This window comes from Anolis carolinensis, chromosome 1 (genome assembly GCF_035594765.1).
Source record: "Anolis carolinensis isolate JA03-04 chromosome 1, rAnoCar3.1.pri, whole genome shotgun sequence".
Classification (NCBI taxonomy): domain Eukaryota; kingdom Metazoa; phylum Chordata; class Lepidosauria; order Squamata; family Dactyloidae; genus Anolis; species Anolis carolinensis.
The window spans coordinates 347,176,555-347,422,097 of record NC_085841.1 but is presented as its reverse complement, the minus strand read 5'-3'; the positions used below and the strand labels follow the sequence as shown (position 1 = coordinate 347,422,097).

The window sequence follows — 245,543 nt, the reverse complement described above, 5'->3', positions numbered from 1 at the left end:
TCCTCGATCGGTCCTGGCGGAGGAGGAGCGGGAGGAGGACGCGGCAAAGGGGCTCCAAGCAGGGTCGAAGCTTAGGCCGTTGTCCGAACAAGCCGGATGGCGGCGAAGAAAGGCTTGCGAGCCTCTTAGAAGCTGTGCCCCTTCCTTCTTCAGCCAGGGAGGAAAAAGGCCGAGCGGTGCCTTCGTTCGCCGTCCCTATTTGCTGTTTATTCGTTCAGTCGCCTCCGACTCTTCGTGACCTCATGGACCAGCCCACGCCAGAGCTCCCTGTCGGCTGTCGCTAACCCCAGCTCCTTCAAGGTCAAGCCAGTCACTTCAAAGATGCCATCCATCCATCCTGCCCTTGGGTCGGCCCCTCATCCTTTTTCTTCCATTTTCCCCAGCATCACTGTCTTCTGCAAACTTTCCTGTCTTCTCATTGTGTGGCCAAAGTACTTTATCTTTGCCTCTAATATCCTTCCCTCCAGTGAACAGTCAGGCATTCTTTCCTAAACGCTGTTTAGGTCGCCTGAAAGAAACTACTGCTGCCTTTTATATTTCTTGGGTTTACTATGGTTACTTTGTTTACAGTTGTCTTTTTATTCTATACCGTTATGTATTATACAGTAGAGTCTCGCTTATCCAACGTAAACGGGCCGACAGAATGTTGGATAAGCGAATATGTTGGATAAGAAGAGATTAAGGAAATGCCTATTAAACATCAAATTAGGTTATGATTTTGCAAATTAAGCACCAAAACATCATGTTATACAACAAATTTGACAAAAAGTAGTTCAATACACAGTAATGCTATGTAGTAATTACTGTATTTACGAATTTAGCACCAAAATATCATGATATATTGAAATCATTGACTACAAAAATGCGTTGGATAATCCAGAATGTTGGATAAGCGAGTGTTGGATGAGACTCTACTGTATTTATAGGTTGTTTTGGAGCCCCTGGTGGCATAATGGGTTAAACCCTTGTGCTGGCAGGACTGCTGACTGAAAGTTGGGCAGTCCGAATCTGGGGAGCGGAGTGAGCTCCTGTCTATCAGCTCCAGCTTCCCATGCAGGAACATGAGAGAAGCCTTCCACAGGATGGTGAAACACCCGGCCATCCCCTGGACAACATCCTTGCATACGGCCAATTCTCACATCAGAACGACTTTGATTTTCTCAAGTCGCTCCTGACACAAAAAACCCCAGGTTATTTTGATTACTTTTGGCTACCTGTTTGTATTCGCCAATGGATTTCATGTTCATTGCAGGAGCTATAGCTGTAATCCAAACCCCACTTGCTAAGAACGGTTGAGTTCAAATAACTCCCCACCCCTTGTAGGGGCCTCCGTGATGGCAGCCCATTCCCCCAGATGCACATACACATGCTGTATGCAAAGTTTCCCAATTCTGCAAGTAAGCTGAGCCCCTAACCCCATAAAAGTAGAGGGATGACTATAATTATGTGTTATGCCTGGTTTATTCCCTTGAAAATGGGCCCTTGTGAGATCAAATTACAGTGATTCCTGTATTGCTGCCACTCTTAATAGCAGTGGAGGAAGTCTTCACTTCAGATGTTTTTCAGTGCCCTTGTTGCAGCTGCCTGGATATTTAAGCTGTTCCAAAATGATGTCCTTGGATGTTGAGCTTGGAGAAAGAAATCGCATGGAGCCAAGTCAGGGCTGTATAGTGAGTGGGGAAGTGTTCAGAACAGCCTTCGCATGAGCCAGATTGTTCTTAGTTCTTTAAGTTGAAGGGTGCTGCTCCACATTCCTTTGCATTTTTGCCCATGACAAGGCACAAAAACTACTTCACACTTTGCTAATGTACCTTGCAAATGTACCAGTTGCTACAAAGGTACAGACTCAACTTAGGAAGGTCAAGCTGTATGTCTGTGTTCTCCGTCCATCTGCCTCATCCCCCACTTCCCTGGCTCTTCTGCGCTGCACAACAAATCATTCTTGCTGTTTTTGGGACAGACCACAAATACACACACACACATGCTGGACATGCAGATCAGGATAAGACTGGATTACTGGACAGCAACTTATTGGGAGAACCAGGAATCTCCTGAGAAGAGTTAAAAACTCGCTTGAGTCAATCTTCTCCTTAGTGATAAAAATATCTACTAGTATTTATGCATAGCAATTTAGGTTTCTTAGCTGTTAAACTGAAATCCATGGTTATCTCTTTGAACTGTTAGGAACAAAGATATGCCAATGCACAAAATATATAGCAGATCTTTAGACATGTTATTTTCAGTTGTCCAAAAGACATCTACTCTCCCATAAAATACATTGCTTTTCAATCATGCTCTTGAGGCCAAAAATCAGTGGTCTTTCTTAAAAGTTAACATCGTTGATTTACTTACAAACTTCATGTATTTGGTATGCAGGTACATTGCTTATTGGTTTCATGTTAACAGAATAATACTCAAACTGTATAGTATAGTACAATTTAAGTATTATTCCGTTAACATGAAACCAATATATACCAACTATATAAACCAACTATACTATACATCTGCTGCAAACAGGCCCATATTAACACCTCACTGCAGCATACTGACTATACTCCTGTTCTTAATTGGCATCAACCGACTTCACTGACTTATGCAAACTGACTCAAGTCTCAACTCACTCTAACTGACTTCTGCTTCAAATGCATTCTAAAATGGAGTCTCACTCAACATTCTCAGATCTGGGTCACATGGTCTGTAGTCCCTCCAACAACCTCTAAAAACAGAATTAAGGGGAAATACACACCAATATATACATACATACATACAATATACTTAGCAAGCACAATTATATACATATCAAATAGTTGGAAAAGGAGGCTTGTAGAAGGTTGCTATTTCCAACACAACTTTCAGTATGTGTATGTGTAAACCAGCTGTATCTCCTTGTATGAATATGCCCAGGCCTTGAAATATTCAGGAATTGTGGGAGTCCAAAACACCTGGAAGGCCCAAGTTTGTCCATGCCTCTTGGTCCCATCTCCATCACAAGTTGGGTTCTTGGTGGGAATGAGAGAGAGGACCTTCTCTCTTGGTGGCCACCCCTTGACTCCCTCCTGCCCAGGGAAGCCAGAATGGCCCTTTCCCTGCTATCCTGTGGATAAAGGCTAAACCCTTTTTATTCGTTTAGGTTTTTAAAGAAAGAGGCCTTTAAGATCAAATCACAGAGTGCTATGGTTTTAGTTTGAATATGTTTTTAATCAGTTTTAAAGATTTTAACCAAATACTTTTAATGCCATGAATATTTAATGCTGTTTTAATGTTTGTGTATTTTTATTTATTTATTTCCATCCTTTCTATCCCGCCCTTCTCACCTGAAGAGACCCAGGGCGGCTTACAAAACTGGCAGAATTTGATGCCAATACACAACAATACAAAAGAATAAAAACATAAGCAGTTAAATACAGATTTAAAACAATACAAAATACTTGAGCCATTCATCCACAAAAGCCTTGTACATAAACCTTAGTTCAGACCGAGTCGAAGCCAACAAAACTTATTCTTTGAATGCTTGCTCACATAGCCAGGTCTTCGCTTTCTTTCTAAAACTCAAAAGGGATGGAGCCTGCCAGATGTCATTAGGAAGGGAGTTCCTCAGCCAAGGAGCCACCACTGAGAAGGCCCTGTCTCACGTCCCTGCCAGCCCCACCTGTGAGGCTGGCAGGACCGAGAGCAGGACCTCCCCTGAAGATCTTAAATTACGTGGTAGGTCATAGCAGGAGACATGTTCGGACAAGTAAGCTGGGCCAGAACCGTTTAGAGCTTTATAGGCTAAAGCCAGCACTTTGAATCGTGCTCGGTAGCTAATCGGCAGCCAGTGGAGCTGACGTAACAAAGGAGTACTGTGCTCCCTGTACGCTGCTCCGGTTAACAAGCTGGCTGCCTCCCATTTGAAGCTTCCGAACAGTCTTCAAAGGCAGCCCCACGTAGAGTGCATTGCAGTAGTCTAATCGGGATGTAACAAGAGCATGGACCACTGTGGCCAAGTCTGGCTTCTCAAGATACGGGTGCAGCTGGCGCACAAGTTTTAGCTGTGCGAAGGTGCCCATAGCCACTGCTGAGACCTGGGGCGCCAGGCTCAACGATGAGTCTGGGATCACCCCCAGACTGCGAACTTGCGCCTTCAGAGGGAGTGCGACCCTGTCCAACACAGGATGTAACCCTATACCCTGTTCGGCCTTCTGACTGACCAGGAGGACCTCTGTCTTGTCTGGATTCAGTTTCAGTTTGTTGGCCCTCATCCAGTCCAAGCTGCCAAGCACCGGTTCAGGACCTGGACAGCCTCCTTAGTGACAGGTGGGAAGGAGTGACAGAGTTGGACATTATCTGCATAGAAATGACACCACATTCCGAAACTCCTTGCGGCTTCATGTAAATGATCTCTCCTTGCGGCTTCATGTAAATGTTAAACAACATGGGGGACAATACAGAGCCCTGTGGGACCCCACAAGACAATGGTTGTGGGGTTGAGCAGGAGTCCCCCAGTGACACCATCTGGGACTGACCCTCCAGGAATGAGTGGAGCCACTGCAAAGCAGTACCTCCAAGTCCCATCCCCACGAGGCATCCCAGAAGGATATATTTGGATTTTAAATTGTATTGAATTGGTTTTATTGTAAGCCGCTTTGAGTTTTTTTGTAGAGAGAGAAAACAGGGTAAAAATAAACATAATAAGGCAGTGTTTTCAAAACTGGTTTTCCAAGTATTTTGGACTTAAGCTCCCAGAATACCTGATTGTTGGCCAGGGCAGCTACAACTCCTTGGGGTTGGTCCAAAACACCTGAAGGACTAGAGAATCAACTATAAAACAGGCACGAGCAAACTTGGGCAAAACAAAATATACTACTTAATTGATGAGTCTCCACAATAATTGTAATTGGTTTAGAATGTTTTTAATGTTTAATATTTATATCTTATTTCTGGACATTATTATGCTTTGTGTAATTTTTGTCTTGTATTTTATGTTAAATGTGCTTTGATTTGTATTATATTTATACACTGTGTATTGGCACCTTGACCCTGAAGTGGCCAAACTGTAAGCTGCTCTGAGTCACCTTTGGGATAAGAAGAGTGGAGTAGAAATATAGTAAATAAATATTTATACCCCACTCTTCACGCACAAAAGCTCTCAAAGCTACATTGTTGTTTATTCGTTCAGTCACTTCCGACTCTTTATGACCTCGTGGACCAGCCCACGCCAGAGCTCCCTGTTGGCCGGCATTGCCATCCCCAGCTCCTTCCAGGTCAAGCCAGTCACTTCAGGGTGATTTACAAATTGTTAATTTGCCCTCAGGTTTACAATCTAAATAAGATGTGACAAAGAATGAAAAATGAATGGCAGTAAGGAAAAGTCCAGTAGACACTGCTGCTTCGTTTCTCCCTCCAAGGCCAGAGCATTGGCAGCTGGGATAAAGGAGGGGTCTTTCATCTGCCTTTTTGAAGTCTCCCAATTTCTTCACCATTTCGCCATAAGTGTAATTCTCTGTTCAATCCAATATAGTTTTCCTGTTTTTGTCATCTTGTGATTGCAGCAAACTAAATGATTCATAATATACTTCTTTCTTTATAGTCTTGCAAACCATGAATTTTGTAGACCTCAATTTCCTAATCTATGCTGCCTTCCATCATTCATGAGGATTTATGAAAATGGTGCAAATAAATTTGTCACCGGACAACAACTTCCAACTTTTCTCACAACTAGTCCCACTGGTAGAGTTCTTCACACATTTCCCACCCATGATCTAAATCCAACAGTTATCCCCAAACAAGGTTGGCCTGGCAAATCAATGTATATGATGTAAATACTATGCACCAGTTTCCTATTCTGCAATAAAGCCAAGTCATAAAAACACAAGTTTCCTTTACACAGGCAACAGCTCCTTATCCCTGAAAACATCACTACAGAACCAGCTCAGCTTGCGTGAAACTTTTCTCACTGCAGTCTCCATTTGGGTTCTCTTTGGCAAATTTCTGGAAAGTGCCGGTTGGATTGCCTTGGCTGTGATAAGGCTAGTGCTGTGTGCACTGGGCAGTGTGTCCCTTAATGGAGAGATATCTTCTCTTAATCTTGTCTATATTTACTCAGACAAATTGCTGCTCATTTCATTGACACTTCCATATTAGTACACCCACATGGGATTACGACTTGAGGCCTAAATCCAATTGTAAATCCAAGGTTTTCCCACTAAATCAATAGGAGCTTGGTGAATGTATTTGATCATAGCTGTTTGATTTAGGCCAAGAATAGGCAATGTGTGAAGGTGTTCCTGATTGGAGCTTCCACCAGGCTTCCCAGCAGAGCCAATGAGGACTAGTTGTGGATATATACACACATATGCACCCTTAGTAAGTGAGGTTAGGTTCCCAGCCATAACCACTGTCATTAATGTCAATTCCATTTGTGAGTACACGTGGATAGACTGAAATAGTTAATGAGATTCACAAGAAAAGGAAAATTGGGGAAAGAGATAGATCAGTACTACTAGCATGAGCACCAGATATTAAAATTACTGTCATTATCCCAACCAGCTTCAATTGAAAAAGTACAATGATGTGATAAAATGGCAACTAGCCAGGTGACAGAGAGCTGTACTTAAGAGACCCTGCTTTGTTTTGCTTCTCTGTTCCCCACACCAACCTGGTTGACATGCCTGCTTCTTTTCTCTCCAAGAGGCTGTATGCTGTCTATGGTTACATAGGAACCGAGAAGAGAGAAGTGTTTTACTTCTATTGTGCATGCTTTTATTTTTTGTCCTGGGTCAACTTGAGAAACAAGTAAGATTATGGCTGTAGTGTAGGGCATCCTGGCAGCAGGCTAAATGTATAGGAAATTGTGACCCAGATGATTGCATAAATAGCCACTGTTCTGTTTGTGGAAGCACTCCCACTGTTGCTAGGATAGCTATGATGCAGGTAGTGTTCAGGGCAAGAGAGTTAAGCCACTGAGTGGAGACTGAGCAAATGACTCTGAAGGTTGTTGGAATAGGTAAACAGCTTGCTGGGTTCCAGTTGCAAAGAGGCACTCGAAATACTCAGCGTAAAAAGTTATTTCCAGGCCAGAACATAAGAGAAGCTCTAACAATAGAGTAGAGTCTTGCTTATCCATCATAAACGGGCTAGCAGATCGTTGGATAAGCAAAAATGTTGGATAATGAGGGATTACATCGCAATTATTAAAAACATTGACTACTAAAAATTGACTGCAAATAATGATAGAATTACATAAAATGAACTTACAGTAACAACATTGTCAAAAGTTAAATTCGTAAAAAGTTCAGTCCTGTGAAGATTTTTAAAAATCTGTGATCCTTTCCTGCCTAGAGAAATATCTTTTCCATCAAAGTATTTTCAGTCTGCCCAGCTGGCTGATTCAGAAGAGATACACAGGGTTGTCAGGGAATACAATAGAGAATATTAGCATTCAAGTAAGTTAAAATGTTGGTTGAGTTAGAGCAAAAATCCTTTGCAGTTTATGAATGATAATGTGAATGACAGCTAGCAACATCTCTAGTAAATTGTGACTTCCGCTTCTTAGAAAGGTACTCTTGAATCCCATGATTTGGGGTGGTGGGTTAAGAAGAGAGTAAGAAGTAGGTTCTTGAGAAGTGCCACAAAGCCAAAAACATTGACTAAAGCAGGGTTTCAGTCTTGAAGCATTCTTTGAAGTAAAGCTGCATGCAAAATTAAGGGGAATTATTATTTAAATCCACAGTGCAGAATTAGGATTCAGGAGGCGTAAATTGACTTGATTCTCGCAACCGAGTTATATCCATTTACAACTGTCTAAATACATTTTCTGAAAAATCTTTCCCATTTAGTCTGATAGTAATAAGAATGCGGTCCAATTTCCCTAATACAACTTATGTAACTTTTGCTACAGCAATTGTTCAATACAAAGAAACACTTTGCTGTGGTTATTATTAAATTGGATAGCATGGCTTTTCAGGATGTATCGATCTTTTAAATATGTCTAAAAAATGAAGCATTTTCTGATCAAAACTACTATAAAAAATTACTCAGTACCTGATACAGGCCCCTTCCACACTGCCCTATATCCCAGGATCTGATCCCAGATTATCTGCTTTAAACTGGATTATATGAGTCCCCACTGCAAGATAACCTGAGATCAGATCCTGAGATATAAGGACTGTGGAAGGGGCCACAGTTTGCCTAGTGCCACATCCCCATGACTGCGTCAGTCTAATAGAGTTTCCTTACAGAAACGAGCATCACCTTTAGAGTTACGGCAACCACATAGAATTCATAAGGTTTTCTTGGGCAAGGAATATTCAGAGGTAGTTTGTCATTGTCCTTTGAAATACAGCTGATCGCATCTTGTGTTCTTAATTGGAAGGTAATTGTCATTCTCCCTACTTAAAATATATCTGACATAAATCAGTGTCGACATAAAATAGCTGGTTTAGCTAATTACTGTAACCAGTTAAAATAAAACAGTTACCTTCTTGAAAGGAAAGGAAATGTCTTGTGATTTTCAGCTCAAAACCATCTGTTACATTTCTCCAATATCTTTGAACAAAATAACTATGCATTCCTTTTGCCAGTCCTTCACCAGGCCTTTCCAGCTGTACAATATTTGTTTGACTAATGCACAACTGCTAGGTTGGCAGAAGCTGGGGCTAACAGCGGGCGCTCATTCCGCTCCCTGCATTCAAACCTGCGACCTTTTGGTCCACAAGTTCAGCAGCTCAGCGCTTTAATACACTGTGCCATCGGGGCACCCACACAATTGCTTCCCTGACCGGGAAACGAACCCAGGCCACGACAGTGAGAGCACTGAATCCTAACCACTAGACCACCAGGGATTTTCACATATAGAGCTCAAATTTAGAAAAGCATCCTCACTAGCAGTAGTGGGAGGTGTTGCAGAATATTTGAAACATCAGAAAATACTTGTGCTACTAAGTTATATTTTTTGAGATCAGGTTCATTCATTCGACAGATCCCAGACTCTGCAAGACATCTAATGATAGTACAGTAGAGTCTCACTTATCCAAGCTAAACGGGCCGGCAGAAGCTTGGATAAGCGAATATCTTGGGTAATAAGGAGAGATTAAGAAAAAGCCTATTAAACATCAAATTAGGTTATGATTTTACAAATTAAGCACCAAAATTTCATGTTATACAACAAATTTGACAGAAAAAGTAGTTCAATACGCAGTAATGTTATGTTGTAATTACTGTATTTACGAATTTAGCACCAAAATATCACGATATATTGAAAACATTGACTACAAAAATGGCTTGGATTATCCAGAGGCTTGGATAAGCGAGGCTTGGATAAGTGAGACTCTACTGTACATATTTTACTTCAATATTCCACTAGCAGTCATGTCATGAATGCAGGGACTCCACAGACAACAGATGTTGCAAATCATCATATCTATTATCTTCTTTGGAATTGCATCTTGCACTTATGATTGACAAATGGAAAAGCATTTTTAAAACCTACAGGAATACATCTTTCATCCTGTTATCCATGAATGCTAGCATTTGAGCTCTTCCCTATGTGCGATCAAGATCATATATTTTCTTTGGAAAATTGTTACATTATAATAGCACATGTTGAACTCTTCTTGGGAATAAATCTGAAGATGGTTATGTTGTAATTTCCCTTGGATCTTGGTAGCCTTTCACTAGATTTCTAATAGGAGCCGTGGTGGCTCAGTCAGTTAAACCCTTGTGCTGGCTGAACTGAGCTGAAGGTTGGGTTGCTGACCTGAAGGTTGCCAGTTCAAATCCGTGAGATGGGGTGAGCTCCTGTCTGTCAGCTCTAGCTTGCGGGGACATGAGAGAAGCCTCCTAGCAGCACATCCAGGCGTCCCCTGGGTAATTGTAGATGGCCAATTCTCTCACACCAGAAGCAACTTGAAGTATGTTCTCAAATCACTTCTGACACGATTAAAAAAAATAACTATTTCTAGAAGGTGACAGAATCGCAAGAGAAAATAAAAATGGAGGACTCACTTCTTAAAAATCAAAATTGCACTCAAGTTTTGGGGGCATCTACCTCCAGTGATGACATTTCTAAACAAGTTCTCAATATATCCATACCGGTAGTATTCCTTTAAAATCAGGCGATCTATATATATATATATATATATATATATATATATATATATATATGAGTCCTATCTTGAAAATATATTCTAGGAATGTTTTGAATTACACAAAAAAACGAATTCCTCCTTACTCCCTCCAATTGATCACACATTGGGAGTACGATATCTGCTCTCACTGACACAATATATTCCATGAAATATTGGTTGTAATCCAATTGAAATGTATATGTAATGGATTCCTTGGGATCCTGGGGCTGAAGTTTGAGGAAACTGCTGTACTTGCCTAGATCTATGGATGAGGAGGAAAATCTCAGGGTAAGCAGTCCCAGAGAACATTTTATATGTGTGGAGTAGCTGTAAGGCCTAGGTATTCATTTTTACCTTTTTCCAGATGACACCAGAATTATCTACATACAGGATGAGTATCACTCATCTGGATTTCAGAAATCTAGAATACTCCAAAATTGTCTGCATGAATAGCTAAGTGATGTTTCTGCTTTCTAATGGTTTAATGTGCGCAAACTTTGCTTAATGTACACAATTATTCATTGTGTACATATGACACTTCCTTCAGGCTATGTATATAAGGTGTTTAGACTTGAGTCTGCAAGTTTTATCATTATGTTTTCACATGTATTCCAAAATCCTGAAAGAATTTAAAATCTGTAACGTTTCTGGTCCCATGAATTTCAAATAAGGTATACTCAACTTGTATCACTTTAAAGATGTGTTCCCTATATAACACTGATTTCCGCCCAAAAGCTGGATATTAATGGAAAGAGGTATGGGTAGAGATGATTGATACATTCAACAGAGCTCATCAAAATATGAAGTACCAGCATTTGGGATACTTAACTTTTACAGAAGCCCTGGCAGCAGTGACCCATGTTTGGAGGGTAAGAAGAAAACCTATGCATAGGCTGGTAGTGAGCAGGCCTGTAGCAAGGGGGTGGTTTTAGGGGTTCACCCCCCCCCCCCGAAATTTTTCAGGTTATAAAAAAAATCTGGTTTACTCATGAATTTTAACTGGTTAACCAAATCCCCATGCTAAGTCTAAGACGCAAAACATTAAGAGTCCCTCCAGGCACTATCTCAAGCAGATATTGACAGGTTTGTAGCGGTCAGGGGTTTGTGCTAGGGGTTCAACCCCCCCCCCCCCCCCGAAATTTTCAAAACCCCTCCCGAAATTTTTTTCTGGCTACGACCCTGGTAGTGAGTCTATGTTGTAACAATCCAAAATCAAAATCTTTGCTATGTGCAAAGAGGGAAAATGGTAATCACTACAACTAAGAAGTTGAAGACCTGGCTATGCGCACAAGCATTTAATGAATGAACTCAGCGCTGACATGGATTAGATTAAGGCTCTTGCACAAGGTCTGATGGATGATTGGCGTATAAAGACCAAGTAGCCACAGTATGAACATATCACGGAACAACAGACTGGTTCAAGATTGGGAAAGGAGTGCAGCAGGGCTGCATACTTTCACCTTCCCTATTCAACATGTACGCAGAACATATCATGCGACATGTGGGGCTTGAGGAATCCAAGTCCAGAGTTAAAATTGCTGGAAGAAACATTAACAACCTTAGGTATGCAGATGATACCACTCTGATGGACGAAAGCGAGGAGGCGCTGAGGAGCCTTATCACCAAGGTGAAAGAAGAAAGTGCAAAAGCTGGGTTGTAGTTAAACGTCAAGAAAACTAAGATCATGGCAACTACACCTATTGACAACTGGCAAATAGAGGGAGAAAACGTGGAGGCAGTGACAGACTTTATATTTCTAGGCACGAAGATCACTGCAGATGCAGACTGCAGCCAGGAAATCAGAAGACGTTTACTTCTTGGGAGGAGAGCATTGGCCAACCTTGACAAAATAGTGAAGAGCAGAGACATCACACTGGCAACGAAGGTCCTCATAGTCAAAGCAATGGTATTCCCCATAGTAACCTATGGATGCAAGAGCTGGACCATAAGGAAGGCTGAGCGAAGGAAGATAGACACTTTTGAACTCTGGTGCTGGAGGAAAATCCTGAAAGTGCCTTGAACCGCAACCGGCTGCTCACTGTCAACCAAGGACAAGATAGATGGATCGTATCCTTGAAGTAACTGGCTTGACCTTGAAGGAGCTGGGGGTAGCCACGCGGACAGAGCTCTAGCATGGAGTGGTCCATGAGGACACAAAGAGTTGGAAGCGACTGAACAAATAAACAACAAATTTTGAAACCCCCTATATATTGATTGCATATTACTTTGAATGCAGTTTTAACTATACAGTACACTGCATTTATCCACACATTTGATATCCACAGTTTCATTTAAGCAGTGGTCCAAATAAATTCCCTCTCTAGGTCCTTTGGTGTGATTTTATGTATAGTCAAAATAGTTCACTATTATCTGCAAGGAACTTGGCACATGTCCTTCACAGATGTGGGGATTGAACTATACCAGTGTGGATATAATCATCTACTGGACTTTACACACACTGTGCTCAGTTGGCGTGTGGGATTACATATTGAAACTTGTATAAAAAGAGTCTGTCAAATGTGTGTTTGCTATTAGCTCCACTGGCCACCAGATGTCAGAGTTCCATAAATCAAATGTGTAGCCTCAGGAGAAATGTTTCTCATAGCAAACTAGAAGCTGATTCACTCATGGGTGTGCCTGCTAGCCAGCAGCTAATTCTATGAAATATTTCATGAATGACCTTATAAGCAGGTAACGTATTCCCAAGATCTCAGTCATATCAATCAATATCAATCAAGACAGAGGTCCTCTTGGTCAGTCGCCCGACTGATCGGGGTATAGGGTGGCAACCTGTGCTTGACGGGGTCACACTCCCCCTAAGGCGCAGTCTGGGGGTTCTCCTGGACTCAGCGCTGACGCTTGATGCTCAGGTGTCGGCGGTGGCTGGGAGGGCCTTTGCACAATTAAAGTTTGTGTGCCAACTGCGACCATATCTCAAGAAGTCTGACTTGACCAGGGTGGCCCATGCCTTAGTTACCTCTAGAATGGATTACTGTAATGCACTCTACATGGGGCTGCCTTTGAAGACGGCTCCGAAACTACAACTAGTTCAAAGATCAGCAGCCAGATTGTTAACTGGAGCCAGTTACAGGGAGAGGTCAACTCCTCTGTTTAAACAGCTCCACTGGCTGCCATTAAGTTTCCGGTCCCAATTCAAGGTGCAGGTGCTTACCTATGAAGCCCTAAAAGGTTCGGGACCGGCCTGTCTTCGTGACCGCATCTTTCCCTATGAACCTGTGCGATCTCTAAGATCTTCCGGGGAGGCCCTTCTCTCACTTCCTCCCCCTTCGCAAATGCGGTTGGTGGGGACGCAGGAGAGGGCCTTCTCTGCAGTGACCCCAGGGAGATAAGGTTAGCACCAACCCTCACTGTTTTCTGGAAGCAATTAAAAACATGGCTGTTCCTTTGTGCTTTTGAGTAGACAAGTCCATTATAACCTGGCCCATATCCACATTGAAACTTGCCCTGTCACTTTATCGTTTGATTTCCGTTCAGATTTATCTTCCCTACTTGTTGTGTCTATTTGATGTATGTTCTATTCTGCAATAGACACTCCATCAGTTTGACTGTCGCCCAGACTGTGGTCCTATATTGGACCTTTTAACGCCTTGGATTATTGTTTAATATTTTAATTATGCCTATTTTAAACTATGACTTGTTTAATTTGTTTTTAAATGTGTTGCTTGGTGTCTTAATTGTTGTTTTTATGTTATTATATGACTGTATTGGGCTTGTCCCCGTGTGAGCTGCTCCAAGTCCCCGTTGTTGTTATTGTTATAAAGTTGTTATTATTATTATTTCCAAAAAATACTGTATTGGTTTGACTGTTGGACTATGACTCTGGAGGCCAGGGTTGGATTCCCCATTGAGCTGTGGAAACCCACTGAGTGAGCTTAAGTGAGTGACACACTCTCAACCCCAGGAAACCCTATGATAAGGTCACTTTAAGATCTCCATAAGTCAGAAATAACTTGAAGGCAAACAAGAACGAGAAAAAAGTTTCCAAGGGCTAAAGGCATGGAGGTCATTTTCACATTCTGCTTTACTCTAAACATAAAGTTATCCACATCCATATGAAAATACTGGCCAGTTAGGCTGTAGTTTTAAACATGCTTATCAGGGATAGAGCTCACTAAGTTCTTTGTGGGCATGACAATGGCATAAACATACATTGTTAATGACTTGAATAAACAAATGCAAGTTCTTGGCCTTCACAATTATGGATTGCCTAGTTTTCACCTTTCTTTTGTCTTCTATCTAGCATTGTAACTGAGCATAGACTTCAGAATCTAGCTTCCTTTTTATCATTTTCATGCTCATTCTCGATTTATTTCATTCATCACAACAGTGTGAAAATGAAATGTGGGGCACAAATTAGAGGAAGGAATGTAGATCCAACCCATAAAAAATGCATGGGAACGAGCTATTAGTCTCTCTGAAATTATGGGATGGATAATAGGTTCATACATTTTTAAAAATTGTGTTGCTATCTAGCTTGGTGTAGTGGTTTGAGGGTTGGAACAGGGCTACATCTACATTGTAGATTTGATGCAGTTTTACTGCCATGTCTCAATGGTAGAGAATTTTGGGATTTGTAATTTGATGAGGCAGCAGAACTCCTAATCAAGGAAAGCTAAAGACTATGTAAAGCTACAGTTCCTATAAATCCATTGCATTGGGTCATTACAGTTAAACTGCATTAATTCTACAGTGCAGACGCATCCTAGAACACTGGGAGAACATAATACAAATCCTTGGTTTGCCATGGAAACTCCCTGGATGAACTTCTTAGGGCTGCAATAAATCAGAATTGACTTAAAGACACACAAAAACAACAGCCTATTATATAATGTGTGCAGAGATGTACTTATTTATTCAATTTCTATGACACCGCTCCTAAAACACATGTGTAGAAAGAACCTCTATTTGGGGTTTATTTCTGGAATATCTCCAGGGTCTTAACCATATTAATCTGGCCCTGGAAATTCCTGGAAAAGTTTTTTTAAATGTAATTTTGACAAAAAGAATTGTGCAAATTTGCTTTTTTTGTCCTGAGGCAACCAATAACGTCCTGGAAGATCTACCTTAAACTTGACACAAGTAAGTACTTGGGCTTAGGTCATAAAGGAGCTGACCACTTTTTGAATGACAGATCCTGATTGTACAAGAACTCAAACTTGCTTTTCTAAATCCAATTATTAGTTCAATCTAGAGCAGAGGCCCAGTGAAATAACTTGTATTGATTTGGTATGTTTACTAGGGATGTAAAAGGTAAAGGTAATGATTTTTCCCTGACATTAATTCTAGTCGTGTCCGACTCTGGGGGTTGGTGCTCATCACAATTTCTAAGCTGAACAGCCGGTGTTGTCCATAGACACCTCATGTGACCGGCATGACTGCTTGGAGTGCTGTTACTTTCCCGCTGGAGCAGTACCTATTGATCTACTCACATTTGCTTGTTTTTGAACTGCTAGGTTGGCAGAAGCTGGGGCTAACAGCGGGAGCTTACCTTGCTCCCCAGATTTGAACCGGTGACCTTTCGGTCAACAAATTCAGCAGCTCAGCTGTTTAATCCATTGTGCCACTGGGGGCTCCTAGGGATGTTTGATCAAATGGTTCAAAAGTCATTATAAGACTGGGGGAGCTGGCACCTCATTTCTAAGGTGTTTCTAAAGTATGCTGCTGCTCAGTCGTTTAGTCGTCTCCGACTCTTCGTGACCGCATGGACCAGTCCATGCCAGAGCTCCCTGTCGGCCGTCACCGCCCCCAGTTCCTTCAAGGTCAACCCAGTCACTTCAAGGATACTGTCCATCCATCTTGCCCTTGGTCAGCCTCTCTTTCCTTCCATTTCCCCCAGCATCGTGATCTTTTCCAAGCTTTCCTGTCTCCTCATGATATGGCCAAAATACTTCATCGTTGCCTCTAATATCCTTCCCTCCAGTGAGCAGCCGGGCATTATTTCCTGGAGGATGGACTGGTTGGATCTTCTTGCGGTCCAAGGCACTCTCAGGATTTTCCTCCAGCACCAGAGTTCAAAAGCATCTATCTTCCTTCACTCAGCCTTCCTTATCTTCCAGCTCTCGCATCCATAGGTTACTATGGGGAATACCATTGCTTTGACTATGCGGACCTTCGTTGCCAGTGTGATGTCTCTGCTTTTCACTATTTTATCGAGTTTGGCCATTGCTCTCCTCCCAAGAAGTAGACGTCTTCTGATTTCCTGGCTGCAGTCTGCATCTGCAGTGATCTTCGCGCCTAGAAATATAAAGTCTGTCACTGCCTCCACGTTTTCTCCCTCTATTTGCCAGTTATCAATAGGTGTAGTTGCCATGATCTTGGTTTTCTTGACGTTTAACTGAAACCCAGCTTTTGCACTTTCTTCTTTCACCTTGGTGATAAGGCTTCTCAGCTCATCCTCGCTTTCGTCCATCAGAGTGGTATCATCTGCATACCCAAGGTTGTTAATGTTTCTTCCAGCAATTTTAACTCCGGCCTAAAGTATACTTAGTGAGAATTTCATTACTATCATGAAACTAATGAAATTTTGTTACTATTTTATTACAGTAATTGTGCATAATTAAATTACTGTAATTGGGGAAACTTCAGGGGCTCCTATCTACCTCATTTTTAAAGCTACTGGAGTGAAACTTGCTAAAATGGTAGAACACATTTATCACTGTTAGCCCACTGAATTTCAGAATGTTGCACTTATTCACAGATTTTTGACGAATTTTCAAAAATTTTATAAACAACATTTTTATTAATAAAGAAAATCTGTTCCTACTTTGAAAGTGTTATTTCCTGTTTAATTTTGTAGTCTTTATTTTGAAAGTAGTTGCTTTACTCCAGAAACTTTGTTTTTGTGGCAGAAACTTCGTTAAATTGGTGGAGACTCAACAAAGAAAATGTGCTATAGGGCTATGTCCCTTGCGCAAAGACAAAGTTTTTGTAGTTCAATAAACTTTCACCATGTTTTTATGACAGAACTAATTAGGATCTGCCATTTATAACACAGGAACAGTAATCCTAGTGTAGAATATTAACAAATGTATTGGAACTCTGGCTGGCTACACACCCATCTCTTCTCCTAATTGGGGCTTTCTGATGCTGATGCATACTGGGAAATGTAGTTTAGGGCAGAGCCGTTTGAATTCTTTGGCATAGGGCTACCCCCTTCCCAAGCTACATTTCCCAGAGTTCTGTGCTGTTCCCAAAATGCACTACTCCCTCTTTTCATGGCTCCTAATGCCGAGACTCCATTAGTTCCAAGCAGGCAGCCATTTTGGCTTAATGGCTTTGTTTCCTTGTACTGAATATGAAACTGACTTCGGGAGCCTTCCAAGATTTACAAAACAAAAGCGAAAAAGTATGGAGTAAGTTTCACAGGACACAGGTTCAAATCCAGGGAGCTGAGTGAGCGCCCGCTGTTAGTCCCAGCTTCTGCCAACCTAGCAGTTCGAAAACATGTAAATGTGAGTAGATCAATAGGTACCACTCTGGGGGGAAGGTAACGGCACTACATGCAGTCATGCCAGTCACATGACCTAGGAGGTGTCTATGGACAATGTTGGCTCTTCAGCTTAGAAATGGAGATGAGCACCAACCCCCAGAGTCTGACACGACTGGACTTAATGTCAGGGGGAAACCTTTACCTTTAATTTGTTTGAGTTAGAACTAACCACTGGATTGGGGCATGTGCTAGGTAATTAACACTGCAACCAAATGACTTCACTGATAGGCATAATCCTGTTTTGATTTGTTATGTGAGCTGGTGTGAGAAGTGATTAATAAGGCAAAATGATTTCTAAAGGTCCTTCATTTGCTCAGGAGTCATTCCAAAATAATTGCAGTTAAGTACTTTATTGTGCAATGGGTTTGCTCTACTATTGCATTGGGTTAGTTCCATGTGTAATCTTTGCTTATCACATGATGTTGTGATTGTCCTGTTGTTGCATTGCATCTCCACTGTTATTGGATTGCATCTTTTCATTAACAGGAAAAACTTGTTAATGGTTCCAGTACTATGGATATTCAACTATTGCTTCCCATAGAATTGGAAGATACCAAAAGGACCGTCCAGTCCAACCCCTTGCCATGTAGGAACACACAATCAAAACACTCCTGACAGATGGCCATCCAACGTCTGCTTTAAAACTTCCAGAGAAGGAGACTCCACCACACTCCAGCCATCATATTGCACTGTCGAACATTTTTACCGTCAGAAGGTTCTTCTTAATGTTTAGGTGGAATCTCTTTTCCTGCAATTGGGATCCATTGCTTGATGTCCTAGCCTGGTACAGTTCCAATGTCCTGGTGATCGTGATATGAGTGATCACGGTTCTCCACTTCGCCTATCCCTAAGTAAAGTAGAGTTATTCCAGTTTTGTGTCCAGACAAAGAGGATATCATGGTGTATAGGAACAATGTTCTTTTTACTCTGTTCCACAGAATGCATTTGTGTGTGTATATATATATGTATATGTGTGTACTATATAGTGCTGCTGTGACAAATCACAATTATGAAACTACGCTTGTAAAAAGGTGCCTTCATTTAGAAGTAGCATTGGAATTGCTCAATTATGCTGTTGCATCAAAAGACTATAGACTATAGGGTGAAGATGAATAGGAAGGTGGGGTCAAGCAAGTCAAGGCAAAGACTAGTTTCAGAAACGCTCATCAGCTAGGCGGCACCATAATCCTGTTGGAGATTAGGCATGAAAGTTATTCTTTCCATCCTGGTTTGGTTTCAATTGTTTAAACAGGGTGATTGCTGCAGACAACAGGCTTATGTCATAAAGTCCGAAGACCCCAGCCTTGCCTAGTGTTGCCAGTTCAAGATCATCCCAGGCCCCAAGGTTTCTGGGCAATATCCTAAGAACAGCTCCTGGTGAAGGCATTAAGCATTGTGCGTTAAGTACCAAGAACAGTTTCTCACTGCTTGTCATTCAAGGATAGAGCCACACACTATTTTTCCTTTTGGAAATTACAAGAGGTATTGTAGCTAAAGGAATTGTTTTCAGATAAAAGGGAAATGAGGGTATTATTCCTCTTTGCCTACCTAGGGAGGTGGAATAAGAAGCATTTGCCATAGCCTACTTATTTCTAGCCAGAAGGTAGATCTGAAGCAGAGTATATATGAGTCCTGGTGCCATGAATGCTGAGAGGCAAGGAGGAAGCTAAATTAATACAGGTTGAGGATTATGCTAAATGCTTGGGACCAGAAATATTTTGGATTTTTTTTTAAAATTTTGGAATAGCTGTATTTACATATTAATACATAATGAGATATTTTGAAGACGGAACCCAAAATTCATTTATGTTTCATATACACTTTATACACAAAAACATGATTTATACAATTTTGTGCATGGAGCAAATTTTGTGTATAGTGAATCAGTTGAAAACAAAGGTGTCCCTATCTCAGCCATCCATGTGTACAATTTCAGGTTTTGGTGTGTTTGGGATTTTGGATTTCCAGAATATGCTGTATATATGAGTCCCTCCGGGGAGATAGGGCAGGATATAAAGTGTGTGTGTGTGTGTGTGTGTGTGTGTATATATATACATAGATACATATATACATAGATACATATATACATATACATATATGTGCTCTAGCTGGTGACTACAGTGCTGTGGAATTTGAAGAGGCACGAATGGAGGAGATCTCTCTCCCTCTCTCTCTCTCTCTCTCTCTCTCTCTCTCTCTCTCTCTCTCTCTCTCCTCCATTCGTGCCTCTTCAAATTCCACAGCACTGTAGTCACCAGCTAGAGCACTCAAGGGCCAGGGCTTCCCAATTCTTGGTGCCTATGCCACAGTTTTTAAGGTTAGCTTTAGGTCCATCTTTAAATCTCTCTTCCTGTCCACCAACATTCTGTTTTCCATTCTTGAGTTGGGAGTATAGTAACTGCTTTGGGAGATGGTGATCAGGCATTCAGACAATGTGGCCAGTCCAGCGGAGTTGATGGCATAGGAGTATTGCTTCAGTGCTTGTGGTCTTTGCTTCTTCCAGCATGCTGGCATTTGTCCGTCTGTCTTCCCAAGAGATCTGCAGGATTTTTTTGCAGTCAACACTGATGTTTATAGTAAGGGAACAGGAAGAAAACAAATGCAAATATTGTACCATAAAAAACAGAGTGACTCGTATAACTTTGGGTCCAAGCTAAGTAAGGTGATTTTAATATTTTCTAATTAAAGGTTGATTACATTTCCTCTAAAAGGTTGCGTGTTGTGAAGGAATCGTTTCTAGAGGGCTTGCTTACTTGTTGATATACCCAATCTCTTTTCTCCCTGCGCTATTTGAATTCTGTTCCTGTTTTGCCGCACTTTTATATTTCAATTTTTATCATTTGATACTCATCACTGTTAGCTGTTTTTTTCCTGATATTGTGATGGAGAAATTAGACTGTTTGAAAACATTGTGAAAACTAGGTAAATTGTCTATACCCAGTTGGCTGGTAATTGCATCATGGAAAGGTCAATAACCGTTTACAACTGATGTTTTGTTAAACATTTACCAGTACAGGTTAAAAAGGCATGATACACTTACTAAACAACAAAATCTTTATTACTTGACATTCCTGAGAGTCAGCTTCTGTTAAAGGCAGGCCTGTACAATTTGCCAATGACTCACCAATGCAGCCCACCAGATGAAAAACAAACTGTCATAGAATCCTAAAGTTAGAAGAGACCGCAAAGACCATCCAGTCCAACCCCTTGCCATGCAGGAAAAATACAATCAAATACTGCTACCTGGTTTACTTATCAATGTTAACTGTTTAATCAAATCTCCTGGCTAAGTCTATGAAAAGCATAAATTAGAATTCCTCCGGAACTGCATACACTATCTCAACCAAATTTTGATAATTTATTCACACGATCATTAGCTACCTTTCCGCCAATTTACATTGCAATGGCGAGAATAGCCGACATAATGGAAGCAAGCAAGTTTTGGCATCACGGATGTTTATTCAACATTTTCAACATGAAGTTGATGTGATCCATCGAAACTGACATCAGAATTGGTCTCCCCAGTTTAAACTCTATAAGAAAAATTTAAGTTTAAATACAATTTATTATGTATCCATGTATATACAATGAGTTATAGTATGTCAAGGTTTGTACTGTTATGTATTGCTAACTGTATGAATAATAATAATAAAATAATAAAAACATTAAAAAGGGCATAACACTTCATGGCATTATCATTGTTCCCAAGTCTCATATTTTAGTCTGGAAAACCTTAGAGCGTCAGTTCATTCTGAACTGATGAAGCTAATCTCGGATAACCCTACTCAGGTGTAGCATTTTTTAAAGGGCATTGGCAAGGCAGGAGAATTTTTTCCATATCTAAATAAGGATCACATTCACTATGTTTCAGTCTTCATTGGGACTGGGGAATCTAGTAGGAGGTTCTGTTTGTACTTTCCTTTTCAACATAGATCACTAGTTTCCCTTTGTATCCCCCACCTCCATCCCCCTCTGGGTCAGTTTATATCAATACATTGATTTAATTAGCTCAATACATTGATTTAACTTACCTATCATTTCCCTCCGTTTTGTCGATTATTCCAGTCTTGTTTTGAATGATTATTCAAATATATATATACTCCTTTGATTGATAAAATAGTCAATTAAATATTTTGAGACCACAAGGGTTCCATGTCCCACTTTGTTTTGTCTTTCCAACCTCGGGCGATTGTGGTATGTATGGCAGATATCATAAATTTTAACATTTCTGTCCATTCATTGTTCCCCTCCTTTACCTCTATAATGAGGGACAGAAATCGGGTTTTAGTGTTATGACCAAGTACCAACCACAGCTGCTCACAGCTTTTCATTCAAACACACACATAACCAAAGCATATTTTTGTATTTGGAAAATAAGTCATAAAGCTTAGCAAAAGGGACTGTTCCAAGGACAAAGTGAAATGAAAGGATTATTCTTCTCATTTATTGAGAGTGGGATAAGAAACATTTAGTGTAGCCCACTTGTTTCTATCCAGAAGGTGGATGCAAACCAGAATCTGAGTGATAATGAATTGGGAGGCAAGGAGGAAACTAACCAAAAAAATACAAAGATTCCCCAGACAGTATTTGTAAGTTGCAGATCAAATTTCTTTCTTTTTCACAGAGGTCCTTCACCCTTAACCCCCATGGAAGTGGAAGGCTTGCTGTATTTGGAAATATACTGGTCTTGAGACACCTCATGGTCCCGACAGCATACACATTGTGCTTGATACAGGAACTGGAGAACATGATCTATCCACATTTTTATTTGATCACAAATATTTACAAAAAGCACAGATGGGCTGCTCTACTACCCTGTCATCAGATTAGTGCACTATTCTTTTAGTGATACATCTAGAAAAAGATTGATAAATCCAGAAAGACAGAAAGATAAGAGGTGCAGTTAACAACAGGGAGAGCACCAAAAATAAAATCAGCCCATGCTTTACAGGTTATATCAAACCTTCTGATTAGGTACATCATGAAGAACAATGTATCACTCTAACATAATTGGGTGTGCCTTAAGACTTGATTGTTTTGATATCTAACCTGTACAAAAGGTTACTATCAGGACCAAATAAGAGAAATGGAACACTTTCCAGCTGAAATGGATGGCGTTTATCTCTTTAACTTGCACACTGAAGATGTAAAGCAGGGTTAGAGTCAGAGGAAGAAGGTGTGAGAATCAGAGAACCATTTAAGATATGCAGATGAGCACTGCAGTAAATAGCAAAGAAATGGAAGGATTAATGAAAAAATCAAGGAAGAAAATGCACAGACAGATTTGTAGTTAAGCATTGAGAAAACCATAATGATGACCACAAATAATTTTAATCTAATGATCTCTCTGGAGGAGAAAAATTAAAATTGAAGGGTATTTTCTGAAAGGGATTTACACTAGTGAGCTAAAGTTACTGCAGAAATGATGGTGATGTGGTGGAACTCAAAAGGCCATCTAGTCCAACTACGTGACCTCTCAGTACAGGAATTCAGTTCCAAAGAACCTCTGAGAGATGGCCATCCTCCCTCTGTTTTAATCCTCCAAATGAAGAAGAATTAATCAGCTTACAAGATAGTCTGTCCCACTGTTAAACGGGTTATACCCAATGTTTAGCTGGAATCTCCTTTAAACCTATCTCTTGAATACAAGCAGAGCTTGGAAAGGGATATTTTGGGCTCCAACTTGGAGCATCCCTCATGCTGATTGGAAGAATAAAGAAGTTGTAACCCAAAAAGTTTTTCAAGCTCTACTTCTACTTCTACCTGGAGTTCCCATTCTTCCCTGCTCATTCCCTTTTAAATCATTTATTACAAAAGAGAATGAACTTAGGTAGGTAATCCCCAAGAAACAGTGTCCTGTCTGTGCCATAGTTACAAAATCAGTACATTGAGATCTTGTTATACACAGGCTGTCATCCTATTACTGATATTGATGGCTCACTTGGTGAGGCCAAAAGAGAGAGTCTTCTCAGTGGTTGCTCCTACCTCTTAAATGCCTTTCTGTGGGAAGCTTTGGCTGTCCCCCTCCCTGCTTTCCTTTCGCTGACAGGCAAATATATTTTTCTTTAAGCTAGATATTCCTAAATTGCTTTTTTACTCTGTGCTGCATTTTTCCTACTGCATCAACTGCTTCATTGTTCCCAAATGAAGCCTCATTTATATTTTAGGAGAGGAACTAACAAAGGTGTTGAGGAGTTCTGATTTTTCTCTGTCCCCTGCTAGCATTTTGCCATCACCTGTACACAGTAGCCCTACTATTTCCTTGTTCTTCGTTTTGCTATGGACATAACAAAAAGCATTTTATTGTTTTAACCTCTCTAGCAAGCTTGAGTTTATTCTGTGTTTTGGCTTTTCTGATTTTCTCCCTACACATACTAGCTGTGCATTATTTATTTGTTTGTTTGTTTATTTACCATATTTGTATCCCACCTTTCTCTACCCCGGAGGGGACTCAAGATGGCTTACAAATGGCACTGCTATAGTGCCTTGGACATAAGATTAAATTAAAATTAATACATAAATAAAACATAATTAAAGTACATTCCAATGTTAAGACACATCATCCAAAAGCAAGGTCTAATCCATAATCAATTGCACAAATTCCAGTAAGCTTATTGCATTATGCTATTTTTCAAAGGCCTGCTTCCAAAGTCAGGTTTTTACTCTCCTTCTGAAGGCCAGGAGGGAGGGGTCTGATCTGATGTCACTATGGAAGGAGTTCCACAGCAGAGGGGCCACCACTGAGAAGGCCCCATCTCTCGTCCCCACAAATAGTTCAGTTAAGAGTTCTTTAGGTATCTATCCTGGTTTCTATTGACATCTCTTATTTTTCCTCCTCATTGGAACTATCTGAAATAGTGTCTCTAATACCTCTTTCTACGAACTTCCATCCATCACGAACTCCTTTCTTTTTTTCTTTTTTTCTTTTTTTTAGTATTCCTTGATTATCGGATCACACTTCGTTTTCCCCTAAATTTACTGAAATCAGCTTTCTTAAAGACTAGAGTGTATGTCTGACAATGCTTGACTTCTTCTTTCCACAGCAGTAGTAGTAACAATAAAAACAACAACGATCATGTATTTGTTATCTGTCTCTTCTCACGGCTCTTATAACAAACTCTAGCAGAACATGTTCACTCCCATCTTTAAAAAGATCCCCTCCATACAATTCTGAAAGGCATCATCCAAGTCAAGTCTGGTTTGGAGGTATGTAGTAGACCTCCATAATGGCATCCCTGATGTTTCTTTTCTTTTTCATATGTACCCAGATGGGAGCCCCCAATGGCGTAGTGGATTAAAGCCTCGTGACTTGAAGGTTGGGTTGCTGACCTGAAGGCCAGGTTCGAATCCCACTCAGGGAGAGCGCGAATGAGCTCCCTCTATCAGCTCCAGCTCCATGCGGGGACATGAGAGAAGCCTCCCACAAGGATGGTAAAAACATCAAAACATCTGGGCGTCCCCTGGGTAATGTCCTTGCAGACAGCTAATTCTATCACTCCAGAAGCAATTCAAGTTGCTCCTGACATGAAAAAAAAAATGTACCCAGATACCCCCAACCTGGCTTCCAGGATTTACATTATGGACCTCCTCAGAGGTGTAAACCTCTTTGATATGCAATGCTTCTCCTCCTCCTTTCCGGTTTGTTCTATTTTTCAGAAATACATTATGTCCCTCCATTACTGCATTCCAATCGTGAGACTCATCTCACCAAGTTCCAGTGACAGCTATTCTATCATATTTGCTTTGTTGCATTAAGAATTCATCTTCTTTATTTCCTTTGCTCTATGTATTGTATTGTATTTATTTATTTACCATATTTGTACCACACCCTTCTCAACCCTGGGGAGATTCAGGGCGGCTTCACATATCAGCACAACCTGACGCCGTAAAAAACAGCCAATTGGTAAAAACACATCAAAACCAAAATATTAAAACCATTTAAAACAGGTACAGCAGTTATTAAAAACACGTCATCCAAAAATGTAGTCCAGGGCCATTCCAAGTTATCATTGCATGTATTTAAAGTTAATGGACTGCACTGCAGATTCTCCAAAAGATTGGTCCCAAAGCCATGTTTTAACTTTCTTCCTGAAAGCTAAAAGGGAAGGGGCTGATCGAATGTCACTGTGGAGGGAATTTCATAGCTGAGGGGCCACCACTGAGAAGGCCTGTCCCTCATCCCCCCCCCCCAGTCGTGCCTGTGATGGAGGCGAGACCAAGAGCAGGGCCCCTTCAGAAGATCTTAATCTCCACAGTGGTTCATAGAGGGAGATACGTTCAGATAGTTAAGTTGGGCCAGAACTGTTTAGGGCTTTATAGGCTAAAACCAGCACTTTGAATTGTGCTCAGTAGCAGACTGGCAGCCAATAGAGCTGATGTAACAGGAATTGTATGCTCCCTGTATGCTGCCCCAGTGAGCAACCTGGCTGTTGCCTGTTGGACCATTTGGAGCTTCTGAACAGTCTTCAAAGGCAACCCCACGTAGAGTGTGTTGCAGTAATCTATTTGTGATGTAACGAGAACATGGATTACCGTGGCCAAGTCAGACATCCCAAGGTATGGGTGCAACTGGCGCACAAGTTCCAGGCTCAGTGATGAATCCAGGAGAACACCCAAGCTGCGAGCCTGTGTCTTCAGGGGAGTGTAACCCCGTCCAGCACAGGCTGTAACCCTCTGCCCTATGCATTAATGTGGAGATGCTAAAGATCATGGCCCAACTCCCTCCATCTGCTTGTTACAGTTTCCCCCCCCTCCCATTACCAAATTCTTGTACTTCTTGCCCAGTTGTCTCGTGGTAAAGGTATAGTCATTATTTCCTGATAAACTCCTTGGCAAGTCACACTCACTCGCAGAAAGGCAAAGACAACCCACCCAATAAAACCTTGCTCAGAATAAGTGTAACCAGCATGTTGTCGTGGTCTGAATGTTGGGTTTGAACTCTGGAGAACAGAGTTCAAATCGCCACTTGACTATGGAAACCCACTTTGAGCAAGTCACACTCTCAGCCTCAGAGGAAGACCAGAAAGCCCCACAAAACCTTGGCCATAATAAGTGTAGCCAACCTGCTGTTGTGCTTCAAATGTTGGGCTTGAACAGGGTTTGAACTCCCACTCGTCCATGGGTGACCTTGGGTAAGTCATACTTTCACAGCCCCAGAGGAAAGCCATAATATATGTAGCTGCTGTGGCTTGAATGCTGGGCTAGAACTCTGGAGCACAGGGATTGAATTCCTTCTCTATTATGGAAACCCTCTTTGGGCAGATCCTACTCTCAGCCTCAAGAAGAAGGCAAAGGAGAAAACCCTTAGCCATATTAAGTGTAGCCAGTGTGTTGTCTGGATGATGGGCTTGAACTCTGGTGAATAAGGTGCTCTAGTATGGAAAACCCACTTTCCCAGCCTCAGAAGAAAATCCTTGACGGGATCTCAATTCCCAGTCCAGTAGAGGAACCCATTGGGCAAGTCACACTCTTAGGCTCAGAGACAGGGGGGAAAACACCTCTGCATGAATCTTGCCAATGAAACTCCTTGATAGGGTCTGCATAACTCAGGCACAACCTGAAGAGACACAAGGCAATCTGATGACCAGGTTGTTGTGAGTTTTCTGGGCTGTATGGCCATGTTCGAAAAGCATTCTCTCCTGATGTTTCACCCACATCGAAGGCAAGCATCTTCACAGGTTGTGAGGTTTGTTGGAAACTAGGCGAGTGGGGTTTGTATATCAGTGGAAGGTCCAGGGTGGGAGAAATAACTCTTGTATCTTGAGGCAGGTGTGAATGTTGCAATTGGCCACCTTGATTAGCATTGAATAGCCTTTCAGCTTCAAGGTCTTAAGATCTGCCGGGGAGGCCCTTTTCTCTCCCTCCCACCACTGTCCCAAGTGCGGCTGGTGGGGACAAGGGAGTGGGCCTTCTCGATGGTGGCCCCGGGCTCTAGAATGCCCTCCCCAAAGAGATCAGGCAAGCCCCTACATTGCCCTCGTTCTGCAAAGAACTGAAAAATTGGTTGTTCCGGCAGGTCTTTGAGCAAGATTAGTTGGCTGTCCAATCATGTTGACCTCGCTCTACACACTATCCACCCCCTTGGTCTTATGACACACTGAAGTACAAGTCATTACCTATCCTCTATAATTGACTATATCTACCTCGCAGCCCTGATTACTGTATTGGACTCCTTCATATTGATTGGAATTGTAAATTGTTCATTTTAATTGAACTGCATTCACTGCTGTCTTATGATATTGTTTTTATTATGTTTGTTCATGGTGTTGTATGATGTTTTGACAATTGTCTATTTTGCACATATGCTGGAAACCGCCCCGAGTCCTCTTGAAGAGATGGAGCGGTATATAATAATGGCAAAGACGACACGGACTGACTTATGGCTAAAGCACGAGGTTTCTGTGGATGAATGGATTTGACTATTTGTTTTAAAATTTTTATATTGTATTTAATAGTTTTAATTGATTTTATGTACTCTGTAATTTTGATTTTGCATAGGCATCGAATTACTGCCATAGTTGTAAGCCGCCCTGAGTCCCTTTGGGTGAGAAGGGCAGGATATAAATGTTGGAAATAAATAAATAAATAAAGGTTGTTTATTATTATTATTATTATTATTATTATTATTATTATTATTATTATTAATATCTGGCTGCTTCCTGCCAGGAGGGAATCCTTTGTTGAGAGGTGTTAGCTGGCCCTGGTTGTTTCTTGTTTGGAATCCCCCTGCTTTTAGAGTGTTGTTCTTTATTTATTATCCTGATTTTAGTGGAGTGGTATTTATTATCCTGATTTTAGTGGAGTGGTATATAAATAAAGGTTGTTTATTATTATTGTTGTTATTATTATTATTATTATTATTATTATTATTATTATTATTATTATTATTAAGATCTGGCTGCTTCCTGCCAGGGGGGAATCCTTTGTTGGGAGGTGTTAGCTGTCTCTGATTGTTTCTTTTGGAATTCCCCTGTTTTTAGAGTGTTGTTCTTTATTTACTATCCTGATTTTAGCGGGGGTTTTTTTAATACTGGCTGCGAGATTTTGTTCATTTTCATGGTTTCCTCCATTCTGTTGAAATTGTCCACATGCTTGTGGGTTTCAAGGGGCTTCTCTTTGTAGATATGAAAATGGTCCAGCATTTCTGTGTTGTCAAATAATATATTGTGTCCAGGTTGGTTCATCAGGTGCTCTGCTCTGGCTGACTTCTCTGGTTGAGTTAGCCTGCAGTGCCTTTCATGTTCCTCCACTCGTGTTCGTGTCCTGGTGTTTGATGACCAACCGAGGAAGCCTGGGGCTGGGTGGGGAGTGGGCGTGGCGTGGAGGAGCGCCCCCTTCGCCCCGCCCCGCCCTTCAGGTGAGCACAGGTGAGATCTACACCTGGCCCCCTTTCCGGGCGGCGCGCCAGTTCTGGCTCCGGAGGGAGAGCGACAGGTGCCTCCGCGATGGGGAACCGGGTCACACGCAGCGACTTCGAGTGGGTCTACACGGACCAGCCCCACACCCAGCGCAGGAAGGAGATCCTAGGTAGGTTGATCCAAGACGGAGAAGCAGCCGGAGCTTCCTTTGGCTTCTCCACGCAAAGGGCGGCCCCCTTTCCTTGCTCTCCAGGAATTTCCTTTTACACCATTCATGGGCAAACTTCAGCCCTCCAGGTGTTTTGGAGTTCAACTCCCACAATTCCTAACAGCCGGTAGGCTGTTAGGAATTGTGGGAGTTGAAGTCCAAAACACCTGGAGGGCTGAAGTTTGCCCATGAATGGTATAAACGCAAATTGATGCTGAAAACCAGCATTTTCTCAGTTTCCCAATCGGTGCCATCTTATGCCTCACCTTCAACATAATTTAAGCACCTCTGTTTCCTTTTATCCTACTTGATTGATAATTCACAACTTTGTCCAAAGTCACACTTGTCAGTTGGGAACTTTCCTCTAGCAGCTTGCATCTTTCTCTCTTTACTCCTTTGCATGCCGGAAAAACCCTTTCCCTTGCAAATTCTTGTTTGCTCTGTACCAATAAAAATCTTTATGTGGAGGAAGACTGGAGATTTGCATCTAACTTTCACCAGCCCTGTGCTTTTGACCTGGACTGGAGTACAATACCCATCATATCTAGTGGCTGGGGGTTATATCATTGCTGTTGTTGTTTACTAAATGTGTAGCCAACTTGTTGTCGAAGGCTTTCATGGCCGGGATCACAGGGTTGTTGTATGTCTTTCGAGCTGTGTGGCCATGTTCCAGAAGTATTCTCTCCTGACGTTTCGCCCACATCTATGGCAGGCATCCTCACACCTCTGTTCCATGCCTCACACCTCTGGGGATGCCTGCCATAGATGTGGGCGAAACGTCAGGAGAGAATACTTCTGGAACATGGCCACACAGCCCGAAAGACATACAACAACCCTGTAGCCAACTTTTCACTCTGGATCAAGACTCAAGCAGGTCATAACCTTAAAAACTATACAATTTCGAAACCTATAAAATATAAATACTCTAGACTCTTAGTTAACCAAACATTGAACATCCGGAGCTCTCGAGCACCGGCAAAACTTTTACGAAAATTGCACACTGCACCCACAACATTGTTTTTATAATACAGGTTTTTTTGTGTGTCAGGAGCGACTTGAGAAACTGCAAGTCGCTTCAGGTGTGAAAGAATTGGCCGTCTGCAAGGACGTTGCCCAGGCTACACCTGGATGTTTGATGTTTTTACTGTCTTTGTGATAGGCCTCTCTCATGTCCCCACATGTGGAACTGGAGCTGTCAGAGAGAGCTCATCCGCACTCTCAACTTTCAGGTCAGCAACCCAACCTTCAAGTCAGCAGTCCTGATGGCACAAGGGTTTAATCCATTGCGCCAACGGGGGCTCCTTATAATACAGTAAAACTACGGTACATTAAGTTACGTTTTGATGTGTTGTCGAAGGCTTTCATGATCGGAATCACTGATTATTGTGATTTTTCCAGCTTGTATGGCCATGTTCCAGAAGCATTTTCTCCTGACGTTTTTCCCACATCTATGGCAGGCATCCTCAGAAGTGGAACATGAGAGAAACCTTCCACAGGATGGTAAAATATCCTGGCATCCCCGTGTAACGTCCTTGCAGACAGCCAGTTCTCTCACAGCAGAAGTGACTTGCAGTTTTTCAAGTTGCTCCTGTCATACAAAAAAAATCCTCAGAGGTTGTGAGATCTGTTGGAAACTAGGCAAATGGGGTTTATATATCTGTGGAATAATGTCCACGGTGGGAGAAAGACCTCTTGTTTACTGGAGGCAAGTGTGAATGTTTGATTGTTTCATGTCTGGAATTCCTGTTTTCTGAGTGTTGTTCTTTATGTACTGTCCTGATTGTATGTTTGTTTTTATTTGTTGTGATTTGCCTTTAATGGCTGTATTTCCATATTAAGATCAGGTAAATACAGAGTTTATGGTATCGTTTCTAATAGTGATTCTCAAACAACCAGAAATTACATTTATCTTGCATATACCCATCCCCATGGGTGCTGGTCAACTGAGAGTCTACTGTATTAAAATAGAAATAACAATTATTGATAGAATTAAAGTAAGTATTAAATATGAAAATTGATTTAAAATTATTAAAACTATTTAATTAAAACCTCAGTAAAGCAAATAGGTTAAAAACTGCTAAAAACAATTCTCATTTTAGAAGAGTCTTCCAAAGACCATGGTCTCTGTTCTAAAATCCAAAGGACATCCCTTTTTTAAACCCATTTTTCTGGCCACACCTTGCAATGAGCAATGCTTTGTGTCAAATATAAGCTCCAGGAAAGCTATTCTGGGCAATTCTGGTGCTGAAGTCCTTCTACATACAATGAGGCATGGGCTTCATTAATAGTTATTATTTTTAGTTTTATAATCATATTGTTTCTCTACTAGGAGGATTAAGTTAGTTTACATGGTTGCTCTCCACCCAGCCCAATGGATTTACGCAACTCTGTAAGCCTCTGTAAACTCTGGGGTGAAAAGGCAACAACCAGCTTGCCATTTACTCAGCTGGTGACTTCAAATAAAGCTTTGCCCATATTTGCGTATCTCATAATGCGTTTTGAATATTCAAAGTGTATTTTGTGACCGAGTGAAGCAGAAATCAAAGTCCTACCTCAACCAGGGCCACACCTTACAGTTTTATAATTGGAGATATATAATACACACACACACATGTACACACACAGTCTTTATGAAGACTGAGCAATTTCCTCCACCTCATTATCATTCCATTTTTACAGAGGCATTGATAGAGAATGTTATATAAAACACTATAAGGATATTATGCCAAGTTAGCAGCCGTGGCTCAATCCTATGGGAGCTGCAGTTTGGCGAGGCAGCAATGCTCTTTCGCGGAGAAGGCTAAAGACCTTGTAAAACTGTAACTCCCATGATTCTATAGCAATGAGGCACAGCAGTTAAAGGCGCACCAAGATTTACTCCTTCCTCTCTTCTCCTGTCATTGAATTAATTGAGCACAAACTACTTTCCTATATTGAACTCAGTTTGCAGCAACTGTAGTACAGTATGTTGAGGACCAAAGGGGAAAGTGGGAGAAAGAGGGAAAACTGGGACATTTTAACACGAGCAGAAAAGGTGGGACAGCAGAGAATTCATCAGAACTACCTCTGCTGAATTCATATAATTCAGAGGTATGCCACCAGAGATGATTTCTCATGGTAACATTGACTCAATTTGTCTTGAATGGTTAGTAGTGACATAGGAAGGAGCCTTAGGAATAAACTTTCTTTCAAGTGCTTCATAGGTTCTGAGAATATCTTGAAAGCATAAGAGGGAGTTATGATATAGCTAGTTCCTTAATTTGGTGGCAATGTGAACTTTCAGTCATAACAGTGATGGTCTTCTTGGCTGAAAGGTTATCTGGGCCTTTCTGGCTGATGGACTCTGCATGCTGTGGCTCAGTAGAAGCAACTTCCCCAAGCAGTGGTTTAAATGATTATACAGTGAATGTACCTGCAGTTAATTACCATTGACCTGGATCCTGTTACCAGCTGGAGGAGACCATTCAATCAACTGCACTGATACGTTTTGATCTGGTAAAAGGTAAAGATTTTCCCCTGACATTAAGTCTAGTTGTGTCAGACTCTGGGGCTTGGTGCTCATCTCCATTTCTAAGCCGGAGCCAGCGTTATTCGTAGACACCTCCAAGGTCATGTGGCCATCATAACTCCATGGAGCACTATTATCTTCCTGCCGGAGCGGTACTTATTGATCTACTCACATTTACATGTTTTCGAACTGCTAGGTTGGCAGAAGCTGGGGCTAATAGCGGGAGCTCACCCTACTCCCTAGTTTCGAACTGCCGACCTTTCGGTCAGCGAGTTCAGCAGCTCAGCAATTTAATCTGCTGCACCACCAGGGGCATTAACCATTCAATAATTCAATATTCAATAATTGGCCCAGTGGATCATGTATACTTGAAATTTCCCAATAGAGCAGTTACCAGGGCTGTTTATTCACAATTTCAGTAAGAGACATCTTAGAGCAGAGCTGGAAATCATGTTGTTCTTCCTAGTATTCCCAACTGGAATGATTAATGGTGAGGAACGCTAGGAGTCCAGGTTAGCAACTGTTGGGCTATGCCAGATTCATCGACTCATAGAGTTGGAAGAGCTCCCAAGGGTCATCCAATCCAACCCCCTTTGCCATGCAGGGAAAGCACAATCAAAGCACTCCTTACAGATGGCCATTTGGCCTCTGCTTGAAAATCTTCAGAGAAAGTATTTAAACCAGCTGTTTTTTTTATAGTGGCGAGAATCATATGCCCCCAAACACTTTGTCAATGAGAACCAGGACACATGTAAGCAAACAGCACCCAAATATCATCAGTTAGCATAAATTATTCATGGGGGAAATCCACAAAACTAGAAGGGGCTGCAAACAGTTTGCTTTCTCCTGAGCTTATTGGAAAGAGAATGATTAAGACTCTTCCTTCAAGACTCTTCCTTTCCCTCCTACTGAATTGATTGAGTGCAGACTCCTTTTAAACTTTGAACTCTGTTTGGCCTAGTTGAAACCAGATGAGGACAAATAGGTAAACAAGAGGAGGAGGTGGTAGCTGGGACAGTCTAAAAGTAGCTGGAAAAATGGGAATGCAGAGGATCCATTGGGACTCTTCTTTCCAGATTGGAGGATATGGATTAGTGGAGCCATGTGAAGGCTGCATGATTCATGGCTTCAGATTACAGCACAGCACTCAATTGGAAGCAAATGAAATGCCAGCTCAGATGAGCCCTAATCTCAGCACCACACCCTCTCACTTCATGACAGTTCTTTGTGATCGAGCGTCACAGAAATCAAAGTCCTGTCCCTTTCAGTGCCGCACCCTACTTTTTAAAAAACACCAGAACTTGGTATAAACTCTGGGAAATATGCAGTTTCCTATGTCACACCGTCTTAATAAGAAAGCCACAGTTATGCATTGACACTCATGGTCAACATATGTAAGAAAGACAGGCTCGGTGAGGTCAGTTCACATGTTTAATCCAGAGCCTTTTAATGTTCTTGCAGACCAAAAATTGCTGCACTGAGTGCCTCCCTTCAGCATTCAGCAACCTGATCATTGACCGCAAATGTTTGGAATTCTTCCAAATGTTTGACATGAGAATCCTATCATTGGAAGAGACCTGTGCCATGCAGGAGAGTACCATAAAAGCACTCCTAAAAGATGGCCATCTAGCCTCTGTTTAAGAACCTCAAGGTAGCCACACAGACAGACGTTGAAGAGGCAACTGCTGGAGAGCAAACAACAGATTCCACAGAAAAAAGAGGGGAGATACACCTCCAAGTGCTCAGTAGATAGGCTTTTTTCCCAACTAAAAATAAACCCCATCTCCCTCTTTTTTTCCATGTAGACACACAGCTATAAACAGAATCTGGGCGGTGAAAACAGATGTAATATTATTGGCACAGAAAAATTTTCAACTGTTCCCTCAAACAGGAGTGACTGCGAGTGAACCTTTCCTAAGAATTTGGTTGTGGATCTCTTTCTTGAGTGAGTTCCTATGCTTCGTGGCCAGCCTCTTAATTCATTATTTTTACACAGTGCCCCATTTCACAGAGAACACAAAACGGCAGGCACAGATTTGTAATGAACATTATATGCCCCACCTACACTGACATATAAAATCCACATTGTCTGGTTTGAACTGGATTATATGGCAGTGTAGAAACATATAATCCAGTTCAAAGAAGAAAATGTGGATTATCTGTTTTGATAATCTGGATTATATATCAGAGTAGAAGGGGTAACACTTCGTGTAACACTCTTGTTCAGTTTTGTTGATATAACTGGAGACTTTTGAATGAATAGATCAGTGTTGTTGTTACAACCTGTGTGCAATAGAAGTCTGTTCTGTTCTGTGCTGTATACTGGAGCCCCCAGTGGTGCAGCGGATTAAACCACTGAGCTGCTGAACTTGCTGACCAAAAGATTGGTGGTTCGAATCCAGGGAGCAGGTGAGCTCCCATTGTTAGCTCCAGCTTCTGCCAACCTAGCAGTTCGAAAACATGCAAATGTGATAAGATCAATAGATACCACTCTGGCGGGAAGGTAATGGAGCTCCATGCAGTCATGCTGGCCACATGACCTTGGAGGTGTCTATGGACAATGCCAACTATTTGGCTTAGAAATGGAAATGAGTTGGACACGACTAGAATTAATGTCAGGGGAAAACCTTTACCTTTACCTTTACTGTATACCCTTGGGAAGGACCGTACCTGTATTTTTACTACAGTTAGCGTACAAGTAAATAGTTTACTTTTCTTGTTTGTGTGTCCAGTTGCTTCTCTGACTCAGCATCTTGGAGCAAAGAAAGGATCAGAGGGTGAAAGAACAAACACTGCACATACAGTATAAATTTGCCCATGTTTCCTCAGTTGATTTTCCACAGTTGGCATGGTGCACATTGTTGTTTAAGTTTACAGAACATAAAAGTTCTCCCTAATGAATTTCTAAGTCATGGTTATACTGACATTTTTTCTTTACTTTTGGTGAATAATGCCTAGCTCCATGGGGGAGTTTTCTCCCTTCAATGTTGTTTAAACACAGAGAACAGGAGCAGGAGATGTATGAGCTCCATGTGGCTCTAACCCAGTGGTTCTCAACCTTGCCAATGCCGCGACCCCTTAATACAGTTCCTCTTATTGTGGTGACCCCAATCATAAAATTATTTTGTTGCTTCTTCATAACTATAATTTTGCTTCTGTTATGAATCGTAATATAAATATCTGATATGTAGGATGTATTTTCATTCACTCAACCAAATTTGGCATAAATTGACCCTGAGTTTTGGGCATTGATCTTGCGTTTTAGTCCACCTCCATTCAGAGAGCACTGTGGACTCAAACAATGATGGATCTGAACCAAACTTGGCATGAATACTCAATATGCCCAAATGTGAACACTGGTGGAGTTTGGGGAAAATAGACCTTGACATTTGGGAGTTGTAGTTGCTGGGATCTATAGCTCACCTACAATCAAAAAGCCCCTTGAACCCCACCAACGATAGAATTGAGCCAAACTTCCCATACAGAACCCCCATGACCAACAGAAAATAATGGAGGGATTTGGGAGGAATTGACAGTGATTTAGGGAAGAATTAGGTCACCTACCTCCGGAGAGCATTGTGAATTAATCTGTGTTTTCTGATGGTCTTTGGTGACCCCTCTGACACTCCCTCGTGACCCCCCTCAGGCATCCCGAGCCCCAGATTGAGAAACGCTGCTCTAACCCCTTTCTTGTGGCACTCCCAGATATCCCCAAAACATCCTGACCCCCAAACACATGCTTCCAAAAGTTTTCAGTTAAAAAAAATCTCACAGTGGTACCAAATCAATATAAATATATATGCAAGTAGTGTGGGACAATTTTCCTCCACAATCACCGTACCCTCCAACTCTTCTGATCTAGAAGAATAGTCCCAGTCAATCCTCTGTCATTCCACTTTTAGAAAGTTTCAGTTTATATTTCCTCTCCTCCACTTTGGGTGCATCTACACCAGGCATGGGTAAACTTTGGCCCTCCAGGTGTTTTGAACTTCAACTCACAGAATTCCTAACAGACGCTAAGCTGTTAGGAATTGTGTGAGTTGAAATCCAAAACTCCTGGAGGGCCAAAGTTTGCCCAGGCCTGATCTACACCGCAGAATCAATGCAGTTTGACATGACTTTCACGACATGGTTCAATGATATGGAATCCTGAGAATTGTAGTTTGGTGAGGTGCCAGCACTCTTTGCAAAGAAGACAAAACTAAATCCCTTGTAAAACAGCTTCCATAATCCCATAACATTGGGCCATGGCAATTAGTGATGTCAAATTGCATTAATTCTACAGTGTATCCTAAATTCTTATCCACTTCTCTTCACAGCTGGTTACAACACAGTTAAAATACATAGATAAAAACATAACCATTAAAACACATATATTAAATAACCTCAAGATTGTGCTCTTCAGATTTTCTTGAATGAAAAGTCTCTGTACCAGTTGAGCATTTAGTTGCATTCAGAGCTTGACAACTGATTTTCTTTTGCAATTCTTTGATGTGCTCTATTATCCAATGCATGCTGTGATATAATCCTTAGTGCCTCTTCTTTTCCTGAACCAAGTGTGGCCACCTGCCATTTCCCATTCCATATTAATTGGGAAGGGATTAGGATTCAAAGATCCCCCTTATCCCGTTCTCAGGGTGAGAGGGAAGAATCTCAGGGTAAGAGCACTGCTTTGAAAACTATGGTTGAGATTCAATTTATCAGGCTTAATGACATAACCAGAGGCTGCCCTTTATTATGCCATTCTATAGTTTCATCAGGGCCTATCACTTGTGACATCACAAAGGGAAAATTGTAGGTTTCAGGTTTTGATTCTGAAATCACAATTTTGAAAATTCCTGATATGCCAAATCTCTGGGAAGTGATGGGAATTGCAGTTGCATGACTAAACAGGTTGCAATGGCCAGGCCTAATAGCCAACACAAGGAGGGTCATTGCAAATGTACATGATGGTCAGAAATGGGAAGCGAGCATTATTTCAATATGCAACTTGATGGATATTGTACATAGGTGTTGCACCCCAAGGCAGCATGAGCACTCGAAAACCAGACAAGAGCCAATATAATACACTTTATTAAAGCAATTATATATCCAAAGGAAATTAAGTATAGAGTCTGAGGAATAGTTCTTTTTAGAAAGTCAATTGTAGTTCCAAATGGGTAAAGGAAAAGGTCCAATATTATAATCCACAATGAGAATTCAATAGCTCTCCAAAGAAATCAAAGGGTCCATGAGTTGAAACAGAGAAACAAGGCTGGCAGAAACAGAGTTCAATCCACTGGAAATACTTCTTAGCAATCAAGGCAGCAAGGTTGTCAAAGCTGAGGCAAACTTGAATCAGGAACAAGGAAACAACTGGAGTAAAGTCAAGGTCTACTCGAGAGTCACGGCACGGCATGGCCCGACTGGAACTGGATAAACTTGGCTTGGAAACAAACAAGAGCTGGAGACGGAGAACCTCTTTCAAGGAAGAGCTAAGTTGACACCGCAAGAAAATCTACTCAGTGAAACACTTTTAACAGATTCCAAACTGTTCACAATTTAGGGAGTACAAACTCCCAAAACTTTCCCATGGGAACACTAACCATTATCCCATCTATTTACCAGTCTCTGGCTCCGATGGACCCCTTGTTTTGCACTTCTCTCTCTGGTTACAAAATCTCTACGATTAAAAACTCCATTCCCAGGCATCACTGCAACATCTGGCTCTATCTGTGAGGGAGGAATAGAAGAATCTTCCCCAATTAGCAAGTCTCCAGAGCCAATATCTTTGGGCACCTGCAGCTGCAAAGGCCCCTCCGTGGAGGGTGAAATGTCAGTATAATCCTCAGCATTATCTGTGTCAAAGTGCAAGTCCTGAAACACTGCAGGCCCTGGTGCCATGGCTGGCTGGGATCTAACAATAGGGGAATAAAATAAACAGTTGGTAATAAGCTTTTGTGCAATTGATTCAATCAGGAGTAGTAAAATTTCTTAAAATAGATGTATAGCAGAAAAAAGATGCCATGTGCCAATCAGTGAACTCCAATGTATGGCAACCTTTAATTGAGTTTTCTTGGCAAGATTGCTTCAAATGAGTTTGTGATCTGACCAATGTCGCCAACATGGCTAGGCATGGATTTGAACCCTGGCTTCCCAGGATCCTAGTCTAACATTCAGATCAGCATATCATGCTAGCATTCCTAAGAGAGAGCGAGAGAAATGTAGACACTGAAAAATGACTATTTCTACTTTTCACTGTTCAGAGCCTTAAATTTATTGTGTATTATTGAAGCCAACTACCTGACTCTTACGTCTTTGTCCAAGGAGGATACTTACTGCAAGAAAGAAAGACAGGCATGTTCAGCTGCTTGGATCCAGCTATATTCTGGATCCATATTAACTTCTTCTGTCACTATTTTTTACCACATGTTTGTTTGTTTATTTACTTATGATATTTATATCCCGCCCTTCTCACCCCGAAGGGGACTCAGAGCAGCTTACATTATATGTGCATACAATTATATTATTAGCATAGCCCAATATTAGTATCATATTATTAGTAATATTACAATATATATATATATATATATATATATATATATATATATATATAATTTTATTATATTATTAGTATTATATTGTATTTCAATATTATGATCAATGTTATATGTACGTACAATATATTAGCATAACACAATATTTGCATTGTATATTACTATATTGTACTAGACCACTATACTGCAATATTATTATGATTATATTACATTGTAATATTATTATCAATATTATATATTATATTTATATACAATTTATTATAGTATTAGCATAGCACAATCTCACATTAACATATCACAATGTTTGCTGACAACTGGAAAGTTCTGATTTTTATCACCAGTTTTTCTAATAACTTTCACATTATTAAATTCTGTCATTTTCAGTTTGGTCTCTGATACCATCACATCTCTGAGACAGTGCCAATGTATCTTTAGCCAGTAAAATGTGTCCACTTTTAACATTGTGAGAAATGGGTAGTATATGGTTCAGGGTTAAACAACTCCCTGGTATCAGTCTTTTGTTTTCTTGAGCAGCAGGAAATAAATCTCATATACATTCTGTTGAAAGGCTGGTTGGCAGGCTGAAACAGCATGAAAAGTGCAGTCAATATTTGGCTGACGAATGAGTGTGTATTTATTTTCTCACTTTCACTAATTTCTAGTTTCATCTTGTAGTTGCCCTTAGGTTGGAAACTTGAGGTTACACAACAAAAACAACAATTTCATAGTTCCCAGTAGAAGGAGCATGGGTCCAGATAGCTGCATTCTTCATTTTGGTTCCAATTTCCCAGGTGCTTGGGGTATGTTTGTGCTTCAATACAGGTAGTTACAGGGACTGTGATGAGCAAAGAAAAAATATGTTTAAAACTAGATCCCCCGAAGATCTAGGTGTGTTGAAGGGGTCCTTTGTATTTGGCTCCAGGACACACTCAGCCCAAACCCATTTGGGTTCTAAATCCCATAGATAATCAAATCCCATTATATGCAATGGTGTATTTAATCTAAATTTTAACATTGTTCTTATTTAATGTGTTTTAATTGCATTGTATTTTAATTTTGTGGACTTTTTGTTATGCAAGATCTAAATGTCAGTTGTTTTATGTAGCATTTTTGTATTGTTGCAATTTTTATTGTATTTATTTACAGTATTTTATATGCAAATGACCTACGTTCTAAACATTAATAAACTGCTACTATGGTGTAGTAAAGTGATGTCCCTTATATTAAAATGGCAAAACCAAGGTTTTTGAACCAATGGAATTCAAGGGACTGACTGTATTGAGTTTTTTTCTTTCTTTCTGAAAAAACTCAATGAGGAGCAGCTTCGGGATCTGTACATGTTTAGGCTGGAGAAGAGAAATTGTGGGAATTGCAGACCAAAGGGGAATATTTCTAAACTGATCACTTCCAACAGGCCTACTAGGGACTTCATTAGATAGACTGGGGAGAAAGAGAACAAAAGTGGAGGGGATCGTCTTACTCCATCCCCTGCTGTCTTTCCCTATCTTCTGGGATGGCCAGCCATCCCATATCCTTTCTGCATTTTCCCCGTTTTCCCCTTGCTTTCCACCACCTTCTCTAGTTTGAAGCTGGATAACACCTGACTCCGGAAGACTGACTTCGGATTCTATTTCCATGCACTTAGGAAATGGAGCGGCATGGAGTCCAACCGGAGTGCCCTTACAGCATGTGAGGACCTCTGTGGGACTCCCGTGGGGCTCCGTTTCCTAATTTCATGGAAACAGAGTCCGAAGACCATCTGATGAAGTCCCTAGTCAATTTTAAATTGTGAATTTTAACCTACATTTTATTAGTATTCATGTCAGTCTTTGTTATGTGTATTTTAATAAATGTATTTTAATAGTACAATATTTTATCTGTTTGTTTAACCATGTTGTATCCCACCTCAAGACATGAGGAGAGTCAAGTAACAAATAAAATTTATCCTTATTCTTATTTAATTTCTTATGACATCACCCAATGCAGTCGCACCAACACAGGATGTCTACGCCCTACACTGCTGGAAAAATTATACTGTTTAGCCAGTATTGCACCACCGGATATCTGTCGGGAAGTAGCAGCCTGTAATGAAAAGACCACACACAGTTGAAAGGTCAACTGTGGACATGCAAATGTAACACCAGACCACATAGCTCACCAACTAATTCAGAATGGGAAAACCAACTGCAGTAGAGTAAAGATGAAAATCAACAGGGTGCCAGAACTTGAAACCCAGCAGTTGTCTTCTCCTCTAAACCTGAAAGAACTCAGACAAGCTATCAAACGAGGTAAAATTGGTAAAGCACCTGTATCACATGCAAGCAGTTTATTAAGGTATATATATATATATATAAGCAGTTAGCGTATAAAGTCAGTATGAGAAATAGTCCTTAATGTAGAGTCTTTAACAGTTCAAAACAAGTTCAACAATGTCCCAATTGTAATCCAGAAGTGAAACTCGTTAGTTCCACCAAGAAATCGAAGTTAGTCCATAAACTAAGAAACAGGAACAAGACGCTGCAAATCTGCAAACTGTAATCCACTTGGAGAGTTCCGCCACAGGAAAAAGGAAAGCAAGGTAAACAAACAAGGTTTACTCGAGAGTCACAGGGAGCAGCGTGGCTTGGATGGAAAGTCTTGACTCAGGAAAAAGAAAAGCAAGGTAAACAAACGTTTACTCGAGAGTCACGGGACACGGCATGGCTTGGATGGAACTGGAAACCAGGCACGGGAACAAGGCAGGAAACAAGGCTAGGAGCTGGATACTGGAACTTCTTCCGAGGAAAGTAAAGTTGACACCGCAACGAGAAACACAAAGGAGGGCACCTTTAAGATATCCCAAGGTTGCATTAATATGGGAGTACATGACACACAAAACTTTACATGGGAAAGTTAGTTATTATTGAGCCTGAGAGCTAACCTTTTACTTCTTCTCACACCCTCCCTTCTGGTTTTATCTCTCATGAAAGATTCCCTCTGATTAAAAAACCCCTCTTCGCCCAAGTCAGCACCATCTGGCAAAAGCAACCTTGAGGAGACATCGGAATGCTCTTCAATTAGTGGATCTTCTGGCACCACCATTTCAGGCAGCTGCAAGGGCAATGGGCCTCGTTCCAAGTATGGAACGGCCCCTAAATCCGAAGTAGAATCTGTTTCCAAATCCATCTCTGTAGGAACTATAGGCCGTGTTGGCTGAGCCACAACAAAAATGCTGTATAAAGTCTACCATATTACCCAGGACTTTGATTTCACAAAAACTGTCCAGACCCTCCTGGAAAACCGCAGCTTCTATATGGAGTTTCAGGGCAGGAGAAGTAGATGGAGGAGGCAAAAGAATGGTTTACCCCAAGGCAGCGTTCTTGCACCGACCTTGTTTAACATCTTCACTAATGATCAGCCACAACCATCACTCACAAAGAGCTTTATATATGCTGATGACCTTGGCCTAACAACACAAGCAAAAGATTTTGAAACAGTTGAAAACCAACTCACTAATGCCTTGAAAGATCTCTCTAGCTACTACAAAGATAATCACCTGAAACCTAACCCTGCCAAAACACAAGTGTGTGCTTTCCACCTACGTAACTGTGAAGGCAACAGGAAACTTGGGAAGGCCAAGAGCTCGACCACTGTTTCCATCCTAAATATCTTGGTGTCACCTTAGATCAAACACTAACATATAGGAAACACTGCATGAACACCAAGCACAAAGTAGCTGCATGCAACAACATCATGCGGAAACTTACTGGCAGTGCATGGGGTGCAGACCCACGATAAATAAGAACATCAGCCCCGGCCTTGTCTTACTCAACTGCTGAGTACACCTGTCCTGTCTGGCACAAGTCTGCCCATGCAAAGCAGGTGGACATAGCACTGAATGAAACATGCAGAATAATCACAGGACGCCTTAAAGCCTTAAAGTTGATAAACTCTACAAGTTAGCTGGCATTGCCCCCCTCCCCGGTGTGCGATGGGAAGTTGCTGCTAACTGTGAGAAAAATAAGGTTGAACATTGCAAAAGCCATCCACTGCATGACTATCAGCCTCCTTCTACTAGACTCAAATCAGGAAAAGCTTCATGAGAACCACCACTCCTCTTAATGTTCCTCCAGCAACAGCAAAAGTATCTGTCTGGGCAGCTAAACCAGGCAATCCCAACTGGATGGCCCCCCATGAGGCAAACCAAGCATGGGTAACTTGGAAGTCCCTAAATAGACTCAGAAGCGGAGTGGGCAGATCAAAAGACAACTTGGCAAGATGGCACTACCTGGAGGAATCCTCCATCTTGTGTGACTATGGAGCAGAACAAACAACTCCGCATATGTATGCTTGCCCACAATCTCCTGCCTCATGTATTGAGGAGTTGTTGTTTAAAGCTATGGAAAATGCAGTTGCTATTGCCCACCTTTGGTCTAAAACTATTTAGCTGCTTGTGATTCCTTTATTTCGTCACTTTTAAACTTATTTATTATGCAATGCTTTTGACACAAAATAAATAAATAAATAAAATGAAAGGACCAAGACATTGACATCTCTGGGCCATCCTCTGTTTGGATATCAGCCCGCAAGCCTTAAATAAAAAAAATTAGCTTCCTAAGATCTACAGAGACACTCACAAGAATGCCTCAGCCAGCGAGAGTCCAAAAGTGGTAGATTAAAACCAAGAACCTCAATCAGTGGCTGATACTGGATGAGAAACTACCCCCTGGGCACACAGAAGACTGGGCGACTTGGAAGGCGCTGAACAGACTGTGCTCTGGCACCACAAGATGCAGAACCAATATTCAGAAATGGGGCTACAAAGTGGAGTCCACGACATACGGGTGTGGAGAAGAACAAACCACAGACCACTTACTACAATGCAGTCTGAGCCCTGCCACATGTACAATGGAGGTCCTTCTTACAGTGACCCCAGAGGCACTTTGAAGTGGCCAGCTTCTGGTCAAAGGTTAATTTAGTATAATGCCAAGTTTTCAACTTTGTGATTTTTCTATATATTGTAACTGTATTCTCAATTCGCTTCTGAAACAATAAATAAAAATAAACCCAATGTAGTTTGCACCCCAATGTGCCTCCAGCAATGCCACAGCATACATCTCTGTGCTGAAACTGAGCAAAGCTCAATTTGATCAGTACCTGAAATACTCATGTATGCATAGTTTCTCCTTTTCCCCTGAACAAACCTGAAACCCATGTAACATTCTCTCCATTTGATGTTTTTATATTACAGTTCCCTGCACGGCCTTTGACATGGTGACTTTCAATCAATTTGTGGATCATATATAGCTTGCATGATTTACAATTTGAATTAATCGGAATTGTGTTTGTTTTCGGCAGTGTCCTGTACACTTTTACATTATATTAGAATCTTCTAAATTCTAGTCCATAGACCATGTAAACAAGTACAGCATAAATTTAGCCTGAAAAAACCTCCTACATACTTCATTTACATAACACAGATTCAGTGAACAAAATAGGTATAAATTAGTATCCATATAAAACAGGTTCAAAAGAAATAATTCTTGCTTGGTATCTGCAATCTTGTTCCAATGGCTATAGCATTAATGTTGGCTAAATAGTATGAATTCTATTTCTGCAAGACCAGTATCCATGGTTTCATTTATTCATGTGTAACAAAATACATTCTCTTTAGGAATTTCCTAGGTCCCCTATGGTATTTCTAGGCCTTCATTTCAATAGGATTAGCTATTTTCCACAGATGTGTGTACCCATTCAAAGTCCAGGGATATTGTGAACCCCATAAATAAAGGGGTGTATTACATTTTTCAGTAAAAATTTGCTTATTATTTTTCATTATTGTAGAACTGATCAGAACATCAGAAAAGTACAGTACAGCATATCTAATTCCTGTAAAATTACAGTACATATTATTTATTTCTCATCAACAGAATTCTAATTGTGTTTAATTGATCTCTTCTTTTTCCCTCCCCAGCAAAATATCCAGCCATCAAATCCCTAATGGGGCCAGATCCTCACTTGAAATGGGTGGTGGCAGGGATGGTCTTCACTCAGCTTCTGGCCTGTTACCTGGTGAGAAATTTAGCCTGGAAGTGGTTGTTCTTCTGGGCCTATGCTTTTGGGGGCTGCATCAACCACTCCATGACGCTGGCGATCCATGACATCTCTCACAACGTGGCCTTTGGGAACAAGCAAGCCAGGTGGAACAGATGGTTTGCTATCTTTGCCAACTTACCCGTTGGACTCCCTTACTCTGCTTCCTTCAAGAAATACCACATTGATCACCACCGGTACCTAGGCGGACATTATTTGGACGTGGATATTCCCACCGATTTTGAGGGTTGGTTATTCTGCACACCACTTCGGAAACTGGTCTGGCTCACTCTCCAGCCATTGTTTTATGCCTTGAGACCACTCTGTGTGAATCCCAAAGCCATTACTGAGATGGAAATCTTTAACGCCTTGATCCAGTTCTCCTTTGACCTTCTCGTCTTCTACCTGTGGGGTTTGAAGCCCATTATCTACATGATAAGTGGAACATTGCTTTGCATGGGTTTGCATCCAATTTCTGGGCACTTCATCGCAGAACACTATATGTTTTTGAAAGGATATGAAACATATTCCTACTATGGGCCTCTCAACTGCATTACATTTAATGTTGGCTATCACATGGAGCATCATGACTTCCCCAGCATTCCTGGTTCCAAGCTGCCAATGGTAAGCACCAGCATTCAGTCCATCTCTGTGGTACCAGCATAGGATGAACTATGTTGCTTATACAAGTTGTGTGACTCTTACATTCTAATGCTTCTTTGCTTACCAACTAACAGGGATAAATAAATAGAATCAAAATGTAAAGGATAAAATAAGCCATCAAAAGGGCAACTAGGTAATTTTATGCCTCGGTCTGAACACAGTAGCGTTGAGTTCCCCAGAAGATCCCAGTGGATTTCGGTGTTGATGTCATCCTTTCACATCTCTTTAGGAAGATACAGCAAGATGCTTTTTTTAGCCTATCTTTTTAGGAGCATCCGAATCTCTTTGAAGTAGATTTAAAGCAGTTTGACCACTTTAACTGCCATGGCTTGGTGCTGTAAAATCTTGGGAATTGTAGATTGGTGAGACACCAATGCTATTTGGCAGAGAAGGCTAAAGACCTTGTAGGAGAGTCTAAAAGATGCACCAATCCCTTCAATGGTGCCTCGGTGGAGAAATGGCAGTGGCAGCATGAGCAGATGACTCTCTGCAGAATGACCCCTAAAGCATCCATAGGTAAAGGTAAAGGTTTTCCCTGGACATTGTCTAGTCGTGCCCGATTCTGGGGGTTGGTGCTCATCTCCATTTCTAAGCCGAAGAGCCAGTGTTGTCCATAGGCACTTCCAAGGGCATGTGGCCGGCATAACTGCATGGAGCGCTGTTATCCATGGATCACACTAAATTCCTTAATTTTGGCCCTAAAACCTGCATTTGACTTTTTACATGAAGTTGACTTATACATAACTCTATACGGTACTTATCAGTACTACTTGCATCTCATTTAATTTTGTTGGGCAGATAGCATATACAGCATATTATTTTGGGTAATCCTTGCAACATATTCTTTGAGCAAAACTAACCTTTATGGAGACTTTTTTGAGACAGGCAAGGAAAATCTAGTATGAACCAGTGACACATTGCACACTTAGTTTTTCTCTCCCCCTCCCAGTCATTACAAAAGAGCATTTATACTTTTTGTCTGGCAATTTTACCTGCAGGAAAATGAGTAACTAATAAAGTGCATGAGAGTTTCATGCCATCAGATTAGCTCCTGAATGCAATTACAGTCTCTCTATGAACAAATAGAAAGAGACAAGCTGAATTTCCCATTTTTATTTTTTTATTTTTCTTTGGTATATCATTGCTACAAAAAAGAGAATAGGTTCTGTAGCCTGATCAAACCCACATATCCTCAAACTATCTCAGTTTGGCAGAAGCAGTCTTGATTCTGTTGTCCTCCTTTGTGGAGTATTCATTGAATTAGTTCAAAATGGAGAAGAGAAGGGACAAAATCTTGCCCTTCCATTCAGCCTTTGGCAAAAGCAAATTGTTGCAGCCTCTTCTAGCTTGGGTGTTCATCCTCATTAATAACATTTGCTATCTTGACTCAGGACCTCTTCACATGGTTCAAAGGGGCTGTGCCATTCCACCGGCTTTTGCCAGAGAAAAGGAAGGCATGCAGGATGACTTGTGGCCATCTCATCACACATGGAGGTCAGGAAAGGGTGGCAATGGACATTGCCCACTGTACTTTCTGCTATCACACAGGTTTTTTGGCCCAAAAATTCAGGTAGCTCCATCGGCGCTATCCCCACAACACTTTCCTCCCCGTCCTGGATGGTGAAGGGGGGAAAGTGGGTGGGACCTGCCATGCATCGGGTGACAGCGCACGGCAGGCCCCGTCAAGAAACTTCATGAAGGCAGCAAAATGGGGCTTTTTAGCCTTGTGTTGCTTGATCCCATGTGTCTTGGTACTTTTTCTAACATTGCACAAAGAGTTTTGTTCCTGCTTTCCCCATGTGAAGAAAGAGAGAGCTACCATGGGGAACCAAAAATACAGCTCATGCAATCAGGACCTACAAAATCCTGGCATTAGTTTTGCGGCAGGGATCTATTTTCTGTCCACCTCTTGATTGAGAATACCGTAATTATTATTATTATTGTATGACAAAACAAACAAGATAGATATATTGCATTTCGTTTCACAAAATCACAAGTCGAACACTTCCCAAGTGTCTAGGACTGTGTGATGTATTTTCGAATGATGCGTGCAGATCCTAGCAGGGTGGCTTTTTGCAGTTGGCTGATCGTAATTTTGTCAATGTCTATTGTTTCCAAATGCCAGCTGAGATCTTTTGGCACGGCACCCAATGTGCCCATCACCTCTGGGACCACCTGCACTGGTTTCTGCCAAAGTCTTTGAAGTTCAATCTTGAGGTCCTGATGGCGGCTGAGTTTTTCCTGTTGTTTTTCGTCAATGCGACTGTCACCTGGGATGGCAACATCAATGATCCAAACCTTTTTTATTATTATTATTTCCTTTATGCTTTTAAGCATATTTTTGCTTGATCTAGATCAGTGGTTCTCAACCTTCCTAATGCTGCAACCCTTTAATACAGTTCCTCATGTTGTGGTGACCCCCAACCATAAATTTATTTTCGTTGCAACTTCATAACTGCAGTTTTGCTACTTTTATGAATCATAATGTAAATATCTGATATGCAGGATTCACTGGACCAAATTTGGCACAAATACCCGATACTCCCAAATCTGAATACTGGTGGGGTTGGGAGGAGTTTGAGTTTGTCATTTGGAAGTTGTAGTTGCTGGGATTTATAGTTAACCTACAATCAAAGAGCATTCTGAACTCCACCAACAATGGAATTGAACCAAACTTGGCACACAAAACTCCCATGACCAACAGAAAATACTGGAAGGGTTTGGTGGCCATTGGTTTTTGGAGTTGTAATTTACATACATCCACAGAGCATTGTAGACTCAAACAATGATGGATCTGGACCAAACTTGGCATGAATACTCAATATACCCAATTGTGAACACTGGTGGAGTTTGGGGAAAATAGACCTTGGCATCTAGGAGTTGTAATTGCTGGGATTTATAGTTCACGTACAATCAAAGAGCCAAACTTCCCACACAGAACCCTCACGAGCAACAGAAAATACTGGAGGGATTTGGGTTCCTAAGACCATCAGAAATATGTGTTTTCTGACATTCTTTGGTGACCCCTCTGAAACTCCCCTTGTGACCCCCCAGGGTCCTGACCCCCAGGTTGAGAAACACTGATCTAGATGAACAAGGAAATGAAGTAGAGAACTTGAGAAATGGGATCACTTCTCAGGCAGACAAACAGAAAAGCCAAAAGCTTTAAATTTTAAAACAAGTTAACTTGAATATTTCACTGGGAAGGGATCTTTCACTTGTTGCATGAAGACATGGAAGATGTGTTGCATTTCAAAAGCCGATGATAAAACTGCTTTTGATATTCAAGTAAAATAACATCTTAAATAACTTTGCAATGCATGCAGGCCACTTGGAAGTATTGGGTATTGAAAGGGCTGGATCAGTCACGTTTTCCATTACTCATAATAGTCCTGTGTGAGCACGAAGAGTCAATTTGATGCACACCACACCTATCACTGGAAAGGCACCATAACATGCAAGTATGTTGGTCTCTAAGCCTGGCATAAATTTGTTTGTGCAAATGATTATGCCTCTAGATTGTTGTCTGAAGGAAGTGTCCTAACCAATGTTATGCAACTATTAAGGTTTGTCTTCAGGCATAATATACTACTACCCAATTGTTTTCATTGTGTGTCTTCATTTTTTATTTTATTTTTTACTTATGGTGACCCTACAGTGAACTTATCACACATTTTTCTTGTCAGAATTTGTTCAGTTGAGGTTTGCTCTTGCCTTCCTCCAAGGCTGAGAAAGAGTGTAACTTTCTCAAGGGTCACCCAGTGGGTTTCCATGGCTGAGCAGGGATTTGAACTCTGGTCTCTCAGTGTCCTCGGGTGCATTAGAATGAAGGCTCAGCACTTTGGGATCCTGGGAGTTGTCATTTTACAAGGTCTAGGCTTCTCTGCCAAATAGCAGTGTCTCACCAAACTTATAACTCCCATGATGCCATAGCACTAAGTCATGGTAGTTAAAGAGATGCAAAATGACATTAACAATGCATCCTAAGTCCTGCTTATTTATTTATGGTTATATGCACAGAAGTCTATTATATACAGCAAAATGGAAAAAAAGGAAAAGTATGGTATATAATATAAAGTAAGTTATGTTATAGCTATATACTTCTATAGTGATATAATCACTTATATATTATGATTGACCGTAACTCCATTCCTGTGATTTACACAATGAATAATGGTAGACTTATGTATAGTATCAATATTGGACATTGGATTATACGTGGTTTGTTATATTGATATTGATACTATACATAGGTCTACCATTATTCATTGTGTAAACCACAGGAATGGAGTTACGGTCAATCATAATATATAAGTGACTATATCACTATAGAAGTATAGAACTATAACATAACTTACTTTATATTATATATACCATACTTTTCCTTATTTATTTATGGTGTCAGAAGTGAATTGAGAATACAGTTATAATGCGTAGAAAAACCACAAAGTGAAAAACTTGGCATTACAGTAAATTTCCTTTGACCAGAAGCTGGCCACTTCAAGTGCCTCTGTGTAGCCGTAAGGAGGTCCTCTATTGTGCACGTGGCAAGGCTCATACTCCATTGCAGTAAATGGTCTGTGGTTTGCTCTTCTCCACACTCGCATGTCGTGGGCTCCACTTTGTAGCCCCATTTCTTAAGGTTGGCTCTGCATCTTGTGGTGCCAGAGCGCAGTCTGTTTAGTGCCTTCCAAGTCACCCAGTCTTTTGTGTGCCCAGGGGGGAGTTTCTCATCTGATATCAGCCACTGGTTGGGCCGGAAATGTCAATGGTTGGACCTTTCATTACAAGCTGCTACTTCATGACGGATGTCTGGTGGTGCAATACCTCCAATGGTGTAGGGCGTAGACATCCGGTGATATTTCGGCATGTCTCATAAGAGCCACATCCACTGTTTTAACATGGTGAGATGTATTCCAGACTGGTCATGCATATTCAGCACAGAGTAGCAAAGTGTAAGGGCAGATATCTTCACTGTGTCTGGTTGTGATCCCCAGGTTGTGTCATTCAGCTTTCGTATGATATTATTTCTAGCTGGTAGGATTGTGGGAGTTGTAGTCCAAAACACCTGGAGGGCTGAAGTTTGCCCATGCCTGTTGTAAACCATCTAATGGCAAAGACAGTGGTAATACCTCAACATCAAATTCAGGAAAGAATAGCTTCTTCATCTAGTTCATCAGAACAACAATCTGTCATACCCTGGGAGAAAATCCACATGCCAATCAACAATTAAATAGCTGGCTTGTTGATTGTGTCTGAATCTTAGCATCACTTGAACACTCATGGAGACTGCTGCACAAGGCTTAATATCTGTACTGACATCTTTTTAAAGGTATGTCCATTGGACTATTGCTTGGACTATTTACATTTATGAAAAAGACAAGGCCAGGAGAGTCAAGATATCAGCATCCCATACAAGATGAGCCATTGATATTGTGCTGTTAAGAGGCAGGAAAAAACAACAACAGATAAACACAGATCGAAGTCAAGGATCATAATATTGGAGGCCAATCTAGTTATTTTTCTAGCTAGAAAATCAACGAATTGGTTGCTGTCCTTAGATAACATGCGAAATTGATTTCTTAGTTAATCTCCTGACTCTACCTAGTTCATCATTTTGAATTACAAGGTATATAAACAATTAATAAACTTGGTTGATTTGTCACCTGCTAACCTCGCCTTAACCACTAAGTTTGTGCTAACCATCAGAACCACCAAATTTGTTTTCATTGAGCTATAGGCACTATGCATGATATCATATCATATATATCATATCTATTGGCACTATGTATGATTGAAGCTAGATTGTAAAGAATTTACTTTAGAAAAAAAAATCTTGTTTATTTTTACAGGTAAAGAAGATAGCAGCAGAATATTACGACACCTTACCACAGCACCAGTCTTGGGTTCGGGTTCTTTTGGACTTCATTTTCGACGATACCATTGGCCCTTATTCAAGGGTGAAGCGGATATGCAAGCTAGCATCAGAATCTCAATAAGACTTCAGGTCCATCCTTACTTCTTATAAGCTTAATAGACCTTTGATTTTCTGCACACCTTCCTTATCTAACAAGTATATTATGTGATGGGTGCTTGCAAGGCAGAGAAGGCTGAAGTTGTATTTCTACTGGAGGATTTGCTGTAATCCAGTTATGGAGAAATATGACAATGAAGCCTGTCAGAAGTATTTTCAAATTGTGTGTTATATGTCACTTTCTTTCTTAAGCTGTAGATCAGTCCATGAATGGTTAAAAAACCATATAGTCATTTTAAAAAAAGTATACCTCCCATCACCTGTGACCACTGTCTTTACTAGTTGTGGCAAATCCAACATCCAACAACACCTGGGGATCATAGTTTCTTTGTAGAAAGACACATCTCAGAGGGAAAGATATGTTGGATCAAGGTAGGATGGGTCCTCTAAGAGATCTGGGAAGTAGACAGGAAAAAGAGACTAGAATGATTTAGGGCACAGGCAACGAACCTCAGGCCCAGGGGTAAATCTGGCTTTTCTAGGCCCCAAAGGTGGCCTTCTAGGGTGACCTAGCTGGTTATATCTTCCCAGAAATGCCTCTCCTAAACAATAGTTACTGTAGCTAAAATGTGCTGGAATTTTTGGTTTGAACCTGTTGTCTCTGGATCTGCTGGAATGTGGCCCAAGGAAGCTTTTGTGAAATTCATTTCACGCTTTCAATGAAAGGTTCTATTCCATTGACAAAAGGGTCTGTTCCCTTGTGCCAATACTGGCTCCATATACTGCTGTGGACCTTCTTCTCAGAACTGTTGTATAAGAAACAGCTAGTTTTTATTTTATTTTATTTTTTGTAGAAAAGATTAGCAAGAGGAAATGTAATATGAATTATGATTGATATGAAGAGTCGATTTAAGGTATTTGTCATATACATGCAAAATAAAAATGGGTGATCCAATGATATGTGCCAACAATATGTTTGGAGCTCAAAAGAGGGAAACTTCGCATAGGCTTAAATCCTTTGGGGATCACCTATATATGGCTGGTTCACTGGACATTCTCTATAACAGCCAATGAATTACCTTATTGTGAGAGGATTATGATGGGCCAAAGCCTTCAAGTGTCAGATTTAAGATGCTCATGAATGATTTAGCAATGCATATTGGTTGGAAAGGTTAAATGGGAACTCCAGGATCATGGGCAGGCACTTGTTATAGTAGTGCAATGGCATGTCTATATATGCAAGACTTTGAATCCTCCTGAACTGAATGGATGTGCCCTGATATGAAAACAATAACATATCTTTGTTTATGATTAAATTATCAGATGTAATGGATTCAAGCCCACTTTAGCTAATGCAACTAATTAGCTAATGCAACTAATACATGAGTTGGAGACTGGGGAATTATATCTATATCTATATCCATACCCATATCCATACCCATATCTGTATCTCCATAATAAAAGTGAAAAATCTGTATGTGTGTATGTGGCACGGGTGTCCGTTCACAAAGACAGCCTCCGGCCTCCACAAACAGTCTATAGTTTCCAGTGCTGTGGAGCCACCAAGTCACTCCCTCACTTGACTTCACAGGGTATAGTGAGCGCCACGAACATGCAGACCAAACCCTGCCCGTGTCCTCCACAAACACCATTCTGCCCCCCACCCAAGTGAAGGCTTTCATGCCAGGCCCATTTCATCCTAGATGTTCTGTTTTTCCTCCAGAATGGACATCTCAGGGTTCCTTCATTTGCATGACCCCATCAACCGCCTCTACCATAACCCTTTCATATCATTTCCTGGCACACAGTGAACAGAGGGATTGATCAGCAACTGAACAAGAGGTTTGGGGAGAATTCACACCATGATTTACAAGACTTGCACTTGACCTACATCCAGAGAGTACTGTTCACCCAACGAATAATGCATCTGGACACTTGCCACGGATGATGGGACTTCACTGGTACTGTGACCCCCACCGACAGTGGATTGGGATCACACTTGGCACAGAGAAGCCCCATGATCAACTGAACATACTACAGGGGGGTAGTGGGAATGGACCTTGATTTTGGGAGTTATTGTTCACCTGCATCCAGAAAGCACTGAACCCAGATGACATCAGATCTCGACCAACCTTGGCGTACAGACCCAACATGGCCAACTGTGCATACACACCTGGTTTGGGGGCGATTGACCTTTGCTCTGGGAGTTGTAGTTGACCCTTATCCAGACAACACGGAACCCAGCTGACGTCAGATCTTGACCAAACTTTGCACACAGACCACCCATGACCCACCCTACATCCTAGCATTGTTTGGAGGATGGACCATGGTCGATGGCACTTGCATATGGAAGTTGTAGTTCACCTGCACCCACTGAACCCAGCCGACGATGGATCTGGACCAAACATCTCACACAGACCCAACATGGCCAACTGTATGTACAGGCCTGGTTTCAAACTCTCTGGAGTTTCAGGTGGGTTGGAGGCATTTATGACCAAGGCAGTAGTATCTCAATCATGAATGTTATTGATAATCCTGTTAATTCTGACTAGAAAAAGCCCTACCGAATCAGTGGAATTTGTCTTCATGTTGATTCGCCATCCAACTATTTATTGAATGTGCCTATTTTAGTTGTGAATAACTTATGAAGACAGCAATTGTCAAAGATGTAGAGTGTGAAATCTTTAACAAATCTCATTTTTGAAAGCACAACCAGGGGACAAACATTATTTATATTCATACTAATATCTGCCAATTAGCAATCTCGGGAATATACATTGTAAATAGAATGTGATACCTATGCCTTACACGCTGGAAAAATGATCCTGTTTAGCCGGTATTGCACTACCTGACATCCGTCAGGAAGAATCAGTCTGTAATGAAAGGATTAAGGCACTGGCATCTCCAGCCCATTGTCTCTTTGGATACCAGCTAGTATGCAAACGTCTTCAATCAGGAAACAGCTTCCTAAGATCCAAAGAGATACTCGCAGGAATGCCCCAGCAAGCGAGAGTCCAAAAGTGGCAGTCTAAAACCCGGAACCTCAATCACTGGCTGATAGCAGATGAGAAACACATCCCCTTGGGCACATAGAAAACTGGACAACTAGGAAGGTGCCAGACTGCACTCTGGCACCACGAGATGCAGAGCCAATCTTAGAAAATGGGGCTACAAAGTGGAGTCCACGACATGCGAGTGTAGCGAAGAGCAAACCACAGACCATTTACTATGCTATCTGAGCCCTGTCACATGCACAATGCAGGACCTTCTCACAGTGACACCAGAGGCACTCCAAGTGGCCAGCTTCTGGTCAAAGGAAATCTAGTATAATGCCAAGTTTTTAACTTTGTGTTTTTAAATACATTATAATTAGACCCTAAATTCACTTCTGACACAATAAATAAAATAAATAGCGGAGTCCAAGTCTACTGCAGAAAGATGAAAGAAAAGCCAAGCAATGCACAATGTGGACAATGAACAGTTTATTACCAATATGAACACAGATACTGTGATGCACTGATGTACCGCTTTAATATTGTGATAGCTCTGAGACCAGTGACTTGCTGGTTGACAGCTGGCATCTTTCGGCTTCCACTGGTAATGCCACAAATAAGATTCTGTTGGCAAAAGGGTCTTCATTTACAATGCAGACTACCAGTAAAATTACTTTGAAGTCATCTAGTAAAAGCGAATGGTTCACGTGTTTCTTTACCTACTATATACTAAAAAGAAAAATGTCATACATTTAAATAAGCAAATACAAAATACAAAAAAGGCTGACCAATTCTGATGTGCATTGTCAGATGAAATTTAAAAAATCCAGAAATTTAAATTTTAATATTTTTCTTTTTTACGATTTTAAGACTTTTTTCTTTTCTTTCGTTTTTTTTTAATGAAGCAAATCCAAGGCAGCAGCAAGCTTCAAAGTCTGCTGAGTCTGCTAATAAAAAGGATTTTAGAACAAAAGACAGTGCCAGGTGTCCTCTTTCACCATCTTGCATGATCTTGGTACACCTAGAAATGATCCAATTGTCTCTTGTCCTTTTTCAACGTCCGGATGATTCCATGGTCATTATGTTGTGCTGATTCTACTCAACTCCTGCCTGATAGCTAGGGAGAGAAAAAAAAAGAAAAATGTGCTTAAGGCTAGAAGATATTATTATTATTATTATTATCATCATCATCATCATCATCATCGACACAACGACGTTGCATGACACAGCAAACAAGATAGATATGCTGGATTTCATATCACAAATCACAATTCGATCTGGAAGGCCCCAAGTGTTTCAAGAAGACCCAGGTCTTTCCCGCTAACAAATTACCTTGGCACAAAGCAGGGTTTTCCTTTGTACCGAATGCAGTCGCATTTACGTGGGCCATAATTTGGACACCCCACGTAAAGAAGCAGGGGCTGTCTGGATGGGCCTGTAGTTAGCCTAAGCTCCCACTGGAAGGGAAAGTACCTGCATATGTGAGTAACCTGTGTGCACTCTTGTTTCTTCCCTCCTAGAAATGAAAATCAGCTGTTTTCCCTCCACTTGAATTGCCCCCCCCTCCCCGTCTCACCCCCGCATCATGTCAGTGGCCTGAGCAGCCCATTGAACATGACAGTTGCCTAATGGATTAAAAAAACACAGGCTGTGGTTTCCTGAAGTCAGACATATTTAGGTGAGATTCAAGTGTATGTAGCACATTTGTTCCCTTACACCTCAGTAAGAGTTTTGTAGGAATCCTCTTCACCCCACTTTCCCATCTGTGCTGCAGATTAGCTCTGTGATTTTGTAGTTGTGTTTTTCTTGGCTTTTAATCTTGCTATACCTTGCAAATAAGCAAATCTAGGTATATACACGATCTTTACCACTCCATTCCCCCCACTTCTCCAAGGAGGGGTTACTATGGGCCTCATCACATTGAGGTCTAGAAGCACCTTCACTGCTTTGTTGGCACACTGCTGGCACGAAGTCCCCAGGAGACCATCAGATGACACAGGGCTACTTCTGGCTGGGTTCCATTGTGCTCTGTGCTGGTAGTGCAGAGAAACGGAGCCCAGATTTCTCATTAAAAATGCCAGGGAGGAAATGGGAGGAAGCCAGGGGCAGTGGGGAAACATCATGGGAAGGGATCCCACAACCCATAACAGCGTTATGCTGCCCCACGGTTTCCCCCGTTGCCCCGCCCCGGCTTCTTGGCCTCAATGTGATAAGTTCCTCAGGCAAGCCTTTGTTTTCCCTTTAAGCACTGTATTCAGTCTCAATTTAGTAAAGAAGTCCAAGGGCAATCCTTTCATCCAATGTCATGAAAAGTGCCAGGGCTTTCCCTGCTCTCCCTCAACAAAGCAGCTTTTAGCACAAAGGCCAGGCTGTGTGTTTAAGGCACAGTTAAAGGTGCAGCAAGAGAAAATGCAAACAAAGGTGGGGAGAACCTGCTTTTCACCCAGCTTGAGTCTTTACTGTCTTTGTGTCATGCATAAGCAATGTGGTATGAGATGTTTATCTCCCAACATGCAAAGTATCTTAGTGCAATGGCTGTAACTCTTTATTTCTTGAAAACCCACTGCAGACCAGCAGACGATGGTTTGTGGACTGGCAATGGTCTACAAGCCACCACTTTGATTAGCAATGTGTTATGCAATACTGGCTTTAATACGAGGTTTAGGACAAAAAGGCTATTCTAAGCGATTATTTTCCAGTCTCTCTAGGAATAATTAATACCAATTTAGTGAGGTCAAAGTTGTGGTCCTTACATCAGTGCCAATTCATAAGCCATTGTTTACTGGTCTGCAGTGTATTTCCAGGAAAGAAAGAAACTATTGTAGTCAATGGGCACAACAATGGGATATTAGGGACAAAATTGCCAGTCCCTCATAGCAGTCCATCCTGCTCAGTTGGGTAGTTTGATAATAGCAATTCTTTGTGGGTGCTGGGTTTATATTCACACAGAAGTCTCTGTACATTTACTCAGAGTCTTTTTCATTATTATTTTTTGCAAGATTTGTTGAGAAAGATTTTTGCCTTCCCCTGAAGCTGAGAGAGTGTGATTTGTCCAAGGTTACCCAGTGGATTCTCAGGGCTGAATGGAGATTTGAACCCTGGCTTCCAGAGTTGCAGTCCAGTGTTCAAACCACTGCACTATTCTGGCTCTCAAACTGGGGAGATGCAATCCAAAAATGTATTCTTCTTAGCTTTGTTCTCATCAGCCTAACATTGTCAGTGGGAGGCTATGAAAGTTATACTGATATTATGTAAGTATAATATTGACTTTATGTAAATACATCCAGCCTCCCTTTCTTTTCTTCCCACATACATCCAGGTTGAAGCTGTGGGATTTCCTATACACTGATTAAATTGATAACTCACTAACAAGAAAAAAAATCTCCCTCTCTTTGTTTTTTTTAGCAAAGGCCAGCACAAAGTTTATATTTTCCTACTTACCATCGATTATCTCTTCTTTTACTTTGTGTAACTCTTTTACAACTTCCTCCAATATTTCCTAGGAAGGAAAAAAAACAAATAAAATAATGGATAGATACAAATGTCTTTAATAGTGCAGGAAAAGAAAGTTAAGCCACTTAGACTTATTTGAACTGAACACCATAGGGCAGAGCAGCCAGCACTGTTTACATGTTGCAATCAGCTTTCCTCTTCTGCCATGTGTGAGTACATTATTTAACAATCTGAAATAGTTGAAAAATCTGGCTTTTTAGTACTCGCACTCACCCCAGCAATTTTAGGCCCAGGACTAACAGTTTACTTTCAGTTTCTAAAATAATATAATAAAACTCTATTTCTATTCCACCCTATCCCCCGAAGGTGTGGGTCTTCTGGGGTCCTACATTTTTCCTACCCTTGTTATGTACAGGAAATCCCCAAGTTATGAACAAAATAGGTTCTGTAGATTTCTTCTTAAGTTGAATTTGTATGTTAGTCAGAAAAGGTACATTATATATATGGTGTTACACTTTAAAAATGTACATGTTCTGATTAACATACAAGTACATACATATACATATGTATATATTTGTATGTTAGTCAGAACAGGTACATTTTTAAACAGATACATTTATTTATATATATAGAGGGAGAGGGGGGGAGAGTGTTTTGGATGGAATAAGGAAGGTGTTTGCTTTGCTTTCTGTGCCCCTGTACAGAAAATTTCACCTCAGTTTCTGTCCCTGTGATAATTGGATTTTGAAAAATTTGGCTTTCGTGGAAACAAGAAATAGTGATAAAGCTTCACTGAAGACACCCTTTTCCCCATGATAACTCTTCCAGGAGTGAATATCCTGCTTCTTGGCAGGGGGTTGGACTGGATGGCCCATGAGATCTCTTCCAACTCTGATTCTATGATTCCCCTTCCTAGTGGTAGATTTCTCTCACTTCCTGTTGTCTCACCTGTTTGTAACTATGAGTCATTTGTAAGTCTGATGTTTGTAACTCAGGGACTGCCTGTATATATGTGCATCTTCTTGACTATTTATTGCTTTTATGAAACAGACATCTGCAATACAGACCTAGGACTGCGATCATGAATCAGGAGACATATCTTGAGCAAACAGATCATCTTCTGTCACAGCTCCACCAACAAACCCACTTTTGTCAGTGTTTAAGTCCCCCCACTTCTCAATCTCTGTTTCCATATGAGTGGAGAGCAAAGGGAGTAGCGGAGATGTGTCTAACTATTTTCATTTAGCTGAACACACTGCAAGAGGTGTTTTTAGGAATGTTCCTAGAGTCCTCAGGACATCCCCAAGACCCCTTCCACACAGGTGAATAAAATCTCACATTATCTGCTTTGAACTGGAATATATGGCAGTGTGAACTCAGATAACCCAGTTCAAAGCAGATATTGTGGGATTTTCCGTCTTGATATTCTGGGTTATATGGCTGTGTGAAAGGGCCCTGAGAGTCATGCTATTGCTGTGTGCCCAAGTAAAAGAAAATAGCAGGATGCAACTCTGCTATCCCCTCCCTTTTCCCACCAACATATAAATGGCCATATGGAAGACGGGGAGGCTGTCATAGTGTAAGCGGTGGATTTGGAGAGGTTAGGCCACTGCACGAATGGAACAAAATTCCAATCTCCACAATGGCCAAATAAGAAGATAACAACGGCATAAGTTGGACTTATACCATTATAATACACTAGTATAGTGGTACCCAACTTTTGGTTCTCCAGGTGTTTTGGATTTCAGCTCCCACAATTCTTAACTGCTGGTAAGTTGGTTGGGATTTCTGGGAGTTGAAGTCCAAAACACCTAGAGGGCCAAAGATTGGGAACCATCATTCAGTAGTAGAGAATGGAGAAGACTTCAGGTTTGTTTCTCATAACCTCCAGTTAGGTGGAAACAGGTAATTCGGAAGATGTTCACCATGATTCAGCAGAGAGGCTGCCAATCAGAGCAGACAGTGTAAGGAGAATACATCTGACCTGGAATAAGGTGGTATCCCATTTAGAACAAATTATTGTTTATTAGATATCAAAAAGCAATGAATAAAAGTCTCGCCCATCTGGACTGATGGAGGGATATACTAGGAACTCACTTGTTTCATACGATCAAAATCTAAGGTGTCCATTGCCACATCATTGCTGCTGCTTGCCGGCTTCATTCTTGAGAAAGAGAAAAACAAAAGGAAATAAAGGCAGGCATTCTCTGCTGTTTTGGGAAGCCACTGGCTATGTATATTAAGGTATTGTGCAAGCAATTCCTTATGAGCAAAGTGGAGCATGAAAGCAAGCGGAAGCCCAACACACAGCACATGAACTCTTAATTGCTTCTGACTCTGCATTGCCTCCCTCTTGCAGGGCAGACTTCCTGAGCAAACTTCATTAAGCACTTTCCACCTCCCATCACTAAAAGCATGAAAACACACTGGGAAGCGGGGAGGAGAGAGGCAAAACACATCAGCGTATGTAAGGATTTTTAATGAGTAATGCTAATCTAGATAATTTCCATGACTACTTCATTGTTGAGCTATTTTCTGCTGTTAATTATTTACTATGCTCTATTTTTGCAGAGGTTCTGGGCTAGGTTGCCTGCTAGGAGTATTTTCAAAACTTAATATCCTCCCATGCATCACCTATACCTTTCCCCCCCTAATAATGCCATTGGTGTTTCACCCATATGTCCCAACAAAAGGTAACCAATGTCTAGTTCCAAAAGGGTTGTTGTATGTCTTTCGGGCTGTGTGGCCATGTTCCAGAAGCATTCCAAAAGTTTGCTTCTTTTATCCAAGCATTTGGTTGCTGTTCATTCTGATATCAGATCCAGGGGGACCTCATGTGGTTGACACTGGGCAGTGCAGAAGATAATCGCCTGCAATTTGCATCTTACAAATTTCAATGTGTAAGTTGCAAGAAGGACCAAACTGTCTGCTCTGTTTGTTTTGGATGAGATGATATGGGCAGGACATTGAACATAGCCATTAACCATAAGAATATTTGCAGATACTGATCATAGAAATCAGCTTTTAATTTTGTTTGTGATGCAGCATTTTGAAAAATGCTTCCATGATATAGGGAAATACATAACCAGCAATTTAATTTTTCACGCTGGAACCTTTTGACTGAAGTGCTGCCAGGCTGAAATAAGTTTTTGGGATTTTGTTTGGTTGTTAATAATTATCAATGTGAATCCTCAGTGGTTACGAGTCCATTTTAAAGTCTTGTAATTACTCAACAGGATCACTTTTATTTAAAAAAGCATAATACAACCCCAAATTATGCACTTAGCATAATGTGTGGTTTGAGTCTCAGATGTCTTTTTCAGAGCCACCTGCAGCTTTTTATGCTTTTATAGAACAAGAAAAAAACTTCATTCATGTTTACTTGAGTGACTGCACTGAGACCAGCATTTGCCAAATATCAGGGAGTGAAAATGATAGCGAGGTGCATCTAGATAAGGCATGGACAAACTTTGGCCCTCCAGGTGTTATGGACTTTAACTCCCTAAATTCCTAACAGCTGGCTGTTAGGAATTGTGGAAGTTGAAGCCCAAAACACCTGGAGGACTGAAGTTTGCCCATGCCTGATCTAGATATACAGGTAGTTGCTAGCTGATGATGGAAAAATTATATAACTTTGCAAGGGATAAGCCAAAAGACAACAGAGGAGTCAGAGCAGGGGATTTTTTGGTACCTAGAGGATGGTTGGTATTGAATGGGGCTCTTAGGTTCAGAACATGTGTCCACTGATGGGTTTCTATGGCAATGAAATGAAAGCGCATATTAAATGAATATAAATGGAAACATCATGCATTAAGTACAAAACATGCAGGTGACCTGTAAAGGATGCTCTGCAGCTCACCTTGACAGTAAGGAAGCGACAGGCTTTTCCACAGAGTTGCTTCGCTCCCAAAGCTTCTTGCCAGCATCTGTTTAAAAATAAAAAATATCGCAAAACCTGATTATGATTATGAAGGAGGACCTAGAGATTCCTAGAGAATCTGGATGCTCCATTTTCACAGAGTGCAGGACTTCCATGACAATGGAAAAACTGCAGAGAAATTTCTCACTATTTTTAAACCTGAGAAAAGACCTCTATAGGAATCTCTAGGTCCTCTGGTGGAAGTTGACTACAGAGTTGTGCTAGAAGACAAAGAGATTCCAAGGAAGAACTTATTAATCAAACCCATGAATAACCCAATCTGCAAAACAATTGATTCAATGGGTTCAGAGCCAGGAGAGGGAGCTGAGATCCCATCACAGCAGTGACTGTTCTGGGAAGAAAGGCATCAGGTTAGCAGGACTGAATACCTGAAGAATTCTGCTGCTGAACAGGGCCTCGTGAAACAGGTGATGGGGAGGTGCTAGCGTCTTCCTAAAAAACAAGCAAAACAAAACACCAGTTTAGCATTTTGGAAGAACTCTCACTTCTCGATGACTATGGCATCTTGTCATATGAATCTCTGTACTATAGAGATCAGCAAGTGAGCCCCAAGGATGTGTTTCTTCCCTTCTACAGTGCTCTGTTGATTTTGCTCCAAAGTCTTTTTTGACCTCAGGAACCCAAGATGCAGGAAAAAAATGTAACTATGACTAGGCATATACATGTATAAATAACAGTGAATCAAAAATTATCTGCACCCTGGTTACATATTTATTTTAATCAATGTTCAAAAAAGACAAATACATCATTTTCTGACTTAATCTCCCTGCTTTCCAATGCACTTTGTCCATTTGTCAACAAGCTTTTGTACTCCCTTACTAAAAAAAAAAGTTTTAGGCTGAGCCGCAAGCCATGAATGCATCACTTTCTTCACCTCTTCATCAGACATGAATCTTTTCTCTTCATAGGGCTTCTTTCAGAGGACCAAATAGGTGATACATAGTCCAATGGGTAAGATCAGGACTATATGGAGGGTGTTTTAACACTTCAAAATGAAGTTTTTAGAGAGCGTCGACAGCATGAGCAGCAATGTGCAGACTTGCACTGTCAGGCAACAACACTGTGTCCAGCTCTGTGCACCACAATTCAAGAGGGATATTGATATTCTGGAAGGTGCCCAGAGGAGGGTGGCTAAAATGGTCAAAGGTCTGGAGACTACAAGGAGCATCTTAAAAGAGCTGGGGATGTTTAGTCTGAGAGGAGACATGATAGCCATGTTTAATATGTGAAAGGATGTGATAAGGAAGAGGGAGCAGGCTTGTTTTCTGCTACCCTGGAGACTAGGATTTCAAGCAATGGGTCCAAATTACAGGAAAGAAGTTTCCACCTGAACATTAGGAAGAATTTCCTGACCATAAGGGCTGTTCAACAGTGGAACTCTCTGCCTCAAAGTGTGGTGAATGCTCCTTCATTGGAAGCTTTTAAACAGAGACTGGATGGATATCTGTCAGGGGGACTTTGATTGTGCTTTTCCTTCATGACAGAGGGTTGGACTAGATGACCCATGTGGTCTCTTCCAATTCTATGATTCTATGAACACAACTTATTTATTTATTTACTATATTTATATACTGCTTTTCTCACCCGGGGGGGGGGGGGGGACGGGACTCAAAGCGGTTTACAACATAATAATGGCAAATTTCAATGCCTAACATACATTGTAATGAGCACTTTTGATTGTTGAACCCTTTTCACTGCGCGCTGCTCTTCTTTAAGGGTCCAATTATTGACAAAAGATTCAAATTATATATTCATTTTCTACAGGATACTCCTCCCTAGAGCAAACACAATGAAACAATGGGATTTATATAAGCATTGCTTTTATCATCAATGATTAGTTAGGCCTACTTTACTTGGGATTGGGAATTGGATTTAGGTCATAGTGCTTAACAATTATAACGATCTTGGAAAGCACATGTTCACATTGGCTTTTTTACCATATGAACACAGAAGCTGTTTCAGCACATCAGTCTGTTCGCTGAGTTTGAGACAAAATTGTTCAAAAGGATACTGTGGATCACAAGACCTTATCCATGCAAAGTATGAATTCTTTTAATTGACACACAAATCCAAACACACTGAAGAGGTCAAAATAATTGCTTGAACTATACATGGTGGCAATTCCTACTTTTATTCTCTTCTATGCTCCAATTTCCTTCTTGATTTTTCTGCAAGAAAGGGAATTACCAGGACCATAGTTAAGTGAAGAGAAGCTGCCAGTCTCCCCAGATAAGACAGGAAATTGCCTTGTACCAGGTCACACTATTTATTCATCTACTCCTGCATTGGGTTTCCAAGGTATCAAGCAGGGTTTTATGTGATCACCTGCTACCTGATCCATTTAACTGAAAATGCTGCAGCCTGAACCTTTGACACTCAGAGCCTGTGCTATACTATTGTGGCCGTATTCTGAGATAACTCGTGGGAATACAATTTTCTTTAAAAGCACAGCCAGGACTGATGTACCAGAAATAACACAGCATATCCTAGCACTTACATGGAAATACATGCTGTAGCTAGTAAACTTTCACTCTTTCTTGCAGCCCCGTTGTCACGACCCCGAAAGTGTATTTGATAGCACATTAACTGTAACTCGGGTAAGAGGTTCTGAATGGTAATTTGCTGAAGTGCTACATCAGAAACGCATTTTACATCTAAATCTGGGAAATACAGCAGGCTGACCACAGAGTACCACCAGCTATTTGTCTTTTTTGGAACTAAGCGAAGAGTTAAAATGTTTTCTATTTTATGCACACATTTTGAAGTTTGACTTTTCCTTCTTTTAAATTTTTTACTTTTCATTGAAAACCATTGCAGAAACAGTTCAGATAAAAATAAATACAACAATAACATTTATTATGGTCCACAGACCCATCAGAATATTAACAGTCATTTTTAATTCTCCCATCTCAGGAGAGGTTCATTGTACAAGATACATCTACATGATTTCAAGTGATATGAAAATAGAAACTATTTGCTTATCTTAAAATGTGTGTGTGGCAGCCAAATGGGTGGCTGTGCTCATGAAACCTTTGCTTTCTGATGGTTCAGTGGGCGCAAGTTTTGTTTCACGCACATTATTTAAAATACTATGCATAAAATTACTTACATGCTATATGTATGGTGTATATATGAAGCATACATTAATACTAGTTTAAGACTTGGGTGTCATAATTCCAAGATATCATTATGTCTATATATGCAAATACGAATATTCCAAAATCTGAAAAAATAAAAAATCTAAAACACTTCTAGTCCCAAGCATTTTGAATAAGGGATACTCAACTTGTACTAAGTTTATATCTAATTCAATAACATTAAGACTTTTCTGCCTATGGGTCAGAAAATAGACAAACTTTGTTTATTGTTTCTTTAGAATTCTGCATTTTGTCAGGCAAAATCACTTTATCCTGTTATCTTCAAATCAAGAATAAACCTATAATTCTCTGTCATCTTGATGCATGTTGTAATGGACTTAGCGATGTATCAGCAGGTCTAGGAGACATTTACTGTAAACTGAGAGTGTGCCATGGGAGTGTGCGTTTCACTTACATTTTGGCTTTCCTCTTCTTTTTTGTCAGCTGGCTTGTCTGACTGTGATGCTGCTTTCCTCCTTAGGAATAATGAGAGACAGACTATAAACTAGTCCCTTGGAAAGTAAAGAAGTTGCCATGTTTTCTAAACATCAATACAATACACTCTTTCCGAGCCAGATCAGTTCAAGATTAGCTGATACAAGTGAAGCAAGCCTATATAAACCCTGCCTCAAGTCATGTGAATCTCTTAAAGGAGTTGCAGGTTCCTCTGATGATGATCATCGTCACCACTGCCACTTCACTTTTTCTCCCAAAGCCTGGGATTCTCACAAAAGGCCATCTTATAATGGGACGTGAGCAAAACTTAAATTTATTTATTATGGAAGCTTTCTGTTCGTTGTGTTATTTATATCTGAAAAGCTTTGAATACCATAGAATCACTGTGGAGAGCCTAGAAAATGCCTAGTGAAGTATGCTCTTCAGGCTTCCAAGCGCAATTCTAAGGTCAACAAGTGTCAGTAAAAGTAGATCATAGAATTACACTGGAGGTCTAATGACAACACTTCTCAAGGCATTTTCCAAGTCCTCTAGTATGATTTTATGGTATGCCCAAGATATTTTAGGTAAGAAAAATGAGGTTCCAGATTATTATGTGAAGGATCTTGGAGCAGATCTGTCGTGTCATATATTATATTATATGCTTGCTTAGTTGGTTTAGTTTCTTGCGCCTTAAGACTCGAAAACAGGAAGAGTGGGTGTCAGCTGTACTCAAAAGAGATGGACCTCCAGAAGATTTTGTATGTCATTTAGGGCCATTTTGCAACATACCAAATTTTCAGGGATCCATTTGTTATGGGCATGGCTGGTGTATGCTGTTTCCACTCACACTGGATAGAAAAATACTCTATTTTGGGCTACTATGAGTGAGTAGTTGGAGAGAAACATGATTAGTAGCACTATGCTAGCCATCATACCATAATGTAAACCCCTGACATTTAGTACGTAAGGCTTGATCACTGCACATTAAATACTCAGGAGTTAGTTCACTGAAATAACAGGTGTGTCTGTTCTGAACACATCAAGAATATGGGCTCTGGTGCCCAATATCAGGTGGATTATAGGATTTGGGACTAACGTGGGGCCGACTTCAAGCCCCCACAAACAGGATGTCCTGTATAGGATACCTGGGAGCAGGGTTGCCAGGCATCCTGGATTTTAAGGGACAGTCCCAAATTTAAATAAACTGTCCTATGTCCCATTATATTCTGCCACAGTAAACCAATGGTCCCGTATGTCCACTACACCTTGGAAACGGGCAGTGTAGCAGAAATGGAACGGAGAGGAGCTTGGGGACGGAGAGAGAGTGAGGCCATCCCTTCCCAGAGTGTTACTGTTATTGTGTCCCTTATTTTCACCTTTGACACCTGGCAACTCTGTCTGGGAGCACTATTACAAAGTCATTCACAACCTAAGACTTCAGAGAACGAATTGGTTTATATATTTTCCCTCCCACAATCAGAACAATTTTGTGCAAAAGGCAGAGAGTGTGATCTGGCAAAGAACCCAGACTGGACAGCAACTTGAACAAATAAAATTTGGTAATGTGGGTCTTGAAACAACAATGACACTAGCATCCAGATCAGGGGTGGACAAAGTGAGGCCTTTGACCATCCAATCTTTCTAAACTATCATTTTTCTGGCCATATAAAAGGATGAGCTGAGAGCCTCTAAGAGTGAAAACTCACTTTTTAAATAGATATTTTTCTTGCAGCATTTAACATAAAATGCCTGCTTTTGAGAAATGGATTTCCAATATTTCATCTCTTTTGGGCTTTTCTGCTATCTATGCAGCCCTGCAAGAGTCTTAAGGAAAGAAAATTGACCCAGGGAGTGGCTGCAGTTGCCCATTTCTTATCTAGAATCTGAACAGATCCTTGCTTTGAAAAATCTCATAGGGAAGAAATCAGCAAATGTTTTTCCATGGACAAAATCAGGCCCTCCTCTCTTGACACCTTGAAATTTTTGAGAAAGACAGGTAGAGGCTATATGCCTCATAGATAATGCAACACAAACTATTCCTTGATTACTGTAGGCAGAGGTGAGGACCACAAACCTTTTTGCCAATAGTTTATTCATTTCTTCCATTAGACCTCCTCCTCCGCTACTTGTTCGATTGGCATCGCTCTTGGAAGCGCCACAGGGACTAGAACCTCCTGATCCATCTTCTGGCTTTTAAGACAGAAATCAACATTTTAGATCCCCTGGAGCTAAAGGCAATTGTTTCTGTTACGAAAACAATGGCTAAACACAACACAAGGCTATTTGGGGATTTTTGATTTGTTTTGCATTACTTTACTATTTGACATTTCCAATGCAACAGTGCTGCCTTGCTAATGCTTGATCATTATTTTTAAGGTAAACTTGTTAGCTGAATACTATGTGTGGATGTGCTGAGCATGTGCATTTTCTGGAATATTTTAAATCAGAAAATTTCCTCAGCAGCATAAATAGAGTGTGGTTTGATTTTCCAAGCCAGTCGCCTTTATGTTAAACAAAGTGTTTAACTGGCCCAATAACCCAGAATTATTAGAACTGAAATATTTTATTATCGGAGGGGAAATAAAGCACACTTAATTTAGTATAAATATTATATTCAAATAATTCAAAAATATTATATTCAAATAAGAAAATAATTTTAATTAAAAGAAAATGTACAATCCTTGCAAAATTTGTTTAAATTTAAGGAGGAAAAGCATTGAAAATGATTGACACTGATTTTAGCAAACCTAATAAATTATGGTGTTGTTCTATGTTTTCCGGGCTGTATGACCATGTTCCAGAAGTATTCTCTTCTGACGTTTCGCCCATATCTATGACAGGCATCCTCAGAGGTTGTGAGGTATACCAGGAGAGAATACTTCTGGAACATGGCCATACAGTCCGGAAAACAACAACAACCCTGTGATCCTGGCCATGAAAGCCTTCGACAACACACTAATAAATTATGCAAGATATACTATAGTTGTTCATTTTCTGCTTCCAAAAACACTCTTCTGCTGAGGTCAGTGGGTCAGCTACACGTTCACTTCTGCAGAATTATTCACTTGTTAGTTCTATTTTCAGCATAAGCAATTTGGCATTCATCTACTTTTTGAGTAATTAATTGTATGTTTTTTTTTTTAAAAAAATGGAAACTTTTCCAAGGAAAAGCTAAGCAATGGAATGTTGGGTGGGAATGAAATACAGACAGTCCTTGAGTTAAAAACATTCAACTTACAAACAAATCACAGTTACAAGCAGGGCTGAAACAATAATGAAGTTCAACAGAGACAAATGCAAGATAATCCACTTTGGCAGAAAAAATGAAATGCAAAGATACAGAATGGCGGATGTCTGGCTTGACAGCAATACGTGTGAAAAAGACCTTGGAGTCCTTGTGGACAACAAGTTAAACATGACTCAACAATGTCATGCGGCGGCTAAAAAAACCAATGGGATTTTGGCCTGCATAAATAGGAGTATAGCATCTAGATCCAGGGAAGTCATGTTACCCCTCTATTCTGCCTTGGTCAGACCACACCTGGAATACTGTGTCCAATTCTGGGCACCGTAGTTGAAGGGAGATGTTGACAAGCTGGAATGTGTCCAGACGAGTGAGGGTCTGGAGAACAAGCCCTATGAGGAGCGGCTTAGAGAGCTGGGTATGTTTAGCCTGCAGAAGAGAAGGCTGAGAGGAGACATGATGGCCATGTATAAATATGTGAAGGGAAGCCATAAGGAGGAGGGAGCAAGCTTGTTTTCTGCTGCCCTGAAGACTAGGATGTGGAACAAAGGCTTCAAGCTACAGGAAAGGAGATTCCACCTGAACATTAGGAAGAACTTACTCACTGTGAGAGCAGTTAAGCAGTGGAACTCTCTGCCCCGGACTGTAGTGGAGGCACTTTCTTTGGGGGCTTTTAAGCAGATGGCCATCTATCGGATGTGAGGGCGATCTGGCTGCGACATCTGTCACCCCATTGATCGCCAGGGTTGATTCGGCCATCTATCAGGGATGTGGTTTTCCTGTTTCTAGGCAGGGGGTTGGACTGGATGGCTCACAAGGTCTTTTCCAACTCTATGATTCTAACAGGAAGTGACAGATACCCCTAGGAAGGGAAATTCACTCCTGGAAGAGTTATTACCATGGGGAAAAGGTGTCACCAATGAAGCTTTCTCACCAATCCTTGTTTCCATAACAAGCCAAAATCTTCAAAATCCAATTGTCACAGGGAGAGAAAGTGAGGCGAAATCTTCTGAACAGGGACACAGAAAACAAAACAAATGTCTCTCTGTGTCACAACAAGCATCCTTACCCGTTGTACTCTCCTTAGTTTGGCACCAGCCAGAGCTGCCGCTAATCCGGACATTGACCCGTCATCAATGTTTGTTCCTCCACCACCTATTGGCAGTGGTGGGGGCGGTGGTGGTGCGGTTCCTGTAGGTGGAGGAGGTGGGGGAGGAGGAGGAGGAGGTCCACCAGACAAAGTAGGTAGTCCAGCAGCAGAGGGATGACCTGGTGGAAGGACAGGACCTAAAACATAAAGAATAATCTTTTAGAAATTGCAGGTTGCTTGAATATACCTTTCTCCTGACCAGTTCCTTGTGTAGTGACCAGTAGGCAAGGCATATATTAAGTGAGAAACCATTTCTAGGACTATTAGAATCAGAGCTTGGACAGGTAACTTTTTTATATTGTGCATATGTGTGTCACTGTCATCTTATGGTGATCTCATGAATTTCATTGGGTTTCTTAGGTACTCACAGGTGGTCTAGCTAGTTCCTTCCCTTGAAATATAATCTACGGCACATTGGCAGTCTCTATCCAACTACTCACCCAATTGATCCTGCTTAGCTTCCAAGATCAGAGAAGATCTGGTGCCTTTTTATTGTACAACTCTCCAAATTCCTCATCCAGGATAGACAAGGGTCATGCTGGCAAGAGAATTCTGTGCATGTATCATGACATTTGAATATGGCTTTTACAGTTAGAAAATACATTTATTTTCTAACTATAACAATAGGAAGAAACTACAAATCTAGGGGGGAAAAAACACATGGGCAAAATACGATGGAAACACTGTAATTCCCGGCAGATCCTTTAATTAACCCTTTAGTCTTTTGATAATTTATTATAAGTTGTTCCCAAGGACAAAATGTTGAAAATGCCTTAAAAGTCATTTTTAGATCTACTTCTGGAAATATAAAACCGGGATGACAATGTCATCTACATAAAGTAAGACAGGAATTGAGCAGTTTGATCTTTGACAGTGACAGTCAGGATTCGATAAAAATGATATCACAGAGTTACTACAAATATTGAATGATAAGAAGGCCAGGATCTAATTTTATAGCATTCCTGATTGGCATCAGGGTTGTAAAATATCCCGGTGGGTTGCATTTTATTGTTAGTAAATTACTGTTGTGCATCTTGGAAATTTATTTGAGTAATCTACAGTCCTGGGGAAAAGCCTTCAAATTTGCTCAGAGTCATTGCCAGAAAGTGCTGATAATGACTGATTTAAAGCCAACACAGGCAACAGTGAGACACACAAGAATTAGTAGTTTTTCCACAATCGAATGGTATAAAATAAAAAATGCATCAATGATAGAATGGCTTGCTTTGAAACCTATTTCTTCTTACAACAAAATATTCCCCAATTAAAGCAGTTCCAGAGTTCCCATCATAGATGCTTTGCATAAAGATTATTCATTTTATTAAGCAAAATGATTGAGTAATACCATTGCAAAAATATTCTTATTTGACATACATATACAAACACATACATACCCACACATACAAACTTGCCATCAGTACAAGTGAAAACAAGGAGCAATGTTTTTCAAAATAAATCCCCAAAGTTGACAGGAAACAACTGCTCCCTCCATAAGGTGTGGGAAGTGTCTAATGTCAATTCTAGATCACAAATCCCTAAAAGTAGACAGGCAAACCAGTACATATACTGAGAGACAGCAATTCTCTTAGACGTATTTGAAAGGTTACACACATAGTGGGACATGAGGGCAATCTTTCTATTACTTTCTATGACTGGGGTGGTGATTATTAGTTTCTGTTAGAAAGGTGGTGCTGATGTACGTAAATTGGCCCCAAAATTAGCCATCTTTAGCAAAGCTTCCCAACACATTTCAATAGGGGTACCAGTATTTCCCACATTTCCCAAATATCACCAGTAATTGATTTTACTATCTTTGAAACTGTCATAGTATCAATTATGTATTAACTCTTTGGACAAGCCAATAGGACCAAGGATTCCACTCTACTGGTGAGAAAAAATGCATTTTTCAGTCTCATTAAACACCTGGAACACCATACCTGGAGCACTTATCTTAGTCTTCCATCTTGATCCACATTCCAGTCAGTTTTACTGCATTTATCTGAACTAAGAGGTGTAGTATATCATTCTCAATGTGCAGACATAATATGGAAAATTGTCCCATATTCTGTAAAATTGCCTGTTCAAGTAAAAGGGCTAGAATTTTATCGCAGATTATCAATCCATTAAATCAGATATGTTATTTAGACTGCTGTCATGGAACAGTACATCAATCCAAAAGCCTTCCTACAGTAAATTAGATTCCACACATTTTATGGGCAATAACACCTGTTCTCTTGTTTAAAGATTTGTACATTTCTAGATGGGCAGAACTGGATGGTATTTGGTTGGAAGTGGTATATTACAGGAAATGATGTTGGCTAGTATTCTACATTACCTACTTAGCTAATTAATTACCTTTCCTGGGTCAACACCTCTAAGCCTGATGGGAATATCATTCACCTGCGCTCCAATCAACCCCAGAATTGACCTCCTTCCCATGCGGATGATAACGTGGTAAAGCAGGCTGGGGTGGTGGTGATTTGATTGTGGGGAAAATGTCACAATCATAATTAAGTAGTTAGCTCTGAATGTTTTTTATGGTTTTAAACTGAATTTTAAAACACCAATGATACTTAATTCTGTTTTACTGTTTATATATTTGTACATTTTAAATTTTAATTGAAATGCTTTTAATGTAAGTTGCTTTAAGTCTCCTTGAGGAGAGAAAAGGAGATTAATAATAATAATAGTGAATATGGAACATAAATGAGCAGATCTATGCTGTTGTCTTGACTAGTATGTCACTTCTAAGGATAATGAGGGCATAGTAATTTATTGTCTCATAGCATTACTACTTTCTCCTTCACAAAAGTTTTGTTCATTCATTTTTTTCTTTGTATATTTTGGGATATAAAATTCTAAATTGCTCCTGCCCGGTTCCTAGCACTTTATTCCACTCTGGTTCTATTATCCATGTCTGCACAAGTCTGCTCCTCCCATGCAACCTGAATAGTCCCACTTTTGTTCTGCTGTGTGTTCATTTTAAAATGTTTTAAATAATTGTTTTGTAATGCATTTTAATCCTGTAATTTGCATTATGTGTTAATTGTATGTTAAACTGTTGTTTTTAGGGCGTTGTCCCTATGTAAGCTGCCCAAGTCCCTTCGGAGAGATGGAGGCGGGTTATAAGAAATTTATTATTATTAGATATGAGAAAAGATACAAAATTATTATTATTATTATTATTATTATTATTATTATTATTATTATTATTATTATTATTCAAACATTATTTGGAGACAATTCTAGGCCTCTTATTAAGATAGCCTTTTATCTTACATACATACTTGCCATCAGTACAAGTGAAAACAAGGAGTAATCTTTTTCAAAATAAATTCCCAAAGTTGACAGGTAAGAACTGCTCCCTCCATAAGAAGGTGTGGGAAGTGTCTAATAATGTCAATTCTAGATTGCAAATCCCTAAATGTAGGCAGGCAAATCAGTACATATAGTGAGAGACAGCAATTATCATAGAATTATTGAAAAGGTTACACACATAGTGGGGCTTGAGGACAGCTTTTCTATGACTTTTGATCTATTACGTACATTTTGAAGAAATACTTTTTTTCCCAATATCTGATCTCATTTCCAATATTTGATCCCGTCTTCCTTCAATTTTTGAAGCTGAATACTTCTGAATTGGAATACTACCCACGTTCTTAAAATGTAAACTGTAGTAGTTGTTGTTATTGTTATTTTGTTAATTCTTGTCAACCCTGTTCCATTTTGTAACTGAAATTAATTCAATAGGTCTAATGCAAGAGTAGTCACCTTAATCACAATTAGAGCAGACATATTGACAAGGAACTACTTATAGTCGGGATTAACAACATTTAGGCAATATCTTTCTAATTATGAGTTCCACATATCTATTAACATTTTTCAAGATTCTTAGTTAAACCTAAACAGTTATGGAACAGGTGTATTGAAAAAAAAGGAAATGCAGGAGCCTTTTTGTTTCCTTCCTTTTTCTCAATAGTCTGACCAATGTTCAGACTGTTGTAGTCTATAATTGCTTACAAATTACCATCAGTAGTTCTGTTACTCAGTCAATGATTCTCCATACTGCCTGTGCACATTTCCCCAAGTAAATTCCTTCTCAAATGACTAGATTAATTTCTTCCTGTCTACAGTTTTGGGTTTTTTTGTCAGTTAAACCACTTTGATCTCTAATCTGACAAAAGTGCTTGAATTTGTAAAGTATACTCTTCACTTTTTCATCTAGGCCTGCAATAAAAGTTTGTATGGACCTATGTTCAACTGACTATAAAACCCTTCAAGTAAAAATCTTTCAATTTGCTTGCATGCATGTGGTCTCTCCATGCCTTCATCCAGTCCCTACCCCCCTTGAGTTTTATTTCTTAGCCTGCTATCTGTGCAGTCGCTTTGTAGTTGCTTCTCCTGCAATGCATTTTCTTCACTTATTTAAGAGAATATTTAAGAGAATTTAAGAGAATGTCACATTGAAGTTCAAAGATAGTTTGGTCACAACTCCACTGATTTCAATGAATTTGTTCTAGTTGGAATTAGTGTCATTTTTAGTTCTCAGAGTCTTGCTCATAGTATGAAGTCAAACAAGGACAAGCATCAGCATTTATACAGAATCTAAAGTACTGTACTTGAATATATTACTGTCAGAAGGTCATTATTACTTAGCTACATATTGCAGATAGTGACTTGCCAATGATAATCCTGTGAATTCACTGCACAAATCAGGTTGTATTAAAGTCATTCCATAAATCTTGGCCTCTCTGATGTCACACACTATAGCCCTGTTCAATATGTTCAAAAGTATGTTTAGTGAGAAAGTGTATGTGGAATTAATTTGGTTTGCCACGCTGAACATTGGACTTTTAATGGTTGTACAGAAGACAGAATTCAGTAATCAGGTAACAATAACATGAACTGAAATTCATTCTTCTAAACAATTATAAAAGATATTGGAACCTTTTCCAGTTTTTACACTAGGAACTCAAGAAGTGGAAAGCTTTTACCCAACCAACAGAGGTGTCAGTGGACAAGGCGGCAAACCTCACCTCACTCTCTACAGCTGATGAGAGTGACATTTGGAAGTTGGCTCAGCCTGCAGATAATATATGATACAAAAAAAGCAGCAATGGAAGTCCACATGTCATCACCTTCTATGGGAAAACACAGGTGTATATTTCACATGTTCTGGTCCACACCTTCTAAACTAACCTGCTGTCTCTTGGATGACATGGAGATCGGGAAAATCTTGTTTTCATCCCAGACAATAAGTTATCTTGGACCAGTGCATTTCTTTCCCTTCATGGAATATGCTTTTGAACATTTAAATAGGGTTTACCTTGTATGGTTCTGCACTACACTAATTTTGTGGTTCTCTTTGTGGTTGTAGCTTATCTCATACATCTCTCTTAACATCTTAAATGTTTTCCTAAAATCAAAACTGACCTTATAACTACCTGATTATGGACTATGAATTTTACTTAATGGATATGAGCCATTGTGTTTGAAAAAAGTATAATTGTTTTGAGCCAAGTACTTACTCAAATGGGAAATGGTTGATGAAGTCATGTAAGGAGGGGTCCTCTTGGAAAAATTCACCTCAGATACAGCAGCATAATGAGGAGGTAATGCAACAAAATGTGGCATGGATGGGTAGAATTGGTGTGGAGAATAAGGCAACTGTTGTGAGGGCTGAGAAAAACCCTGTATAAAGGTCCCAGCTGGGCTGCTTACAATGGGTAGATGCGAAACGGGCACAGCTTCTAAATATGAGAAAAAGGACCCATCTGTCCTCTTTACCTGGGTCATAGAGGAGTTTAGAGGAACTTGTGTGGTTAAATGTTCTTCACAGTGGCCATTCAGACCTAGATGAGGTACATGTGCAGAAACATCTTGGACCACTGAATCTGTAGGCCCTCTGACTCTGCCATTTGAGGCAGAAATTACAGGAAGGACTACTGGAATATGGGGCTGTAAGATCAGCCCCTTTGGTATGGGATGTGCAAGGGTCACTGGAGGAGAGGAAGAAGAGTGAGGAGAATATGAGAGAGAGGAACGTCTGAGAGGTTGATGGGAGTTGAATGGATAGTGGGAAGCCGGAGCAGGAGGAGGGGATGGAGGGATCTGTTTGGTGCTCTGTGTAACTGTCCTGTGGCTTGGCCAGGCTGGAGGAAAAGATGGACCAGGAGGTGGTAGGAACTCAGAGGCAGAAGGACGGTGACAATGCAGAGCGGATTCTCTGCCCCCAGGAACAGCAGATCTGAAAGAAGCTCTGCTAGTAGGCTCAGGGAGAGGAGGAGATGCTGATGAGATAACTTTGGCATAAGGAGGAGGTGGAGGAACAGCGCCAGTAGAAGGAGAAGCATTGTAGTGACTGTAGTCTGGAGGAGGAGACTGGCAGTGGAAAGGGGAAGAAGACACTTTTATCTGAAGGGTGGAAACTAAAAACAAAAAAGGACAGAAAAGGAAAGAGGGAAGGAAGAATAAAATGGATTGATACTGAGGAATGATTACAAAACAGAAGAAGCAAATGAAGAAATGAAATAAAACATAAAATTGAAATGAAGCGAATACTTAAAAGAAAAGATTAGTGGACACATAGCTTTTAAGAATGTCCAGACAAAGCCAGGACTAGATTTAGTGCAAAACTGCTCATTCTTTTAGTGCAAAAGTCAGCACATGACAAAGCACTGTCCTAGTCTGGTGATTACTACACTTTTTAACCATGGACCAAACAGTTTTTGTTCTATGTTCACCTTTCAAGACCTTAAGCAAACAAGTTGTAGAACATCAAGCCTGACGTTGAGTGTTTGAGAGCTCAAGGACGTGGACAAGATTTTGGGAGATTACTTGTTCTCTAGACCCTTGCTCATCCTAGCTTATAAAATCAGCCGGGGGACGGGACTGGTGGAATGGTTCAAGGTGCTGGGTAATTTCTCTTTGACCCAAGGCATAATGTGAATTAGATTCAAGGAGGCAGTTGCAATACCACTATTGAAGAAACCAGCACTGGATCCCACTAACCTGAACAATTATAGGCCAGTATCAAATCTTCCCTTCTTGAGCAAGGTTCTATAGAAGATGGTGGCATCACAACTCCAAAGTTTCTTGGAAGACACCGATTATCTGGATCCATCTCAATCTGGTTTCAGGCCTGGCTACAGAACTGAAATGGCATTGGTCACCTTGGTGGATGATCTACGAAGACAGGAGGGGTGTGTCCCTGCTGGTTCTCCTGGACCTCTTAGTGGCTTTCAATATCGTCAATCACAATATCCTTCTGGGCCATCTCTCTGGGATGAGGCTTGGGAGCACTATTTTATAGTGGCTCTGGTCCTTCCTGGAGGGGCGGACCCAGATGGTGGAGCTGGGGAACTCCTGTTTGACTCCCTGGCCTGTGGCCTGTGGGGTCCCTCAGAGTTCAATTCTGTTCCCCATCCTGTTTAACATTTACATGAAACTGCTTGGAGAAATCATCCGGAGCTTTGGAGTTCCATGCCAAATTCTGTGTCAGTTCTGTGAAATAATGTTTTTATTGAGTTTCATGTTCAAATTTATTGTTTTTTCTAATTTGGAATTTTTCTAATTTGGAATTTTTATTATAATAAGTATGTTATTGTCATTTTATACTTTTGATATTAAGTGAAGTAGTTGTGGCATTGAATGTTTGCCATTAATATGTATGTTAACCACCCTGAGTTCCTCTTGGGAGACAGGGCGGTCTAGAAATAAATTATTATTATTATTATTATTATTATTATTATTATTATTATTATTATTATTATTATTATGAGACTGAATCATTAATGATATGTGGGTAGTCCAATTATGGCAATCCCCAATACAGGGTTGATTTTGATTTTCCTTATATGTGTGATTTTGCAAACAGCTGTATTTTTTTTTGAACACCAATGAGTTTCCTATTTATTGAATCCTCTATAGCCCATTACCTTGGGGTCACAGTTCCTCAAACAACTGGGGTCTCACATTCATGCACTTGTGAAGTTCTTTCTTGTTTTTGTAATACTCAAACATCAGGTAATTCACTGGGTTCAAGGGTGTTGCATAAAGTCCTAGCACCATCCCTATGGTCTTATCAATGGGATTGTGTGACCTAAAAATAAGCTCCAAAATACACAGTAGAAAAGCTATTGACTGACATATCACCAGACTGGGTATATATATCCATGCATTTTAGAGAAGCAACTCTATGCAAGCAGTGGTTTACTCAGAGCGAAATTAGTTCTTGTGTTAGATTGGTGGTACAATTGCCACTTCTGTACAGTTGCATCTCATTCTTTTCAGTACTAGATATTACAATAATAGGTAGACCTCAAAGAAAGGAGTATGATATGTTTTATCTCCATGCCAAAAGAGTGAATGGCCTGGAAATTGTGGAAAAATTAGGGGAGGGGAAACCCACAGTTTCATCCTATTCCCAAATCCATCTTTTCAAACACTGTGGAAAAATTATAATAAAAAATTGGAGAAATTAATTTTGGAATGTTTTATTTCAGAACAATGAAGAAAACATTTTAAGACAAGATGTTCATGAATTTACCTGCCCCCAAATTATTTCTAAAAATTGTAAAGCAGGAAGACATTTATGTAACACAATGTACAGTGTCTTGATCATTGCAATTCCGGGTATTGCTATCTTTTTCTCGTTTTTTTTTTTAATGGGAATGAATGATTTTTGTCTGCTTGACAGGATAAATGCCTATTAGGAGACAAAATAACTTCCTCTGTTTTACCAAGGTTGGTAGCTTATTCTGTTTTTATCTTCCTCTTAATAAAGTGGAAAAACGAAATAATTTCTTTATAGCTGAGGAGCTTTAGCTCAGTTTGTAACTACCATATATACTTGTGTGTAAGTCAAGGGCAGGTTTTGGGATCCAAAGTATGGATTTTGATATGGCCCAAGGATAGGTTGATGATTATTCTGCAACAAGGGGAAAACGCCAGCACCTCCTCAGGTGCTGCCCTTGGCCACTGTCATTTTTGCTCCCAGGCATTCCTAACGGCCAGAAATGGCTCTGTAGCAAAGAGAGACCATGCTTCTTTTAGGTTCTTCTTGGATTATCTTAACAACTTTAAATGTGGATCTCAAAAGTTATGAGATCCTAAGCCTAGCTTGTGCATATGCATCTGCAAGTTGCTTATCAACTTATGGAAAACCCATGAATTTTAAAGGGTTTTCTTAGGCAAGGAATACTCAGAAGTGGTTGTACCAGATCCTTTCTCTGAATTATATTCAACAATATTTGTTATTCATTGGTGGTCTTCCATCTAAATACTAACCAGAGCTTCCAAAATCAGAAGGATGCCTTTAGAGTATAGCCTTACAAGCCTGTCTTAAAATCTCATCAGTAGGGGACAATAATTTTAAGTCAAAATGGGTACAATAATATTGTATTATGACTATAACATATTTTATGTTCCTAAAATAAAGAAATTGTCTTTAATTGGTAAAGAATGCTAACATCTCATTTTTTTCCATTTTTTCCTGAAGATTTCTGTTTTACCCCTAAGAAAATAAACTGAAAACATTCATGATTTCAGAATTTCTGGAAATTTTACATTTCTATCCATGCGGAAGTGGCACTTTTGTGGAGAATCACAACTTCACACTATAGCAATACTTGTGTTACTGGAACTCACTGTTCTACTACTAATAATGCAAGAATAATACGGCTGTATACATATTCTCCTGTTGTTCAGGAACTGATCAGCAATTAATCCAACCTCCCAGAATCGTATTTGTAAATTCTTCTAAACAGCACAACTGCTTACACAACATTTTACAATAGCCCCTCCACATTTACTGGGATTAGGGGTGCAGAACCCCCAAGAAAGTGAAAAACAGCAAATTTAAAAAGCTATTTTTTTAAAAACTAGGAAAATATCTCTCTAGGAATACCTAGGTCCTCCAGTGCAAGTTCTATGGAAGTTGATTATTGAATTGCACTGGAACAGTGTTTCTCAAACTCTACTCCTCCAAATGTTTTGCTCCCACAATTCCTTATAGCTGGTAAACTGGCTGGGATTTCTGGGAGCTGAAGTCCAACATACCTGGAGGAGCAGAGTTTCAGAAACATTGCATTGGAGGATCTACAGCATTCTTGAGACGTTTTCTGCACCAGAAGTTGACCATGAAGTCATGTTAAATTACCTAGAGTTCCCTGGAGAGGCTGCATTAATCAAATTCATGAAAAATCAAACCCTCAATTGTTAAGGGACAACTGTGTAATGGATCTAACTAACTTGACTTGTGAATCATGAGTAGGTTTCCATCTTGCACAACCCCAAGAGTGCAACCACTTGCGTGACAGCATTTATAGCATTTTACAGTGTCTTTAGACTTGATGATAAAGCAAATACTTCTCACATTATTTGTGTCATGTTGACATAGTGACTCAAAGCAAAGTTAGTTTAATTCTCTGGTGTAAGAAAAATCCTACAGAAAATGAAAAGCACCTGAATGCGCATTGCATGTTGAGCTGAGTTGGTGAACTTCAACAGTGTCTATGCAACAGTATCCCGCTATGTACAGTTATGTACTACTGTCGCTATTTGACCGAAATATTTTCAAACCACAAAATAACTACAGCGAAGCATCACATGCCAAATGGTTTCCATAAAAGCACAACACGCAGCCAAGAGTCAGAGGAGTCAAGCAGGGGAAATGCTGGGTTTGCATTGTGTACCAAGCCAAGATACATGCCTGTGGTAGAAGTTCTTCTTTCCAGAGACTCCTGGCGTTGCTGCTGCTGTTGCTCCATTGCTTGCCTAAAAGAAAAGAATTTTAAAAGCTCATCTTTAGTTTCTACAATTGCTTGTGAGCAAACACTACCTAGAATGAAACAGACCTAACTTAGAAATGATCAGAATTTGGGCTGCATGATAACCTTTTCATATTTAAATGGTTGTCATTAAACAAGAAAGTAGCAACATCTGACTTCATTCACAATGAGTTTTGTGGTCCACAAAGCTTTAGCCCAAAAGCAACGTCTCCATGTAAAAAACTTGTGCTATAGGGGAGAATCTTCTTTTAGCTGAGCATATGAGTCCTTGTTGACTAAAGCAATTCAAAGCTTTCTTCTTTGAAAAGCCACAGGTTGCAGTTTAATCAGTACAGAAACTGCCTTGCGCAAGGATGGACCGCAGCGGTTGACAGCATGGGGTCTGTAGCCCGCAGCCCCAAAAGTCATTTCTACATCCCCCAACAGTCCAATTTGCCATTACCGAAACTGCAGTGACTAAATTAGTGCAGCTGTTGACAGAACCCTGATGCCAAAACGTCAGCTGTGGTGACAGCAAAACAAAACAGGACAAAACAGAAGAACATTCCAGACCAGAAGAAGATTTTCTGCCCTGCAAACTGGGAGTGATAGGTTATTTGAGCACTTTCCTGCATCCCACAAACATATCACAACTGCCACCAAATTTCAACAACAAATGGCCATAATGGCAGGTCTAATACAGCCCAGGAATATTCTAAGTCCTTAAGTTTCAAAACTGATATTGGTCCTGAATTCCATAGATACTTAAATGACTATTCTCCCATATTTTGAGGAATGAAGCAAGAAAGAAAAAAAAGGCATTGTGTGATGTAAGATACCCAGAACAGCCCTTGCTGATATATTAGATGTACTTCTTTCTCCACCAAGCAACTCTCTTTTCACTCTCAGTTCATGAATTGCTTCCTTTTTTATACATTATGTTGTTTCTTTTCATATGCAAGAAGTTATTTTTTAATTGTGTCAGAAGCGACTTGAGAAGCATATTGCAAATCACTTCTAGTGTGAGAGAATTGGTCGTCTACAGAGATATTGCCCAGGGGACATCTGGATGAGTTACTATCCTACTGGGAGACTTCTCTCATGTCCCCGCAAGCTAGAGCTGACAGCCAGGAGCTCACCCCATCCGCTAATTCGAACCAGCAACCTTCAGATCAGCAACCCAACCTTTAGGTCAGCAGTCCAGCCAGAACAAGGGTTTACTCCATTGCATCACTGAGGCTCCATAAGCAAGAAGTCAATGAAGAAATTAAACTCTTAAATTCTAGTGTTATCAGTAAATATCAACGATGTGTCATGCCAGTGAATTCAAGTTTCACTGGATTTTGCCAATGGATTAGTTTACAGACACAAAGCTACAAGGGTTGATTTTATGTGGTTTGTTGTTGGCATTGTCTTTTCAAAACATTTCCAACCTATGGCAACTCTTAAAATTATTTTTGAAAGGTTTGTTCAAAAGAAGGTTGCCATTGCCTTCCTATGAGACTGAGAGGATGTGACTTGCCCAAGGTTATTAGTTATTACATGTTACAAAGCTACTGTTTTCAAAGCCTATGCACTATTCGGGGCTTATTCTGCACAAAATGTGAATGTGGGCTTGCATCTTCTGAACTTTTATGCTGCATTTTCCCATTCTAGGTTTAGGATATGCAATCTCATACAATGGATTGAAATAATAACTATGGCAGATAAAGTTGGCATAACACTCTCTGTAGCAGAGCTTCTTAAACTTTTCTTACCCCTTTCCACCCAATTTTTTTATAGCTATATAAAATAAGTATAAAAACCAAACATTTACTGATAATAAATTAGCATTTGCAAGGCTTGCTAAACAGCCGGGTTTTCCTTTTTGTGGAGTACAGCTGAAGCATTTTCTGAAGACCACTGCACATTGTTGCTAATGGATTTGCATTCAGAAACCTGGAGACTGCCTTTGAATTCAATTTGTTTCATTGCTGCATCTACCATGTCTTAGATTAAACAACTGATCCTGATCATTGAAGCCATTTGATTTTACCACCTGTATTAATTACCACATCCACTCCAAGCAAAGGCAAAGAACAACAGTGGTACTACAAGTAGCAGATGCAGCAGAAGTAAAGCTATTCAAAATGCTAAAGACATTCAAAGTGTTATGTTGTAAATTGTGTACTCTGGCCCCACACTTAAAGAACTAGCCCAATGCATCAGTATTGGAGGAGAAATAGGAACAGGCTTATTTGAAAAGTGAAAACACTGCTGTGCATGCAGGTATGTCTCGCTCATATCTTGGTCAGGGAGAGCAACAACATGTAAACTCTCTTTGCTGATATAACATGACCTTGATGACAAGGAATCTTTCCCACTGGATCTCATAATACATAATGGGATTTACAGAGCTCAGGCTGCTACAATCACAACTGGTAAATGTTTTGATCAACACAGGGGCACCGGCTGCAAAGCTCTGATTTTAATGGATGAAGGCAGTAAACACTGGACGTAATTAAAACTGTCAGCTTTGAAAGGATAAACATTTGTATCTACTATGCCTAGTTTGATATAGTTTTTGCACTGTTGAACTGCAATGGACCTGCACAGTCACACACCTTCTGAATTAATTCTCTGATAGTTTGGTGGCAACATGGTATGTAATTATCAACTTTTGTTTATTCTAATGTTCTGAAAAGCCCAACTTGAATTTGTAGAGTTTCAACAGATTTTTGCTCCTTACCTTCTCTGAATTTCCATTTCATCTGGAGATGGTCCATTTTGAACCTGGCGTTGAGTTGTTGGACCTAGAAGATATTAGAAAAATACATTCATTAGTGCAAAAGTGGTAAGTTTGTCTCCATGAGAATAGGGAAGACGGATTTATTCAAGGATGAATTAAACTGGAGTTGTGTTCAACAGCTTGCAATGACACATCCAACTTCTGTGATTGCTCTCTGACTTAAAACCTAAGAATACTATAGCGTATTCTACTATACAGTACAGGATATATAAAGTTGTTCAATGGATTTCCTCAGTCTGCACTTTGAAATATAGTGACCCGGTCCATACCTTGTAGAGATCAGACCCAATTTAGCAATTCTGTTCTTGGCTCTAAAATATTCATGAAATGTGTGTTTTAAGATAAAGTATGTTTTGAAATCCATTTAAATACATTTAGAATTGTGAATTTTATGAATAAATTAAGTTTAACATAAACATTTTGTTAAAACATTTTTAAAAATGAGCAAAGTGCTTCAAATCTAGTTTTGTTCTGAATCCCTTTAACCAAAATTCAGCAGTCTGGATATAATGGGAAGTTATGGTTGAATAACCTGGGCTGTCTCTAGTTATTGGATTTAGCAAGAGATAGGAGGCAGAGATACCAGATTGCATCTGATCTTGAAGGCTAAACAGAGCAGCTCTGGTTAATACTTGGCTGGGATCCTGCCAACAAATGCCAGTTGCTGTCTTTCTATAGAGTTGGAAGAGACCTTGTGGGCCATCCAGCCCAACCCCCTGCCAAGAAGCAGGAAATTCGCATTCAAAGCACCTGCCAAGAAGCAGGAAAATTACATTTTAGAGGCAGGAACTGGCAAAAGCATCTCTGAGAATTCTTTGCCTAAGAAAATCCTGTAAAATGCATGGGACCACCATAAATTAACAAGTGACTTCAAGGCGCATATGTATAAGGAGTATGGAGTATTCTGAACCAAGGAGTATTCTGATACAGAAGCAATAGCCAGCCAAGTATATTTCACTTCTTAATTTCACTTCTTGCCTAAGATAACCTTATGAAATCATGGGGTTCACCATAATCAACAGGCTGTTTGAAGGCACATATACACACACAGAGACAAGAACCAGTTTTGGGCAAAATCAAGAGATGTCTCCCGATGTCCAGAAAACAGGCATATACTTCAAAATTACTTTCTGAGGGGCTATATAGGATCACCCTTGATACATATGCTCCACTTCTATTTTCAGATAATCAAATTGATTGACAAGATTGTGGAATCCACACAATGGATTGTTTGCTTGGATGATTTCCATTTTTTACAGGGCAAGATATCATATTACAGACAAACAAGGACTTACAGTGAGGCCCAAGAATAAAAAAGAAAGATATACAATGCAGCCATAGAGCTCAAAATAGAGATGTAAATAAATGTTATTGAATTACTTGTTCTTGGATGTTTGGCCTGTTGACGTTTCTGCAATTAGTGCAGTCTTTCTATGAATAACTAGTGTCTTTTCCATTTATGAAGCAAAGTGCACACATGCAATAAGCATTAGAAGACCGTACAGATGAAAAATGAGCAAACAAGGTTTTCAATTCTTCTCATTTTTAAAGTCTATGCAAAAAGACAGCAACTACTGCAGATTAGCTATACAATTTGTGCAAAAAGATAGTTTCCTTAGAGACTGATATGAAATAAAATGTTGCGCACAGGTGAGGATAAAACCTTCAAATGTCTTGTTTGGAAACATTCGCTTTTGGAATAAAGCTTCTGGAATCCTCCACTCAGCATGGCCACTACCAGTCCAAAAAAGTCTGGATAATGTCGTGTCAGAAATAAAAACTACTTGAAAACTAGCCATTGTTGAATTAAACATTTACACGACCTTAAAGTCAGTGTCTCAGAGTGCTGTCCTGCTTCACTCTGGGTACGTGAAGTTCAGTTTTGCATTTATGTTCTGCCAAACTTCATGCATATATCCAGCACATGAAATTATTTTTAGCTGCAGGCAGCCAGATTTCATATGCACTTGACCTGTCTGAAGCTCACCACAGTCACTCGCTTCAGAGGCTGATTGCACAAAACACACAAATGCGTGTAACTGGGCACTGGGGTCACATTATTTTTTTGAAAATGAAAAGAAACTGTAGAAAGCAACAATTCAGAGCAGAGAAGCAGTGGAGGAAAGGAGAAAACTTAATTTTTACCCCCTATTTTTAATGTTCCAAATTGTGTCCCACAAGTAATATCTCCCAAGGAACAAACAAGTTTTGGGAACAGTGTTGAGAAAGAGAAACAACCTGGTAAAAGGAATAAGAGTAGGAGAGTATCCATTGCAGTAATTGAACCCAGGGCTGCAAGTAGCTCTTCAAGGCTATTCTCATGGTTCTCAACTGCTTCAGACTGTCATTTTTGGCCCACAAACAGAGCATCTCTACTCTGTAGAATGAATGCAATTTGATACCATTTGAACTGTTACGAAATCCTTAAGAGTTGTAGCTTGGTGAGGCACGAGCATCCTTTGGCAGAGACAGCTAAGACCTTTTAAAACCACACCTCTTTTGAGTCTATAGCATTGAGCTATGGCAGTTCAAGTGGTGTCAAACTGCATTAATTCTAAAGTGTAGATGCACTCTTATAGCCGCCCCTCCAATGGTAGCTTAAAAACCAATGGCACCTTAAAACTATTTGGAGGAAAATCCCTAAAGCAAATATTGATTTTGCCATGCTCAATTAGTAGTTGGCATTTGTATATTAAGAAAGGGCATTTGAATTCTCTGCCAAAGAGTTCTATTGCCCCACCAAACTACAAATCTGAGCTTTGATCTTATCATAGCAATTAATGTGTAAAGTGCTATCACTGTGTAGTATGAATGGGCCCAGGAGCAGCCATTCACCTTTTAAATAGACTGGAACCTTTCCAACTATACTGTTTATCTCCATTAACCCCTGTTTTTTTTCTTCAAAAAGAGATGTGGATTTTTGGCCTTTGGAACTAGCACAGTCATCTGAACCTCCAATACAGATTTTTCTACTCCCTCCCTCCTCTTTTACTCCCTCTGCATTCTAATTCCACTCCGCACTGCCGTTTGAAATCACTTTTTTTAACAAGGGGATTTTTTATACACATAGAGAAGATCACAACTACCAAGGAAAAGGAGGGTGGACAAACAGAGAGCTCTTCATGGGGGAATAAACCCAACAAACAGTTTCAATAAACACAGGTTTCTTGGAGTAATAGGTAATATGATTCTCAATGGTTTAATACTTTTTCATCATAACAAAGGAGACAGGTCTATGCAATCATCTTTAGATTTTTATTGCATTAGGATTCTGCCACAATTGTTTTATGGGGCCAATTTATGGGGCCTATTATGGCCAGGAGCCTCGGTGGCACAATGGGTTAAACCAGGGGTCCTCAAACTTTTAAAGCAGAGGGCCGGTTCACAATCCTTCAGACTGTGGAGGGGCCGAATTATCATTTGGAGGGGGGAAAAAATGAACAAATTCCTATGCACACTGCACATGTCTTATTTGTAGTGCAAAACAACAACAACAACAATGAAAACAATTGTAACCAACATAAACCTATCAGGATTTCAATGGAAAGTGTGGGCCTGCTTCTGGCCAATGAGATAGTCAAGTTAATTAGGATTGTTGTTGTTGTGTGCCTTCAAGTCATTTCAGACTTTGGGCGAGCCTAAGTCCAGCTCTCCATGTGAGAGAAGCCTTCACAAGGATGGTAAAACATCAAACATCCAGGTGTCCCCTGGGCAACGTCCTTGCAGACAGCCAATTCTCTAACACCAGAAGTGACTTGAAGTTTCTCAAGTCACTCCTGACACATAAAAAAAAAGAGTTGTGGTCAAATTAGAACCAATAGAAAGAGCTCTTTAAAATTTTTTGCACACAATTCTTTCTGTCCTAATATAGATTAAATGGCAACAACTTGTGCTGAACTGGGACAAAAGGTTGGTAAAACTGTTTATAAGTTTGCTCTGTTCTATTGACTAAAAGTGATATTTAAGTAGACATTGGGATTTATAATGTCTGTGGTAGAAGAAGGGGGCCCTGCTCCCTGGAAACAAAGGATCATTTCTATCATTGCAAGCATGGAGTCTTGAAATCCTTCTATTTTGGATTATGATAGAGCAAAATTAATCTTGCTACAATGCCATGAAGATATTGAATGGTTGCCCCGAATGTCTGATAGGGTAAGCCTATTATACGTGTATTAAAACAAAAAAAAAAGAGGAAAAAAGGAAGCACAAAAAATCTGCTTAAGAGTTTAATAAGTTAGACTCTGGCCACCATCAATAAACCCAACTTTCTTGCAATAATATCACACAGAAAGGAGGAGAAAGTGTTAGATATTGTAATTCAGCTGTGCCCACTCCCAGTTATGACAGTTTTTAAGAGACAAAGGAGCTGTAGCAAAATCAATAGTGGTTATATTGTTGTGTTGTAATTTTGGAAAACAACTGTCCTCTCGCTATTGGTTGCCACTCCCATGGCAGCTGGTATCTTCAGGACCAGTAGGATGGTGAACCTGGTCCTAATCTTTTCTAATCTGAATTTTAAATGAGCTATCCAAGGTGCTGAACATTTTAGAGGGGGATGGGATTCAACACTACGGAGAGCTCCAGCATTTTAGCTAAAACCTGAAACAGATGTATTGGTCCACTTACATGGAAGTCACTACTGCCTCTCTCCTATATTTATCTTTATGAAGAAAAGTAGAAACAAAATGGGGAAAACCTTTGCAATGAAAAGACTATACCAACAGGAGGTTGGACTGGATGGCCCTGGTGGTCTCTTCCAACTCGATGATTCTATGAACTGTATAAAAACTAGTAAATGTAATACAACAACTCCTTACTTCATCCAGAAGCATTTCTTTTCTTTTTTAATTGAACAGTTCTAGCACATCTCAAACACTGTTTCATGTGTTTTAAAAAAAGATAAGCAAGCCACTCTTCCCTCTGAAAACCCCTTCTTGAGCCGCAGTGTCACCTGTGTAATGTGACAAATTTTGAGGATTTTCTCAGATGAGCTGAATTTTTCTGTTTTGCTTTACTCACTGGTTAGATGGGAGGAAACTTATACCAGGATGCATTTTTTATAATTTGACCTTTCCAGCAATGTAGTTCATTCTGGAATTATATTGCTAATGCCTAAAGCTTCCTTCCATGCATTGCTTTGAAATAAAAACCCCTGCATTTTGCACAAGCATCCTATGAATCAGATGGCAGTGTATTTTTGGGAGCAACCATACCGGAAATGTACTATATTCTGTTTTGACTCCTCTCTCAGCTCATGATAATTAGCTAGAATGTACCCTGGCCCAGGGAACATGGGATTGCTTTCATGCAACTGCCTCTCCTCCACTGATTCTGGAAGATGCTAATAGGTTTTCTGTTAGTTATGCCACTTCCAGCTGGTCAAAACAAACTAATGGCAGCATAGCTGGATACAGCTCCCAAGGTCATTTGTAAACCAAGCTTTCTGGTGCAGATACACTCCCAATTTTTGACCACAGCTGTTCCACTGGGAGTTTAATTTTGTTTTTCTAATTAGGCTGAACAACTTACACCCCTCTTTATTCCCTTTCTTGTTACTCTGCAATACATTTGTTTGATGGCTTTTAATAAAATAGATTTCCTGTGTAAGAATATGTAAGGAAGAGAAACATCATCAAGATGAGAACTGAGATGCAGAGAAATATGCATAACTGTTTGACAGCTTCCCATAAAAATAACATCCATACTACTGGTTTGATGATAACACATGCACACTACACTGTCTTCTGTTTTCCAAATGTAGGCAGCAGGAAAAGATCTAACTTTGAAAAAGTGACCTTATGGACTATCAACTCCATACAGGAACACTGGCCAGACTGTCATAGGTTATATTTCAGATGAAGACAATGGTAAATCCCCTCTGATTATTCCATACCTTAAAAAACAACAATACGCTGCAAAACCATAAATTGACACACAACCTGAAGGTTCATGCACACATGGAAGGGGGTGGATGGAGGGAGAATTGCAGGGACTTGAAAACAATTTCCTCCAACAAGGTTTTCAGATGGCTATTTCCTTAAGAATAAAGCATCCTTGAGCTCAATGTGTCAGGATACTTTTCAGTTCAGATCCTAAATATACACAAGGTATGAATGAACACTATTGGATGTATGTCTCCCAGAAGAAAGGTGATATATCTTTGAATTCTGTCCGCTAATACTGTCCTGATTTAGAAAAGGGTTTAGTGTCTATTTCTCCAGAAGCTGCCTGCCTACGTGTTGTTCAACTTACATTCTCTTTGTCAGTCTCAATTAGAGGATTCCAATCTATATGTCAATCTTCTGCTTGACTGCATGGAGAGGAAATTGGTTATCATCTTGCCTTCCACTCATGACGGAGACCAACCAATCTTGAGAAACTTAATGCTTTAAAAAGGATTTTGAGAGCCACAATCCAAGAAAGTAACATTTCCAAGTTCTAACACCAACATGCCTGATTTATGTTGTTCAAATATAGCTACATAAAGGAAACACTCTACATCAAAGTAACTTGCTTTGTTTCTTTTGATTAAAGGCATATCTCAGTTAATAAAAACGATGGCTATGAATCTCCTTTTAACAAAAATTGGTACTGTTCCATTATCTGGGCGGAGGTCAAAAGGAGACGCTAGACAGAGAAGCATAGTCCATTTTATTTGGGGGGGGGGGAGCTGAAGGAGGAAAACAATTTTCCCCATTTTTGCTGGTTATTCCCCCTCCCCACTTCCCACAACAGTGACATGGGTAAAATGGACTATCATTCTCTGTCTACTGCCACCTTTTGGGCTCTGCCCAGATAATAAAACAGTACCCAAAGATATTTTTTTACAGGTGCCCAGACCACCAAAGTATTGGCATTAGGAGGAGGCTGAAGAAGGGCAAGAGAAGGACAGTCTTTCAGTGTTGGTGGTTGTATAAGTGTGTCTCCAGCAAACAATACAATAAAGCTTTAGGAAAGAATGGGATTCTACAGTAGTTGATTCTTACAGCAGCTGTTTGTGGTTATGTATAACAAAAATCATTTACTGAGTAAATTTTACAGCATAAAAAGAGAAAATGAAGTATAAAGCAGATTAGCCTTGCCTCACTAACTATATTGAAAAAGTACAGATTTATAGGTTTTGCCACCAAAATGAAAAACATAAGAAAGCAATAAAGACTTAAAATATTTGTTTTTTTCTGCAAGGCTTACCAGACTGATCGTTTCAATTCATATGTGTATGATGTTACTTCTGAATAAATGTGTGCTGCTCTTTTTTTTGGTGGTGCAGGACCTTATCCGGGCTGTGGCGCAGGCTGATGAGCAGCCAGCTGCCAGCTGCAACAAATCACTATGACCAAGAGGCCAGCTCGAAGCCTGCGTTTGTCTCTGTCTCTGTTCTATATTAAGGCATTGAATGTTTGCCTTATATGTGTAATGTGATCCGCCCTGAGTCTCCTTTGGGGTGAGAAGGGCGGAATATAAATACTGTAAATAAATAAATATCCCTATTCTTTCCATGTTATGTTATGTTTTGGCATCTAATGGTTGCCGGTTGTGATGCCTGAGTCCCCCTTGGGGGTGAAAAGGACAGGATATAAATGTATGCAATATTATTATTATTATTATTATTATTATTATTATTATTATTATTATTATTATTATTATTATTACGTTTGGCACCAAAGGTCTGTTAAAGATGTAAAGTCTGGGAACATATCCTCTCCCTAAGTGAGGCACACCTATATTCAGGAAGAATAATAGATTTTATACATATAAAACCTGCAGTATATGGTATGAAGAACAGTTCCTTCAAAATCAGGCTGCACATTTTTATTCTTTACTTGATAACCCATTAGTGAAAAAGAGGTAAGATGGCAATGTTTCCATGATAGTAGGGCAAGAAGTGATGCTGATGGCAGCAATGCTGTCGGTAAGGTCTCCCATGTCAGAAAGACTTTTGCTGAGGAGCCAGAATAAATGTGCCAAACTGCTACTGAGCACCAGTAGTGGAGGTTGTGATACTTGCAGAGGATCTCTCAGAAACAACAGCAGTGGTACCATAGCTAGCTTAATACTGTGCAGAAGGAGGCCTGTTACACCCCTTTCAGCTGTCTCTTATAATGAAAACTTGATGATAAGACTGTTGTGACTCAGCAGCAGTTCCAGAGTGAAGATGAGGAAGGGGATTTTGGTTTACAGGTGCAGGTGTCAGATGATGGGATGCAAGATGAATTTCAAGATAATGCCATGGGGAATTATGGAATTCAGACGCAGGCTGGTCCAGATACAGCCTGTCACGGATGAGAACCAAGGAAACATTCCCATGGGAAATAATGAGCTTGATCTGTCTCAGGCTCAGGTTCAGGTGCAAGATAATGGTAATGGGGAATTTGGCCTTGACGGTCAGGGCGAGTTTGAAGGCCCGTTGCTCTCTCGGGATGATCGTTTACAATTGAAAGGAATGCCACAGCAAAGTCTTAGATTAGCTGGGAAAAGGGAGGCCAGTGAAGGGAGAAAGAGTGCATTTTTGGGTTGCTTTTAAAAACAGTGTGTTGAACGGCAAATCTTTGTCAAAGCAAATTCTTGCTTCATCAGGGTGGATGGTCTGTGTCTTCATGCTACTCCTGCTTTGGATATACTCCTGTTTGAGAATCCTTGTAACCTTTGGATTATTGTATCTTTGGAAATTGACTCTTGCTTCTTGTCTATGGATTATTGGATTTACTGACTATTTTACCACTACCTTTGGAACTATATTTCTGCCTGCTTTGATACTATATATATTCTGCTTTTGCTCAACAAAATTACAAAAGACTATCTCTGTGTGCGGTCTGGTGTCTACAGCAAGGTGAACTAGTCTGAGGTGCGACAGAGACATTCCAAAATGAAACAAGAGACAGTGCCAGAAAATCAAACTCCCATGTTAGATGGCACTCTAGATGTTGATGAGTTCCTGTCCTGTCTCACATTAGCCATTTGGCTGTAATGCATGTCCAATGTGAGGCATGACAGTAGGTGTACAAACCCTAGAAAACTTACAGCCTTTCCTTGTGTTGGGTTTGGATCAAGAGTTGTATTTAAAGAGTCTGTGGGCCATATGCATCCCAGAATGTTTTTTGTCTGGCTCCAGGCTCCTTTCAGACTCAATTTGTTCCTTTCTCCCAGCTTAGAAACAAAATAAAAAATACAAGTTTGTTTAAAAACTTATAAAAGTTTTAAAATATTTGAATCAAAATTCCAATTAAAAAGGCACATGGTTAAAACACTTCAAAACAGATTTGAAAAATAACGTACAGGATACAAGATGAAGACACAGCATATCACTTTCAAACACCTTGCTATTGTATGATTAAGAGTCAAAGGCCTGCCTAAACAGAAAGATCTTAGCCTGCCAGTAGAATGAGAGCAAGGAAGGATCCCACAGAAGAGAATGCTACCATCTAAGGCCCCTTCTACACTGCCATATAATCCAGTTCAAAGTAGATAATCTTGATTTTGTATGGCAGTGCAGAAGGAGCCCGAGAGGAGACTATCTCTTGTGTCCTTAACAGACAGACACATGATGAAGGTGGGGCTGAGAGAAAGACCTTTCCTGAAGATCACAACACTCAGTCCAGTTTGTACAGGGAGGTATGTTCTCTCAGACAGTCTGGACCCAAGATGTAAAGTTCATAACCATAATTTTGAATTCTGAAATGGACTGGTAGCAGGTCGAGTGTTGCAACAGGGGAGTTAAATAACGATTGAAACTGTCAACAGTGCACTTTGAACCCACTGACATTTCAGAACAGTTTCTAAAGGCAACTCAATTTAGATGCAGTATCTAAGATGCACTCCTCTTGGGGTTAATTTTTAAAAATATCATCCCTGAAATCTTTCAAAAAACTATCTTATAGACATCTATCTAGGATGTGAACTTGTTACCACCTCCATTGTAACTTTCTCAATGTTTAAAGGCATTGGAGGTGGGGATTTATGTGGTCCCTAGATGGAACAGCTTGGCCATTTTGGTCTAGAGACCTTTGTAACACACAAAAATAACTGTTTAGATAACACTTGTGGCAAATTGTTCACTAGAATTTGGCACATTTTTATCAAAGACACAAGCTGAAATAAATTCTCACCCATCCTTAGCCCCGAGCCAGACATAAGTAATTTAGCAGCTGATCAATTATGCTGGTAGTGATATACAGACTAATAAGTCTGCCACCTGTTACTGGAACACTTCCAAAAAGCATCATGATGTTCAGCAACCCTGTAGCCTAAGGGCTATTCAAACTTTATTATATTCATCAAAATATTTAGAGTGTACAGACCACTGATGGTACTGGGAATAAAAACAGCCAAAAAGTTTATATGGGGAACATGATAAAACTTAATAACAGCTTAATGTGCATGCATCCTTTTAAAACTCAGTTTGAATATATATATATATATATATATATATATATATATATATATATATACACACACACACACACACACACACACACACACACACACACACACAGGAGTATAGTTTCAAAAACTGAAAAAAATCACTGAATTAAAACAACAACTGACACATAATGGGCAAATTGTAAACATGGATACAGTGGGCCCTTAATATATGCTGGAGCTTGATTTCAGAATCGCCTGTAGACAGAAAAATATGTGGATGCTCAAGTCCCATTATATACATGGGATGTGGCAGCACTGGGAAATACTGGATGTTAGTCTTTCTGCGTGGAAGATGTTCGATGTCCATCTTCCACCCACCACATTCCTGCCCTGCTTTTTTTCACTGTTGAGTCATCACTACTCCCTAGTCTTACATTCATTCTTCTGAAATTCTGCATTTTTCCTGCCTTGGGATATCTCTATGAAAAAAATGGCTAAAGTACCCACAAAAGGAAGCACCCACAAAAAGGATAAAAAATTGAACTCCAGTGATACATTTGTAGACGTTCCTTATGCAGCATTCAAAGGTAGGAAGTCCAACATCTACCTTTTCACCAGCTTCCAAAATGGCTCTTTTCAACTGAGGAAACTGCAATCTCAGTTGAGATAGCTAGGGAAAGGAATAGGTTCTCAATTATCTCCCTCCGGACATATACAAGCAACCACAACATCCCAGCAAGCAAGGTCAGAATATAACATCCACATCTCTGCATACTGTGATTTGAGTCTCTCCCTCTCTCTGTCCTTACATAGCCCTTGATCTGCCAGGTGACACCAAAAGTGACCCTTGGGGCTTAAATGACCATGCAACCCTGCTATTAAATTATTACATAAACCCTTAAACCCCAAGGGTTAAGTCTAAAACTTATAAACCAGGTGTGAGGAACCTTTGGCCCTCCAGATGGTTTGGACTGCAATCCTCATAAACCTTTACTATTGGCTGGGTTGGTCTGGGCTATTGGGAATTGAAATCCAAAACACCAGGAAAGCCAGAGGTACTCCAGCTTTGCTGCAAAGTGCTGGACAACCTTTTGTCATTTGCTGCTAGGCCAGGGGAACTCTGTACTTGGAAAGAGCAAAACTAAAGAAATGATCGAATTACCAGGGAACCATTTCTAAAGAGAAGACTGTAACCCTACCCAGTAAGGTTTGCACCTGCCTCTCAGAAACCAACCTTCTTGCCTCTCTCCCACAACACTACAGCCTGCTGTGCTAAATATACAGTATTTAACACTGTCACAGAGCTGTCACCCAATCTGAATTTGCCTTTCGGCAACTCCCTCCCACATGAATGGAATTCATTGTTTTAGTCACCAAGTGAAAGTAAGTCATAACAATAACAACACATAATAGCAATTATTTCTTACTGTTCATCTGTACATGAAATTGAGAATATGTAAATGTTATGCAATTCTCTTTCCTGTTTTACACTGTTGTTTGGGGGAAAGAGCAAGTGGTTACCCTAATTCCAGTGGGGCTGGTGGTTTCCATGTCAGTTGGGTGATGCGTTTACTGTAGGTTTTAACCCAGACTTTACAGAGCTCATTTAAGGGCATAAATCCAAGCCAAAAATAGGTTTAGCAACATAGACAGCCCCTTTAAAGTTCAGACTAAAAATGAGAAGCCAACAGATGCCAATATCTAATGCACCAACTCCTGCTTGAAGACTAATCTGGTCAGATCCCCATCTGCTACAACTGTTGTCTTCTCTGATCATTAAAACTGAAGCAACTGTTTATATGCCATTTATAAAGATCCCATAGTCAGTATAATAGTTACAACAGTTATTTTGCATACCATTAAAATAAAGAACTCGCTTTTTCAAAATAAAAAGAATTTTCATGAGATAATGCAATTTAACTCTTTTTGTAGTGTCCTAGAACTTTGTAGAATGTGGGAAAGAAATCTGGATGAGATTTTTTTTAAAAATTCCTCATCTAGGAATGATTTGAGGATGTGGATGACATTGTTCCTTGCTGCTTTTTTCATGCAAGATCTTGGGCTTTTTAAAATACAATTTATTAAATATTATTTAATATAATTGCTTACTTTAATTTAATGTATAACGTTTAATATTGTTCTTTGTTTAAATTTTTATGGTTTTCGCTTTATATAGGCACTGAATGTTTGCCTGTTATGTTGGAAACTACCCTGAGTCCCCACAGGGAGACAGAGTGGAATAATGATAACAACAACAACAACAACAATGTTATTCTTATATCCCGCTCCATCTCCCCGAAAGGACTCAGGACCAGTAACACAATGAGGACCAGTAAATGAGGACCAGTAACACAACAAAAAATAAAAAAAACATAAGATACATTCAATTACAATGAATACATAAAAACATACACAAATCATAAAAGCAAAAACTCAACAACAACAATAACCAATAGCCGGGAGCAATGGGCATGTTCAAAAATTGGAGGCAAGGCAATAAATTTTACATGTGCAATATATTGCAAGGTCACTAATAAGATGGGCCAGTAATAAAGTGCAGTGGCTGAGTATAGGTGGAGGTAAAAGGACTCTGTCAAATTGTGCCAAAATAGTCAAAAGCACATTGAAATAACCAGGTTTTCAGGTCTTTCCGGAATGTGGCCAAGTTAGGGCCTAATTTAATATATCTCGGGAGGGAGTTCCAGAGCCGGGGGGCCACCACCAAAAAGGCCCTCTCCCTCGTCCCCACAACCATGTTTGGGACGGTGGTGGGAGTGAGAAGGACCTCCCTTCTACAAATAATAATAATAATAGTAATAATAATAATAATAATAATAATAATAATAATAATAATAATAATTATTATTATTATTATTATTATTATTATTATTATTATTATAATATTACAATTTCCCAAGGGTTATTTTCATTATTAAAAATTACCATACATTGTTATAGTCTTTAAATACATATTTACTTATAGAACCTGTTTTAATATGTTTCAGGTTGCATTCTAAACTTTAAAGGAGCTATAAAATATAAACCTTATCCACAAAATAAGTTCCATGCACTGAATAGCTGATTTAATGTTTAAAATAAAATATGAAATGGATTCACCACCCTGCTGCCAATGTCTGCACACCTATACATCAAGATCATACATGTATAAAATATATATGAAGAGACATTTTGAAAAATACAACTAAGTCCTGAAATACAGCAAAACAAAGCAGTAACAACTAATTGAGAATGGAAGCAGACACAGAGCAAATATAAAATGACACTAATACCAACAGAATTTCACAGGCAATAATATAATCTGATTTCAGAGCATCTCATAATAAAGTCAGGGTTCACTATGCTTATTCAGACCTTTCCCCTCCCAACTACTGAAATTGTTTCATCGAAACATCCTTGCAGTTCAGTCATCAACCACAAGAAAATATAAATAGATCTCAAAGGGATTCCCAAAGGGAGGCCTTCCCATTCAAAACTCTGTCGCTATTCAAATATGCAGGGCAGAGAATCAACAATGCCACCCCTTGTAGCAGTGGTTTGAGCCCAAAAGACCATCAAAAAAAGAAGAGAAAATTTCCATCACCTACAAGACATTCTGCACAGGAGGATGCAGTCACACTGACAGAGGCAGAAGCAGTGGCAAATCCATTCCCTGTTAACCATAGTATGGTGGCACTTCTGCTCGGATAAACGTCAACGCCACTCTCTCATGGCCAAGCACACACCTGGCTTCCCACAATGGGCTATGTTACAAGCTGTGTAATCCAAACCCTTGCACAGGAGCACAGTGGGCCTCTCCCTTGAATTATTTACTCTGAGGCTGCTTTTCTTAGCCTATCAGGATGGTTTCATTGGAGGGCTAGTTTTCTTAATATAACAGGTTGGCTAGAGAGCAAGGAGAAATATGATCAAAATGGCACCAAGGGAAACATACAACACAGTCTCAGAGGTAAAACAAGTGGTTATCATTTTCCCACACTCTCGTATGAATATTTCTGGAAGCAAAATATTAGGACGTGATTATTAGGAAGGAAAGGATGGAATCACTGCACAACATTTTTCCATTGGAAGCAGACCAGTAATGATAAATTAAAACTGATGTACAATTATCCCTCCATATTTTCGAGCAAAACATTTGTGGATTTGAATATTCACAGATGACTTATATTTGCCACTTCTAACATGCTGCCCTATATGCGACCAAAAAAATCTCCCTAACAATTTCTAGATCTTCCAGTATGATTTTATGGATAAATTCTGCTAGATGTTGATCACAGAATCATTCTGGAGAAACTAGAAAGGCCTAGAGAAATGTTAGGTTAAAAAAAATATGATAATGTATTCACAATATTTCCTTTTGCAGAGATCCAGCTCTCTAACCCTGCAAAAGTTGAGGGCATCCAAGAGATCTTATGTTTAAGTTTTAACATGTCCACATAGAAGAATTAAACAGTCTTCTCCAGGGAGCTGCTGCTAGTTTGTGGCCTCAGTTCAATACTCCCTCAGCATAGCATAAAGATCCACATGTGGACTTTATGGAATGCTAATCTACCCAACTCATTTATTTTAAAGCCCTGAAACCACATGATGCCAGGTATTCCATGATCCTGTTTTCTCCAATGTGCCTCAGAAAGGATTGGAAAAGGTCTGGCTACTCCCCATGGGTGCACAACTATAACATCAGCGTTGAGATCCATGGATGGCCTCTGGAGGTCTCAGAATTTCTGTAGCCTTGTCCATCTGGCGTGAAAACCTTGTTCAAATGTTTGGAACATCTCTAAAAACAACAGATGAGAATGATGCCTCCATGCACAGAAGCTTTAAACCACTCTTTAACAGATGGTGCAAATAAACAATGTAGTGGCTATACCACCCAAATTGGACGGTGATTAGTCTGCCCTTGTTGAAGGGTTATCCCTTTCGGATATTCATTTTCCTCTTTAGTCTGTTCATTTAATATTATATTTTCAAATTTTGTTGGTTCTCTTTCCCCCGAGCTCTTTCTTTGCCAATTTTGATCTAGTTGGACCCAATGAAGCCATGATATATTTAAGTCACCTAGGATTCCCTTTATGTTGTTTTTCTCCTTTATTTGTTCCCTCCAACTTCCAATTTTGTCTAATTTCTTCCTTTTCAATTCCTTATCCATCACATTTTTTACGTTTTTAGGAAATTTCTTCTCCATTATCACTGGCATTGTATTAGAATTCTCTTTGATGAGGTGTCTTTTATATTTATTCCATATTATTAATACATTTTTTAAATAATACATTTCCCATTTGGTTGATTTCCTTTTTTGAATATTCCTTAAAAATACATATAGGGTTAGATTGGATTGCCCAAGGTATCCCTTCCAACTCTATGATTCTATTATTCTAGTGGATGTTCTCCATTTTCTCGGTGTGATGCTGCCTTCTTTGTCACAAATAATACATGTATGAATATTGCTTATATCTCCAATATAGTAATGAAAAACCAAAGTGGTGTGTGTCATGCTTCTAATTCTGGAATATCCATCTTCTATTTACAAGGAAAGCCAAAAACAAAACATCAGTAAAAACATGGAAGAGGTTGTGTGAAAAATGCAGACATAAAGCTCTTTATGAATTTTGTGTACAACAAAGACGACATGCCCAATGAAAAGATTGGGACAAATATTCAGATTTCTCAATCTCTCTCCCCCTCCTTTCCCTCTCATCCTGCCTGACCCCATTCAAATATAAGATCCCCCTTTTTATCATTGTGCACCACCTGCTGTGACCTAGTGAAGACAAGGAGGCTTCACAAGCGGTGGGTTGATTGCGTTAATTGCTTCTGGGCTGAAACCCTTTTCACGGCATCATTAGCAGAGGGACCCAGCAGCTGCTGCAGATAGAGTCCTGATGTCGGAGGGTTGCCTTTGCATCCAAATGGGAGTTGCATTGTTTCCAAGCAAAACCACTACGAGGCACAGAGGAGGAAAAGGGGGTCAGGAAAGGGAGGGACCACGTGACAAATCGGCCCCACTTCTTGTCTTCCTTTCTACTTAGCTATCACCCAAGTTGAACCTTAGCACATGGCATGCTGCCTGCTTTAGTTACCAAGTGACCTGAAATTCAGCCTAATCACCTGCAACAGCAACCGACTCTGTAGAGAAACAGGGAGGATCTGTCTGGTTGCTGTACAACCTTCAAGAGGGGGGAATTTTTGAAAGAGGAAGAATCGTCTTATCAATGTTATCTTGGCAGAATGGCCTAAAAATGTCTCTACATCTCCAGGCTTCTCATCCTTGCATCGGGAACCTGTATATTTCTTTCCCTTTTATTTTCTGCTTAATGCATTTGCTTTATTTATTTATTTACTGTTTAAATCTGACATTTCAAAGAGAGAGAGAGAAAAAATTATATGCCATTTAAGGGAAGAAACTGGGCCTGGATTCTTTTAGTTTTGCTTCTCTCTATTTAACCGTGCTCTATGAGTTAACCATAATAAAACACTTTTCCTTCTAATGTTTGTTCATATAGGGAGTGAGACAGGGAAGATAAGAAAAGACAAAACCCTAACATATTCCTAAAATTAAAGATGTAGCTTATGTTAGCCACAGTGTTACGAAAATCAATAATTAATTGTATTATTCCACTGAGTAATGTCTTATCTCCAAGCAGAGGAAATGCCCCCAATGTTATTTTGATCTATATGGGATTGCATTGAAATAGTACTGCACTCTGAGCTGCAAACAGAAGAAGGTGATTTCTTGGCTGAAATGTTCAAATCTGGTACACAGATTGATCCAAAACTAGCTGTAAAGCACTTTGAAAATGGCACATTTACATTTTTGTTTAAACTCTTTGTCCAAATTGTTTAGAAACAGGACTTGTCACAATACAATAATCAACACTTTACTGTACAATAGACAACGAGGTTTTCTGCATATACACCAAGAACACAGACAAACATATAACAGAATGGAGTTAAATTACTTTTGCTGAGCATAGGAAACTTTCCTGTAATATAGTAAGATCCATAATTCCTAGCTTAAATGGGGCTACATGAAACCAAAGCTACAACTGAATGCCATTACATTACCTCACTTCTGATTCTAGTAAACCATAGAGCTGCATTGAAAGACTGAGAGATTAGGAATTTGTTAGGTCCTCCAATGAAGCTTTACTGCTGTTGCTGCTGCTGCTACTACTACTACTACTACTACTATTATATTTATATCTTGCTTTTTTCTCTTAATGAGACTCAAAGCAGCTCACAACACTAAAAACAGTACAAATTATAACTTAAATCCTACAACATACAAATATTAAAATATGTTTATACATAGTATTGTTAAAACAAATAGTTAAAATCATTTAAAACAATTTAAAACTATATTATCATCATCAAAATCCATTATGATTATATTTATACCCCTCTTTTCCTCTCCAAAGAGGACTCAAAGAGGCTTGACATAAAAGCATTCCTATACAATGTGAAATATACAAATATACAAACATCACAACAGAATTAAACACAAACAGCACTAAAAAATTCACAATTAAAATCCATCAAAGCATATTCAAAGTGAATATGAACAACAACAACAAATAACTACCTATGTTAACCTCCAAGGATGATATACCGCAAAATCACTTGGAGGACCTTGCAAATTCCAGGAGAGACTATAAGGTTTACATGAATTGTGTATAAGGTTTAAATCAGGGGTCCCCAAACTAAGGCCCGGGGGCTGTATGCGGCCCTCCAAGATTATTTACCTGGCCCCTGCCCTCAGTTTTAGACTTAGGCTTGCCCAAAGTCTGAAATGACTTGAAGGCACACAACAACAACAATCCTAATTAATTTGACTATCTCATTGGCCAGACGCAGGCCCACACTTGCCATTGAAATCCTGATAGGTTTATGTTGGTTAATTTTTTTAAAAAAAAGTATTGTTCTTTCATTGTTGTTGTTGTTTGTTGTTGTTGTTGTTGTTGTTATTTTTGCACTACAAATAAGACATGTGCAGTGTGCATAGGAATTTGTTCGTATTTTTTTTTTCAAATGATAATTCGGCCCCTCAACAGTCTGAGGACCATGAACCAGCCCTCCACTTAAAAAGTTTGAGGACCCCTGGTTTAAATAAATGAATTTTGCATTTAGGATTGGATCCCATCTCCAAAATACTTTACTATATACAGTATACACAAATATTAAAATATTATTAAAAATCTGAAATCCAAAGCACCTCTGGGCCCACACATTTTGGATAAGTTATTCAATCTGCACCATTACAGTATAGATTGCTTCTTCACTGTTTCATTATTGCACTCTTAATCTAAAATTTTAAAAAAGAGAAAAAAAAACTTTTTTGGTTTTGTTATGTTCTGAATTACAAAGGACTCAATTCAAGGATGGGAATAAATGTTTCAACTAGGACCAGAGATTGCAAACAGATATAACAGAACCACTGGATAGAATGAGGGAAAAATATAAACTAAAGCAACAAACCCTGCAACCACTAGACATGTTTGTTCTTTATGGAGGAGCCTAAAGTTTAGTGCATATAATTCCCAAAACACTTCCAAGGAAGTATTATCAAAGTATTCACAACATAGCACATTTAGAGAACGCAACCCCAAACTCCAGCTTTCCATAGCTCAAGACCTTTTACATGTATTTAAAGCCTAATTCACTGGATACTGAAAGATTGGTTGGTTTGCACCATCACTGCACAAATCCAGTTAAAAGAAACAAAGAGCCATACATGTACGAAACACAATTCACTTCTAGCTCTTTATTAGGTCTAACTCTGAATACACTCAGAACCAGAAACCGTACATTTTCTTCAGAAGTTTGATAAGATTTCAGTTAAAAAATGACTATAGCTAAAAAAACATTTCTTTTCTGGAAGTTGTAATGGTTGAATGATAGAAAAACAATGAATGGCAACAGATATATTGCTCTATGAGGCCCCTTGTCAAATGTTGATTTTAAAAACCTTTTTCCAGAGAAGACATGGGACTCTGAGGGCTCATTGGGTCTTTCAATACGGTCCCTTCCACCTTGTATTTTTATTAATTTCACATTATTCAGCCCTGATCACATCACCACCTTGACTGAGTTTTCTCGCAGAAAGTCTCTGTTTTGTAACACAGGTTAGAAGAAGCCAATAATAAGAATTAAACTTAATACAAGGCTGACTTTAACAAAATATTAGTTAGGGACATGTAAAAATAGTATATTCCTCTTTTTAAAAAATGCACAGAGGTTAGGAAGAGCTAAGGAGAAGGATTTGTTTACTTGAGGGGTTACAATGGGTCCACATAGTTAAAGCAATGGTATTCCCCGTAGTAACCTATGGATGTGAGAGCTGGACCATAAGGAAGGCTGAGCGAAGGAAGATAGATGCTTTTGAACTGTGGTATTGGAGGAAAATTCTGAGAGTGTCTTGGACTCCAAGAAGATCAAATCAGTCCATCATCCAGGAAATAATGCCCAGCTGGAGGAAAGGATATTAGAGGCGAAGATGAAGTACTTTGGCCACATAATGAGAAGACAGGAAAGCTTGGAGAAGGGAATGATGCTGGGGAAAATGGAGGGAAAAAGGAAGAGGGGTTGGCCAAGGGCAAGATGGATGGATGGTATCCTTGAAGTGACTGGCTTGACCCTGAAGGAGCTGGAGGTGGCAAGAGCCGACAGAGAGCTCTGGCGTGGGCTGGTCCATGAGGTCACGAAGAGTCAGAAGCGACTGAACAAATAAACAACAAAGCAATGGGGTGGGGGTCTCGCCTAGAGCATCTCGGATGGAGGGTGATTAATAAGTAATTAAATGATGATGATGATGATGCTTCAGATTAGGTCCCTATTCCAGTATTCACCTATATATAACTGCACCAAGTTTTTTTGGAAACATCTTGTGTCAAAAACTGTGTTTGTTTAGATAAGCCATATTTATCACTCGGTTTCAGTAAAAACTTGAGAAAATGAATCCAGATGGAAAATTGTGTTAGCTTATTCTAATGCTATTTTCCTTGTTTTGGAACTGGATTGTTAAGACACAGTGGAATAAAGTTAGGAATAATCAGTGAAAAGGAGTAAGGATGCTAAGTGGTTGTCCTAAAAATAAGTACTGCATGACCTTTGAAAAATAGTGCTAACACAAACAATTCTAATTAAAGTTTGTGTAAACTATTTGCAAGCAGTAATGCCAGGCTTTTAAATAGTTGCTCAATGGCTAGTCATATCTCCCGCTCTTTGTTCCATTATCCTCTTCAGCTCCTATTTCTTTTTTGTCTTTTTAACTAATTTGATTAAAGTGCATTTAATTCTTTGGAATGTTTAATCACTTTTTGTTTGTGATTCCTAAAGGTTTAATATGTATTTTTATCTGCATTTCTTCTAATTTTTGTAAGATATATTCAGTCTCAGCTTGGAGGAAAGGTGGAATATAACTGATATGATGATGATAAAGAGGCAGACATAATAAAGAGGATGGAGGCATTATTTACATAAATCCTATTTATTTAAATGGTTCTGTTTCTAGATTGAAATAACACTAAATTTAGTCTCAACGTTCCTTCTTTATTTTTCCTGTTTTCTACTGCTAAAGAACTAGGGACCAAATTAGATATTGAGTGCAATTATAGTTCCATGTAAAGATAACTAGCTCATGGGTTTGCTGCAACTCAGAATTTCTATTATATAAATATCAGCTGTTGGGAGGTCTCAACACCATCAAATCATGGTGGTTACAGAGAGGTGGCTCCTTTCATCCAGCCCTGTCAAAGTTCTTACAAAAATTATTATTACATTTCAATGGAAGCTCTCATTAGAGTCAATGGAAACTTACTTGGAGATACAAACAATAGCCTCAGGGGTCTAGTTCTTCTTGGAACTGTGACAGAGATAGAAATAGATAAAATTCCCCCTTCACATCAGCCCTCAGCTACACTGGCTTACCCATAGCTTTAAAAACCCACCACAAAATAGGGACACTAATTGCATTCATATAATAAGGTGCTGTGGGCTATATCTCAGAAGAAGGAACTAGCAAACTTCCTCTGAGTATTCCTTGTCTCAGAAAATCCTATGAGATTAATGGGGTCACCATAAACCGACAGGCAACTTGAAGGCGTATATGTACATACTGTAATTACTGTCACTTCCAATTTGGCCCTAAAACTGAAGAGGAATCAAAGAGTTTGCTAAGAAACTTAAGGTTGGGTGTACATGATGTCCAAGCTCACTGTGCTTAAGAAACAAATGCTGGGATGGATATAAAGGTTTTTTAAGCAGGCAGGACTTCAATGATCATTTCTTTCTGTTTCTTTCCAACATGGCAATGTTATTTTTACAAACTTATCATTCTTCTTTACTGCCATTATTTAACATTTACTGTGGCATCAGGCACTGTGGCATCATGGGCCTATCATTGCAAGACAGGAGAGAGTCACGAGGTTGGTTGCCCCTAAACTCCCCTCCACATCTAATAAATTTACTTCTTAATGCCAAGTCAGTATATGGAAAACAGCCACAACTGGGAACCTTATCCTGGATGAGTATGTTGATCTGGATTATATTCCTGGGACCCCGGGGGAAGGAGGAGAAAGGGTGTTAACCTCTAACAACTTTGTCCAGCTGAGTTCTCTTTGTACCAGCTCATAGCAAAGGGAAGTAGAGTTGCAGCAGTATATCCGGATTCCTTCTCTTTTACAAGATGCACTATCCCAGAGTCTGCTGGGTCTCTGAATGTGTATATTTGAAAGGGTGATGAAACACATTTTGGTTTAGTAGTTTAAATGATAAATGGAAGACCATTGTGTGAAGAATCCTTGCTCTACCATGCCATACTCTTTCAACATCAGAAAACGGTATTGTTTTCTAAACAAGAAAACCTTGCATCCGGTTCACCATAACCTGAAAATGATTTGAAGGAGCACAGCAATAAAATGTGAAGACGAGTGATCAGGATACAATAAAGATTCCATGGATGTACCTACGCTCTGCTGATCAACAGCCTCCCTTCTTGATCTGTCTGTCTCAGAAATGGCATTTGGAGTCTTCCTGGTTTGTTCTGTCAGGGAACTTCAATATCAATGATGAGACAACTCTGTTGGGAGTGAGTCCCCTCCTGTTCCTCCCAAGCTGCCTTGATCAGTCACATGGGAGGGATCCTGGACAGCAAATATAATTTCCTTTTTTTCTTTTGGGGGGGGGGGAGTGGGTGCAGAGGGTAGGAGGGATAGTCACCCTACCTCCCCAGGCTGCCTGGGCCCAGGGAGCGTAAAATGGCTATGGGGATCCCAGATACCACACAGGAATCTTGGGTGAATGTCTGCACTATCCCAACACAGGGAAGGTCCAAATCTTTCTAGCTTAGATTAACTCACTTCAGCTAGCAAGTGTTGTATAAACACATGCAGGTTGACCCCCGCACCACATTAAATGGCAGGGTAGAACCACCCCAAGTATCTCTCCTTTGGAGGCCTAACTCATGTTGTCAACCCAGAAACTCTAGCTCACAACCCCTGCTTTCAAACTGTAGGTCCTAAACTGTGTTATTATCTGCTGTCGGTTCATTCTGTTCCCTTTGTGCATGGAAAGGTGAGTTATTGTGACTAATAAGACTTCTTTTTTCCAGTTACGATTAATTTTTGCTGTTATCACATTTCAAATAACATAGAATAATGGTCCCTGGATGAGAGAAGCAACCCATACACTTGGCAAATGAGTCATCCATCCCTTGGGCCCCATTCAGACTGAAAGATACTCTGTGAAGTTCATCACATGGCATAACTATTCTGAAAAGCTATGAAGGACTAGAAGGGTCTCCTGACTCATAGCATAAATGTAAAAAAAGTTCTGTCCATTTTAAAGTAGGTCACATATAACAAAGAGTTTATAGTAGGCAAAGAGAAAACTTTGAAGTTACTTCAGGCTTCAACGTTACTTCTGTTATCCCTGCAAGGATCAGGGTGGGGCGGAGATAATTTACAATCCAAATTGACCTCAAGTAGCCAGAAGCTATCTCAGCTTCCCGGGGCTGTAAATCCTAAATAACTCAGCTGAGTTCACCATACTTTATTCTTGCAACTAATGATGTAGCAGAAAGACAGAATAAAATAGCTAACAGCCTTGTTATCAAGGAATATTTCAGTTTTGAGGCACATTCTAGTGAACATCTCACAATATGTCTGCAACAAATTGGTTTTACAAGACAATTCTAAGCATGTAACTTTGCCATTGCTCTTCATAGGATAGGCATGCAAAGCTTGGGAAATTACTTTAAAGGAGTAATTCTTTCCAATTTCTTGTAATTTCTAAAGTACGTCACTAGCTACACCCATTACCATGTGGTCACCCACACTATGCATTACATTGCATGTTACTTTAAATGACCACCACAGTATAAGAATGGAATTAAAAACTAGAATACTGCTGTCAAAATGTGTAAACAATCCTTTAAGAACTGACCTTGAAAAGTAATCAATACATTTTATTCATCACAGTCTTCTCTCATTCTTATTTCCTAATTCGTATTTTCTAATTTTCTTGCTTTTGGAACATAATCACATTTTTGATAATGTTATTATCCAAAAATGATGTGTGATTGGTGCCCAGTAAGAAAATAACATGTAACTCTGCCTGAGCAACATTCAAATCAATTGTAAACTAACCCGCCATCCTTTTCGCTTTCACTTTGCACCTCTGCCATTTTAAATTGAAATATTGTTATTCTTGGTTGTTATTATACAAGAGTGGCTCTATGAAGCAGCCGGCTGTAACCTTGTTATACAACAGCAAATAAATTGTGACAACTAAACTCTCAGAAAGGTGGGCTTAAAAAGCCCCTGTTATTTTTTTTCTTCAAAGATTTCAAATACACAATCATGCGTGTGCACAAACATTCTCAAAAAAGTGCTGAGCTGTTGCAGCTCATTGGAGGGCAACTGGAGGGCCTTGCATGACTTGCAATGTCCCAAGGAGTAGAAGTCCGTACTTACAGCGTGTGCTGAGGCTGATTGTGGCCCAGCTTACTCCTTTCAGATGACCGTGCCGAGTCCGCCGGACTGGCATTTTAAACAAATCAAGTTACTTCCCACGTTGCAACATGAAGAGTGCCAGTTTAAACAATCCCTCCGATTGATTTCTGCATGAGGCATAGAGGATATTGTCTCCAAATGACACATCCGGAAGAGGGGCTTGTTGCTAAACAGCCACGGAACCAGTCTCCAGCATAACAAGGAAAATCCCTTGTGCAGGAAAAAAACCCTTCAGGAGTGGGGTGGAGGAAAAAGGAGGGGACAGGAGAGAGCGAAAGAGAGAAGAGTAAACCTGAAATGCAGCCAATAACCCTAAAGACTCCTTGGGATATTTTGGACCTAAAAGCCCTCCAATCAGAGCTGCCGTGGCAGGGAAAAAAGAACACATGCCTCCCTCGACCATATATGTCTTAGATTAGGCAGACTTTGGAAGGACTGAAACAGGAGATGCGTCTTTGAGACCCATCGACCGGCATCACATGTCACTTGTCAACACGAAATACAGCAGGGTTTCGAGATCCCACTTTGCAAAGCAGGATTAGACTTTGAAAGAGCATGCACTGAGCTTGAGAAAATTAAAGATGTTGAGATACAATAAACAATCTGTTTCATTTAAAGGAAAGGAAAAGGAGAAACCACTGTCTTGCTAAAGCTGCCAAGTTTGCTAAGTTAGAAATATTATTAGCTTTGTATCAGAGGATAAACAAGGAAACTGGCAAGAGGATCAATTAGCTCAGAGACAGTTTCTGGAGTGGAAGCAGAAAATTAAGAATTCAAAACTCATTCCTGAGAATTTGGTCTTCATTGCCAGATCCCCTTTGCCTAGGCACTTAACTCCAAGGCAAATTTTTAATGAGATTAATCACAATTAATCTGCAGAAGGAAAGAAGAGTTCCAAATTGACAGATGTTTAAAAAGCTGGATATTAGTGAAGGAGTTGGCACAGAGATTTGAAATGCTGTCCCCAACATTGCTCAATTAGTTTTTTTTTATTTAAATTGCCACTTTCTGGTGCAATATTTCACCGACACAGAGGACAATTAAAAAATCAGCATACAAAAAATGAATAATGCACCCTTCTTAAATCAATCTAACTGCATGAGAACCAAGATCACTAGAGCTTCTGAAAACATGTGATTTTGGATGAAATAGATATCAGGGCAATCTATTGCAGTGGTTCTCAACCTGTGGGTCCCCAGATGTTTTGGCCTTCAACTCACAGAAATCCTAACAGCTGGTAAACTGGCTGGGATTTCTGGAGTTGTAGGACAAAACACTTGGGGACCCACAAGTTGAGAATCACCGCTCTATTGTAATAGATCCTCTGACGCTTAGGTGCTCCATATTACAGCAGGGCCAGAGTTCTGCAAAGAGTGGATGGAGACCTTATGAAGTGGGTTTAGTGTATTATAGCCTTTTAGTGTGGTTTTGTTAATTTTGTGGGAAAGTGGGACTTGCAGAACTGATTAAACCAGTGTCTATTGGGTAATGTAAGAATCTTCCATCTATATTTGAGGGAAACAGATTTTACATACACTTCAATACCAATGTAAACTGCCCTCCTCCATGCATACATATGTGAAAAAGACTCTTTCAGTCCAATTTGAGAAGGGCCATGAGAGATACATTCAAGCAGTGGGTGGGGAAAAGCTACGCTAGCAGAGATAGTTTATTTTTAATTTTTGTATTAATTTGTCTGAGTGCTACGGGTCTCTGGTTTGCAAAACTCTTCACCTTGCAAATCCCAGCTCCCATTCAATACATAATCTTCTGAGTCTCCACAAGAAGCTACAGAATGGGCTATTCTAATATACAGTAAAATCACTGTAACCGTGGAATCAATATCCATGGTTTCACATTCATCTTTCTCTAGGAATTTGCTAGGTCCTCCAGGCCATTTTATGGCATATTTCCCCTGGATGCTGCCACAGAGTTGACTTGGAGGACCTGGGAAACTCCTAGAAAGAACACTTATCTATGAATCTTTAGATCCTCTGATGCACCTTATAATATGTCTGAACCAGAAGTGAGAAAATTAAATGGCATGCATTTATATCAGTGTTCACATAACTGTGGTCTTGATGGGAGATGTACTCGATCTCACCACACAATAGTCATTTTTAAATTCCTTTTTAGCAAAAAGGAGTGAGTGACTATTACGTGATGAAAGAAAATGGTGTCTTGGGTTTTGTTCCATGCTCAAATATTGTAGTCAGTCAAAAACTACTAATAATTAGGGGAAGCATGGGTATGGGTATTGGAGAAGCCAATTTCAAGCTAGGTGACAAAGAAAAAAAGCTCAGAAAAGGAATAATAGAACCACGAACTGAGGTCAATACAAGTTGTGGCCTAATTTTATTCCACAATGAATTATCTGGGTCTTAACTGGAGCTCTCTAACCCAATTCACCCCTAGAGCTGCAAATGATTCACTCAGCACTCTACATACAACAATGAATAAGACAAAATTTCTGGAAGCAAGAAGGGAAGAATGAAGCACAGAAACAGAGATTCACTGGATGCTTGATTACCCTTACAGAACTCTAACACAGTTACCTAGTTCTGAAGCCATAGTTGAAAAAAGCTCATTAAGTAGCAGACATTAACAATTTATGCAAAAAATCCAGTCTTCCTTTTATGTCTAGAGATCATTTTCCCCTTCATACTTCAAAATAATTAAATGTTCTTGTATTTGAATGTGACTTGTATTATGCTTGGAATAATATAGCTTTTGCGGTATCATTCAGGGAGGAAAAATAGTTACACAATGTACACTTCAGTGTCTTACAGAAAAATGTACAAGTCTTAGGCTGCCAAGCTTTGGGGAGTTTGGTCCATTGGAGGTATTTTCAGACTAATAAAATTAAGTTATTTTAATGAATCCTTCAGTCTGTTGTGCTTTTCTAAATAGGATTTATAACAAAATGTTACAGTTGTATGGTACCCCAGTTCCAGTCGCCAGCCACTCTCTCTTTCAACAGATTTCATTACCTTTCACCTTGCTTTTCCTCCTCTTTATACTTAGTTTGGATTTTGTGGTCGCTGACTATGTTCATATCTTCCTGAATCTTCCCCTGCCTTTTTACAGTTTTTAAAAAATCCAGACTCGTTTCCAGGAGCTGAACATTTGGCTCAGATGTAAGTCATTTCTGAAATAAAGCCCCCGGTGGCGCAGCGGATTAAACTGGTGAACTGCTGATCTTGCTGACCTAAAGGTCAGTGGTTCAAATCCATCTAACGGGGTGAGCTCCTGCTATTAGCCCCAGCTTCTGCCAACTTAGCAGTTTGAAAACAAGCAGATGTGAGTAGATCATAGGTACTGCTCCGGCTGGAAGGTAACAGTGCTCGATGCAGTCATGCCAGCCACATGACATATACGTCTTGGGCCCTGCCTATCTCCGTAATCGCATCTCCCCCTATGAACCGGAACGGGCCTTAAGATTTGACGGGCAGGCCCTTCTCTTGCTCCCACCACCATCCCAAGTACTGCTGGTGGGGACGAGAGAGCAGGCCTTCTCAATGGTAGCCCCCGGCTCTGGAACGCCCTCCCCAAAGAGATCAGGCAAGCCGCTACATTGCCCTCTTTTTGCAAGAAACTGAAAACCTGGTGGTCCGGGAGATCTCTGAGCAAGATTAGTTGGTTGTTCAACATGCTGACCTTGGTCTACACACTATCCACTCCGGGTCCTATGATACACTGAAGTACAAGTCTTTATCTATCTTTTAATTGATTGTATCTACCTCACAGCCCCGATTACTGTACTGGACTCCTTCACGTTGATTGGTACTGTAACTGTGTTTATTTTAGATTGAACTGTTTTTACTGCTGCTTTATGATATTGTTTTTATTATGTTTGTTCGTTCATGTCGTTGTATGTTTTTTGACAATTGACTGTTTTGTACATGCTGGAAACCACTCTGAGTCCTCTTGAGGAGATGGAGCAGACTATAAATAAAGGTTTATTGTTTGCTGTTCTCGTTGTTGTTGTTGTTATTATTATTATTATTACATTGGAGGTGTCTACGGACAACACAGGCTCTTTGGCTTAGAAATGGAGATAAGTACCAAACTCCAGAGTCAGACACGACTAGACTTTATGTCAGGGGAAAACCTTTAGCTTTACCTAAGGGTCAACTCTTAAAACTCAAATTCTTTAAACCAGTGCTTCTAAAACTACATGATATAAGAGACCAGCAAATATCTTTTCCCCACTGTGCCAGGGACTGGCGCCATACTTTTGTCCATGATTTACAATGGCTTTTTTCTTTCCTAGAAATCTACAATGGACCAGCCACCAATGGATCAAGGATTGGCACTGTTCCAGCAACTGCCATTTTTAGTAGCCCTGCTTTAAAACACATTTAGACTAATTAGGAAGATCAGAACGCCCCAGATTTTATTCCAGTTTTTTCTGTTTTTCTGTTGGAGATTTATACATGTGTGTTGGTGGTTTGAGTGTGGAGGGTGTGTTGTTTTTGTGATGTATGCTGGGGAAATAATTTAATTTCATTGTACAATGACAATAAAGCTATTCTATTCTATTCTATTCTATTCTATTCTATTCTATTCTATTCTATTCTATTCTATTCTATTCTGTTTATCCCAGAATATTTTCTGCCTCCTCCCAGTACAACCAGAAAGACTTTTCATACCAGCTCTGGGCTGGTTCAGATTAACTCAGTATGAAATCGCAAATAATGGGGACAAAATCCAAGATGTGCCTAAAACTGTGGCCACCTATTGTCATTTGGAAGAGAATTCCATGGAGTTGGTGCCGTGACACTAAATATGCTCCATTGTTTGGACTCAGCAGGTGAAATTCGGGGATTGCAACATTTACTAGGTCCTTAGGAGGGTGCTCCAAGGGCCATGGGACATATCAGATCTCCCCTTCCAAAGCAAGAGAAAGGTTCACCTTTCAAAGGGGGAAATCCAACCTTGCAGACCTTCTTATCAGCTGCCATGGAAACTTTTGCAACCCTTGCCTTTTAAACAGAATACTGCTCTAACGTCAGGGGAGGCAAGATTTTGTGTGTGTGTGTGTGTGTGTGTGTGTGGAGGGGTGTTGTTTCTTACATAGAGGTATCACAATACACTGACTTCCAATAGTTAAAAATAAACACCTGAAATAGAGTGTAGGAAAAATATTGTGCTTGCCATCACCTTTTGACCCAGTAAAAGCTGGACCAACTTCTAGCTAAAGCAATTCCTCCACTTTTGAAGCCTCACCCCTATTTTACATGCCAGTAGATTCTCTCTGTTATAAGTTCATCCTTTACATCAGTGCTTCTTAAACTAATTGAACTGGCAGGGATCCCCCCCCCCCCAATATACCATATTGGGTGAATGATAAAAATGAATAAAATCACCAGCAGCAGCACTGTATTCAACGAGAGACTTCATTCCTTAGGTTTCATATTACAATGGAAATGTCACTGCTGTGATACTGAATCTTTACCAAGAAGAAATGGTTTCAAAACTTATTTATATCCTACTTTTCTCCTGATTTGAGATCCACAGTGGTTAAATTATTTATCCATATTTACCCACAACCATTAATCTTCTTGCCGTAGCAGTACCTATTGATCTACACACACTTGCATGTTTTTGAACTGCTAGGTTGGCAGAAACAGGGGCTAACAGCGGGAGCTCACCCCACTCCCTGGATTTGAACCGCTGACCTTTCGATCAGAAAGTTAAGCTGCTGCGCCACCGGCAGCTCCCATGAGGAGAAAGGTAGGATAAATAAAGTAAATAAGTAATTAAAATAAAAACTAAGCACATTTAAACACTGATTATTACGAAGAGGAAGAGTTAATTCCCTCCCAATTAAATAAATAGGACCCAAACATGTCTATGTTTGATTGGATTGTGCTCAGTGTTTGTTTTCTTTGTTGTTGTTTTTTTAAAAAAACTCACTAATGTAATTATTCTCATGCAAAACAATACAATACACATAGTAGACCTACTCAAGGGTGGTTCCTGGATCCATTGTTATGGGACAGTATATTCATTCTTGGATTTAAAGCTGCTGGAATGTATGAGAGATCTTCCAGCACAAGCGCTAAATCTCTGCTAGAAATAGGATCCAGAATGCAGATGGCTCCTGTACAATCCGGTTGCAGCTCAGGAGGAGGGGACATAAAAATGAGAATGGATTCACCAACCCATGGCAATGGATCCACCAGCTGCCCTTGGATCGACTCTCTCTGTAAATAAACACATCATACCGAACACCATACCAAAACTAATGGGAACAGACAGATCTGTGCCTGTGAGCAATGTGATTGGAAGGCGTTCCCGTCTAAGTCACAAGTTTCAGTCTGGCAGAAGCAAGTTACTGGCTTGTCGAATGATAGCCAAAAAATGTACTCATGACAGGTCAGTTTGTCTTACTAACACCTAGGATTTTAAAATAGACAACTCTCATTAACAGCACACTGTTAAATTTCTTCTTACCAAGATCCTATTTCAGTATCATAATAACTTAGCATTGTACACTTTGGCCACTGAAATAAATGATTACTGTTAAGAGTGTCCTAGTTTTTGAATAATTTTTATTATTATGGATATATCCAAAACACAACATATATTTAACATCTGCTGTGACTCAATGCCAAGGAATTCTAGGATTTTTAGCTTTGTGTAGCTTCATTCTCTGTCAGATAGTTTTGGTGCCACAGCAAACTACAGATCCCAGGATTCCATAACATGGCACCATGGCAGTTAAAATGGTATCAAACTGCTATAATTCTGTAATGTGGATGGTCTCAATGTCAGTGATTAGGAGCAAAAATATGTTTTCTAACAACTCCTAGCTTTCAAGACTTTTACAGCTAGGGCTCTTTCACACAACACTATGATCCAAGATCCATCCTAGAGAAGCTTGACATCTGTAGTTCAGAGAAGGATAATAATAATAATAATAATAATAATAATAATAATAATAATAATAATAATAATAATAATACACTGTATTTATATTCTGCTCTATCTCCCTGAAGGGAGATTACAAGTGTTCCCTCACTTATCGCGGGGGTTACGTTCCAGGACCACCCACTATAAGTGAAAAACTGCAAAGTAGGGACATTATCATTATTTTAATATTTATACATTAATTTAATAGGTGGCCTTTCTCCACCTTGCAAGCCCTGAGGAGCCAGTGCCGGCGGGTCTACCAGCGCAAGCGGGCCCTTTGCTCCGCGCCAGGGAAGAAGGAACACCGCTCTGCCCGGTGAGTGAGCGAGCGAGTGAGGGAGAGTGGGTGAAAGGAAACGAGGACTCGGAAGAGGGCATGGGACTCATGGAGGACTCTGCCCCCTCTTCTGAGTCCTCCACATTTCCCGGCATGGCCCGGCTGGAGCGGCGGCAGAAGCAGGAGCCTGGCCTCCTCTTCCAGGCTTCTGCTTCTGCCGCTGTCTGCCCTCACTCTCTCACCCACCCTCTCTTGCTCACTCACTCACTCACCGGGCAGAGCGGTGTTCCTTCTTCCCTGGCTGCAGAAGCAGAGGCAGCCAGAGCAACATGGCAATATGGCAGGCATGAAGTAAGGGGGCAGCCCTGAGGAGGATAAGCAGCAAAGGGGTAAATAAATAAATTAATAAATAATTTTCCCACGAAGAGCGATTCTGCAAAAAGCACGCTATGAAGTAGTGAGGGAACACTGTACCCAGATAGGCAAACATTCAATGCCTTAATGCAGTGGAATAACAATGACATACAAATACACAGAACAAAGCTAAAGGGTTCCCCTTTAATCTCCGGCTTTCTGGAGGCAGTGCTCAACTTTGGCCATGGGGAGAGGCTCTTGTTCCATTTCCAAGCCAAAGAGAGTGCTGTCGATAGACACCTCCTGTTGTGTTGCTGGCATGGCTACATGGAAGCCTTTATTACCTTCCCACCAAAGCGGTACTTATTGATCTAATCACATTTGCATGTTTTTGGACTGCTAGGTTGGCAGGAGCTAGAGTTAACAGTGGGAGCTAACCACAACCCGCAGCTTCAAATTGCCAACCTGTTATGCCATCGTGGCCCTCTCTACAATGGGTACTTAGAATGTTTATATGTAGAGTGGCAAAAATAATGCAATGATTTTGAATTGTGCACTCATTTTTACTATCAAATTTTTAGCTGCTCTTCTTTTGGTGTTGTGAGCTGCCTTGGGTTCAATTTCAGGAAAAAGATGGCATATAAATGGAATAAATATGTACAATAATTCTGTGCCTGAGAGCTCTGATACTCCCCCAAACTACAAAAGTCAGGATTCCATAGGTTGCAGCCACAGCAGATAAAGTAGAACCATAGGGCTATAACATTCGGTAACTACATAGTTTTAGGGAGTTGGGCTGACATGATTCCATTGCAATACGGACAGTTCCCTCCTACCAAGATAAGCAAGTTTTTACTGGGAAGGGAATAAGATATAATTGCCAGAATATCCTGGCAAATACCATGCCAACACAAAGGGGAACAATAATTAATTAAACATAGAAAAAAGCCCTTGGAAAATTTAAATATGTGGATAAAGACAGAATGACAGCAATGAATTTGTAATTAAAATCTAACTGAAAGTCAGACAAGACAATATCAAGTGTTATATCCATCTTACTCCGGTCTCTAAATGACATGAAGTCATCCTTTTCCTGCAGAACAACAGAATATATTGATTCTCAAAATACTGATGTTGAAACCAAGCCAATAGGAAACTGAGATAAAACTGAAGTACACTTTAAAAAAAAAATCAAGGCTTTTACAAGAAAAGCAATCCATCTTCTGCAGACAGAAATTAAACATCTGATGAATGTCCAAATGAACTTCCCACAGCCTCAGCCAAAAAATGTAGTTCAGCAACTGATTGGATCTAGTTAAAACTCTGAATAAAAGACAAAGGAGTACTATTACGTCATTGCTCAGTATATTTCATGTTTTGAGTGAGACTTCATATTTTCAGCAAATATATTAAATAATTTTGTAAAGTGATAACATGTTTGTCAGTGAAGGAGTGAATTTGTTCCATGCTTTAATCTGAACTTGAACATGCTATAAATAAAAGGTGTGGAATTCAATCCCCCAAATAGGCCCAGTACCTTGGATAGTTCATTGCAGTTCAGGCTAAAATCTGGAGTAGATTCACTGCCACGCTAAAATGGAAACCACTAGCCACTAATTATAATTTAGGAGTGAATTGCCAAAGCCTGATTCTGCAATATTTCTGGAAACACCACTGAAATAAGAGTGAAATGTTTTGTTGCTGTTGTTGTTCTTTTCATTGTGCCTTCCAGTTGACTCCCAACTTATGGGGACTTATCATTGTACAGTAGAGTTCCGGTTATTCGACATAAACGGGCAGGCCGAATGTCGAATAACCGGAACTGACGGATAATAGGGAGGCCCTATTATCCCTCCTGGCAATCCGGTTTAGGGAAGCGCCCGTGAGTGCTGCTGCCTAGAAACGCTCATGGGCGCTTCCCAAGAGGTGAGTGCTCGCCGAGGGATGGGGCTTGTCCCTACGACGAGCACTTGGCTCAGGGAAGCGCCCGTGTGTGCTGCTGCCTAACAACACGCATGGGGCGCTTCCTCCTCCCTCTCTCGAGCTCCCTTCGCTCCCTTCCTCGGGCTGCCCCAGGAAGGAACTCAAGAGAAGGAGAGCGAGGGGCGCCCCCAGCGGCGCCTCGGATAATGCTGAGTGTCGGTTAACCGAAAATCGGATAACCGGAACTCTACTGTACTTTGTTAGCAAGATGTCTTCAGAAGGGATCTGTTAACTGTACTAGCTGACTTGCTGATTCAGGCCAAAGCATCCGACTTTGGGTGCATGTACACTTTGGAATTAATGCAGTTTGAGGCACCACTTTTACTGTTATTACTCAAAGCAATGGAATCCTCAGAGCTGTAATTTTACAAGTCCTTTAGCCTTCTCTGCCAAATAGTGTTGGGGCTTCACTAAACTACAAATTCCAAGATTCCATCATTTTGAGCTATAGCAGTGAAAAATGGTGTCAAGCTGCATTAATTTTAATGCTTTTCTCTTTATAGTCATATGTATATACATTTTAGTACACCCTTTGATGCACTAAAATGTATATGCATATGACTATAAAGAGAAAAGCAATATGGTGTTAGTGGTGACATGGGAATGCTAAGGAAAAGACAGCCCTCCATATCCACATATTCTACATCTACAGATTCAACCACTCATGGCTTGAAAAAATCATGACAACAGCAAAATTCCAAAAAAGCAAACCTTGATTTTGCCATTTTATATAAGGAAGGCAATTTTACTATGCCATCGCATATTCCAGGATTTGTGCATTAACCAGAAAGCTTAACACTATACACTGATCTAATCTAACAGGAGTGAATGATCATGGTAGTTAGCCTATATGAAACAAACATACAGCAAATAACTGGGGAGGATTCTTTGAACTGCCAGATGAACATTTTAAATTAGAATTGACAACCACTAACATATAAGGCACAGGCAGAAAGATAGATGACACTTATTAATAATAATTCTAATTATTAGTCCCAACTAGAGTTAGATTCAGTGAATCAAAATCAGTAAATCATTTATGTACATTCTGTTGATTCAGTGTAGGGACTAACAATTGGCTTTGGTGTCATATTAATATTGTGTGTGTGTGCAATTTTAAGTCGTCTGTTGACTTATGGCAACTCAATTAATTTCACAGGGTTTTTTTAAGCAAGGAATATTCAGAGGTAGTTTTGCCAGTTCCTGAAATATAGCCTACAACACACAGGATTCATCGACAGTTTCCCATCCAAGTACTAAGAAGGTCTGCCTCTATTTAGCTACCAAGATCAGACAAGATCTGGTACCTCTGGGGTATTTAGGTCCCATATGCATGCCACAAGACTCTTTAAAGTTAGCAATGGCACAGACTGAACTAGGCACACACTATATACAAAGCCTGTATTCCACACTGGAATTCCTTTTAAACAATTTAATGTATTAAAACAGTAGTAGTGCAGAGGTAACTAAATTCAGTTTAAATATGTAGTCAAGCTTTCCAGGGAAATGTGCTACAAAGAAGTAGGAGGTTGGACAGCACAACAGATCCAAACTAATTACTCTTGCATTTTTGGCTCCCAAAGTCCATGTGTTGAGGACAGCTTCAAGAGGGACCATTGTATGCCACCACTTGTGAGTTAGCCATGTGACATCAGGCGCAACCCCATTAAGTTTTGTACCTCAGGGATGAAGTACAAAAACAAAGTTGGAGAGTTTCGGCTTAACTAAAACGAACCCTCAATTCCATTAGGACCATGGTTCCCAATCTTTGGGCCTCCAGGTGTTTTAGACTTCATCTCCCATAGTTCCTAACAGCTGGTAAGCTGGCTGGGATTTCTGGGAGCTGAAGCCCCAAACACCTGGAGGCCCAAAGGTTGGGAACCACTGCATTAGGACAAAAGGATGGTTGCAGAGAGGGTGTCATCCCACAAGAACCTGGGTAGAAAGCTCCAAGCATAAGCTTCAGCATTGTAGAAAAGGCCATTTAAGAGAGCAGAACACCTTTTCTAAACTGAGCATCCTATATACTCATGTACAAGTTCAAAAACCTGGACTGACTAATCCATGGGTCAATATAAATACTATACCTTAACTCCTACCAGAAAAAGAACCATCACCTTCTCTGAGTAGAGTGGTGAAAGGCTTAGGTTGTCTTGGGGGGATCTAAAAGAAGTACTGATGCTCTCTACAGTGGGCAAATTGGAGCAGCAACAGCTCATGTCCTAGGGTAGCATTGATGCTTTCTCCTGTTTGTGTTCATTATCCTTGACTTATCCATGGATCATATAAAAATCCATAATTTTTGCCCCCAAATCGGCCCTTGACTTATACATGAGGTCAACTTACACATGTGTATATATGGTAAATTCACATGCCAAGCACCTGCTTCTTTGCAAGAGAAACTATGGGCATATTTTGCTAGCCTCTGAAAAAGGCATCAGCAATAATATAACAGCACAAGGAAAGCCTTCTAAATTCTTTTCATTGGATTAATTCAATCTATGTCAATTATATGGATTTTCTCACTTGTTTTGTTTCCGAAGGTTTTTTTCTCTCCCAGTGTTGTGAAAACATAAAGAAACTTTCCCACAAGTAGCAATATTTTTAAACATACTTCAAAGCGGTTCTATGGGAAATCCTGTGCTGCTTCAGAAATATAAATAACTTTTCCTGTTTCATTTTCAGACAAGAGAGGATGAAGAGACTCTGTTCCATGCTCTCAGCAGTTAAATAAGATACTAGATGGGAACAGGAAGAGGAATCATGCAGCCCTGCTTTACAGTACCATCCTGAAGTATTTATCCTCATTGGCTATGACTATGCCATATCTTCCAACATTTCACTGATCAGAATTGGGATACATGATGTTGAATGGCCATGAAACATCAGACTGCTGCACAGAGGTTTTGGTGGGCAAAGCTGAAAGAGGTTGGCATGTTGATCCAGCATCAAGTCCTGAATTGTAGCTATTTTAATAGTCACCAACCTGACATTAAGCAAAAACATTTTCAATCCAGTGGGCTTGCTTGCATGGGTATCCAGATTATTTGGAACAGGAGACAGTTTGGAGGTGACTAACAACCTATTATAAACTTCATGCTGAGGACAGAGCAACTGACTCCAATTTCGGTGTTTCCCTCTACCTTGTATAACTTGAAAGTCTGCTCCAGTACTACCCTCTGTCCAGAATTCTGAACAGAAGCCCTGCAAACAGCAAAAGTTTGTTGCAGGACTTATTTGCCACTTTGATACTCAGTTTTCTTATCAGTCTGCTTCTGTTGTGATTCAGTCTGATGTTATGAAAGGGGATTTGGGGAACAGCAGTTTGTTCCAGGATATGTGGAGCCGCAGTTTGTCCCAGGGAATGTTGTTGACTCAGAAAGGCAGGTGGATTCGGGAGCTGAGGATGGCTTGGGAAAGCAGACGGAACAAGGAAATGTGGAAAGGTCTCAGTTGAGCAAAGATAAGGATGACCTTCTACAGGAGTCTGAAAATTTTCAATAGAGCTCAGATGGCAGTGAGGGGGATGAATGCTTGTTAGACAGGGATTCCAGATTAAAGCTGAGATCAGGCCTCCGTCGCTCTGTGAGGATTGCAGGCAGACGCGGAGAAACAAGAGTGGACAGGAATGTGTTTATGTCTTGCAAGGAGGGTTAAAAGAGATGTGATTTGGGGAAGATTCCAGTCAGAGCAACCTCGTTTTTGGAGAATAAATTCTTGCCTTGTTCAAGCCTCATCTCATGTCTAGAATCTGTGTTTGGATTACTTTTGAAGCTCATGTATTCATCTTACCTTGGATTTACTGTATTATTTTTGGGATTTTGGACTAATATCTATGAAATCATAGAACTGTGTTTGCACTTGTAATTGGTTTTTACTTATTTTTCTGCTTTCTAATAAGTTTTGCTATCTTTCCTCAATAAACTGAAAAGACTCAAGCCTGCTGTAGTGGAGTTTGTGTGTTGGAGCAAGGTGAACCAGTGCTGAGGTGCGACAGCTTCCTTGAATGGTACACTCCACAATGCCATCCTTTTATAATTTTGTTATGTTTAGTTATGAGGCCCATTATATACAATGGCATGGTTAAATAGTGCTTATATATAAAACAGAAAAATTAGGCTTTGCTTTTGGGGTTTTCCTTTATAGGAATATTTTCAAGCTGTGGACGGAGGGCCAATTGTGTGTACTTATTACAATGCAATATGACAGGTTTCCCCCATTCTACTTCTTTGGAATTTGGTAGTTGTATGTACAGTGTTCCCTTACTACTTTGCGGTTCACTTTTCGCGGATTTGCTGTTTCGTGGTTTTTCAATAAACTCTAAAAGATATTAAAAATCATAAAAAATTACAATTTACAGCCTAAGGGAGAAGGAGAAGCCAAAGGGAGAGAAAAGGAGCCAAAGCGGCAACAGGAGGAGGAGGAGGCGATTTATCAACACATGATTGATTGATAAAGACTTAAAATAGTGTATAACTACTAAAATAATGTATAAATATTAAAATAAATAGTTTCCCTACTTCGTGGATTTTCACTTATTGCGGCTGGTCCTGGAACGTAAGCCCCGCGATAAGTGAGGGAACACTGTATAGTCAAAAACTAAAAAGAGCACTCTAAAATAACTCAGTGGTATCAGCTGATTAAAATCAAAACCTGTGTTCTTGTCTTGTGACCATTTGGCTCCTGCCATTAACTAATAAGTGTTTTAATCTTTTTGCAGAATACCCTTTCATCCTATCCTAATTGCATGCACAGTACCACTGAAAGCTAAAAGTAAAGATGAAAGCTCTTCAGACACTTGAAAGCTCATAACAGCTTATGGTGAATGCATGTTTTTTCTGTGTCCTGTCATGGCCCTTGGATTTATAGATTCTCTTCCTACTTCACAGAGTAAGTCCCTGAAAGAACAGCTACCTGGTATAAGACACATGGAAACATTGTGTTATGTTTACCTTTCCCACAATATCCTTTGAAATAGCAAGTAAGTAGCATGACCCTCATATCTGCAGAATCAGTATATGCATATTCACCTATCCATGGTTCATTAACTTAGACCCACCTGTACAAACTATATGCTCCTCTTAGTACCTCTGTCTTCCGTATCCAGTAAACCCAATCTGTTCATCCAGGCCCAGTCCTTTACTGCAACAATTCAGTACTATCACAGCCTCTTTGCCACCAGTTTTGGATATACAAAACTGCATATCATTAGCAAACAGAAGACACCAAAGTCCAAAGGCACAGATGACATCTCACAGTAATTAGTATAGTGCAATAATAGACTTGGAATAATGTATAATTGAAGACAACGGCCTTGGATTATGATTTTTGGATGATGTGATTTTAATATTGAATATGATACTTTTATATGCTTAATATGTATTAATTTTAAATTTTAAATTGATTTTTAGTCTGCTGTATGAATTTTTAAGGCATCTAATGGTTACCGTATGTAAGCTGCCTTGAGTCCCCTTCGGGGTAGAGGAAGGCGGGGTAGAAATAAGGTAAATAATTAAATAAATAATATAGATATTGAAAATCATTGGGAATAGTATTGACCCCACATAGAAATAGTCAAAAGACTGAATAATAGCCCTTGACACCACCCTTTGGGAACATTTTGCCAAGAAAACCTTTAAACCTTGTCTGAATGCAGACTGGAATGGGGCCAGGTAATCCATTTCATCTAAGAAAGATTGGAGTTGCATGGCCTACTTTAAAAGGGGAGATTAGAGACTGGCCTAAAGCTATCTAGGGAGGTGGGATCCAAAGAAGTGTTTTTTTAACAAAGGTCTTGTAATTGCTTCTTTTGGAGAGATTGGAATATGGCCTTCTTTCCTCTTGCCTTTGTTTCCCAAGGACTGAATTTATCACCTTATCTCTACAAGTTTTTCATTTCTTTGCTGTTCACTTACTCACACACACACACACAGTCTGCCTATAAAGATGTGTTGTTAGAGACTTCACTCTGTGCATCTCAGGAAGTAGATGTAGTCTATGAAAGGTTATGTTACCAACTTCATTTTCTCAATTAAACTTTAAGATCTCTTTGCATACTGATATTCCAGACTAACACAGCTATGTCTTTGAACCTGCTACCTTTGTTGTCACTGCTGCCTAGTACTGACAGACCTTGCTATTCATCCTTTAAATTGACAGTTAGCTAATATCCGTCTTACATTTTCTCATGAATACATAACATTTTGCAAACATTGCACAGCAAGATAAATTTAGAACACAGGGGCACTCCACAGTGACAGATACCTCTTCTCCATGACTTCTCCAAAAAGCTGATTTTAGGGCAGAAGGAATCCTATAATAGGTCTTGCCCATTGGATTCCTTGATGAACAAGATATATGAAGACATTACATCACTCTCAGAACTGCTAGTAAGTAAATCAAGTATTGGCTGAAATCAATGTACTGTATTTGTCAGCATCCACAGAATTTAAGGGAAATTTCTTTGGCCTGCATACAACAGTCTAGATCACACTGCATCATAACCTCCCCCTCGATGGATTGTCACCTTGATGTGGTGAGGGGGCTTGCGTGTTCCAATGAACCTGCGGGCACAACCACGGGAGTCACACACTCCCGGGAGTGGCCACAAGGGAGGATCCAGACCAAGAACAATCTGAAGACCCAAAGACCTCAACAGCGGAGCAGACGGAGGATAACATGGTACATGTTACAACGGCTGTGAAGGCGGAAGAAGGCTGCAATAGACTGAGAAGCCACTCTCGTGTTAACCACACCACTGCTGGGACCTCAATCTGTGAAGACTGTGTGTTGACCTGACTGGCTGTGCACCGACCTCCACTCATTAAAAAAACCCACGCACAGGCGTCTTCCAAGAAATGGAGGACCATCATCCTCGAACTACGAGGGATCGCCTAACGTATCATAACCATTCATCTGATGTAGTCTGGATGTTTATTTCTCAGCATGTTGTAAGTTCAAAAAGAAAATTGTGATCTGATGGGCAAGGTTCACTTAAACTCATTTCTGAAGCTTCATCCTTAAAACTTTTGCATATTCATGTCACAGATTTGGAAACCTACCGCCGAGCTATCATCTCTCTTCAAATCAAAACTGCAAGACTTCCTGGAGTTTTGCTTAAACACTAACCCTACATAAAGTGAACCCTTATACTTTGATGACACATTTGAACAGTCATGAAGCTTGCGCTCAGCAGAAACAAGTTTCTATTTTAACAGGAACACTGTCATATGATGGCATTGCAGGAGACGAGAAAACAAGAGACTCTCCCTCAGGATTTTTCTGTGCTCTGGGTTAAATGTCAGAGCATTCCTGGTCGGGAAAGGTGGACGAACAGTTCCTGTCAAGAGCTTTACTGCAGACTTCGTGTGTTCCCCAATTATTAAACTAGTAGGAAACAAACAAACAAAGAAAACCCCCACAGTGAACTTATTTTGGAGAGAGATCACAGCAGCATAAATGATCCTACACATTTATTTAGTTAAGAAAGTGACTATTGTTTAGAGAAACCTGAAAATATATGGATGTAATGTAGACATAAAACTTAAAACTGGACAGCACAGCTTCTATATTCTAAATTTAAGTTGACATGTAACCTTGGAAATATGCCGTTTCCCCCAAAAAATGGCTGCATAACACAAACAGGTCCCACTGAAAGCACACTAAGTGCTAAAAATTCTCCCTTCCATCTCACTCCAGCCAGCGGATAAATTTAGGCCACATAAGTGGGTGTTTCAGTTAAGTAAGCAGCAAGAGGAATGCTGTCAAACACTTGACTGGTAGGCCTTGCAAACATCTAAACACCAAAGTGGTGAGAAGCTGGTTTATGGAGCAAACAAAGGTTTGAAATAGGACATCCAAGAATATTCTAAACAACTGAAGGCGCCCAAATTATGTGTTTATTTTTTTCTCCAGAACTGTACGTACATTGCAACCTTACCATTATGTTTACTTTCTGAATTATCTTTTCAGAGATCTGGGGGGGGGGCATGGATGACACATCCTGTTTTCTAGTTATCTTTACTTCCGAAATGCAAAATACTCAAAAATCCCAAACTATCCACATGGGTAGTTCAAATAGTGACACTTGCTTTCTGTTGGTTAAATGTTTGACTCATGCACAAAAATCAGATTTAAAATATTGTATACAATTACATTCAAGTTATATTTCATAGTATAATATTTTGTTGTATAATATTTTATCAGATACATGAAATGAAGTGCACTTCATTACTCTAATGAAATAGATTGAAGTCCATGAAATCTTATGCTACCCACTTACTTAATTCTCTCATTTAGCATTGATATTCCAGACTAACATGCTATGTCTTTGAATTCTAACACCCAGGAATGCAAATCTTCTAATCTTCCTGGGTCACTCTGAACCTAAGCTCTTCAGCAGAAGAAAGTCAGGTCAATGTTTGTAGCTGAAAGTAAATGCAGTTTTAAAGAACTGACTTTTTATTGACTATACAAACCTCTGTAAGGTTCATAAGTTTTACTAGGCAGCATCCCAACACCCATTTACTTTAAACCAAATCATATTTATTTCACTGGAACTTGATTTACAATAAACATGGTTAAAATTCACAGCCTTAAACACTCACCCTAACTTTCAAACAATGAAAGATGACAAAGCTAGAAATCTGACCTAAAGATTTCACAATCTCAAATGTCATCTTGGAAAGCAAGCACAGAATGTCTGGAAGAAAGCCAAAGAAGGCATCCTGGAGAGCAGAAATTATACAAAATACTATGACCAGATCCAAGAAAAAATCCCAGTGCCAAGAGCTCATCATAAAACCAATTTGGTGTTGCTGCACTACCAATATACCAAAATACCTGAAGTAATATACTACCACTGAAACACATTCAACTTGTCTAGTAGCAATAGCCATATATCGCACACTAGATGGAAAATTCATTACCAAAGTTCTGCTACCATGATATAATGATAAACTTTGAAGTGCATACCACCTTCAAATGAGACCCTACAGCAGAAAAAGACAAATTGTGCTCTGTGGGCTGTATGTGGCCCCCAAAACCCCACTACCACCAGTTCCACAAAGCCATCTAATTTTTAAAAACCAGTATGATTTTTTTGATAATTTATGTTCCCAAACCATGCAGAGAGCCCCCCGATATTTGAAAACACATAGAAATAATACAAATGCAACCCCACAAAAGCCCCAGAAAACGGTCAAAGGCAGACTCTCCTCTTACCTCCATCTTGTTGTGAGTTCATGATATTCAGAGCAAACAACATGGCATTTGAGAACGTGGTTGCCTCTTCCTTGCTAGCAAAGTTCAGTCCATAAACCTGCCGTGCGTCACGCCATTGATGGAATGTTGGCGTTGCCTGATTGTACTTCAATCCTTTCACAATTGAATAATTAATCACTACCTGAAATTGAAATAGAATAGATTAATAATTGTGGCTGAGGAACCAAAAATAAACATGGATGTTTTCCCCTTAAATCAGTATTTTATCTATTGCTGTTTTACTGTTACATAAAGCTGTCTAATAGTTATGTCCTAATAACTTGTCATTTGAAGTTCAACTTCTGCAGATTTGATTATTTGTGGAATTGATTGGTATGGTGTCACTAGGAATCCCTAAATCATTGCTTCTTAAACTGTTGGTTCCAACCCCAAATAGCCCTTAGCTCAATGTTGGGGTCCCTCAAAAATTTGCAACAGTAAAAGGTTTCTGAATGTCTTTAGACATGTACACAAATCTGCTGTCCATTATTTATAGTGGAGTCTTCAGAAGATGCTTCAGCTGTACTTCATACAAAAGAAAAATCAGCTTCTTTAGCAAAGCCTTGCAAATGCTAATTTGTTATCAGTAAATGTTTGATTTTTATACCTATTTTATATAGCTATACACCTGGGGCCACACTGAGATTTCTCAGGCCAAAAAGGTCCCCAAGTGAAACAGTTTAAGAAGCCCTGCTCTGGATCATCAAGTGCAACTCTGGAGGAGTTCAAATTCTAGACCCCCAGAGAGGTATTCAGTCAAGTTTAAAAGATAGTGTTCTTTAATTCATGGTTTTTCCACTTTCATGGCAGTTCTGCAACCAGAAAGCCTGCCACCAATTTTCTAAGGGTCAGATTATATTAAAAGCAAATCATGCAACATAAATTTACATTTTCCTTACAAATAAATGCATGGGGGTTAGGGCATTATGTGTCATATAGGATTAAAACATGTGTTCTCTATAGCGTTTCACCCCTAAATCCTGCCAGTGTCCCAGCTAAAATGTGTTGATGTCAATGGCAAGGGCATGAAGACTCAGTCTATAAATTTGAGCTGGGTTTCTTAGCACTTCATTACTTGTAGCTCCATGTGCTTTGCACCCCACTGAGGCCTGTCTCATACACTAAAGAATGAAAGAAAGAAAACCCAGCAACTCCTGTATTCTCTGCAGAATGCAGAAACCACATTAGTCTTTCGTCTAGTTGCTATCTAAAATAGTGTCTGAAATTTAGCATGGCTTTAGCATTAGACAATGTGCAAAAACTATGTGTTAGTAAATATTGTTATTCTCCTTTAGGGTTTTTTAAAATGAATGTTTTCATCTTCAAGGGCACTGTTTTGGTGGGGGAAAATTTGAAGAATGCCAGTATATGAAATCTCAACATTCCAGAGAACAAAGGATTATATTACGTCAGAAATTATGTCAGGATATTTATCTTTCTAGTGCAATTTGAGTTGAGAATCCCTTTATACCAGGCATGGCCAAACTTTGGCCCTCCAGGTGATTTGGATTTCAACTCCCATAATCCCTTACAGCCTAATGGCTATTCGGAATTGTGGGAGTTGAAGTCCAAAACACCCGTAGAGCCGAAGTTTGCCCATGCCTGCTTTCTACAGAATTACATCATCTAAATTAGTCCACATTGTTGGCTGAGATAGTGACACTCCTTGCTTTCTGATGGTTATACTAAATTTGTTTAATTCACAAAATTATTTCCTTCCAACGATCGATCATTAATGCATTCTTTGTTTAATAATAATAATTTAGACTTTTGCCTCCTTCCATATTTCATGTAACTACAGCTATTCCAAAATCTGAAATCCAAACACTTCTACTCCCAAGCATTTGGCTAAGGGATACTCAACATGTTCTCCATATTAAAATGAATTGCATCTCTCCAGGATATCAAGTAGAAAGAGAGAGAAGTCTCACCCATCACATGCATCCTATATATTTTAACTGATAGTGGCAGGGATAGAACGTGGACAATTGAGCTACAGAGTGAGGCTTCAGCGCATTGGGATAGGAATATGGTGTTGTGTAGGTCAGGATTTCGTACATTTTCCATTCACGACCCCTCACTCCAAGAAATTTTTACATGACTCCGGGTGTATAGATATATATAATAGGAATACTAATTAAGCATTTCCTGGTAATAAATAATAAATGTATTTTAAAGCAATTATTCGGTATACACGTAATTTTACCATTTATTAAACAGGAAGACCAGTTTGTGTATCAATCAGGTGGATGTGCTTGTGTATTTTTACATCTGAATATGTGATACTGCATGATGTAGAGCATCTTCAACATTTTTCATGCCGTGCTGGCATACCTGGTTTGCAGCCTTAAGTGGCAGAATATACTCTGTTGGCTCTCCTCTTGAATTGGGGGAACACAATGGGGTGTTTTGGGGGTCCTCACCTCCAAGTTTAAAGGTTCCAGGTTACAAAGTGAACCCATGGACCCATACCTCCCTTTCTTTTGTTCCCATCATGATTTGTTCACATATATGAATACAATCCATAGACTTTCCTCTCCGCAAAACAAATAAATGGTATCAACTCTTCCCTCCCTATACAGATTTCTTGCAAATTCTTCTTGAACTTTTAATTACTGATTTTTTTAAAATTTCTACTGAGTATGGCTTATGAGCCCAACTTAGTTTCTTGAATGAAAATGTAAAGGTAAATATTTCTGAAACTGAAAATAGAACCATCAAGAAAAATCAATGCTTTCTAAAAAGGCAGGCTCATTTTCTCTTTTTTATGAAGAACAGCTGAAACATTTGCTGCATGTGGTGGCTAACAAATTCATGTAAACATCTAAAACTGCCACAAGGTGGCAAGCTACACAAATCTTTCATGACTCCCACATTCAGTTAGGACAGTGGTTCCCAACCTTTGGGCCTCCAGGTGTTTTGGACTTCAACTCCTAGAAATCCCAGCCAGTTTATCAGCTGTTAGGAACGGTGGGAGCTGAAGTCCAAAACACCTGGAGGCCCAAAGGTTGGGAACCACTGAGTTAGGAGGATCACAAATGGTTAATAAACTTTGGAGTAGGTCACTGGAGTCTTCCAATAGCCCAATGATATGGGGCTCCATAGACCAACATGGCTCCATAGTTCTCTCTTAATGCACTGGAGCTTCACCTTATATCTCAGCGACTGCATACAGCTTGGATGTGGAGTTCATTCAGCAAAACATATAGATATATTAAATGAAAAACAGGAAGGAATGTACTGTAGCTCACCAATGGGGAAATTGTTTTGTGTACAAAGGGACCCAAATTCAGTCCCAAAGAAGGGTTATTGTCTAAAAACTTGGTTGGGAATGAAATTAAGAACCTTGATGCATTTTTTTTGGGAGGGGGATAAACTAATTTGTTGCTCTCAGGTAACTACAGGGAGGAAAAATAAGGCATTGGTCTCCATAAGAATTCAATTCAACTCATGATATATTCCTGCAGTCCTCAAATTTCCAGCATTGCAGAGAGTGATATCCTGAAAATCATTCAAACCTAGAATTCTTAGGTTTGTTGTGTTCATATAATCTGCCCCTTTTCTATGGATATTTAACCTATATGTCTAAATGCTTAATTGAAGCTTAAGTCACTGCAATATTAGAAATTTGAAAACGGAAAGAGAAGGAGGCAGAACTCTTTAACTGAATATGTATTTCCTTCATCCTTTTGGGAGTTTCTGGAATAGCAACTGATTTAATTTTTCCATCTTCGCCAAATTTAGGGTGCTTAACAGGAAAGGAGGGGTATAGGCAACTTGGGAAAGAGAAAAGGGCCCCTGTCCCTATTCCTAATGTATTTTGATCACAGAATGTAAGCATAGAGGAGGGAAAATAGAGAAAGTCACAAATTACTCACTTGCTGATCCTGAAGTTTAACTCCAACTACTCTAAACGTGTTACTGGCAGTGTTGTGGTAAATATTGATTCGGCTGAAGCCTTGTTGGCCGGGCTTTATAGGCACCCATTTCTTACTGGTATCGTCATAGACCATAACTGACGCCCGGGCTTGGCAAATACTCTGTTCACTGAAAAAGAGAGAGGAGAAAAAAATCATAAATGGTAAGGCAATGAGGGAAAGATATGTGTCAAATATTTTATAATCTGTTCAGCATTTTCCACCAACCTGACACAGAATTCAAAGAATCCCACAAATAGAATGTTGTTATCTTCCAAAACATTCCTGAATTTTTAAATAATGATCTATGTATCCATGGAGGATACATTCCCAGACTTCACGTGGATATGTGAAACTGCAGATAATAATGAAACCTATTGAAATGAGGAATGTGTGGCCCAAGAATACAATAGAATCATGCTGGAAGACCTAAAAAATGACTAGAGATGACATATATTGTCAGAAGTGGACACCTGAGACAATTGGCACCAGTTCTGTGGAAACAAGGGTCAATTCTGCGTAGTTCTTGGCCTGCAAAAGCACTAAAATGTCAATTTAGAGTAAAATGTATACAGAAATGCATGTTTTGTGAAAAAGTATATTTCTACTGCAGATGCATGCATTTTCAAAATGGTCGCAGACTGATGCAAAATCAGCACAGAATAGTCCAATGAATGAGTACAGCAGTTTCATTTTTTATTGTATGATATTCCAAGGCAATTCCTGGAGCAAATTAATGCTTAAAATTAGTTTGCTACTTGTAACTCATTTTAACAATACTGAACAAGTCATGATGTTAATTGTTATAATGATGATGACATTAGCGGGCTGAGTAATGATTCATATTTTTACACTAATGTAATTTTTTCTCTTAGAGACTAACTTGAGGGGTTTTTTTAATTTTTAAAAAATCCTGCAACTCTTACTTCTTAAATATATTCTTTTAAAACATATTTAAAATGGAATACTAATGTATTACTAATTATTAACCTAATGAATGAACATTAATGAATTTTTTACTTTTCATTACTGTGTTAGCAATGGGACAGTGTGACACAGTGATTTCAATGGTGGACTATAACTCTGGAGAACAGGATTAAAATGCCTGCACTGCATGACCTTAGGCAAGTCACACACTTTTAGCCTCAGAAAAAATCATGACAGGATAATTTTAGGGTTGGAAATGACTTGAAGGTACACAATAACAATGATAACAGTTAGCTCTGATGACACCAATTCCAAGCTCTGTTCCAGACTGTGAAAGCTGGAAGGATCTCAGTGGATACTATAGTGGAGCACGCTGTTTCCCTGCAAAGAGCTCCAAACCGATCACTGGCATCTCTAGACAGTGAATTACAGCTAAACAGTGCATACAATACTCATAGAATCATAGAGATGGAAGAGACCACAAGAGCTATCCAGTCCAACCTCCTGCCACACAGGAACACACAATCAAAGCACCCTCGAAAGATGGCCATCCAGTTTCTGCTTAAAAAATCCCAAGAAGGAGATGCCACCACACTCTGAAGCAGAGTATTCCATTGCCAAACAGCTCTTGCTGTTACACCAGTAAGTTCTTCCTAATGTTTTGGTGGAATCTCTTCCTGCAATTTGAATCTACTGCTCTATGTTCTAATCTCTTGAGGAACAGAAAACAAGCTTGCCCCCTTTCTCAATGTGACATCCTGCCAAATATTTAAACATACTTATCTTGTCCCCTCTCAGCCTTCTTTTCTCCAAGCGAAACATACCAGTTTCCTAAACCGCTCCTTATAGGGTTTGGTTTCCAGACCTTTAAACAGTTCAGTTGTCCTTCTCTGGACCCATTCATTTGTCAATACCTCTCTTGAGTTGTAGAACTAGACACCTTTTCATTGGACGCCCCAGACTATGAAACGACCTGCTGGAATTTAAAACCTATCTGAAGACCTATCACTTCCAGCAGGCCTATCCAGCCAGTTTTAATCATGAATTTTAAGTGTCCTGTGTTTTAAACTTTGTTTTGTGTATTTTGATACGTATTTTATAGAAATAAGTTTAAATATGTCTTTTATAGAAACACATTTTAATACGTGTATTTTATATAACGTTTACAAATATTATGTATTTTAACTATGTTGTAAGTCGCCTTGAGTAGAGGTGGGTAAGAAATAAAATATTATTATTATTATTATTATGCAAATACACTTAAGATAGCAACTTTTAAAAAAAGACAGTTTTCCCCAACTGTTGTCTTGCTGCAAAAAATTCCCCTGGAGGTGAAAAATCAAAAGAATATTTTAGCATAAATGGGACTCAAATGTGCATCAGCCATGCATCTGCACAAGAGGAAGGGGCACACCTATGTTTTTCTTCATAGGGATATTGTGATGATATTGTGGGTCACAAATGCGAGGTCAGAATCATCTTAAATCCAGAGATTTTGGGGCCGAAACATAATTCCTAGGAATGGTCCTTAGTAATGTCAAAGGCAGCAGTTTAATGTTATAAATCATCATGCATAACTACCAGCTATGGTTGCTCAGAACATGTCATTCAAAAAATAAAATATATGAAGTCTAACAAACGAAGAAAGATTTCTCTGGTTGGAAATATGCTTTACTGAATTCCATGCTGAAAAAAAACCCCTCTATTCAAAGCAGTATGTAAAATGGGATAGTTACCAAGAGTATGAAAAGTATGAAAAATGGCATTTTCCAGCATTCCATTAAGCTTCATTTAAATGAACAATACAAAGTGGTAATACAAATCAATTTAAACACATTAAATGTGCCATTAAAATAAAATCATTTCACATTAGTGCGTGGGCTGGGACATCAAAAGTCAACCAGGACAAGTAATTCTCAGCTAGTCTCCTAAACATTAGCTTTGGGGGAAAGCCCTTCCATCCTGTTTTTTTTTTTTTTCAAACTGAAAGAAAAAACAATTACTTTGCAAATCTTTTCTTAAATCATTATAATGGTGCACCACTGTTTGAACTCGGAGTCAAACTTAAGTGCTGTGGATGCAGATCTATGACTATGAAAGAGGGTAAATTAAACACCCAAGAGGCAATTTTCAGCAGAAAATGAAAACCTTCCCCGCTGCAACCCTTTCCCAAGGCAAGAGGATACTGAAGAAAAACAAATGAGATTGAATTTGTTCCTCTGTGCTTTGAGAAACCTATGCAACCCGTGATGACTCAAAGGCAATCCTATCCCATGCGTTTTTTGGCAAGTTTTGTTCAGAGATGTGTTCTTTTGCCTTCTTCTGAGGCTGAGAGAGTTTAACTTGTCCAAAGTCACCTGGCCAAACCCTGGTCTTCAGAATCAAAGTCTAATAAATACTCAAGTCACTAAACCATGTTGACTGTCTTAGTGCCTCGTCATATTAGCCAATCTTCACCACGGAAATGCGGAGCAACTGGATGCCTCTGGTAAAACCAAGATAGCTCCCGGGATATGGGCCTGTCTGGATGGGCCCTATGACACCTTTCTGGTTCTGTTGACCAAAACTACTTAGGCTTTTTCATGCTTGCAGTGAAAATATCAGGAGAAATGATACCAAACTGGATTCAATGTGTTGTTGAAGGCTTTCATGGCCAGAATCACAGGATTTTTGTGTATTTCCCGGGCTGTATGGCCATGTTCCAGAAGTATTCTCAGGAGAGAATACTTCTGGAACATGGCCATATAGCCCGGAAAACACACAACAAAATTGGATTCATTTGTAAATATTCTGGAAGGTTCATAAAGGTTCCTAATCTGAGGAACATGATTTTACAAAGCAGTGCCTTAATTTGCCCTACAAAGGAAAAGGATCTCAAATCCTTCATGAAGTGGAAGCACCAGAGTGTGTTTGATCATATATGCATGTATGTGTTATCTTCCTAATGCAGCTTTCTGCAGTGCAACCCACAGGAGACCGTCACTCCACAGGCCACACACATGTGGCTAGGCATTTTTCACAGTCTAAGAGCTAAAGCCACCATTTCCTTCTCAGTAAAATTGTTGGTTTATGCAGCAGAAAACAGAGGTGGCAGCATGAACCAAGAATTTAACCGAGAAGGATTCCAGACTTAGAGTTAAAAGGGAGGGTACAGGGAGGGTATCCTTTATCTGAAATGCTTGAAAGCAGACGTATTTTGACTTTTGGGTTTTTTTGTTGGCATACGTACCCAAGTCATACACAATATTTTTAATAAATTTGCACATGAAAAGTTTCTATAAAGGGAGTAATCAGGAAGCAAGGGTGTCTGTCACTATCTCATCCAGCCAACTTTGGCTTGTCAAGTATTTTGGAATTCGGAATTCCAGATAAGGGATGTTTATTTGTCCTGATTTGTATAGGCAATCCTGAAAAATTCTTTCTCTCCCCAACTTTTCAGCAGCTTTAAAATGTGCCAAGTCTATAATCCAAATCATATAATTCAAAAACATGTCCTTTTCATGTTTAAATTCAAAAAACCACAGTGAGACAGAACCAATGATTCACTTAATCTGCAACAGACCGTTACATGATAAGCTGCCCTACTAATAATGCAACAGACTGTGCTGATAACCTCTTTTTAAATAACTTTTTTGGAAAAGGAAATAAGTGCATTCTAGTGTTCTAAGCACAGCTCTGTATAGCATTTGAACTTGAATAGTCTAATTTTTTGACCTGACCCAGGGATTGCACAGACTTCAATGCCTGAATCAGGTCAAAAAATTAGACAAACAGAGCTGGCAGAGCTTTCCCTCGGCTTAGAGCTGAGCCCAGATTCATGAACCAAATTGAAAGTTTGTACTCCATTCAACTGATCAATGGTTCTATTTTTACAACTGTCCTTCCAGTCAGACTTTTTGTTGAATTGTCTATCATTTAGAACACACACTGGAAATCTGTATTAGCACTCTACATTCCATAAAAATAGGATCTCCTCACCTCTTGACCACTTCATTTTGTAAAAAAAATAATATTATGACTCCAAATAGCCCCCATTTGCGTCCAAGGGGCATAGGAACAAATTTGATATATGGCGAGAGAGTGCTTGGACATTTTATACAAAAAAGGGATCTTTTCAAAGTCAGTTTCCAATTCCCTTCTTGTATTAATATTGTTTTAATATGAATTAATAAAGACCTCTTTCAGGCAGGAAAAGAGGGGGACAAGTTAATACAAACGCATATTCATTTTTTCCCAATATAAGTGAGAGTGGAAAGAAATCTATCCCACCGAACTATGGACATACACGAACTCTTAAGTTGAAGGGGGAGCGTAAACAAGTGTTTTGGTTCAGGAACCAGAAGAAGGGGAAAGCAAAACAAATTCCTTTTAGGCACAGGCTCCCATTTCAGTATGGCCAGACTCACAAAATGGGCAAAAACAATTGCTGCCTACGAGAAAAAGCAATGAAGCGTGTTGCACTGGAACAATCCCAAGCACAGCAAGCTAACAAAAGAGACACTGTAGTATACGGAGTGATTAATGAAGAGCACTGGAATTAATCTTTCTTTTCCTTTCTTTTCTTTTTGGCGTTACTGTAAAATAAGAGGCAGTCTCTGAAAACACATGGAAACACTTCGGGTAGGATCATCCTGGATGTCACCCAGCCCAATCTCTGCTGAGGACAGAAAGAGACACTATGGCAAAAAAGTGGGAGTGTTGCCTAAAACAGCAGCTTGTGCCCTCCTTCTCTCCAGGGATGTCTGCCTTCGTGAAATGCCATGTCACACCATTAAACTCTGGATTTCCTGGCTGCCCCCAAAGAAGCTGAGAAGGGGCAGGGAAAACCAGAGCAGGATGACATAAGGCCATATATTCTTGTATTCCTTGACACTGGAACAGGGGGAGGAAGGAGAAGGGGAAATCAGGCTGCCGATTTGGGCAACAAATATAAGTCTCACATCAGGCATGAAATAAACCACAGCTGTAGAAGCACACTATATGGCTTTCGTTCATCAAGCCATTGCAGAAGACGTTCCCCACAGATGGACTTCACTCCTACTAAGTAGCTAGAGTTACCCAACCCAACTCAACCTTCCCTTCCATCAGTTCCTTTCATCAGTTCCTTCCTTCCTTCCTTCCTTCCTTCCTTCCTTCCTTCCTCTCTCTCTCTCTCTCTCTCTCTCCCTCCCTCCTTCTTTCTCACCTTCCCTTCCTGTCAGATAGATGCTAAACAACCCATTATTTGCTATATTTAATTCACTGGTTTTAGCCATAACTTACTATCTGCTGAGATGCAACATTACTAATCATTATGCTGAATCCTGTTTTGGGAGAAAGGAAGGATATAAATCCAATAAATAAATAGATACATGCATGCATACATAACATACATACATATGTTACAGGCCTTCTACTATCATGGGGGCTGGGGACGTAGAACCCCCAGAAAGTGTTTTTTAAAATTCTATTTTTTATACCACCGCACAAAAAAAATCCTTAGATCCTCCAGTGTGACTCAATGGTCAACCTCCCCTATGGAATTTGTAGTTTTACAAGATCTTCGACAAAGAGTGATGAGGCCTCACCAAACTACAACTCCCAGGTTTCCACAGTATTGAGCCATGGCAGTTAAAATGGTGTCAAGTTGCTTTAGTTCTACACCTTGAGTTTCAAACATATTAGGTGTTGTGCCCAGCCTTGAGCCGGGTGGAGAGGCAGGTAATAAATAATTAAATTATTATTCTCTCTTAAAATCCATTCATCCAATGCTTTTGGGGTGGAAAGATTGGCCACTTACAAGAAACGTTGCCCAGGGGACACCCAACTGAATTTACTCAATCTTCGAGGAGGCTCTTTCCACAATGCTTTTGACACGAAATAAATAAATCTCTTAAAATGAGACTATGGTTTTAATCATCTATTTCTGAAAGAGGGAACTGCATCACAGAACCTCATAAAACACCAGGATATCCTGCAATCAACACAAAACTTTGCCAATATGATCTCTTTCACCACTGTTTGGCACAGATGCCATAGTCTGCTTAACAAGGGTTTCTGTTGTTTATGGATATTGTGAACAAGATAATAATGTAGTTTGGAGATATAGAAGATGTTGCCAAATATATGGAAATCAGCTTATCCTTTCAAATGGGAACAAAAATGTCTAGTTAGGGCGATATAAACCTAGCAGTGGGTTTTTTTAATGCGTGAGAAATGATACTGCATAAGATATGTGGTTGTCCTGCTGTACTCATTGTGGTGTATTAGTGACACAGTACTATGAGACCACAAGCGCTATATATGAAGTGCACACATATCTGAAGGTAGTAACAATTTGTGCTGTTTTGTGCCTTCAAGTCATTTACAACTTAGCTCAAAGAAAACCTATCAGACTTTTTTTTTGGCAACATTTATCCAGAGAGTCTTTGTCACTGCCTTCATCTGAGGCTGAGAGTCTGTGACTTGCCCAAGGTTATCCAAAGAGAGATGAGTAATAAAATTTTCCACCACCTCATCATCATCCAATGAGTTGAAAAAGATTTAAAACTTGAAATAAAAAATAAATTGTTTTCTTGTATTACTTTCCTCTGTTTTGTTTTGTTGTACATAAAAACTGGGCCTTTTTTCTTTCCTTATATAACTTTAAAACTTTCAAAGCAGACGGAAAGACTGCAGTCTGCAAAAAGGCTTAACTCAATTAGTGGTGAACTACTGAAATACTATTGGGGGATTTAAAGAAATGTACACCATTCAATCTGTAGCATAGGCTGTTTAGATTCTAGTCTTGTAGCCACTTACCAAGAGTGTGCTTCAGTAATCTCTGTAAAAGCTCTGAGGTGAAATGTATAAAAGCATGCTGTTATGTGCTAAAGATCAAAAGCAGGATTTTGAAAACAAACAAGAAACCAGGGCAACTTTGAACACTAGGTGCCACATGATCTCTACAGTTTGCACCCTACAAGCTGCCACAATGAAGTTACCAAACTGTTTTCAAGGGCCACACATAAAACACTACAGCAGTCACATTGAGAGTTTGCCAGAGCACTCATGTCTTACCTCTCCTGGGAGAAAACCCAGAATATAGCTAGTATTAATGTTTTAAAGCAGGCATGGGCAAACTCCAGATATTTTGGACTTCAACTCCCACAATTCCTAATGGCCCTGCTTTAAAGGATATTCCTAGCCATGGCTGACACCAGAGAGACAAAAACATTCTAAGTGTCACTCAAACTGAATTATATTGCCACATCTAGCACAGCAGAATTACCAACCAGGAAGCATATGAAACAAAGTATGTAACATTTGAAAGGGGAATGATATTGGTTACCACTGCAAACTTAAATTGTTTTAAAAAGCCAAACCCATAACACAGATAATTGCAAAAGACTACAATCTTTGGGTACATGTACACTGTAGAATTAATGCAGCTTAACACCACTTTCTAACATGCTATGGAATCATGCGAGTTGCAGTTTGTTGAGGCATGACACTACTATATTTGGCAGAGAAGCTAAAGAACTTGTAAAACTACAACCTCTATGATTCCACAGCATTGCCATTGGTCAATGCTGTGGAATCATAGGAGTGGTAGTTTAATGTAGTGTCAAACTAGTGTACTCCTCCATGTTCATATGTATTCCAGATCAGAGAAATTAATGGATTCCAAAAGATTTAAACTATGCATGGTTGACAACTGAGAGATGTGGCTACACTAGATCCAATCTAATTAAAGCAGTATTAATGAAGTACCCAGACCTCAGGAAGCTTGGGAAATCTTTGGATTGCGATTGTATCTCCATTTGTACATCAATTATTGGGATTCTGCTGTTGGGAGTGGTGCATCAGCCCTGCAATACTAAGTTTTCAGCTGGATGCATTGAAGTGTTGGCATAAACAAACTGATCCAGGGTGGCCACTACAGAGATGGTTCGGCAAAGACCAGACTACAAATGAATCACTCTTCACTGGCAGCAATTGAGCAATTTCCTTCAAAAGTAGAGCTGACGGGATCCTGGAATCTATAGAGTTGTATAGACATTATGGATAGTTGAAAAGCAATTACCAGAAGTTACCAAAATGTTTTTTGAAATGACCTTCTTGTTCGCCAAAGTCTGGGAAAATTACTTAATGGTTTCAAAGAACTATAGTCCTGATAAATTTTTTATCAAGCTTTCACTGAAAGGTTTAAAGATTAAGAAAACAAAGGTGTGCATGTGCTGCACTATATTTTAGATCTGTAACCATTTCTGGATCAGAAAACACAAACATTCATTGCCAATATTCAAAAAATTAAGGAAGGAGTACTCAAAACTTCCCTGATTCTGCTATCTATTGAGGCCCATTCCACAGCGCTCCTATATCCCAGGATCAGATCCTAGAGTATCTGCCTGTTCCAGATTATCTGGCAGTGGAGACTCATATAATCCAGTTTAAAACGTATCATCTGAGATATAGGGCAGTGTAGAAAGGGTCTGAGTCACTCTGGATCAAGCATGGGCAAACTTCGATCCTCCAGGTGTTTTGGACTTCAGCTCCCACAATTCCTAATAGCTGGTAAACTGACTGGGATTTCTGGGAGTTGAAGTCCAAAATACCTGGAGAAGTTTGCCCATGCCTGCTCTGGATTCTACTTTGCTATTTTGTGATGGCAAAGCAATTGTCACATTCTAAATTATATAAGAACTGAAAGATTCTGTGTTGGAGTCCAGGCCCAAAATCTGGAAGTAAAAGGAGGGTACTATAGTTTGCTAAGGGATTTCCTCCAAAATACAACTCACTCTTTGACTCCTCCAGTAATTGCTTTAAGGAAACACATCAACTTCAGACCCACTGCAGCCATTTTCACCACAGGCGAAGCTTTACCAGGTACAGTGCCCCACATTCACTAAAAACAACACATTTAATTGGGGCAGAATCTGGCCACATTACTAATATCAAGGGAAATATCACAGATCCTGGCAAGAATTTAAAAAGTAATTTGTTCAGTTGCATGTCCAATTCCCCTGCCAAGACAGTTAGTTATCGGAGTTACATTGTTTTAAAAATAACCATTTACTTTCCCATTATTAACATAATAATCAGTTTCTTTCATAGTTAACTATCTTAGAACAGAATGCTAGAAGCCAGCATACTGGCCATGGTACAAACATAGCTTAGTAGGCAAACCCGGTAAACACAAAAGTAACTAAATTATAGTTGCACTGCAAAAGGAGTCAAATTTTCATTTAAAATGTGGTGCCTAGAAAAAAAATGTACAGATACTATGGATAGTCAAAAATATAAATAAATGAGTCCAAGAACAAATTAAGCCTGAATTCCCCCTAGAAGCCAAGCTGACTTAGCTGAGGACCCTTCCACGCAGCTGTATAAAATCCCACATTTTCTGCTTTGAACTGGAATATATGGCAGTGTGGACTAAGATAACCCAATTCAAAACAAAATTGTTAGATTTTCTGCCTTGATATTCTGGGTTATATGGCTGTATGGAAGGCTACCGAGGCTTCTGTACTTTGGGCATATCATGAGAAGACTTAACTTGCTAGAAAAGATCATTATACTTGTCAAGGTAGAAGGCAGTAAGAGAAGAGGAATGCCACATTCCAGGTGGATAGACTCAATCAACAAAGGCACAGTCCTGAGTCTCCAAGACCTGAGAAGGGCTATTGAGGATAGAGTGACTTTGAAGTCTCAATCAAATTAACAACAATCAACAGTCAACCCTTCATATCCAAAATTCTGCACCCACATATTATATCATCTGTGGCTTGAAAATATTTTTTAAAATCCAAGAAACAAACTTTGATTTTGCCATTTATATAAGGGATATTATTTTAGTGTGCCATTGCATACAATAATAACATAGTACCGGTACAATAATGCAATATATGTATGTGTGTGTGTGTGTGCGTGCGTGCGTGCGTGCGCGTGCGTGCGTGCGTGTGTGTGTGTGTGTGTGTGTGTGTGTGTGTGTGTGTATATATATATATATATATATATATATATATATTGGAGCCCCCAGTGGTGCAGCACATTAAACCACTGAGCTGCTGAACTTGCTGACCAAAAGGTTGGTGGTTCGAATCCAGGAGCGGGGTGAGCTCCCACTGTTAGCCTCAACTTCTGCCAACCTAGCAGTTTAAAAACATGCAAATGTGAGTAGATCAATAGGTACCGCAGTCATGGTGGCCACATGACCTTGGAGGTGCTGGCTTAGAAATGATTAGCACCGCCCCCAGAGTCAGACATGACAAGACTTAACGTCAAGGGGAAACTTTATCTTTACTTTATTATTGCATATCATAGGACTAGTGCATTCACGGATTTTGGTATCCATGGGTACCTTGGAATTAAACTCCATAGGCTTCCATGGGCCCAGTGTAACTTTGCCTAATTAACTGCTTCCAAGCTCTGGACCTATTTCTGAAGGGCAAACTGTTCAGTTTCGTAATCTAAATGTTAAAAGCCTAAGCGTGAGCCTGGGAAAATCCCAGTTAACACAAAATCTCATGACGGAGAATTCCCTGTGCTGGGAATCCAAACAACTTTATGGCAGCTAGTAGTTCCAGCTGTAGCAATGAATGAAATTTTCTTATGGAAATCACAGTGAACAACAACCTCACTCATCCTCACTGCAATTCCAAGAAGGTGGCAGGTGCTTAATGTATTGCTACCAAAGGGAAGATAAGCAAATGGCTGAAAGGAACGTGTGCTAGTAACGTGTTGCTACTGTCATGCAACAGTTTTTCATTATTTACAGAAACTAGTTGAAGGACCTTGAAATACATTCTACTGTTTTAGTTAAAACTGCTAAATCATACAATCCAGCTTATAACACAAATACATTTTCAGCTAAACAACACAGGCAGGTTGATTATAACTGACCTATAAAATTCTTTTAAAAGTATTGCTTTAAGAAATGTGAATGTATTCTTTATATCAGGTCTGTTCATAAACTTTCACATTGCTCAGTGAATAAGCCGCTTCTTAAGTCTGTAAACCTAGTTGATTAACTAGACCAGCAAGTTTCTTCATCCTTGATTGTTTGCATTAAAAACCACAAACTGGTTCAGTTAGAAATGTTGTTTAACAGTTTTGTGGAAGATTACAAACCCAACCCAACACCGGCACTTGGCAAAAAAAGAGTACAGTGGAACGACAAAATACAGTTTTATTATTGAAACAACATAAGCATAAACAGAATGCAATTCATTGCACAGCATTTTGTGAATGAGATTGGGAGATTCTAATGAATCTCTTTGAGAATTATTGAAGACTGGCAATGCAAAAGAAAACAGAATCACACCAGGTATGTATCTGGATCACTAAATGTGCTTTATCCATGGTCTAGATCATTTGTTTGGTCTGCCTCTCTCTCTCGTAAATACATACATAGATGCATACACACACAGCAAACAGATTTTGCAATCTTTTTTCATAAATGAACTCCTTTTTATAAAGCAGGGTTATCGCTCTGCAGTGGATCTGTGTCATGCATTCTTAGTAATGTACAATCCGTACACATTCTCAGCCTCAGAGGAAGGCAAAGGCAAATCTCCTCTGAACAAATCCTGCCAAGAAAACCCTGTGACAGGTTGTCCTAATAAGGGTCACCAGAAGTTGGAAAAGTCTTGAAGGCACACAACAGCAACATACCACTCTGTACATACTATCCTTGTACTCACCCCATTGCCAGAGCAGGAATTATTCACCGTATATTTTTGAAAATACAGTCTTAACAGCTTATCCGGCACCGATGTAACACTAAAGCATGTAGTCTTTTTGTACGTTTACCACGTTATAAAGCAGAACGTGAAGTAAGCCAAGCAGTTCAACTCGAAAGTTTACACAGACTCTTGTAACCAAACAGGAAAAGGAAGCTTTACCAAAATAGAGAGCGTATGTGCAGGAAACTACTCTGCATTTTTGGTTAGATTTTTTCTCTCTAAACAAACTCTATTGTTCAGCAGAGAGACCAGTAGAGAAGAGATATGAATAATCCAAATTAAAATTCACAAACTGGACCCCCCTTATTGGCAGAGTGAGGATACAAACTGAAGTTGGAGCAGGTTCAGAGAAGGGCAACAAGAATGATAAGCATTCATGTAGAAGAAAACACAAGGAAATGTTGAAGAAGCTGGGCATGTTCAGCTTGGTGAAGAGAGGACTGAGGCATGACATGATTGCATGTTTTAAATACCTCAAGGGCTGCCACAGAGTGGAGAAGGCAGGCCTGTTTTTTGCTGCCCCAAAACCTTATGGTTTGAAGGAATTTCTTGACAGTAAGAACTGTTTGGCAATGGAATCAATTGCCTAGAGAGATAACCAGGAGCTGACCACTTATTTAGGTGTGAACCCAGCAGAGAAGGAGGCCATTTCATCATGGAGAGGATTACATGTAAAAATAAAACCTTGAGTCAGTTGGAATCTAAATCTGTGAACACTATCAAAATTGCTGTGATTTTTCTTATTTTGCATATCTTAATCTGCATAATTCATTTTGCATAACTTGTTCTGGTTTCAGATAGTCATGGGAAAGCAGAAGAAGCTATGTTGAAAATAACACCTCCGCCCAGACTGCTGGTAACGTGGGTCATCCCCTCTACCTCTAGCTCAGTCAAAACACCTGGGAACCCACATGTTGAGAACCACTGCTCTAGCTTATGGGATTTCAGCAGGTATTGTCCAGATGTTTGGAAACCTAGCTTTCAATACCACAAGGGCTAGAAACCTTTTTTAAAGTGCGTGCTGTGCTTTTTCCCAGCATCAGCTGTATTGCAAAATAATGGTTGGATTTAGAAAATTTGTTTGCCTTGTTTATGTTGTCTTAACAAATCCTGACACTCCCCAAGTTACAAACATCCAACTTAGTTAAGAAGGTGATAAGAGGAAGCGAGAGAAATTGACCCCCAGGAAGGGAAATTCAGTCCTGAAAGAGTTATCATGGGAAAAGGGTGTCTCAACTGAAGCTTTCTCAGCAATCCGTATTTCCACAACAAGCCAAAATTTCAAAATCCAATGATTGCAAGGTAAAATCTTCTGAATAGGGGCACAGGCAGCAAAACCAATTCCACAGGGGTGTTAAGCCTTCCCAAAATCTGCTGGCAGGGGGGATTCTGGGAGCTATATTCCAAATAGTGATGACCCAAATTTCCTAGGTAAGAAACAATCTAGATTGGCAATGCAACTGTGATGTTTTAATGAAGAAGTGTATGACTGCTATTCTCATCAAACCAGATCCACTTGACCTCTCTGAATCTGAGAACTTACTGTATCATTATTTGCCATCTTTTCAATTTCAACTGTATCTGTATGAATGAGTCAGGCTCATCAATGGACTTGCCCAGGATTAGCACTATCTCTAGATTTCTTCTAGATTGTTTTTACCTTTGATGTCTTTTGTGCAGGACTAACCAAGTTAGCTACATTACAACATGCATTATTGCCTGAAAAATCCAGCAAGGTTATCCTACATTACAGTTGAGATGCGGAACCATTGTATGGATCTTTTAATTATGGCTACGACCATATTTTATTGTCTCTATTTAAATTAAATGAGGTTGCTTTTATTAATTTTATATGTCAGTTTTCATCTATTGTTTTCTGAGTGATATATTGTCCTATTGTATTGTACATGTTATGGCACTTTTCTGTGTCACTGTATCAGCCACCCCGAGACCCTATGGGAGATGGTGGCTGGGTACAAATAAAGGTTGTTGATAATGATAATTACTACTACTACTACTACTACAGTTTTGTTCCATAACTGTTTAGCCCGGCTCCCCAGTAAAGTCTGACTTCCAAGACCCTATCACTAGCAGTATAGCTTCTCACCTCATAGAAACACATAATTAAGTACTTATAATTAATATATTGATTATAATTAATGCAGGCATTTTCATACTAATCCAAAGTTCATGTCTTACCACATTTTCACCTTGGTAGTGGTTTTACTTTAGTTTTACTTGCTATAGTGTTGTTATTCTTTGTTCCTGTTCTTTTAAAATTATGCACCATCTCCAATCTGTTGTTTATATTGTCTATGTTTTGTATTTTATATATTATTGTCTATAATTTATATTTTAATGTATTTTCCTTTGCTCAGAGAATCCTGGTTATTGGGCTGCCTAAATCACAATCCATTAATCAGATATTTCAGCCCAAGATGTTGCAGAGTTACTACTCAAAGCAATGCTGAACAGGAAGGCATTCTTACAACTGATATAGGGGACTGTAAGTAGAATCTAGTGTTTAAGACTTTTTGACAGCAAATGGCCTTTAGGGTTTGCTACTACTGTGTGTACTTGAGATGTTCCATTTCCTTTCAGAAAGTGCCTAACAGCCTTATAAACTCTTCCTGTTGTTATATTTGAAGAGCGCAGAGTAGAGCATGGCGGAAATGTTGCTTTTAGAAGTGGGCTAAGGAGAAGTGAGATGTAAAGCAACACAGCTTTACAAAAGTGGCAAATGTTTTTTGTTCTGAGCCAAGTCATTTGGGGTAGAGGGGACTTTTCTAAATCACATGAAACAGCTCTGTTTAAACTCTTTGAGGTCCTATTCCTGTCCCAATGAGAACTTGTACTTATGGTTATAGTTGCTTAATTAAAAGCAAGAGGGTCCCAGATGAGTCCAACAGCCCCCACACGTTGCTTCCACACCAGAGCCTTTTTAGATGGCACTATTTTTATGCAATTGTCTTTTTATAACAACAACAACAACAACAACAACAACAACAACAACAATCGCCTCTCCCTGTGGCTCAAGGCAACATGGTTAAAACAAAACACTTATACCTATAATACTTATAACAAACATACACATACATATGTGTACCATCTATATACCTGACAGTTACAAAGAACAGTTATGGAAGCAAAGTGGTTGCTTCCCACTTTGTAAAGTATCAAAATAATGTTATTTTGCTATCCATTTTTAAAAGAAAAATAAGGAAGAAATAATAGCTAAAGCCTCAGTGGGAATTGAAATAGAAACTAGGGCAATTAGGAGTTATGCATGCATAGAACATGTGCGTGCATATTCATGCTCATAGGCTTTCTCATAATAGGGCTTTTGAGGTAAAAGCCACTCAGGGGTGGTTTACCATTGCCTTCTTCTGCACAGTAATAACAAGAGTTAGCTAAAATCCTGCTGTTTTGCACATATAGTTTGGCTTCTCAGCCTCTTTGGTTGCATCTTGACTGTTGAATTAATGCAATTTGACACCATTTTAACTTCCAAAGTGTCACTCAACTATTTTTTTAAACCTTTCAAAATATTAAAATATAATTAAACATTACAATTATTATTATTTTTGTTAAAATCGAATTAAAACAAAAAAGTAAAAATGGATGATATTAATAATTTTAAAAATAATTAAAGGTGTGTAAATATGGGACATTCACTACGCCTAGCTCTCAGTCTCAAGACATTGGGGTCAAAAAAATGCAAGTCTCATTCAATGCAGATTCCTACTCCCACTGTCCATGTTTTTTCCAAAGACGAAAATACGGTAGATTCCAATTCCACAAACGAATGGCATGGAAATCTAATTTGGGTTATTTGCTTGCTTTAAAAAAGACATTTCATTATTTTTATGCTTTCACTAAGCAAAACCACTTAATGTTTAAAGAAAAATAAGTTATATTTTGCAACATGGCCATACAGCCCAGAAAACTCACAGCAACCCAGTGATTCCGCCCATGAAAGCCTTTGACAACACATCTCTATGGGGAGAAACTGTTCCAAGACACATGGAGATTGAAAAAAGCTCCAACAGACCTCACAACCTCTGAGGATGCCTGCCATAGATGTGGGCGAAACATCAGGAAATAATGCTTCTGGAACAGGGCCATACAGCCCAGAAAATTCACAGCAACCCAGGTTATATTTTGGTTATAGTATTGTGCTGTATCTGTTCTTGTGATCAATCCAGGTTCAATAACTCACAATTTACACCAAGGCATTTCAATCTGATCTGCAGAAAGTCAAAGATCTCAGCAAGGAGAAAGCAAAATCAGGCTTTCAGTAGTTAAAATACCTAAGTAACCTTTTTAGTAGAATGATAACAACACACCTGCCTTTCTTTTGACAGCACAATTGCATTACAGAGCCATAAGCAATTTCTGGAAATGACTTCCAAGTGACCCCTAAAGATCCTTGGAAGGAAGAAAGAAAGAAAATTAACAACCCGCCAGGGAGATTACAAATACTGAAATTATTTCAATGCGACATCATTATTCTTAGACAGTCTAGCTGGGAATCATATGATCCATTAATACATTATTTTTTGCAAAAATAAGCATCTGCATAAAACCAATTATCATCCCGCAAACGCTGCCTTCCAAATTAGGTTACTCGGAAGACAGTCCAACCAATTTCAGGAGGGCTGATTCTGAAGAAAATTGGCAGAAGTGCAAAGCCGCAGCTTGTTGACAGGGCTCAATATATTGTCTTGCCATAATGGTTTAGAGTGCAAACATCCTATTCGCTTGATGAGATGACACCTCCAATACTTAAAAATAAAAACCAGAACTCTTTCCACACTTCAGAAATATATAATCATGGATTCCAAGAAATCCTGATAATTTATTGAGTGGCTAAAGCTCTCTGGCCAAGAATAAGAATTCTAAATATCCTTCCCTAAACTGCAAACCCTATAGGAGAGAGCCCAGTCCATCTAACTCCATCTCTCTTTTTATTCTTTTCCTCCATTTACGTAAATCACTGCTACTGTTTTTCGATTACCATAACTCCCACTATGCTTGCATTTTTTATGAGTTAGAAAAGATGCACAACTTCTCCAATTATTACAAGGTCTTATTTCTTATTTGACTCTACCTTGATGCTCTGGAGAGCTGCTGATGGTCGATGTGTACCTGGGGCTCTTAACCTTTTCTCCGAAACCACTTATCAGATATGCAATTTGATTATCATATGCTCCAAAGCCACAATTTTTCAAGGATGTAAAAAGAGCTCTGAAGAGAAGCAAGACCAGATATTCTCGTAAATATTTATCAGACATATGCAGACAATACTCATATTTCTAGCCCAATAGACATTAGCCAACTCCTCAATATTAGGTTTATTACTATATCCAGTTGTCACATCTATGATCATATACTCTCCCACATATTTGTTGTTATCATGATACCGGGTTGCTGTGAGTTTTCTGGGCTCTATGGCCATGTTCCAGAAGCATTCTCTCCCGACGTTTCTATGGCAGGCATCGTCAGAATTTGTGAAGTCTGTTTGTAGGCAAATGGGGTCCGCCTATCTATCTATCTATCTATCTATCTATCTATCTATCTATCTATCTATCTATCTATCTATCTGTGGAAGGTCCAAGGTGGGAGAAAGAACTTTTGTTTGTTGGAGGCAAGTGTGAATGTTGCAATTGGCCACCTTGATTAGCATTGAATGGCCTTTCAGCTTTAAAGCCTGGCTGCTTCCTGCTTCAAACAGACAAGAGTTTTTTCTCCAACCCTGGACATTCCACAGATATATAAACCCCACTTGCCTAGTTTCCAACAGACCTCGCAACCTCTGAGGATGCCTGCCATAGATGTGGGTGAAACATCAGAAGAGAATGCTTCTGGAACATAGCTATACAGTCCAGAAAACTCACAGCAACCCAGTAATTCCAGCCATGAAAGCCTTTGAAAACACAGATCATTGTGTTCTTTCTTTTTTGGAAAATTGTTACATACTCCTTGTCAGTAGAGTGACTACTTTGCTCCAGATTGCAATTGGGACATATAAAGAACTATCCAATGTCCTGAAACCTAATCCTAAAATAAGTTCAGGATAGCATGTTTAAAGTTTAAATTGAAACTGAAAGAAAAACCAATGGGGAGACAGAATCCTCATTTGGGGACAATGCTTTCCTCATAGCCAAACTTCTGCAGAAAGCATGAAGATCCAGGTAAGAGTCCTTAATACAGAAAATACAGAACTAGATGAAACACACAAGCAGACACAAAGAATTTTCTTTTTCTTTTTGTAATCCACACTTCCTTTCCCCTTCTTCCCTAAGCAGACACACTTTCCTCAGAAAAATCAACAATTAATTCTATTACGCCTTTGTTATCTGTCTCAAATGACCCAAGTGAATGACAACTTTTTTGAAAAGAAAATGCTGGAGCTACAGGAAAAATGCAGGATGTTGTTGTCAATTGACATACTGTCTCCAGCAGTATGAAGAGAAGTGAGGAAATGTTATGTTACGAAGGATTAAAGCAAGGGATTTATATACTGCTAGTATCATCAACTGGATAATGAAGCCAAGATAGCATGAGTTAAACAACGCCCACAAGTGACTAGGATTGCTTTTACTTGCATCTCTGAATAAGGATAAAAAATCAAGTACAGAAACATACCTGATCTCATTACAATATATTTATTTCTATGAACCAATGAAAGAGGGTCAAAATTATTACATTTAATGTTGTAGATATAGAAAAGATAACAAATAGATACATTCTGACTATTTTCAAACTTAAACTTAGAATCACAAAATCATAGAGTTGGAAGAGACCTCGTGGGCCATCCAGTCCAACCCCCTGCCAAGAAGCAGGAAAATTGCATTCGAAGCACCACCGGCAGATGGCCATCCACCATACTCTGGGGTAGAGAGTTTTCTCACAGAAAGTTCTTCTTAATGTTCAGGTGGAATCGCCTTTCCTGTAGTTTAAAGCCATTGTTTCGCGTCCTAGTCTCCAGGGCAGCAGAAAACAAGTTTGCTCCCTCCTCCCTATGTCTTCCCCTCACATATTTATACATGGCCATCATGTCTCCTCTCAACCTTCTCTTCTGCAGGCTAAACATACCCAGTTCTTTAAGCTGCTCCTTACTGGGCTTGTTCTGCAAACCCTTGATCATTGTTCTATACAAGACCAATACTAGTTTTATGAGACTCTAAGGGTCTGGGTTCAAAATCCCGCTCCTCAAACATTCATAAAACTATCCTCTAATATTTTGACTAAAGGCTTAAGTTTGATTGCATCTTCTAAGACAGCATTTCTCAACCTAGGGGCCGGGACCCCTGGGGGGTAACAAGGGGGGGTTTCAGGGGGATCACCAAAGAACATCAGAAAACACGTATTTTTAATGGTTTTAGGAACTCAAATCCCTCCAGTATTTTCTGTTGGTCATGGGGGGTTGTGTGTGGGAAACTTGGCCCAAATCTATCGTTGGTGGGGTTCAAGGGGCTCGTTGACTGTAGGTGAACTATAAATCCCAGCAATTACAACTCCCAAATGTCCAAGTCTATTTTCCCCAAACTCCACCAGTGTTCAAATTTGGGCACATGGAGTACTTGTGCCAAGTTTGGTCCAGATCCATCATTGTTTGGAATCCACAGTGCTCTCTGGATGTAAGCGAACTACTACTCCAAAACTCAAGGTCCAGTGAATGAAAATACATCCTGCATATCAGATATTTAAAGTACGACTCCTAACAGTTGCACAATTACAGTTATGATGTAGCAATGAAAAGAATTTTATGGTTGGGGTTCACCACAACATGAGAAACTATATGAAAGTGTTGTGGCATTAGGAAGGTTTAGAACTACTGTCCTAGTCATACTATGTGTTACTTGGGTTTACTTTTTATCCAGGCATTTTGAGCATGACACAAATGTTTTAAAAGTTTTGCCTTCGAGTTCTGCTATCAAAAGAGAATGACAATTCTTTCATAGCTCTATGTATGTAGAATCAAGAAACCATGTGTAGCATGCAATGAAGGTTAAGAATCACTGCTTTTTAAAGTGCCATTGACTTCAGTAAAAAAGTCAAGTGTGTTCTGAACTGATGTCAGTGGTACTTAAAAAGCACTTGACTCTGACTAGACTGTGTCAGTGCTTTGTCTATATTCATTGTGTTTGCAGGAAAGAGACAACCAATTGAAAACACAAGCATCCATCAAGGTGAAAGCATTGTAACTTTTGATTCTCAAAATGTTTAGACTTCAGTCCCCAGAAACCTCAAATGTTGTGGTCCACATTGAGAGATGGTAAGAGTTGAAACTAAAATATCTGGAAGACTAAAGCATGGGAACCCCCAATTTATGCTTAAAAGGGTGCTTTCAGACATCTGAAGTTTGCCAGTATATCAAAATTGTTTTGTTTTGGCCACCAGAACACATCACCAATCAATAGTATTCTGAAGATCTAGATCAGGGGTCCCCAAACTAAGGCCCGGGGGCCGGATACGGCCCTCCAAGGTCATTTACCTGGCCCCCGCCCTCAGTTTTAGACTTAGGCTCGCCCAAAGTCTGAAATGACTTGAAAGCACACAACAAAAATCCTACTTAACTTGACTATCTCATTGGCCAGAAGCAGGCCCACACTTCCCATTGAAATCCTGAAAGATTTACAGTATGTTGGTTAAAACTGTTTTTATTTTTAAATATTGTATTGTTCTTTCATTTACTAACATTGTGCTATGGTAATAATATAATATATTGTGTATACATATAATATTGATAATAACTTATTTATTTATTTATTTATTACAGTATTTCTACCCCCGCCCTTCTCACCCAATAGGGGACTCAGGGCGGCTAATAATAATAATACAATATAATAATATTGTATAATAATATAAATTATATATAATATATTAAATGTAATATTACTAATAATATTACGGTATAGTGGTATAGTACAGTATATTAATATATAATGCTAATATTGTACTTTGCTAATAATATAGGCCATCTGTCGGGGGTGCTTTGAATGCGATTTCCTGCTTCTTAGCAGGGGGTTGGACTGGATGGCCCATGTGGTCTCTTCCAACTCTACTATTCTATGATTCTATGATTCTATGATTCTATATAATATATTGTATGTACATACAACTTGTAAGCTGCTCCGAGTCCCCTTCGGGGTGAGAGAGGGTGGGGTATAAATGTAGCAAATAAATAAATAAATAATTGTTGTTGCGGGGGGGGGGGGGCTTTACAGTACAAATAAGATAAGTGCAGTGTGCATAGGAATTTGTTCAGTTTTTTTTTTCAAATGATAATTTGGCCCCTCAACAATCTGAGGGACCATGAACCGGCCCTCCACTTAAAAAGTTTGAGGACCCCTGATCTAGATGACTTAACAAGTTGTGCTGGAGGCAGCACTGCATACAGAAAAAAAAAACTTGTAAATAGCCATAGGCAGCACTTTGGCAATCTACTCACAGACACATCAGGTCATTTGTAGTAGTCACCTGACAGTAACTTTATTATAGTATTACATGATAATGATATATTGTCTAGTTTACAATTTTCTTGCTATAGAAGTCAGGTATTTTTATTCTTTTTTGCTCTACTTCTTGCATCTTACAGTACTTCCCTGTGCGGGATGTTTTACGTTGGCTTTAAAACTGCTTCGTTTCTCTTTTTTTGTATGACACATTTCTAGAGGCATAACAGCCAATCTAACTAGCTGCCAGATAGCCTGGACCTGAGTCCAAAGATTGAGGAAAAGAATGGAGATATATATAATATGGGAAGAAAAAATCTTATAGCAAAAATGGGGTAAATTTGAACTTAATGTCTGGCTTTTAATGTTTCGACTATCTAGTAGCAAGAGTTCAAGGGAAGGCAGTGGGTCTTTGGTATCTACTGGGGTTTGATTTTAGGACCCCTTGTTGACACCAAAGTCCATGAATGCTCATGTCCCATTGTATATAGTAGTATATTAAAAAGAAACGGCAAAATAAATGTTTGCTTTATAGAATATTTTCAAGCCATTGATGGTGGAATCCGTGGATGTAGATTTCATAGACATGGAGAGCAAACTATAGTTCCAGCTCCACCCTGATGTCCACCGTCGTGTAGCTCTTGCAAGTATGTCAAACTCTGGACATCGCTTCAAATATTCCACATTTTCAAGCTATATCAGAGTTCAATATGGAGGCTTCTGGTTCAAGGTCAGCTGTCCTCTAAATCTATGAATGAAGGATCTGATGGCTTGAGACTGACACAGTGTTTTTATAACTATTTAACACAGTGGGTATTGCAAAATTCTCTCTCTATAAACTGTGGTTTGGGTAATGAGCCAAGACCCCACGCTGAGCAGCAATGAAACAATTTATAGACCATATGGAGAGCCATAATCTGCCAACTCACACATACAATGGGAGTCTCTGGAATGGCTTTTTCTAACAGTGTCAACTCACAGCACATCTACAGATTAGCTGATGCAGAGCAAATGCCAAGTCACGGGAACAGCGCTCTATGGAAATGCATTTAGCCTCTTCCAAAATGGCTAACAGATTTAATTTAAAGCATGAAAGGATTTGAGGCCCCAAGTGCCTGAGACATTTTTATAACATATATTTAAATAAACATATCCATACAGCCAGTCTCAAGTCTATGAACAAGAAAGACTGGAGACAGTGGTGGTACAGGACATGAGCCAGCCGGGTTTCCAAATTCACAAAGAGGACAGAGCAAGACCACACACCGTGGGCAGATTGCTTCTAGATAAAAAGGAGTTCACCCATACCTGCTTATGTCTGCGTTACTATAAAAAGGTTTTTAAAAATCTCAACCAGTATGCAGTTCGACCCTTTAACTGCCATGGCTCAATGCTATGCAATCATGGGAATTGTAGTTTTACAAGGGCTTTAGCCTTCTCTGCCAAAGAATGCTGGTGCCTCTCCAAACAACAAAACCCACAATCCTACAGCATTGAGCCATGAAAGTTGAAGTGGTGGCAAACTGCATTAATTCTATAGTTTAGAACAGATGCATCCTGGGGGTGTTTGGGAGCTACAGTCCAAAAAATCCAAACTTTTACAAGCTCTTCTGAAACTGAATTCACCTACTTGGAAGAGAAGGCCACTGGGGAAACCAAGCAAATATGTGGAACATAGTAAGATTTATAGACTTAGAGGAGGAAAAAGGACTGCCTTGAAGGTGTGCTAAAGGATAGTTCTCTTTTTGAAGTTTTTCTCCATTTGAAGGGCGATCCTGGACATTTCTGATTTAAGGATTAAATAACCATAAGAGGGATATCAGCATCTTTCAAATCATTCATCTGCAAACAACACTTGCTCACTGTCTGCAGCTGAGATCTTTTGCAATTAATTCTGTTTTACATTTGTACCTATAATTCAGAGCATGCTGTTTTGCAAGATAAGCCTTTTTTGTCTCTTATTATGTGTAAGTGGCCACCTTAAATATGAATCTAAAGAAGCGGCAAGATTCCTGATTCAGTCTTCTTATCAGTAATGGGTGGTAGCTTAGAAGCTTCTCATTTATGCTGTAAGAACACAGCGGAAATGTATATTTCCAAGAGTTCAGTTGATGGCACTAGTGCAATTCAGTCAGAATGCAACAGCAAAGATATCCTCCAACAGCAAACTTTGATTACAGTGCTAATTCAGAGGCAAGACCAAGGAAGACTGACTAGAAATTATATCAGTGTTAAATCATCATCAATGCCACTGACTTACTTAAAAGGGAATGTGATATGCTGAGCGACCCCTAAAGATTCAATCCAAACCAAAACCCTAATTAATTTGCCTGGGAACCTCATGCAGTGAACTTCAATGTATATAAATAATTGGTTTGTTATCATCTGAGAGATGCTCTTCTGCTCTTTGGTCTGAGCAAAATCGAGTCAATGCAGTACAAACAGAATGCAAATCAAGCAAAGCTTCTCCCAGCTCTGTCATTGCATATGCTGTTTAGGCCATTAATGGTTTCATAGATGAAATACTGACCTCCAAGACCCCTTACAAAGCTAGTTTTCCAATCCCATGACAGGCAGCAGCCTTTGCTTATGGAGCATTAGAAGCTGAAACTAACGGTGGCTTTTCTAACACATCAACCTTTACACTATGTAACAAAATGTGAAACATTTTCTGTTCCTGGTCTGAAAGTGTTATTTCCTGTTTAAATGTGCGGGACTTACTTTGAAAGATGTTGTTATACTCCAGAAATTTCATTTTTGTGGCTGCCACAAACTATATTGAATTGATTAAGACTCTATAACATATTCACTGAAAAACTATAACTGCAGGATTTCCCATAAAAACAGAGTTTAATAAACCTTTTCCATGTGTTTATGATGCAACCAATTACAAAATGGCATTTATAACCCAGGAACAAAAATCATGTTACAGTGTTATTTTTTGCTCCTTGTCTTTGCTCTTTGATTTTTTGCTTTATACCTCTGTTCTCCTCCCTTGCCCATTTCAGTCTTTTTTGTGTCAAGGTTCACTTGCTTCTAACATCCAAATAATGGTCCTCATTTATTTAGCAGATGTGCAGCAGGAAGAGTGTGTTTGGGAAGCACTCTTGTGTAGCCTTTCCTCAACCTTTTTTTATTCTGGAGTCACTCTTGTAATAATGTTCAGGTCTAATGTATCAGTGTATATGGTATTTTAACTTGTTTAATGCTATCTGTAAGCTGCTCCAAGACTTCTTGATACAGGGCGGGGCGGGGTATAAACATTTCAATAAATATATTTTCACCACCAATGTGCATGCCTGTGTGTGTTGTTTTTTTAAAGTCATCAATAAGACCCACATGGAAAAACAAACCTGCTGGCTTTCTACACATGAACATGAATGGAAGAAAGGATAAGCAAAGCCTGTCCTTTTAATGTAGCTAATGGCCCAGGATGCTACACAGAAAGCACAAGTTGACCTACTGCTCTAATTAGGCTAGCAGACATTTTGACATTTATGTTGTTGAAAGTAGACAATGTTAATAGCTGGAGGGAAGACTGTCAGTGCTTCTAACAATCACGGCATCACTGGCATTGCATGCTGTGGCCTTTAAGCATACAAGCGCTCACTGAATGTATCTCCATTTTATATATATTTTTAAAAAAACTGCAGCTAGCATTTACCAACTATAGTGTTTTACTAAGCTTGCATCCACAGCTAATATCTGCAATTCCTCTTTGATATCTGAATTATTGGTTTTGATCAATAGGTTTTACATCTTGACTGGTTGACGGGACACAACTGTACATTTTTAGTGACATAGGCAGGAAAAGATGAAGATTGTGCCATGGTTTTGCACTTAGCCTTGCTTCTTCCTGTCTTAGTCATGACCCACTTAATGCTGCAACCCATCTTTGTCAATGCCCCCCTTTTTAAGAGACACAAATACTACCTGGTGTAAAATTAGGTGCTTTATAAGTAAATAGACATGAAATAGTATTTTTATTAAAAAACTAAGTTATTCTGATCATGCACACAATTCTACAGCGTCGATAAAAAACAATGATACAGTCCTCCTTGGATACTTGGAATTAAGGAACAGAGGTCTTCTCCAAGGCAGATGGAAAGGTTCTCTTTTAATCCTGAAATTTCATCTGCTCTTTTAAATTATTTAACTACTGTCCTACCTCTCTTGGTAACAAGCTCAAAATCAAGTTGTAGAGATTCTTTGGCAGATTGTTGTAATGTTGACACCTTTACTCATGATTGGAAGAAGGCAATAGCCTAGCCAGAACTTAAAGCAGGCCCACTATTCTTAAAACATCTCAATACAGTTGGCCTTCAACATTTGCAATTTCAGTTTTGTGGATTTGATTATTCACAGAATTAATATGTTTGCTCTAGAAATCTCTAGGTTGTCCAGTATGACTTTAGAGTCAACTTCTTCCAAAAGCTGACCATAAAGTCGTACTGGATGACTTCGAGAATCCTAAAGAGAATACTTCTCTTGACATTTGTAGGTTCTTCAGCATGATTCTGTGATCAACTTTCAGAAACTGACCACAGAATTGTGCTGGAGGATCTAGATCAGTGGTTCTCAACCTGTGGGTCCCCAGGTGTTTTGGCCTACAACTCCCAGAAATCCCAGCCAGTTTACCAGCTACCCAGATTTCTGGGAATTGAAGACCAAAACACCTGGTGACCCACAGGTTGAGAACCACTGATCTAGAGATTCCTAGAGAGATGTTCTCTAAAGTTTTTTTAAGAGTGTTATTTATTTATGGTTTTTGCACTTTTGTCAAGCTCCTGCACCCCTAACCACAGTGAATGTTGAAGGCGGACTGCATATTGTTGCCACAGGATGTAACAGAATGCCTAAGGTGGCGGGTGAACACCTCCTGCTGAATTAATTTATTCATTATGGTCACAGGCCAGAAGTTTTCAATGTTAAAACATTAAAATCAGAGTTTTTTGAAAAATTAAAACCAGAGGTTCAACACATTACAAGCAGAAAGTCCAAGATATGCAACCAGCGTAATCGGCTTCCTATTTCAAATACATCCATGACAAATCTGAGACATGGTATATACAAATCCATGTGGAATCTGAAGCATGAGTAACAAAATATACCTGATTAAAATCTGTGAAAATAGATATGTGTAGGTTAAAGCATTATCTACTAAAATCGTTTGCAATCTGACTCCTTAATTTTATAGCTGCAGCAAAACATGTAGCCACTATTAAAGTGATCCATGATTCTCTAGCCTCTATTAGACATTTTATATAGTACACCTCTTGCTAACTTAGAAATTGGACAGCCTTCCAGATGTTGTTGGACTATAACTCCATTCTACCAGTTTTCACCATCATCTCTGGCTGGTGGAAATTGGAAATAGATAAAATCTAAAGCAGTGGCTCTCAACCTGTGGGTCCCCAGATGTTTCAACTCCCTGAAATCCTAACAGTTGGTAAACTGGCAGGGATTTCTAGGAGTTGTAGCCCAAAACACCTGGAGACCCACAGGTTGAGAACCACTGAAAAGGGCCACACAATTCTGATACCTAAACTCAAAGCAGGCTTACAAGAAGGGAGATGGTTTGGAAACTTAAGCAGGCATTAATATGGTGGATAGGATCTTCTAAACTACTGGAACCAAAACAGCTGCACAAAAATATATGTCAGTGATTCTCAAGCTGGGGTCCCCAGATATTTTTGGCCTACAATTCCCAGAAATCCCAGCCAGTTTACCAGCTGTTAGGATTTCTGGAAGTTGAAGCCCAAGAACACCTGGGAACTCCAGGTTGAGAACCACTGGTATAGGTGCTTATAGATAGTCCTCCTTCCTTCCTCAAAAATACATCAGGCTTTCACATTTGCAGGTTTAACTTTTATGGATTTGATTAAAATGTCCTCTCTAGGTCTCAAGAAATCTCTAGGTCTGCCACTGCAGAGGTTGACCATAATGTCATGCTGAAGGACCTAGACATTTCTTGATAGGTGTTCTCTTGGGGAAAGAAAATCGTGTTTTATATTTGTGATTTTTCCACTTTTGCTGGGGTCCTGTGCTAACCCCACTAACCCCAGCAAATATAGAGGGATGGCTCTTCCTGGATGCCATGGAAATACTCGTGGAAGGACCATCCACTCATTGTACCAAAGATAGTCCAGCTATACAGACAAAATGCTGCAGGCAAATAAAAATAAACATGAGCATCTGTTTAGATTGTAGATTTTTGAATGACTTTTAGAAAAAAAATACATATTTTAAATAGAACAAAACTGGGCAAGTGATAGGACAGGAAAGAGGCATGTTGCAAGCAAATTCATTCAGGCTGACATGAATGCCTTCTAATTGCCCAGCTGGCGAAGAAAGGATATCTATAGGTTAAGAAGATCACTCTCCCGCAACATTGCACTGCCATTTATGCCACTGCTTGGTGACTGCTAATGTGTCCACTTTAATTAATCTGAGTTTTACAGCCACTTTATGCGGGCATAAATCATTGGGTCTCCAGAGGGTATACATAAATGGACTGAGCTCTGACAAGGCATTTTTCATACATATATGAAATCTCCATTAAAAAACCTCTTTTTTATATACATCATCTGTCACAAACAGGAGAGACAGACTTTCTCCTTAATTAAATGAAAATAGTGGACTTTCTGTGTGGGGGAGGTTGAAATTACCTGTCACACTTAAAGACAAATGACAAAAGGATTTAGTTATTCCCTGGTAGGTCCTCTTTCTTTGCTGCCAACATCCAAAGCAAAGCAAGCAAGCAAGAATCGTAGCCTAGTCCTAAACTCAGTATATGTTTATGTCCAAAGTTAAGCTGCAGTTGACTTGACTCCTGTTCACATACTCTAAACAGTTTTGCTATTAAACCATTAATCATTCTTCTAATTACAAACTTATCACATCTTTCCTCTGACAAAACTGTTCTCCCCTTACTCATTTTAAAGCTTGCACTGTTGCAGAGGAAAAATCCAACTTAATTTACCTGAATCTGCAATCTGCCCTTGACCCCTTGCCCCTTGTCTGGACTACCAGACATTCAGGTTTAGTTTTAATACTGCGCAGCTAAAAGACAGAAGAAGAAATGCCATGACGGAGATGACCTTTTATTTGCAGCTGAATTCTTATTTTCAGACTGAAAATGCTAGAATTGAAAAGGGTAGGAGGTCACATCTAAGTCTGTACCTGCCTAGTTTCTGTTGGATAGACTCCATGAAAGAAGCCAATTTTAAGAGGAATTGTATATTCATATTTAAACAAGAATTGTGGGAGATGAGAAGAGGAAGAGAAAGCCTTTGCTATGCCAGCAGAATGACTGCTGTAGCCAACGTATTTTTCTGTGTGTGAAAACACAAACACACACATATAAAACACACAAAAAGTGGCAGAAAGTAACAAAACATGTCCAGGGAGATTTTGTCTATATGGAATCAAACTCTTCATAGTAATGAAATACTTAATTTAGTCCATACAAAAAGGTACGATGTTAACTTTCAAATGGTGCAGCTACACTGTAGAACTAATGCAGTTTGACACCACTTTAATTGCCCACAGCTGAATGCTGTGGGATTGTGAAAGTTGTCATTGTACAAGGTAGTTAGCCTTCTCTGCCAATGAGTTCTAATGTATCACCAAACTATAGCTCACAGGATATTATGGCAATTATGCCATAGAAGTTAAAGTGGTGTCAAACTGCATTAATTCTATAGTGTAGATGTACCTACCCAAATCTAACAGAACTGTTCATCGGGCAAAAATGGTTAAAAAGCCCAAACATCCAGGAGAAGGAAAGTAAAGGTCTCAGCATCATGGGACTCTACTCTGAGAGCTGAAATCCAAAATATCTGGAGGGCCAAAGTTTGACAACATCTAGGGTAAACTCCCAATGGCTATGGAGAAAAGGGAAGTAATAATACATTGAGCATGTCAATCCTGCCACTACATCCAATGTAATGAACAGAGAAAGCTGGGCAAAACACCCACACAGACAACCAAAGGAGCCCTGTGGTCTATCTGTTAAACCACTGTGACAAATACTCAGGAAGTTACTGTCTTAAATCATGTCATTTATCTTTGCATTTACTTTGCATTTACTTCCCCACATCCCATTTTAAAAAAGAAAGAACATCAGGTAGTAGCTACAAGTTAAAAATTAAAAAAATCCCTTACAAGTTAACGTTAAATGTGGAAAAAACTATTTAAATTACAATAAGATACCTGCTTAGAATTCAGGCATGGACAAACTTTGGCTCTCCTGGTGTTTTGGACTTCAACTCCCACAATTTCTAACAGCTGCTGTTAAGTTTGCCCATGCCTGACTAATCATCATCATCATCATCATCATCATCATCATCATCATCATCTTTATTTATATACCATCTTATCTCCCCAAAGGGACTCAGATGGTAGTCACACAAGAACCTGCCTAGTCCTACACTGGACCATGGACTTCAGTAACCAGATTTTGACCCTACGCTCTGCCATACGAATCCACTGGATAACCTTAAGCACTCACACTCTCTCAGCCGCAGAGAAAAGCAAAGGCAAAACCGCCTCCGTACAAATCTTGCCAAAAAAAATTGTGATTGGACTTAGGCCCAGATTTCCATTTCTGTTTTAAAGTGTGACATCCTGCTTGTATTTCAGATTTGTTCAAAAAATGCTGGAACAAACTGCAGATCTTTTTTTCCAGGTTTTGTCTAAGCCCAGCATGAAACTAATTCAACAGACCCCTTAATAGGACCCCTGTAAATAATCTACGTCAATCAATGATGCAGAGTATTTAAGAGTGCTCAACAACACAGTTATCTCCTGGTTGCTTCTGCGTTTCAGAATGAGTCCTAATTTCAATTCTCTAATTCACTCTGATTGTAGCTGCTGCTCTCAGGCTTGTTCTCTCTTTGATTCACCACTTGACAGAGGAGTATGCTGTTAACCAATTCCCCCATTCAATCCAAAATCTTTCTCTGATCTAAACAGTTGAAGTCAGCTCTGTTATCCTCATCTAGAAGCTACAACACTTTAGACATGTATTCCTAATTATACATTTCTTCTAATCTCCCTGGAAGTTAAGCTCAAGAGCTGGTATGGTAGCAGTTAAAAATATGTTCTTGGGTCCCACTGCAACCTTCTATGGTATTGTATAATGACAGCAACACTACTAAGGACTATGCCAATATTGTAGCTATCAAAAGCAACAATGGAATAAAAAATAATGACAGCCATCTAATATGTTTCTATACTGTTCTACTGATGGCATTGCACTGTATTGCATATAATGGTATTTATATTATATACAGACAGTTTCCAAGTAACAAACATCCGACTTAAAAACGTCTCCTAGTTAAGAATGTATGTGATAAAAGGAAGTGAAAGAAATCTACCCTTAGGAAAGGAAATTCAGTCCTGAAAGAATTATTATCATGGGGAAAAGGTGTCTCCACTGAAGCTTTAGCATCCAATCCGTGTTTCAAAACAAGCCAAATTGTTCAAAATCCAATGATCAGAGGGACAGAAAGTGAGGCAAAATCTTCTGAATAGGGGCATAGGCAGAAAATCTTCTGAATAGGTAGCAAAACAAACTCCACAGGGCCATTAAGCCTTCCCTATACTATCCAAAGCTATATTTGGCTGGAGCTACACTTCAAAAATATTCTGACTTAAGAACAAACCTACAGAACCTATCTTGTTCGTAACCTGGGGACTGCTTATACTTACTTTACTTAGTCGATCCCTTGTTGTCCGAGTATAACTGTCTTCCAAGTGTAGTGTCCTGGCACTACATGGATACGTAGGTGACTGTGGAGCCGTATACTTGACCCGCATGTTCTTCCACAGTGAGGACATCGGTTTTCAGGTGGAAGGTAGTCCCGATCAGGGTTGGTGTGATGCGCCTTCCTCTTGGCACGTTTCTCCATTTCGCCCTCCATTCATGGGTCTTCAAATTCCACAGCACCACTGGTCACAGCTGACCTCCAGCTAGAGCTTTTTAAGATTAGCTTTAAGCCCATCTTTAAATCTCTTTTCCTGTCCACCAACATTCCATTTTCCATTCTTAAGTTGGGAGTATAGTAACTGCTTTAGGAAATGGTGATCAGGCATTCGGACAAAGTGGCCAGTCCAGTGGAGTTGATGGTGAAGGAGCATCACTTCAATGCTGGTTCTTTGCTTCTTCCAGCATGCTGACATTTGTCCACCTGTCTTCCCAAGAGATTTGCATATTTTTTCAGAATCGTTCCAGGAGTTGAGTGTGGTGTCTGTAGACATCTGTAGATGGTCATATAAGGTAAAGGTTTTCCCCTGACATTAAGTCTAGTCGAGCCCGACTGTCACGCTCAAGGCAGCGGAGCACCAAGAACTGTACACGGAGGCCAATAACTAACTAATATCTTTATTAAGGAAATATATAAGATTGATAAAAACAAGTAGAGAATATAGTTCAGAAGCAGACCTATCAAATGAGGTCAAATATAGTCCAGAAATATTTTGTCCAATAAATGATATTAGAGTCCAAAGGTAAAATCCAATAAACCGAAACACACACTATTGTCAATCAATAGTGTGGGGAATTGTCCGGGGTCTTTCAAGGTCCAAGGTAAAACCACAAGAAGGCTGGAAACAAAGCTTGAATCTAGGAACAAGGTCCGTGACTAGGAACGAGGCAAGGCAATTCTTGAATACTTGAATAGGCAAGGCAAGGAAACTGGATTTGCGGACTTAGCGAAGTCCCCACTAGGCTGGAACACGAATTCACTCCTGAAGCTGCTCTGTTGTCTCCGCACGGAATCAACCGTGCCAGGCACCTTTAACTGGGTCTCGTTTTCCCGCCAAACAGGTGTCCAGCGTTCTCTTTCCCTAGAGAACAGGAAGTGAAACCCAATTTTCCAGATGTGAGACTCCCTGGATTTTCCCAGGGGAAACATGGCTAATCAGTGTCTTGTTTGGCTGCAATTCTCAAACTCCTGCGAACCCGCTCTTTCACTCCCCTGTCTGCAGCAAAGGACTGTCTCCTAGCGAAGGGAGGTGAGAGCTGCTCAAGGTCTGTTTTAATGGGCTCTTGAGCAAGAACATCAACATCAGGCATCTGGAAGGATTTCGGCTGTTGTTGATCCGGAGAAAACCCCATGTTTTCATCCTCATCAGCCACAGTGACACTAGGAGCGGGACTACAAGACCCATGAGGCATCACACTGACTCTGGGGGTTGGTGCTCATCTCCATTTTTAAGTCAAAGAGTTGGCATTGTCCGTAGACGCCTCTAAGGTCATGTGGCCAGCATGACAGCATGGAGCGCTGTCACCTTCCTGTCGAAGCTATTGATCTATTCACATTTGCACGTTTTCGAACTGCTAGGTTGGCAGAAGCTGGGGCTAACAGCAGGAGCTTACCCCTCTCCCCAGATTTGAACCACTGACCTTTTGGTACAGCAAGTTCAGTAGCTCAGTGGTTTAACCCGCTGCACCACGGGGGGTTCAGATGTGTGTGTGCATGTGTGTGTGTGCGCGCACGTGCATGTCTGGAGTTATAAATGTACCTGTTCCAACTTACATACACATTCAACCTAAAAACAAACCCACAGAACCAATCTTGTTTGTAAATTGGGGACTGCCATTATGTGTGTGTGTGTGTTAATTATGGCAAAGAACTGTATCTGTGACCATTCTTGTACTTTTTTTGTTTGTACTTTTTACCTTTGTCAATTTGATACAGACACAAGGTCTACTCCCATCCCAATTTGCACTTCCAAGAATTTGCAGCACTTTATCAGTCACCTCGTGTTTACAATATTTATATGATGAACCTTACCCAGTCTACTTTTACAACCTCTCCGTTTTAATCCATGTTTTTATTAGTTCTTGTCATTTGTTTTTATTGGCTAATGTTTAAATTTTTATAATTGTGCATGTCTCTTGTCTATTGTTGTGTTTTATATTGCTATTGTTTTTATTCAGGCTTGGCCCCATGTAAGCCGCCCTAAGTCCCCTTTGGGGAGATAGAGGCGGGGGTATAAAAATAAAGTTGTTGTCATTACTATTATTATTATTATTATTTTATGACACAGCAAACAAGATAGATATGCTGGATTTCATATCACAAAATCACAAGTCGAACACTTCCCAAATGTCTAGGACTGTGTGATGTATTTTCGGATGATGCGTGCAGATCCCAGCAGGGTGGCCTTTTGAAGGTGGCAGATCATAATTTTGTCAATGTCTATTGTTTCCAAATGCCGGCTGAGATCTTTTGGCACGGCACCCAGTGTGCCAATCACCACCGGGACCACCTGCACTGGTTTCTGCCAGAGTCTTTGAAGTTCAATCTTGAGGTCCTAATAGCGGCTGAGTTTTTCTGTTGTTTTTCGTCAATGCGATTATTAAATGTTGTGGCGTCAATGTACATACAGTAGGCCCTTTCTATCTGCTGGGGTTCCAGAACACTCAGTGGATACTGAACGCCATAGTAGCTCAAGTCCTATTACATACAATGCTGCAATCTATATATATAAAAGGGTATTTCGGCCTAGGACAAAACAACAAAACTACACATCCCAGAAACACTAAACTTGGCAGCACAACCCCTCATTCATGCCTCTACGTTCATACAACAAAAAGCTCCAGCTACTCCAGAAAACGGCCAGGCTTTGAGACTGCAAGGCTATTCACTGCTATACCACCTGGCCAACAAAGGATTCCCATAAGCCACAGCAACGTGTGGCCGGGCAAAGCTAGTTATAATATAAAATGGCGAAATCAATAATGCTTTACAAAATGGGGTGGTAATTGGATGAGAATGTGAAAGGCAATTGAAAAACTGGAGTGTGACAGGTGAAGTGGGTCAGTTTATCAACAATAAGCAGCTGGAAAAGAACAGTGGAAATGAGTGTCAGGTATTGGATTTGATTAAAACAGGATTAGCATTTTGTATTATTTTGTTTACCTGGCGTTTGGAGCAGGAAACCTGAGTAACTGTATCAATTAAGAAATGACTCTTTTTGGAAAAATATCTTGTCCAATAAGTCCAATAAGTAACTTTGAATCTTTTATTTATCTTCTGTTTTAACAAAATCTTTATCCACTTGTATAACCAACATATACCTCTTCTATTTGAGCAGATCCTTCCTCTACACAATACTGTGCAATCTGTACATGTCACTTCAGATAAGAAACTATCTCTAAGACCAATGTGGCCATACAGAACCAGAACAATCTTCTAGCACAGGGTACATTGAATCTAAGTACCATGTTACCTATAAAGAATGGACATACATTGTTTAAAGAGCCTGGCACATAAGGAATTAAAACAGATACAAACTCAGCATTCAGATATCTCAGATGCAGAATCCAGGGCAAAGGTATTATTTTTTGCTCCCAACTTGGATGCTGCCCACATTTCACAGTCATAGTTAAGTTCTCTTCAGAGAAAGTCTATCATTTTCATGTCATATGGTTTTGTTTTTAATAAACCCTTTGGCAAAACAACAATTCCAGCAGGACAGTTTTTGAGATCTCAGCCAATTTATCTGCAAATCATCCTGCTGTGAGAAACTTATTTCCGTGGTGCAACGTTCAGAGACGTTGTGATTCACTGGATGTTTTCAATATTAATCTTACAAACAACAGCCTCTGAAGCATGAAAAGGCCATTTATACAATACATGCTTATCCCAGCAGAAGCTATCTGAAATATAATCAAAAAAAGCAGCTGCATCTTGGCTTCTGAAGAACTGCACTTTAAAAGCAGAAAATTAAAACCAGCATTACATCTAGCTAGTTTAGAGGGAAAAAATGAAGCGTTTTCATGAGATCCACATGAAACCAGATCAGCATACGAAGCTGAACACGCAACAATATTTGACACACTGAAACTTGATGGACACATGTTGGGTGTTTTACACAGTATATCAGTTATCTGTTGAAGCTTTAAAAAAATTACTGCATAAAACAGATATACTCTTTTATATGTGGGAGGAGCTGGATATATCAGAGTCTTATCAATCATTTGCACATTTAAAGGTATCACTATGACAGAATATCCTGAAACTGAAAAAGAACATAGATCCCTGGGCTGGACATGGGGAAGAAAAGATTGATTTCTGTTGTGTCACATGTTCCAGAAGGCCATAAATGTAGTTTTAGAGCTGGCAAGTATTGAATGATTAGCATGTAATGGCTTTTCAGCTTCAAAGCCTGGCTGCTTCTTCCCTGGGGGAATTTTTTGTTGTGAGGTGTTAGCTGGCCCTGATTGTTTCATGTTTGGAATTCCCCAGTTTTCAGAGGGTTGTTCTTTATTTAGTGTTCTGATTTGAGAGATTATATTGTTCTGTTTTATTATACCACAGTGCAGTAGAGTCTCACTTATCCAACATTCTGGATTATCCAACACATTTTTGTAGTCAATGTTTTCAATGCATTGTGATATTTTGGTGCTAAATTAGTAAATTCCATAATTACTACATAACATTAATGTGTAATGAACTACTTTTTCTGTCGAATTTTTTGTATAACATCATGTTTTGGTGCTTAATTTGCAAAATCATAACCTATTTTGATGTTTAATCTCTCCTTTTTCTTAATCTCTCCTTATTATCCAACATATTCACTTATCCAACGTTCTCCCGGCCCGTTTATGTTGGATAAGTGAGACTCTACTGTAATTTCTATATATTATATTTATAATCTTATATTATTTGTTTGAACTGGATTATATGAGGCCCCTTCTACACAGCTGTAGAAAATCCACACTTCACTGGATTACATGCCAGTGTAGACTCAAATTCAAAGCAGATTCTGTGGATTATCTGCCTTAGCATTCTGGGTAATTACATTGCGTTGTAATGTATATTATCATTTATTGTAATGTTCAATATGTTATGATTTGTTGTTCTTTTTATATTCTGTTATATTGTATTGTTCTGGGCACGGCCCCATGTAAGCCGCCCCGAGTCCCCATTGGGGAGATGGTGGCGGGGTATAAATAAAGATTATTATTATTATTATTATTATTATTATTATTATTATTATTATTAATTAATATAGCTGTGTGGAAGGGCCTTGAGTCTACGCTGCAATATAATCCAGTTCAAATTAGATAATCTGTATTTTATCGGCAGTGTGGAAGAGGCCTAAGTGAACCCTGTCTGTCCCTTGGGCCCCACTGTGGCTGAGGGGGTTGCTATGACACGAAGAGGGTGTGGCCTAAAGGGGGAAGGACCTACCCTTTGGACTGGCAGCCAAAGGGAGAACGGCTCTTCCTCATCCTCTGTAATCTGGACTTAATTTTTCTAGGTTTTTTTTATTATTGAAAGACATAGATTGGATGACTATGTCTTTTGTGGCCAAATTTGGTGTGATTTAGTTCAGTGGCTTTGCTGTTTACTCCATGGGAAAAATGCACATTACATTTAAATATATATAATTTCCTCTAAGAATGGAACCCAAGGAGGTGCACAGCAGCAGATACTGTTCACCTCAACCTAATGAGCATCTTTCAGCCGCAGAGGTAAGCAAAGATATGATGGGAGTTAGATTCCAACCATATCTTTAATTGAACGGTGCCAGAAATTGAAAGTATTCTTCAAAATACATGGAAGGGGTTGCTGACCTCATTCCGCCAGAAATAGGTTCGTGTGTTTTTAAAATAAAGGTAAGGAAAAAAAGTGTGTAGGCTGCATGTAACCTGCCCAAGACTGTTTTTTAAGCCTTTGGGCGATCTCCAGCCATTCTATTGTTTTGTTTTTTAAAATAACTAAAAAAATAGTCCCTTCTATAACCCCATTGAGGTTATTTCCTAGTTAAATAAAAACTTCTCCTGGATAGCAGGGAGGGTGGCAAAAGCTGGCAAATCCTGAGTAATTTTTTTAAAAAATGTGGAAGGTCACAGTACAGGATAACTCTGAGGTTTTACAGACAGACAATGCAACCCTCCAACTCCTGACAGTTGTGCTGCTTTAAAATCTGTATAAATGAAAGAGCAGGATAGCAAACATTATTTACTCCAGCCTCATACTGGGCATGGTTTACCTGTTACATAACTCTGATTAACTCTCTAAGAGGGCATTATGAACTTCAGCTATTACCTCCAGGAAACACTATATTTACACAATCTTCTCATTTCTCATTGCATCTTATTGCAAGCTGTCTACATGAACACACAACCTTTCTTTCAACTGGTTTATCCTAGGTCTAGCTGCATTCCATCTCTGTGCATAAATGATACGGACATTGATCTTGTCTCATAATTTAATAATAGTGCCCTTCCTTTTATGGAGAGATTATGGGCTGTATAATTTGAGATGTCCTACCAAGAAAAAGTCAAGTTTGTAATGTCTCAACACATCTCAGATCCACTGTGCACAGTTGGGCTCACTCCTGGCTGATTTTTTTTTCATGTCAAGAAAGTGCAAGTCGCTTCTGGTGTGAGACAATTGTCCGTCTACAAGGACGTTGCCCAGGGGACAACTGGATTTTTTTTTAATGTTTTTACCATCCTTATGGGAGGCTTCTCTCATGTCCCTGCATGGAGCTGGAGCTGATAGAGGGAGCTCATCCGTGCTCTCCCCGGGTTGGATTTGAACCTGGCAGCCTTCAGGTCAGCAACCCAACCTTCAAGTCACAAGGCTTTAACCCACTAGGCCTCCTGGCTGATTTTTCCTCTTATCTTATTTACGATCCCACAAGTTTGGAGGTTTTTTTGCATGGGTTCTGACAAAACAAGTGATCTGAATGCTCTGTTGCTGATATAATCAGCAACAGAGCATATTGGAATGAAACATCTAAACCATCTGAACAGAGCATATTGGAATGAAACATCTAAACGGCTGAAACATCTAAACCATCTGTTTGGACTAATGATGAAGCAATCAGTTTGCTTCATCTTGGACACTTCATGCTCAAAATCCACAAAATAAGCACCAAAGTGCACACCCAGGCAGCCGTAAAGTCAATGCTGTGGGGATTCCTCTCTCGGGTTAAACTTCAAAAGAACTATCCGGGGTACTAAACCTTAATACTAATCTTCAAAAGTTTCAGTTTGGGATAGCTCCAATGAATTATAATATACAACCTGGCATATATTCACCAACCCATTGATTCCACCTGCTGCCACTTCACCCAGTTTTACTTCTTGGTGAAAGAAGGTAGGTTGACAGTTCTGCCTTACTGCACCTTGGAAATAACAGATTACAGGGAATACAGCAAGTCACCTTTTTGTAAGATGCTGTTTTCTGAACCCACTTTCAAATTCTATGAATGAGACAGAGAACAGTTACATAATAAAAGCCTGGTCTAGAAACACCGTATGTCTCGCTGGGTTCAGTGGAAATTACATCTCAGGCGTCTTGTTTATTTAAGGCATTTATTTATCACATCTCAGTCCACTAAAAACGGAGTACAACAGACGAAAGCACTTTTAAAACATTCCATAAATAACTAGAAATAAAAATTAAATAAGTACACAGAAGCTCAAAACGACAATTTCTCTTCTCAGTTTACTGTCAAATGATCAAGTTAACATTTTGTATTATTTTTTTCAGAGCCTTTTTTACTTCTACGAAACCCTAAAACAAGGTACAATTAATTTAAGACATGAAGCATCTTGTGATGCCGAAGCTAAACCAATGTACTTATGCCTGTGCATCATTCTATTTAGATATATTTAATTATGCCTACCCAGCAAGCACATAAATACACGGTTATCTCCTCTTATAGTTTCAAGCAGCAGAACAAATCAGACTAGCATTCTCCAGCTTCTTGGGGGTAATGAAAAATCATGCCCTATTCAAGTATGGTTAAGCCATCAGGTCCCCTGATTAGTAAAGCACTTACTTGGCCAGATTTAGAAGAGTTTACTAAGTCTCCGGTTTGGCAAAAGGCTAAAATGATGGGGATGGAGTGGGAGAAACAAAACAGTGGAAGGGGTGGGGAGATGGTTTACACATTCTGATAGCTGAGTTAAGCCAAACAGTTTGTTAATTAAGGTCATATGTCAGAAGTCAGAGTAGGTTAACTCTTCTGCACTAGTTTCTTCAGGGCCCCAGAAGACAGCTGGTAAAAATAGCTAGCTGGATTAGGAACACATACAAGCTTAACTGCCCATCGTGTGGGTTGTGTTTTCCAGCAGCAAAGAAGTGGGTGACTCATCTAGCTTCAATGATAGTGTCAGCAGAATCCAGGATTCGGTTTTCATAGAATTATAGAGTTGAAAAGACCCCAAAACCATTCAGTCCAACATCCATCATGAAGGAACACACAATCAAAAGACTCCCGATAGATGGCCATCAAGCTAAAAAACTTCCAGAGAAGTCATGCTACCCCTCTATTCTGCTTTGATGAGACCACACCTGGAATACTGTGTCCAATTCTGGGCACCACAATTGAAGGGAGATGTTAAAAGCTGGAATTTGTCCAGAGGTGGGCGACTAATATTATAAAGGATCGGGAGAACAAGCCCTATGAGGAGCGACTTAAAGAACTGGGCATGTTTAGCCTGCAGAAGAGAAGGCTGGGAGGAGACATGATGAGGGTCATGTATAAATATGTGAGGGGAAGTCATAGGGAGAGCTGTTCAGCAGTGGAACTCTCAGTCCCCGGACTGTGGTGGAGGCTCCTTTTTTTGGAGGCTTTTAAGCAGAGGCTGGGTGGCCATCTGTCAGGGTGTTTTGACTGCGATTTTCCTGCTTCTTGGCAGGGTATTGGACTGGAAGGCCCACTAAGTCTCTTCTAATTCTATCCTTCTATGATTCTAAGATGTCACCATACTCTGAGGCATCATATTCTACTGTTGAAAACCCTTTCCACCACGAAGTTTTTCCTGATGGTAAGATGGAATCTTCTTTCCTGCCATTTGAATCCATTGCTCTGTCTCCTAGTCTCCAGAACAGCAGAAAACAAGCTCACCACCTCCTCAATGTGTTTCAAGTGAAATTCAAAACATGAGGAAGATGGTCTACAACAGACATGGGCAAACTTCAGCCCTCCAGGTGTTTTGGATTTCAACTCCCACAATTCCTAATAGCCGGTAGGCTGAAGACCTGATCAAACTGCTACTTCCATGAGTTCATTGCTAAGTGGCCAGGCTGCAATTATTCTGCAGTATAGATCAGGCACGGGTAGCCTTTGGCTGTTAGGAATTGTGGATGTTGAAGTCCAAAACACCTGGAGGGCCCATGTTTGCCCATACCTGGTCTCCAACAAGGCTAACAACTCTGATTCAATGGCACTCACAAGCGAAGTGTCTTTGCACTATAGAGAGCTATCATGGTTCTTTTTGCCAGGATCAAAACATTAATACCTATGTCTTCATGAACAACTAATTAGTCCTAGTGATGCCATGATATATAGCCAATCAGCCCTCCATATCCACTGATTCTATATTTGAAAATTCAACCACCTATGTCTTGAATATTTTTTTTAGAAATTCCAAAAAATCAAATCTTGATTTTGCCTTTAAAAAAAAAAAGGGCACCATTTTCCTAAGGCATTGTATATCACAGGACTTGAGTATCCATGGATTTCGGTATCCATGGAGTATCCTGAAACAAAACTCCAGCAGAAACTATAATAGATTGTGCATTATTCTCAAAGCTATTTTACTTCATTTTTATTGCATTTACATGACACTTCTCTTCCCATGTGGGACCCAAGGTGGCTTACCAAAATTTAAAAAAGTAAAAATCATAGCAATACAAATTGAAACACAATTAAAATATTATCATTCTAAAGGCAGACACAAAACAATATAAATATAATTAAAAACAGAAAAGCTGGCACCCACACCCCACAAGAAGACTCCCTGCAAGCAATCACTCATTAAAGGGCTGCTTAAACAAGGTTTCTTAAATAAGAAGAAGCTACAAAACAAGGCCTGGGGATACGGATAATGTTAAACAGAAAGTGACAACAGATTCTTTACAAATAAGTCTTGTATAAAACTAATCCTGTCTGCACATGTTTTATAGTTATATTATTCGAGATTGTTTTAGCAGGTTTGAAAGTGTCTGTTTTTAAATCTTTGTAATTATTTATTGTTAGAAGTTGCTTTTACTGCAAGCTGCCGTGAGATCTTTGAATAAAGGGCAGGATAGACATATTTTCAAAAATATTTATTTTCAAGTGATTATTTGCATATCTTAGTGGATCAAAAGACACAATTCCAACTTCCACCTACAATTAAGAGAAGCTCTGTTTTATAAGGAACTGATTTACATACTTTGGAACATTTAACAGCACTAACATTAACTGAACAGAAAAACAGACCTATATGCAATCAGATAATTAACTTTATTCAATCAGATACATGCCTGCAAGGGACAAAATGCCACACAATAAAATATGCAGTTACAAAGAAACAACCTTGTCTTACCTGTTAGAATATTTATTTCATGGAGAAGATCTAATTAAACTCCGTAATAAACAAACCCATGTATTTAAGAAAAAAGTTCCATGAGCTATCATTAGGTTTCCCAAATTGCTTTCATTCTTTCAGTACCAACAATAAAACATGTTATCCAAAACAGATCCCTGGGTCATGATTCTTTAATTAGAAATGTATGTCTAACTCTTTTTGCATCAAACTCTTAAGTTTAAGAAATTAAACACTTGAAATGTACATAACCCTAATTGAGATCTTAAATGTGCCAGTAAAATCCTAACCAAGCAGGCAATGATCTTCACAGCAAAACTCTGTAATTTACCCATTTACCTTAGGCACCTGCACATTATTCTCAACTGATTTACCTTAGGTACCTGCATATTACTCTCAACCTATTTATTTTAGGTATTTGCATAATCATCACTACAGAAGTGATGCTATGCTGTACAAACTTACCTGGGAATTAAAAAAATCATTAAATGCAAGAGGATTTGGTTGTGTGTTCAGGTGTGAAATATGCTCCACACATTGAACCCCAATGATCCAAGCAGACACCATATTTTGGATAGAATATTAAGTCAGAACTTCATTTGATTACAGCTGTAGACAAGGGTTGGTTAACACATGGGTCTTCAGCCAACCTGCCTACTGACTGCTGAGCCCACAGATCCTGTCCAGTGTGGATACCCAAGGATGGCACAAAAGAAACCCAGAAAAGATTCCACCTAAACATTAGGAATAGTTTCCTGACATTAAGAGATATTTGATAGTAGAAGATGTTGCTTCACATTGTGTCAGAGACACCATCCTTGATGATTTTTAAACAGAGGCTGGATAGTCATCTATTGGAAGTGCTTTGCTTGTGCATTCCTGCATGGCAGAGGGGCTAGATGTACACTGCCATATAATCCAATTTCTTAATTTAGATTATTTGCTTTGAACTGGATTATGAGTCTTCACTGCCATATAATCCAGTTCAAAACAGATAACCTGGAGTCAGAACCTAGATTATATGGCAATGTAGATGGGGCCAGGATTGGACCAGATGGCTGTTATGGTCTCTTCCAACTCTATGGATGCGTCTGCACTCTAGAATGAATGCAGACTGACACCACTGTGCCTTGGCTCAATGCAACGGAATCATGAGAGTTGTAGTTTTAGAAGGTTTTTAGCCTTCTTTGCCAAAGAGTACTGACGCCTCACTAAACTACAAACCACATGATCCCACAGCATTGAGACATGGCAGTTAAAGTGGTGGTAAACCTCACTAATCCTACAGTGTAGATGCATGGTATGATTCTATGATTCTTCTAATCAGGAATGCAGCTATGCCAGCGTTTCTCAACCTGGGGGTTGCAAGGAGAGTTTCAGAGGGATCGCCAAAGACCATCAGAAAACACATATTTCTGATGGTCTTAGGAATCCCTTTGGCAGAGAAGGCTGAAGATCTCTCTGCCTGTTCTTCTCTTCCTTTTTGGAAATACAGCAGATCCTCCCACCAAAAGCCCTCCTCTTTCAAATTGGGTTCAATTCCATCATTGGTGGAGTTCAGAATGATCTTTGATTGTAGGTGAACTATAAATCCCAACAAAATCAAATGACAAAATCATCCCTCCAACCCTACCAGTATTCAAATTTGGGCGTATTGGGTATTTGTGCCAAATGTGGTCCAGTGAATGAAAATACATCCTGCATATCAGATATTTACATTACGATTCATAACAGTGGCAAAATTACAGTTATGAAGTAGCAACGAAAATGATTTTATGGTTGGGGGGGGGAGGGTCACCACAACATGAGGAACTGTATTAAGGGGTTGTGGCATTAGGAAGGTTGAGAAACACTGAGCTATACAGTTATAACAAGAAGGGATTTGCACTCTTCATTCAGATTTGCAATATTTTGCAAGAAATCAGGCCAACGATCTACACAACACAGCACTGCAAAGCCTAATTTGTTATAAGCCCTGTGAACTTACAGTATTCCTCACTCCATCCTGGTGTGCAACAATATTCATTCTCTAGCAATCAAAGTTCAAACTGGAATGCATCCCATAATTTTGGGAGAGCAATACTTACAACAAACATGCTTCTTCGGCCCAGATCATATCTGGGAATTGCCCCACAAGCAATGCTTTGAAGAACAGAGATTTCATTCCCAGATGAAAGTTCTCAAATTACAGAAAGTGAAGCTCCTTCAGCTACTGTTTTTAGAAGATGGGGCATGACTAACAGCGGAGAGAATCCTAGGCTTGTTGAATTAAATGGTGGTCCCCCATGTCATGCATTTTATCCAAATAAGCGTACCAGAGGCTTGCAACCTTAGTAACGGTACTCTTATTAGCTGGGCTTAAAATGCCTATCAACTGTCTTCCTAGTTCTTTCCTCCCCCACTTTTCTGTCAGAATAGCACATATCTGGTATTTTGGAACACAGTTATGTAATATCTTTAGCGCTAGGGATTACAGGAGAAAACTACATTTGTGCATCTTATACATTATCACCAATGTCATTTTATATGGAAACAAAACAGAACAGTACCATCTGCAAACTAGAGAAAGAATGATCAAAATGTCCATAAAACTCCAGGATTTGCACTACAGACGTTTTTCTCAATGGGGATATAAGATGATATAAGAAGCAGTCAAGACAACAATTTATACAATGCAACACTGAAGAGCCTGGTTTGTTATGGGCTGCCATGAATCTTATCTTAGGAGAGAGACAAAATAGAAATCCAATCAATCAATCAATCAATACTAAACATGAAGGCTGACTCACTCTTGAGTCATAAAAACAAGGGATGGAGAGGAAGGGTATTGGAATGGAATATGGACATACTTTAAGCAATGAACTAGATATGTTCATTTTTTAATGCTTTACAAACAGTCCAAATAAAAATTATTAGAAAATGAATTATTTTTACAGTCATAGGGATAGGCAGATCAATCTATTTTTGGTTCATGTCACTTCTGCATTTCCATATTAATCTGCAGCAAAATAAAATTAAACTTTTACACCACACTATACACGTCTATGTGTACATGTGTTATATAATGCATATTGAGCTGAGAAATGCATAGTAAAATTCAGAAAAGTTTTTGAATCTAAAGGATAACTAATGTTCAGCTCTGGACAATAAATGGGGAAAAAACTATTCCGGTCTGTTCGTTCTATAATTTGCAAAGATGAAGCATTCTTATTAAGTGATGCCATGCAAACTTCCTGATAAAGTGACACCATTAAAACCCTTTTTAACCCTGTGATAAGCCCACTTTAAGGTAAAGGTTTTCCCCTGACATTAAGTCTAGCCGTGTCCGAATCTGGGTGGTGGTATTCATCTCCATTTCTAAATCAAAGAGCCAGCGTTGTCCATAGACACCTCCAAGGTCATGTGGCTGGCGTGACTGCATGGAGCACTGTTACCTTCCCGCTGGAGACCTATTGATCTACTCACATTTGGACGTTTTCGAACTTCTAGGTTGGCAGAAGTTGGGGCTAACAGTGGGAGCTCACCTCGCTCTCCGGATTTGAACTGCCAACCTTTTGGTCAGCAAGTTCAGCAGCTCAGCAGTTTAACCTGCTGCGCCAAAGTGGACTCCAAGTCCACTTTAGAGCTGCAATAAATCAGAAATAGCTTGAAGGAACACAACAACAATTAAACAGAGCTGGTCTACATGGTATAAAAGACCTCATCTCCCTGGTCCCATCTACAATGCCATATAACATAGTTTGGAACTGCATTATATGATCAGAGTAGTCTCATGTAATGCAGTTTAACTGCATTCAGCTGCATTATATCAATGGGACATTAGGAAAATAATTTCAAATATGAGTTAAACACTGAAAGATAAAACGAACACCTTGTTCCCAATCCACAGTGTTTGAATGTTTAATGGACTGCTCTCTACTGTTTTTGTGCCAATTTGATAAGCTGCCTTGAGAGCTGGCACAGATCATAAATAAACAATTGAATTGCACAATATTGATAAAGTAACGTTCTCAACAGCTGCAACATGAAATGCACAGACCGAGATTTTATTCCTTCAAGTATTCTTCAGGCCTTTGCCAAGTCTAAAGGGCCAACTGTGATCCTTTGCTGGGAAGCAAAATTGATTGAACTGAACAGGCAGCATTTTTGGCTTTGGAAAACACTGTGGAGGTCTATCATCTATTTCCATGTTACTAGACATTTTTCAAGATACGGATGAATTATACACTCACTTTTCTAGGAAACTGGCAATGAAAACTCAATACTATCCCCCACCCCTGCATACATATAGAAATGTGTAACAGCATTAACAGAAGCCAAGGATATTTTTACTATGAATACATTACGGAGCTCATGCAATGATATTCGCAGTTTAACTTATCCACATTTTCACTTACTCATTTATTCACTTAGGGTCCCTTCTACAAGCCACATCCTATTCCCACCAAAATTAATAAGGTTTGGCATTTCATATGGAGGTTGTACTGCACATAAAAATTCCAAGAATAATGCAAGACTAAAGGTCATAGACTTCACTTGCGGAATTTCCTTCATCAAATATACGTGAGGTTCTTATAAATGAATGCTACCATTAACATATGCCAGTAAGCCTCACCAACACGTGCATGTGTGCATCCACACGCAGAGACTAACCCTCCAATATTAGGCGCACTTTCCTGGGAATATGTCTCAAGGCAAATTCACAAAGGATAAATGTGGCACTATATTTGAAAATATACTGGTATAACTGGAGTTAATTCCCAGTTCACGTGATACATACAAATACCTGTCATCATTGATAACCATTTTTACCATTACCAGTATTATTTCCTATACATGGTTAAAACAACAATTTCAATTGTTTCCAATGGCTATCACTTGTTTTGAGATACCCTGTTTCCCCTAAAATAAGACATCCCCAGAAAATAAGACCTAGTAGAGGTTTTGATGAATTGCTAAATATAAGGCCTCCCCCGAAAGTAAGACCTAGTTTTTGTTTGGAAGCATGCCCGCCGAACAGAACACCAGAGCATGCAGGATTGGTAAATGTACGTACCAGAGTGTTGTACATGGAAATAGTGGTAGTAACAAGAAATTCTTGATAGGATTCAGTTTGTCTGGTTATGCTGGTTTGTGATGACAACTACTGTACAGTATATAATAAATGTTCATTTTTTTGTTCGACAATAAATGTGAATTCTTCTTCATGGAAAAATAAGACATCCCCTGAAAATAAGACCTAGAGCATCTTTGGGAGCAAAAATTAATATAAGACACTGTCTTATTTTCGGGGAAACATGGTAGCTGTTTGGCCATTCTACCTTGCATCACCCTTCTTGTTCCCCTCCAATATTGATGTTCTGCTTCATTAGCAAAGCCCTGCCTCTCTTCATTCCTCCAGCCCAGTGGTGCCCGACCTTTGATCCACCAGGTGTTTTGGACTTCATCTTCCAGAAATCCCAGCCATCTTACCAGCTGTTAGGAATTGTGGGAGCTGAACTTCAGAATACCAGGAGGACCAAAGGTTGGGAACTACTGCTCTAACCACATTGTGGACCACATTTTCTGTCCAGTGAGTGCACATGTAGCCCTCCACATCACCATCATCTGTTTAAAGCAGAAATTATGTTTGCAACCCTCTCTAGCAACTGATCTTGACTTCCTTCCACCAATGTTTCTGATAATATAGCAGGCCCTTCACTTTTACGGGGGGGGGGGGGGGTCCACCTGAAACTGGAAAAAAACAAAAACAAATAAAATATCCTGTGTTGATGTGTGTTTTCCGGGCTGTATGGCCATGTTCCAGAAGTATTCTCTCCTGATGTTTCACCCACATCTATGGCTGGCATCCCCAGAGCTCACAACCTCTGAGGATGTCTGCCATTGATGTGGGTGAACCGTCAGGAGAGAATACTTCTGGAACATGGCCATACAGCCCGGAAAACTCACAGCAACCCAGTGATTCTGGCCATGAAAGCCTTCAACAACACCAAAAAAAATCCCCCCCCCCCCCCCCGTAAGAACACCTCTCTAGAAATCTCTAGGTTTTCCAGTGCAACTTCATGACCAACTTCTGTACTGGAGGACCTGCAAATGCCCACAGTAGGGCTCTTTCTAGGAATTCCTTAGTCCTCCAGTGCAATTCTATAGCCAACTTATACCAGAAGACATCTAGGTATGAAAATGACATTTTGAATCTGATTATACTTGCAGAAATGATCTCTCTTTCTCTGTGTGTCTTTCACAGATATATATACACACACACATTCTGTATGTGTTTGAAGTTGGAATATTTTGTTTGTAAAGGTCTTTGTGTGCCATGTCATGTTTGTAATTGTGTCCATGTTATTTCTTACAATATTTTAAAGTTTGCATTGATCATGTACATGGTGAACATTTGACCAAGCACACATATACATTAAACATTTTAGGAAGATAACATCAGTGTAAAAATTCCAAAAAGTTGTTGAGACAGTAAGATTTTTCCTCTGCCTGCATGCTTGATTTGTCCTTTCTTTTGGCCCTTACTATGCCAAGTTGGTACCAGAGAAATGAAGCAGGCGGGGAGTTCATCCATAAGTGAGCTCTTCTTGGCACAGAAAAGCCACAGCTGTTTTCAAATGTTTTTTAAAAAAAAAAAAAACATTGAGTCAGCAAGCAAATGATTCTTTGGAGATTGTAAACGTTAAAATCCATTTGCTGTTTTCCTCTATTTTTCTCGTCTGAGGATATGATTATAGTGGTGATTAAAAGACTGTATTTGCATTTAGAACAAGGAAAAAATCATGCCATGGAGGGCCCTTTTTATTTCTTGGTGAAACGATTTAAGTGGAGCTACTTGTATGCTGGTGTATGTGACCTTGTAACCACAACGGCTCAGGGCAATTGCATCAGTGCATGCAAGCAAAGGCTGCTGAACCTCTTGGGAAGATATGCATGTATGTCCCAATTATGCCAGAATAGCTACAGAATCACTGCTTGGGCTTTGAAAACAAAATATGCAACCACAGCTTTATCATGTTCCCGCGAAAGCAAAGGAAAAGTTCAAAGCCCAATCAAAGGCAATTGTTACAGTAGCAGGAAATAAGGGCAAAAGGACAGCCTTATTCAGATGAAATAATCTAGACAATGTAAGCACTGAAAAGAAAAGAACAAAAAACTTACTCCTATTTCAGAAGAAAGTATCTAATGTGTTACGTTTTCAAGCAACAGAAGTTCCTACCGTGTTATTCACTGGATCAAATATCAGTCTTGAATTTGATATGGTTGGTTTAAAGTCATTTCATCTTATTTAAGTATCTTTTGACCCAGCTGTTGCTCATCTAAAATGTTTGGACAGGTAACTGCCATTTTCTGCAGTATGAAAACAAACATAATTCAATCTCAGGAATTCTTTACACAGTCTTGTTGCTATGTAGTGCCGATGGGAAGAGTGCGACCCTCCAAATATTGCTGAACTTCAACTCCTAGCATTCATTATCACTGGGAATTATGACTAAGACTGTGGGGAGAGACTTCTCACAATATCTGGATAACTGTACAATTCTCATTCCTGCTCATCTATGAGAAGTTTCCACATGGCCAAAGTCAACTTGTTTCTGGTTCAAAAGCTATGCAGGAAAGGCATATCAAATGCACAGCTTCAATAAGAATGAAAAGTGGAAAGTATATTTGAAAAATGTATGGTGTAAAGTTCCAAGTTTTTTCCCATTCTTCTAATCTGATTGGTTTTCCTAAATTTTCCGCCCACTTTACCATACACTCTTTTATTAATTCGGCCTCTGTCTCCCATTCTAATAGTTTCTCATTAATTTTAGATAGAAGTTTTTTTTTCCAACTCTACAAAGTATGACTGAGGGAGCTAGGCATGTTCAGCTTAGTGAAGAGAAAATAATAATAAACAAGAGGGATCCTCTCACCTCTGCAGGAGTCTACCGTATGCCATGCAGCTGTGGACAAGTCTACATAGGGACCACCAAACACAGCGCTGCCCAAACACAAGTCAAAGAACATGAAAGGCACTGCAGACTAACTCAACCAGAGAAATCAGCCATAGCAGAGCACCTGATGAACCAATCTGGACATAGTATATTATTTGAGAACACAGAAATGCTTGACCACTCCAACAACTATCATGCCAGACTACACAGAGAAGCCATTGAAATTCACAAACATGTGGACAACTTCAACAGAAAGGAGGAAACCATAAAAATGAACAAAATCTGGCTACCAGTATTAAAAAATTCAAAAATCAGAACAGTAAATAAGAAGCAACACTCTGAGACATGGGAACTAGGGGCAGTTAACAAAGAATGCCCCCAGGCAGAAAGTAGCTAGTAGATGTAGCCACTCAATGCAAATTAGGGTGATTATCTGCAACATTTACGCTGGCCTCAAGAGTTCTTCCCTCACTTTCTCCATACCTCACAACCTCTGAGGATGCCTACCATAGATGTGGGCGAAACGTCAGGAGAGAATACTTCTAGAACATGGCCATACAGCCCAGAAGACATACAACAACCCTATAATAATAATAATAATAATAATAATAATAATAATAATAATAATAATACCTTTAAAATTAAAATACAACACCATAAAATACATGCACATTGTAAAGCATAACCACATAAAAACCATCATTAAAAACATAAACTCAACTGCAACTGATCCCAGTAGCCGAGCCCAGTAGATATAGTCAGAGCTAAAAGACATGACTGAGAGGAGATGTGGTACACATTTTTAAATATCTGAAGGGATAATATGTAGAAGTGGAACTTTTTTTTTTTACAGTTGCTCCAGTGACTAGGACATGAGCAAATTGATTCATATTACAAGTTGTTCAATTGTGGAACAGACTTCTACAGAAGCTGACACATTCCCTTTCTTTGGAGATACTTAATCAGATATGATGGCCAGCAGTTGGGTGTGTATTCTTGAATGACAGGGATTTGGACAGTCCTTACGGTTCTGTCCATTTTCATTGGACAGGAAGGGTATGGAAGGGGGCAAATGTCAGAACTGAAGTTGCATGAGTTTCCTCAATTGGCACGAGTGCAGACTACAAACTCTTAAGGTCTCATCCAACAACTGGCTCTAGGATCAATTGGAACAGAAAAAAAATAAAAAGTATAAGATTTTGTTCTTCATTTGGAAAATACAAAAGGTACCCATGCTCATAAAATCCCTCAAATACATCTATCCACATTCAAGTTCACAAGCTCCTTTGTCGAAAGAGTGTGAAAGCACACTTGAGAACAGAATTTAAAATATTGGAGAGAGTTGCTAGATTCAAAATTGCCATTCTGAACAATCACCTTTTGTGCTTTAATATATGAATATATCATTTATAATATTCATTTGGTAGGAACTTATGAATGTCTAAATGCTGAATCCCTGAGCCTCGGATATGGCTGGGAAAAGAATGAAATCAGCACCCAGACCGCAGCAGCTTATATTCAAAGCACACAACATAAAAAGCATAATGTCACCCAGTGGAAATACACTGCTTAGAAACCTCTCAATTGTGTAGACGAGGCTTTGGTGATGAGTAGCTTGTTCTTGTTCATTGAGAGTTCATAATATGATAAATCTCAGCAGATGGGATTACTAGAATGTGTAAACATTGAAAAAGCCTCAGGGAGAGATAAATGTAGTTAGCGTGACAGATAAGATGCCTTTATAAAAAGCAAGGACAACGTGGACAGGGATACAGCAATTCCAACATCTGTGAAACAGAGTGGTACCTATGCACCACACCACCTCTGCAATTGTCTATGCTGAAAGTGTGTGGCGTGTCTGTGTCTTAGCTATGTGATATGTTCTCTTAATGGAAGAAGCCTATATACAGTAGAGTCTCACTTATCCAAGCTAAACGGGCCGGCAGAAGCTTGGATAAGCGAATATCTTGGATAATAAGGAGGGATTAAGGAAAAGCCTATTAAACATCAAATTAGGTTATGATTTTACAAATTAAGCACCAAAACATCATGTTTTACAACAAACAGACAGAAAAAGCTGTTCAATATAAGGTAACATTATGTAGTAATTACTGTATTTATTAATTTAGCACCAAAATATTGCAATGTATTGAAAACATTGACTACTAAAAGGCAGACTGTGTTGGATAATCCAGAACATGGATAAGCGAAGGAAGGATAAGCGAGACTCTACTGCATATATACACAAGAGGAAGGCAGAGATGGCTTGGCTCTTGTAAGAAAGCCCTCAAATATTCCCAACCATCATTTTTAGGCAGCTTCATCCCAGGACTAGGTTGTCAGTGTCACAAATTCTAATAAGGTTGATGCAGTGATTCCCACAACAACTCAAGGTCTCATTAGGTGTGATGAACAGGGTTCCCATTCCTTATACGCCATAATAATCTGGGATGATGTTACCCTAACTCTCTCGGATTGCAAATCCACTCCTATCTCCCAAACAGGTTCAGGACCTGGGATAACTCAGTTAGATTTCAGACTAAAACCCAGAGTGGGTTCACTATCCTAGAGGGTTCAAACGGGTTTAGCACATGCATACAGATACAGGAACTCTCTAGGTAATGAACTATATACATTCTGTAGGTTTGCTTTTAAGTTGAAGTTGTATGTAAGTCAGAACAGGTGCATTTTGAAGTGCAACTCCAGCCACACATATGTAAACATGCATACATATATATAGTATATAGTCAGTCTCCGAGCTACAAACATCTGACTTACAAGTAACTCCTATTTTATAAAGAGAGGTGAGACAATAGGACATGAAAGGAAATCTACCTCTAGTAAGGGAAATTCACTCCTTTAAGAGTTATCATGGGGAAAAGATGTCTCTTCTGAAGCTTTATCACAAAAACATATTTCTACGACAAGCCAAAATTTTCAAAATCCAATTGTCACAGAGACGGAAAGTGAGACAAAATCAATACCGCTGTGGCAGTGATCCCAAACTAAAGACACGCATATATAATCTATCAGACTACAGCCAGATGGTCTTAGCTTCCTCAGTATCCATCCACCCAGATATCTATCTGTCTTTCTTTCTACCTACCTAGGTACATATGAATACATGCATACATGCAAAGAAAGTGCTGACAAAATCTCTATTTGAAATCCATTTTGATTTTTAGGTAGAAATTTCAACACAGCTCCCATATAGACAGCAGTATGGAAGGTGGAGAGGAAATTTCTCTTTTTGGGGGGCCAGGAATCTGAAGCTGCTTATGTAGGAAACAGGACCAGGAACACCTCCTCCCCATTGAAATCCTTTACTCTCAAGAGCATCTGCTCACTTTTTCTTTCTCCTCTTCTTATTTTCCTTAAACCTGCCAGGCTGTTTAGAGACAGTCCCCAAAGTCTCCTTCTTGTGTGGAAAACCTCAACTCTGAACTTTACACAAAGCTGGTTTTCTTATTGTTGGGATCAATTTCTCACCTTGATGTATCCTGTTTCTGCCTTCTTGCCTTTTATAGAAACAGATGCACGTTCACACCTCAGACTTAACTAAAAGCCATATCGGTCTTGATGATGAAGGCCAAATAATAAAAATAAGGTATGGTTTCGAACTTTTACAAAAAACATTGGCAAAGACAGAAATGACTCATAATACTTTTCACTTTAAGTTTTAAAAGAATTCACCCTCATTTCTTCTCATCTGCAGATACCAAAGTCAGACAGGAGTTCTGAAGCAAATTGATCTAGTATCAGTGTTGCAAATTTCACTCTCAATCATCAGTGCATGTTGATAAGTCTCTTGTAACTGGGGTGGTAATTCCACTCCAGGCTTTACTCCAAATAATAGTGGCCTTCAGTTCTCAGGACTTCTGACTGTTGGCCAATCTTTTAGGACCCGAAATCCAAAACACTCAAAGGTTTGGGGACCCCTGAGCTATACCAAGTGTTGAGGCTTATCCCTCCCACAGGTTCATCACCTGAGATAACTCCCTGAAAGTTCATGCTAAAGCCCAGAATAGATTCAGTATATAAATGTGCATCTACATAGGAGAATCAATGGAGTTCGACACCACTTTTAACTACAATGCTTCAATACTATGGAATCATGGGAGTTGTAGCTTGATAAGATGTTTAGCCTTTCCTGCCAAAGACTTCTGGTGCCTCACCAAACTACAAATCCCAGAATTCTGTAGCAATGAGTTATGGCAGTTAAAGTATTGTCAAACTGTACTAATTCAACAGTATAGATGCACCCTAATTGACATCTATATCCTATCATACAGAGCTTTCCACATTTTGTAATACATTAGTGTGTCTGCTGCACTGTGTAGATGTGTCACGTGAACATAACAAGAAACCTCTGAGTCTAGGCGAAATATGCATGATGGTCCCCAGTTCAATGATAGCTTTCTGCACACAGTTTATGTGTATTAATAATCCCACTGCTATTTTGAGAAACATATTTTGGTTAGTTTATTTAATCCTTACTAATTCATTCATTGCATTTGACTAACCTTCATTAACTTGAGTACATTCAGTTTTGTTGTGCCCCTATTCATTTTGATATTACAATTTACGTATGTGTCCATGTCTTTTATAAGCAGTTGGTTTAACTTCCGGCCTGCTAGGAAAACTGAACTACTGTGTAGTGAAACAATACAAGTCTAGAAAATGTGTCACCAACATGAAATATTTGGAAAGCTCTGCTCTATTTCTTCAGTTCTCCATTGTGCCATGGCTACTTTTATATTTTGCTTCTGCTACTTTGTCTCATTTGTTTTGTTTTGTTTTCATAAAAGTCATTGCATGTTTCTTTCAGTACTTGGAAAAGTACATTTTGGAGCACTGTAAACCCCCAGAATCATATTCTGCTAATCCTATAATCTAGGTCAGATACCATTCTAGCAAGGAGATTCTGGGAATTGTAATCTAAAGATGTTTTCTACAAAACATTGTGCTCAGAGAACTTTCTGATGGTAAGAGCTGTTCAGCAGTGGGATATACTGCCTCTGAGTTTGGTGGAGTCTCATTCTCTGGAGGTTTTTAAGCAGAAGCTGGATGGCCATCAGTCAGAAGTGCTTTGATTGTGCTTTTCCTGCATGGCAGGGGGTTGGACTGGATCATCCTTGTGGTCTCTTCCAACTCTAGAATGCTATGATTCTATGAAAGCAGTTTCAAATTGTAATACTTTTGCAATGTAACATTGATTCAGCTTCAATTCATTTAACACACATAGAATATACAAGTAACCACAACACATATAAATAGATCAAATAACAATTTGTTGGTGTTGTTACTCACTGTCAACTTTGACTTATGGTGACCCTATGAATCAGAGACCTGCAAGAGCCCAAATCATCAACTGCACTGCTGAATCTTGCAAAATCAGGGAGCATGAGCTTCCCTGATTGAAGCAATTCATATAGCGCAGTCTCTCTCTTTTCCTACTGCCTTGAATTTAATAAGAGTTATTGTCTTTTCCAATGAGTCACATCATCTCATTATGTATCTAAAGTATGCCAGCTTCAGTTCTGTCATATTTATGTCTAATGAAATTTCATGCTTGATTTGTTGCAAGACCCATTCATATTTTTCATTTCTGCTCTCCATGGTATTCATAGAACTCTATTTGCAGCTCCAAATTTCAAATAAATTGATTTTCTTCTTATCATAAACTCACAGAATTGGAAGAGACTCCAAACGCCATCCAGTCCAACTCACTGCCATGCATAAATACCCAATCGAAGCACTCCCAACAGGTGGCCACCCCCCTCTCTTTATAAGTAAAATAGCTCCTTGTTGAAAGGTGGATGATCTTACCTTGTAAAAATGATAGATGAGAGTCTGGAATACATGATTGCTTAAAAACTGTTTAATAATATCAATAGTTGTAATGGACACAATGAACTGCACTCTTTATGCAGACTAATCCATTTTTATTGATTATGTGAATACTAATTTGCATTCATATCAACAACCATTTGGACATGCTGACTTACGGAAGCACCCAATAATGCCTTGACAATGCCATTGGAATAACTTGTCAAACATCCTGCATGCAAACTTCTCTGTTAATTCACATTCTACGGTGGTTTGAGCATTTCCTAATTTTGTATAGTTTTATCCGTGAAACACAAACAAATAAAAACTCAGGGGAATATAGTAACTGTTGCCATAAATACAAATAATGAAAGAGCTATGCAGAGTTTGCAAAGATAAGCTTTTAAAAAGTAAATTGTACTAAGAGAATGGAAAAAAATAACTTTTTTGAACTACAACTACCAAAATCCACCAGCCAGCATGGCCATGTTTAGCTAGGGCGTTCTGGTGGCTGTAGTCCAAAAAGTAACTTTTCCAAGCATGGAATTTGCTTTACTAGCCGAAGAGCAAAGCGATATCATATTGTTATAAATGTGGTGATTTCTAACCTTTGGGACCCAGCTAGTCTCTCATCTCACTAATGCAGTAGATGGGACACCTGCCAAGTCCCACTCAATGTATCTCTGCTGGATTCGTATAAACCGTTCCAGGTAGACTGTATGTGAGATGAGTATTGCTAGCGATTAAGAATTCATTTTTCCTGCAACTCCCATTAGACAGGGATTTTTTAAACCCTTTTTTGGAAATTGGTTCTCTGTCTGGAATGATTCTCGACTTTATTAATTCAGATATTGCACTCTCATTGAACAGAAATCTGTAATAATCAGGCAGAAATTCGTTTGTGAACAGGCTCTTAGCTTCCTCAATTTCACTCACTGGGGCAATTTCAGAACTCTGATATCTTTTCATGTCACTAAAGCACTATACTATCCTAATACCCCGCTTTTGGTCTAAAACTATTTAGCTGCCTGTGATTTCTTTTATTTCATCACTTTTAAATTTATTTATTATGCAATACTTTTGACACAAAATAAATAAATAAATAAATCCTAATTCTGAAAGCATTGCCTGCCACATATTTCTAGAAAGCAATAGTCACTGTGGAGCCTACTCCTTTGTAAGTATGCCTAGATTTGTTCCATAGGTGCATATCTACTTGACTTGTACTGTGTTTGCCCCAAAAATAAGACAGTGCCTTATATTAATTTTTGATCCCAAAGATGTGCTAGGTCTTATTTTCAGGGGATGTCTTATTTTTCCATGAAGAAAAAAATCACATTTATTGTTGAACAAAAAAATGAACATTCATTATATACTATACAGTAGTTGTCATCACAAACCAGCATAACCAGACAAACTGTGAATCCTATCAAGAATTTCTTGTTACTACCAATATTTCCATGTACAACACTCTATGGTACGTACATTTACCGATCCTGCATATTCTGGTGTTCTGTTTGGTGGGCATGCTTCCAAACAAAAACTTTGCTAGGTCTTACTTTCGGCGGAGGCCTTATATTTAGCAATTCAGCAAAACCTCTACTAGGTCTTATTTTCTGGGGATGTCTTATTTTAGGGGAAACAGGGTATGTACTATGGACTTGGTTGGACCTGATGGCCTTTGTGGTCTCTTCCAACTCTACGATTCTATGACTCTACTTCAATGGAAAGCCCACTGTGTAACAGACAGATTCATACATAGAATTAGTTTTCTTATGCAAGGAATTTTCAGAGGCAGTCTTGCCAGTAAAATATAGCCTACACCATCTGGCATCCATTGGTGGTCTCCCATTAGAGTATTACACAGAGCTGGCCATGCTTTCCTTCCAAGATCCAACACGATCTGATGCCTTTAGGATATTTAGGTCATAAGTACATGATAGGCTGGTGTAACACAGGATGCATTGTCACTATAGAATTAATGAAGTTTGACACCACTCTTTTTGTGGCTCAATGCTATGGATTTCTGGGACTTGTCGTTTTACCAGATCTTGCCTCGTCAAACTACAACTACCAGGATTCCATAGCATTGAGTTGTAGCAGTGAAAGGGGTGTCAGACAGCATTAATTCCACACCATATGTGTCATCTTTGTTCTCTATGGCTCCATCTACACTGACCATGTAATGCAGTCTGAATCAAGCTTCAAACTGTGCCGGCCAGACAACAAACGCAAGTACACAATAGGAAGTTCTTAATGCGCATCAGGCCTTTGTGGTTTGCGTGATCACCACTGGGCCTCAAACTGGTTCCAGGATTTCTTATGTGATCATCTTCGCAGTGAAACACTTTCTTCAATACCATTTTGAAAATGCATTAAATGGCCAACATAGATGGGTCTCTTGTTCATAACCCCTGTACCTATTCAATTTAGTTTATGAAGGTGGAGGATATGATTTCACCAAATTTTGCAAATTATCTCGAAAGAACTTGAAGGTTTTTTAGCCCTTTTTCTCCCTGCCACAGTCCTAAGAAAAATCCTCTCCCTGAAGCCCTTGACATTTCAAGGAAAGCCTCCACTGACCCCAATGGAAAGATCCCTTGACAGGCAAACAGCAGTGGAAGGGCAACATTTCCCCTTAAAACTATGGCAGAGAGAAACAGGAAGCATAAGCAGAGTTTGGAAAAGTTGCTTTTTGGATTACAGTTCCAGAACTAGTAGCCATGTTGGATGGAGGATTCTGGGAGTTATAGTCCAAAAAGGAACTTTTCCTGTTTGTGGTTTTGAGGCAAGAGTACAAGAATTGAGCATCCTCTCCTCACCATTCCTTTAGCCTCAAACTGCTCAGCCTTCCCACAATTGTGTGTGTGATTTAATCATTTTCTGGTCTTTTTTAATGCTTTTTTGGCGTTGTTTTCTTTGGATCCTTCTGTATACCATATGCACTGGAATAGCTTAGCAGGAAGGAATTTTATTTAAGATCTGATGCTCTCCAGTTCAGTACTATTCTATACAGTTTACTTTTACTTTTTAATTTGTTTAGCAATTAATCCTACCTCTATTTTAATTTTAAGTAATCTGTTTTATCAGTTAGTTTAATCCTTGCTAGTTAATCTAATTCATTTGATTTACCATAATTATATTTAGGTTTGCTGTCTCCATACATTTCATTATTACAATTTAAGCATTTTTTTTATCTCTTTTAAGATATATAGGGTTGGTTTAACCTCTAGTTTGCTAGAAAAATGAATTTTCACCCTGGACCTTACACAGATATATAAACCCCACTTGCCTAGTTGCCAACAGATCTCACAACCTCTCAGGATGCCTGCCATAGATGTGGGTGAAACATTATGAGAGAATACTTCTGGAACATGGCCATACAGTCCGGAAAACTCACAACAACCCAAAACTGAATGACTTTGTCACGAAAGGATGCATCACGAACATGAAATGTTTGGAAAGTTCTGATCTACACAAAAATATGCACTTCAAAAGCAGCCACACAGTTAATTTCATATGTAGTTTGGTCCTTTGTTTCATCACATATTTATTTATTTATTATGAAAAGGGCTTTGTGACATTTTCTAGGTCATATAGCAAAATAATAAAACCAACAACGTTGATTCAATGTGGGTGACATCACAAACAATACAGAACAAGAGAGGGAGAGGGAAACTACATCTGAAGGATTGTGTCATTTAAGTAGCTAGCTGCATGAAACTATTGCAAGTATAAATCCAACTCTCTTCCAAACTTCAAAGTAGATTTGACCCCCTTTCCCCTCACAAGTACTTTATAGAGGTTCTTCATTCACCACTGAAATTAGGCATCTTATTCTTTCAGCACCTTATTCTTTCAGGATGAAATCCATTAGCTATATTAGAATGCACAACTGCATGGTACAACAATATAGGCTGGAAAATGAAAAGGATGCATCAAATGGAGCTGCAGAGTAGACAGAACATAATGACTTCATTTGGAAGTTATCCAAGAGCTATGGCTAGGCATCTTTACCTTCTGAGTCAGAGCAGCCTCATAACCAAGTAAATATAACCTGACACACAAAGATGCAACAGCTAGGTTTTATGTTATTTATTATCCCATCGGTTTAAATAGTACGGGAAATGTATGCTAATGCACACGTTTTCAGAACCTTGTAAAGTAGCAAGCCCACAAACCTAACTTAGTGATTCCATGTTTTCATCTATCCATTAGACCAGAGAAATTACATTCTGAAGATTTTATTTATTTTAAAATATTTTAGACCACATTCAGTTTTGTAAATTATGGTCAGGCTACCTTTGCCTAACACAAGTTCTTCTAAAATGAACAAAATCCAGAATTAGGACATATTTTTTGGTTTACTGTAACTTATAAAAGAGCATTAAAAGCTAGGGTGACTCCCTCCACTGTTAAGTGCAAACATTTCTGTTCCAACAGCTTTTATAAACTGACTGGCTATTATCTTTAACCTTTAAGGATTGTTAAAACATTTCAATTCTATGAATAGTTTAGTAGCACTTTAACAACTGTTTGTATTTTTTATTTATGTCTTTGTGTGTGCTTTTATGTTCATTTGCTTTGGTAAAATTCTGGTTTCTGAGGAAGTGTGATTATAAATGATTACATATGTGAATAAACAGATTTATTATCTTGCTAGGTCTCACCCCTGGCTGTCCTTCTTCCAATGGATGTTTTGGGTTTATAGCATGTGTCTCATATCTGCAAAACCAATGCATGCAATTTCACTTATTCATGGTTTCACTTATTCATATGGGGCAGTGATTCTCAATTTTGCTCCTTCAGATGTTTTGAACTTCACCTCCAAAAATTCATAACTGTTGGCAGTGCTGGCTAAACCTTCTGAGAGTTGGAAGTCTAAAACCTTGGAAAAACCGTGTTTGGAAAGCACTGACTACACCCCTTCTTTGTACTTTAGCCATTCTTCCCATTCAACATAATATTATGCAAAGGTTTCATGAATCATCACCATGTCTGGGAACATATCCTCCGTGAATACGGGAATTGTATTGTAAGTTAGATGGTTTTTATCAATTGGTTGTTGAAGAAAGAACCAGTTACCAGTTAGGTATTTTACATTTCTTATACATCTGTGTTTAATTATTTTAATATTATGTCTTGTCTTAATAGAATCCTAAAATCCTAGAAACATAAGTGACCACAAAGGTAATCTAGATCAATCTTCTACCATGCAGGAATATATGGCTAAAGAACTCCCGAAAGACGACCATTCAATCTCAAGGATTATCCACCCACCTTGCAGGCAATCTATTTCACTGCTGAACTGCTCTTAGAATTAAAAAGGTCTTCCCAGTATTTATTATTATTATTATTATTATTATTATTATTATTATTATTATTATTATTATTCCTGTAAGTTGAATCCACTCTTTTGGATCCTAGTCTCTTCTTGCTAGTGTGTGCCTTCAAGACTATGGCAACCTTAAGGAAAATCAAATTTTGGCAAGATTTGTTCAGAAGAATTGTATTTTTCTTCTAAGGCTGAGAGAATGTAACATGTTTAGCAGGACATTCAAACCAAGCTTTCTAGAGTCGTAGTCCAACACTCAAACCTCTACACCACACTCTCTGTTGGAGCAGACTGTTGAGTTTGTGTTTAGATTGTACTGTTATGTATATAATATTATTTTGAGCTGTATTCCATTTTTGAGTCAGTAGGATCTACAACAGACATGGGCAAACTTTTTAGAAAGGGGACTGCATGCCGGGGCGGGACGGGGTGGTAGGTCGAGGGCTGGCACCACGGGAGGAGGCCGGAAGGTGATTGGCACAGGGTGGGAGGGTTTCACATGTGGCTGTATGTGCCTAAAGAGGCCTCCCCTTCGTGGGAGGACACGGAGGCCAAGAGGAGGGCTTGACACGCAGCTATGCAAGGCTCTCGGGAGGGCCCTACACAGCCACATGTTCCTCAGGGCGCTTCTCTTCGCTGGAGGACACAGTGGCCCGCCAGATCCTCCTGCAAAGCAAGCAGCTTGGCACACAACTGTGCAGAGCTCTCAGGAGGGTTGGGCCCGGGGCTGTGACATGCAGCTGGGGCTGGAGGCAAAATCTGTTTGGTTTTACTACATTTTGTATTATATGTGACATCTAATTCTTCCATTGTATATAAGACCTCTCTGGGTCCCCCTGGGAGAGAAGAGCGGTATATTAAATAAATAAATAAATAAATAAATAAATAAGGTTCCAAAGAGCCACATCCAGCCTGCGGGCCTGGGTTCTACATCCAGTAAACAGATTGATAACATATAATCCCAGGGAGTATGTTTTTCCAGCTAAAGCAAATACAACAGTAACCAGGTACAGTATATTAGAGTGATTGACACAGAAGGTAACTGCTTACCCTTCACTTCAGTCCATCCCACAAAGTCTACTTTTCTGCTGGTTTAGAGAAACATGCATAAAACCATAAAACCAGAGCAATGGACTGTGGGAGAGGGTCGCAGGCATTCTTTGTCTATTGATTTTTCCCTTTCAGATGCTCTCCTCCTTCAAAAAAAGCATGAACATTTCAAAACAATGCCGTGTCCCAACATACAGTTCTAATTTATTTGCTAGATTACTCATTGATTTGAATTCTCTGCATCTCTTCATGTGGTTTTGCCACTCTTTTATTGATTGAAAACTTTGACCCAATATCTCCACACCATACCACACTGAACAAAACAGTTGTCATTATTGTCTATAAGGTACCATCAAAATGCATCATGCACAACTTACAAGATCGTTGTTCCTGAGGCATTTACAATGTAATTTTGAGGCAAAGGAGACAACAGAAAAGGAAGAAAGAGATGGACACAAGTTTAAACACTTGTTTAAAGAATGTGAATTTATCAACTTGATGTTTGTTGTTGTTGTGCCCTTCAAGTCATTTCTGACCTATGGTGATCCTAAAGGAGACCTATAGGGTTTTCTTGGGAAGATTTGTTCAGAAGAGGTTTGCCATTGCCTTCGTCTGAGGCTGAGCTAAGGTGACCTTCCCATGATCTCCATAGTCGTAGTCCAATTGTCAGAAGCCTCAACCCCCAAATACCAGCAGAGCACTAATCAACAGTCTAACGTCAAGCTGATAGTCCAAAATAATGGCAAGCATTAACAGGACAATGCAACAGAAAAGACAAATGTCAGTTCTAGGGTTGTAAGCCAAATACTAGAGAGTCCAGAGTACAAGGTTGAATTAGAATTCGTCCAAAGGTAAGTCCAGAGTTCAGGAATACAAGATACAAGAGTTTGAGACTGTAGCTTCTAGAACTGACATTGCAACCAGCAATAAGATGCCTCCCTTAAATTCCTTAAATCATAAGTTCCCAGGTGTTATCTGTTGTTGGCCTGTTTCTCAGCTAATCTTGAGGTTTAGAAAAGCTGGAAAAGTTTCTTCGGATTGCCCAGATTAATTCGCTTTCACTTATTCTGCAGGCTGTGTAGTAAGTACTTCCATGAGTACTATTTCAAAGCTTGGCTGATGGAACTGCTGGGCACTACTGGGCTCCAGCTCTATTGCTGACCCTTCTACCAGCATCTCTTCATTCTCACTTTCCAAGATATCCATGACAGTAATGCTCAAATCACGATACTAGACTGGCTTTCTTACTTAACAATAAAATCTGTGGACTGACAATTGAGTTCTAAGGAAGAAACTGAAGACAAGAATTGAGAAACTAACTTCTTGAATGCAATCCAGTCAGCTGAGATCCCAAAAGGCTTTCCCAGAAGACCACATCCCTGACAGCATTATCTGGGTATCCCATCTCCACTCTTTTCAATAAGTTGAAATGCCCCTCTGAAGTCTTAGCTCCTAGCAGTAAAAGTTTGAAGCTAAAGTTGGATAGTATTTTTTTTGGTTCCACTCTTTTGCACCGAGGACTTTTCAGAATCTGATTTTGACCCTCAAACTGAGACAATTTTGTTATCCCTGATAAAGGATGTGTTTCTGGAATTCCTACAATTCCTGCCAAAATTGTAGGCAGAAAGAGTATTTTGATTGAAGCTGACAGAACTGCAACCTAGACCAATTGTCCAATTTTGTTCCTGACTCCCAAAATCATAGTTGGGTGAATTAGAATACAGCTATGGAACCCTAGCTTTATAGTTCAGATATAGAAGGTTAACAATGCAGAAGTTCATAGTTCATCTGATGGTTCATAGAATACAAGGGATCTCAACAGCCATCAAGTCCAATCTTCTGGGGTTGTTAGATGCCTTGAGTCCCCAAGGAAAGAAAGGTAGGGTATACATAAATTAAATAATAATAATAATAATAATAATAATAATAATAATAATAAATTATCTCCAACTAAAGTATCCCCAGAAGATTGACAATAATCCCAAGACCCTTTTCGTATAGGATGGGGGAATTCATGGTACTGCTGAACCATGTATCCTCCCTCCTATTCCTGTGCATTTGGTTTTTGTGGCCTAAATCTAGGATTTCATATTTGTCTCAACTGAAATTCATTTTATTAATGTCTGCCCATTTTTAAAGTTTATATCAGTCCTTTGGAATTCTGTTCCTGGCTTCCAATGTGTGAGCCACCCCTTCAAATTTTGTGTCACCTGCAAACTTTATAAACATTCCTTCCCTCAGTCATTGAAGTCATTGATAAGAAATGTTGAAAAATAGTGGGCCTAGGGAAGAAACCTTTCCAGTTTTAATAGCAACCACTGATGACAATTCTTTGAACAAGGTTTTCTAACCAGGTACAGATCCATCTACCTAGTCCACATCTAATCATTTTGCTAATCAAAATATTATGAGAGATCTTATTAAATGCTTTGCTGAGAGCCAGATAAATGACATCTACAGAATTCCCACTATCTACTAATAATATATGCAGCTAGATTTTCTCATGCCTTTTATGCACTTTGGATATATTTATTTTATTTCGTGTCAAAATGACTGCATTTAAATTAAATGGAATATTTTCCCCTATAGCCATTTGTCCTTCCTCTGCACATCTGTTACTTTTCTCAGTCTGTCAATTCTGTGTAGGTTTCAAAACACAATTATCACAATGCCAAAACATCTACTTCTTTCATCTCTTTTGTGTTTAGAGATTTATCATGGCAACAGCTTTGCATGGTGAACAGTATCAGCTACTATTTTGGTTTTCCAAAATAAACCTTCCTAACAAAAGAAGAAAAAACAGATATGCAAGGGAAACAGAATCCAAAAATTTGCTCCGTAACTAGTAAGAAAGCATTTATCTCGATTGACATATCTTTGAGATTAACTAAGGATGTCAAATAAATACATCTGAGCCTTGTCCTCTATAAGATGGCATATAAAAATATTTTGTGTGAGACAATCAGATAATCTCGTTTCCATCACTTCACATCCTATCTACGTAGGATGACTGCACAAAAAGACAGTAGGCTTGGCATCTCATCTATATTTGCAGCTTCACTTGGTGACAGTAATTGGCCTCTTCATGGTTTGCTCCTATTCTTGTGATAACAGCAGTTACAATACAACAACACACTAGCTTTTGGAAAATCTTCCATCTACCAAGATGGTAGTGGTTCCTATAAGCTCCTTCTTACACTGCATTCTGCATTCAACAGAAATTAGTCACTTTTTAAGATAAATTAAAATAGATGTGTATTAATAATCAACATCAGAAATACTTCTCCAAGCAAACATAAAACCTCCCATTGCTACTCTATTTGACATGAAAATATGTTTTGTATTAAAAATAGTTATCCACCCAACCCCTGTAAGTAAATTCAATTCTTTCCCCTCAGCCTTATTATGTGTGTAAGTAAGCAATCCCTTTCCCACACAAATAGAGTCTAAAAATAATATTACTGAAACAACACAAAATGCAGGCATGTCCCCACCAGAGGAAATGGTTCATTTAAAAAAGTGAAAGACCACTGAAGGTCAGAAAATCTTACAGAATACTGTTTTGTTGCCAACAAGAAAATACTAGGGTTTTACATGAATTTTGTAAATCCAGATAGACTGCATAGGAAAAGAGATACATAATCTGGCAGACATTCCAAAAGCCTCTCAAAATGATGAATTTGGAACACACAATGAAATAACAAATTGGCCTTTCTGCACATTGACCATAATACTAACATTTTCACCCAAAGCAAAATACCTGCACTGGTATTATTAGAGCATCTGATTTTTACCCAGAGAGTTGGATTAAATTATGCAGCTATGAAACCCTAAGCAGCAGACATATATCTCTTGTGCAACAGCTTCCCCATCAAATTCCATGTATGATCCCAGCATCAATATTTTGCCCGTTAACTATCATATTCTGTGTTCTTTACAGAGGAGAAGCATCTGTCATGCACCAAAAATAGCAGTGGTACTTTTCATTTTTTCCTGACAGCACAGCACATTTTTATACACGGCTCCAGACAGTACAAGCAGATTTGGGCTGCAACAATGCTTTTTCAAAAACCCACCCAATCCAGCAAAATATAAAAATCTATATACTCATCTATATCATCTATATACTTCATCATGCAGTTAGCCATTGTTTACCTGCATTTCATCCTTGACACACCCACCTCCCAAATGCCAGAGAAGGGTTACGATTCCTATGCAGAATCAGAGGTCTGCATCTCGGAAGAAGCCTTTTTCAAGTGTAAAAGCAGCCTGACATTAAACATCCAAATTCTCACAAGAAGAAGCACAGGGGAGAGAAAAAAGGGAGGGGGAGGCAAACATGCTGATGCAACGAAACAGAGAGCCTACCTGAATTCTTCAAAAGCATACATGGCCTAGAAGGTAAGACAAAGGCCTCGAGGTCTGCAAATAATCTTCATAAAGTGCAGGAGAAACATTTAGTTGGTCACGCTACAGGCATCACCGAGAGCGGCATTTGGAGAGAAAAGGGACTGCAGATACTGGCCCAGAGCCCGCAGCTCAGCCAGCTGCTGACAAGCAGCAGCTCGCAGGGAAAGGCAATAGAATACCATGTGATCATTCCAGCAAGTCTGATTAATGCAGCATAGTCCAAGAATACAGGCGGATATCTTTGTTATTCATGCCAAATCGGTGCCATACATGCAGAACCCTGACATGCTCGGCAGTTAACACCTCTGATTCCTGACGTGTGTGGGTGCTCTTCTTTTTTTGCAAATGCAAACAATAAAAGTATTTATAGAGCCAGGAGAAAGACTGCAGAGAAGAGGATGCCGGTATCTGAATAGGATTTTCATTAGGCCCCCGCAAAGCAAGGACATGATCCAGCATATTTAAGCCCTGTTCATTTCGATAATTGGAGCGTGAGTTGAATTGGTTCTAAATTTGTCAAGATTATTTTGGATATGCAATGTGTTATGAAAGACAACAGCTATAAGAAGAAATCACACACAGAGAAAAGGAGTATAGCTCTGGGGTAAAGCTTTGCATCCAGTTGGTAACAGGATCAATCAGGCCATTGCAAAGCAGGACTAGAAAATAGCAATTTTTGAAACCCAAAAAGGGTTGTTTTTAGCCAATAGGAAATACACAGCCAGTCCCTCATATTTGTGGGTTTGTCTTTTGCTGATTTGAATATTCAGAAATTTGGCTAATATGTTCTCTCTAGGAATCCCTAGGTCCTCCAGGATGATTCTGTAGAGTCTCACTGGAAGACCTAAAGATTTCTAAAGCACGTGTGTCAAACTCAAGGCTATTGGCCAAATCCAGCCCACCATGTCGTATTATGTGGCCTGTCAGATGCTGAACTACAATTCCTGTATTCTTCAACATTAAACATCATGACTAGAGCTGATGGGAGTTGGGCTACAGTAACATCTGAAAGGCTGCAGTTTGTTCTGTTAGATAAGAGAATGGGTTTGAAATTACATACAAGACTGTGGATATGATTTCTGATTTTAAAATGCCATTTAACCTTTCTCCAACCTCACAGCCACATATGGTGGATAATCAAAAGTGATATGAATTGTCGTCCAGTAACATCTAGGGACCCAAATTGGGTAAAAACAATGACAACTATGTAAAACAATTATAGTTGGCCCTCTATATCCATGGATTCTCAGTATTCAACTGTCCTTTGAAGGCAACCATAAGAATGGTGTGTCCCTCAATGAAAATGAGTTTGACATCCTTCTAGGTCATCCAGAGCAATTCTACAGTCAACCTCTATTTGAGATTGACCATGAAAAACGTAGATTCCTGAATAGTTGTTTTATGGATTTTAAAAATAGAATTTTTAGTTCGTGGATTTTCCATTTTTGCAGAAGTCCTGCACCTCTAACCCCAATTGAAGTGGAGGGTCTCCTGTAATTTCTAACCTTGGCTCTCCAGATGTTGAAATCAAACAACATCAGGGGATCCTAGATTGACAACCACTGTGTAGATCAGTGTAGATCACAGGAACTGTGCTCCTCCAGGTTTTTTGGACTTGAACTCCCAGAAATCCCAGCCAGTTTACCAGCTGTTTGGAATAGTAGAGCTGAAGTCCAAAACATCTGGAGGAGCAGTTTGAGAACCACTGGTGTAGATTTTACTAACCTAAATGGACCATAGTCTTTGGCTAATATAAGATACCATCCAATAGTCCATGTTGGAACCACTGATTTAAACATTAAAAAGAGCTCTTCTGGATCAGACCAATCTACTCCAACATCCTGCTTCCAGTAACCAGCTAAATACCTATCCAAAGAACCCAAGCAAAACACAGAATCAAATTGGCTTCTCCTGTTACATTAGTAATATACAGCTTGAATTTATAAACACTCTAATCTTGGCAGCCATCATGGCTCATAACCATCAAAAAGTCTTATCTTCTGTATATAAATAAGCAGGCCTAGGACCTTATCCTAGGTTTTATAATCCCATTTAGAAGCCGTTTGGATTCCCAAACAGTCACATTTCCATGCAGAAATACTATCCATCCAACCACAGAATTTTGCTTCTTCTTATCTTCCCCAATTATTTGCCATGGCATTTAAACATCTCTAAAACATCCAGCATCTTGGCAAGTGAAGGGGTTTAACATAGGGCAGGATTACACTGTTCTGCCTGAATGGCATGGCTTGAAAAGGACTAAATTAGCAAAGTCAGATTTCAGAAATAGTGCTGAGTGAGACAAGGCTAAGGAAAGCTGAAAGTGTTGGGAAATGAAGCATGCGAACAGCCATGCCAAAGCTGCCTAGCAACAGTGCTACAGCGCAAGGAGCAATGCAGAACATTCTAGGTCAGAAGACAACATGCGGTCATGGGAACAAATTGAGAACTCTATGAAACATAAGGAAGACTTATTGAAAACGCAGCCGTGACAGAAGAGGAAGGGGGACTGCAAAAAACATTCATTTTTGATGTTAGCATGCTAGACAATCAGTGAACAATTATATGCATGTGAGAAAGCTGGGGATGAGTTGCAGAGCAACATTCCTGGAATACATCAGAACAAAGTAATACCAGCTGCTCTAAACAATATGGGAAGGGATTGAAAAGATGTTTAGGTAAACACAACCAATACCGCAATCCTACAAAGAACTGAAAAATCCAGTGAAAAGCTTTGCTAAATCTTCAACTGATAGGAACTTTGTCTAAAATTGTCTGTATGCAATCTGCCTGCCCTAATCCACAGATTCTGAATCCACTGATTTACCTGTCCATGGTTTGAAAATATCCCCCCCAAATTCAAAAAGGCAAACCTTGATGTCACCATTTTATATAAGAGACACCGTTATTATACTATTGTATATAATGAAACCACCACAGGTACCGATGGGCTCATTGTATTACATTTTGGCCTAATTCACCCCTATTTTAATTGTCACAATTCTAAGTAAAGACATCTGGAATGCTCTTTCTACCCAAGTTCTCTCGCCAATAGGAAACTCCATCTTTTAACAATAATTTGGCTAGTTTTATATTACATCAAAACTGCTCTTATGGGAAAATAGTGGTTATTTTAAAAAAAACTGTAAGCAACTTCTTAATTTTAAAGGAACAAAAAAATCCTAGCACTATCATTAATAGCGTGCTTGGCTTTCTAATAAAATCATTATTTCTGCTCAGCCTCAGGCATGATTTCTCAAAGCACAGGACCATCATAAGAGGAATCATGAAAAGTTCATTGGTTTACTTCAATCACGGTGGAACCAAGAACACAAGTTGTGCTTACACCATAGTATTACTTAACACCAGTAGGTCATGCCCCAGAGCTATGGTTACAAGATTAGGCGTTACCAAGATCTGCTCACATGGACTGACTAAGCCTGAAGAATTGCAAAACGTGTGTACACAAGCCAATGATCTGAAGGTGAAAAAATGCTTCTGCTTTTGCAGGAACTCAACTGAAATTCAACTTCCAACTCTTTATATTTAATTCTTTTTAAATGTTTACATCCCAACCTATATTTGAAGACCTCTGGGTGGTGTATGACCCATCGAAATAGTATAACATCATATAAAACACTTCATCAAAATCAAAATGGAACCTATTGCCCTAAAGACACACCAAAACAAAGTAATGGTCATTAGACCTCATTCACTTGAACAGTCAAATTTAACTTGGCAACAAAATAGCACCACACTTCCAATGGGAGGAAATTTCACTATGGTCAAGAAGGCCTTCTCCCATGTCTCCATTTGGTATGCTGCTCCTAATGATGGCACAAGGAGTCTTCTCCTCCCCACACACGCACCATATCTTCATGATTAGGCCAGTATACACAGAATAGATAGAAGTGTTTTTACAAATACAGAGTCCCCACATTATGAACAAGCTAGGTTCTGTAGGGTTGTTCTTAAGTTGAATTTGTATGTAAGTTGGAACAAGTACTTTTTTTAAGGTTTAACTCTCCCGTGGTGTTTGTTTTGCTTCTGTGCTCCTGTGTAGAAGATTTCACCTCACCTTCTATGACTGTGATAATTGGCTTTTTAAAAATTGGCTTGTTGTGGAAACAAGGACTGGTGATATAGCTTCAGTTGAGACACCTTTTCCCCATGATAATTCTTCCAAGAGTGAAATTCCCTTCATAGAGATTACTTTATCTCAGTTCCTATTGTCTCACCCTCATTCTTAACTATGAGTCCTTTGTAAGTAAGATGTTTGGAACTCGAGGACTGCCTGTATTGAGGTCCTAAGCCATATAGGAGTTTGGAAGCCATCACCAACATTTTGAATACAGACAAGCAGAACATTAAATTCCTTGTCCCTGATGGATGCTACATCTTCTAATGTGGTTGCTGCATTTGCATTAGCTACAACTTCCATGTCATCCTCTAGTGCACTGCTTCTTAAACTTTTTCCACTTTTGATCCCTTTCGACCCAAGAAATTTGTATGTGATCCCAGGTATATAGGTATATAAACAGGTATAAGAATCAAGCATTTGCTGATAATAAAGCAGCATTTTCAAGACTTGCTAAATACACTAGAATCTTGCATATCCAACTTTCAGTTATCCAACATTCTGTATTATTCAATGCAGTCTGCCTTTTAGTAGTCTGTGTTTTTGTAGTCAATGTTTTCAATACATTGCAATGTTTTAGTGCTAAATTTATAAATACAGTAATTACTACAAAGCATTACCATGTATTGAACTGTTTTTTTCTGTCAATTTGTTCTAAAACTTGATATTTTAGTGCTTAATTTGTAAAAGCATAATGTAATTTGATGTTTAATAGGCTTTTCCTTAACCCTCCTTATTATCCAACATTTTCACTTATCCAATGTTCTACCAGCCCGTTTATGTTGGATAAGCAAGACTCTACTGTAGGCTGATTTTCCATCACTAGGATGGGAAGATGATTTAGTATGAAAAATTAGCAAAATTAGTTCCTGGAAGAATTTCTGAGGTCTTTGCATCTAATCAATTCACAAGCCTGAAAAAACCAAAACCTCTTATTGTCCCTCTCTTATTCCTGAATGATGCCAAGTGATGAATGTATCTTATAGAATCATAGAATCATAGAGTTGGAAGAGACTTCATGGGCCATCCAGTCCAATCCCCTGCAAAGAAGCAGGAAAATCACATTCAAAGCACCCCGACAGATGGCCATCCAGCCTCTGCTTAAAAGCCTCCAAAGAAGGAGCCTCCACCACACTCCAGGGCAGAGAGTTCCACTGCTGAACAGCTCTCAGAGTGAGGAAGTTCTTCCTGATGTTCAGGTGGAATCTCCTTTCCTGTAGTTTAAAGCCATTGAACTGGAAAGTAACAGAATAATCTTCTCAACTAAATTTGAAGATCTTTTGAACCCAATCAATAAGCTGTTTTATTTTCTGGAAATCAGAAAACCACATCACAGATTATGAAACATACAGGGATCAACATACCTCTCAGCATCTCTTCTCCAAATATTCATTGATTATTTTTCTTAGGGCTAATTGCTACAGGGTTCTTAAATAAATGACAGTGCTAGCATTAAAAATAAATATACAAAACCAAAAGAAATCAATAATTCTCACACAACTATGGCAAAACACTTCTCATTGAACAAGAGAACAAGCTGCCCTGAGTCTGGGAAGAAGGGTGGGGTAGAAATATCGGAAATAAATAAATAATAACAGAATGAAATCAACATATCTCACAGGGCTGTGAGAGGAAAAGGGCATGCCTCTGCAAAGAAATGTGAACCATAAATGTAATAAATAAATAATAATAAAAACCGAGAAAATAAGCAGCTCGGTATATTGTTGCTATTTAATTAAAAGCTCTCTTTGTCCGTACAGGTAAGAAGTAATATAAAAATAATGAAAAAATCACCATGCAAAAGCAAGCAAATATTAATAATTATTCCAATTAGGCACGCAAAATAAACAGATAATAAAACTGTAAAAGAAACTGTCTCTAACAGGTGTAATCCAAGTTTAAATGTTATTGCTTCAAGCAGTCTTTGATACATTATTCTGGCTTTTAAAGACAATTGAGCATAAATAAACTGGTACAAATGAATGTAAGTTCATGTGAATGATCAGCTATTACATTACACTGCCATTTTGTATAATGTGTACTACAGTAGAGTCTCACTTATCCAAGCTAAACGGGCCGGCAGAAGCTTGGATAAGCGAATAACTTGGATAATAAGGAGGGATTAAGGAAAAGCCTATTAAACATCAAATTAGGTTATGATTTTACAAATTAAGCACCAAAACATCATGCTATACAACAAATTTGACAGAAAAAGTAGTTCAATACGCAGTAATGTTATGTTGTAATTACTGTATTTATGAATTTAGCACCAAAATATCACAATGTATTGAAAACATTGACTACAAAAATGGCTTGGATTATCCAGAAGCTTGGATAAGCGAGGCTTGGATAAGTGAGACTCTACTGTATTTGCTATTTAAAGTTTTCTAAATGGATGTATATTTTATCTGTTTAGAAAGTGACAGCTTCCAAGAATTGAAAAAAATGACACACATAAACAACACATATAATACAGTCACTTATTCACGAGTTCTTATTTACACATTGCATCAACAGTAAATCAAATGACCATATGGAAACTAGAAAAGTCTTGTTACATTAGTTTGTCAAACTATTTCCACAGAGGGAAAGGAGAATCCAGCACTTCCCGTTTTTCTCTTCATCCATCCCACTATATCAGTAGGAGAGCTCTAATGAAGATTTTTTGCTATGCGGGTCCTTCATTTATCCTAGCTTCTGGCCTGGGGTGTATGTATGTGCTGTACTGGACAATGTCAACACAGAAATGTGTGCCTGGAAACAAACTGATAGTTGATGGTGTGACTTCAGTATTACTAAGCTCTCTTATCTTTTTGTCAAAGGACCATTTCATAATGAATAAATATAGCACTGTCATTCCCCATCTAACTGCCAAGGTTGGGTCACATGGAATTCAAAAATATGCTGTTTGGTGAGACACTAGAACTCTAAGGGTGAGAATTTAAAATGCTGCTCCCTAAACTGCAAATTACAGGGAAAAACCAATCAAATTATAGTGGTATTCTCGTGTACTGTAAAACAGTCCACATTCAGAACCAAATGCAGATTCCTATCTCTTCACAGCTGGGAAAGACATTTGTCTGAAAATAGAAAACGATTTTCACTCAGTGTAGATAACACTGGACTAACAAACTGTTGGTCTACACTGCCATACTGTTGAGAATGAATGCAGTTTCAGAGTGGAGATCAACTACACTGAACTGCATGATGTGAGTCTACACTGTCCATATAAGGCCATTTCAAACTGAATTATATGGCAATGTCGATGGAGCCTCAATATAAAATAACATATTGGGCTTCCAAAGTTATGGTGCATCTGAATTGTACAATTACAGTGTTCCCTCACTACTTCACAGTTCACTTTTTGCAGATTCGCTGTTTTGCGGTTTTGCAATAAACTCTAAAATACTATTATAAATCATAAAAAATTACAATTTACAGTCTAAGGAAGGGAGGAAGGAGAAGCCAAAGGGAGAGAAAAGGAGCTCAAGTGGCAACGGGGGGAGAAGGAGGCGATTTATCAACACACAATTTGTTGATAAAACTTAAAATAGTGTATAACTACTAAAATAATGTATAAATATTAAAATAAATATAGTATTCCTACTTCGTAGATTTTCACTTATTGCGGGTGGTCCTGGAACCTAACCCCAGCAATAAGTGAGGGAACACCGTAATGCAGTTTGACACCACTTTTAACTGTCATGGCTCAATGGTATGGAATCATTGGAGTTGTAGATCTGCAAGGTCTTCAGTCTTTTCTGCCAAAGAGTGCTGGTGCCTCACCAAATTACAAACTGCATTAATTCTGCATTGTAGATACACCCTTAGGTTCTGTTCTTCTAACTTACAGAATGGCCCCAATTCCAAACAAGCTACACAAACAGCAATTGTGAAACTGCTGCTAGAAAATACGTTATCCCAGCTCATGACAGAAGCACACTTCCTGCCGTGTTCTCAACAATTAACTCTAAGTTGCACAGAAGTTGACCCTGTTTTATTTTTTGAAGAAAAGTAGAAAGAAGAATTTGGAGCATGGAACATAGGAGGGGAGTAAGTTAATGTATTGTTCAGGGCTTTCACAGACGGAATCACTGGGGTGTTGTGTGGTTTCTGGACTATTGTGTAATTTCTGGGCTGTATGGCCATATTCTAGCAGCACATCTCCTGATGTTTTGCCTGCATCTGTGACTGGCATCTTCAGAAGATCCTCTGAAGATGCCAGCCTCAAGTGCAGGCAAAACATTAGGAGAAAATGCTGCTAGAACATGGCCATACAGCCCAGAAACCACACAAGACTTCAGAGTTATTTAACTTTCTCAGCTCCAAAACTATTCCCAATATATCCACCCTTGCTCTTCCCGCTGCATGGTTTTCCAAGTTACATGAATTACATCTTGTATTAATCATTTTTCAAAGTAGCAGCTGTCCAAGTCTATTTTGGTGGAAAAGGGGAAGGACCTTTAAAACTTTTTTTCCAGAATTCATTTAGAACCAAGAGTTAGGCTACAACTCTGAAGATCTGGGTTCAAATCCCTTTGGCCATGGAAACCCAATAGGTGACCTTGGACATATTAAACATTCTTAGCCTCAGAAAAATCCATGATAGGGTCACTTTAGTAATGCCATAGGTTGAGAATGATTTGAAGGCACACAACAACAGCAGCAACAACAACAAATCAGCCCATAAAAGGTTATGCAGAAAATAGTGGTTAGTTATAAAGATGCCATTTTATAACTTTTTACATCTACCAATCAGATTTCAGCATACAAAAAACTGTTTTGTGTTAGGAAGCATGCTTCAAAAATAAATATAACCTATTTTATTTGTTACACCATAGCAGACCCCAGTGGTGCAATGTGTTAAACCCTTGTGCCGGCAGGACTACTGACTTGAAGGTTGGGTTGCTGACCTGAAGGCTGCCGGTTCGAATCTGGGGAGAGCTCCCTCTGTCAGCTCCAATTCCATACAGGAACATGAGAGAAGCCTCCCACAAGGATGGTAAAACATCAAACATCCCCTGGGCAATGTCCTTGCAAATGGCCAATTCTCTCACACCAGAAGCGACTTGCAGTTTCTCAAGTTGCTCCTGACACAAAAAATTGTTGCACCATATGAATACATTTACTTCTTGTTTCAGGATTACTTATACCCTGATTCTTTAATTCCTTTCAAAGGTTGATGTTGCACTTGAACAAAATTCTTTAAACTCCCCCAGTAGTCTCTTTTAACAAAATATTTATGACTTCCTCTAATAACAAATCCAGGAGTGAGAACAAACAGGACTGAAGCTAAAAACAGGAGATGAGAGAGGATAAGATAGTAGCAGAAAAATCTTGAGGGTTGTGGAACTAAAATGTTTGTTTTTTCCAGCAAAATATAACCTAACACAGTAGAAAAGAACCAATAAAAACAGATTGATGAAGAATAAACATTCTCAGAAGTCAAAGAAGCTGTCCCCAGCTCATCTGAGCTCTGGAGGGACATTTATTTGACCAGAAAGTAGACTACAAGCTGTTGGCCATCCTGAGATGTCCAAATGGACCTGAAATCTTTATGGTAACACTTTTCCAACCGGTTTTAAAAATTAAGCTGCGATGGCATCAATTTTTTGACCACAGTTTAACTTTTTCCTTATGATTTTTGCCCCATTTGCTCGTACTTTGGAATAATCTGAGGGAAGTTGGATTCATTAAAAAAAATTAAAAAATCTTAATTATATAAACATGAATACTTAATAGTTTCTGATCTTTTCATTTAATGCTTTGTTTAAGAATATTGTAGTTAATGCTTTTTACAATTTTTGTACTCTGGTATGAACTACTTTGGGTCCCATTTGGGATTAAAGAAATAATTTATAGCAAATATATAAATTATTGATCCATGTTGATTAATCTAATATTATCTCTTAATGTAACTTTTACACATTCTCTTTCTTTTAATTGTATTTCTTAGATGCCGCGGTGGTACAATGGGTTAAACTGCTGGCCTGAAGGTTGCTGGTTTGACTCCGTAAAATGGGGTGAGCTCCCATCTGTCAGCCTCAGCTTCCCATTCAGGGACATGAAAGAAACCTCCCACAGAATGGTAATACATCTAGGTGTCCCCTGGGCAATATCTCTGTAGACGGCCGATTCTCTCACACCAGAAGCAACTACAATTTGCTTCTGACATGATAGAAAACTGTATTTCTTGATTTAAATAAATTTTTATTGAGAGAAAACTGTATTTCTTAATATTTTATCATTAGCCATATAATGTTCCCTAATCATTCAAAATTAATGTTAGTATGAGGCCAGCTTTTCCAAATTCTTTTAAGGCTACAATTCTTTGCTTATTTATTTATGGTATTTAGTGGGGTTTTTTGGTTTATATAATTTGCTGCCTTACTTCCAACATGGAACCCAAGACAATGCACATCATATATTAAAACAAAATACACACTGTATATGGCATTACTTTCAAATCAGTGGGATTTCTTCTAACATGGCTTGGATTGTACAGCTAGGTATACAAGAATTTGATCTCTGTGCTTCATAAAATAAAATAAACACTTTGAACTCATGGTTTACGGCTGAGATTAGTCAGTATGATTACACTAAAGACCAACAATTTCCTCACAAAAATGTGAAATGTTTAAATTTTTCCACTTCAGTGCGATGAGTCAACTGACATTTTTTAATGACACTTCATAGTCCCTTAAAATGTCCAGCATTTCATATGGTAAACTTCTCTGATACCACATCTTATTTTCACAAGAAGGTAGAAAAAAAAACGATTCTCTCTAGTTTGTTCTTTGCCTAGACTCCTGCAAGGCAAGGTGGCATTTTTAATGTTAATTTCTTTAGCAACCTGTTCAGTACAAATAATATGTTAATATAGTGCAAATAATACAAATACAAATAATATAGTACAAATAATATGTTTAATTTATTTTATTCACTTATTTTGAAAGCAAAGATGGGGCACTATGGGAAACCACTTATAGCCATGGGTGTATTAGCCACACAAAATAATTTGATAAAATATTGATGCAACACAGAATAGAATTTTTAATTTCTTCCTCAATAATGCCTCTATGTGTTGGTTTACTAAAAGTGAATGCTGGAAATGCTTTTGAAAGAATATTTGATGTTTTATCTGCATATGTGATCAATGTTAAAACAGGGCTGAATTTTTTCTTGTTATTGTTTCATTGATTTTACTGCCAGGAAGGGGCATTATAGTAATAGCCAATCTAAGGCCATGTCTACTCAGCCAAAATAATGTGGAATCATAGCTCATATGCTGCAGTGAGTCCACGTGACGCACAGGCTGGATTCATAGCACATCTGCTGCATCCATCCATTGCTCCATGATAGTGGAACAAACAGCATTTTTGGAAGCTCTGGAGGAACTTCACAGCGTTGTTGTGGACAACTAGTTTGTGCTGGCACCAGTCTGATCTGGTGTCCACACCACCAATGGACCTACCAGCAAGCAGCTCTCTCCCAGAAGCTTGCTGGCAACCTAACATTTCTGGTGACGTTATGTCAGATGCCAAGTCGCATGACCAGAAATGTGACAGAAATGTGAGAAGATTATATTGAAGGAGTTTGAAGGTTGAAGAATATAGGAGTGTTTTTGTTTGATGAGTTTATATTGATAGCATACGGAGTGTTTAGATTTGTTTATTGTTAAAAGAAATGTGACGTCACCACCAAGCCCTTGGGAGACAGCTGCTTGCTGGTGGTGACAAGGGGCATCCCTGAAGAACCCTTGGCCCAGCCACCCAGGAAAATAGCTAAAACACCTTCCAGGGCTGCATCACCACAGCTCCTACAATCATTGGCCAACACAGTAGGTTGCCTTAAAAGATAACTACACATTCTCCCAACCCATTTATTTTTGTATGCAATTTCTGGAGCATTGTTCCACAGAGAATTACAGATACCGTGGCATCATATAAACAAGCTCCAAGTGATGCAGTGGGCTGTTTCCTTTCAGAGTCCAGAGGAAGACAACCAATGCAGAGTTGAAAATAAATGGTTCCCTGTTTATTTTCAAGTCCACATTACAACCTTCTTCTTCTGCACATGAAAGAACAAGTGCTGGAGATTCGGGCAACTTACATTACTTAGAAGGGTCCTCTAATCCCCACCAAATGTTGTTTCCCAGAGAGATGTAGCCATGTTCTGCCAACACCCTGGAGCTATTCCTATATATTTTCACAGAACCTCAGGTCAAATTACATTGTACTCCCAAGTTTTCCTTATCTCACACTGCTTTGAAAGCATTTTTGAGTACATCTGAAATAATAACATGTTTTTTTTCTGTTGACTGGTGATTATCAGGAGGCACATCCAGGATCATTACTGCCACTTTTAGGTATGCCACTTTTGTCGCTTTCCATATGCCCCAGGTCTACAATGGTCAAGCACAGTGCAATCCTAGCTTAGCAAGAAGGCCAACAGTCAGTGGAGGCAACACTAGTGGCCCTTCCTGACATATTAAAGGTCCCGAGAGGAACTGGGATATAAAATCCCAATTCCTCTTGAGATTTTGTCCCCACTCCAACCTCCAAACCTGGGCTTTCCCTTGGGGGTGGCTAATAGATACCATCCCTGGTCAACCTAGGGTTGACCCAGGAGGGCATACAGCCACCCTCCAGACCCCCATTCCCTCTCCTAAAGTGCACCCTAGGAGCCTGCCAGCTAAGCAGGCCCCTCTGGAGAGCTCTGTAGTCATGTCAGAATGATGCTTCAAGAGTTGGGGGGGGGAAGAGGAGAAGAAAATTTTCCTCCCCCACCCCACCTCCTGAAGCATTCTGGGTCTGCATAACTGGAAGGCCCCTTGGGTAAGTTTTGGGGGAGGGAATGTGGGGCTGGGAAGGGGGTGCCATCCCATTCCTCTGGGCTTTTGGGAGCCTGAAGAGGTGGGATGGCTGTGGGGGCTAAAGTCCAGGGAATCAGTCCCCACAGGGCCCTCACCTGCAAATACCCGGATCTTAGCTTAGGGTCCAGATCTTTACAGGTGTTTTTAAAACCTGGATTGAATTCGGTTTACTCCAGTTTGAAACGGATTAATCTGAAATGTCATCTGGACACCACAGGCTAATCCGTTTTTTAGCCAGAGTTTTAGGGCTGTTTAGAAGGGCCCTAGGCCATCTGAAGCTGTGCTGAATCCAAATCTCAGCCCTTTCAGAGTAGGTATGACTCTGGCCAATGGAACTGGGATCCAGAAACCTCATTTAGAGGAGTATCTATTGATTTACATGAGTTGGAAATAATTTATGTCAATCCTAACTCCATCAAACTTTGTACTGGCACGGGGCTGTGTCTTTTGAGCTGAACAAGGTTAGGATGTGGCACAACTCACTTCTTCTCTCACTGTGTTCCCATTTTGACCCTGCAACCAGCTGATCTCCCAGCTGGCTGATTTTTAAATTTTATTTTTATTTTACATTTTTATATCTTTCTCCCAGAATGAGATCCAAGGTAGACAGATTTGTGAATTATTTTGAAACAATCTAAACATTTTGCTTGACCTCTAAGAGGTCCAAGGGGAGCTCTAAACATAGTAAAAATGCCTTCCACACAACGCTTGTGTTTGGGGACCATTTACTCCAGGCAGATATCCTTGAGCTGCATGCATCCCACAATAATAATAATAATAATAATAATAATAATAATAATAATAATATAATAACTTTATTTTTATACCCCACCTCCATCTCCCTAAAGGGACTTGGGGCGGCTTACATGGGGCCAGGCTCAGGTGGATATAGACAATATAAAACAGCACAACAATTAAAAAACAAATCAATAAAACATATTAAAATCACATTTTATAATCAAACACACTTGAATAAAAACCTGGGTAGCCTCCTAAAAAAGCTGTCCCTTGCTTACGTCTTCATGTTAGTAGTGTTACTCCAACAATAGAGATTTCTAAATAAACATGTAGCTCAATACTGGAAAGGAACACAGATCATTTACAGATATTTTGTCCATGAACACAATCCATAGTGTTGTTTGTATTCTTCCTGTGACAAGACCTCTTGCAGAGTCTTCTGTAGCATATCAACAAAACTCATCTATGTCCTGAAATGCAAAGACAACAGTACGCAAAAAACTTGTTTAAATAATAAAATATAATAAAACAATAAACACCTTTTTCTCCTTTTTGCCTGTAGGTCCTAATACGTGCTTCTCATAGCCTTTGACTATACCTGGAAATACTCACACCAAATAATGAAATAAACTAGCATGTGAAAATGGGGATCAATTTGTGTCAATCTGATTTTTTTAAAGTCAATGAAGATACCAGTAGTGATAAAACAATGAGACTGATTAGACAACAAACGTGTCATCAAGCAAAATTGCCATTCAATAAGTCTTATGTTACTTCACTTTTTACCTTCTATTCTCTTTCAGTGCCTTCTTGACAATGTAGAAGAGGTTAAATGCAAAATATGAAACAACTTTCCCCTTGTTTGGCTTTTTCTGTTTCCAGCTTAGGTTTTTACCAGCTTTGCCTTAATTGGTAGAAAGTAAGAGATGCTAGATTTCTTAAAGTTCATTTGTTTATAACTGCAAAAGAACTTGGGTACCATATTTAGCCTGTGGGTTTCATGTTCCTAAGTCCTGCATGTGTCACTACGACCACATCTGACATATTTTAAAAGTCATCTCGTAAACAAGGTCATTTTGTTCTGTTGTAAGGAATTTTACAATTTAATAATCTCCTGAATAAAGAAAAATAACTGTAGAACCTACTGTCACATTCAGTTTATAGCATGATCTAAGACTAGGGAGTAATATTCCCCCATATGAAGCTGTTTTTATATTAATGAAATCCTCTTGTTGGGAGAGAGGCACCTTAGCTTTGGAAATCTCTACCCCAGGGGTTTGGATGGTGCAAAGTTTTTTTATATTTTCAGCACCACTTTTTTAAAAATTCAGTAAAAACCAACTAGCCATTTTAGACTTCTGAGGCCCCATCTATACTGCCCTATAAACCAGTTTGTGAATCTAGATAATACGATTTGAATTGGATTATATGGTAGTGTAGACTCATAAAATCCACTTCAAAGCAGATAATCTAGATTCAGAAACTGGATTAATAAAGTGTATTATTATTATAGGGCAGTGTAGATCCATCCTGAATAGCTCTTTTTAAAATGTGGATTTATTCATCTTAGATTGTCATTTTATTATTAAAAATTACTTAATGTTCTTATATGTGAAACAATTTTTAAACAATGTTTATTCAAGAAAGAATTTATGAGAAATGCAATACCAGTTTTACCTACTACAGTAGAGTCTCACTTATCCAACATAAACGGGCCGGCAGAATGTTGGATAAGCAAATATGTTGGATAATAAGGAGAGATTAAGGAGAAGCCTATTAAACATCAAATTAGGTTATGATTTTACAAATTAAGCACCAAAACATCATGTTATACAAGAAATTTGACAGAAAAAGTAGTTCAATATGCAGTAATGCTATGTAGTAATTACTGTATTTACAAATTTAGCACCAAAATATCACGATGTATGGAAAACATTGACTACAAAAATGCGTTGGATAAACCAGAACGTTGGATAAGCGAGTGTTGGATAAGTGAGACTCTACTGTACTTACAAACCTACATCAAAACACCAAACACACATATATTGAGACTATACTAACAGGAAAACAATTCTACAAACCTGACATCTGATGGTTTCCATCTATTATGCTACTCCTTTGAAATACATTAAATTTAGTAATGCTCTTTTAATTCATAAATCCTATAACTGACCATTGCCCCCATCATTGTTGTGAAAAGGTAACAAACAAGACCCAAACTTATATCTGACACAATTATAATCTGTAATGAAGAACAGAAGATTTAGTGACTTAAATTCAGACTTTGTATTTCCTTTCAGTCAGTCTCTCACATTCAACTGGGTTAGGCGCGAAGTTAGATGAAGAGGGGAAACCCGAATGCCACACAAGCCCCCACCAGGATGTGTTTACGGATAACTAGAGAAGGCTCCTTCTTGAGTGGAGTCCCAGCCCTCTGGAATTCCCTCCCTTAAGAACTACAGGGCTGCCCCTTCTTTGCTCAGCTTTAAGAAGGGGGTCTAGACTTTCTCATTTAACAAGGCTTCAACTGAGTCATAGCAGGAGTTGAGGATATTATGATCGGGATGGAGGTGGGATATATGGGGGAAGAAGCTATGGTTTTATCTGAAATGTAGGATTTTATCGATTGTTGTTTATCTTGGTCTTATTTATTTTGTTCTCCTGATGGTTGGATTTTAATATTGGTATTCTCTTTATAAGCTGTCTTGGGTCCACGTTGCGGAGAAAGGCGGGATAGAAATATCCCAAATAAATAAATAAAAGACCCAAATAAAACTGAAAAAACTCCACAATTAAAGAAATAGCTATTTTTTAAACTGAGAAATTTCTAGGTCATCCAGCATGAATCTATGGTCAACATCTTCTAGAAGCTGACCACGGAATTGCTCTGAAGGACCTAGAGATTCCTAGAGAGAAAATTTAAATCTAACTAGGAAATAATCAAATCTGCAAAAGTCAAATCTGAAAAAGAGGAGAGCTGACTGTATTTAGTTATGAATACTTCAATAGGTATATTTAATGAAGTCATTTCTCCTCGTCCAGTTCCCACCAAACATGGCATCATTTAGCTGCTCCAGCTGGAAGCCGAATGGACCTTGTGCTTCTGATGCAGGAAGGGGCTGATGGAGAATATGGATATATTTTAAAGAGGGATATCATCTTCCACATATTTCAACTAATCAGACTTTCCTTTCCCAGCTCTCAGATGAACAAACTGCCTCCCTTCCCAAACTTGTCCTCCTGCAGATCTCAATACAGCATAAGGAAAATATTCCCCTGGCTTTCTTTAAGCCCCTCGACATTAAGGCCATGCCTGTATTTTAATCTGTAGCATTAATGCCGCAGCATTAGCCAACTTCATTACTGCTTCCTGTTCTATTGCTCAGTCCTGATCAAAGGGAAGTATCCTACAGTTAACCTCGAGCTCCCAGGAACGGAATGAATAATATTCTGCCTATGAACAGGTTTCTCTAATCCAAACAGTCACCTTGCTATCACCGTGCTTTCAAGTTTGGCAATTGTGTATTTGTCTATAGAATATGCTTCTCTTCTCTTTTCTTGGCATGTTATGGGAAGGAGGAGAGAGATGTTTTTAAAAAATGGCTTGCGGCTGCTGCCCCTCAATGGTAGCTGTTGCAATTGTTTCCCTGTTTTAAAAATAGCCATTTCTGCAGGCAAAGCGAAAGAGATTTCCAAAGTTTGCAAGTGTAAGCTCAGTTGATGCCTATTTAAGTTTGGCAAACCTCAGAGAAAATTAAATGCAGGAAACCAAGCATCACATGATATCTAATGAAAACAATCATCTATAGAAAAACACCAGAACCATCTTTACTGTTCTGCTCTGTTCGCCTTTAATATGTGCTCTGATAAAGCAAAATCCAGCATCAGGCCGTACACTTGGCTGCTTTCTGGTCATAGTTCATATCAGAAAGCAAACTAGTCATGACATTTGTGAAAAAGTAAATAGTATGTTTTGGTTATGCAAACCACAGCTACAAAGAAGCCTAGATACCCTCAGTGGGGAAAGGAAGTTTAACTTTTTATCTCCTTGCTCTCTAGAAAAGTTTTTAAAAGCAAAAGCAAAAGCAATTCTAGGTCTGCATCAAGAGCAGGATAGCGTCTAGACCAGGAATGGGCAAACTTTGGCCCTCCAGGTGTTTTGGACTTCAACTCCCACAATTCCTAACAGCCTACCGGCTGTTAGGAATTGTGGGAGTTGAAGTCCAAAACACCTGGAGGGCCAAAGTTTGCCCATGCCTTGTCTAGATTGAAGGAAATCATAGTCCCATTCTATTATGCTTTGGTCAGAGCTCACCTGGAATAATGGAGCCCCCGGTGGCGCAATGGATTAAACCTATGTGTCGGCTGGACTGATGAACGAAAGGTCGGCGGTTCGAATACCGGGAGTGGGTGAGCTCCCATCTGTCAGCTCTAGCTCCCCATGCGGGGGCATGAGAGAAGCCTCCCACAGCATGATCAAACATCAAACATTTGGGCATCTCCTGGGCAACATCCTTGCACGTGGCCAATTCTCTCACACCAGAAGCATTTGAAGTTTCTCAAGTTACTCCTGACTAGGAAAAAAACCTGGAATAATACTGTGTCCAGTTCTTGGAGCCACAATTCAAGAAGGATATTTACCATCTGGAAAGTGTCCAGAGAAGGACGACCAAAATTATCAAAAGGTTGGGAAGCTAAGCCCTATGAGGAATGGCTTAGGGACCTGGGAATGTTTTGCTTGGAGAAGATAAGATTGAGAGGTGATATGATAGCAATGCTCAAATAGTTGACAGGATGTCACATTGAGGGGAAGAAGGGCAAGTTTACTTCATGCTGCTCTAGGGAACAGGACACAGAGTAATTGATTCAAATTGCAGGAAAAGAGATCCTATCTAAACATTAGGAAGAACTCCCTGATGGTAAGAGCTGTTTGGCAGTGGAATATGGTGCCATCGCAGGGTGGTGGAATTCCTTCTCTGGAGGTTTTTAAATGGCTATCAGTCACAGGTACAGTATCATAAAGTGGAGTCCACAACATGCAAATGTGGAAAAGAGCAAACCATAGACCACATATTACAACGCAGTCTGAGCCCTGCCACATGCACGATGGAGGACCTTATAGCAACACCAGAGGCAGTCCAAGTCGCCAGCTACTTGTCAAAGGACATTTAGTATAATGCCAAGTTTTTAACTTTGTTTGTGTTTTTAAATACATTAAAACTGTACCTTCAGTTTGCTTCTGATACGATAAATAAATAAATATAGATGTTTTGATTGTGTTCCTGCGTGGCAGGGGTTTGGGGATGGGTGGACCTTGTGATCTCTTCCAACTCTATGATTCTATGATCCTATTAACCCCATCCCCAAATTATCACCTCTCTGAAGATGCTTTAATTTAAAAGGGAAGTTTCAGTTAATGTCAGTATATCACTATTTGGTCATATCATCCAATATGAGCTTGTCTGAATTTTAAGATCCTCAAAGGAAGCACTTCTTTCTATCCTATTGCCTTCACAGAAACATCTGGTCATAAGACAGAAGACGGTCTTCTGTATGTGGCTGCTCCCATGCTATGGAAACCCTTTCTAGGGAAATCAGGATGACTCCTTCATTATGTTGCTTAAATCAAAACTTTTGCGTGTTTTCAATTATATGTACTATTATTGCGATTTTTTGTCCTCCATAAGACATTTCAAGTCCTATCTAAGAAAATAACAGGGTATAGTGTAATAGTGAGGAAGAGGAGTAAAAATTCTCAGGCAACGCAAACAGCAGTTTCAGATTGATGATTTTTATTTTGACTGAAAGAAAGAGTTAAATCTCTCTCATCTGTGATCTAACAGGGGCTGTGTGGCTGGATTTTATTTCTACAATTTGCTATTGATTTTATCTTCTAGACACCAGTCATTTGCATAGCTGATTTCTCAGCAACAGAGCCTCAGAGTGCCCACAAGTTTTCATACAGAGTGCCCACAGGCAGGGATAAATGTCATTTGGCCCTTTGTTGACAGATGAATTGGAAAACCTAATGTACCCCCAATTGTTACTACAGGTATTATTTATCTTCACTTTAACTGTGTTCATACAATGTTTGGTAGTGTGACAGTTTGCAGGAAGGAATGGCCTCCTTGGCACAGCTCAGAAAAATTATGGAATTTAGAGACTCCCAGAATCCTCAAGCTAGCATGGACAAAGGTCATGTTGACAGGGGTTGTGGCGATTTTCACGCAAAGAGTAAAGGTAAAGGTTTTCCCGTGACATTAAGTCTAGTTGTGTCCGACTCTGGGCGTTGGTGCTCATCTCCATTTCTAAGCTGAAGAGCTGGCGTTGTCCATAGACACCTCCGAGGTCATGTGGCCAGCATGACTGCATGGAGCACCATTACCTTCCCGCCGGAGTGATACCTATTGATCTGCTCGCATTTACATGTTTTCGAACTACTAGGTTGGCAAAGAAGAGTAAATTTGCCAAACTCTGTTTTTGCTACCTTCTATCCAATGTGATAATGACTCCTCCATAATATGGAAAACTGCAGATGGAGCAAGAATGTGACATTTTTCTCTGACATTCTCATCTCAGGAGAGAAAGGTACATGACTGTGTTACCTTACTGTCATTTTAGCTTTTGAAACCTGGTTCATACACAATTTATGTGGTTCAGTTGGTGTGGAAAACTGTCTCACCATGCATGAATGCGGCGGTTGAGTACAACATTTTCTTACAAAAGATCCCAAGTTCAATCAGTCAAAAGGACCAGCTTGGTGGAAGCTGGTGGAAGAGACACTCTGTGAGACACTAGAAAACCTCTGCCAGACAAGACTGGGCAAGACAGATAGCACTCATATGGAGAGCAGCTGCCCAAAATAGATGTTTGTACCTTTATGGAAGTATAAACGCTTGTATCTGTAATAGGACAAACACACGATGGCACTGCAAAGGATGGCACTGAAACCTGGCTCAGAGAAGCAGTTTTGAGATGGTTAAAGACCCCAAGATTTGCTATGTTTATCAGTTCCTTTCTTCATATTCTTTGCTTAATTTTGATTTATGTATTGCATGTATATAGGAGCCCCCGGTGGCACAGTGTGTTAAAGTGCTGAGCTGCTGAACTTGTGGACCGAAAGGTCACAGGTGCAAATCCGGGGAGCGGAGTGAGCGCTTGCTGTTAGCCCCAGCTTCTGCCAACCTAGCAGTTTGAAAACATGCAAATGTGAGTAGATCAATAGGTACCGCTCCGACGGGAAGGTAACAGCGCTCCATGCAGTAATGCTGGTCATATGACCCTGGACAATGCCAGCTCTTCAGCTTAGAAATGGAGATGAGCACCAACCCCCAGAGTCGGACACGACTGAACTTAAGGTCGGGGGGAACCTTTACCTTTACCTATTGCATTTATATCCTGTCTTTCACTCCAAGATGGGAAAAAGATGTCCACAATTTTATCTGGAAACAATGAAGCATCACAGAATCAGATTTAGGCCCTTTGCATTCAAAAGCTTGGGGGATACTTCAAAGTGTATCTTGATTCAGACTAAGCTTAGTTAAGTGTGGCGTTTAATGTCACCGTTCCTTCATTGCCTGCAGGCAACCAGCCAGAATCCCTTTCTTCCTTGTGGGATCCTTCTTTTGCTCTACAAATCTAGTCACACATCTTGTAATGGTCTAATCCATAATTAACTAAAGTGGTTCTGAAATGTTAAATTGTATCCAGAAATGGGCACAAGGGAGGCCAGTCCAAGCTGAGTCAACTGTAACTAATTTTGCTCTGGAAAAAGAATATCACATTTGTCACTACTGACTTTCCTATTGGCTTGAATAGAGAGGTCAAGCCCTACTTCTTTCTTTGAAGTTCTGTCATGTACAGTGGTCTTCATATTTTTATAGAGTGCTGTGGAAATGCAAAAACCAAGGAATACATCCAAGATGCTGCACATTTGCAACACAAGAGGAAAACATCTGTAATGTAGCAAACATAGCCTAAATGGGGAAACAGCCTCACTGAACACACTAGATTGTGTTGTATATTTTGCTAGATCAGGGCCAAAATAATTAACTGAATTAGGATTATAGTTAAGATCCTGATGAACTGCAAGAAAAGGGACATATCAAGCTCTCTGTAGTACAGTAGAGTTCTGGTTATCCAAGATAAAGGGGTGGGCCCAGTCTTGGATAACCGGAACTGCTCGGATTGCAGGAGGCCCTATTATCTCTTCCGGCAATCCGGTTTAGAGAAGCACCCATGAGCGCTGCTGCCTAGCAGTGCTCACAGGTGCTTCCTAAGGGGCGAGGGCTCACTGAGGGAAGTCTCCCCGGATCTCCCTCGGCCAGGCCCTTGCTGGAGGAAACTTTTTCCTCCAGCAAGGGTCTGGCCGAGGAAAACCCGCAGGATACTCCTCGTTTCTCGGAGGGACAAGCCCTTGCTGCAGCAAGGGCTTGTCCTGCCGAGAAAAGTGGAGTGCATCCTGGATCTCCCTCGGCCAGGCTCTGGCCTGGCTCTGGCCGAGAGAGATCTGGGGAGACGTCCCTCAGCGAGCCCTCACCCCTTGGGAAGCACCCATGAGCACTGCTGCCTAGCAACACTTGTGGGGTGCTTCCCAAGGGGCGAGGGCTCGGCCCAGGGAAGCACCCCATGAGCGCTGCTGCAGTGATTGCGGGGCACTTCTCTGGGCTGAGCCCTCTCCGATCACGGGGCGCTTCCTCCTCCCTCTTCCTCTCCTTCTCTCGAGCTTCCCTTTGCTCGAGTAGAAGGAGAGGGGGAGGCGCGCCTAGCGGCACCTCGGATAATACGGAGGCTCAATTAACCGGGACTCTACTGTACTAACGTGTTTCTATAGTACTTAGTGACTGGTGTACCTCAGTTAATAAAGTGTTCCTGGGAATTACATTAACAAAGAATTTGGTAACTGAACATGGAAAGACACAAAATGAAAAGCACTTCAATATGTTTCAGCAAACGTTTTATTCAAAATTAATAATATACATATGTGAAATGAAACAACAAGGTCAGGGTAGCCTTGAAGAAGTCAATAAAACCATTTTGAACCTTTAAAAGATCACTTGAAAGTTTCTTCCAAATTGCATCCAGGGTGACTTTTTCTGTACCAACTTTCTCTTTTCTTATGGTCAAACTATAGATTTATGCTTTAACTTGTTGCAGGCAGTAGGTAAGTGAGGCTTTATCTGCACTCTCTTTTTTAATATTATGGAGGTAGCTGCTAGTATCTTGCCAACTGTAAACAGGAACACTACAATAAGATTGATTGGAATTGAATCACATTTGTTCTTCATTCAATATGAGCTCATTTCATCATTTACTGAGACACACTGCTACAACATGACATCAAAACTATGTTTCTCCAGCCACTCCTTTGCCATCCTCCCAATGCCACTGCTGCTGAAATAATGTCCCACTAGATCAGTGGTTCTAAACCTGTGGGTCCCCAGATGTTTTGGCCTTCAACTCCCAGAAATCCTAACAGCTGGTAAACTGGCTGGGATTTCTGGGAGTTGTAGGCTAAAACATCTGGGGACTCACAGGTTGAGAACCACTGTGCTAGATAGAAGGGAAAGAGGTAAGAAGTGGAGGCTAGACAGGCGTAAAAAGACTGCAAAAAAGACTTCGCAAAAATAAACTTCATTATCAGAGACTTTAATAACTTAGGTGGGTGTACGTGTGTGTATATATACATATGTGTATATTTATGTGTGTGTATAATATATATATAGAGAGAGAGAGAGCGAGTGCGAATGGCACCATCCTGACCTGATACACACACCCCTCCACAATTGCAAATGGGTAGAATATATGAAATGCAACCAGTCTTGCTATGCTGTTTGCTGCATTCAATATTATTTATTTGTATATACTGTAAACACTGTGTAGCATCTTCTATAATGCTTTGGAGTATTTGTATCCTTGTAGCATTTAACTGAAAGGTTGAGGGATACTATATAGACAAGACTTCAAATGAAGCAATACTTTTGCAGATGGACATGACCTTCAGAAATATCACCTTGGCATTCAGGCTTTTTGTAGTTTGGGAACAGCACAGGACAAAGAAAGCATGTGCTCAATGCTCTACATAAGAAGCACTGTAAAAAAAAAAGGAAAAGTTGGGAAAGAGCTACTGGTCATAATAGCTTAGATAGGGGATTATGAGAGTTGAAATCCAATAAAGTACAGTCGGTTCTCTGTGTCCACAGACTCTACATCCGTGGATTCAACCATCCAATATTTGAAAATATAGCTCAGGACTTCATGCTTGCAAAGCAATCATGGTATAGAAGTAAACTGGAAATGAAGAAACTATAATTCTGTTGTCCTGGAAAGATTATCACCTGGTGGGGTTTAGCTTTGCTGGGACTCAGAACTTCTGGAGGACTGAGGCTTTTAAAGCAAGCCTTTGATCTTATGTAGGTTTTTAAGGATTAGTTTGAGGACTTACTGTGGACATCATGTCGGCACTGGGCTGTCTCAATCGAAGCAACTTGTTTTTATCTGCAGCTATGACTGTATTTTATGAATTTTAATGTTTTGCATTGTAATTATGTATGTGTGTGATTGTAATTCTATGGCTTTATCATTTTAGATTTATGTATTGTCTATATGCAGCACTTTGCTGTATTTTGTTAGCCGCCCCGAATCCCTTCGGGGAGATGGTGGCAGTAGAAATGTTTATTATGATGATTATGATTAAGATTATTCAATCAGGCTTATGAATCCAGGTAGATTCCTGACAGCTTTTGAAATTTTTCAGGGCAAGGTACTTGAATGTGTGATGTCCTCTCAGCTCCAGGGGTTTCAGTCTAGTTTCATGCTTTGTTATGGGACAGACACTGTAATGAGCTATTACAGGAACTAGACAAGGGAAGCATGTCCCGGTTGGTTCTTCTAGATGTCTCATTGGCTTTAGATATTATCAACTTCTTGAAATTATCATTGGAACGAACTGTTTCAGAACACTTGTGCTTACAACTTCCCACGGCCAGGTGTTAATCATATTTACGACACCCCTACCCCCCAATTATTCAAACTTCTAGTACACAATGGGTACCCTATGGTTCAAAACTTCTTGTACTCTTTCATATTCTGCTTTTCTGCACTCAGTTTCACATAATTATTGTTGCTCTTCACAATGTTTCAGCTTCTGCCAGAAAAGTTATGGCTGCAATTGTCAGTGAGTATTTCGATCAAAATAAAATTTGCATCCATCTTTTAAACTTTATTGGCACAAGAGATGCAAAGCAAAACCATTTTTTTTTATGCCTCTCCAGGTCCTTGGTGTTGATTTGCCTCACAATCTTATACAAGAACACAACAAGACAAATCTAACTGCAAATAATTTTCAACCCGAAGGTAGCCCAAGAAAACATTTGCATACTCTTTGTAGTTAACATGATTTCGCCCCTAGCAATGGGATTTCTTCAGACCGATTAGATTCAACAATGAAACTTGCAAATGAACCCACATTTATCTTCCAGTGACTAATAATAAAATAAAACATACTTAATGTAGAATATGTAGGTAAGAGAAAGCATGTGCTGTGACAAAGGGTGTATCTACACTATAGGATTAACGCACTTTGACACTAATTAGCTGCCATGGAATCAAGGAGGTTGTAGTTTTACAAGATTTTCAACCTTCTCTGCCAAAGAGTGCTGACAACTCAACAAACTACAAATCCCAGGATTCTATAGCATTCAGCAATGGTCCCTTAAGAGATATCTTTCACTTCTTAAGAAAGCACCTCTTCTAAATATGTACTGAATAGCCAGAACTTAGTTTGACCCTATGTGTATAAAAGGAAGCTGTGAAAAGAAAGTCAAGTTGATTATCCGCTGTACTGCGTGAACACAAATTATGTCCAGGACATACATCTGAGAGTGCTAAGTATCTTCCTTTGTCTCCAAACAGCTTTTTAACACAGTTAAACAGTGTTCTATTTGTCATGACCATAAAAATGAGAGTGTTAACAAGCACTTCAGTTAGCACATGTCCCGCCAGTAGTAGACAAGACACACACATCCATGCATAGAACTCAGGGCTGGTGTACTATTTCTAAGCATTGTTTACAGTATTTTCCAATCTCCAACATAGTCTCTCATAATAAAGTGATGACAGCCAGTCATGGCAATAAAACACACCACCCACCAAACATTATATCCATTCATTATGGCGAAAGACTGAGAAACCAGGTGATGCTTTGATGTTATTTTCTGGATATCCAGCTCCTCCCAAACAAGAAGCAGCAAGATGCAATGATGTTTCAGAATTCTCTGACCAGGGAATGTCCCATTAACTATAAATAAGAGTTTGTTATTGTTCTCCACACAGCTCAAGGCTGTGCATGAAAAAACACAACTTGAGAAAGGACAGATTCTCTCTTTCTATTTTTCTCCTGATCCTATCCCAAAGGACTGTCACATAACTGATAATGAAATGCCACATGCAAGCACATTAATGCCAACTGCACAGAGTTGGTATTGCTGCACCAAAATCCTCTGCCAGAATTTTGTTCCTGGATCATTTCCAAAGGCACCTGCTTTCATAAATCAAAAGCAAAGAAAATAAAGAACACCATAGAAGCTGCCATGTCTCCAAGAAGATTGTGTTGGGTATCCCTTATCCAAAATGCCTAGGACCAGAAATGGTTTGGATTTAGGAGTTTTTCAGATTCTGGGATATCTGTATTTGAATATATGTACATAATGCAAATATCTTGGACATGGGATCCAAATCTGAACACAAAATTCATTTATGTTTCATATACATTGCCTGAAAATTATTTTATAAACACTATTTTTAATAATTTAGCAAAAAAAAAACCCTAAAGTTTTTATACACTGAACCACCAGAAAAGGCAAAGATGTCACTATCTCAGCCACTCCTGTAAACAATTTTGGATTTTGGAGAACTGTATTTTGAATTCAGAAATTATGGATAAGGGATACTCAATCTGTACTACAGGGAAAAAGTGATCCATTCAGTCAACACATGTTACCTGTCACTTAATCTCAAAATTGGTACAGTTACTCTGTTGGACAGCAACTCTTGGAATGTCCTAACCAGCATGGATTTGCCGATTTGAGGGTTTTCTGGGTATTGAAGGGTTATTAGAAGTCTGGCATGCTCCTTCATCTCCATTCGATTGCAAGCTATACATAGGGAAATTGTATCATAGAATCATAGTTTTGGAAGGGACCATGAAAGACGATCCAGTCCATCCCCATGCCATACACAAATGCACAATCGAAGCACTCCTGAGAGATGGCCGGCCAGCCTCTGCTTAAATATTTCCAAAGAAAGAGCCTCCACCACACTCTGAAGCTGAACAGTTCTTACCATCAGGATGTTTTTCCCAATGTTTAGGTGGAATCTCTTTTCCTGAAATGTGAAGCATAAAAATTCAGCAATATCACTATCTGTACACAGATAATGCAGAGGCTTATACGTGTCACTGGATTTGTCTGATCCTCACACTGGACTTCTACCTGGATCCATTTATTCAGTGGGAGAGCATAATATGGGCATGGAGAAGATACAATTCCTCCTTTTATTTTTGTGCCGCTACTTACATTTGCAAAGAGAGAACAAGAAGAGAAAGATGCAAAAGCTTTGGAACTGGAGCTAGCAATAGACCCCATGCTAGATGGTGGTCTTAACAATGCTGTCTCACTGGTGCCAGCTCTGAATGAGAGTGAGATGGGAAAATGGGAAGGAGAGCTTCAGCAGATACGCACATTTGTATGTGAAAAGGTAGAGGAGAGAAACAGGCTGGAATGTATTAGTCTTTCTCCCTGCCAAAATACCCCCAAATAAATAAATACCCATGCACACGGAAGACCACAAAGCACACATTATGCATAGCGACAGAGAGAAAGGCACCGTTCAGCATGCGCACACACTGCTTCTGCATGGCGGTAGTGATGGAGGAAACGCACACACCCACACCTCATGACAACAGAGGGGAGTTACGTGTTTCCTCTCTCTGTTGCCATGCACATATTCTGTATTTCTCCACGTGATGCACTCCACAGCCATCATTCAGCATGTAAAGGCCCATTTTCCCTCTGCAGGGTTAGCTGATATAAAGCATAAAAACGCATACATGTTCAGTGTTCTGAGCAACACACACAAACAGCTACCTTTAAAAGACTTTTCTGGAATGACAATGGAACTAAATAGAATGGAGAAAGAGCATGTGATTTGTATATAACGCAAGGAAGGCTGGCTGCAAAGCCACAAAGCCGACTTCACACATCACAGCAGTGTAGGCATCGTGTTACATTTGAACGGCAGCCTGTGAGGCTTTCCTTCTGCAGAGGTGTGGAATGGAGTAAGAAATATGGGGCAAAAGTACAACTAAGTGCCAGGGTGCAGAAAGAGTACCCAGAAAAAAATGCCAACATGCTGCCAGTAGTACGTACAAATAAGCTGTCGTACAGGTTCAAGAAATAAGAGTCAATCTTGTGCAGAAAACACACCCAATAGCACCGGGGAAAGGGACCAGATGATGTTTCACTACCCATTTGTTCATGGATTGGAGAAGGAATTTGCACCAATACAAACACAGTAGTTATATTTCTTTTAAAAAGGGAGAGTCTGAAGTCCATCACAAAGTCTCTTTGCAAGTACTGTAACAGTAGGAGCCAAACAGATTGGTTTTAACTGCTTACAATGTACAATGACAACTACAGTAGAGTCTCGCTTATCCAACATAAACGGGCTGGCAGAACGTTGGATATAAGGAAGGATTAAGGAAAAGCCTATTAAACATCAATTTACGTTATGATTTTACAAATTAAGCACCAAAACATCACGTTTTACAACAAACTGACAGAAAAAGCAGTTCAATACATGTAACATTATGCAGTAATTACTCTATTTACGAATTCAGCACCAAAATATCTGAAAGTACTGAAAACATTGACTACAAAAACATTGACTACTAATAGGCAGACTGCGCTGGATAATACAGAACATTGGATAAGCGAAGGTTGGATAAGCCAGACTCTATTATATATAATTTGAAGGAGATAGGTAAGTTGGTAGATAGGTAGTTAGATTGATAGACAGATAGGTAAGTAGATAGATGGATGGATGTCCCCTGTCATTAGTTGGACAGACGGATAAGTAAGGTAGGTAGGTAGGTAGGTAGATAAGATAAATGTCCCTTGTCATTATTCCTGCCATTGAGTTGCAAATAACACACACTACCAGGAGATTAAGCACATTCCTGAGATATGTGTGTGTGTGTGTCAAAGCAGCCCCAAAGCCATGTACTGCACAAAGCAGCCCTTAGACTTGAAGACAAGCCATTCTGCATGTGCTCAGAGACACTCTCATAATATGACCTCATTTCAGTTTCAAAGCTGTCAGCTGACTGAGAAGGGAAAGGCTGGCTGATTTTTGTTTCTACCTTTAAACAGTAACTTGATTAACAAAAACCAGCAATATGTGGAACTTTCCACAGAACAGAAGCATAACCAAAGTGAACTCTCTCAATAGGAAATGTAAGGGAGACACCGCAGATGGATGATTTGGGGTACCATGAAAGGTTTGATTATTATATTTATTATGACTTTATTTTTACTGCTGTGGGTGGAGAGGTACACTTACGGAATTGTCTGGTACAGCTGCCAAAATAAAATTAACTGGCCCTTTGGGTATTATCCCCTTCAACCTGAGGAGAAGCGTGGCATGTATTCATAGAGCTACAATTGTGCAGCATGAAAGGACCCTTAGTCTGAAATAAAAAGGAGTTCACCTCACATCACCTAACAGAAGCAGATGGAGGAGATGGCCTCAGGCAGCAGATTCGGGATGGCATGAAAGGGTTGCTTGCAATTTCCTTGATGCTAATTATAACTACGGAAAAAGAACTGAAAGTAGTTTGATCGGCCTAAGATGCCAAAATAAAATTGATTTGGGGTGCTATGCAGTGACTGAGATGCATCAAGCGGGCAGTATTTGCACCCGGATATCAGATTTACCCAGACTTCTGCACCTGCACAATTCATTTCACACGAACAAGGCTATCGTCCACAATAAACAATCTAAGGCCCCTTCCACACAGCTGAATAAAATCCCACATTATCTGTGTTGAACTGGAATATATGGCAGTGTGGACCTAGGGCCCTTCCACATAGCCATATAACCCAGAATATCTGCTTTGAACTGGAATATATGGCAGTGTGGACTCAGATAGCCCAGTTCAAAGCAGATATTGTGGAATTTTCTGCCTTGATATTCTGGGTTATATGGCTGTGTGGAAGGGCTTTATGGGTGCCACCAGGGTTCCTTTTGTTGCTATGATGTTGTTGTTAAAAGGGGGACAAGTAACATATATTGCTTTGTTGGTTCCTCTCCCATCAAAACTTGGTAATCCTATTAATATTCCACAGAGAGATTTTTGCACTGGAGGCAAAATGGGAGATACTGCCTCCACAACTAAAACTTTTGTCTCCCCAATTATCTAGCATTTATGCAACTCACAATTTTTCACTTGAGCATATAGAAAAGACATTGAGGCATCGGAAGAAAAGGAGCAGGTAAAGTTACTTGAGAATGAGGGCCCTTCCACACAGTCATATAACCCAGAATATCAAGGCAGAAAATCCCACAATATCTGCTTTGAACTGGGTTATCTGTGTCCACACTGCCATATATTCCAGTTCAAAGCAGATAATGCAGGATTTTATTCAGCTGTGTAGAAGGGGCCTGGGACTAATAAAGCAAATCAAAGAGTTCTTGGTGTGAATGACTTAAAAGTGTCTCGCTTTCTGTAATGTCAGAAATTTGGAAGGAAAAAAACACTCATTTGGGTGAAACAGTCAATGCTCCCACATCGCTTCATCCACCTTTATGTTTCAAGTGAAACCATGTTCTATGAGAAGCAACTTAGGGAGCTGATCTGTTTCACCTGGAGAAGACCATGTTAAGAAGGGACATTATAGCCATATTTAAATATTTGAAAGGATGTCATATTTAAGATGAATCCTTTGTTGAACACCACTCAGAAAACAGAGGAATTCCTGACATGAATCAATCAGGGCCAGCTAACACCTCCCAAGAAATGATTCCCCCAAGCAGTAAGCAGGCCAGGCTTTGAAGCTACAAAGCTATTCAGTGCTAATCAAGGTGGCCAATTGCAATGTTCACACCTGCCTCAAACAGACAAGAGGGGTGTGTGTTGCTTGCTCCTTCTTCCTCCTTGCATATATCAGGAGGAAACCATGAAAATGAACAAAATCTGGTTACCAGTATTTAAAAAAACCTCCAAAATCAGGAGAGTAAATAAAAAACAAAACTAAAAAACAGGGGAATTCCAGACAGGAAACAATCAGGGCCAGCTAACACCTCCCAAGAAAGGATTCCCCCAGGCAATAAGCAGCCAGACTTGAAGCTGAAAGGTTATTCAATTCTAATCAAGGTGGCCAATTGCAACATTCACACCTGCCTCAAATAGACAAGCTTTCTTTCTCCCACCTTGAACATTCCAGATATATAAATCCCACTTGCCTAGTTTACAACAGACCTCACGACCTCTGAGGATGCCTGCCATAGATGCAGGCGAAACATCAGGAGAGAATGCTTCTAGAACATGGCAATACAGCTTGTAAAACTCACAGCAACCCAGTGATTTTGGCCATGAAAGCCTTCGACAACACATTCCACCTAAACGTTAGGAAGAACTTCCTAACAAGTAGGAGCTATTTGGCAGTGGAATATATATACTGCCTTGGAGGGTGGCAGAGTTTCGTTCTCTTGAGGTTTTTAAGCAGAGGCTGGATGGCCACCTGTCAGGAGTGCTTGGGTTGGGCGTTCCTACATGGCAGAATGGGTTTGGACTGGATGACCCTTAGGGTCTCACTCTATGGACCTATGATTCAATATCACACTCTTGGAGGAAGGCAAAAGCAAATCCCTTCTGAACTGTGTTGTCAAGAAAATATCATGGTTCTATGAAGCTTTGGAAAAGACTTTATAGAATAAGCATGGGCAAACTTTGGTGCTCCAGGGGTTTTGGACTTCAACTCCCACAATTCCTAATAGCACACCGGCTGTGAGGAATTGTGGGAGTTGAAATCCAAAACACCTGGAGGGCTGAAGTTTGCCCATGCCTGTTAGAGAATCATAGAACTGGAAGAATCATAGAACTGTGTCCAGAGGAGGGTGACTAAAATGATCAAGGGTTTCGAGAACAAACCCTATGAGGAGTGGCTTAGAGAGCTGGGCATGTTTAATCTGCAGAAGAGAAGGCTGAGAGGAGACATGATAATAAATAGGTGAAGGGAAGTCATACAGAGGAGGGAGTAAGCTTGTTTTCTGCTGCCCTGGAGACTAGGACACGGAACAAGGGCTTCAAACTACAGGAAAGGAGATTCCAACTGAATATTAGGAAGAACTTCCTCACTGTGAGAGCTGTTAAGCAGTGGAACTCTCTGCCCCAAAGTGTGGTGGAGGCTCCTTCTTTGGAGGCTTTTAAACAGAGGCTGGATGGCCATCTGTCGGGGATGATTTAAAAGCGATTTTCCTGCTTCTTGGCTGAGATTGGCCAACCTCATTCTTCCAGGCAGGAACACAGTCAAAGCACTCCCAACAGATAGAGGGGCTTAACAGAATCTCTAGCAAAAGAGACTCCAACACAATCACTCCCAGGCAGCACATTGTACTGCCCAAGCGGAATCCTTCCTAATATTTAGGATGGCTCTCTTTCCCTATCATTTGAATCCATGTCTCTGTGTCCTATAGGAGAAGGAGCAGAAAATATGCCGGATTGCTGTGAATTTTTTGGGCTGTATAGCCATGTTTTTAGAAGCATTCTCTTCTGACGTTTTGCATGCATCTATGGCAGGCATCCTCAGAGGTTGTGAGCTCTGTTGGAAACTAGGCAAGTGGGGTTTATATATCTGTGGAATAATGTCCAGAGTGGGAGAAAGAACTCTTGTCTGTTTGAGGCTAGTGTGAATGTTGCAATTGGCCACCTTGATTAGCACGGAATGGCCTTGGATGCTTCCTGCCTGGGGAAGGGGGGAATCCTTTGTTGGGAAGTGTTTTTTTTTCCATGTCAGGAGCGACTTGAGAGACTGCAGGTCGCTTCTGGTGTGAGAGAATTGGCCGTCTGCAAGGACATTACCCAGGGGATGCCTGGATGCTTTGGTGTATTTAACATCCTTGTGGGAGGCTTCTCTCATGTCCCTGCATGGAGCTGGAGCTAATAGAGGGAGCTCATCTGCACTCTCCCTGGGCTGGATTTGAACCTGGCAGTAGTGGGCTAAAGTCGCAAGGCTTTAACCCACTACGCCACCGGGGGCTCCTTTGGGAAGTGTTAGCTGGCCCTGATTGTTTCCTCTTTTTAAAAAAGTATTATTTACTGTACTGATTTTAGAGGTTTTTATAAATACTGGTAGCCAGATTGTGTTCATGGTTTCCTCCTTTTCTGTTGAAATGGTCCACATGCTTTGGCGGATCTTAATGGCTTCTCTGTGTAGCCTAAACTGGACGGGACGGGACGCCGGGTGGAAAGGGGCAGGAGGAGGGAGCAAGGCACCCACGCACGCCTTCTCCTCCAAGACAGGCCTGGGGTGGGCTGACAGCACCTGTGAGGAGGGCCAGGTGTGTGGAGGAGAGGGGAGAGAAGGAAAGAAGAAGGAGGAGGAGAAGGGAGCTGCTGCCGGCCGTGACTCACCTCATTTTCCCCGCAGTCGCGCTCTGCGCAGCCGCCGCCTCCTCCTCCTCCTCCTGGCTCCCTCCCTGCGCCGCAGCGGGGTCTTTCCCGGGCCCGGGATGGAGGAGGGCTCGCGCCGCGGTGCCTGCTCCTGCTGCTGCTGTCAGATGCTGCTGCTTCTGCTGCTGCTCAGCCCCTCCGCCCCTTCCCCGGCCGCGGCGCCCTCTTCCTCGGCCCTTCTGTTGCCAAAGGGCGCTCCGGCTGCTCTTGCTGCTGCTGCTGTTCCTCCTCCTCCTCCGAGGCGCCGTGCAGCCGGACCCAGGGCCCGGCCATAGTCCTCCTCGCAGCCCCTCTCTGGCTGGAGGCTAACCCGCTCCTCTCTCCCTGGGAGCGAGACAGGCACAAAGCCCGCGGGGCTCGGCTGCCCGCCGCCGCTGCTGCTGCTGCTACTCCTGCCAGACACTTCCGCCAGACAGACAGGCAAGCAGGCAGGCTGTCCGCCTCCTCCTCCTTTCGCCTCCTCCTTCCTCCTCCTCCTCCTCCTCCTGCAAAGGCTCACCGCGGACCTGGCGCGCGCACTAGCTTTGTGCAAAAAAGAAAAAAAAGCAGCGCACGCACACACAGAGAGCGCAAACGGGCGCGCGCTGCCTGCCTGCTTGCCTGCCTGCCTGGCTAGCTGACGCGGTTGCGCACTTACATGCATGCACAAACTCCCCGCACAAACATGCGCGCGCCTCATTCATTCATTCGTCGGCTGCATTCTAGCTCGAGCTGCCACAGCTCCTCCAAGCGATGGAAACCTCTGTGTGTGTGTGTGTGTGTGTGTGTGTGTGTGTGTGTGTGTGTGTGTGTGTGTGTGTGTTGGGAGGTGGGGGGGATTATATGGCAGTGGGGGACTAAAGGGCCCTTCCACACAGCCTACCCTGTTTCCCCGAAAATAAGACATCCCCAGAAAATAAGACCTAGTAGAGATTTTGCTGAATTGCTAAATATAAGGCCTCCCCTGAAAGTAAGACCTAGCAAAGTTTTTGTTTGGAAGCATGCCCACCAAACAGAACACCAGAGCATGCAGGATTGGTAAATTTACGTACCATAGAGTGTTGTACATGGAAATAATGGTAGTAACAAGAAACTCTTGATAGGATTCACAGTTTGTTTGGTTATGCTGGTTTGTGATGACAACTACTGGGCAGTATATAATTGTTCATTTCTTTTGTTCAACAATAAAAGTGAATTTTTCTTCATGGAAAATTAAGACATCCCTTGAAAATAAGACCTAGAGCATCTTTGGGAGCAAAAATTAATATAAGACACTGTCTTATTTTCGGGGAAACACGGTATAACCTATAACGCAATGGAGCCTCCTATATATATATATAATCTTCTATACATATATATACATGAGTGATGGCATCATGGCGACCCACAAAACAACAAAACTACAGGCCCCCCAACCTCGAAATTTGACAACACAACCCATCATCCACGCATCTAGATTGATACAACAAAAAGAAAAGAAAAATAAAGTCCTAATTAGAGGGAAAGGAATAATTGTTTTTATCCAATTGCTGCCAATTAGAGGACTAATCTCTGCCCATTTGGTCTCCTAGCAACCTACTCAGCCCAGGGGACAGGCAGACTTAGGCCTCAGGCCTCTTCCACAGATTATCTCAGTTGCACTGGATTATATGGCAGTGTAGACTCAAGGCCCTTCTACACAGCTATATAACCCATTTATAATCTTATATTATCTGCTTTGCACTGGATTATCTTGACTCCACACTACCATATAATCCACTTCAGTGTGCATTTTATACAGCTGTGAAGAAGGGGCCTCATATAATCCAGTTCTAAGCAGATAATATAAGATGATCAATATACAGTAGAATCTCACTTATCCAACATAAACAGGCCGGCAGGATAAGTGAATATGTTGGATAATAAGAAGGGATTCAGGAAAAGCTGATTAAACATCAAATTAGGTAATCGTTATACAAATTAAGCACCAAAACATCATATTATACAACAAATTTGACAGAAAAAGTAGTTCTATGCGCAGTAATGCTATGTAGTAATTACAGTAGAGTCTCACTTATCCAACATTCGCTTATCCAACGTTCTGGATTATCCAACGCATTTTTGTAGTCAATGCTTTCAATATATCGTGATATTTTGGTGCTAAATTCATACATACAGTAATTACTACATAGCATTACTGCATATTGAACTACTTTTTCTGCCAAATTTGTTGTCTAACATGATGTTTTGGTGCTTCATTTGTAAAATCATAACCTAATTTGATATTTAATAGGCATTTCCTTAATGCCTCCTTATTATCCAACATATTCGCTTATCCAACATTCTGCCAGCCCATTTATGTTGGATAAGTGAGACTCTACTGTACTGTATTTACAAATTTACCACTAAAATATCACAATGAATTTAAAACACTGACTACAAAAACCTTGATTACGAAAAGGCAGACTGTGTTGGATAATCCAGAACATTATATAAGCGAATGTTAGATAAGTGAGATTCTACTTTAATATGAAATAATTACTGGGGTAGAATAATGCAGAACAATATAATCTCTAAAACCAGGAGAGTAAATAAAGACCAACAGTCTGAAAGCAGGGAAATTGGAAATTCCACAAAGGAAACAATCAGGGCCAGCTAACACCTCCCAAGAAAGGATTCTTCCAAAAAGGAAGCTGAGAAGGGAGTGAAGCACTGTGTATAACCAAAATCATTATTATTACTATCATTACTATTATTATTATTATTATTATTATTATTATTATTGTGTTGCGGTCAACCGTGAAAATGAATACAATCTGGCTCCAAGTATTCAAAAACACTAAAATCAGAATATATAAAAATTAATGTGGTATAATAAAACAGAACAATACAATCTCTAAAATCAGAACACTAAATAAAGAACAACACTCTGAAAACAGGGGAATTCCACACAGGAAACAATCAGGGCCAGCTAACACCTCCCAACAAAGTATTCCCATCATCAAAGTCTGGCAAATCCTCTGTTTTCTCAGGGCCACAGACAGTAGAAGCACATAAAATATCGCAAACAACACCACTCTGAAAACAAGGGAATTCCAGACAGGAAACAATCAGGGCCAGCTAACACCTCCCAACAAAAAATTCACTCAGGGAGGAAACAGCCAGGCTTTAAAGCTGCAAGACCATTACATCCTAATCATTTTCCCTAATTGCAGCATTCATACTTGCCTCCAACAGACAAAAAAAACCCAATCAGAAATATTGTATATTCACAACCTTTAGGAAATAATACCCCTGATGGCGGAGCGTGTTAAAGCGCTGAGCTGCTGAACTTCTGGACCGAAAGGCCAGGTTTGAATTGGGGAACCAGAGTGAGCCCTCACTGTTAGCCCCAGCTTCTGCCAATCCAGAAGTTCAAAAACATGCAAATGTGAGTGCATCAATAGGTACTGCTCCGGCGGGAAGGTAACGCCGCTCCATGCAGTCATCCCATATGACCTTGGAGGAGTCTACGGACAACGCGGGCTCTTGGGCTTAGAAATGGAGATGAGCACCAACCCCCAGAGTTAGACATGACTGGACTTAATATCAGGGGGAAACCTTTACCCTTTACCTTAACTACCACCAATTCCTCAATACTTTATTTCCCATACCACCATACTTCGCCACAGCAACGCGTGGCTGGGCACAGCTAGGAAGAAGAAGAAGAAGAAGAAGAAGAAGAAGAAGAAGAAGAAGAAGAAGAAGAAGAAGAAGAAGAAGAAGAAGAAGAAGAAGAAGAAGAAGAGGCCTTCTGTGGAAGCTTCGCCAAGAAGCCAACAGAATCCATCATCTCTCTAACTCCAACCTCCATCAGCACATAAAAATTATGATTTTTATTATTACTTGTACCAGCAAAATACCACTAATAGTGGGCTATGTGATAAGGAAGTGTGTATTTGACATTTGGCAGGAAGGAAAGGTGCTGCTGCTCGTGCAGGAGTTACAGGGTAAGCCACTGATGGATACCTTTTTGGAAATACTTTAAATGAAAGGAAAAAATTCCTTCAAATCAGGGGATGACCCAAACGTTATGACACTGGGTGGACCTGCAGTGATAGATGTGTCCTCCAAGTGTGGCCATTTTCATTCCAACAGCCCTAAAAATGATGGAAATGGGAGCCTGTGAAGCCCCCCCCCCCCCACACACACACATTGCTGCCAATGGGCTGGATCTGGCCGCATTTTCCGGCTGTGGACCAAAAATGCCCTTTTGGATGCCCGCCCATTTTCAGGAGGTGCACGAAAATGGATACACAGGTCCCCTGAAATCCGAATAGTAGAAATAGCTCGAAGTTTAGCCAAAATGCACAAACCTATTAATTTCTTCAATTTTTGCGGTCATGGTCATAAACTGAAGCAATCTTCAGTTAATCTTCTCCAACTTTGCATCCAACAATCTCCAAAGAAATAGCTCTGGTCTTAATTGAATATTATTCTCTGCATTACCATATGAATTTGTATTCATTTGGGAGTGGAGTGAGCTTTTTCTCATGTCCACCACATACTATAATGTCTGATGAAGCTGCTTTTTGATGTTTGTATCTTCTTTCTATCCCTTGTTATCATTTAAGGGTTCTCTGGACAAGGCTTTTATTGTGCTATCATTGTGCCTCAAACAGGGAATTTTATCTGAGATTAGGATATTATCTTTCACTTGTAACCATTCTGTGTCAAACCATTAAAAGAAGAGAAAACCAGCATAATGGCATTTGGTTGGTTGCCTTGCCATCCCGAAGTGCCCTACAAAGTTATTATTAAAAGATATAGCCGAGGGTTATCTTGCTTGGAAAAGATAAAGCTGATGAGCAGGCAGCAAGAGTATTAGGGAGCAGTGAGTCTCTGGTTCAATAAAGGCCCCATGAAGCTGATTTCTGATGGCAATCCTGAGTAGCATGTTTCAATTGGAAGCATAATTTAAAAAGCAAATCCTCTCCCTGCTTTTTTAAAAAGATGTAGCAGTAGAGTGTCAGAACCCTGCTACTAGAGCCTGGATGTGGCTCTGAGTTTCAGGGTCACTGACATTGATAAGACACCTGCGTCCCAGGACTCGGAGGAGAAACGGCTGATGGACTTGGCGGGGAATTTGCGCGGGGTTTTACTGAGCGGGAAGAGACTGTTCAAATGAGGGGGAGGGTATATAAAGGAGGGTTGGCCGGAGCCTCCCATTCTTGGCTTTTCTGATGTTCATGTTTCCTACAGTAAAAGTTTCTGGTGATATCACAGAGAGTCTTGTGTGTTCATTCAGGAGCGGCTGTGGTGAGCTGACACTAAGCCAAGAATACGGACACCATCCCGCTGTAGCGGTGAGGTGTAACATGCAAGTGGAGGATGAAGAGCTCTTGGGCGCCGGAGGAGGAAGGTCGGAAAGGGCCACTCCCGAGACGGACGCTGAGTTCCACCAGCTGGCGGCCCTGGCGTCATCCACCGCTTATGCCCAGCCAAATGGGGTAACCCAGAGGCGCGGAGTGGTGCGGGGAGATAGCACCGGAGGAGAGGAAGGTTCACCTTCCCCAGGCCCGCAAAAGATGGTGTTTCTGGAGGAGAGGATGTCGGCGATGGAGACCACCCTGGCAGTGATGTCGAGGGCGATGGAGCGCCTGGCGGTTTTGGCGGAGCCGGAGCGAGGAAGGGAACTCCGGGCTAGCTCAATGTGGGACGTGAGCATGGGAAGCAGCCAGGGCTTTGCAGACCTCCCAGCACCGAAGGGAAGGGAAATGCGAAAGGAGCCCGGTGCCCGGCCCAAGATCCAAACGAGCCTGACGCGGGTGGAGGAGAGTGACGACGAAGGGGAAAAGCCTCCGAGAATCCCGGCTACGCTCCCAACTGAGACCCTGGTGCCCCTGGCGAATGCCGGGCGTGGCACAGGACAAAGGGAAGCAGCAGCGGGGCCCACTGGCCCGCAAGGGGGCTTGCGACGGGCGGAGGATTGGGGATTGCCACCACAGGGACCCCTACCGAGACGAGAGGAACTAAGGATCGAGTTTGGGGGAGAGTCCTCTGAACTGGATTTTTTCCTGACCACGGTGAGGGGCTATATGGAGGACAATGCTCACACTTTTAGAACGGAATCCAGCCGGGTACGGGCCATTGGTGCAGTGTTGAAGAGGGGAGCGGCCAGCTGGTACGTTCAACTGCACGCGCGGCGCGACCCATGTCTGGGATCACTCCGACGCTTTATGGGGGCCCTGGAGACCCGTTTCCGAGATCCACTGGAGCAGATCCGGGCGAGGGAGGAGTTGAAGACCGTCTCCCAGGGGCAGAGGTCGGTATCTGAGTATGCGGAGGAGTTCCAATGCCTCGCTGAAAAGGTGCCGGAATGGTCTGCAGTGACAAAGATAGAACTCTTCAAAGAGGGGCTCAGGCGGGAGATCCTCTCCTGGGCGGTGCATCGTGATGAGCCCGACACACTGCGCGGATGGATTCAGCTGGCGGGGCGCATCGAGACATCGCTGGCCCAGGCGAGGAGGCACCGAGGAGGGCTACAGCAGCGGCCGCAGATGAAAGAGGGGAGCCGGAAGGAGGGATCAACCCCAGCCGGGAGGAGAACGGAGCCGACAGGGAACGTGAGCACCAGCAGGAGGGGCTGCTTCGTGTGCGGCCGTTTGGGCCACAGGGCTGCCGAGTGCTGGCAGAGAAAAGGGGAAGGCGGAGGCCCGCCCAAACCAAGAGCCGTGGCAGGGAAACGCGCCGAGGAAGAACCACCGATGAGGCACCACTCAGGGGGGTTGGTAAGTCAGGACAAAGCCATGATAGTGGTCCCCATTCAGCTGGAAAGTGGCAGCAAACAAGCAACCTGCAAAGCATTTGTGGATTGTGGATGTTCCAGGAACATCATCTCCCCTGAATTAGCCGAGGGATTGGAATGCGAAAGAACGAACCTAGAATCCCCAATAGCTTTTTCGCAGTTGGACGGATCCACAGCATCGGGATCATTAGCTAAGTACAGTGCCGAAGATGTAAAGTGTAAGATAGGGAGTTGGGAAGGAAAGGTGTCATTTGTGATATCACAAATAGCCAGCTATAATGTTATACTAGGCATGCCATGGCTGGGGCAGGCCAACCCGCAAATCAACTGGGAGGATAAGAGCATGATTTTCAGGATGAAGTTGGAAGGAGGGAGCCAGGAAGTGGAAAGGGAGCCGGGGAAAAGGGGGGAGGAAGACTCTATCAGGATAGCAGAACTGGCAGATAAATTACCCCCAGAGTATCGGGATTTTGTGGACGTATTTGATGAGAAGGAAGCAGACAGTTTCCCACCGAAGCGGAGAGTTGAAGTGAAGATAGAGCTAGTCCCAGGAGCAGAGCTTCCTAAGGCAAAAATATACCCAATGTCGGCTAGGGAAAAGGAGGAACTGAGAAAATACATTGATAAAAACCTAGCGAGGGGTTTCATAGAGCCTTCAAATTCCCCTCTAGGGGCGCCTGTGTTGTTCAGGCGCAAAAAGGACCAAACGCTGAGGCTCTGCATTGACTACAGGGGCCTGAATGCAATCAGTTCTGGAAATAAATACCCCCTACCTTTAGTGAAGGACTTGATCGCCCAGTTATCGGAGGGACAGATATTCACTAAATTGGACTTAATTGAAGCGTACCATAAATTGCAGATTAAGCCAGAGGACAGGTGGAAGACGGCCTTCTCCTGTGCATTCGGATTATTCAATTATCGTGTGCTCCCTTTCGGTTTGTGCGGCGGAGGCGCCGCGTTCATGCAATTAATCAACGAAGTGTTGCATCCACTGTTGTACAAGGGAGTCTTTGTTTTCTTAGATGACATATTGTTAGTATCTCGGACTAAGGAGCAACACATAGAACTAGTCAGGGAAGTCCTGCAAAAGTTGAGAGAAGCAAAACTGTATGCGAAGCTTGCCAAGTGCGAGTTCAATAAAGACCAGATAGACTTTCTGGGGTATAGGATTTCCTCCCAGGGAGTGGCGATGGACCCTGCGAAGGTAGAAGACGTGAGGGGGTGGGAAGCACCCAAAACACGGAAGCAGCTGCAATCCTTCCTAGGGTTCGCAAACTTCTATAGAACATTTATCAAGGACTTTGCGCGCCTCACTTTGCCATTAACGGATTTGTTAAAGACTAAAGGCAGGGGAGAAACAGCCAAAGTGAAGGCCCCAGGGGCCAAACTGACCTGGACAATAGAATGCCAGGAAGCTTTCGAAGCCCTTAAAAAGCGTTTTACTGAGGAGCCTGTCCTACAGCACCCTGATATGTCTAAAGCCTTTGTATTACATTGCGATGCGTCAGACCGGGCATATGGGGCAGTTCTGCTGCAGAAAGACGAGGGGGGGAACCTGAAGCCATGTGGCTATCTGTCAAAAAAGTTTAGCGATACAGAAAAAAACTGGCCGATTTGGGAGAGAGAAGCCTTAGCGATTCTAAAAGCACTAGAGTGCTGGAGACACTTCCTGGAAGGAAGTGGAACACCGTTTGAGGTGTGGACTGACCATAGAAATTTACAATATCTAAGATCCCCTCGTAAACTATCAGCGAAGCAAATTAGATGGGCCCAATATTTCAGCCGTTTTGATTTCAGACTCAGATTCTTCCAGGGGAAACATAATATACTCGCTGACGCTCTCTCTCGAATGCCTCAGCACGGGGGAGGAATTCAGGAATCTGAAGGGAGTATTTTTCTTGATAAGCAATGGGGCCTGGCAGTACTTACTCGAGCACAAGCGGCCAAAGAAAACAAACGTACTGCCATTTCCACGGGGGGAGGAGAAATATGGGAGGAAGAGTTGAAGCGAGCGTATGGAATGGACAAATGGTTACAAACAAACAAAGAAAAGGGAGAATTGTGTGGGGATTTGGTGTTTGTAAATAAGAAATTGTATATTCCTGAATGTTTAAGACGAGAAATGTTAAGGAAGTACCATGATAACAAGGGTGCGGGTCATCTAGGCCCCACCAGGACTATTAAACTGTTGGCCAAACAATGCTGGTGGCCCGGAATGAGGAAAGACGCCAGGGGATACGTCACGCAGTGTGAATTATGTGCAGAGGGAAAAACACCACCGGGGAAGCCCCAGGGGCTATTGCAGAAGGTGGTGGAGCCCATGAGGCCATGGGAATGCGTAGCCATGGATTTTGTAGGCGAACTACCCCCCAGCAGAGGCCACAGATACATTTGGACAATATTGGACCTATTCTCAAAACAGGCACACTTTGTGGCTCTGCCAAAACTTCCTTCAGCTGAAAAACTTGCTGATTTGTATGTGAAGCATGTATATCGCCTACATGGGTGTCCCGACAAGATAATTAGTGACCGGGGAGTCCAATTTACTGCAAAATTTTGGGGAAAATTCTTACAGCTGTTAGGAGCAGAAAGGAACCTGAGCTCTGCCTTTCATCCCGCGACCAACGGGGGGGTCGAACGTACCCAACAGACACTGTGCCAATTCTTAAGGATGTACACCAATTATAGACAGGATGATTGGGCGGACCTTCTTCCGTTTGCTGAGATGGCTTTTAACGGGGCTGTACATTCGGCCACAGGTCGTGCCCCATTCGAAATAGTATACGGACAGGAGGTGGCACCTTTCCCCAGGCTACCCGAGTGGAAGGAAGGGGAGGGCCAGACCGACGAGGAATGGCCGGCCAAAATCAAGCAAGGGTGGCAAACCGTGGTAGAGGCATTGCGGGAAACACAAAAGAAGTACAAGCTCTTTGCGGATCGTAGGCGCCGAGAGGGGGACAAATTGGGCGAAGGAGATCTGGTTTGGCTGAGCACAAAAAACCTGAAATTGGGGTTCCCATCCAAGAAATTGGCTCCACGCTATATAGGGCCATTCAGGGTAGCAAAAAGAATAAACGAAGTGACCTATGAGCTGAGGCTACCAAAGGACCTAGGAAAGGTACACCCGGTATTCCATTGCAGCCTGTTAAAAAAGTATAAAGGAACTCTGGACAGCGGAGAACAATAGTTGTGTTTAATCTTTTCCTTCCAGGACGAAGGGGAGGAGGACGCCATGTCAGAACCCTGCTACTAGAGCCTGGATGTGGCTCTGAGTTTCAGGGTCACTGACATTGATAAGACACCTGCGTCCCAGGACTCGGAGGAGAAACGGCTGATGGACTTGGCGGGGAATTTGCGCGGGGTTTTACTGAGCGGGAAGAGACTGTTCAAATGAGGGGGAGGGTATATAAAGGAGGGTTGGCCGGAGCCTCCCATTCTTGGCTTTTCTGATGTTCATGTTTCCTACAGTAAAAGTTTCTGGTGATATCACAGAGAGTCTTGTGTGTTCATTCAGGAGCGGCTGTGGTGAGCTGACATAGAGTATAACCCCCTTACCTGTAATTTCAATATCCACCATTTCATTTACCCAAACTCCAAAAAAATCCCCATACTGGAAGTGTTTCTTAGCTTTTCTAAGCTATCCAGTGCTATTCTATGGTATGCTTCCGGACCAGTCATAGTCAAAATATAGGGTTATATTGTATTAACCAATCTGACTGGATAAAATAAATTCCTTACCCTTACAGCCAGGACAGCATGTGTCAGGAGTCTGTTCCGTGGGCTTTATGCCCAGCGGCGTTCTTCCAGACGGCAAGGTCAGTCAAGTAGTTTTGACATTGCTCCAAAGCTTTACAATGTTTTCCTGAGACTAAATAGCTCCATTGTGCCACTACTATTTTCTTCTGTTTTGTAAGAGGCACTGCCATTATCTTCCTACTTCATCTAACCTTGTGTCTTCAAATATGTTGGAGTACACAAATCCCACCGGTATCAGCCAACATTGCCAATGCTGAATGTCAGCTACAGTTCTGCTTAGATGTGACATTGAGAGGCACCAACAACTGATATATTTTCAGTGGTGGCCTCACCACTTTTAGAATGGTTATGCTTCAATATGATTACCTGGAAATCACTTTTTTTCAGTGCTAGGCTAACATTTCCTGTTCTTTTTAGACACTGAAAACATTTCAGTGTTTTATTAATTTAGCATAGCCCCAAAGGGATTCTCAGCTTTTCTATATATATAAAAGAGTGATGGCATCAGGGCAGTGGACAAAACAACAAAACTACAGGCTCCCCAACCTCGAAATTTGACAACACAACCCATCATTCACGGCTCTAGGTTGATACAACAAAAAGAAGAGAAAAATAAAGTCCTAATTACAGGGAGAGAAATAATAGTTTTTATCCAATTGCTGCCAGTTAGAAGGCTAAGCTCCGCCCACTTGGTCTCCTGGCAACCTACTCAGCCCAGGGGACAGGCAGTTAGGCCTCACTTAGGCCTCTTCCACAGATTATCAGATTTTAACTGGATTAGATGGTAGTGTAGACTCAAGGCCCTTCCACACAGTTATATAACCCATTTAGAATCTTATATTATCTGCTTTGAACTGGATTATCTTGACTCCACACTGCCATATAATCCACTTCAGTGTGCATACTAAACATAAAGACTACCATACAACAGACATTCAATACCACCACTACCTTAACAATTTTTCACCAACAACACCAGACAATGCCACAGCAACGCGTGGCTGGGCACAGCTAGTATACTATATTTTAATCTTTGTACCATGTGTTTTAATATTTGCATTTTATTGAATGTATTTTATGTTGATGTGTTTTGTGTTGTACCCTCCCTCATGTTGCGATTTCAGCTTCTGCAAGAACTGTGGGTACAGGGGCCCCGCATGTCTAGCTTCCCAAAAGGTCAAATGAGAAATAGATGGGTGGAAGGTAAGTAGAGAGGTTTATTTTCAGTTACTACAGAGGATGTCAGCAAAGAAAGCAATCAAAATAATTGACATACTGCAATTGTGAATAGAGCATATTTATTACATTTGACAGGTATTCAAGATGTTTGGCTAGGATCTGCTCATTGGTTGATCCAATCAATGTCATCGCTGGTTAGCTCTTGGTTTGGCAGGAAATTTTTTAATAAACTCGCACTGGAATAATTTGATCCACTTCTGAGAGGAGCACAATCGGAAAGGAATGTGGTCTGGAAACTGGCAATGGGCTCATGATGGGCTTTATGGTTTGGCTCTGGTAGACACAAAGGGGTTAATCCAAGATAAACAATGGGTGCTTTAGGGAGATGGCTTTTTCAATGGGTGTTGCAAGAACGTTTCAATGCAGCCACATTTAGGGTTTGATTTCTCGAGCCATGAGAAGAGGAAGGTAACAAAATGTTGTTGTTGTTGTTACGCTGTTGAATGACAAATATGATAGATCTAAAACTTCACAACCCAAAGAGGAACACTATTATGGCTGCAGAAGGAGAGAAAAGACAGGCATGGCTCCATCATGGCTAAGCTCAGAAGTAGATAAAAGGTTCTCTCTCCATCCCAACTCTTATAGCCTTAGCACTGGAGGGAGAGAAGAGGCAGGCACAGCTCCACCATGCCCAGGTCCTGCAGATAAAAGCCCCTCGCCTATTCCAATTGCTATAGCCCTGGCCTTGGATGGAGAGGAGGCACATCTCCATAAAGGCTCAGAAGCAGAAGAAAGGCCCTCCCTCCATTCTGCCACTGCCCTTGCCTCGGAGGGACAGAAGAATAGGCAGTACCTGCTGGATGTAATCCTTTGCCACATTGCCATTCCCTTTACTTTTAGTTTCATGTTTTAATTACATTGTAAGCCTAACAATGGGTAGCTGTTTGGTGTTCCTTCAATTGCAAAGCTCCAGATGATGATGATAGGTTAAACTGCCCATTTCCTTTTACATCTCCCATCATTTAGATGGAGCCCCCGGGGGCACAATGAGTTAAACCCTTGTGCCAGCAGGACTGCTGACTTGAAGGTTGGGTTGCTGACATGAAGGTTGCCAGTTTGAATCCAACCCGGGGAGAGCGCGGATGAGCTCCCTCTATCAGCTCCAGCTCCCATGCAGGGACACGAGAGAAGCCTCCCATAAGGATGGTAAAAAAAAAATTAAACATCCGGGCATCCCCTGGGTAACGTCCTTGCAGATAGCCAATTCTCTCACACCAGAAGTGACTTGCAGTTTCTCAAGTTGTTCCTGACAAGAAAAATAAAATCATCTAGATGATACCTGTAGGTGTAGTTTTTCCTTTTCCTTTTAAAAAGGCCAGTAACACGTTTATATCTGCATGTGATGCCTACTGGATAACAAATGCAGAAAGCTAAGTAAAATACATCTAATATTTTTAAATTCAGAACCTTAAAAGGTTTTACTTTGCAGTTCACTAGGTGCAGAGACAGGTCAACAACCTGCAGTATCACATCTTAGGATATGGATTAACAAATAATGACCTATATAAGCAGAATTTTCAGTCTCAAGTGGGGAGAATACTTACTGAATGTTTGTTTTATAGAAGGCTTATGTTCCACTTTTGTAATAATAATAGAGCTTTATTTATATCCCACCCCCTCCCCCCAGGGGGACTCAAGGAGGCTATTCTGTATCCCAAATAGTTGAATTTATCAGATTAAAAAAACAGAAATCAGTATGAAACAAATTTAACAATCCATTTTGTCTCTCCCCCTGCCCTACACAAATAAAAGGAGGGAAGAAAGAATATAGGCACAACACCCAATTGTCAGATTTTCTCATCCAAAAGCTTCTGCTAGGGACCGGATCTTTTGCTGAAGGCAGATGGAAAAAATGGAAATCTAGTAGGCACAGAGGAAGATTTCTTTATTGGTATCACTCAGAAATCACTGAGTCTGTATGACGATTACAGCCCTTGAAGTGAGCGTTATCACACCACTTTCCACAAGCTAGGGATGGTTGCAGAGATTTCAGGATAAATATGGACTTAAAAATATAAAATTGATTGGAGAGGCTTTGTCTGCCAATCAAGATGCTGCTCCAATATTTCCAGAAGTATTTAAGATGTTGATAGACAAGAAGGATACCATCCAAAATAGGTGTTCAATTGTGGTAAAAACCTTTTGGAAAAAACTATCTGCTAGATTCCAGTGGCTAGAACAAAACTGTAAAGGTAGCACCAGGACAGAAAGCATGAAGAGCAGACTGTGGGCATATATAGCAACTCTGTAGGAGATATGATCAAGCCAGGTATAGTGTACCTATTGGAGAATCCATGCATTCATAAAAACAAAAACAAGCTTTATCGTCCTATGTTCTGGCAGCATAATAAACATTGTGTTTTCT

General features: G+C 40.0%; 2 protein-coding genes across 9 annotated transcripts; one reads left to right on the top strand and one right to left on the bottom strand.

The window, feature by feature from the left end:
- Positions 1 to 28,953: 28,953 nt before the first annotated feature.
- Positions 28,954 to 52,889, top strand: degs2 (delta 4-desaturase, sphingolipid 2). The gene is made up of 3 exons (XM_062968470.1): positions 28,954 to 29,142; positions 45,179 to 45,921; positions 51,813 to 52,889. Exons 1-3 carry the CDS (start codon positions 29,061 to 29,063, stop codon positions 51,957 to 51,959), a joined length of 972 nt encoding a protein of 323 aa, XP_062824540.1. The 5' UTR covers positions 28,954 to 29,060; the 3' UTR covers positions 51,960 to 52,889.
- A 2,512-nt stretch (positions 52,890 to 55,401) lies between these two features.
- On the bottom strand, positions 55,402 to 231,530 carry evl (Enah/Vasp-like). 8 transcript variants are annotated; one of them, XM_008116937.3, is made up of 15 exons: positions 231,397 to 231,530; positions 130,907 to 131,075; positions 126,990 to 127,170; positions 83,787 to 83,850; positions 81,001 to 81,065; positions 75,818 to 76,717; positions 70,209 to 70,426; positions 67,970 to 68,085; positions 65,873 to 65,933; positions 62,689 to 62,752; positions 62,240 to 62,306; positions 62,072 to 62,134; positions 60,478 to 60,544; positions 58,369 to 58,426; positions 55,402 to 56,044 (listed from the first exon to the last, which is right to left on the bottom strand). In XM_008116937.3, the coding sequence occupies exons 1-15, from the start codon at positions 231,399 to 231,401 to the stop codon at positions 56,007 to 56,009; spliced, it is 2,136 nt and encodes a 711-aa protein (XP_008115144.2). In that variant the 5' UTR covers positions 231,402 to 231,530; the 3' UTR covers positions 55,402 to 56,006. The 8 variants fall into 8 exon arrangements, with proteins under 8 accessions (XP_008115144.2, XP_008115143.2, XP_062824539.1 ...); XM_008116936.3 differs by lacking the exon at positions 231,397 to 231,530 and adding an exon at positions 197,914 to 198,215; XM_062968469.1 differs by lacking the exon at positions 231,397 to 231,530 and adding an exon at positions 197,701 to 197,819.
- Positions 231,531 to 245,543: the final 14,013 nt, after the last annotated feature.

Excerpts from the sequence above, each read along its gene's own strand:
- degs2 (XM_062968470.1), top strand. The coding sequence starts at position 29,061 with ATGGGGAACCGGGTCACACGCAGCGACTTCGAGTGGGTCTACACGGAC. Across the intron at positions 29,143-45,178 it reads GCGCAGGAAGGAGATCCTAG|CAAAATATCCAGCCATCAAA; the intron begins GTAGGTTGATCC and ends TTCCCTCCCCAG. Across the intron at positions 45,922-51,812 it reads CTGGTTCCAAGCTGCCAATG|GTAAAGAAGATAGCAGCAGA; the intron begins GTAAGCACCAGC and ends TTATTTTTACAG.
- evl (XM_008116936.3), bottom strand. The coding sequence starts at position 197,936 with ATGTATGCTTTTGAAGAATTCAG. Across the intron at positions 81,066-83,786 it reads GAAATGGAAATTCAGAGAAG|GCAAGCAATGGAGCAACAGC; the intron begins GTAAGGAGCAAA and ends CTTTTCTTTTAG. Across the intron at positions 56,045-58,368 it reads AAAAGAAGAGATAATCGATG|CTATCAGGCAGGAGTTGAGT; the intron begins GTAAGTAGGAAA and ends TTCTCTCCCTAG.